This window comes from Notechis scutatus, chromosome 4 (assembly GCF_049901735.1).
Source record: "Notechis scutatus isolate UNSWTSFEM ecotype Mainland chromosome 4, rNotScu1.2, whole genome shotgun sequence".
Classification (NCBI taxonomy): domain Eukaryota; kingdom Metazoa; phylum Chordata; class Lepidosauria; order Squamata; family Elapidae; genus Notechis; species Notechis scutatus.
Genome location: NC_142012.1, coordinates 68,502,199 through 68,790,556, shown reverse-complemented (window position 1 = coordinate 68,790,556; position 288,358 = coordinate 68,502,199). Strand labels below are relative to the sequence as shown.

The following is a 288,358-nucleotide window of genomic DNA, read 5'->3' as shown; positions in this document are numbered from 1 at the left end:
AGGGCTGTGGTAACAAACATTTTGTTACCTCAGTAATAGAAAAGAATTTCATTTTCTTGTGGAACATAACTCTTGACAGATAACTCTTGTCTTGTTGACAGATGGTCAGGAACTCTAAATATCTGACATGGTCCTTGTTGACCCGGATGATGACTGATCTGGGGTAGAATTCTTTTTCTGATTACTTACCATAGTTAATGGGTTGATGGACATACTTAATCTGGCTCTTCTGCTGAGATCTGTAGGGCTTGTCTGACCCTTTTGGTAGAATACACTACTACTACCAACGCTCTCAACCTCATCAGAACATCATAAGCCACTCTCCCACAGTAGAGATTACTCCATGGAAGTTGTTGTTGTTATTATTATTATTTACACAGAAATGTAAAATGACAGTTGCCAGTTCTTTAGCTGGTGTTGAATTTCACATGCATTGAGTCTTTCCAAGAACATAGGATATGATAATGTATGTGTATATTATTATTATTGTTGGTGGTGATGTTGTTATTGTTATTATCTCTTTTATTCACTACCCTTATTGTAAGGTTACAATAGCAGAATCTTGAACGTCTAAGAACTCCTTTCCTCTCCTTTACTTTTACTTTCCCAAAAACTAGGGAGGGTCCCTTCTGGAATCTTCCCATGGCCTTTTTCCTTCTGTGAGCTGAAATAACTTCTGCATGATGGTTGTTAATGCTGAAGCTCTGAAGGTTAATTCCTGCTGTCTCTGAAGGTCATTCCCACACAAATCATGACAAAAGTCTGTTAAAATCTCTGATCAAAACCATTTTGTATCAAATCAGTACAATAGTTTGTTATTGGCTCAATACAAAATACATATATTGTAAACATTTACAGTGTATCTTTAAAGTCATTCTTATTTTAGGATGAAAACAGAGGCTGGCTCCTCTTACTGTAATCAACATTGGGGTCCTTCTATAGGATGGAACCATGTTCCACACTGAAAGCAACTTCTAAGACGTTTCTAAATGGATAAACATAAACTTTCTGTAGTACGATCATTTTTCTATTATTTTTTTTAAATATATACTTTCATGTAACTGAATAGCACGGATGCTTGCTGATATGATTTTAAAGTGATAGTTGATAACTAGGCAACCAACACATGGTTATGTGATCATTGCAGAAAATGCTGTCGTGAAAAAAGTGCAATGTTATTATTAGCAGGCAAAGTCTTTTTTAAAAATAGTTGACAAAGTGGAGGAAACTTCTCAGACATCTGAGAAGTTAGAATTAATGTTAGCCAAATTTCACTTACAAGGTGTGTTCATTATGCCATGAATATCCTTGAGAATGAGCAGCTTTATTCATTTCCATCTAAGAGGAAGTCACGTTGGAATGCTTTTACATTGCTAATTGGCACAATTTAATAATATTAGTGAAAATATATTTGGTTTAGTCCTGTTTTATGCTAAAGTCTGTAACTGAATTTGAGATGACTTTGCATCTCAATGCTTAATTATACTACTGCTTTGGTTTTACCATATGTTTTCTATAAAGAACCAGGTTACACTGGGTGCTATATGATTGCCTGTCTGGAAGATGAAGACAAGGTATTTTTAAAAATTAATTTTCTTCAGAGGCATACCCTTGGTAGGTAAGACTGAGGCTTGTTCTAGTTTGCTATCTGGATGGGAAGAAACTTAACAATGTTCACATTGTATCTTTATCTTGGAATGTCTTTAATGTTGAAAGTTCTTTGGTTCAAAAGGTAACATATAGAACATGTTAAAAAATAGATGTCTGAGAAAGATCTGCATGCAAAGAAAGGTAAAGAGGGAATTAAGGACAATGTGCTTCTGTACTCTATAGACCACAGAACAAATCAAGCACTGTCAAAAATGAACTGTGAAGTTCTTAATATATGTTTCCAAGATTGAAAATAAAAAATAGCCTTGATTTGGAAAATAAAATGTTATGAAATGATGACAGACAAATATTTGGAACTGTGAAATAAAAATACAAGCAGAAATTCTGATGATGGAGACAAAAATACTGAAAAAGACATTAGCTTACTGGTAATATATTAAATGTGCTCATTATATAGTTCAGGTTTAATGCTAAATCTCTATTTAATACTAAACCTTTTTGGGCTGGTTTTTGCACTATTGTTATACAGAGGTTGCTGTTATCATTTCTGAAAACCGTCATTATAATTAAATGTTTCTGTGAGATAGCTTCATCGGTGGTGTCTCCTAAATGTATCTGCTTCTAATTCTTATATATTTATTACCTAACCAATAGGCTGCCTGGATGGAAAAATCATTTCTGAGTCTCAGATGAAGATCTCAAATGAAGATCACTATGGAGCAATGAACTTCTTCAGTTTCACTCTTAAACCATTCTCTGCCACCCCTGCTGCCCTGAGGTTTGTTCTGATCTATGAATGCTTACAGGCTTTCATTTCCAAGATTTTTCTTTTCTTTTTCAGCTTCTTATTTATTTATTATTTTACATTATATGGCTAATATCTGCAATGTGTCTCCTATTGAAATTTTAGAGCATTAGCCTAGCAGAAAAGCATGCCCTTATTAAGATGAATCAGACTTTTCTTATCTTGTTTATTCAGTTTATTTATTGAATTTCCCCTTCTATATAAAGTTCAGAAAATTTTGAATAGGATCAGAGTGAATTATTATTATTATTAGAGAAATCCTATGAAGAGAAATTGAAGGATGTGAGTTGCCTTGGGGAAAAGGGCTGATAGATGAAATAATAGTGCTCCTTAAATCCTTTGGAAGAATGCCAGAGTCAAAGAAAGGCAAGACTTCTTTCTCATTCCAGAATGCAGGACAGGGGAGGTTGGATTTTAAGTGACAGTAAAACAGGTGGGATTGAATCTTAGAAAAAAATTTCCTACAAGTACAAGTAGTTTGACATAGAACCAACTAACCAAAGAAGATATGAACCTTACTTCGTTGGATGTGTTGAAATGGAGATTATGTTTCTAGAATGTTTTAATTTGGATGGACAGAGTAATAGGTTGGACTTGCTACTGAAATTGTCCCCTTCTAACTCTATAGTGATCCATGCATCAATGATGGGCTCTTGAAAAGGATCTTTTATAGCATTGAGTATTTCTTTTAATAGTAGTTTTGAACTTCAGTAAATAAATGGATAGTTACAGTTTTAACTTCCTTTCTGAAATTTTTTTAATGTTATGCTCTGTGTTAGACCCAAACAGCTGCTTACATTTGAATGTATGACACATTTTCATGATTGCTAGGTAGAGGTATTTGAAGATACTTTCAATTCTTCATCCAATCACTCGTATACTATTAGTGGAAAGAACTATATTCATAAAATTATTTCCAGTGTATTTTTCATTAGTCAATTTCAGTGGCTTATTGCATAAACATAATTTTATGTACTTTGTAGCTATCTAGCAGGATAGTTTTCCTTTTTCTTTCTCTCCAAAATCTAAAAATTTAGTGTGGATAGCCTCCCTAACATTCTCAGAGCTTGAAGGAGGAAAGTAAACTTGATCTATTCCTCAAACTGATTGCATCAGTGGATAGCGTAGTTGGACAGAAACCTTCAGTTGCAAGTTAATATACTAATTAATAAGGTATCTTCACAAAAAGCTTTTAAAAAGGCTTCAACTCAAAGAGGTGACAGGAAGGGTGGGCCACTGAAGTGCAACCATAAGTGTAAAGTACAGGAAATGTTATCTTGTTTAAAGTTCTATATAGTATTTGGCAAAGCATGACAGGATTTGCCTACCAGCCAAAGACCTGAAGTTCAAGACTATGAATGAGCTAATTCATTTTATTTTCAATATACCATTTGTATGTCTCCTTATCCCAATTTAGATTTTTTTTCTGTTGAAGTGATTCTTTGCATGCACATGGAAATATAATTTTACCCGTACTTGTTGTCTTCTATATATCATTTATAAGTGCATATGGTATTTCTATTATTTTTTATTCTTAAAAATATTTAATTCTAGCTTTCAAGAGTGTTATTGTTTGAGAGAGGATGCAAACATTGAAAGTCAAATAATAATATAGGAAGACTCTTGAAGAATACCATTGTAAAACTGCAACAGAAATTGGTCCAGAAATAGGAGTTTACATGAAGAATTTCTTCCATAATGACTTTGAACGTTGCAGTTATACATAGACACTGTGTTTGTGTAAGTTCAGTTTTACAATGACAATTTATTTTTTAAAAGAGGATGTTCTAGGAACATCTTCCTACTAGGTTACAATGAATTATCTCAGTAATATTGTTTATATAAATTTTCTCATATTCAAATTGGATTTCATACTGCTGTCTGTTTGTAATATATTTTTTCTGCAAAGACCCCGGATTAGAGATTTCTTACAGTCTTTTTTCCAAGGCAGTCCATAAGTACCTGAGCCATATAATAATTGAATATTGATGCCTTTCTGTTTCTTTGATATACTTAATTTTAAAAAAATCACTTATGGATGCATTTAGGAAAAACCTATTACATTTGTCTCAATGGTGGGATTCAGTTTTTTTTTACTACCAGTTCTGTGGGCTTGGTGGGCATGGCAGGGGAAGGATATTGTAAAATCTCCAGTCAGAGGTGGTATTTGCTGGTTCTCCAAACTACTCAAAATTTCCGCTACCGGTTCTCCAGAACTAGTAAGAACCTGCTGAATACCACCTCTGACTGGTCCAGGTTGTTCTCAAGAAAGCCATGATACTTCACTTGGACATAAATGTCCATCTGACGCCAACTTTTTCAAACCACATTCCAAAGCAAACCCATGTATTACTAACAAAATTCTTTGTATTTTGTAACTTTTGGAAAATTCATTTTGAAGATTTATTTGTAATGTATTGATTTGTAGCTAGTTCACCAAGCCTTGGAATTTTGTTGGATGATAAGAATTGCAGAAGTATGGAAATGATGCTGTTAAAAATGGCAATTTTATGTAACTTCTCCACTTGGAACTACACTAAATTATTAGTGTGCCTTTTTTTAAAGCAAATCATGTGTCACAATAACTACAATAACTACATCACATAATCACAAAAGAGCAGAACTTGAGTTTATAGATGGATCATTGTTCACATTTGGATTTTTTCATTTATTTGTTTACGTTAGTTGGTTTTGGTTGTTTTTTGCAGGTGCAAGAAAGAATTTACAGTGCTATGAATTGTCTGGGCCAAATCCAAATATTAATGGCCTACTACCTCAAAATGATATTCTGTTTAGCTATTAGGGTATGGATGGAAACTAATCAAGGAGAGAAGCAACCTAGAACTAAGGAGGGGTTTCGTAACAGTGAAAACAATTAACCAGTGGAGTGGTTTGCCTTCAGAAGTTGTGGGATGCTCTATCACTGGAGCACTCTTTTAAGAAGAGACTGGAAAGTCATTTGTCTGGAATGGTATAGGGTGTCCTGCTTGAGCAAAGGGTTGGACTAGAAGACCTCCAAGGTCCCTTCCAATTCTATTATTCTATTATTATCCAGCACTATTTTCTAGTATTGGTCATACATATAGAGTTTCCTTCTTTAGTAAAATTTATGTCATATAATCAGGGTGGGATTCTACCAGTTCGGACCGGATTGGTAGAACCGGTTGTTATGATTCTCCGTACTTCAGAGAACCGGTAAATCGGGCTTCTGGCTGGCCCCGCCCCTCTGCGCCTGTTTCTCCGCTTCCTGCTCGTCAGGAATCACACACGCGCGACATTGCACGCATGAGCAACACTGCTGCCTGCAGCCTGCTCTTGCGCACCCACCAGGCCAGCTGTTGCTGCCTGCCTTCTGCTGCAGCCCTGCCTTTACTGATCTCCCTGGGTGAGCGAGGCTCTGCAAACTCCAGTCGCCTTCCCGACTGGAGCTTGCAGAGTAACACTGCTCCCACTGCCACATCACTGGTGTCTGCTTTTGCTGCTGCTGGGGGTCACCTCTTGCCTTTTGCTGCCGCCACCAGTCGCCTTCTCCCCCCTTGCCTTTTGCCACTGCTGCCAGTTGCCTTCCCCCCCACTTGCCTTTTGCCACCACCACCGGTTGCCTTCCCCCCCACTTGCCTTTTGCTGCTGCTGCTGGTCGCCTTCCCTCCCCACTTGCCTTTGGCCGCTGCCACCAGTTTGCCTTCCCCCCACTTGCCTTCCGCCGGGGAGCACGTGGAGAGGCTCATATAGGCTCCAGCCAGGTCAGCAGCTGCTTCTCTTACCTGCTGCTGTTGCTGGGAGAGCAGGAGAGTTTCCCAACACAGCGTAAAGCTTCCAAGTCCCCCTCCCATTAGAAACAGCTCCCGGGCAAGCAGAGAAGCAAGCCAGGTTGAATCCTGCTTCTCTCTTCTTGCCCGGGAGCTGTTTCCAATGGAAGGGGGACTTGGAAGCTTTCCACTATGATGGGAAACTCTTGCTCTCCCAGAAACAACAGCAGGAAAAAACATGTGGAGAGGCTCATGTCAGCAAGATGCCCTGGGACAGCTGATGGTGGCTGCGGGGAGCAGAGCCTGGAAGCCCCGATGCTGGATGGTGGGGGAACTGATCCCAGAAGCCCCGATGCTGCCAAAATCACCATTGCCACCTTGCTGCTGCTGCATCCCCCACCCCCTGCAGGTTTGGTGAGCATGATCCCTGGGAAGGGTGACTGACCGCCTCAACTGTTGCTCCCACTTACTTTTTTCCATGCCAAGAGTGGAGGCAAGAGAGAGAGAGAGAGAGAGAGACAGCAGCCCTCTTGGTACGGAGAAAAGTTGCACGTCTTCCCATATTCCTCTCTCTGCAAGCAGCCTCTCGCAGCACCTTTAAACTTCACAAATGAGAAGAAGAGGACGAGGCTGCTCGCAGAGAAAGGAATATGGGGAGACGCACAACTTTTCTCTGTGCTGAGCTGCTCTTGCCAGTGACTCCAGACTGTTTTGCCCAGCTAAGACTAGGTCGGGGTTCCCAAACTTGGCAACTTTAAGACTTGTGGACTTCAACTGTTGAAGTCCACAAGTCTTAAAGTTGCCAAGTTTGTGGACCTCTGGACTAGATTATCAAGGAAGAGAGTAACATGCACAGACGCCTAGCAAAATTTAGTAATACTGCAGATTGGCTGTTTACATTGAAATCAGGTGCAAGATAGTGATGGTAAGTAAATTATTGGGCAGTTTAGTTTGATATTTATTTCAGTAGGCTGATTTTAGAAAGCTAAACAGGATCAGACCTGGTAAGTACTTGGCTGGGAAGCCAACACGAAATAGGTGGGGAGGAATGGGGTTGGGAAGGAAAGAAGAAGATAGGATAAGATAACTTTTATTGTCATTTTTTTTTACTGTAAGTACACTGGCACACATTAAAAGTGAAATATATATGCATATCTGTTGTGACTAGGAGTTTTGAACCTGCTCTGTCAGAAGACATAGGCTCGAGTGATGAGGAAGATCTGGCATTAAGGTTTGAGCCTGCCTTGTTGAGTGACACAAATGGGAGTCAGGAGGAAGAGGAAGATAGGGCATTGGGGTTTGAACCTGCTTTGCTGAAAATTTCGGAATCTTCATCCTCTCCCGGACCTTCCTCATTAATTACACCTGTCTCAGCAGATAATCAGGAGAATGTGCCAGAGCCCTTGGAAGAAGATCAAACCGAAGAATCTTGGTTTGATGCAAGGAACAGACGTAAGCAGAAACATCAAGCACAAACTGGAAGGAGACATCGAATCAGGGACTGAGTAAGAGACTGATACGCCCCTTCAGGAAATATAAGGAGGCGTGTTAGCTCTGAAGCCCTGTTCGGATCAACTTGTTGATTTACGTTTGCAGTTGGACAATTTATCCTGTTTGGAATTCATCTCTGATTTATAGTGCTGCTCGTTATCATAATTGGCTGACAGCTTCTGAGAAAACTGCCAACGATGAATTCAGACAAAGTAAAGTTAACTCTGTTGTTCCTGGTTTTTTCTGTCTGTATATTTTCCTTTGGACATTTGGACTCTCACCTCGTGGCCACAGGTGAGACAGAACACATATCCATACACATACATAATATACATATACACATGCTACACACACATAAAATCATTGCCCATTTTGAATACATAGCGGAAAGGAAGAAAGAGTATTGGATACATATACACAAATGTGTGTGAGAAAAGCTGCAAAAAATAGGATTATTAAAAAACAGCTTCCAATCTTAGCAGTTACAGATGACAGAGAGAAAGAGAAATAAGAAACAGAGAGAGGGAAAAAGAGAAAGAGAGATTAGGAAGAAAGAGAAAGAGATGAGAGAGATGAGAAAGAGGGAGGGAGGGAGAAAGAAAGAAACAAAGTCAGAGACAGAGATACCTGTTTAAAAGAAAATAGAAAAATGGCTCTTTGAGTATTTAAGGTTGCAAACCCCTGGGTTAGTCAAACACCATGGTCATTAAGTGAACCTTGTGGTCATTAAGCAAACACTGGTTGTTAAACAAGTCCATTTTCCCCAATGGGCATTTTTAACCAGAAACCAGAAAGAATTGTTAGAAACTGGCAAAAAAACATAGAAAACCTCAGGCACGAGACTGTGTGGGATGTTGTAACAGGTCCTAAGTGTGTGTGTATATGTATGGCTGTCAAAACACCAAAAACAGGTCAATTAGCTCTTGGGAGGTCATTCTGGCCATTAAGCGAGGACCACTTATATTTGGTTTGCTAGTCACATGACCCCCTAGCCATGCCCACGCAGTCACATGACCACCAAGCCTCACCCACAAATTAGGTCACACCCATAGAATTGGTTGTTAAGAAATTTGAATCCCACCCCTGCATATAATATGGCTGTTTTTGTTTTCTGGTGATAAAATACTGGAACAAAAAGGAACTTTAACTTCAATATCATTTTTTTTAAATGATAAATTTAATCCCATTTCAAACTATCAAGAAACAAGAGCCTTTAATCATCAATTAATCTTTATTACAGTCACAGACCAGCAAATGAGCCTTTAAACTTTTGAAATAAATTTTCACAAGAAATTTCCATCTGGGTATCATGGGTTAATTTTTTTTTTTCTGAAAAGTTTAATTACCTATTTATTTATTTTGTGTTAAGATAAGATTCTGTCTGTCTCTCTGTCCGTCTGTCTCTCCGACTATGGGGCTGCTAAAAAGGTCATAAATCTCAGTGCTGTTGTAACTTTCAATGGTCACTAAATGAATGGTTGTAAGTCGAGAACTACCTGTCCTCAATTCTATACTTTGCTTCCTGTTCTTCAAAGTCATCCCCCACTCTTGTGTGTCTGTCTAATTTGATACAGCAATAGAAAAATAGCAATATTTATTGCTTAGATTGGCCACTGGGTGTCATCCTTGGAATACATTTCGGGCAGTTTTGAAGAATTACTATGGCAACCCAAATTCTGTTTCTGTTGTATCCTGGTTTAACAATATAACAACCCTGACACTATTTATCTTTATGTTACCAGCTTATAGCATTCTGAGATAAGTGAATTTAAACTGCATCTTTTTATCAGTGTCCAATTCTCATTATCCAAGAGATCATAATGTTGAAGTTTTAAATAATGCAGACTTATGCTAGTTTGAAACCTACATAATTTCCCTGGACTGCTGGAACAAAATACTGCTGATTCAGTTCTACAGAGGAATTATTGAGTCTATCGTTTGCATCTCTATAACTGTCTGGTTTGATTCTGCAAACCAACAGTACAGACACAGACTTCAGAGGATAATTAGGACTGCAGAAAAAAACAATTACTACCAACCTGCCTTCCATCGAGGACCTGTATACTTCACGAGTCTAAAAGAGGGCTGTGAAAATATTTATAGACCACTCACATCCCGGACATAAACTGTTTCAACTCCTACCCTCAAAAGGACGCTATAGAACACTGCACACCAGAAACAACTAGACACAAGAACAGTTTTTTCCCGAAAGCCATCACTCTGCTAAACAAATAATTCCCTCAACACTGTTCAACTATTATAAAATCTGCACTACTATTACTGTTAATCTTCTCATCACTCCTTATCACCCATCCCCTCTCACTTGTGACTGTATCATTGTAACTTTGTCGCTTGTATCTTTAAAATTTATATTGACTGTTTCCTAGTATGATTTGATTGTTTATTATACCTATGACTATCATTAAGTGTTGTACCTTATGATTCTTGATGAATGTATCTTTTCTTTTATGTATACTGAGAGTATTTACACCAAGACAAATTCCTTGCGTGTCCAACCACACTTGGCCAATAAAGAATTCTATTCTATTCTATTCTATTCTATTCTATTCTATTCTATTCTATTCTATTCTATTCTATTCTATTCTATTCTATTCTATTCTAAATAGGCTCTAGGTATACTGGGAAATAATGTATGGTAATTCTACACTGTCACAACGAGATAAGTCAGGTGTGTGTGTGACAGAAAGTATATGTTGCCACTTATGATATAAACATTTACTGTAAATGTGACATCAATGAATGAAAAGATTTGTGACACTGCAAATCAACTACTGTAGTATATTAGAGAGCACTGGTGGTACAGTGGCTAGAATGCAGTATTGCAAGCAAACTCTGCCTACAACCTGGAGTTTGATCCTGATAGGACTCAGCTTTCCATCCTGCTGAGGTTCATAAAATGAGGATCCAGATTGTTGGGGGCAATATGCTGACATTGTAAACTGCCCAGACAGTGCAGTAAAGTACTCTGAGGCAATATATAAATCTAAGTGCTATTAGTATTGCTGGGGGAGGTACGGTGGCTCAATAATTAAGACAATGGGCTTATTGTCTGGAAAGCCAACAGGTTCAAAATTTGAGTGTCATGTGACAAGGGTGAGCTCCTGTCCTTGCCTCAGCTCCTGCCAACCTAGCAGTTTGAAAAAATGCAAATGTGAGCAGATGAATAGGTACCACTTCAGTGGGAAGGTTAACAGTGCTCCGTGACATCATGCTGGCCACATTATCATGGAAATATATTTGGATAACACTGGCTCAGTGGCCTTGAAATGGAGATGAACATTGCGACCTGTAGTCAGCAATGATTAACAGAGTAAAATCTGCAGGGATTTTTTTTAACCTTCTTGACTTTATTGCTATTGCTATTGGTTTATGATTTGCCTATTCATATATTAAGACCTGGTCCACTTACTAAGAAACTGCACAGGCTGTTGACAAAATATCCCTGAATTATTAACTGAAAATCCCTTTTATTTGTTTAGCCAAATGACTTCTTGAAGATCTGACATAAATTCATTAAAGATAAAGTAAAATGAAATGAAATAAAAGCCATGCTTTTAATTAAGAAGATATTATGAAGAAGGTTAAAGGGAAGAGGCCTTTTTTTAAAAAAAGTATTTTCTCATGGCTAAGTTAATGTGTATTTCTTCCATCCCTGTGTTGGTTCAAATATATACCACCATCAATTGCACTGCCATAACTGTTGAGGCTTGGGATGGTGCTGTTCTCACAGTTTTGTGTGGGAATTTAAAGGAAAGCAATTTTCCTTGGGTTTTTTTTTTCTCCCATTAAACATCATCTGTTGAGAAAATCATCCACTGACCAGTCTCTGCACTGTGGACTGAAGATAAGAGTGAGTTTTCACAAATGCCTGGAGCACCAAATTTCACTATTTGTCAAATCATGCTATGGTTCTCTGTTAAGAATTTTGTATAAGTGGGTTAATAGGGAGACAAACTAGCAAGCTAGCAATAATCAGCTGATTATTGACTCAGATTTAGAACTTTTCTGGAATAGTGCCTTCCTTAAATATTGCTATTCTGGAAGTAAACTCATAGAAGTAGCCATAAAACCTGTGGGAGAAAGGAGGAAGTATTGGTCAGGTGAAGCCAGAAGGACTTATTTCATAATAGTCAACTTTTGCCACCTACAACAGGTTTCCTGCTCAGTTCCAACCTATTGTATATTTCAGTCCTTGTAACTGGTCGCATGATGGGCTGTGTAGCGTTCGAAATAGACTAAGCAGAAGTCTTCACTCCGGTCCGTGTTTCCAGCGGGAACACGGACCGCTCCTATTGGCTGATGCCGTTTGACAGCCGGCTATAAAAGGGAGCTGTCAAACGGCATCAGCTGTTGTCCACCAGCTGGCTGCCTTGTTAGTGCGGCAGCCGCGGCAACCCTTTATTGTTTCAATAAAGTAACAGTTGAAATTCGCTCCGAGTTTGCCTCAGGTTTTTCCGCCGCTCTACAACAGGCTGCCACAAAATTTTATACTTGGGATACCTCTGGCCTTGTAGTGGAACTGCAGGAAGATGAAAGCTGGCACATCCCATCCACCCAAGCTTGTTACTTTGAGGTACACCTGACAGGTACATCCGGTTTGGTGCAGTGACGTGAAATGAGAGAGATATTTCACACCCAGTTTTGCAGTGTCTGCAAATCACTTTGGCCTAATTTTAAATATGGGTGTGGTACTATTTGTGAAGAGCAGAACACTTAAAAAAAAAAAAAAAAGAAAGAAATAGTTCTAAATACAGTTGACAGAAGGCAGGTAGCTGAAGTAAGAAGTTCTGCTACTGCAGAATCACTGTGAGGGCCAGCACTGGATGAGATGGTTAAAAAAAAAACTTGATAGAGGAGAATTACTCGTAAAGTCTTCAATCTCACAGAGAAATAGTGTGATCAAAGACCTGGCAGAGAAAAAGTTGGCTTGGTCTCACTTCTATAGTCCCTAAGCCTTACTAGCTCCTAAATTTGGCAAGAGTAATGAATAGAAGTAGGGAGGAATGGCTGTTTGATACAAGCAGAAAGGATGGCTTGAAAGAGTTTCACTATGTCTTTGCCAAAAGCAAAGTGCCCTGAAAAACAGTGCTTGAGAACTAGAAGGGAAGGGGTGATTGATTACGTGCCATGAATTGGTGCAAACTATCAGTGACCATATAAACTATCTCTAGAAAAAGACATGTGATGAGGAGCTATGCTGAGACAATTACAATCTATTCATACTATAGCTTTCAATGCATTGTTATTTTAAACATATTAAATACCTAATGAGAGCTTGCATGCACGACTGATGTGCAATTCAATCTTCTCATTGGCAGAGTAAATGCCCTTGATCAAAAGTATTCCTCTGCACACTGCTCCAGCCCCAGGCAACACAGGGTAAAGCTGGTGTATTTTAGCTTATCACCTGGAAAACCAGAGGTTACCTATTGCTGAATTATAGCTATTATAATGCTATGATTGGAAATAGTTTACTAACCTAAGCTTGTGATAGGCTCAATGGAACTAGAACTTTAGGACATAAAAAAAATGAGGAGTCTTTTTTAAGTTGTCAAAGGAGAATCTATTTACTCTTAAAAATGAGAGATGTGTTTTGATCTTCTAGTTCCAGTAGATCAATTGGATTCTTTGGTCCTGCATGACTTCTGCTTTACTCTTTGACATTAGTTTCATGAAGACTCTATCAGACACAACAGATCAAAAGATACTAAGAGACTGGTAAAACTTTATCTTCTCCTAGACACAGGTCAGATCTAAATGATTGATTTGCTGAAAGCTGTAATTGCTTCGTGCACATCCCGAGACTTAGCAGACTTAACATGATTTTAGAGCTGAATTCTGCATCACAGAAATCTGGCTTCAGGGTGACTTTGAGCCTTCAATTCTCATGCCAGTGGGAAGATGACAACTACCTTTTAAGAGAACCACATCCCAGCATGACAGCTAGTTTTTGTTCTTTGCAACTGCTATGCCAACTCACCCCATAATCTTTAACTCACCACAATCACAGCTGTTCGTGCAGATGAAAAAGAATAAAAACAAAATATTTTTAAATTCTAAGCCACTGAATATGCCAGAGTTGGTATGACTCAACTGCACAAATATTATATTCAGAATCACCTTTTCTGCAAGCAGTCATTTTTAAGTTCAATTTATTTTAGGAGTTTCAGATGTCTATTATGAATCACAAGGATGCAAAAATGATAAACATACATCGTAACATCACACCAAAACACACCAAAAGGGGTGTCATTCATTGTGATGTTGCATTACATTTCATCATATACCTACCATCCTGACCTCATCTTGTGGATACCTATGGGTTCCTCTTTAGTTCGCTTGGGTTCCATCCTCATTGAACTGAACCTGAATTTCTCTAGTTCTTAAATAATAGGCTACACTGGAATAATAATTTTGTGAGCAAGTTATGGATTCTTCATCTTCTGTTAATTGCTTTTAATGCATACTGAATAATAACCTAGTCATTAAATACTGAATAGCTCTTTATTTTTTGCCACAGGTCTTGTTATATCAAATGAAGAATATCTATTTTTCTTTAAGAGTCTAGCAAGCCAAGACTAATATTCTCAATATTTAGCTGAACATAATTTTAGTTTAGTTTACTTTATTGCCATTGCACCTCATACAACGAAATCAAACACCATCTTCAGTGCACCTCATGACCATGAAAATAAACACAAACATACATCCTTCACCCTTCACACATTGAACTGGAAACCCCTGACACCACACCAACACTGCATACAGTAGAATTTAAAAGAGCTACTGCCCTGGGATGGAAGCTGTTTTTCAGCCTATGTGTGCTTGTTTTTATTATTCTGTACTGTGTGCCAGATGGTAATAGTTCAAAAAAGGGTTCCCAGGATGAGATGGATCTTTGAGAATGTTTTGAACTTTCTTAAGGCAGCGGGAGCTATAAAGCTCTTCCAAAGAGGGGAGAGGGCAACCAATGATCTTCTGGGCAATGACCTGAACCCTCTGGAGTGCTTTCCTATCTGCCACTGTGCAATTGGCAAACCATACAGAGATGCAGTAAGTTAAGATTCTCTCTATGGGGCAGCGGTAGGTCACCAGAAGTTTTTCATTCAGTTGTTGTTTTCTGAGAAGCCTCAGGTAGTATAATCTCTGCTGGGCCCTTTTGACCAGGGCTGCAATGTGAGCACCCCAGGTCAGGTCCTCTTTTAGGGTAACACCCAGAAACTTAAAACTGGCCACTTGTTCCACTAATGACTTTTTCAAAGGAAAGGAAAGGCTTGATTTCAAATCAGGAAACAAATTAAGCAGTTATTGTTAATGGTGAACATTCTTATGGGACATGTGTATTAAAATATTTGTACCGGCACCCTGAAAATGCATGCGTGGCCTTAACCCATCTTAAACATGAATAATTTTATAACATTTCTGATGGTCTGTTTTAATCTTTCCTGAATTCTTAACATGTGTTGGAACTCTATTGGCTGTCAATTTTGGAAGTTCTAATCCTGACACATCTGGAAGATACTGGTTAAATGAAGCTGTAATAATTAGTTTGATCTTCAGCATGAAAATTAAACAGAAATAGGAATTAAGTTCTCTTTATCAATAAAAATAACGTAGTGTCTGATTACCCATAAAGAAGAAAAACTCAAGCATGCTAATCATGGTTTAGATATCATTGGTGCTTTGCTTATGGATCTTATCATAGAATCTTCTAGTTGAATGCAACATGATTGCTAAGACTCATGTCTGTTCTAAATTACTTCATAAGCTAAAGATGCGTCAGGACTCAGGGAAGATTATTTAAAACCAAAAGTTCTGATCTATTCACATAATATTCTCCCGTTAATTATGTGTTTTAGTATTGTAATTGTCATTTCATTATTTAATAATGAAATAAAACTGTACCCCACAAAAATAGGGGAAAACGTACTCAGAAAAAGACTGCCCCAACTCATCAGAAGGGCTTTAAACTAAAATTGAAGTGGGAGGATGACAAATCTTTAGAATCTCTAGAACACAAACCAATCATAAATCCCAAGAAAAATTAAGCAATGAAGTAGGGAGTGATGAAAACAAAAGAAAAATTTAAACAACTATTAGGAGATGCAGAAAACATACCGATGGACAGGCATAAATGACTTAAATGCTTATACACAAATGCTCAAAACTTGGGGAACAAACAGCGTGAACTAGAAGCAATAGTACACAATTACATAGTTGCCGATACAGAAACCTGGTGCGGCAAAACCCATGACTGGAATGTACTGTTCAAAAGAAACAGATCAACAAAAAGAGGAGGTGGAGTTGCACAATATGTAAGAGATCGCTACATATTTACAGGAATGCACATAATCAAAGATAAAACCCCTCCAGAATGTATATGGGTCAATATAAAAGGAAGGGAAAGTGACATTGTCATAGGTGTATGTTACAGGCCACCCAACCAATTAGAAGAAATAGATAAACTCTTTGCCAATCAATTAACAAATATATGTAGGAAGCATACCACAGTAAAAATGGGAGAATTTAACTATCCAGATATCAACTGGGAGACAAATTCTGCAGCGAATGGGAAATCAAACAAATTCCTAACCAACCAACAACCTGTTAAGTAGGATGGAATAGAGAAAGCGAGTGGACTTAATTCTACTAACCAAACTAAGTCAACAACTGTGGAACTTTGGGTGAAAGTGATCACATCATACTGGAATTCAATATAATACAAACACAACCAATAGAAAATAATCCAACCAGTGTCTTAAACTTTAATAGAACTGATTTCAACAAACCCAGAGACAACCTAAGAAAAAATTCCATGGACAAAAATCCTAAAGAAAAACAAGAAACTGAAAATTATGATAATAAAAGCTTAGTCCAGCACAATACTACTGAAAAAGAAAAAAAACACAAGAAATTCAAGAAGAAACCAGCATGGCTGCACAAAGATATCTGACAAATTGAAAGACAAAAAAGACAAGTACAAAAAATTTAAAGAGGAACACATAACTAAGGCTGATTATCAGCAGATAGCCAGAACATGCAAAGATGAAGTCAGGAAAGCTCAGAATGAACGAAGACTTGCGACAGAAATAAAATATAATAAAAAAAGTTTCTTTCAACATATCAATAACAAGAAAAAAAATTCAAGGAAACAGTAGATCCACCAAAGAGAGAAGATGGCAAGGAGGTAAGAGGGAGTAGGGAGAAAGCAGAGCAGCTTAACTCATCCTTTGATGATAGAGGGAGTTGCAGTTTATTTTTATTTATTTTATTTTATTTTGTCAAGCGATTATAAGATAACAGGTATAAGTATAAACATAGTTATGAATACATGAAATGGATATATATAAGAAAAAAACAGTACGACAGGGACAGTAGGCGCGTTGGTGCGCTTATGCACGCCCCCTACAGACCTCTTAGGAAAGGGGTGAGGTCAATAGTAGACAGTCTAAGGTTAAAGTTTTTGGGGTTTGGGAAAGAAACCACAGAATCAAGTAGAGTATTCCAGACATTGACCACTCTGTTGCTGAAGTTGTATTTCCTACAATCAAGTTTGGTGCGGTTAATCTTGAGTTTGTATCTATTGTGTGCTCTTGTGTTGTTAGGGTTGAAGCTGAAGTATTCATTGACAGGTAGGTAGTTGCCAGAACCTTGGGTGAAAGTGTTCACGTCATACTGATATTCAATATAATGCAAACACAAGAAATAGAAAATAATCCAACCAGTGTCATAAACTTTAAAAGAACTGATTTCAACAAAGTCAGAGACTTTGTTCTTTGTTCAGTCAAAGCAAAATTCCATGGATGAAAATTCTAAAAGGGGAAACAACTAAAGAAGCATGGGAAACTCTGACAGACTGAAAGACAAAAAGGACAAGTACAAAAAATGGAAAGAGGGACACACAACTAAGGCAGAATATCAGCAGATAGCCAGAACCTGCAAAGACGAAGTCAGTAATGCAAAGGCTCAGAATGAACAAAGACTCGCAACAAAAGTCAAAAGTAAAAAAATGTTTCTTTCAACATATCAATAACAAGAAAAAAATCAAGGAAACAAAAGGTCCACTAAAGAGAGAAGGTGGCAAGGAAGTAACACACAGTAGGGAAAAAGCAGAGCTGCTTAACTCGTTCTTTGCATCAGTCTTCATGCAAAAAGAAACTATAGCCCAACATACCGAAAAACTACTGTAAAAGACAAAGTAGAAATAAAAATTAAAACAAGCAAGAAAATGGTAAGAGAACACCTATCTGACCTTGATGAATATAAATAACTGGGATCTGACAGATTACACCCCAGAGTTCTGAAGGAGCTGGCAGATCAGGGGTGGGATTCTACCAGTTCACACCTAGAACTGGTTGTTAAGATTCTAAGCAGTTTGGAGAACCGGTTGTTAGAAGAAATTACTGGCCAAATCCTGTAAGGAAGGCAGGAAAAAAACATTCTGGTGTTGCCTCTCCTTTAACCCTTATTACATTCTTGGCAGGACTAGACTTCTTGTCTCAGGAACGTCTCTGGAGTTTTTTCCCCCTCCTTTGCTGATACTTTGCTTGTGTGGAATGACCATTCAAAGTTACAATGGCACTGAAAAAAGTGACTTATGACCATTTTTCACACTTACGACTGTTGCAGTATCCCCACAGTCATGAGAGGCCAGGCAAGGAGATGCATGCCTCAATGTGAGTGATATTGAGTTGGCCACACACAGCCAATAATATGACCACCAAGCCACGCCCACCAACTAAGCCAAGCCCACAGAACCGGTTGTTAAAAAAATTGAATCCCTGTGGCAGATGTTATCTCAGAAACATTGTACCATATCTTTCAAAAATCCTGGAGAACCAGGAAAATACCTGAGGATTGGAAAAGGGCTGATGTGGTTCCCATCTTCAAGAAAGGGAAAAATACAGACCCAAGAAACTACAGACCAATCAGTCCAACATCAATACCTGGGAAGATACTGGAAAAGATAATCAAGAAACAGATCTGCGAACGACTAGAAGCAAAATAAGTTATAACTAGTAGTCAGAATGGTTTTTTTTTTCTTTTAAAAATCATGCCAAACCAAACTTATTTCATTCTTTGGTAAAGTGACTAAATAGACCAGTGAAATGCTGAAGATATAATATACTTAGATTTCAGTAAGGCATTCAACAAAGTAGTTGACAACAACCTAGTTCTTGGTAAACTAGAAAAATGTGGAATAGACAACACCACCACCAGATGGATTTGTAGCTGGCTGACACCCTACTCAACAAGTAGTCCTTATGGTACTATATCCACATGGAGAAAAGTAAGTAGTGGGGTACCACAAGGCTCCATGTTAGGCCCAGTACTCTTCAATATCTTTATAAATGACTTAGATGAGGGAATAGATGGGGAACTCATCAAATTTGCTGATGACACTAAACTGGTAGGAATAGCCAACACCCCAGAAAACAAGCTCAGAATCCAAAAAGATCTTGTCAAACTTGAACAATGGGCCCTATCCAACAAAATGAATTTTAATGTAGAGAAAAGCAAAGTTTTACATTTAGGCAGGAAAAATCAAAGGTACAAGTACAGATTATGTAGGTGAGACCTGGCTCAAAAACAGTAACTGTGAGAGGGACCTTGAATGATCACTTGAATATAAGCCAGCAGTGTGCAATAAAGCCAAAAAAGCTAATATAATCCTGAGTTGTATAAAAAGAGGCATAGATCACATGAAGTGATCTTGATTATAACTAGAGTTATAAAACCCTAGTAAGACCATACCTGGAATACTGCAACCAATTTTGGTCACCATACTACAAAAAAGATGTTGAGACCTTGGAAAAAGTTCAGAGAAGAACAGCTAAGATGGTCAAAGGCCTGGAGACTAAAACATATGCAGAACAGCTGCAGGATTTGGATTTGGCTAGTCTAAAGAAAAGAAGAATTAGGGGCAACATGATACCAGTATTCCAGTATATGAGGGACTGCCAGAAAGAATACTTTATATTTCTCATTATCCAAAGTTTATTGGATATAGATACAGACTGACTTTAATTAAGCATTTAACATGCATCCAATATCCTATAATGCTCAGAATGCCACTTTCCCCCCAGGATATCCGGTGACCACAATTAAACAGAAATTAAGCCTCCATCTGAATCAGGTAAATAGGATCTGATTTCATTCCCCCCGTCTTTATCTGCGTGTTCCAACATGCATCTTCCAAGTGAAAGTGTACACATTTATTCCGTACATAGAACAAACACTGAGGCTCGGGGATTATGCAGAATCAGATGGAACATGCATCTTTTAACATAAGCATGCACTAACCAAACCCCACTGTTGCAAGGTCCAGCCTGCAAGGCATCAGTTCTGGTCTGCAGAAATCTTGATAGCCCCAAAGAACTAAAGTTTTTAGTACAATTTTGCACATTTTGTGGTATCATAGATTTGGCACCCCAGATAAGATAGTCTTTTATCCTTGATCACTGATATCATATTTAGCGGATTAAACTTTTAACATGTGTCCCAAAATACACCTACCCAGATTGTGAGTGTACTTGGGCTATTTGGAGAAGAATTCTTCCCTTTCTGTAGCAATTTTCCAGTCCCATGGAGCACTTGTATAAGGTGGGATAATTGGTTCTAAAGAAAGTGTTCTGTACAAATCTACAACTTATTACTTCAGTGCTAGAATGGATGGTCTTTTGTTTGTGTAAGCATCAATTGTGTAGTAAACTTTTGTCTCTATGACAAAGCTAGCCTTCCCTATGAACCATGAGGGCACTTTGTGAGAAATCTAGATGCCCTGTATATAAATGGACACTTGCTTGTGATTGTGGATAAGAAAATAATAAAATAAATAATAGAATTTGAGTTTTGAATTACATTTTTTAATCCGGCTTGCTAATATTTGATATAAAAATATATTGAGCAAAGTTCTAAAGAAAGAAGGTAGGGAGGGAGGAAGGGAGGGAGGGAGGGATATTTCGTACCTAATATTCTGGGGGGTGTTATATCTTTTTCTCTATGTAAAATAGAATTTGAACATTGATTGAAATATGACTGGTCTTGTCCACACGAATAAATTTCTTGTATTACTAAATTACTGATCCATTGTAAAAAATATCTTAAAACAACAATTATTATTTGATGATAGGAACTCTACAGTAAAACAAATTGGTAAAGGGTTTTCAGATTTTAATCCTAACATTCTAATCTTTTAATAATACACAATACAAAGACTGTTTCAATATACTTGCCACATAGCCATCATGCCATTAAAAGGATGACATACTTCACGACATAATTGTGCAAATGGTGTTAGGTGTGTCATGATAGCATGACTTGTCTTTTGGTCCCATGCTTGCCTATGATTGCCTTGGAAATTCACTGCAATTATCAGTTTTCAGTGACAAATGTGGTAACTCTTACTGCCAGAAATCCTAAAAGAGACTAATTGGTAGGCCAGGAGTTGCTCAGCTTTGGGGTTGCTGTGCTTTGCAGAAAGAACTTCATAATTCATTGTTATTGAGAAATTCTTAGCTGCAGATAATCTCATTCATGAACCCCTTTGGCCTTTGCTCTGCTCAGATTTCAATTTTATCTGCTCAGTATCAATTTTATCTGCTCAGTAACAATCTGGGTATTTCCCTTATAAACACTCTGTGAAGTCACAAAGATCTCTGCCGTAGACTTCAGCAAAAGCAAGGTCAGGTTGTGAATCTTCCTGCAGTCAACAGCAAGTTTCTTTGAAGAATTATTTTCACAAGGCGAGTGAAAACTAACTGCCAGCTTCCACATCAATAAGGGAGTGATTAAATGTTAAAAATATGCAGAAGTCAACTGCAAAGATTTTCCCTGTTAAATCTTTTTGACTGCACATGTGTATTTCAAAAACTGAGGGTTTTTTTTCCCTGTCTCACTCCCTCCTTTCTTTCCTTTTTCAGAAATGGTTGGAAATTATTTTGAAGTCTTCCTGCCTTTCAAATATTATTGGCTGTGTGCTCTAAACTAATGCTTTGCGAGATAGGATGTTGGAATCTAGGGAAGCAATACTTTCTCTAGCCAACAGCCTATTGTGTGGAATATTGGCTGTTCAAAAAAGCTGGAAATGAAATATATGTTCCATGATTCAATGCTCTCACATTTGTTTACAAATCTGCTTGTGAATTCTGAAGTAACCAAATAAGGACTGATTCCCAAATGAAGGTTAGTATTAATGTGAATCTGTTGCAGCCAGCCCAGTTTCTTGGCAGCTGCTGTGTGACCAGTAGCACTGAAAGGCTGGCTCCAAAGATAATTGTATATGTTACAAAACCACTGAATATTATGGTTGCTCAAGGAAGTCTTGGCACTGGGACATCAGTAATGTTGCATGTCAGGAGTGATGTGATTTGGCAGGGACATATGGAGGAGCTTACAAAATGTTTGTCCACCCTCTGTTTTGCTCACACCAAACAGCTTTTAGTCCCCTCTCTGTCATGAAGCCTGAAATACTCTTTGAAAATACTCAGTACATACTTAAAAATAGATGGAACATATCCCATTTTCCCCTCAGTTTAAAACCAAATAATTTTCTATGCTATGTCTGGGAATGTTTCCCAAGCTAATAAAAGATCCACACGGTTTACCATTCAAATTTCAATCACTATATGGTAGAGGCTAGACGAGACTGGAGAAGAGGGAGAACCTACTTTAGATCAGGGATCTCCAACCTTAGCAACTTGAAGACTTGTGGACTTCAATTCCCAGAATTCCTCAGTCAGCTGAGGAATTCTGGGAGTTGAAGTCCACAAATCTTCAAGTTGCCAAGGTTAGAGATGACCCCTGGTTTAGATGATGAAGCACAAAATGTGCAAAGGTGGTCATATGCATGCCACTTCTGACTCATGAAGTGTGTTTATAGTGATGTGAGGAAAATTTCTTGTACAGCTTTGGAGAAAGTTGGCTATAAGATTAGAAACAGGTAACACTGGGAATGTTGAAGAAAGAGGAACAGATATAATATATGATTTCTATAAGAAGCTATACGAACATGAAAAAATACCAGAAGAAAAAATAACAAGCTATTTGGAAAAAGCTAATCTACCAAAGATTCCAGAAATGACGAAGAAGATGCCGAATGAAAGAATATCAATGGCAGAAGTAACAGAAGTGATTGAAAGTCAAAAGAACAATAAAACCCCAGGCCCAGATGGTCTCCCAGTAGAAATATACAAAGAACTGCAAGAAACCTTGAATCTACCAATGCTGGTGAGTATAATGAAGCTCTATTAGAAGCCAAAATACCATAGATATAGACAGAGGCCTACATCATCTTTATACCAAAAGAAGATTCAGATTTAATACAAATAATGAATTACAGACCAATTTTGCTATTAAATGCAGATTATAAAATATTTGCCTCAGTGATTGTGGAAAGACTAAAAAGATCTCTAATTGAGTTTATACATTCAGATCAGAATGGGTTCCTGCCTAAGAGACAAATTAGAAATAATGTAAGAATAATTCTGGATACACTGGAGTATTATGAAAAGTATAATGAAAAATGTGCTGTATTAGCATACTCCAAACCCTCGCAACTGATTGGTCCAGACGGACAGCGACCTGATTGGTCGAAGCCCCGGCCGTGATTGGAGCGCTAAGAATCTACCACGATCGGCTGTGCCGATCGCGGGAGATTCAAAGCGCTGCCATTGGCCGCCGAGCCACGAGCCAGCCCTACATGAAGGGCTGCCGCGGCTTGTATTCTTCAGACTATCCTTGCACTAAATAAAGAGCTGAACTCACTAGAATGGTCTCGCGTCTCATTCGAACCGATCCACCTCAGATCCAACACTGGCGACGAAGGTGGGATCGTGAGACAAGGAGACCATCCAGCACGTGGCGAGGCGGCACACAGCAGCAAGCAGCATGGCCAGCCTCAACTCACCACCCGCACCCTTCAACCCCGCTACCGAGGACTGGGAATCCTATACCGATAGGTTCCAGATGTTCCTCGAGAGTAGCAATCTTAAGGTTGCCAACGGCCACAAGAAACGGGCCGTATTCCTCACACACTGCGGGCTGGCGGTGTTTAAGATGGCCAAAGCCTTGGCCAAGCCGGAGGACGTCAAGACCATGGAGTGGGGTGACCTCGAGCCCCTGCTACGAAGCCACTACGCCCCCGTCGTGCCCATCCTCATCCGGCGGCATGACTTCTACAGGCGGGACCAGCGCGAGGGCGAGGGGCTTGGCGACTTCATAGCGGCACTACGAGATTTGGGCGGCCTGTGCGAGTTCGCCGACCTGGACGAGGCCCTGTGCGACCGCGTCGTCCTGGGACTCCGAGACCCCATTCTCCAGAGCCGCATCATGGCGAAGGGCGACATCACCGATGCGCTCACAGAGATGGCCGCGGCTGAAGCGGCCAAGAAATCAGCGGCTCGGATGCGGCAATCGAGCATCACGCTACGAACAGCTACTGGCGAGATGACACCGAACCCCGAAAAGCGACCCGAGATCAACCACCGGGACACAACCACGCACCATGGCGACATTGATTCTTTCTCAGAAACCGAGGACGAGGAGGAAGAAATCCACCGCCTGCAAACAACACGAGGGCAACGGGAACCCCGAGGTCGTAAGCCGAGGTTCCAGTGCGCCGGCTGCAGAGGCGATCACCCCCATTCGGACTGCCGGTTCCTCGACGCCATCTGCCGGCAGTGCGAGAAACGAGGGCACATCGCCAAGCTGTGCAGAAATAAAAAAACACTACAGCCCGCGGCGACCAGATGGCAGCCCTCGGAGACAAGAAAACACCCCCACCAGATACCGAGACCGCCAGACAGAGAGCCGCTGGAGCCAAGATGGTCGGAACAGGCGGCTCAACGAGGCAAGGCAAAGGGAGGAAACACACCAGACCGTCGGAGGCGGCCATTCCTCCACAAGCAACGCCAGAAAAGTATACGTGACGGTGGGGATAGAAGACCAACCATGCGACATGGAGGTGGACTCCAGGTCCTTCCTCTCCATGGTCTCATGGCACACCATCAAGCGCCTGGTTCCCTCCATCCGCCGCAAAGAACTAGAAGACCAAACACTAACCCTCAAGGACTACCAGGGAAACCCTATCCCTGTAGTTGGCAGAGGCCATTTTAAAGTCACCTTCAAGAACCACACCGAAGTACTACCCCTGACCATCATCGACTGGGATAGGCCGAGCCTGTTGGGACTACAGTGGTTCGCACCCCTAGGCAGTGAAGTAACCAGAATCCTCCGCATCGCAGAGTCGGACTGGGAAGCGGCGCTCGTGGAGGACTTCTGGGAAGTTTTCGACGACAGCCTAGGCAAATACCGGGGGTCCCCTATCTCTTTCAATATAGACCCGAGCATCGCACCAATCTGCCTTAAGCCCCGACGAGTGCCATTTGCACTCAAGCGCAAGATAGATGAGCAGCTAGATAAGCTGATCGCGCAAGGGGTACTGGAGCCAATCGATCATGCCAGGTGGGAGACCCCCATAGTCACACCCATTAAACCAGATGGGTCCGTGAGAATTTGTGGGGACTATAAGGCCACCCTAAACCATGCGCTCCAGCAAAGCGCATACCCCGTCCCAGTAGTGCAGCACCTTCTGCACTCACTGGGGGGGGGGGCGGATCTTTGCAAAGCTCGACCTGGCGCAAGCCTACCAGCAACTGCCGGTCAATGCCGCAACCGCAGAAGCCCAGACCATTGTAACGCACCGGGGGGCTTTCCGCTGCAACCGGCTCCAGTTCGGAGTCAGCGTGGCACCCGGGGTCTTCCAAACCTCATGGAAAGACTCGTCCAGGGCATAGAGGGGGTGGTGCCCTACTTTGACGACGTCTTGGTGGCCGCAAAAAATGAAAAGCAACTAGAAGCCCGGCTGAGGGAGGTACTGAAGAAATTCAGAGACTCGGGACTCAAAGTCAAGAAAGGGAAGTGCCAGCTACGGGCTGAAAGGGTAGAGTTCCTGGGGTACCTCCTAGACAAACAAGGGATCCACCCCACAGAAAAGAAACTGAGAGCCATAAGGGAAGCGCCACGACCCAAAGACAAAACGGAACTGCAGGCTTTCTTGGGACTGTTAAACTTTTACAATGTCTTCCTACCTCAAAAGGCAACCGTGGCGGAACCGTTGCATAGGCTGTTAGATAAAACAGCCACCTGGACCTGGGGAGCATGGGAGGAGAGCGCCTTCAACAACACAAAAAACCTACTAACATCTGACGCGGTACTAATCCAGTACAGCGAGACCCTGCCATTAACGGTAACGTGCGACACATCGCCTTTTGGGATCGGCGCCATCCTCAGCCACCAGCTACCAGATGGGAGGGAAGCACCCATCGCTTTCTCATCAAGGACACTTTCAAAGCCTGAGCGGAACTAAAGCCAGCTCGACAAAGAGGCCCTAGCAGTCGTCGCCGGTGTCAAGAAATTCCACGAATACCTTTACGGTAGGACTTTTACAATCATCACGGACCACAAGCCGCTGCTAGGGATCCTGGCAGGAAATAAGGCCACACCGAACATTCTATCACCAAGAATGACAAGGTGGTCTGAATTCCTGTCAGCATACAATTACCAGCTGGTTCACCGACCCGGAAAAGACATCGCCCACGCAGACGCCCTGAACCGCTCACCCCTGCCCGACCTAGAAGACGACCCGGCACCCACGACGAAGGTACTGCAAATAGAGACAATACCCAACCCACTAGTGACCGTGCCAGACATTGCCAGAGAAACAAAAAGACAAGCGGCTGGCGCGAGTCCTAAGCTGGGTTGGAAAAGGGTGGCCGGAAGGGGACAGGGATGAACTATTCAGACCCTTCAGAAACAGACAAACTGAACTCTTTACCGAGAAGGGCTGTATACTTTGGGGGGACAGAGTGGTAATTCCGGAAACATTGCAAGAAAGGGTATTGGGGATGCTGCATGAGGGTCACCCAGGGATGGTTAAGATGAAAAGCCTGGCCAGAAGCTATGCATGGTGGCCAGGCATGGACAAACAAATCGAAACCTGGGTAGCCAAATGCAGACAATGCCAAGAATCCAGACCCAGTCCTCCCGCCGCCCCAATACATGAGTGGGAAACACCAAGAGGACCGTGGTCTCGGATTCACATAGACTTCGCGGGGCCAACCAAGGGGCACATGTACCTCATCACAGTAGATGTTTACTCCAACTGGCTGGAGGTAAGCACCATGAAATCAACCACAACGGAGGCGGTAATAAGGAAACTGGGCAAACTCTTTGCCACACACGGCCTGCCAGATATAATAGTGTCAGACAACGGGCCCCAGTTCACCGCACTAGCGTTTGAACAATTTCTGGCAGGCCAGGGCATACGCCATGCGTTAACCGCGCCGGCAAATCCGGTGGCGAACGGACGGGCGGAACGCATGGTCCAATACACAAAAAAAGCCATCCAGAAAATAGAAGCAACCAACATACAAGACAAAATCAACAAAATGCTCCTCATTCAACACATCACACCTAGCGCAACCACAAATAGAAGCCCGGCAGAACTAATGATGGGCAGAAAACTACGGTCAACGCTAGATAGAATGCACCCCACATACACCCCTGACAACCCCCCGGGCTCTTCCAGCAAACACAGAGAATTCAACATAGGGGACGCAGTATACGCGAAAAACCTGTCAGGGGAATCACTCTGGATACCAGCAACAATCACCCAAATAACCGGCCCCTTATCATACCAACTAGAAACAAGCGACGGGAAAAACTGGAAACGGCACATTAACCAACTGAGGTCCAGAATAGCCAACAACCATACACCCGAGCAAGAAACTAGAAGGGGGGGGGAAAACAGCAAGCATTAAAGAAAGAGGGATCCCCCTAGAGCAAGCGGAACAAACCCCACCCGGAACAAATAAACCACAAATAAACCGGTCCTACTCACCAGTAAACACAGGACCAACAGAACAGGCAACCCCGGAATCGTCACCGGGAAGGAGCAGCCAGACCAGTTCAACCAGCCCGGAAAGATCCGGTGGGAACAACAGAAACGGCAGCTCAACCAGCCCGGGTAGACCGGGAGGGAGCTACCAAGAAAGGCCCAGCCCGACCTTCCAGGCGGTTCCAGCCCTGGGAACCGGAGCGACAGAGAAGCCCTCCGAACCGGTCGACAACCACACGGGAACTGAACCGTGCAGGTCAACTAGACAGGTACGAAGCCCCGCCTACCTGCGTGACTACATCACGACGCACCGACAGACAAAACCAAGAGGGGAGGGGTGTGCTGTATTAGCATACTCCAAACCCTCGCAACTGATTGGTCCAGACGGACAGCGACCTGATTGGTTGAAGCCCCGGCCGTGATTGGAGCGCTAAGAATCTACCGCGATTGGCTGTGCCGATCGTGGGAGATTCAAAGCGCTGCCATTGGCCGCCGAGCCGTGAGCCAGCCCTATATGAAGGGCTGCCGCGGCTTGTATTCTTCAGACTATCCTTGCACTAAATAAAGAGCTGAACTCACTAGAATGGTCTCGCGTCTCATTCGAACCGATCCACCTCAGATCTAACAAAAAACAACTAGCCTTAATGTTTGTGGATGCCCAAAAAGTGTTTGATAATATCAACTGGCAATTCATGTTGCAACAACTAAAATGTATGGACTTTGGCAGAAAATTTACACACACAATAAAAGCAATTTATACACAAACAGAAAGCTAAGGTGATGGTGAATGGAGATGTGACAGAAAGCTTCAATATAAAAAAGGGAATGAGAGGAGCCTCCTCGCTGATGGAACGTAGATCGTGACTCTCTGCAGGTATGGTCCGTGCTCTTTCGTTGGACAGCCCTGATCATTACAATTAGGGGCTGAAGCTACCTTGGAGGGGTGGCGGAATAAGGGGAAGCCGCAAGCCAGGTTGAGGGGAGCCGCATCTCCCCATCTGGGCTTGGTCTTTTTCCTCCCTGAAGACGACTGCAGCGGTGGTTTAAAATGGCCACCCCGAAGCGGAGGACTCAGCTGGATTAAGATTTGTGCAGGAGGGAAGAAAGAGGTGGATAACATCTGAAGTGGGACAACTGGGCAATACAACTAAACAAAAATACCCCGGGATTAAGGTAACATGGAATTTTTAAGAAAAGAAAGAAGCTGGAACTAAAGATTTAACTAAATTGGACTAAAATATTTTGAGAATAGACAGGAATAAAATAAAGCCTGACTTAAGATTGTCAAAAAATAATAATAATAAAGTTTACAAATTGGAGACTGGACTGTGCTGGAATATTGAGGTTCGAAAAATCCTAAATAAAAAAATAGGGGGAAAAGGTGAAGACTTTGTATAATGGAGAGTGCCACCTTTTGACAAAAACTTCAGCTCAAACAAAAGGGAAAGCATTCTGTTTCTGAATGAACTTGTGTGGATATAACATTAAAGAAATATTGAAAAAAAGTAAGAATCTTAGAAAGTGAAAGCAGAACCAGAATAAAGAAAAAAGCAAGGAAAGACTGTGGGATTGATTGATGTTTTTGGTATAGACCCTGGGCTGGAATAACTGAGAACTTTAGAAAATTGAAAGAAGAAAGAAGGAAAGTAAACGTGCTTGTTTTGTGGACTTTAACGATCATAAAATATAAGAGTGTGTAATGATGATATCTCTTCGGGAATTAAAAATGGAACTTAAAAATATGAGAGAATTACTATAGGAAAGAGGCGAATCACTTTGCTCTGTTAGTAAAAATGGCAATGGCAATTGAAGAACAAGAAGAAAGAGCTTCAGAGGAGGAGGAATCGACTCAAGGAGAAGACATCTTAAATAGACAATTAACACAAAGAACACTACAAAGAAGTGGGGAAAGAAGGAAGGCTAAAAAGTTGAGATTTAAGAAGGCAATCAAAAGGGGGAATACCTGTGAAGTCAGGAAAGGCAGAAAGACCCAGCAGAAAAGGGGAAAGGAAGATATTAAGAAAGAGAGGGATATTAACTGGAATGAGAAAAGATATGGGGAAAAGAGCGGGAGGAGAAGCAGTAAGAAACAGGTGCATGAAATAAAGAAATACGGAAATAGTAAAACGTTGAAAATAAAAAAAAATCAGAGATAATGGTTGATGAATTAAAAAGGGGATTCTGCAGGGTGACAAGGGGTAATAAGAATATTTCTGCAATTAAAAATATTTAGAAAATAGGGTAATATATATACTGATAACTCTTATTAAAAATCAAGGGGGGGAAATATGCTGTGGAATCCAAGTGAAAAGATGTAATGATTATTATTGTAACTTCTTAAAAATAATGGTTTATTGGGAATTAAGATGAGGGAATAAAGGTATATTTTAATCATTGAGGTGTCACACTCAAAACAGTAAAAGGGGGGAAACCTATAGGTTTTTTTTTAGTGTTAAAATTTGTATTAATCTAGAATTTATAAAAAGAATGTGTAATGGAATATGACAGACTAAAGAACCAACTAAATTAATAAGTTAATATGGACTATTAAAAGCAAGGAGAGACATTGGTAACTTTTTTATTATTACTGTTGTTGTTGTTGTTGTTGTTGTTGTTATTATTATTATTATTATTAGACAAGCACATATTGTATATCTTTATTTTTAAAATAAATATTAAAGGATTATATTTGAAATAACTGAAATGAAACAAAAAGATGTTTCGATTGAGATTAATGAAAGAGGCTAGAATTAATGTGTTTGTTTCTCTCCTTACTGAAAATTTGGAATGGAAAAGGTAATAATAGAATTAAGTATGCATATATGAATGTATAATTGCTGTCATATTTGTATGTAAAGGTGATGACCCGGAAATATGTTGTCCACTAAAAAGAGATTTTTGTTTTTAATGTGAAAAACTGAATAAAATTTGTTTTTTTTAAAAAAGGGAATGAGACAAGGCTATCCGCTATCTCCTTTATTATTTATTTTAACTTTAGAAGTGTTAGACAGGACCCAGAAATAAAAGGAATGGAAATTAAAAAAAGAAAAATATAAATTGCAAGCCTTTGTGGATGATCTAATTTTTATGTTAGAAGAACTAATAGAATCAGGTCCAAAATTGATAGGAAAAATTGAGAAATATGGAGAGGCGGCAGGGATCAAAATAAATAAATTAGGAGAATGAGCGCATACAGGGAGACATAGTAAGAGAAGTGTTTGACTAATACACACACACAGCACACAGATACACTGTACAGTAAATGTAGGTTTTTACTTCCAGAAATGTTTAAGCAAAGTTCAAACACAGTCCAAAGTCATTCACAGGTAAAATCAGTCAGTTTTCATCCAGGGATAATCCAGTAACAAAGTCCAGTGTCAAAAACAGTTCAGTATCAGACTTACATCAAATCCATGAATATCAGTCAATTAGGAAAAATGGAGGAACGGCAATACTCTCCAACAGAAGGAAAACAGAGACTCACTGAGACACACTCTCTTCTGAGACTAAGACTAAACAACCCAGGTTTCTGGCTCCATCTTATGGCCGTTTGAGTAACCACACCCAATTGCAGTTTTTAGCATGCTCTTAAAGAGACAGTATTAAAATGTCTATCCTGGTTTATATATTTCCATCTCAAATAGCTGTTAGGTATATTTCCATCTCAAATAGATGTTACATTCCTAACAAGGATGGTGAATTAAAAACTATACAACAATTACAGAGTCAAGGGGTGGATTTAGATTAGATACCTCCAGATACAAACAAGATATGAGAAGGATGTTAAAACATGAGATCTAAATAAAGAACCAACGGCATTAGATAAGATACTAATGGAGACAGATGAAAAACTGATAAAAAAGGATATAATTATCTATTGATAATTATAATTATCTATTGATAATTACAGAATGGAGGAGGAGCAAGTCAAAGAAACAATGATTGTCTGGCCAAAAAAACTGAATATACCGTATTTGCCGGCGTATAAGACGACTTTTTGCCCCGAAAAACATGCCTCCAAGTGGGGGGTCGTCTTATACGCCGGTATATCCACTGCCGGCTTTCGGAGGCTTGTTGGACGCAGCGAAGGCGCCTCTGGCTTCCTGGATCCCCTGCGTCGCTCCGCTTCATCCCGCCGCCTCGCTCCGCCCAAGGCTGCAGCCTTACTGCTCTTCCCACGGCCCCTGGCACTCTGCCCTGCCGCTGCAGCCCCGGGATTTCTGGAGGGCGTTTCCGGTGGTGGTGGGGGTCGCCTTATACGCCGGTCGTCTTATACGCCGGCAAATACGGTAATATAGAATTAGAAGGGTGGCATAAACTATGGGCTAGGAACTGTAAATTGATGAAGGCTTCAGCATATAAAGAAAAATTACATAAATTATTTCATAGGTGGCATCTACCACCAGTAAGATTGGCAAAAATATTCAGTAACTTGTCTGCAAATGCTGGAAATGTAATCATAACCAAGGGACTTACTGCCACATGTGGTGGACTTGCACCAAAGCAAAACAATATTGAGAGAAAATAGAGAACTGGCTGGAAAAAAATAATTAAACAGAAGATAGATTGGAAACCAGAAGTACATTTGCTGGGTATAATCTCAGAGGGTTATGATAAAGCATATGCATATTTAATTTTACATATACTGACAGCAGTAAGCATTAGATATGCAAAATTATGGAAAAATGAGAATACCCCACCAAACAAGGAGATAATTAGGAAAATTGTAGAATGTGCTGAGATGGACATATTAACCTTAAAAAGAAAAGGAAAAGAAGACTCGGAATACTACTTGATATGGAATAAATTCTATAACTGGTTAAAGACAAGGGCTAGAAGTCAGAGAAAGAAAACAATGAATGTTTTTATTAAAAACAGAGATGGTGTATAACTACAATATTATATGTTATAAATATTCTTATTAGAAAATGGGGCAATATTTTAATAGTGCTAGCTATGGTTCTTATTCTTTGTAAATAACAGACTCGGACAAAATGCTGTATTCAAAGATATTTACGTATAAACATTAAAAAATTTAAAAAGAAAGAAAGAGGAACAGGACTAAGAAATCATAGTCTGAGATCACTCCAAATGATACAGTTAGTGCAATGGCACTAGCAATAGCACTTATACTGCTTCATAGTGCTTTACAGCCTTTCTCTTAAGTGGTTTATAGCAGGGGTCCCCAACCACTGGTCCCTGGACCGGTACCGGTCCGTGGATCATTTTTTACTGGGCAGCAAAGCTTGGGCGCCGCCCTCTTGTTTCGACGGTGCTTCTGGGTTTTCGGTTGCTTCCGGGTTTTCGGTTGGAAAGTGCTTCCGGGTTTTCAGTTGGAAAGCGGCATTTGGGTGCTTGCGCCTTAGTTTCGTCGAAGAGGGGGCGGCGGCTTCGAACGAAGAGCCGTCCCGATGGCGGTGGAGTCTCGTGTTACTCAGGTACCGGTCCATGGAAGAATAAATAATCGTGAAACTGGTCCGTGGTTCAAAAAAGGTTGGGGGCCACTGGTTTATAGAGCTAGCATATTGCCCTCAACAATCTGGGTGTTCATTTTACCAATCTCGGAAGGATGGAAGGCTGAGTCAACCTTGAACTGGTCAGGATTGAACTCCTGGCAATGGGCAGAGTCAATCTGAAATATGGCATTCTAATCACAGCACCAATCACATCTCAAGATAATAGAATTCCAGCCTTGTTTTACAGTTTTATCACAATAAATCATGACTTGTTATTCATAAATACAGCAATCCTGGGCGCTAATTTTTCAGCATGTTTCTTCGGTATGATGCTCATCCTAGAAATCAGGCTATGGAATCTTGTATGTGAAGCTTGCTGACAACAAGGGAAAAGAGACTTGGACCTATTGGAAAACATGATATCAAGCATGGCATCTAGTCAACATGTCAGACACTTACAAGACTTATTTTGACCATACTAAATTGAGAACTATTGTATAAATGCAATATGTTAGTAAGGGAATTTCCAGAGTCTAATCTCACTTTGCTTATGAGTCATCAGGTGGTTTTAAGCAATTTCTGATATATTGCTAGTCAGTTTTTGAAGTTGGGATTCTTTTGGAAGTGCTAGGCTAATGTAACCTTGATCTGAACCACAATGCTCATGATGTTGAGGAAAAATGCATACCTAGCATTAATTTAGATTAGTCATGCTTTAATTGTTGATAGCTGTCTTCTTAGTTGAAAACAAATCATGCCATAGGAACTGGAGGAAGAGTATGAAAATGTAAATGATACACAACAGAACTGGTCTATGTCTCTTGTAAAGCTTATTTATTTTCCACAAGCTGAAGGATAATTCTGATTGCAGTCTTCAGTTCCATCTTGTTTGGAAGCAGCATAATACATTGAGCTGAACATCTGTTTTTCAAGATTGTGTTCTTTCACTTTTTGCTGTCAGCTTTTGTTTCAGTAACCTCACTAAAATTCTGCATTTGCTACTTGTCATTCTTTATAGCAAGAAAATGTTTTTTTTATCTTTTGAACTTATTCTGCACATTTTATTTTTTTGTAACATTGGTAAATAAGAACATTTATTGAATGCTGCAGCTGACTTTCAAGTCTTGGGATCCCATTTTCCTATGTTTAAAGCCATATTGGCAATTATAAATTATATCCCAATTCATGTCTTAAAAGCTAAAAAATGGATTGCTTTCTATATTATGCCTTATTTTTTAAAAAAATAAGTATATTACATACATTGCTATATCAGGTTGTGAATATTTATTAAATATTTGGATGTGTTCAAATAAACATGTTTGAAAGCCGTTTTTTCCCAAAATGTATCAGCATATTTACCTCAGTACAAACTGTCTGAACATATTTATACATATGTACTTTAAAAGTGAACAGAGAGCAAAATATAAAATTGCTCATTTTCATGGTAAATTTTTTAAAAACGTAAATCTTTCACATTTTATTTTTTTCCCAAATAAGAAAAATAAGGGTATCAAAGGCTGAATACACTCAGCAAAACAGATTAGGTACCATGATACAATAACAATTGTGTGATCGTTGGGTACTAGGTTATAAATGATGATATATAAATCATCCAACTGTCTACCCCATTGTTTTTTCCATATTTGTTCATTACAAGAAAACAACTTCCAGATACTGTATTTTCAACTTCCCCTCCAACCCACCTATCCATTCTCACCTTCATAGAGAACAAAAAAAGGTTTAGATTGTATTTCTATCTTCAGTAGTGTTATGCCTTCATATAATGGAAGGTGAGAATGACTTTGGCAGATGGGAGGGAGGGGGAGAGGTACCGCTTAGGGAATTATCAGATAATTATCAGAGAAAGAAACATCAGAAGGATCCACCTTAACTAAGGGTAAAATGAGACTGTGGGAAATTTGTACTTTCAGACTTGCAAAACTCTGATGTAGCCTTACAATAAAATAGAATTAGCTCATCTGGTCATGTTTCCTATCTGACTTGTTGAATGCTAGCTGTTAAGGACCAATGATGGGGAAATAATTATCTTCATTCTTATCTATGAATTTCCTAGCATAATATATCCTCCAGATCTTCCAATGATGTATCCCTGGTCACTGTAATTGAGTTCATTTATCTTGCTGTAGATAGTTGCTTTCCTCATTTAATTATTAATGTGATTATATTGACTGACATGAGTGCAATGGCTACAGGGTGTCACTCTTCAAGTCTGCGGGAAAAATACAGATTTCCTATGCCAAATCTCAATTAATTAAAGCCAAGATTTCAGTATGAGTGCTCTTTTTAAAAAATAAATATTTGTGGCTTCTCTTCATTCTCAGAATGTTTGATTAGTATTAGAAATAGGTTGATTTGATGCTGTGCAGATAAGGAATAGAATAGAATTCTTTATTGGCCAAGTGTGATTGGACACAGAAAGAATTTGTCTTCGGTGCATAAGCTCTCAGTGTACATAAATAGACATCATAAATATGATGAATCATAAGATACAACATTTAGTAATAGTCACAGGATACTAAATAAGTGATCAACATAAATCATACTAGGAATTAATAAACAATATAAAGATACAAGCAACAAAGTTCTAGTCATAAGTAGAAAAGGAAATTGGTAATAGGAAAGATGAGAAGAATAATAGTAATACAGTCTTAGTAAACAGTTTGACAGTGCTGTGGGAATTAGCAGACTGATGGCATGGGGGAAAACTGCCTTTGTGTCTAGTTGTTCTGGTGTGCAATGCCCTATAACATCATTTTGAAGGTAGAAGTTGAAACAATTTATGTCTAGGATGTGAGGGGTCTATAGATATTTTCACAGTCCTCTTTGACTTGTGCTGTATACAGGTCCTCAACGGAACGCAGGTTGGTAGCAATTGTTTTTTCTGCAGTTCTAATTATCCATTGAAGTCTGCGTCTGTCTTGTTTGGTTGTGTTGCCAAACCAGACAGTTGTAGAGTTGCAGATGACAGACTCAATAATTCCTCTGTAGAACCCTATTACTTCTTCATCTTCCATTTTAAAATTTAGTAAATAATTATATATTTTCCTTTTCAATTTTTTATCTGTCCCTAATAAGGCTCCACAATTCTGGATAAATTAGCATTGTGACTATTTTTCCCTGAATACGTTCAGAATAGGGATCATAGTGCCTGGGTAGTTATAATGAAACAACTTATATAATCTTTTAGTATTTGCCTCAGTCCTTGCCGAGCAGTTTGGACAATAGATAAGGCTATTCATTCTGGATAAAATTATATCCAATATTTTGGTTCCCTAGGCAGCTTCACCAGAAAGAAGGTAGCTAGTATTATGAGAGAACCAGTGACCATTCACTGACAGTCCCAGGCAGTGGTCAAACTTTGCATCAATTGTACAAATTCCTTGGATAAATGAATTACAGCGTCTGAAGTCAGAAGAGTATAATTTCATGTATTCTAAACATATCTACAAAGGTGGTTGAGGAGAATCTCCTATCTCATTAGAAAGCAAAGATTGTCTAGCATCTGTTGAAACATAATGATCTTTCCTTTTTCAGACTGACCAAGAAGCTGAAAGATAAAAGCATCCTAACTCTCTGGTAGCTGGAAAAAAATTTCACTGGTATCTGTAGTTCCCTATCTGTTAAAAAATCAATTTCATCTATTTTTCATTTCCATGCCTGCCAGTTTGTTCAGGTGAGGGATGTTGTCTCTTCTTAGAATCCATTGTTCAGGTTAGAGTAATTTCAAGTCCCAGATATAGGTGATTAAAGACCCAAGAGTATAAAATGCCCAATTTAAAAGCCCAATTATATAGTGAAAATAGGTACATGAAGTTTTTTAAAAAAAAACCTTAAACATGTATAAATATAACATCTTAGCCCATTCCCATTACAAACTACATTCTTAACAGATGGTTATTTTTTACTGTCACATCAACATTTTATAACAGCCCAGGGTCACCTTATGTTTAAATGGGAGCAAAAAAATTTAATAAACAAACACTGTCATTGCAGAGCAGCAAGAAAAAAGTAGAAAATAGGAACTTTTATTTTAAGTCTGAAATCATCCTAATTAATTTAGCACAACTTAGAAATTGGCTGAAACATTTCGATTTTGTTTGGTCTTTTCCAACACCCCCCTCCCCCCCACTACTCAGTTTCTAACTTTAGAATAGTACAGAGGATATTTTTTAAAATATATTGTGGTGAAATCCTTGAGACAAGCAGAACTTCTATGTCAGAGGCCTATCGTCACTTTCTTTGTAGCTTGCTAGCAACTGCCATAACTGTGGGGGAGCGGGTATTTGGGAGGGGAAAAGTGCTGGAGATGGAAAGAATGCTATGGGAAATTTGGGAAGTAGGGACACTAACAGGAAACAGAGGTGCCAAAGTTGAGCCTTCTTCCTGCCTTCAAGGACACTGGCACCTGGGAAAGATGCCTGAAGCATTGAGTTCCCAAAACATTGGAACAGCATTTGATTGGACTGCTCTTATGAAGGGGAAGGTTTTGGACATTGGGGATTGCTTTCAACATATGATTTTTATGTGGGTTTTTCCCAGAGCTTGCCACACTTGTGTCACACCCAGTTCCCTAGTAAATGTATCTTTTCCCTAACCTCCATGGAGTCATTCTTTCCTAGGACCCAAATCAGGGTCAGCCTGTCATATTATCTTCTAAGGCATCTACCATTCCAGTCACTTTTATCTAATTCTGGAAAATAATGAAGCAGTGGCAGATGTGCCAAAGCTTTCCTGTTAGATTTTCTTTAACTGAATATGCAAGAAGTTCAAATCTAATAAATTTGTCCTTGAAGCTCATGTTGCAAATTGAAATATGTCCTCTTTGAATACCTAATCTGTGAGTCAAATCACATGTGATTCACCAAGTTGGAAGAGTAAATTTCACCCTTTCTTACAGTAGACGAAATATAATGGGGTATAACTTTAAAAGGAATTGGAGAGGCACTTTGAACTGATGAGAGAAGATGAGGCACCTGTTCATTTACATTTTTTCGTACTCTAATGCATTCCAAAGCAACTACCCAGAATCATTTTCAAAGTATGAACATCCCTAATAAGGGAATCTCAAAATTAAATGATTCAAACTATGTATTATAGGTTATCCCCACTCATATATTGATTATAAATCAATGGATTATTAAAACTAGTGAATCAGGCAAGTTCACATTCTGAACTAAAATCATATCTGTTTTTCTCTAATACTAGTTTCAGTTAGTATCTATGATTAGGAACAAAAAGCATTTTTCAAATATGCATAACAGTTTTAAAGACCCTAGTTCTTTCATTAGAAATTTTAAAAAGCTTATTGTAAGCATTTTATGCATTTTAGAGTGTAATAGGACCCGAGAGATTACTTTTCATTTGTGTAATCAGAGATAACTGTTATATTTTATTTTATTCCAATCTGTAATGTAAAAGCTCCACTATAAAATTTGAAAGCACTTCTGCAATAAAATATCAACCAATGTTCAAGTTTAAAATCAAATCAAATATTAAACAGATTTCTGTGTGTGTGTGTGTGTGTGTGTGTGTGTGTGTGTGATTTTGGTCAATTCTGAAACTAGACAGGAGTCTTTGTATGCATGAGACTTTCATTGTGGTGAAACTAGGATTAACTTAGTGGACAATCACTTAAAAATGAGCCAAAAATGTGTGGCAGCAACTAAAGAAGCCAATGCAATCCTAGGCTGCATTAATACAGGATACAATCAAGATCACTTGAAGTTCTAGTACCACTTCACAAAGCCTTAGTATGACCACTCTTGGAATACTACATTCAGTTCTGATCACCACAATATAAAAAAGATGCTGAGAATCTGGAAAGAGTGCAGTGAAGAATAACAAGAAGGATTAGGGGTCTAGAAGCAGAACATATGAAAAAATGATTGAAGGGTATGTGTAGCTTAGAGGAAAGAAGGACTAGAGGTGGCATGATAGCAGTGTTCCAGTATTTGAGGGGCTTCCACAAAGAAGAGAGAGTCAACTTATTTTCCAAAGCACCAGAAGACAAGACAAGAAGCAATGGATGAAAATTAATCAAAGAGAGAAGCAGCCTAGAACTAAGGAGAAATTCTTGACAGAATAATTACATCGGTGGAATGCTTGCCTTCAGAAGTTGTGGGTGCTCCACAGCTATTAAGTTGTGGCTATTAAGAAGAAACTGGACAGCTACTTTTCTGGAATGATAGGGTCTCTTGCTTCAGCAGGGGATTGGACTAGAAGCCCCCCAGGTTCCTTTCAACTCTATTATTCCATGTTCGTTGTGTGTTAATAAAAAAGGTATAGAAATTTAGTGTCTCTTCATGAAATTTACTTTATTTTATGATATTTTTCATTCTTTTCTAATAATTTTATAATTCCTAAATATTATATCGGAATTAGAAGCATGCTTATTTCCTGTATCAGATACATTGTGTGTTGTTGTAAGTATTTTTATTTTCAGATAACATAAAATGGATTTTGAGACATCAAGTTTGGAGATGACAGCATTGATTGGATTTTCCCTTCTAATGTCAAAAGAAAAACCCCATTTTAAAAGATTAAAATATAATATTGGGTTCTATCTTTTATCTAACCACTTTTGCCCGAGGAAGGAGATATCTGGATCTATAAGAATTTGCATAGACTTTAGTAAATTTAGGTAAAATGAACAGAAATAACATTGTAGTGGAAACTGAACGTGCAACCTTCCATCCATGCCCATCAGGAAAGCTTTGGAAAGCTTTGCTAATAAGTGCTTGATGTGCATTGATCTGATTCTTGGAAAGGAGACTAGTGTAAGTGGAGAATCAACTATTTACCTACCTGTTGTAATGACGAGGCAGTCGAGGTGTTTGGTCATGATCAAATGAATCATGATGAACTTTATTGGAGTCTAGTCTTACATTTATATACATTTTTAGTAATCCTCTAACATTGGTTAACTTTAGTTTCTGCTCAACTTTCGTTACTGTTTAGCATAGTAATTAACACAATTAATTATCTCTAGTTAAAGTCTAACATATGTTTACTTCCTCTCTCTAATCCTCCTTTACATTAGTGACTTTGTTTGCCTGAGTTGTAATTACTTGTAAACATTCTTAATCTGAGGTTTGCCATCCAAGATAAGAGCATTTCTGCAATTACAACTCTACACCTACCTTCAATTTCATGTATCAACGGATCCATTTCTGAGTTCCAAAACCTGGGAGCTTTGAATGAACTCATCGTTGCCTCTTCTGACAGCATGGGGATGAACTTCTGGGGCTAGGAGGATGGTAGGAGAAAGGAACAGGAAAGGAACAGTCACACCCCACTTTTAACACCCATGAAATAATAATGCAAGTGTTATTAATGTTGGCCCATTAATGTTGGTGCACATTTCCACCATGATCCCACTTAAGCAACCCCAGCCTGATTTTATTTTTATTTATATTGTTAAATCTTACCTTTGAATAATACCTTGAGCAAAAAAAAAAAAGATATATTCCTTGTACTAATCTAGACCAACCAGCTTAGCTTCTTATTTTGGTTTTATGGGTTGACCCGGTAAATTAAAAAGAAGAGATAACATCATTGTTACTTCATACTTTGTGGTTAGCACGCATTTTTTCCTTGACAATGTAGGCATAAAAATCCCAGCAAAGAAAGGCAGCTTGGGGTGGGGTAGGAAATGCCTTTTATTTGGGATATATTTTTGCAATGACTTCATCTCCAGCAATATTAATATTCATGTGTCTTGCCTTTGCAACCAAATGCCTTTTATTTTGATAAGTTTCACAGAAAGTTTTAGCTGCTAAAGGCAATTTCAGATGCTCCCTTTTCTTTCCCAATTTATTCATAGCAGCAGCACAAACCACAGCTGTGGTCAGCATCTAAAGTGGCAGATGTCTAAAGGACATTTTCTTCGTCCACCCACTCTCATCCATTTGATTCACTAACCTTGACTCATGCATCCTGTCTGAGCTAATATCAGGGCTGTGATTGCAGAGCATCTGGTGCTTAGTAGACTCCCGTTACAAGCCAGAAGAAACTGCTGCTCTCCCACCATATATGATTGTTCTTTAGCTTCCCTCTAGTAGCGGAATCAAAAAGTCCCATATAGCTCTTTTGCATGGGTGCATATCTGAGCTTTCATGGGAATGTCCTTGCGAATTAAATATCTACATCTCCACTTGCAGCATCAGAGCCAATAACCCTTAGTGATAAGAAAAGAGCAAACATTGTTAGCTCTAATCAGTGAGCCACCAAGATTTCAAATTCAGAACCATCTTACATACCTATTAGTGATAATAATAATTTAAAAAGATATATCATTTTACTTTTATTTAACTTCACTAACCAGAATCAATTAGAAGACTTAGTCCCGGTTTTGCATTCCATCTCCCATTGTCATGTGCCACAACTATTTTACATGAGTTTATTTATTTATCTATTTATCAACTTTATTTGCCACCCATCTCACACTAACTCTGAGTTAACCTGTAGTTGTGCTAAGTATCTTGATTGTCACAATGGGTCACTTAGGGATTTTGGAGAAATGAGAGGTGAGACAAGTATTGCTGCCTAGCCAGGGGCAAAATGAAAAGATGACAAGAAGATAGGATAACCAACCACTAATGGGAGAAAATTGTAATAGGGGGCCACGCAGGAATGTCAGTCTTTTAAGATACACCAGATTATCTAATTATCTAATATGATACACCAGATTATCTAATTGTAAGGATTACTGGAACTCTTTTGTTAGAAGATATAAAAACAGAATTTTGAAAGAGTTTCTGTTTAGTTTACTTTACTTTATTGTCATTGCACCTCATACAACAAAATTAAATACCATCTTCAATGTACAGTGTACCCCCTTTTATACAAACAGAGGCAAGGTTATGTTGAGTTTCTCTGTCACCCCTATTTCTTCCTAGGGCTAAGCTGATGTTTAACTATCAGTTCTTGCATTCCTTCAAGGTTATCTACACATTCATTTACAGATAGACTAGATGACTGCATACTTCCTAGGATTTCTTCAACTCTGACAGAATTACTAACCCTGTTGCTGCTATCCACTTTTCAGAAACAATCCAAACAGAGGTGGTATTCAGCAGGTTCTGAGCAGTTCTGGAAAACCAGCAGCGGAAATTTTGAGTAGTTCAGAGAACCGGCAAATACCACCTCTGACTGGAGATTTTACAGTATCCTTCTCCTGCCACGCCCACCAAGCCATGCCCACAGAACCGGTAGTAAAAAAAAATTGATTCCAACCACTGAATCAGAAGTACAGTAAGAGCACTATGAGAAAGGCCAGGATGCCATTTGTTTTGGATTTTATTTACATCGTCCTAGCTGGCTACTATAGAATTCACAGAAAAAAGTTGGTTTACATACAAGTCATGATCTGGATCTGGATCAGAATCAGGATATATGGAAAGATACTGGATAAAATAATTAAAAAAATAGGTCTGTGAACATCTAGAAACAAAGTTATAGCTAGTAGCCAACATGGGTTTGTTAGAAACAGATGATGCCAAATCAATCTTATTTCATTTTTTGACAAAATTACTAAATTAGTAAAACAACAAAATTCTATGGACATAGCATACTTAGACTTCAACAAGGCATTTGACAAAGTAGGCCATGACCTACTTCTTGGTAAGCTAGAAAAATGTGGAATAGACAGCATCACCACCAGATGGATTTGTAACTGGCTGAGAAACCATGCTAAATGAATAGTCCTTAATGGTACTACATCAAGCTTCTGTCTTAGGCCCAGTACTCTTCAATATCTTCATAAATGACTTAGATGAGGGAACAGAAGGGGAAGTCATCAAATTTTCAGATGACACTAAGCTGGCAGGAATAGCCAACACTCCAGAAGACAAGCACAGGATGCAAAAAAGAACAATGGGCCAATCCAAAAACATGAAATTTAATGTGAGAAAAGCAAGGTTTTAGATCTATGCAAGAAAAACCAAAGGTACAAGTACAGATTAGGCAAAGCCTGGTTCAAAAACAGTAAATGTCCACTTGGAGTTCTAGTAGATGATGACTTAAACATGAGCCAGCAGTGTGTGGAAGCAGCCAAAGAAGCTAATACAATCTTTGATTATACAAACAGAGACATAGAATCAAAATCACGTGAAATATTAGTACCACGTTATAAGTGGAACTTAGTAAGACCACACCTGGAATACTGCATCCAGTTTTGGTCACTCCATTATAAAAAAGATGTTGAGACTTTGAAAAAAAGCGCAAAGAAGAGCGACTAAGATGATTAAGGGAAACAAAAACATAAGAATGGTGGTGGGAATTGGGTATGGCCAGTCTAGAGGGAAAAAAAGGATTAGGAGTGGGTGACATGATAGCAGTATTCCAGTATTTGAGGGACTGCCACAAAGAAGAATGAGTCATTTTTTTCCCCAAAGCACCAAAACCAAGACAAGAAATGATGGATGGAAACTAATCAAGGAGAGAAGCAACTTGGAATTAAGGAGGACCTTAATGTGGGGACATATTGAGGATAATTAACCAGTAGAACAGCTTGCCTTCAGAAGTTGTAGATGCTTCATCAGTGGAGGTTTTTAAGAAAAGACTGGACAATCACTTACATATCTGAATTGGTATAGGATGTCCTGCTTGAGCAGGGTTTGAACTAGAAGACCTCCAAGGTCCCTCCCAGCTCTATTCTGATTGAAATATATCCATCATCTAATTGTGTTAAAGAGTTAGTAAAACTAGGAAAAGGAATGTAGATGCAGTAACTATTATTTTTATTTATTTTTAATATTTATTTGATTTGTCAATCACTTACAAGATACAGGTATAAGAATAAATATAGTTTTGAATACATGAGATAGATACTTATAAGAAAAACAACAACAACAATAAGACAGGGATGGTAGGCATGATTGGTGCACTTATGCACACCCCCTACAGGCCTCTTAGGAAAGAGGTGAGGTCAATAGTAGACAGTCTAAGGTTAAAGTTTTTGGGGGGAAAAACCACAGAATCAGGTAGAGTATTGCAGACAATGTGCCTACTGTCCCTGTCCTAATGTTCCTTTTTATTCACATCCATTTCATGTATTCATAATCCTGTTTATGCTTATACATGCTTGCCAAATAAATAAAATAAAACAAAATATCACCAATCAGAGATGGTTATTTTTTCAGACTTTATTTATTTTCAGACCTGGAGCCCTTTCCTATAAGTTTAATATGTACTCTTCCACATTTCAGTTTCTTAATTTTGTTATTAGCATTTATTGATTGAATACAAATTGAAATTAGTGTTTGAACTGTTAGCAGCAATTTCTAGTCCCAAATCTTAGACTGTCTAAGTACCCTGTTTCTCCAACAATACGGCCTCCCCCAATAGGAAGTTTCAGCATGTTTTATAGGCATGAAATGAAATTAAGCCCCTCCCCCCAAATTAAGGCCTATATTAAAACATGCGAAATGGGGGGAATGGTGGGGGGGCTTGCCGTTAGGAAGTACTTTTGTTGCACACCCGGATATGGTGCTTCCTGCGTTGACCCCGATATGAAGTGCTCCACCAGCGCCGAGGTCAATATCCAAGCTGTCACCGCCCGCCTGCCCGAAGATGCAAGGGGGGGGGAATTAAGTCACCCCCACAAAGACAGCCTAGCCATTTTTTCGGGGCTCAAAAAAAAAATAAGACCCAGCCTTATTATATGAGAAACACGGTACTGTGAAGTACTGTCTGTGCTTAGATGTTTCCTTGCAGATATTTAATTACCTGAACAATCAATGTCAGTAAGGGTAATTGTGTGTGGGATGGGGTGTTTTCTGTTTATAAATAGTAGCTTGCCCTGCCAGTGTTGGTGGGTGTGTCATTTTCTTGATAATTCTTTTATTGGAACCATTCTCTCTTTCTTTTTATTTTATGAAATTTTCTTAAAGTGTAGACAAGAGAATCAGTCTTTGTCTCTATGGTTTACTTACTTAATGATGTTTCACCAGTCAACGAACCTCCTATGTTGCCTTCTAAATATTCTGTTTGCTCCTCCTGCTCTTACGAGACATAGTTCTTCCCTACCCCAATTTAACACCGCATGTCTGTTAGATGAAGGGGGGTGGGAAATAAGATCACTTGTTTCCTCTTTACATGGCAGTAATTCATCTGTTTGGAGAATTTCATAGGTATTTGCAATTCAAAACTCCTTGTAGAAAAACCACAGATATGACCTTAGAGTAGGAACACAGTACTGAGCAAAATATGAATTGATTGATGTCTGCTCTTTGGGTCAGGTCAAGAAACAGACTCCACAAGAAATACTGGAACTCTAATTGATATACTGTAGGCTAAAGAAACAGAGAGAGAATCATGGAAGCCTGACATTTTTTTCCCCTTCCACCCTTCTCATACCGAAGAGATTCAAGTCAAGGTCACCTTAAGTTTCTGGATTTAATTGCTGTTCCACAAATGGTCTCATTTCTACTCCAAAGTGATCTATGTGCTTCTGTCCAGTTCTTCTGTTATGCTTCTTGGATTTTCTTTTGTTCTTGTTCTTAAATCTTCCGGGTATTATTATTTCGGTTTTCCATTTACAAACATCAGTGATTGCTGAGGCATTTGCTTCCAATCAGTTGCTTTTGTTTCAAGAGCTTAGGCAGCACGGAGAAGCCTTCAGAATTTGTGCTTCCTTTGCATCTTTCCTCTCTCTTTGTTTCCATTTTAGGAAATTGGATTCTAGTCTCCAGTATTTAAAAAAAAAATTTTTTTTTAAAGTAATTAATTCTTTTTATTTCAATTTTCCTCTAAATATTTATATATAAATCGTTTGAAGTGATTAATTAAAATGTTTGGAAAAGTTTTTAAACTAAATTTGTTTCTGTTGTTATTCTTTATTACATAATGAAAATATTACATTGAAAGTTTCTTTCTTTCTTTCTCTGTACCTTTTTAATAATTAGACAGCTTTTAGATTGTCACAAAGGCATCTCTCATGAACAAATATGGGTATATGCACTCAGGCTGAACCACTGTCACAAAATATATGTTTCACTTTATGTTTCACTTGTTGACTCAAAAGTTGTATTAATGATATAATGATCTATCAATCTGCTCAAGCACTGCTTCCAAACATTCTCTATATCATACCCATTCTTTCAAAATCTGAAGAGCACTATTACCTGCATGTTTACTCAGAAGGAAGTCCTAATTTTGTCAAAGATATATACTTATAAATAACCTTCTATCAGAAATTGTTTCCTTAAAACTTTAACCCCAGAATATAAAATTGTTGGATCTACTCTATAATTGAACTTTGTAGCAAGATCCTCAATTTTCCACAGATTAATAACTTCACCCAAATATTAAAAAGTTCTTGTGCAAAGAAATGATGCAAAATTAAATTAAAATTGACTGTGAAAGCCAAGAAAATTGGCATTCTACTAGTCAAATAAAAACAAAAGATTTGCTTCAGAAGTCATAACAGATTTGGTGCATATAACAACTAGTTCATATCAGTAAAGAGTATAAATATATCTTGTAAATGTTGAAACAAATTGCTAATGAATCTATAATAAAAGTCAAACTATGATGTTAATTGCTTTAAAAGTAACTAAACAATTAGTTAAGATATTATTCAAACGTTTGTATCCATTCCTGAATATCAAATTTCCAGATTAAGAAGTTTCCTCCCCAGCAAAGCCATTTTAGACCCTCTTTGTGTTATCTTTAGCTTGTTGTTATCTTGCATTAATAACTCTTAAATGATGCTAAACCAAATGATCTGCAGTAAAGTAAGACAAGCTACAGTTGAAACTAAGTTCTTAGGACATCTCCGGATCCCTGCACAAGTGGGTAGCCATGTTCCTGTCAAGCAAGCAACAAATAGTCAAAATAGGGAAGGCCCTATCAAATCCAGCACCAGTTAACAGTAGTGTCCCCAAAGGCAGTGTTTTAGGACCCACACTCTCTCTGCTTTACATCAATGACCTTTGCGATCATATTAAAAGCAGCTGCATCCTTTTTACTGATGACATTTAACACCACTGACAATGCTGCTGCCCTACAAAGCAACCTTGACTATGTGTCAGAATGGTCACACAATTGACAACCCCAAATCTCAATTAATAAATGCTCCGTCTTACACATTGGCAATAAAAATCAGAACACCAAATACAAGTTGGGTGAAAACAATCTCGTAGATGACCCTCACTCTGTCAAGGACCTAGGAGTACTCATCTCAAACGATCTAAGCCCTAGAGCTCACTGTAACAGCATTGCCAAAAAGGCATTAAGAGTTGTTAACCTAATTTTGTGAAGCATTATATTGCTAACTAGGGCATATAGAACCTTTGCCAGTCCAATTCTTGAATACAGCTCATCCGCCTGGAATCCACACTGTATATCAGACATTAACACGATTGAGTGGGTTCAGAGGTATTTCATGAGAAGAGTCCTCCACTCCTCTACTCAAAATAGAATCCCTTTATGCCACCAGGCTCAAAATTTTGGGCTTGAACAATCTGGAACTGCGCCACCTCCAGTCTGATCTAAGCATAGTACACAAAATTGTCTGGTAAAAAGTCTTACCTCTTCAACCACTGACTTCTTCAGCTTCAACCACAATAATACACAGGCAAACAATCAATACAAACTCAAGGTAAACCGCTTCAATCTTGATTGCAGAAAATACAACTTCAGCAACAGAGTGGTCAATACTTGGAATATTCTGCCTTGTTACAGCTTCAAACTCTCACAGCTTCAACCTCAAACTGTCTACCATGGACCTCACCTCATTCCTAAGAAGTCTATAAAGGGAGCGTGCATAAGTGCACCAGCGTGCCTACCACCCCTGTTTTACTGTCCCCATTTATCTGTATTTACTTCCTTGTTCATGTTTATATTCATACTTATACCTGCTATTTTGTACATGTTTGACAAACAAATAAATAAATAAGTCCCAGTTGCAGAAGTATTGCTGGGCTACAGAATGCCTCCAAAATTTCAGTGGACCCACAAAGTTCTCTCATTTCAGATTAACCCTGCAACGGAGTTTCATTTTAAACATTTCACCTTCTAAATTCACTCTACATATATTCCCATTTGGCTTGAACAAGTGTGAATGGATTTTGCTGAACCTCCCCTGGGTATTCAGTAGATTTACTATGAAATCACTTTATTGGCTATGGAGTTCATTAAAAGATTACTTTAAAAAGAAGATAAAACTGGATATTATATTAAAAAGTTAGTGTGTTTTTATCATTCTAGCCTTTGCCTATCCACTGCATGTTTCCAATTAATACGGTCCTGAGCTTTTGCCAATTGAGCCCACAATACTTGCTGATGTTGTTGATTCATCTTGTTTTTGCTCTTTTTTTGTAGAATCCATTCTATGACTGCCTTGGCCCACTTGCCATCAGTTCTTCTTACTATGTGACCAGCCCATTTCCATTTCAATTCTTTTTACTCTCTTTATTATATTATATTATATTATATTATATTATATTATATTATATTATATTATATTATATTATATTATATTATATTATATTATATTATATTATATTATATTATATTATATTATATTATATTATATTATATACTACTGTTTTTTCTCTAATCTATGTGCAGGTCTTTCTATCTTGTAATGCCGAGCATGTATCTCTCCATGGCTCTTTGTGCCACTTGTATCTTTTGTATTGATTGAGAGATTAGTGTTCATGTTTCACTGACATATGTTAGCACAGATAGCACTGATTTTGAAGCATAGGGGAAGGTTGTTCTTGAAAATTATACTTAGCTTGCTGAATACCTGCCAACCACATTTAACATGCCGTTCAGTTTCCTAAATTGTATCATTTTCCATTGAGATCTGTTGACCAAGTTATATGTAGTGTCTACTATGTCTAGTTCTTTTTCAGATATAAACAATTTTCTTTCTTTAGTGAATTTATTAATAAATATGTGATTTATAGAAAGCTTTATTTTAGAAGTAAAAAAAAAGATAATGTCATGTTAAATGCAAATCAAAGTGGCTTCTTCTATTCTGAAAAGGGCAAATGTCAATAGAAATTAATTTTATCATTTTGTTTTCATAATTGATTCCTATATCCAATACTCCAACTGTCCTAATCAACAATTACACAAGTTCTATAACAGTTACTATTTATAACAAATTGTTGAAAAGCTTTCACAGAAGGAGTTGTTACTGAAAGTTCTGTGAGTTTGTAATTTTATCAGCAGTCCTGGTACTAAAACATCTGCAAGGGTCAGCACAAAGAACTTAATATAATTTAAGTCTAATAAAGCCACCTTTAAATGAATTCATTTTTATTTTAACATTTCCAAAATCCAACTTATAAAATGTAAAATGTGAAGGGTATGTATAAACCTTAGTTTTTCAGTCTTCCTTCCTTATTTCTCCAAAATATCCTTTTGGTATTCTACATGCCTCCCTCATTATCTTGCAAACTAGGAAGCTTACATTAATGCAAATGAATAGTTTTACAGAAACAAACATGCAGAGATGCACACATTTATATTCTCATTTTCACAGTGAACCATGATGGAATAAAAGCATATGTTTTGTCTTCAGAACCAATGTGACTTACCACATTATCAAATCCAGCCATTACACTAATATTGTGCCCTTTCTGTGAACACTGTTTGGTTTCTGGGATAGAAGGTAAGTACCAAGCATGGGAATTACCAAGTTACTGTGTTGTGTTTAAAAAAAAAAAAGAATAATTGCTGTGAGGTGAGGCTTCATTGAAAATCCAAGATAGAAAACCTTAGACTCCATTGTTATAGAGAAAAGGACTTTTACTGGAAATTAAAGTGGTAGCATCAGAAGAATGCAAGATCTGAGGCAATAGGTGTGATAATCACATATACAAAGTTATGCCGTTGTTCCCACCCCCAATAGCTCAAACTGGCCATCCATTCTGAGATATGTATTATGTCGTGTGGGGCATCTTCAAGTGGTGTTTGAGATATCTGGCATGCCAGGACGGTTGACCTTGGCCTGAATATTTAAGAGGCTACATCTGTGCAGTAAGCAAGTAAGCATAGTCAAGAAAACTGTTGTAGAGTGGCGGTAGAGACCGAGACGGACATAGGCTTGACTTTTAACAGGCTTTATTCAAACAAATAAAGGGTTGCCGTGGCTGCCTGGCAGTCAGCTGGCGGCAACAGCTGATGCCGTTTGACAGCTCCTTTTATAGCCGGCTGTCAAACAGCATCAGCCAATGGGAGCAGTTGGCGCTCCCGCGCAGGCGGCGGACCAGAGTGAGGACCGCCGTCAGTCTTTGAACACAGCAAAAACATCCTAACATTTCACCATCTCAAGCCTCCAGCACTCTTCCCCCCATGAAGCCCGATTAATCTTCCCTCCCTTGGTTTCTATGGCAACCAGAAAGACAAGCAGAAGAAGGATTCTTGGAGGCTGATATTTGCTTACATTTTGGAAAACACTTATTAAACAGAATATGTAATGCATTCTCCAACCATATACTTCTGGATATATACAACTGCAATTTTCTTAATTCCTAGTCAGAAAAGATTGGAAACTGGGTTATTGGTTGGACAAGGAGTAAACACCACATAATTAGCAAGTGGTCAATATTAACTTAGTCAAAGGTTGTCTCCTTTATCTTTACTGTCTCCTTTATCTTTACATCTTCAAGCTCCAGAGGGATTAAAAGAGAGAGGAGGATATTTACCTATGATCTAGACTCATTTTTCTCACCTTTCAGATATTCAGGCATGTCAAATAATGGGCATTTTAGTTTCTGATTGCATATTTCTACACAAGGTCAATAAGTTGATTCTTTTGAAGTTGCTGAATAATATTAAAATCTAAAAATCATTGAGGCAACTGCAGTTCTACGTCTACAATGAGAAGTGAAATAAAATCAAATGAGAATGGATTTCATTTCACTTTGACATAGTTGCTACTTCATTTTTCTTGAGAGACAGTACTGTGGTTTGTAGTCAACTGCTAAAGGTGATGTATTCACAACACAATTAAACAAGAGGAATTTGGATGCCAGCCAATGTGAAAGATCAATGAAACTAAACTGATACAAAAATCAGTGCTTTAGCTTAACTTGATTATGGACCGAGTTCCATTGATCCTTTTTAAAATGGAGAGCAGTAACTTTAATATGTATTAGAGCAAATCTATGAATAAAAATTCTGTAACATATTTAAAAATTATAAATGGGGGAGTCCAGCTGTTCCCCAACTGAAGGAATCCCCATGACATCAGCAGTCAAGAATTAAGTTTCATTTACCATGGTTTTTTTTTTTAAAGTCAATATGATCCAGATGGTCGTTCTGGGTATTAAAGTGTGCCTGCTTTGTGGGTTTGATTTGGGACACAAACTTTTTCTTTACAGTGCTGAAATAATTGATTTCATCCTGCTTTCCATAGAGGTACAATCCCAAGGAAGCAAAAATTGCATACTTATTTTTCAAGCTGGGGAACCATCTAAATGCCTTTATTGTTTTAAACATTCACATTCACTTCAGTATGATGTCATCTTTACTTTCTGAGATGCCAAGATAGTCAAGACTAATTAAATCCGCTGTCTCTAGAAAATAATAAGTTACTATTTCAAATTGAGGGAGAAATCCTCACTCTCAATTTTTTTACAGTTCTTAGGGAAGAAACATTGAAATATATGGGATTTATTGCAGTCATAACAGATTTAATAATTTCAACGGATTGCCTTAAATACAAATATGTTTTGTTCCCACTTCTTATTTGAAAATTACTTATTTATTTTTATTAATGACCAGAAAATAGAATACGAAGACTGCCCTGCAGGGGATGCTATCATCTGGAGTATGACATGATCCATGCCTTGTACCCTGAATTTGAATTGTAGGCAGTGTTGTAAAAATGAGCAACAACTGAAGTAATCACCATTTAATCTGACAAAAAAAATTACTTTCACAAAAGAAAGGTAAGAAAGATGTATTGAAATAGCTAGCAAACAGCTGCTGGCCTCACTAGTGCTTTTAAGCCTTCTGATAACTCTTGATTCCTTAAAGCAACAGTTATCAACTGTAAGATTTCTGTCTAGAAATAAAAAATAATAAAGTTTTGTATGTTTCCCACTCAGTGTTTCCTCTCAGCTGCTTCCAAGCAAAGGAAATTCTTTAAAAAGAAAAACCCTAGATATTAGTTAAATGGAGTTAGTAGCAAATATATATCTTTAAATTGGCTAGCTAAATTCAAAACCATTTTCCAATTTGAAAAAAATACCAATCAATGAGTGTGACACAATTCTCAAGGAAGCCTTATTTTTACAGTAAGATCTGGGTTATCATCTTTCATAGCCAAATATGGATACATCATCTGCCATATTACAATATGTATATGCAATGTCCCAGCCATTGAATACGTTGCTCATGTTTTGTTTGACTGTCAACTCTATGTCTCTTTTAGGCTTAGATATTTCATATCCCAACTGAGGCCTGCATTGCAAATTGTCCCATTTCTTTCGGGGCTCTAAGAATATATATTGTGGGCAGAATTGCTAACTTGACAGTCAAGGTAGTTCAGTTAAGAACTCATTATACTGAACAGATTGGGATATCATGTAAAGGCAATATATTTATATGAATGTTTAACTGTATTTATCATATATGTATTTTATTACTGTATTTTCTTTTTATTTTATTCTGGAATTAATCTTATGTGGCTCGCAAAAATCCATACGACCACAAACTTCCATAAAAAGTTATACAAAAACCTTTAATATAATGTTACTATCCAGTAAGTTTTCCAAATTTTCTTTCAAAGACCTACTTATATGCACATCAATACCTACAGATTTAGGAAAACAATGCTGCTGTACTGATACAACCATCTAAACTCAGCTTTAAAAAAACCTTCTAGGAACTGAGAGCCCAACATATTCCATAGCACTGTCTTTATTTATTGATATTTAGTAACATTTTTACATATAAATCTAAACAAGAAAATATAAATTAAGAAAAAGAAAGAAAAGAAGAAAGGATAGGTTAGGAGGCATGATTTTTCACCTTGTCTTCAACAGATATTAGCAAACCCATCATCTCCCCTTCAGCTTCACTGTTTTAGGCCTCCCTTCAACCCCTTGCCACTGTATTTCACTATTAAAGAGTGATCATTGAGAATAAAAGAATGCCCTAATTTCATTAACTCAAAACATTTTCTGCTAAATACTGAAGCAATATGTAAGTCCTTTGCTAGCAGCAAACTAATCAGACAGGTGAGCTTTCAATATAGAATGTTATTTATAGGATAACAGTGACCTGAGATCCATATTCTAGCTTTAAAGCAGGGGTCTCCAACCTTGGCAACTTTAATACTTGTGGACTTCAACTCCCAGAGTTCCTCAGCCAGCAAAGCTGGCTGAGGAACTCTGGGAGTTGAAGTCCACAAGTATTAAAGTTGCCAAGGTTGGAGACCCCTGCTTTAAAACATCAGATTAGCAGGAATACACTGAAGATTTTTCTTCTTCAGATAAGTTTCAAGCACATGAATACAAGTTGGATTAATTCAATTCAGGTCCCAAGTTTAGGAGAGAACTCAACCTGCATAATCATGGTATTATTGACCAATAATTGAACATATTGGCAGACTTAGTTTTGATGCTTAACTTTCAGCTTAAAATGGTTCAGTAGCTATAGTCCTGAACTTTTTTTTTAATGAAAAGTCTTGATCAGGCCACCTTTTCTTTAACTGTGTGGTGTTTTTTTTTTGTTTGTTTGTTTTTAAAAACTGAGTATGAAGAAACATCTATGCTCCAGAAATCAAAGATGCAATTCCTAACTAAATACTTTTTTTCCCTCTGAAGTACAGTATAATTTACTTCCAGGTTGTTATGAAGAGAAAGCAAATTGGACACACCTATTTTTTTCCATAAGCTATTTCACTTGCACTACTTGAACAAAACCCTGCAGGAGTGTGCATCTCAGAATCTGAGTTGTCATCTAAATAAGAGTACAGGTAGTCTTGACTTATAATAGTTCGTTTAGTGACCGTTCAAAGTTACAACAGGGCTGAAAAAAGTGACTTAAGTCCATTTTCCACACTTAAAACCATTGCAGCATCCCCATAGTCACACGATCAAAATGCAGATGCTTGGCAGCTGTTTCATATTTATGACAGTGATCACCTTTTGCAACCTTCTGACAGGCAAAGCCAGTGGAGAAGCCAAATTCACTTAACAACTGTGTTGCTAACTTAACAACTACAGTGATTCACTTAACAATTGTGGCAAGAAAGATTGTAAAATGAGGCAAAATTCACTTAATAAATGTGTTGCTTTGCAACTGAAATTTTGGGCTTAATTCCTGTACCCATAAGAATAGCCAACATTAACTATAAACAGGTTGCAGCAAGTGTCATAGTGCCTAGCTCAGGCAACATTGATCTACTGTGCATGTGAGAATGGCATGAGAGCAATGATTCCTTTGAAGTTGTGAATAAAGATTCGATCTACTTTAGGAAAGCCATAGATTCCACCTCAGGAATGTTGTGGGATTTGAGGACAAGTTCCAGAATTTGCTGATATAATGAGCTGTTTATTTACAAAGCATAGGGCAATTGCCCTAAGCCAGGAATCAGATCGACCAAAGAAGTGAAATTGTCTTCCCACATGAAAGGAAAGGAATTGGCATTCAGCAGGAAATGTTGTGAGGTTCAAAGCATGGGCATGAAAAATTATATGGCATACCAGAGAGACATTGCCAGCTGCATCAGCCACTGGAAGGACTCCCACAGAAACTTCCCTTGGGTTATCAGGAAGCTAGAAACCACAATACTCTGGAAAAATCTAATCTGTCAACAGCCATGTTGCCAAACTGCTGATGTAGTGAAACTTATCTAGGTAAACAATTGCATATGCATGGTACAGAGTTACCAAAAAGAGAATAGAGTGTAAAAATATAGAAGCAACTAGAATGTGATCAATTCCAAATCTAATGAAAAAAAGAGCAACAAGCAATAGCACTTAGACTTATGTACTGCTTAGCCCCCTCTAAGCAGTTTACACAGTCAGCATATTGCCCCAATAATCTGGGTCCTCATTTTACCCATCTCGGATGCATCTCACAGCTTTGTGCATTGGCAATGGAAATCTATGACAAATCCCAAAACATTGACATATAAAAATCCAGTGTATTCTATTTTCAAATAAAAATGTTTGTTATGCTGCTTCAATTGTATTTACTTAAGATATTTTCATAAAAGATGCTCTAAAGTTTAATTTTGGTCCAAATAATAGTTGCCAAATTAGCATGGGAAGTAATCTGAGAAGAAAAAGAAGAGAGTTAATGCAGTTAACCAATATGTTGAAGACCAGGAAGTCCAACAGTCTTCCTTGGCTGCTCTACCCAAAAATGTTTCCTAGAGCAATCAGACTACTTTCCATAAACTAGCAGGATACTTACATTTTATAATGGTTTCTAAAGGCACTAGGTATCCAAGAGCACTAATTCCAGCACATTGTACGTTCATACAGCAGTTTTGGAGAGTTGATTTTTAAAAAATCCCATATAAACTGAAATTGTGCCACAGTGGACAAGGGAATGCTGACACCCAGAACCCATACCATTCCTGGACTCATTTTATAACTCCCACCTCATAAAATACCTGGAAAATTCTGATCTCCTTTATGTACAGATGTTACTACTGGATCAATATGATAAAGTTTGCTTGAATATAGCCAAATGTTGCTATACTTTCTGTAAAATTAGGCAGACTACTGCCTATTGATGATCTTCCCATGAAATGTTTTTTTTAAATTCTGGTGTGTGACTGTAATAAGATATTATTTCTCTGAGCTTCAGTTTTCACTGTTATTGTTGATTAATCAGTTTACCCCAAAAATAGCAAAATTCTGACTCTTTCTTTGATATTATTAATCACATAATGACTTTCTTTGCCACTTTTCTTTTCTCATTATCAATTGCCCCAAAAGTGCTTGTTTTTCTTTGAAGACGTATCACTTCTCATCCAAGAAGTTTTTTCAGCTGTGACTGGATGGTGAGGAATGAAAAAATTTATAGTCCTTGCAGACAGCTGGTCATTTGCATTCTTTTAAAGAGTAGTTGAGGCCATTGGAGGTTTATCTGTGTCCTCAGGATCACCTGAATGATGCAAATGAGTATGGTCTTCTTGGAACTTCTGAAAGGACTGTATTATAGACTGGAGATAGATGGTGTCATATCCCTCCTCCTCTGTTTAGGAGGGTTAGGATTAGGTTCAGTTTTGTTCAGCTTTGACATAAATGGTCTCTTTAACACCTCTTTCAAAACAGCGGTCTTCTCTGCCCAAAATGTGGACTTTGCTGTCAAAGAGTGGCCTTTGTTTTTTAAATGCAGATGGACTGCTGAATCTTGTCCTGGTGGATTTGTTCTCCTATGTTGTGCCATACTTTATGAAGTGTCAACTAAAAAAAGATACTGCTTTGGCCTTTTTAGCGGCCAGAAAAAGGAAATGGGGGGGAAACAAGGCATTCTTGAAATGCCTAGATAATCACCTCGGCAGCCCAAAGTTGTCGGAGAATAAGAAGGTTATTGGAGAGCATGATGGTTGACTCTTGGAGATGGATGTGTCCCATTGGAGAAGTCACATCCAGGGGGGTGGGGGAAAGACCGGGGTCAAGGGAGAAATGTATGATGTAATTTAGTATCGGCCGTACCCAGCCACACGCCAACATGGCAACTTCTAATAAACCAATTTAATTTGCTCTGAGATGCAGCTAGAGACTTTTGATTTGAATGAGGTTGGATTTGTTAGAGCCCTGACATGAAGTGGTTGTTTTGTTTCCCCAATGTACTGATTTAAGCATGTCTCACTGCATTGTACTGCATATATCACATTGCTCAGTTTGTGTCTGGGTGTTTTATCCTTGGGGTGGAGAAGCTTCTACCTTAGTGTATTCTTGGGTTTAAAGTGTGTACATATGTTGTGTTGGCTGAAGATCCTCCTGAGCTTTGGGGGAGTCCATACGTGCCATGGACTCCCCAAAATCCACAAAAAGGGAACTCCAGTCAGACCAATTGTCAGCAGCATCAATTCTGCCACCTACAACATTGCAAAACATGTAAATCACATTAACACCACCTTAGATGGCAACACCACCTATTACATCAACAATTCAAAGGACTTCACCAGCAAGGTTTGGAAATTAAAACTGGACCTGGCTGAGGCCAGGGTTTGCTATGATATGACTTTCCTCTTCACCTGCATTCCAACATGAAGTTGTCATGTTAGTGAAGTAATGACTGCTATCAGAGAGTACCTGAGGTATCTAAAGAAAAGATTGCTATCAGAGAGTACCTGAGGTATCCAAAGAAAAGATTGCTATCAGAGAGTACCTGAGGTATCTAAAGAAAAGATTGCTATCAGAGAGTACCTGAGGTATCGAAAGAAACGATTGCCATCAGAGAGTACCTGAGGTATCGAAATAAATGATTGCTATCAGAGAGTACCTGAGGTATCGAAAGAAACGATTGCTATCAGAGAGTACCTGAGGCATCGAAAGAAATGATTGCTATCAGAGAGTACCTGAGGTATCGAAAGAAACGATTGCTATCAGAGAGTACCTGAGGCATCGAAAGAAATGATTGCTATCAGAGAGTACCTGAGGTATCGAGAGAAATGATTGCTATCAGAGAGTACTTGGGGTATCTAAAGAAACGATTGCTATCAGAGAGTTCCTGAGGTATCGAAAGAAACGATTGCCATCAGAGAGTACGTAAGGTATCGAAAGAAATGACTGCTATCAGAGAGTACCTAAGGTATCGAAAGAAACGACTGCTATCAGAGAGTACCTGAGGTATTGAAAGAAACGACTGCTATCAGAGAATACCTGAGGTATCTAAAGAAATGATTGCTATCAGAGAATACCTGAGCTATCTAAAGAAATGATTGCTATCAGAGAGTACCTGAGGTATCTAAAGAAAAGATTGCTATCAGAGAGTACCTGAGGTATTTAAAGAAAAGATTGCTATCAGAGAGTACCTGAGGTATCGAAGAAAGCGATTGCCATCAGAGAGTACGTAAGGTATCGAAAGAAATGACTGCTATCAGAGAGTACCTGAGGTATCTAAAGAAATGATTGCTATCAGAGAGTACCTGAGGTATCTAAAGAAATGATTGCTATCAGAGAGTACCTGAGGTATTGAAAGAAACGACTGCTATCAGAGAATACCTGAGGTATCTAAAGAAATGATTGCTATCAGAGAATACCTGAGCTATCTAAAGAAATGATTGCTATCAGAGAGTACCTGAGGTATCTAAAGAAAAGATTGCTATCAGAGAGTACCTGAGGTATTTAAAGAAAAGATTGCTATCAGAGAGTACCTGAGGTATCGAAAGAAACGATTGCCATCAGAGAGTACGTAAGGTATCGAAAGAAATGACTGCTATCAGAGAGTACCTGAGGTATCTAAAGAAATGATTGCTATCAGAGAGTACCTGAGGTATCTAAAGAAATGATTGCTATCAGAGAGTACCTGAGGTATTGAAAGAAACGACTGCTATCAGAGAATACCTGAGGTATCTAAAGAAATGATTGCTATCAGAGAATACCTGAGGTATCTAAAGAAATGATTGCTATCAGAGAGTACCTGAGGTATCTAAAGAAAAGATTGCTATCAGAGAGTACCTGAGGTATTTAAAGAAAAGATTGCTATCAGAGAGTACCTGAGGTATCGAAAGAAACGATTGCCATCAGAGAGTACGTAAGGTATCGAAAGAAATGATTGCTATCAGAGAGTACCTGAGGTATCTAAAGAAACGACTGCTATCAGAGAATACCTGAGGTATCTAAAGAAAAGATTGCTATCAGAGAATACCTGAGGTATCTACAGAAATGATTGCTATCAGAGAGTACCTGAGGTATCTAAAGAAAAGATTGCTATCAGAGAGTACCTGAGGTATCTAAAGAAAAGATACCTAAGGTATTATCTGATAGCAGTAGTTTCTTCCCTAATATGACAACTTCATGTTGGAATGCAGGTAAAGAGGAAAGCCTCAGCCAGGTCCAGTTTTAATTTCTAAACCTTGCTGGTGAAGTCCTTTGAATTGATTGTACCATAAAAGTAATAGAAAATAAAGAAGCCAAAATAGTTTGGGACTGTTGTAGGAATAAAAATCTGACATCTACAGGCAAAAGGGGAAATGCAAATCCTCGGTGTTTGTTTGAGCTAATCTTGTCAACTTTGGCTTGCCTAATTGTGTTGCTTATTTGGACTCTCTTTGCTTATGAACAGATAGGCCCAGTCTTTCTGAATGGATATAAAATTTCCATTCAAAAGACCAGCCTCTTCCAGCTTCTGCTTGAGGCTGTTTTTCTATGGCAGAAAGACTGGGGGTGTTTTCTACCTTTGTTAAGGTTTTTTTTTCCCCATTTCTCCTTTGGGGAAAATATTCTATCCTGCCTCTTTTTAATATTAAGAATAAAGAATATTTTAATCTGGGGAGGGGAGGACTTTAGAATCTGCCAAACAACACCTGAGAGTTAACATTTGATGATAAGAAATAAAACAAAATGGTGGATACTGTAATGACTGGAAACAGCAGAAGAGAAAATATAAAAACCTGAAAATAGAAGTAGAATTATTGTGATAAAGAACTACCTATCCAGAGTTTCTCAAGGACCTTGGCTATTGCCTTCTTCCTAGGACTGAGAGACAATGATTGGCCCAAATTCACCCAGATGAATCCATGCCTAAAACTAGATTCCCAGTTTCTAACCCAGTATCCCTAACCAGGGCTGGGATTCTCCCAGTTTGGACTGGTTCAGGCGAACCCCTAGCTCCAATGATCAGCTGGCTCCCAACTGGTTCGCTCTGACAATCATGTGGGCCCATCCGCCCACCCCTGTGCTGTACTCAGCTATATTTGCTCAGGTGATTTGCGCGCCAGAATCAAGATTGCCGCACCTTAGCTGGGTTACTTCCCCGAAGGAACATTGAAGGTAAGCAATTTAGAAAGCTGCGTGCACAGCGCGCATCAGGCACAAAGTGCACGTCAGTGTGCAAAGTGCACAAAGCATGCGATTAGCAAACTGATTGTTATACCGGCAGCATCCCACCACTGGTTTCTAACCATTATACCAAGCTGGCTATCTGTGAACCTCCTATACGCTGAAAGAATCCTTTCAAGGTAAATGACCAAAGTAAATTTCTAAGTAAATATCTAAGTATAGTATATAAAATCATACCTTGCAATGTCCTACCTGTCAATGAATACTTCAGCTTCAATCATAACAATACAAGAGCAAACAATAGATACAAACTCAAGGTTCACCGCACCAAACTTGATTGCAGGAAATACGACTTCAGCAACAGAGTCGTCAATGTCTGGAATACTCTACCCGACTCTGTGGTTTCTTCCCCAAACCCCAAAAACGTTAACTTTAGACTGTCTACTATTGACCTCACCCCTTTCCTAAGAGGTCTGTAGGGGGCATGCATAAGCACACCAATGTGCCTACCATGTCTGTCCTATTGTTTCTTTTATTTTTCTTATATGTACCTATTTCATGTATTCATAACTATGTATATACTTATACCTATTATCTTGTAAGCAATTGACAAACCAAATAAAATAAATAAATAAATTTGTGACCTTCCATTTTATGGTGAATGTATGCAAATCCATGAGTTTATTAGTTACTCTTATTTATCCATATATCTCTGATGGAAACTCAAGGCATTTAATGGGATCCTAGCAACAGCAGTCATTTAATGTTTGGGGGCTTTAAAGTTAGAATTCCGTCTGTGTGCAGCTGTCCTTTTGTTCTGAAAACATAACCCAGAAGACTGAAGACTTCTAGAAACTGACTCTATACTATTCTGCATTGTTAATTAAAGGAAATAAACTGGCATTTTCTTTTAGCTTTTGAAAAATGCAATCCAACCCTCTGCAATGTACAAGGAAAAAATGTAAAGTATTTTTTAAAAAATTACTGAACTATTTCCACAACTTCTTCCTATAAGCTTGGAATATGTAATTCATATCTGAACAAAAAAAGAAGATACAAATTGTAAATGAAAAAAAAAAGTTCCATTCCTATTCAGGATGAATTAAGGAAACAAGATGAGATACCCAATGAGTCTTATTCAACAATGTAAGTGTGTAGAAAATATACTTATATGTAAATGTATAAAAAATAAGAAAGAAAGACATGGGTTAAAAAATTTCACTTTAGTGAATGTACAGTACGTCACTCAATGTCTAGTAGCACAACTAATCAAGTAGATGTCTATGGAGATTCTCAGTCATTTAGGTCATGGTTGTTCTTTGGGATATTCAAGTAGATGTTGAAACACAATGGAATCAATTCCATTGATTATTATCAGCAAAAGATGGAAGCTAACACTGCCTATTCAAAAGAGAATATTTTAGACGCAGAATGTTTAAGGTCCCACTATCTGTTTGCTGCTATCTGGTGATTTGTCTGGATTTGTGCATTCATAAAAGCCTTCATCTGTATCTCAGAGTTGTGTAAATAAGCACATTATTTAAAAGTAAGTCTTAATAAGTTTAATAAGCTCCCTCCTAACGTAAACATAATATTGCATATGAAATATCTATCATGGAAATGACAAATATTCATTGTCAGCAGGTGATCAAGATAATGGCTACACAAAGCCATTATCATAATCTTTTCAATTGTTTTATTTTTCAAAAAAGGAAACATTCATTTTGTATTTAATAGACAAAAGACTTTTAGTTCTTAATTTGAAGGCATCAAAAAGGATTTGCAAGGCTAACTAATCAAAAGTATACATTTGTTTTTAAAAAAATGACTTACCAAAGACTGTAGATATTATGAAATATGTTTATTCAGCAAAAGTTATTTATCTTCACATCTTTGTAGAAACAAAAGCAGAGCCTTGCTAGTCCCAAAGAGGTGAATCAGGCACCTCTTTGAAGGCTTATTCTATATTAATCATTTAAATTTCAAATCTGCAGCACAATTTTATAAATGAAATAGATGAAGATGTTATTTCTGCTAAGAGATTTTAACATATAAATGTGTAAAATATAAGCAAATTTTCTTTCAATAATGTTGTATTCCAATAGTTCTTTTTTAAAAAAAAATACTGACATATTTGATATTATCGAAATGGTGCCATTGACAGTCTTATGTTTTGTTGCATTCTTCTCTGAATGCTGGTCTCACCCACCCATTTTTTGTTGTTATTGCGTATTTCATGATTGTTCTAGACAAATAGAACAAGTCCCTAAGACTTTGTGAGGTGCTTAAATCTTTATTTGTAGTTGGAAACAGATTGAAACAATTGTCTACTACAATGTCGAATTATGGCTTCCCATTAATTTAAATGCAATCATTTGTACTTTGAATCTAAAATAAGATTAAAACAGTTAACAAAAAAGAAAAAAAACACTAAATTATCTTCCAAAGAAAGAGCATTTCATCCCTGTCCAAACTGCTTGGATGGCATCTTCTCCTAGTGTTTAACTGAAATTCATTTTCTTATTTTTCCCCCCAAATGAAATAATTTGTTTAGCTTTAATTTAGTTCATGATAAAAATTTCTTAATTACCCATAATTTTAATATAAAGTCTGCTTTAGTGTTACAGCTTGACAATCTAAAGATCTATAGTACATCTGCTTTTGCATGTCCTACGTTAAATTCTTCACTTTGAACAGTAGACTGTTATTAAAGACAAAATCTCATTTGTGAAAAGCCTGTTGTTTTCTTGGCAATCCTGCATGGATATTTTTTTGCCAAAGCTATTTCTCAGAAGTTCTGTTCTGTTTTGTTTTACATCTCAGACTATTCTATCCATGGATTTTTCTGATAGTACTCCATTCAAGGACTATCTAAATATGGCTCTTCTTAGCTCTATTGAGCTTATTTTGAAATTGTTCCTGTTTTTAAAGTATAAACTGCCTTCCTTCTCTCTCTCTCTCTCTTCTCTATCTACCATTAATTGTACTATGTGTTGCTCTTAAACCTTTGTTCTGTCAGAGCACTGCACACCAGAAACAACTAGACACAAGAAACAGTTTTTCCCCCGAAAGCCATCAGTCAGCTAAACAAATAATTCCCTCAACACTGTTCAACTATTTACAAAGTCTGCACTACTATTACTGTTAATCTTCTCATCACTCCTTATCACCCATCCCCTCCCACTTGTGACTGTATGATTGTAACTTTGTTGCTCGTATCCTTAGGATTTATATTGACTGTTTCCTAGTATGATTTGATTGCTTATTGTACATCATTAAGTGTTGTACTTTATGATTCTTGACTCTTGAAGAATGTATCCCTTCTTTTATGTATACTGAGAGTATTTGCACCAAGACAAATTCCTTGAGTGTCCAATCACACTTGGCCAATAAAGAATTTTATGTATTCTATTCTATCTAAAGATACTCAAAACTAACTGTATGGCTCTTTGAGTGTTGTGGGATAAATTATTGTGTCCTTTTTATGAACAGTATCCAGTATCCACACTTAAGTGTGTCCATATTTATTTTGTGGATATGCATAATCAAATGTGCCAGATGCTGGATTTACTCAGTTGGAATTAGCTACAGAATTAATACTTCTGATTTTTTAAAAGACAAATGTGATTAACGGTAGTTAATTACAAATGGAAATGATACATTTAAAATATTTAGTTGGCCATTTTGATAGACAAGCACTGGGGAAATGGTCCTTTGATCTAAGTCAGCTAAGTCACTCAGGTTATACCAAACAAACATTTTCTAAAACCCAGGATGAAGAGAGAAATGAACAATTCTTCTGTAAATAATGAGGTGAAGAAGGCTGTAACCAATCTGATCCAGCCAACAGCATTGCAGATCTACAGCTGGTTATTGCTAGTCTTTTACAAAATTGTCCCCATGCATTGGGGATAATTTCCTATATAAATCCATGTTAATGTTGAAATCTAATAGCAGAAAGTTAACAAATGCTCCAGTCTGCTACAATTTCCATCATATATACGTTGGGATTCAGTTCCTTTGTACCTCTTTCCATGATTTCCCGATTTTGACATGACAGAAATTGTTTTTTTTTATTTCAAATTTACTGATACAAAAGAAGTTTATAGAAAATGAAATGCCATCATGGCAAATGAAGGAAAAGCTTCCATCAGTTTTTATGAGTTTCTGTTCTAGGAATTTTAAAACAAAAGCAACTAGCGTGGCTGCAAACAGGCTGCATGCATAGTTTTCTTAATCACACTTTGTGGATTAGGTTGTTTCACATTAATTAAACCAGGGAGGGGGAGTTCGTTTATCAAAACTTGCAAATATATTGAAAGAAGTGCCAGTACCAGTCCTTGGACAAGATGCCCTAAATGGGACAATAGTCCCATTGCTGTTATTTCCTCTATCTGTTTCATTGCATTCCATTTCTGGGCTAAATGTATATAACTGACCATAAAGAAAGAAAAAAGCAAGATGAATAACTTTCTCACCTCTGTAACTGCTTGCATAGACAGATATAGAAGGAACACAAGCAAGATCAAGGTAATAGAGCAGTAATTCAAGAGGCAGGTGGCAATATCTTTGCTAGAGTTCTGGGCCTCATTAGCCATAGACAATGTTTATGTCTGGTGCTCGACTGAAAAGATACTGAGTAAGCACAAGGATAAACACTCCAATAATAAGAGTCCCTGTGAAAATATTCTGTCCAAGTCTGAAGGAAGCCACACCAATTTAAGTAGCATGTATGCAATTCTATGAAACAGTGAACTGTTGAATAATTTATCCAGCATTATCCTCAAGAAAACATATATACAAGCTCCTATAACATTATATTAAAAAGTAGTAACCAAGCAAATGGTTTTATGTTCATAAAACCTTATGCAAACATTAATTCAAACTCAGAAGAATCACTTGTTGATTTGAATGGCTTTACAGATTGGTTAAATAAATTGGACTGTATTCATTGTATTTGCTTATATGAGTGTAGTTATCTTGTAATAAGTCATCCATGTAATGGAGTTTGGCAAATCCAGCTGTGAATGAAGATTGCCAGAAAGGTGCTTAGTGACAGGACTCACTGGATTCTGCTTTTCCATCCAATCCTGTGACTAAGATATCTTTGACTTCTAAAGTGTCTAAGCTAAACCTAAACCCTAAATAGTCACCTTTTAATTAACTCGCTTTCAGCTACTTTCTCATACTTCCCATGAACGGCCACAGAGGAAAATGGATCCAAGGGACTTTTAAAATAGAATAGCCAATAATAATTGATTTCATTCCTTAATCACTGGTGTGGAGAAACAGAAAAATCATTTGAGATCATGATAATAAGTTTAATGAAGCATTAGCATTGAAAAGATCAAGAAAAGGGTGAATAGGCTACAAGCTTAAATATTTGAATAATGTACAAAAGAGAACAATAGAGGAGTGTTGTGTCAATTTGTTATATCAAATTCTGACTTGTTTCTAGAAATAATGTAGCTCTTATGTGGAAAAGGATCTATGGCCCCTGCTATATAACCTGCTCTGAAATATTGCCAAACAATTACTGATAATCAGTTGAATAGATAGGGGCATAATAGACTAATGTTCATAACAGTACTGGGAAGATCAAATAACAACATCTAGCTATTATTGACTTTCACTTATAGCATATATTTTTATGTAAGTCAACAATATAACATGAGTTATATATTATCTCCAAAGCTGGTCTTAGCTTGGTGAATTTTTCTTCTTCTTCCATTTAATTTTGTTTGATTCTCAGTTCCTGCAGGTTTCTTGGCAAGATTTTCCAACGGTGATTTGCCATTGTTTGTTTCCTAGGCTGAGATAAAGCAACTAGAGCCCAAGATCGCCTAGCTGGCTTTGTGGTTTGTGGAACTAAAACTCACTGTCGCCTGGTTTCTAGCCTGAGGCCTTAAGCACTACAGCAAATTGGATTATCAGATCTGTGAATATAAAATATTGTCAGTTATTAGTATCTTATTTTCAAATATAAAGCCTTAGGCAAAACTATATCAAACTTCAGATAATTATTGAATAGTGGACTGCATGATTTATTTCTTTGTTGTTTACACATATCTTGTTGTCTGAAATATTAGCAAGGCCAGTATTTCCAATTACTGTTGGTCCAGCATAGCTGGTCACTGTTTGGACTCATCAAGATAGCAGCAAGCCATTTTAAGCAAGCTTCAAAGCTGTTCAACATTATACGTGGCTTTTAGAGGAAATGGCCTAACAGCTGCATTGGTAAATGATGTATACAAGAGACAAACCTCTGGAATGTTTAAGGGGTGTGGTTGATAGAGCATCCAACTGAATTTTTATGCTTTTAGATGAGAGAGACATACAAGAACAACAAAATATTTCTATGCATTTGTGCTGGTAAAAGAAGTATCACCTGCAAAGACCATTCCTGATCCCTAAAAAAGCTGGCTGAGGAACTCTGGGAGTTGAAGTCCACAAGTCTTAAAGTGGCCAAGGTTGGACACCCCTGCCCTAAAGGGTTGTCCACGCTAATCAATGTTCCAGCAGATATAAAAGAGGGCAGAGTAAATTTTTTTTCTCACAATGCTTATTAACTGCTAGAAAACAAACCCTGGAGGACAAATATTTCAGGAACAGAATAAGCAGCTCACATGAAGGAGGAAATTTAACTAATGGTGTGCAGATATTTCCCCTGTATTTTTTTTTTTTACCTTTTAGTATGATGGGGGGGGGGAAACTGGCTTCAGAATTTGTAGAAAAGAATAGAGAATGTGGAGGAAATCATTAAGAAAATATTGGAATGTGCTGAAATGAGTAGATTGACATTTGAAATTAGAGAACAAGAGGATAAACAATTTTATAAAATTTGGGACCTTTTCTATCAATGGTTAGATAATAAAATACAATAATAGAATATCTAGAATTTCAGAATAATGAATATATAAAGATACATTTTTTTGGATATTATATTTATAAAATGTTTTTAGGATAGATTTGGTAGGATTATATGAATTGTTATAAAATAAACTAAGTAAATTATAGTTATCTCGCAAAGTATGAATGAATAAAATTATAGTCAAATGATTGTTTAATAATGATACCAGGGTATTTAATTTTTGATTGATAATGAGTTATCATGCAATGTAACTGTAATTGAGACTACGAAATGGATGCACAAAAAATTGGTAAACCAACCGACACACTGCTTGTATATTTATGAAAGAAAGCTGGATGTTTTTATGTTTTGTTTGTTTTGTTTGTCTTTAAAAACCAATAAAATTGTAAAAAAAAAAGAAAAGAAAAGAATAGAGAATGTGGTATTATTCACATCTTAGCTACAATGTGGCCAAAGCATGCATGTCAATGTATGTCTTTCATTGTGCAAACATTTTTCCCCGGCTTCCTATACTTCAGTTATATTGGAAAGGAAAATACCACAGCAGAATCCCTCTCAGGAACTTCTGTTGTCTCTGCTATTGAGAAATGGAGAATTTCTTTTTTTCTGAAGAATTATGGAGATGTTGTTCTTTGATATTATTCATATAGATGTTGCATAAAGTGGCGGAGAAAAAAAATGATTTGATTTCTTTCTTTAGATTTTGGATGAATTCTGTAAATTCATTGAATTTTTCAGCTACTTTTTGAGTTGCAGTTTAGTAGACAGTTTCTGCATTTCACATTGAATATTCTACTCCCTTTAAAAATAAAGAACACAATCCCACCCAGCTCTATCATGTCTCCTGCAAACATCAATATTCTGTCCAACTAGCTGCCCTGAAGATCATTTTATTTTCAGTGTTAATGTTGCAGATTGGGAAACTCATAAATTGCACCATGCAAGCAATTTGCTGCATTTGTGATGCTTAAGACATTAACATTAGGCATAAAAGTGGAACATTTCTAAATTAGGCATCAAAATATTTCTCTGTCCATTAAATTCTGGTTTACTGCTTTTCTATTTGATGCCCATTTATTTCAGTTGAATTTATTAACAGTGTTTATATTTCAGCATTTCAGGAATTACAAACATTTACAATGTTTGGCTTTTTAGCCAAACATATATTTGGCATATAGTTTGGCTTTTTACTAATTTATGCAGCATCTTCTTAATTCTGTTAATTACTTAGACAAGTCATACACCATTCTCAAGTAATTCTAACATAATATTATTCATGATCTCAATACAAAGAGATATAGTATATATGGATATAAAAATATATGAAATATAAGTATATGATGGTAAAACTAGCAGTGTATCAAAGAGCTCCTTAAGCATAGAATTGTAAGGGTGATTACTGTCAGTTAAAATAAAAATTGAGCCAGGAAATCTGGTTCAAATTAAACCATTTAATGGACCCATTAGTAAGTCTTAAGCAAACAAGTGCCTTCCAGTCTCATTTTTCTCATCTGCAATATAAGATATAACTATACTGATTTATCTTATTGATTATAACTAACCATTATTGAATTATATACACTGTGATTTAAACTTCTAAAACATATAACATGGTATAAAGTTGTTTATAGTTGTTTCCACAGCCTCAGTATTAATCCGTCTTTTTTCTTTATAAGATTTTGGACTAAAGGGTGGGGTAAAAATGCAACTGATAAACAAAAGCTGACTTACACATATGCTTGCCTTACAGTGATTAATCAGTTATTCATGAGAACTAGTTTAATGGTATAATTAGAACATTGTGCCGGATTATTTATGCCATCTATCTGAGCATTTTTAAAATGATTCCCTTTTCCCATTCTGAATAAATGCCCCCTGCTAGATAAGTACAATTTAAAAGAAAATTTGAAGACTGCACACAACACTTTTTAAAGAAAAAAATAAATCACATTATTATTGGTGGAAACTATCCACAGTATCGATGGCGCATACTTTAAAGTACGGTAATTGGCAATTTCAAAAACAGGGAATGGGACATGAATCAGCAATGTTTTCAATGAAAAATTTTAACATGCAAATTTGTTCTTGAAAGATCTTTTCAGCAAATTGTTGCTGATGTTAAAACTTGAATAAAACAATTCCTCAAATTGCTTCAAAAAGATAAACAAACGAGAAGTGATACTTGGCATCTCTGACATCAAACAGAAAATAACATTCCATAGAGGCAATTAATATTACTGGGGGAAAAAAATCTGAATTATAGATATCCAAGGTGGTATGCAAAAAGGTGTAAATGAAACAGCTTCTCGTGTGAAGTGACTAATTTGAAACCCAATCCAGCATTTCTTTAAATGTTTTGATCTTGGGGCCTCGTCTTAGGAACACCTGCAGCTTCTATCACCCACATTTCCATTCAATCTTTTACAATCTGTAAAATTCTTAAGATTCAAGTCCCATTCCATGTTACATTGTGCCCGATGCTTTGATCATTGCCCTTGGGAAAAATTGCTTCATGTGGGCAGCAGCAGCTGTAAATACAACAGTTAATACTATTGAGGTATTGAGTTTCCCATTTACTTTGTTAGTCAGAAAACTGTACAGCATTTTCCATATAGCTTGCTTTCAAGTTTCTTATCTTTTAAGATAATCTGTTAAATGGATGATCTGAAATACTTTCTAATGATATAGCAAAAAAGAAAAATCACATCCGTATTTTTTAATTTAGGAAAATAACTTGGTACTAAACTACATACAGAGATTCTTACTTTGCTTGAGTCAAAATTCAGAGCTTTCTACCAATCATTTAAAGGGAATCTATTATCTTAATGAATTCACTAGCCCTTTTGCACAAAGTGGCTTTGTGCTTTGTCTGTTATTTGTTTAGAAACAAGAAATGAAATGCATTTTGTAATTTATTGGGTTAATTAGTCTGGTTCTCTACAAATATATTGTAATAATACAATTCCTTTATTCCTTTAAAAAGAATTCAGGCTAAATTTCTTAGGAACATATTGCAAGCTTCTGACTGTTTCTCAAACATAATTCATCACTGTGAAGTCTGCATAAATAGGAGCAAGACAGTGCTTGGTTACATATTTCGATACACTGGGCTAAATATATATTTTGTTTCTATTGGTTTGACTCCTTGAATTCTTGTCAATAATTTTGTCTCATCCTGCACCAAAGCAATAGACAAAAAAAATTAGAACTCTTTGAATTTTCTTTAATTCAGCTCTTCACACTAAGATAGAAATGTGCAATAGCAGCTTTGAGGCAGCAGGTTAAAGATATTCATATCGAATTATATCAAGCATAAAATGCCAAGAACATATTTCACTGTAATTGTGAGTTAAAAAATTGCTAGCAATTAGTTAGCACTCATTGAGTAGTATTCTACAACTGCTATAGCAAAGGAAAAGAAACATATTGACACTCCTGCTGCTAACTGCCAAAGATAAGCCTTTCTATCCTATAATATTTCTTTTTGACTTCACACTTCCCCCAAATCTCCTCCCTGAAATTTACTCTCTCATTGGAGCAAGAAAATTGGGAATGTTATTTTATTCTTCTATTCATCTTCTAACATTCCAGCAAGACCGGTCAAAGATTTTATTCTAAATGATCTCTGCTGACTCATAAACTGTAATTATTCTTTCTTTAAAATAAATAATTCAGCACTAATGCTTTATGTCAGTGGCCCCCAACCTTTTTTGTGCCACGGCCCGGTACCGGCATCACAAAATGATCCGCGGCCCAGTACCGGCATCAGCACGCATGACAAGGCAAAGGCGAGCCGAGCGACCAGCCAGCCAGCCGTACCCCGCTTCTCCCCGCCACCTTCAACTCCTCCTTTGTACCTTTGTCGATGGGCTTCGGGACGGCTTCGGGATGGTCGCTCGACTCGCCTTGCCTTGGGTGCTGAAAGAATCCTCGTGCCTTAATTTCGTTCGAAGCTGCCCCCCCCCTGTTAGTGTTTGGGGATAAACCCCTAGCAGAGTATGCAGCAGCAGTCAAGCCAGGCAGCCAAATGAGAGAGGAAGGGTTTTAGAGTATACACACACTGAACACAAACACTGTTTGTAGTTTAAATAGTTTTTAATCCAGTTAGAGTTTAAGCATTGTCAATCAGTCCGTATGTCATTCACAATATATCCATTCAGTAAGACTCACTAACTCAGTCCAGATAATAGTCCTTACTATATCTTTATCAGCCGATAAAGATATCTTCTCCTCCTCCGATGCCTTTCTCCAGAGGATAACGCTGGATATTCAGTAGAACGATCAAACAGTAGACAGTCGCAGTAAAACAGTAGTAAACAGTTGTATCCAGCAGTAAACAGCAGTAAACAGTAAACAGCAAACGGTAAACAGTAAAACAGTAGGCAGTAAGCAGCAAGCTTTCTCCTGCTTCCTCTTATTGCAGTTTCTAACCGCACCCTTAATTGGCTAATTACATGCAGTGTGGTGCTTAAAGTTACAAACACTTAAACTATGATACCTTAGTTTATATATTTATCCACCCAAACCTTGTTGGGTATCAATGTTATACCTAACGTTCTCCCCTTTTGGGTGATATAAATATATAATACCTTTACAATTTAACCCCATAGTTTTCACAACTCTCCTGGTGCTTCCTGGCACCTTGGGCTTTTGTAAAATTATCAGCTACATTGTCCTCCGACATGCAGTATTCCAGCTGTATCATTTTACTTCTCACAGATTGTCTAACGTTTAGGTACCTTAAATCTGTATGCTTGCTCCTAGTTTTGACTGCAATATTTGTGGCCATTTGAATTGCTGCCTGATTATCTTCATGTATAATTATAGGATAATTCACAGTTATGCCTATATCATTCATCATTTGCTTATACATAATCAATTCTGTACATAATAGCGATAAACAGGAGAATTCTGCCTCCATAGTTGACAAACTTATATGCTGTTGTCTTATTGACTTCCAACCTATTAATGTCTTACCCAGCATTATGGCTGTTCCTGAAGTCGATTTTCTTGTGTCTCTTTCTGATGCAAAACTAGCATCAGCATAAGCACTCAGAATTAGATCACCTTTTGGCTCTAGATACAATGAATAATTCATTGTCTTTTTAAGATATCTTAATATTCTTTTTAGCTGCAATCCAGTGTCTTTCACTTGGTACAGAATTGAAACGAGCTAACTGATTCACACTGTACGATATGTCTGGTCAAGACCAATTGCTAATATAAGACAAACTACCAATTAATGATTGATAAATTACCTTATCAAACCCCGGCTTTGTGCATCAGTGTTGCTAAACTCCTGACTCATTGGAGTCTTAGCCGGCTTACAAAGCTCCATTTTATAATCTATTAGCAATTTGCATATCTTATCTTCCTGAGATATCTTAAAGCCCTTCTGTGTTTTCTGTATATTTAAACCGAGATATTTTTTTATCTCCCCTAATTGCTTAATCTTTCTTTTCTTTTCTAATGATGCTATTATTTTATTGGCCTCATCATTAGTTTCAGTAATCAATGCAATATCATCAGTGAACAACAATAATAATGATATTTTCCCATTTGTCTCCCTCTTAAATAGACATGGATCGGCTAACCAGCTCTGAATCCTATATTGTTTAGTTCCTTTACAATATACTGGTTCCATTCATAGCCTGATTGTTTAAGACCATAGAGGCTTTTTTTTAACAACCAACAATCATTATTATCTATTATTTCACTTTTAATTCCAACAGGTTTTTCATATATATAGTGTGTCTTAATGGGGCGTGCAAGTAAGCGGTTTCCACATCTAGGTGGTTAATTATATATTTTTGCTAGCTGCCCACACTAAAGCTGCCCTCAAGGTTGCTGCCTTAAGACTAGGTGCAAACACCTCATCATAGTCATTGGCATTCTGTCTAAAACCTTGGGCTACTAATCGTGCCTTATGGATTATATTTCCATCTTTATCAGTTTTTACCTTAAAAATCCATTTGCAGCCAATGGACTTCATATCTACAGGTAATCTCGCATTCTCATATACTTTCATATTCCTTAATGAGTTCAGTTCCTTATTCATTGCTGCATACCAACTTTCCTTATCCTTAGTAGGATACATTTTTATTTCATCTACAGTACATGGAACTTTATTAATCTGGCACACTGTGTTAGCCTGGTACCTATCAGGCGGTCTAGATATTCGTGTAGTTCTTCTGGGAATTACAGGGCTTGCAGGAGGACTTTTTGAACTACTACCTGTTCATCTTCCTCATCCTGCTCAGCTATTGGATCTATTTCTTCCTTTATGGGCTCTATTTCTTCCTGTATTTCTCTCTTTACTTTATTCTTAAAGTTACAGGGATAACTAATGGGATTTCTATAGGATTCAATAATTACTTCTTTATTGGTATCCTGTTCTAACTTCTCCCATCCTACATGCTCTAGAAATTGGGCACTAGCACTACATAACACCTTAGATGTGCCTTTCTCCCAAAATCTATATGCCCTATGGTTTGCCTGGTAACCAACGAAGAAAAATCGTTTAGCTCTGTGTTGCCCTTTATGCCTGAGTTGTGTAGGGATATGCACCCATGCTGGTGCACCAAATGTGTGCAGGTAACTTAAGTCAGGTTTCCTGCCATGCCACTTGGTGAATGGTATTTCACCTGTCGTTGTGTTAACAACGTTGTTCAATATGTTATTAGCACACATTGTAGCCTCCCCCACAAAGAATCAGGTAATCCAGAATCAGTTAACATTGTTCTAACCATTGCCTGTAGTGTTTGGCCTCTTCTCTCTATGAATGCGTTGTGTTCTGGCCTGTATGGTGCAGACTTTTTGTGCTCTATTCCAGCTACCTTTAGTCTGTTCTGGAATTTGTTGTTAACAAATTCCGTACCATTATCTGTCACCAGGGTTATTAGTTGCCGTTTAGTCTTTCTTTCTGCAAATTTAAGCCAGTTGAAAAATGTTTATATGTTTCAGTTTTGCTCTTCATTAAGTAGCAAAACCCATATCTAGAATGGTGGTCCATAATGCTCAGTATATATCGAGCACCCCCATACTGGGTTTCTTTGGACCTATGATGTCTGCAAATATCACTTCTAAAGGTTCTTTGGTTTTGAAACCATTTAACCTATTTGCAGGCAATACTTTGCTCTTATCTTCACAGCAAACATTACAACGCAAATATTTATCACAAGGTTTTAACCTTATTCCATCAGATAACTCTACTGTACGTTTTAGCATTTTAAAATTTACATGCCCCAAACGCCTATGCAATAAATGGATACATTCATTATGAGGCTTTATATTGTTAAATACAGTCTGAGCCTCCCTTTCTTACTATCATCTAAGACGTATAACGTTCCATTTAAAGCTGCAGTTACCCTTTTTTATCCTTCTCAATTATGCAATTATTATTTTTAAATGTAATTACATAACCTAGTTTGACTAATACCCTTACAGAAAGCAAGTTGAACTTTAGTTGCGGTACATACAACATTTTTATATCCTGATTTATGTACGGACAATGTGCAGTACCTTCTCCTTTCGCTTTCAGGTTCCAGCCATTAGCAAGTGATATATGTTGAGAGCTTGTAGACATTTTTACAAATTTTGTCTTATCTCTCGTGATGCAGTGGGATGCACCACTGTCCACCACCCATAAATCATTCTTCACATCACAGTTGCTAAACATGGCTAGTTCAAAGGCTTTCTTGGGCTTTTTTACATTCTGGCTTTTTCCCTTTTTGCAGAAACTTGCCAAATGTCCTCTTCCTCCACAATTAAAACACTTTTTAATTGTGTATGCCGTCGAAGATAAATTCTCTTCTTCCGGTGCTTTTCTTTACTAAGCTGGTTTCTATCAAGCTTTGAAGATAATTTCTCTTCTTTCTTAGATTTATCTTCTCTCAGCTGGTCACGTTCACACCTTCTTCTGGCTTCTTCTAGTAGCCTGCCTGTAATCTCGGTTAATGAGAGGCTATCCTTAGGCAATACTTCCAACGAAGTCACATAGTCATCATAGCTTTGATCTAATGAAGATAATATAATGTATACTTGATGCAGCTCATTAAAGATAAGCTGTTTTTCTTGTAATTCTTGAAAAATGCTCTTCATACAGTTTAAATGAGCTAACATGTCTCCATTCCTCTGAAGATGTGTTCAAACAGCTTCCGTGTAAGATTTATATGTGCTCCTACACTGTCCCGAACATATATCTTCCTGAGGTTCTCCCAGCAGTTTGCAGCATTTTCTTCTTTCCTCTTATTGCAGTTTCTAACCGCACCCTTAATTGGCTAATTACATGCAGTGTGGTGCTTAAAGTTACAAACACTTAAAATATGATACCTTAGTTTATATATTTATCCACCCAAACCTTGTTGGGTATCAATGTTATACCTAACACCCCCCTTCGATGAAACTAAGGCGCAAGGATTCCTTCAGGACCCAAACGCCGCTTTCCAACCGGAAAAGCTCACCCGGAAGCACTTTCTCATCGAAACAAGATGGCGGCACCCAGCAAACCGGCGGCCCGGTAGAAAATGTTCCACGGACCGGTACCGGTCCGGGGCCCGGTGGTTGGGGACCCCTGCTTTATGTCATAAACCAGATTTGCACAAGCAATGTCTCTAAACATTTTGGTGATTTCATCTTCCATAAATAAAATGGCTGAACAAATGTATGAAAGATTATTTTATGTTGGTAGGTATATATACCCATCAATATATAAGAATACAAATGTAAATACAGATCATCCTCGACTTACAATAGTTCATTTAGCGACTGTTTGAAGTTAAAATGCCACGGAAAAAAGTAATTTATGACCATTTTTCACCCTTATGACCATTGCAACATCTCCATGGTCACATGCTTTACATTCATTCATTTACATACATTCAGATGCTTGACAACTGATTCATGTTTATGATGGTTTCAGTATCTTGTGGACCTTTTGGAGACCTTCTGACAAGCAAAGTCAATTGGAAACCAGATTCATTTAACAACTGTGTTACTAATTTAACAACAATTTATCACTTCATAAATGCAACCCACCCTGATGCAGCCTCACTGGTGCTAAGCAATTGATTTCATGGACTCCCCTGGAAGAAAACATTCAGACACATAGAAAACAAGCATCATCAAATTGTCCCTAAAAAAGTAACACCATTAAATGCTTCTGTGACGGATAGAAAAATATCCCCAAACCTCCCTAGGAAAAAAAAAAGGCGAGTGCTGGTGATAGGAGATTCAATTCTCAAAGGAACAGAACCAGCCATCTGTAAACCAGACAGTCAATCCAGAGAGATATGTTGTCTCCCCGGAGTAAAAATCAAAGATGTGGCTGAGAACCTAACCAAAATAATAACACCCACAGATTACTATCTTTTTCTACTACTACATGTAGGGACAAACAGAAAAAGAAATGCATGATCTATTTCACAGACAAAAGCCAGGAAAAGCACCAGAGCCAGACAAGATAATGCCTTCTTGCTTAAAAGTCTGTGCCAATTGGCCCCCATCTTCACCCGAATCTTCAATACATCACTAGAGATCTGCTAGGTTCCTGCCAGCTTCAAACGCTCTACTATTATCCCAGTGCCGAAGAAAAATGAAACATGAAAATCATCACGGATTTGCTGTTAGATACCCTGCAATTTGCATATCGAGCAAATAGACCGACAAACAATGCTGTTAATATGGCTCTGCACTATATTCTACAACAACACATTGAATCTCCAAATACCTACGCAAGGGTCCTCTTTGTAGACTTTAGTTCAACATTCAATACCAACATTCCAGACACTCTTCTAACTAAACTAAACCAGCTAGCGGTACCTGAACGCACTTGTAAGTGGATCATAAGCTTCCTAACAGACAGGAAGCAGCAGGTGAAGCTCAGCAGAATCACATCTGATACCTGTACAATTAGCACAGCCCCCCCCGCAAGGCTGTGTGCTCTCTCCACTTCTCTTCTCCCTATATACCAATGACTGCATCTCAAATGATCCATCTGTTAAACTGCTGAAGTTTGCAGGTGATACAATAGTGACTGGTCTCATTTGAGGCAATGATGAATCCGCATACAGACGGGAGGTTGAACAACTAGCCACATGATGCGACTGGAACAATTTGGAAGTGAACACACTCAAAACTGTAGAAATGGTGGTAGACTTTAGAGAAACCTTCCCATACTACCACCTCTTACAATACTAGACAACACAGTATCAACAGTAGAGACCTTCGAATTTCTAGATTCCATCATTTTTATTTATTTTATTTTTATTTATTTGATTTGTCAATTGTTTACAAGATAATAAGTATAAGTGTATACATAGTTATGAATACATGAAATGGGTACATATAAGAAAAATAAAATAAAAATAAAAGAAACAATAGGACAGGGACGGTAGGCATGTTGGTGCGCTTATGCACGCCCCCTAGAGGCGTGCATAAGGTCATATCTCAAGACCTAAAATGGACACCTAACATCAAAAACATCATAAAAAAAGCACAACAAAGAATGTTCTTTTTGTGCCAATTCAGAAAGCTCAAACTGCCCAAGGAGCTGCTGATCCAGTTCTACAGAGGAATTCTTGAGTCTGTCATCTGCATCTCTATGGACAATTAGGACTGCAGAAAAAACAATTACTACCAACCTGCCTTCCATGGAGGGCCTGTATACTGCATGAGTCAAAAAGAGGGCTGTGAAAATATTTACACATCCTGGACATCAACTGTTTCAACTCCTATGCTCAAAATGACACTATAGAGCATTGCACACCAGAACAACCAGACACAAGAATAGTTGTTTTCCCAAACGCCATCACTCTGCTAAACAAATAATTCCCTTAACACTGTCAAACTATTTACTAAGTCTGCATTACTATTACTATTATTATTACTATTCATCTTTTCATCCTTCCTTTCACCCATCTCCTCCCACTTATGACTGCATGAATGTAACTTTGTTGCTTGTATCCTTATGATTTTTATTGACTGTTAACTAGTATGATTTGATTTGGTTTGATCGCTTATTATTATGGTTCCTAGTATGATTTGACAGCTTATTTGTACCTTTTGACTACTATTAAGTGTTATACCTATGGTTCTTGACAAATGTATTTTTTTTTCTTTTTATGAACACTGAGAGCATTTGCACCAAAACAAATGCTCCTTGTGCGTCCAATCACACTTGGCCAATAAAGAATTCTATTCTATTCTATTCTATTCTATTCTATTCTATTCTATTCTATTCTATTCTATTCTATTCTATTCTATTCTATTCTAAATATTCTAAATTTAAATAAAAAATGACACCAAAAAGGACTTGAAAATAATATTGAGTGATAACGAACAGCTAGGCAAGAAAGTCAAGGACTTAGGTGCATAAGTAGTTTTTTCATCTCTACTGTGAATGAAAGGTTCAACATCTGGTAAGAGAACAAAAGATTTTAGAAGTGAACCAATGGCTAAGTGTTGCCAAAAAAAACAAAAAAAAAACACCTTTGGTTTCCTAGATCTTGGTCTGTACTAGCTCCATGATGGGCTTTTGGCAAGGGATGGGTTGCACCTCACAAAGACTGGGAAGAATTTTTCTCAGGAAATAACTGGCTCAACTTATCAGGAGGGCTTTAAGCTAAAATTGAGGGGGGAGGGTAACCAATTTTTAGGGTCTCCAGGAACTAATTCCAAGCAAAAAGCCCCAGAAAGCAAGTCAAATAATGAAGTAAGGAGGGATAGGAAGGAAGACAAACTCAAAACCCAGATAGAAGGCATAGGAAGCATACCCAGAGTCAGACATAAAGATCTCAAGTGCCTATATACAAATGCACAGAGTCTGGGGAACAAACAGAATGAACTTGAATTACTAATACATGAAGGTAGATATATATAGTTGGAATAACAGAAACTTGGTGGGATGACACTCATGACTGGAACATACTGATAGAGGAATACAAACTGTATTCTAACCGTAAACCTAACACCAGACCCCATAAAAGAGGAGGTGGAGTTGCACTGTATGTAAAGGACCATTATATTGCTGCAGAAATTCATGAAACCAAAGACAAAAACCTCCAAGAATGCATGTGGGTCAATATAAAAGGAAAAAAATGACATGGCCATAGGTGTATACTATAGGCCACCCAATCAAGCAGGAAAACATAGGTATCTTTTTGCTAACCAACTAACAAATATATGTAGGAAACACACTAACAATAGTAATGGGGGACTTCAATTACCCAATTGGAAGACTAATTCCGCACCAAGTGAGAAATTGAATAGGTTCCTAACCAACTTAGCTGACAACTTTGTTATCCAAAAGGGAACTAGAGGGAACTAGAGGAAGCCATACTGGACTTAATTCTTACAAACAGAGAAGAAGTGATAGAGGGAGTTGAAACTGCAGGAACCTTGGGTGAGAGTAACCATGTCATACTAGAATTCAGCAATGCAATCCAAGCAATAGAACTTAATGATACCAGAGTCTTAGATTTTAAAAGAGCTGATTTTAACAAACTCAAAGAGAACTTGGGAAAGATTCCTTGGATGAAAATCCTAAAGGGGAAAACAACTCAAGAAGCTTTAGAAACTCTGAAAAATATGATAATAAAAGCCCAGACCAACACAATGCCACTGAGAAAGAAAAACAAGAAATTCAAGAAGAAACAGCATGCCTACACAAAGATGTCTCTGACAAATTGAAAGACAAAAAGGACAAATACAAAAAATGGAAAAAGGAACACACAACTATGCAGATTCTGGCAGAATATCAGCCAGAATCTGCAAAGACGAAGTCAGGAAAGCAAAGGCTCAGAAGGAACAAAGACTTGCAATAAAAATCAAAGATAACAAAAAAAGTTTCTTCCAACATACAAATAACAAGAAAAAAATCAAGGAAACAGTCAGTCCACTAAAGAGAGAAGGTGTCAAGGAAGTAACAGGCAGCAGAGAGAAAGCAGAGCTGCTTAACTCGTTCTTTGCATCTCAGTCTTCACGCAAAAGAAACTATAGCCCAACCTACCAAAAAAAAAAAAAACATACTGTAAAAGACAGACTAGAAATAAAAGTTAAAATAAGCAAAAAAATAGTAAGAGAACACCTGTCTGATCTTGATGAATACAAATCACCAGGGTCTGATGGATTACATCCCAGAGTTCAAAGGAGCTAGCAGATGTTATCTCAGAACCACTGCACCACATCTTTCAAAAAATCCTGAGCACCGGAGAACTACCAGAGGACTGGAAAGAGCTGAGTTTGTTCCCATCTTCAGAAAAGGGGAAAACAACAACAGACCCAGAAAACTACAAACCAATCAGCCTAACATCAATATCCAGGAAGATACTGGAAAAAAAAAAAAAAAAACAAATCTGCCAACATCTACAATTGATTAAAGTAATAACATGCAGCCAGCATGGGTCTGTTAAAATGCCCAGTACTCTTCAATATCTTCTAAACAACTTAGATAAGAAGGGGAACTTACCACATATGCGGATGATATAAAGCTGGCAGTAATAGCTAACACTAGATGATAGGCTCTTGACAGACTTGAACACATATAACAAAATGAAATTCAATGTAGAGAAAAGTCAAGTCTTTCACTTCGGCAAGCAAAAATATAGACTGGGTGAAAGCAGGCTCAATAGCAGTAACTGTGAGAGGGATCTTGGAGTCTTAGTGGACAACCAGTTAAATATGAGCTCGCAGTGTGCGGAGGCAGCCAAAATAGCCAATGCAATCCTAAGTTGCATTAACAGAAGGATACAATCAAGATCAAGTCCGCTACTAATACCATGCTATAAAGCCTTAGTAAGACCACATCTAGAATAGTGCACCCAGTTTTGGTCACCACACTATAAAAAAGATGTTGAGATTCTAGAAAAAGTGCAGAGAAGAGCAACCAGGATGATTAGGGGACTGGAGACTAAAACACATGTAGAACGTTTACAGGAACTGGGCCTGGCTAGTCTAGTGAAGAGAAGGACCAGGGGAGACATGATAGCGGTCTTCCAATATTTGAGGGGCTGCCACAGGGAGGAAGGGGTCAAGCTATTTTCTAAAGCGCCTATAGGCCAGACAAGGAATAATGGATGGAAACTGAACAAGGAGAGATTCAACCTGGAAATAAGGAGAAATTTTCTAACAGTGAGAACAATCAACCAATGGAACAGAAATTGCCCTCGGAAGTTGTGGGAGTTTTATCAGTGGAGGCTTTCAAGAAGAGATTGGACTCCCATATGTGAGAAATGGTGTAGGGTCTCCTGCTTGGGCGGGAAGTTGGACTAGATGACCTACAAGGTCCCTTCCAACTCTGTTACTCTGTTAAATCTGTTAAATGTGGCAAGAAAAATCATAAAGTGGGGCAAAATTCAGTTAACAAATTTCTCACTTAGCAAAAAAAAAAAAACCCTTTGGGCTCAATTGTGGTCGTAAGTTAGGACTGCCTGTAGTAGTGTCAGACAAAATTAACAAATACAATAATTAATAATATTAAGTGGTGCAAAAATAATGAATTCTAAACTATTATGACCTTGAAACAGCTCACTGAAAACAACTTGCAACATTATTTTTCCATACTTAAAAAAGCAGATATAATTTGTTCGTTTTGTTAACATTGTTCATAATTTATACCTATTTGTTAAACTCCTAAAATGAAAGTATTCCAGAAAACTATGTCCAACAACTGAAACTGCTTATACAATGTATAAGTTGAGTCCTGTTAACTTTATTAGAAATAAAAAATAAATTGCAGATTGGAAAGGTTTGTATTTTGTAATTTTCAACTGTATTTCATTGTCCTTTTACAACGCATAGACATATTCTGCATAGAATTTGTCAGGCACCAGGTTCATCTCCCTATTTGTGACTTGGATGTCATTTAGGAAATGGTTTAAAACAATGCATATTTAATAAACCAAACTCCATTAAATTCCCTTTTTTGTTAGCTAAGTTTAGTTTTGAATTAAACAAAACTAAAGTGTGTTGAGTGTTACATGCAGTTATATTTCTTCAGCAGATGCAAAGCTCTTCCTGCTCTTAAGAACGTGGAGGATAGTATTTTTAGAAAGTTTTGGAAACAACTGCCAACATTCAGTCTGTTTGAAGCTCTATGGCCTTTAATAACCTGCTTCAGTGCACACATAGTTTTGAAGTCTAGACTTTCTATTTTTTAAAAAAAATGAATTTCAGACACCCATTTATTATCAGCTTTCTAGTTATACCTTTTGTTATTCCTAGCCATATCATACAGCATGATTCCTTTGATATAAAAGTGTTTATACAATGCTTCTACCATCTTTGGCTGCACAACAAAGAGTGCACTTCTGAGCTAAAAGCCATGTTAATCTGAAATATATGCCTTCTGTTTTACTTCTTAACATGAAAATAATCATTGGTGTTATTCTTTCTTTCTTTCTTTAAATAAGGTATCCCTTATGTAGTTTCTTATGCAAAAAAAGAAAAATGAAGACCAATTACATTTCTGTGCCTTTCTCTTTTCTGTGGAATGATATCTTTCTCAGAATGCATGCAGTAAATTGAGCATAATCAACTTCACAAATTAATCCATATCAGACTGGGATAGTATCTCATTTCTATATTTGATGGATGAAGGTTGTGCAGGTCCTAGGGAAACTCTGGGATCAGAAATAGAGTTGTGACTCTTCCCACACTAGCATTACAGATAAAAACTAACTGAGAACCTACTAACATTGAGGATAATCTGAGGCCTCATGTATGTGTTGGTTGGAATTATGGAATTTCACTACATTAGAAAGGGCCACATTAATAAATAAAAAAAAGAACCTATAGCAACATTTAGGCTTTCCTTTGAACCTTTATATTATGGTAGAATATTAATATCAGTAAGATTCTTGTAAAGTTAAGTTGTTAGCGTACTTTATTCTTGACATGGCAGTGGCCTCATTAAAATTGGATGAGAAGTATAGATATTATTTGGTATAACTTGGTTAATGAATAAAGACGATAAGTTGTTTATCAATTTATGTGTAGGTGGCAAATATAATTTAAGGTGATATGTAGAAAGCCAATATGGTATTACTTGATGTTTATCTTTTTTTAAAAGTTATGTTTTGTTCACCTGCTGAGAATCAGGCTGTTGAAGTTCAGCAGGCATTTTAGTGCAATACCTAAATAAAGAAGAGGAGGATAAATAAATGATGTGGTCATGCGTAAGGAAAACATACACATCGTTTTAGACAGAATAGCAAACCTATTAATACTATGTGCCTTTCAGGAGTGAAAATGTAAAGAATTCCAGAGGAATCCGGAGAATGTTGTAGCCAGCCAGAATGTTGTAGTTGCAGTGATGGTATTTTACCAGTTCAGCCCAGTTTGGGTGCACCGATAGTAAAAAATGTTACCCTTCAGCCGAACAATCAGCTGCTTCCCTGAGGCCCAGGAGGCAAAAAAGAAGCCACACCCACCCAGTCACATGGCCACACCCACCCAGTCACATGGCCACGCCCACCTAGCTATGCCAACAGAACCAGTAGTAAAAATATTTGCAGCCCACCCCTGTTTAATTCGTGACTGCTGTGGCCTGTATGAATGAATGAAGTTTACAAAATTGGTCCTTGAATGACTTTTCCTATTTAGCAAAGTTCATTCAACACTTCTTGTCAAGACACAATGATGACATGATAATGTGTGTCATGACATGATAATGTGTGTTATGACATAAAATCCTCCTCTTATCTGGTTGCTTCCCAGTGTCTCCTACAAATGCATCAGACAGCATTTGTATAACAGCCCTTGTTGTTTGTTTGCTATGTATACACTCATTCTTAATTCACACTTGAGCTGAAGGCAACGAAATAGGTCTAAAGATACCTAAATTATAGATGAAAGAAATTGGAATGAATATAATTAAATACTGGTAAGCTCTCAGACCTGCTTTGAGTGAGAGAAATAGCTAAGAGAAGAAATGTTCTACTACAGGTACAACTTACCAATAAATATGTTCATCTAGAGACTGTCTGAAATTACAGGACTGAAAAAAATGATTTATTACTGGTTTTCACCCTTACAACCAGCATTCCCACGATCATGTGATCAAAATTCAGGTGCTTGGCAATTGGCTTATATTTATGATGGTTGTGATCATCTTTTGTGACCTTCTGACAAGCAAATCACGGGGAATCCAGATTCACTTAACAACTTTGTTAGTAACTTAATAACGTTGATTCACTTAACAACTATGGCAAGAAAAGTTGTAAAATGAGGCAAAATTTACTTAACAAATGTCTCACTTAGCAATGGAAATTTTGGGTTCAATTGTGGTCATAAGTCAAGGACTACCTGTATTTATTTATTTGATTTATATCCAGTTTTTCCTCCAGCTGTTCAAAGTGGCTTTCATAGTATTCTTTCATTCAATTTTTATCCTTAACAACTTGTGTGAGAATGATTAATCAAAACCACTCAATAAAATTCTATGATTAACACGAAACTGGATCTTTTCCATTCCTATCTTAACTGCTACACATTAATTCTGATTACTGATTTTTCATCCATTAATTTGCATCCAGCAAAGCTTATCCAGATGGGCAATTCTGCTGAAACAAGTTATAGCAAGCTATTTGAAGATAAAATTGTGTGGACTTAGAAGAAATGGAACCAATGCTCTCTAGTAAAATTTCTGCCACTTGATTCATGTCTCTTCATGTCTCCTTGTGGTGCAACCAGAACAATCTTGAATTAAACACACTCAAAACTGTAGAAATGGTGGTAGATTTTAGGAAAAACCCTCCCATACTACCACCTCTTACAATACTAGACAACACAGTATCTCCAGTAGAGACCTTCAAGTTTCTAGGTTCCATCATATCTCACGACTTAAAATGGACACTTAACATCAGAAACCCACAAAAATGAATGTCCTTTCTGCACCAACTCAGAAAGCTCAAACTGCCCAAGGAGCTGCTGATCCAGTTCTACAGAGGAATGATTGAGTCTGTCATCTGCACCTCCATCACTGTCTGGTTTGGCTCTGCAACCAAACAAGACAGACACAAACTTCAACAGATAATTAGATCTGCAGAAAAAAACATTTGCTACCAATTTGCCTTCCATTGAGGACCTGCATACTGCACAAATCAAAGAGGGCTGTGAAAATATCTACAGACCCCTCATATCCGGGACATAAATTGTTTCATCTACCCTCAAAACGATGTTATAGAGCATTGCACACCAGAACTAGACACAGGGACAGTTCCCCCCCACCACCACGAATGCCATCACTCTGCTAAACTAATTCCCACAACACTGTCAAACTATTTACTAAGACTGTATTACTATTATTCTTCTCATCCTTCCTATTACCTATCTCCTCCTACTTATGACTATAACCTTGTTGCTTGTGTTTTTACAATTTATATTGCTTTATTTACTTTCCTTATTTGATTGCTTATTTAGAATCCTACGACTATTATTAGTGTTGTATCTTATGATTCTTGATCAATGTATTTATGTACACTGAGAGCTTATGCACCGAAGACAAATTCTTTGTGTGTCCAATCACACTTGGCCAATAAAGAATTCTATTCTGTCCTGTTCTGTCCTGTTCTATTTTATTCTGATCTTTGAAGAAGAGGGGATGTGTCCATCAGATTTGAAAAAGAGACATGTACACATTGACTTCAGAAGACTACATAACTATTACCCAGTCTTCAAAGCTTCCTTTCTTGAGAAGGTTCTTGAGAAAGTGATATGTTTGTCAGTGAAACCTCTCAAGGTAGATTATTTACACCCCTATTTTTCATATATGATAATGGGATGATAGTCATATTGACTGTGGTAGAGCATCTCTTTTGTGAGGGAGGAAACAATCTCTTCTGGTCCTTATAGATAAACTCACATTGTCACATCGTCATCATGTGATGTATCACAACTTTTTCCCCCTTTGCTAAACCGGGTGTGAGAGTGGCCAATGTGTGACGCATCCAGCCTGCTGGCCGTGAATTTGACACCTGTTATAGATCTTTCAAATGTCTATGTCAGATCATTCTATATCATGTGCTACAATGCTCTTGTTCCTATCTAATGGGATAGTACCATTGGCAGGGGAACAGGATTCAGTCAGTGGTGGAATTCAATTTTTTTTTTACTACTGGTTCTGTGGGCGTGGCTTGGTGGGCGTGGAAGGGGAAGGACACTGTAAAATCTCCATCCCCTCTCCAGTCCTGGGGGAAGGTTGCTGCAAAATCCCATTCCCTCCCCACCCCATATTATTTATACATGATTTAAGGATCTGTGATATCTTGAAACGCAGTGTCACAGTGACAAATATAAAATGATGTTTAATTTCTTATAGTTTACATATTGCTATGTTCCATTCCGTAGGTATTCTAACTATTCCATTCAAGAATATATTGGGCAGGGAGGGGGAATAATTTCATAAAAACAACTGCAAATAAACTCTCTTGTGAAAGTATATCCCATCACACCAGTTAAAGTTTAAACAACACGTATAGGACATATCAAATTATGGAATGCAAGGACCAATAAAGCATTCTGCCATTGCCAGAAATATGTAGCAATAATTGTTCACTATAATTACGATAAGAAATCCTTTCAAAAGAGATAAAATTATTTCTTCAAATTCATTGCTTACAAAATTAATTGAGAGTTAATGGTAGAAAACTTTTTTTATGGAATACATATATTTTAGAATATATAACTTAGCTGAATACTAAAAATAGAATTTGATAATTTAAATATTACTGAGGAAAAGTATATTAATTAAAAAAACCTCAGACTATTGTGGAACACAGATAATAAGAGCCTTGGTGGCGCAGTGGTTAGAGTGCAGTAGTGCAAGCTACTTCTGCTGACTGCCAGCTGCCTGCAATTTGGCAGATCAAATCTCACCAGGCTCAAGGTTGACTCAGCCTTCCATCCTTCCGAGGTGGGTTGGGGGCCATATGCTGACTCTGTAAACTGCTTAGAGAGAGCTGTAAAGCACTATAAAGTGGTATATAAGTCTAAGTGCTATTGTTGTTGCTATCTGGTCACCTTCAGTTATCTTGGGATGCAGTTCATTGTTGTTCATGTTGGTTGTGGCGAATGGAAACTGAAGTACAAAGCGTTTGGAGAATACTAGGGTTTGTTCAGATTAAATAGGCATAATTATGTTAAGTACGTATACATTTTCAGGTTTGTAATGGTTTAATAGTAAAGTTTAAACATCATAAACCCACTTGTAGTATAATGGCTGGTGTAGTTCCTATAACACTTGGTCCCTTATAAGTCTTAAATCAAGGTCACTGAAGCAGATCTATAAATCCAAGGTACCATATTTAGGCATGTGTTTTATCTATCAGACTCAGGTATTTAGAAAGCATTTCTTGTTTTATAACATTAAAATGGTTCCAAGGTAAGGTTATTTTTCAATTAAAGTGTTATTGAAAATGTGTAGGAAGATCTCTGTGCAAGGAAACCTAATAGTTTTTCCAAGCTAGAAAGGTTTGGTAAGAAAGAGTGAGCTGGCCATACGAAGCTTAGGATATCATTATTTCTGAAAAGGGGGTGTTACAAACTACTGGCTGAAATGATCCAAGCTTCTGCACTTGTCATATTTACTATTAATTTATTGTGAACCTGTACACAACTGTATTGAAATAACAAGTATGCATCAACATTTGCAAGAAGGTGTTCTGTTTATCTTTTTCTCATGCTGAGGTTGTGTCAACTTCTGTTCACTTAAGCCATGGATGTCAAACTTGTGGCATCACGTTGCCGTCAAGCGATGTATTGCGACGTTTTCCCCCTTTGTGGAGCTGTGGTGGGCATGGCCTGTGCGGGACACATCTGGCCTGAGGGCCACCAGTTTGATACCCCTGACTTAGGCATTCAGTAAAACATACAAGTTAACCAGATGTTCCTAAATATTTGCATGCAGCTGTTCATATATTTCCTGTAACAACTGAAATGGAAGAGATTAGATTGCTACATAGCATATGCCACATATAAAAAAACAATACTTTAAAATTATATGGTAACTACCTTCCATAAGGTAGGTATAGGGAGTTCTTTCTATCCCAATAATTATTTTGTTAATTACATAAACCCAAACAATAAAAGGAAACAGGTATTCACACAAAACAACACTAGACAATTTAGAAGTATTTTACAAGCAAAATATTTTACTACTTCTTCCCTTCTTGTCCAAGATGAGAATAAATGTACTAGTTTATATATAAACTGTACATACTGTAAGCAAAACCACATTTCAAAAATTATACATCATTAAAATACTGGAAGCTATAGCCTTATGAGGAAGCAACTGTCAATGATAATATTAAAATCCATATGTCTGTAGCAATAAATATGTGCATATTTTAAATCAACCCATTATATAATATGGTGACAAGATCCCATTGTGTTGCAATTTGTTTTTGTTTTTCATGAACATACCTGCTTCCCAATCTATCATAGGTCACATATAACAACTAGTTTTCTGCAAAAAAATAATTCTGCCGGGATGTAGATGGTACAGATATTCAAGCCAGTGCAATACAGGTTGACAGCTATCCTCTGATAAGTATTCTGATGCTTATCAGATTTATGCCAGTAATCTTTCATGCAACAAATGGTATTTATTTTCTTATTTATGCATGCTGAAGCCTGCTTCTATGTTCACAGACATTTTCTCTAGTTCAAGGTACTAGAATATAAAAAGGCTTAAAACAGCTATTATGTTCCTTCTTATCCCAGCATCATGAATCTACTTATCTACAACTGTAAAGTCAGAGTGATATTTTCATCTGCTTTATTTTTCTATGTGCACATGCACCACTACATTCCTTAAATTATACAACCAGTAATTCTTTCTATCCTCTTCCTGTAATGCTGACTCCAGGTTTTACAAGATTAAAATACAATTTTTCTAGGTTGTAAATACAAAGAAAATTAAATACCTTTGGTAAAAAATAGATATATTTAACAAGATTAGAAAAGCAAATTGTTATGCATCAAAGAGTATAAAAATGTACACAACAAAAATATAAAAATATAAACAAACAAAAAAAAAAACCTCGAAGGCACTAGTGGGAGGAATAAAGACACTTCATTGGTTTCAATTTTTTCCTCCTTGCTCACATATACTAACCAGGCATTTTTGCAAAATGATAGGAACCTGACTGGGAAAAAACATAGAAAAGTGTGCAGTCTTTTTCACATCTATAAGTGAAAAACGTAAGTTTAACTCAGAATAACACAGTTTTAAGCAATTAACACTTTAATTTAGGATGTGTAGAGTTATTGCAATAAGTGAAGTAAGATCCCAGCTGTTTAGAATGATAAGCCAGAAGTAACTGACCTGCAGAAGGAAGGCTATTAGAAAAGTTCAGGCTTTGAGCATTTCTAAACTTAAAATTCAGGATGAGCTGAAAAAGAGATGATATTATATATTTATATCAAGGTGGAGGAAAACAAATCCTCATTAATGCCTTCTGCGGATAGTTTTAATGGGCTTTCATGTGCTGTTACATTGCATACATAATCCCAGTTTCATTTCTTCTCTCTTCATCTCCCCTGAACCATCAATCTTGAACACGGAAGATTTTTCAAAGGAAACAACCGAGATTATACAAGGAGATTAATGCACAAGCCCCAGAACAGAATAAGCCTCTAATTCAATGTGCTGTAGAAGAAAGAAGTTCCTTTTATCCTTCTGTATTTCATTTACACACACAGTCACACTCCTCATGGTGATCCAAAGGGACATCTGTCAAAGATTTATGCAATCCCCTTACACCACTTCTGGGTTTCAGCTGCAGGACCTGCAAGAGAACAGTCCAGCTGTCATTTTAAATGCCATTAAAAAAAAGTAAATCTTTAAATAAATACCACATTCCTGTGTTAGAAATCAGCATTTGTCTGGGACAGGTACATATTCATCTTGCAATCATATTCATGATGTATCCATGACCCAATATATCTTGGCCCATAAATAGTGTACTTAAGAAGGCTTTGGCGTCTTTGTTCCAACATTTGCAAATATAAATCAATATAATAACTTAAAAATTGTGATCCTCATAAATTGGCGATCCCAATTAGTATTTAATATTGAAATAAACTACATGCAAAAGCTTTTCTTAGTTCAGGATACAGAAATCAAGATGTGTAGCCATTAATCAAATCCTTACAGATGGAAGACTGAAGTTCTTCTACTAGTTATTCACCTGTTATTTCCCTAACAAACTAGCAGTTGGAAGTAACATAAAGGACCTCTTAAGGTGTCAGTTTGTCAAGACAAGACAAAACTGCCTCAAAAATGATTTGTAAATTGGAATCTCAAATATTGCCATCCAAGCATGATAGTTTGCTAATCATCATGTATTATTATAGTTTTCCTTGGCCCTGTTTTTTTTAATACTATACCTCATGATACTTTTTGGTGACTTTGGTAGGGACACATTGGCATTCACTGCAAGAATGTTGACAACAGCCACAATTTCCGCCGCAACGTTTAACCAGCAGACAAAGTGGCCAAAAAATGGTGTCTGTTCGTTTCAATTCCTCTCGTACTGACACTGAGAAGTTGCGTGGAGTACAGCTATACATTCTTACTTCCTCCTTCAGCAGGTTCAAATCTACAACTAAACAATAAACCAATATTTATTGTAATTTTTTCATTAAATTCTTTCAGAAAAACAATGTAAAAACAAGAGTGATGCAAATATTTTTGAGATAATATCACACCAATAGGTTTTTCTATGGTTTAGTGAACTTGTGAATTTCAAGATATAACTTATACAGTTGTAATATTTTTCTGAGTTGAGAACCTACACAATAAAATCAATTCCTGTAGCTGACAGTAAGTATCTATTTATCTTCTGATGTTTATGTGGATACATATTTATACTGGAAAGAAGGAACTTCAAGATTACTGATGACCAGTCAAGAACCAATGTTCCTTCTCTTTTCCCTTTTCCTTTCTTAGATGGCCTAATCTAATACCCCACAAATATGGTGGACCTTGGTTTCAATAACTTAAGCCCATAAGAAGGAAATACATAAGTTTGTAGATTTTAACTATATATCACGTTTCAACATAAATTTTAAAAAGTGGGTTCCAGAAAAAAAAGTCTGCCCCTGGATCAGTAGAATGAAAATTTATTTCTGTTCGACAAGCTAACAGAGATCTCTGTTTTAATCTCATGATTCTATGTAACTTTGGTCATTTTGTGACCTATTTTAATTTTACTTTTTAAATTAGATTTCTCTTAGGAATATACATTTCTTAAAAGATAACAACCTCAAAATATAACCCTGTTATTGATTCTATATTAAATATAGATGGATTAGCCAATTGGATTTTACGCTTTATCAAAATGTATTTATCAAACTCTATTATACTGCAATATATATTTGTAGCACATGGGATATTGACCAGCAGTTTCACAAAGTGCTCTGAAGTGAAAAAGTGGGGCAGGAAATTCTTTGTCCTTCTTATCTTTTTGATATGTGACTTTTAAGAATTTACAAGACATAATGCTAGCTTTGTGTATCAGTAAATGTTTATATTCCTCTAAATGTTTACTTAACCAGAGGAAAAAGTTAATAAATTTGTGAAGGAAACTCAATTGAAAACTCTATTATTCTGAGAATTTTTTTTTTTTAAAAAAAAACCCTTTGAACTGGCTCTCATTCATTCATCAAGTTTGACATGCTAGTCAAATAACTTAATAAGGAGAGGGAGGCTTTTTTTGCAATGGCAATGTAACTGTGATTCAGAACTATTACTTGAAAACTAATTCCAACCCAAACAGGGAAGTGTTCGTACTAGGTAGATTAAAAGGGTAGATTAAAAAAAATGCTTCTCACAACCTTTGAAGACTACAAACAAAACTCAACTGGAGTGGGGATAAATTTGCTGGGCGTGTACTAGTACAGGGGTGTCAAACTCAAGGCCTATGGGCTGAATCCAGCCTGCAGGATGCTTAGATCTAGTGGGCACCCCATGGGGCCCCACTAGAAACAGCAAAGGGTCCAGTGAAAACAGAAGTCAGAAGGCTGCAATGGCCTCCTGTAACCCTCTGCCAGTGAAAACAGAGCTCAGGCCACCACAGGAGCCCCTGACATGAGCCAGCCACGCCTACCCTGGCCACATCTACCCCTCCCCAAGGTCAAACACAACCCTGATGCGGCCCTCAATGAAATCGAGTTTGACACCCCTGTACTAGTATCTTAAGTTTTGGAATTAACTCAGAAAGGATTGGAAAGAAAGGGAAGTAATTAAAATTGCTATTCAAAAGTCTAACATGGGGACCAGAGTTGCTTTACTGAGGTGATGGGTAGCATATTAAATAAATACGTAAATAAATAAATAAATAAACAAATAAATAAAATACATACATACATACAGCTTTGGATGCCATGGATACTACTACAATAAATTTTCATACAAATGAAGTATAAATAAGTTGGTGTTTTTTTTACTGATACTCAATTTTTCTACTTAAATGCAACTGACTTTGGGTGAAACTTTCATATTAGCATAAATTCTGCTTTCATTTCAAGCATAAAGCTCCATCTTACAATAAAAGGAAAGAACTTCTTCCCAAACTAAAAGCAGTAGTTAAAGATGAAAATAGGCATTGATTAAATCCTAATGTCAGTCCTAACAAATAGGAAAAATAAAAAGCATGTTTTTTTTAAACTAAGAAATATTAAGGACACATATTTTCTTCTAAAATATATTTCAAGAAAGGACATATAATTTGGCCATGTAATTTTAACATGTTTAGATCTGAAATTCCAGACAACCCAATTTGAAAACATTCAAAAGATTAAAGTTGTGTTTCAGAAAGTATAATATTACTTATCTCTTTATCATATAGTGCATTTACAACATTTCATAGAAAATGAAATAGCTGCTTTTGATTTTTTTGATTTTGGAATAAAATATTTATATATATATATATATATATATATATATATATATATATATATATATATATATATATATATATATATATATATATATATATATATATACCTGCAAAGCTTTAATTTTAACAATTATTTGAAAAGTTGGAGTTTTACAGATATTATTATAGCAAGAGCTAGTTTACATTCAATATTAAATTTGGTATTAAAGTTGTACTTTCTTAGAAATCATCAATATTTTTAAGCCCCAGGAACTATACCTTTCAATGTATTTTTTTAAAGGGAGCACACAATTAAAAAAACCCTAAACTTTTTATTTCTGCAATAATTCTGCATGTCAACAGTGAATACCATGTCATCTCAATGGGGCACATTTTCTGCTTTAGGCTATTACATTACAGACTTGGTAATGCAGTTTGAGGGTGGTCCTTTAAGATGTCTGTCACAATTCTGTGATTTGTTTATTCAATGGCAATTCTACTTTAGTGTCTTATTCAAATACTTTTAAAGATTAGTTCAATATTGTTTTCTTTTGGAAGTTGTTGATGGGAAAATCATTATTCCATCAGATTGGCCTTTTTAGAATGGAATGCCCGTGCTTCATTTGACAAGAATGCAAAGTGTCTCACCACACAAATACATACATAATGACACAAAGAGCCATATTCAACTAAAAGCAATACTTTAATCAGAAAGAAAGATTGAAATAAATAAGTTTCAGAACAGCAGTAATTCACTTAAGAAATTAAAAAACAAGATGCAACCAAAAGATGACCACTATATCTTTATTCTGTGTTTCAGACTAGTCAAATATCTAACAAGTGACTTTAGACAAATTTGCTTATTCATCATTCCAGATAATACTTTAAGTTTATTGTGATTTTAAATTTCATTTTAATACATTCCCCCCCCCATAACTTTGTATGCGTTTCCTGTTTCACTTACTGTAATTATCAAATACATTAAGACAGTGTTTTTGAATCCACACCAAAAACTAAGCCTCTGAGAACTGCTTCTAAACAGTCATCCACAGGCCTTCTCAGAAGTATGCAGCAGTATCGCAGCATATAAAGGAAATTTTAGAGGCAACCAAAAAGGAAACTATTTTCTGGTGCAGCCCACAGATAAAGGACATGTTTTTACATGAATCTGTCCTACTGATTCAACAGTCTACTTGCCTCATGTTTTGAATGACATCAATCCTGTGCTAAAAAAAAAAAAAGGAAGACAAACAGGTGGAATAAATCTGCCCTGAAGGGTCAATGCAGCTGTGCCTCATGTTCCATAGCTTAGAAAGATTATTTTACTAGTCAGGCAACTACTTTTCCCCCCCAATTATGTTCAAAAGTATAAAGAGAGAACTGCTGGATCCCTGGGTAGCTTCTACTTAGCTTACACTCTATAGCTTTAGATGGATTAATTTCTGGGTAAGGGCCACAGGTTTGCAGTTCAAAACATGTATACGCCATGGATTTATGAAATCCTAAAATGCATAAAGAAGTTAGCAGCAAAACAGGTTAAACAAGTGTCTGGATAGAAATCTATTAATGGCAATTTGAACAAACAGACTTTGCACTGAAAAAATATTTCAGTCTTCTTTTCTACTGGCTAAAGCTCTATCATTAAAAGATAGGGATAACCATGAAAATCACTATCAACTGTAGTGATAGAGCACAAAGCATAGAGTGACCTTCCCCAATCCTTGAAATGAGCATAAACATATTTATTTATCACATTTATATAGCTGCTCATCCCAGGCCTATTATTGTGTCTGGACTACAATAAAAACAGACCAAAAACAAACTTAAATTAAAATTATATAATAAAACATCAATATTAATTTTGAAGACTAGGAGAAAGAATATTGAGAAATACAGTGTAGTCATCTCAGCAATTCTCTCTTTCCCTGAGATCCCCAAGCCTGCTGACACACTGAAACATACTTAGTTATCCTGTGGGCTGGTAAATAAATTCACTAACATTTATTAGAACATTTCTAAATAGTCTAATTCTACATTCTGAAAGTAGTAAACAGCTTCAAAAACAATCACTTTACATACATGTGCCATCCATTTCTTACATGTACCATTTGGTTTATCAAGGGCTTTGGAAGTTCAAGAAAAGAAAGAAGAAAAAAGCAAGAGAAAAAAATTAGGAACGTTACCTCTTGATTTCCTGCCATGAATGTAGGCTTTCCCGAGGAGGTGCCAAGTTGGTTTGTATAGGTCTTCCAAATCTAACTGCCACCTTTCAGGCTCAAGGTACCTGATAAGTTCTTCTATGGTACTAAATGCAGCAACAGCATTGTTTAGCAATTCTAATGGTAAAGCTGATGGTGGCAACACTGTTGGACTGGCTGATTCCATGTGAAGCTGCAACGAGAGAAAATAAATCATAATAAATCACCATAAATCTATATGGTGTCTGCAGTTACAAACAATGTAATTAAGATACATAATTTCAAAATATTATAAGAGCAAAAAACAGAAAAATGAACTGCTGCACATTTATTTAGCAATCGGTAAGAAATAAAACCTAGAAACTGACTGTTCTGTATGTCATCCAGAAATTAAAGGCTACGCGCTCTCACCTCCAAAAGCAAAAGGAAATCTCATCCTAGTGTCAGATAAACTATTCCAGATTAAAGCTAAATCTTACACTTCTACAATGCACACAATTTTGTCCAACAGCTTACTGATGGGCAGAAATTTATTAAATGGGGATTAGAAATGGAAAATCCTGCCTATTAGGCCAAATACCGCAGCTTTAATTTTAGAAATGTATGAGACTATTTCAAAAGAATATCAGCAGAATTGTAGAGAACCCTGTAGTGTGTTAACAAAAAAAGAAAGTTCCAGGTTTCGTGGCAGTTATCTAGCAAATACCAATTATCTCTAGCATAATAGCAGAATTCCAAGCAACACTACTATAGGATTGACCTATTCATATTTTCCACTAAATGTCACTTGTAATCTGCAAAGAGCAAATCAAAATGTGAAAATCAAGGAAATAAATAGTTTGTTATGATGATAAAAGAGACAAAAACAGTGGCAGGAAGTTTGAAAGTAAAATAATCCTAAATACTAACATCCGGAAGTGGGGAACAATATAGTGAAAACAAGACTATTGCTATTTTATGTCTTTACCTCTTATTTGAATATCTCACTTTTTAAAATCTAGAATGCTATATATATTTAATTTCCATGTAAAACACATTTAAGTATTAGATAGCTTCAAATAATTTATGTCAGTCATAATACTATGTGTGAATAGGATAGGAACTAACCCATATGTAACTATGCTAAGTTAACAACTCCTTGCAGTGAAGCCAAAAATGACAATTAGTGTTGGATCAAGTGGAATTTCCTGTTCTGCTATTTATACAATATTTTCCTGCATAGATTTGAAGCTATCAAAATATAGCTGGGGTTCAGTGCACAAGAAACCTTTTTTCCTGCAGGATTTTTGTGCTTTCACTAAAACCGGTAAAATCTATATTCTGAAAGCCTAAATGGAACACAAATATTAAAATAAAGATTGTTGTGATTATTTATATATGGAAATCTCCAAAGCCAAGAAATTTTCTATTATTAGAAACACTTAATGAAAAGTAAAATCATAATGTGGGGATATCATTCATCAATCCATTTACCCAGCAGTCAAATGGAAGACAATCACACTGTCTTGAATGTTCAGTTTTATCAATTTTCCTATTTCTATTTCAGAGAAAAGGAAACAGAAATAACAAGAAATAATAAAAAGAGATAAAACAAAACAATATGAAGGAAAAACCTGTCACAAATTTAGATAAAAAATTCAATGTTTCATTAATTAGTTTTCAATAACTATTTTAATACTATTGATTCTTTACAAGAATCATATCGATACTACTGAATACGTTGTTCCAAATCTATGCATAATTATTTATACTATGCTTCAGTAGGAACTTGTGTAATTTTGAAAGGTAAGATAAGTTAGCCTTAATTAGCATTTATTTATTTGATTATTTAATTTGTTTTTCACATTAAAAAAATTTTTTTTTGAATTGCCTATCTCCCGGTGGGGGGAGAGTTGGCTTAGAATCTCCAAGGCTAGACTGAAAAAAATCACAGAAACATCACAGAAGATAGCCTATGGCAGGCAACGGTTTATAACATTTCCAAATGCAACAGCCGGGAGTTGAATTCAAGTCACAAGATTTAATCCTGTCAAATTACCGTCTTTGATTTCTAAAGGAATTCAGTGTTTACTTTGTAATGTTTTGTTTTTCCAGAAGTCTTTGGGATTTAATCCAGGGTCAAAGGCACCTATTTTTGGGTGTGTGTGTGTATGTGTGTGTGTGTGTGAACACACACACATACACACACTCACACTATGTATATATGTGAAATATTGGATATCACTTGTTATATTTTCATTATTGCAATTTTAAAATGTATTTTTATTCTTACTGTTTTCAAATTTGTAAATTTGAAAAATAAAAGTCCATGAAGATTGAGGTAGTGGATAAATTGTGTGCATACATATATGCAAGAAAAATAAATAAATATTTTACAACCAGTCCTTTCATACTCATTTTAATAAACGTTAACAGAAAAATTTCCAGAAAGGTACATCCATAGAGATTCTTCATAAATAATTCTACAAGCTGAAATTTTAATCACATTCAAAATGGTACAAAGATAAAAAAGCAGCAATTCAGAAAAGTTAACATTCATATTTCAGGGAAGGAATAAATATTGATTGAAAGCAAAACGAAATTGAACTGTAGGACTGAATTCATAAAGACATGTTTGCTTTTAAACCTTTGTGGTCAAAATATATTTCAACAACAGAAATCACTACGAAAATAAAGAAACAGAAAATACTAAGTACATAAAAAATCGTAATTAAACATTGATGATCCTTATTTAGATCCTTGATCTTGCAGTATGACTCTGAATAAGTCTAAAGCTTTTATTTCCAGTCTGATTACAATTCAGTATTGTTTGATCTTTGAAATTAAAATTAACTAAACTTTATTATTTTAAGTAAACCAATGTTATCTGTAAGAAATAAAGTTGACTGTTTTATAAATCATAATTAAGATTGTCTGATCCTGATGCTAAGCTGCAATTAATAGAATAAGAAACAAATAGTTCAGATCTCAATATATATATATGCTGTTAATACTTGATACATTACTAATTATAATATTACCTTCTAGTAATATGTGGCCATTAGTTCTTTTCTTGCCACATTAGTTATTTTCTTAATTTTTAAAGTATATCATTCATGGATTTTCCACTAATCCAGGCACACATTTACTTCTTACTGCGAATGCAAATTTACTGAGCAACAAGAGCAAAATATTTTTGCCTATGAATTTCTAAAAGTTCTATGCTATGGTTTTCCTATGTGTATACACACACACACACACACACACACACACACACACACACACACACACACACAATGGGAGACAGAGATATGGTTGAAACTGGTAAGATGCCTTTTCACTTTGCACATGCCTCCAGCAGGCTTGGGTTCTGTATATTTTCCCAGGAATCAATAAAATATGAATGCCATGAGATGAAAAACTCTTCTCAATTAAAGCCAATGCTTAAGGTAGTATTCACATCCATGGCTTTAAAAATGTTATGTATTAAGATACATTGCAAAAAATTAAGGAGATATTTGGCATTTCCAGAAATGAGGAGCGTAAATATGTCATGAGAGAATTTTTTAAATATTGAATTCCGTATCCACTCCAAATTTAGATGGAAAAACTGATTCAGAAAAAAATTAAATTCACTGAAAAAATACATTAATATTCTCTAGAAATAAATAATGAATTTTGATGTAATATCATGCACGTACATTCATATATGTCTGTGTAGCATCTTTAAAGAAACTGTATGTTCATTGATATTGGCAAAAAACAAAGATAAACTAAGAATTCATCACAATTTTCAGCAGAAAATTTATGACCTATAAAATTTATCTTAACAAGTGATTGTTGAATTCAAATTATTCCTGATCCTAAAAAAGATTTAAAAAAAATATATTATCAATATCAAGTTTTAAAATAAACAATTTTCCAATTGTGATTGAAAGTAGCATCGGGCTATTTAAATCCCAAAATCTATCATTCATATCAAAACTAAATCAGGAAACTGATTTCAATCTTATAAAGTGAGTATAAACTAGAATTCTATACAAGCTGCTACAGCATGTGCAAAGGCATTGAGTGAAGACAATAATTTATAATTAAAAATCAGCGAGGGACAGTTAGCAGCAGCACATGGACATTATGTTGGGATGGTGTTGGATAACAATTTTATGAATAATAACTGGAAGTGTTTGCCCTGACTTGAATGGAGTATAAAAAACAGCAGCAAAGTTTTAAAAACTTTGTGATATTTTAATTAATATTTTGCTTGAGTTGCAAATCAAGCATCAGTAATTAATATTCAAATGTCTAGTTACTAAAATGAACTGAATTATGAAATTATATTTTATATATGTGTGTTTTTTGCAATGATTTTAATGTTTTTAAAATATTTTATTCCATATATCATATAGAAAACAGACGGCAGGTTAAAACAAGTATTCTGTATTTTTTTTTACCACAAAACTTGTCCAATGTCCACTTCTGGTATTTCATCTTCACAAACTTCCACTAGTTTTAACTTATTTATTTTCCTTAACAATTAATCAATTGTTTAATTCTATTTTTATCACATTAGTGGATTTGAAGAAGCAGAGAGAAAACAGGATTTATTTTTGTATTAAGACATTAGACTTTTGTAGGAAAAATTCATGAAGCAAAATTAGCATTTGCTTTTTAAGAATGCATTTTATTTAATTTCAGAGAATAATATTAAGGATGAAGAGATTTATCTACTACTTTATAGGTTGTTCCATTGTGATAATGATCCCTTCATTCCAGCTTCATCTAATTGAAGAATATTTTTTTAAAAGGAGGATAAAGTGTAATGAAACTTTAAATTAAGGTTTACAAGACTAGAATGACTTCATTGTCATAGAAGTGGCTTGAAAGATTTAGAAATGTAAATTAAAAAGTTGAAATTATATTTTTTTTTGTATTCTTCTGCACTGGAAAAAAAACCCCCAGAACTCACTGTTTTTCGGGGTTTTTTTTGCTTTTCTCATGCCCCACCCTTTTTTCCCCACTTCATTCTTCTTTAATTTTTCCCATTTTTGTTTCTATTTGTATTTTGTTTTGTAATAAACCTTAATAAAATATCAAAAAGAAAGAAAAAAGCATGAAACATATGCTTTTTCAAGGATTTGACAAGGAACTTTTGAAATGTAAGAACAGACTGTTCAACATACCTTTTCTTATCATAGTCTGATGACTCAGTCTAGTAAGAAAGAACTGGTCAGTCATAATTAAAGGATGCCTGGGTGACATTTTAAAAATTACTCATAAGGAAATCTTATCAAAGTTACATGAAACTAAATGGCTGACCACAATGTGCTGGAGTTTAAGAACATATTTGTTTTGTCAGATTTCTTATAACAGCCTACAATCATTCCCACTCTGGTATAGAGTTACCACATATCACAGGAAGGATGCAGTGATTCCCCCAAAAATGTGCATTGAAATACCAAATGAGGAAAAATTAATCTGACATACATCTAAGAGATACTGTGCCTATGATACAACTAATACGTAAATATTTTTGAACCACAGTAAACTATTCAAGAGAATAACAACAAAATTTTGCATTGTCACATTCTAATTATTCTATTTTAAAACATTCCTTTGCATATAAAGAATAAATTCCAAAGTTATTTGCAATTAATTGTATAATTAATTACATTTTGTCTTGAAATTATTTCTCAGTTTAGTTTCTGGCTGGACACAAATCCATATGCTGGCTTCCTTTTTTTTTACATTAGGCAGCATAATCCAATTGGATTATATTTTCCAATGTGATACTCAGTTACTATTGGATTATATCAATAGTTAAGAGAATAGGTATTGTAACCCTTCCAGGTTTCAAGGTTTCAATGCTGAAGCATTAGTGTGACAGCTGGCATTCAATACTACATTGCTACTGTTTCCTGTTTTTATTTATTTATCATTCTGTGATAGCAAACAGCAATTTTGAAAAACTTATACTTGGCCAATAAAGAAATCTATCTATCTATCTATCTATCTATCTATCTATCTATCTATCTATCTATCTATCTATCTATCTATCTATCTATATCCATCCATCCATCCATCCATCTAAAAGCGAAATACCACTTACACACCATCACAAAAATCTCCAGAACCGTAAAACCTACAAACTTGAAATTTGGCACATATGTTCTTCTTGGCTTCTAGGAACTGACTAAGAAAGGATTTTTTGAAATGACCATCAGAGCATTAGTATTTCATATAGTATTATTAACCCACTCTACTCCCGCTCCCCCACCTGAAAAGAAATCTGTTCCAAATGCAAAACCCAAGCAGAGTTTCAGTTTCAGTTTCAGAGCACCAAGCAACAACAACAACAAAAAAGCAGCAACCAATATTTTGCTTCCTATTTGTATCTATCCCTATTAACTCTGCAATCTGATTTCAAATGAAGTGGCAGCAGTGGCCATTCAATGTTGTCTGCTTTTTCTTTTGGTCTGGATTGGTCTGCCCAGAATTGGCATATGACAAATGTGTTTTGTTGTGGCTGCTGTTGTTCATAATGACTCAAATATTTCTTGGAATCAGGGAGATAATTCTTTGAACATTCTGACAGAACTTACTGTGTTTGGGTAAGCCTTACATGGTGGGGGAGGGGGGAAGAAAGTCTACGGTAAATAAAAATGTGATTAAGTAAAAATTAAAGGCAGTCAAGGAACTATAGGCAGCACACTAGAATTCAGAAACTGGTGTACAACAAGGAAGGCATGCAAAGGAATTCAGACCAGCCATTCATTGTGTAAAATCAAAATATGGGAAGAGGAAAAAAAGGGGTTGGGGGTGGGAATGAAGGCTAGCACTTTTTTTTTTTTTAACCATTCAGCTATTTTTCAAACCTACAGAACAGTAACTTTTAAAAGGATACGGGAACTGCTATAAGAGCTGAAAGGAAATACAGTACATGAAGTGCTTTTGCTTAAAAGATTAATTTGAATGTCACTGTGTTTGCTTTCCTATGCGTGAGAAGAAGAAAAATGACTTAGGAACCTTGAGCAATAAGGTTACAGTTCATGATTATTTTAATTAAGACATTACTATTGATAACTTGGTATAAGCAACATTAGGGTGAGAAATAGAAGCTGAAATTTCTAATTAAAAGTGTGGCATTTAATTCAAAATGTCTTTGTAGCAATGTACAGTTCTTATGATTTACTAAAATTCTTTTTTATTTAATTCCAAGGGAGAATTGGTGGGAAAAATTAAGGGTATACTCAATGTATAATACAGTATATACTCACACTGTTCTCCATTCCAACACCATTTTGAAAATCACGTATTCCCTCTGGGGAAATCTCCCAACGGTTTTCTCAGCAGGGGATGATTCTAGATTGTTTTCTATTTAATTTGAATACAAATGTAATAATCCAGTTGATGTCTATCCCCACTCATCTCCTCTCTATATTAGCAGGCTAACTGAAATTCATGCAAACATATATGGAGACATCAATTGAAGGAAAGGAGAAAGGAGTGCAACAAGATTGCATTCTCTCTCTTTTCTTATTCAACCTGTATGCTGAAATAATCACGAGGAAGCTAGCTCTTGAAGAATAAAAAATCAGGGTCAAGGATAGGTAGAAGAAACATCAACAATCTTTGATAAGCTAACTGTTGAGGTAATTCCCTGTTAGGAGAATAAGCGCATACAGGGAGACGTATTTGAGAGAAGTGTTTGAATAATACACACACAGTACACAGATACACTGTACAGTAAATGTAGGATTTTACTTCCAGAAAGGTTTAAGCAAAGTCCAAAATAAGCAATCCAAAGTCATTCACAAGTAAATCAGTCAGTTTCAATCCAGGGATAATCCAAATATCAAAGTCCAGTGTCAAAAAACAGTTCAGTAACAGACTTACATTAAATCCAGTAATATCAGTCAATTAGAAGAAATGGAGGAACGGCAATACTTTCCAACAGAAGGAAACAGAGATACACTCACACTCTCTTCTGAGACTCAGACTAAGACAAACCAGGTTTCTGGCTCCATCTTATGGCCGTTTGAGAAACCATACCTAATTACAGTTTTGCATTTTCTTAAAGTTACAGTTTTAAAATGTTTATCCTGGTTTATATATTTCTAACCCAAATAGCTGTTAGGTGACTCATATTCCTAACACTAACGATACATACAACTCTTTTCTCAAAAACCAAAAAAAGATGTGGACCATCAGATCAAGAAAATCAAAGAAGAAAGTGAGAATTTTGCTCTCTATCTAAATGTCAAAAAGACTTAAGTTCATGACCACTGCAAGGAATGGAAACATTAAAATAGAAATTGATGGTGAAGAGATAGAATGTGTAGAAAAAAATCTATTTCCTAGGGTCACAAAGCAGTAAAAGCCCAGAAACAAAACATTGGATTGCACTGGGTCACGCAGCAATGATTTACATGAGCCAAATATGGAAAAGCAAGGGCATCAGCCTGGCAACCAAATATAAATTAGTCCGCTGTATTGTGTTCTCCATAGCTGCCTATCCTTGTGAAAGCTGGACTTTAAAAAAGCAAGACAGGAATAAATCAACTTGTTTCAAATATGGTGCTGGAGAAGGCTGTGTATTCCTTGGACAGCAAAAGGGACTAACAAGCAAGTACTGGAGCATATAACATTAGACACGTCACTGGAAAGAACTATTACAAAGCTGTGTTTCACTGGTGAAAACAATTATGTTGGGAAGAATTAGTGGTAATTAGGAAATTAAAATGACGTCTGGATATTATCAAAGCTGACACCAGCCACAGCGTAGGAAAATTAAAAGAAGTAGTGCAAGATTGGAAGATGTGGAGAGACCTGGCCTATAGAATCGCCAAGAATTGGACACATCTGAATGGATAATATAATACAAATTCTAGTTCTACTCTTGTATATGCAAATAAAATGATCCTGAGCATCTCCCAGGTGGGAATGAGAAAGGCATTTGTTGACTCTGAATAAATTATCAAAAATATTTATATAAAATTATTATAAATTCACAATTGCCAAATCAATGGCAATTCTCACAAGCAAAGAACACTTATAAATATCTTGGTGGGTTATTTCAGCCTCAGTTTCCTGGAGAATATTTTTTTTCATACTGAGGAAGTGTTTTTCATAATAGCTCCTCAACTATACTGAGATTTTTCACTTGAAAGCAGCCCATCTTATCCTTAGAGCTTACCATGCCTTTATTGTATAACCAAGATTTAACATTTCCATTTATCTACAGCGTCAAAGTTTCTACTTCCAAAAATCTTGACATCCCATTAAATCTAAGTACCTTAGATCTATTTTTAAGTTGCCATAGTTCGTTTAAAGACAAGTTTAATCTCCTTGGATCAGCTTTTTAACCTTTGGCTTTTTTCCCTATGGGTATGGAAAAAAAGACAAACAATCTAAGAGAACAATTTAAGTCAACCGGGATAAAAATAGTTATTGGGAAAGTTTATTTCTTAGGACTATTTTTGAATAACCTTTATCCAGTAGACATTGATTTTACGAATGTTCTTTAAACAAACAATATACTGTATTTGACATTTTCTATATCAACTTAAATCTGGTTCCCATCTTGTCAGAATGTGGATATTTTTCAAATAGGATAGGTCAATCTCTCAGGTACCACAGACCTGAAATTGTAGCCAGCTCTTAAGCCAGGTTGAATGCATTGCCTTCTGCTATCTAGCTGGGGTGCTGCCAATTTATTCCCTTTCTCAGAATCTGTGTTCATGTTGGAATAGTTTAATGGAGTCCTTGAGACATTTTTCCCTACTTCTCTCTCCTGGACAAACTTTATTTATCCTATCCTGAGGAAAATTCCTAGCAGAGAGCATGAATTCCTTCCCCATTAGACAACTACTTAGCTATATTTTTCTATGTTGTCTGATTTCCTGAGTCAATATGTACTCTTCTCAGTTCTATATTATTTGTATTAATTTCCCTTCTTTTTAGCTATTCAACTTGTTTTACTTCTTACTAACTGCTAGCAATATGGCTGTAATAAAGAAATGATTTGATTCAGTTCTGTACCGATACCAGGAGAGGATGATAATTTGAGCCTATGACTAAAAAAATAGTTTTTCCCACAGGGAATTCATCTGATTTACCAAAACAAATCATACATCAGTTTACTCTTTCTTATCAGAAAAAACAAAAACAAAAAAACAGAAATTGTCTACCATGGACCAAATTTAGGCCATTTCATTCCCAAATGTCAATGGCTTAATATCTAATGTTAATCTATATATATAAAAAATAAATATCATTCATGCATCATCACAAACTCTCCAGAACCATAAAGCCTACAAACTTGAAATTTGACACGTATGTTCCTCTTGGCTTCTAGGTACTCGCTAAGAAAGGATTTTTCAAAATGACCATCTGATCGTTACTATTTCTTAATATAGTAATTAACATGCTCTGATGCTAAGGAGTTCTACTCCCCCTCTCCACCTGACAAGAACTCTGTTCCAACTGCCAGTTGCCTCACATTCCATTACCTCAGTTCAAACTGGCAGTCATTGCACTCCTTCACCCAGGAGCGGTCTGGGGTTCCTTATAGTACTAAACATCGGTACCTCAACAAAATGTCTACACCTTCAACTTATGAAACTGCTTCCGAACTCAAGGCGGCTTATGAGTTCCCCTTATGAGTTTCAATCACCGACCACCACTGAGCCAATGGATTGTGAACCAAATTTATCTTGCATAGTGTTCCAGCCCCAAATTACTTCTTACACTGACCTCCTCAGTTCAGACGAATCTGTTCTTTCTCCTGTAACACTAGTTAAAGGGAAAAGAGAGGAAAAAACACAGGAAAAGATTTACAGATGCGATTAGGAAAACACAAGTAAGGAAAGCTGTAAAAAAATGTCATCAAAGTCATCCCGAAGTCAATAGATAGGCTGTAAAAAACGTATACATCTAATAACCCCTGTGTTAATCAGGCAGCTACAGTTAAATGCAATAAAAGGATATCACAAATCAGATCAATTCCTTGTACTAATAAGTATCTGACTGGTTTTAAATATGAACCTCAAATTGATTACTCCGGGGAAAAGATTGTTGATCTCGGACCCCGGTTACCCTGTTCCTGGTGCCATGCCCTGAAGTGACAAGATGAGACTCCTGGGATGTGATGCAGTGGTAGAAAATTCCAGCTCCCTCCCCTTGAGCACAGCCTTCTCACCCACCAGCATCCAATGGTAGAGCACTTTCTTTCTGCTGCCCAAAAGTACAACAGATGCTTCCAAATGACATCTTTTGGAGCCTGGTGAAGGTGAGAAATTTAAATAATTTTTTTATTTTTTTTTTTTTTTTTTTTTTTTTTTTATTTATAGGTTTTTTTTATTTATTGGTTATTAATTTTTTTATTTAAAAAATATATTTATATTTTTTTTTTCAAGTGCTGATTAACACTGATAGGAAGCTTTCTGGAGAGCACCAAGGTCATTTCAATGCCCCCACAATTACAGAAGTGGTTGTTCTCATTGTCGGCCAGGATTTTGAGGAGATATCGTTCTCCACAGCAGAGATAACAGGTTGTTACGAATCAATGAGGCGCACCCTCTGATGTGGAGAAGATGGCTATTACATCAATATACCTCAGTGTGACGCAAAGACCAAGGGTCTTCTCAAAAAGACAGTGTCTGCTGCTGACTTTTACAGCTACAGGATAATGGAGCATGATGGCGAAGAATGCTACCTACTGCTGTTCTGCAACCTTGTCAATCTATTTCTGGTTGATATGTATGCGAAAATTTGAGAGTGAAAGACTCAATTGGATTCGTAACAACCAAAAACAGCTGAGAAGTGAGGAGTATGTGCACCTGAAGGATGCCATGACAAGAACTGACAGCCAGTTATTACAGCTTGGCAAGATGGTTGTGTTGCCATCTTCTTTCACTGGAGGACCCCATACATGAGCAACTCAAGATGCGATGATGTATGTGCGCCATTTCGGACAACCAGATCTGTTCATTACATTTACCTGCAATCCGAAATGGCCATAAATCGTACAGTTCTTGAAACAAGGACAAAAATCTCACAATAGACATAGTAGCAAGGGTTTTTCACATGAAAGTAAAACATATTATGAAGCTCCTCACTAAAGGTTGCATCTTTGGAAATACCAGGTGTCACATGTACTCTGTGGAATGGCAGAAACGTGGACTCCTCCAAATTCATATTCTTCTGTGGCTAGAAGATAAGACCAGAGTCCGCTGACATAGTTATAAGTGCTGAGGTACCTGATCCTGACCTAGCCCTAGGTGACATTATCAAGACGTCAATGTTCCATGGCCCATGTGGACTCCTCAACAGGAACTCATCCTGCACCAAGAACTTTCCCCGGCCCTTTTTGAAGGAAACTCAAACCAGAGAGGACGGCTATCCTCAGTATCGCAGATGGTGGCTTCACTGCCAACATCAGTGGAATCCGATCTTGACAATTGCTGGGTGGTGCCATACAATACACTCGTATTGTGCTTCATGGCTGAGGGAAAGAGCTATTCGTACTCCAACAAATGACTCAGCCGACAGCATCAACAATTTTCTGCTGGAGCAGCTGTTGACTGAGCATATGAAGTATGATTCTGTGGACTCGGTAATGGAGATCAAGGATACTGTACATTACCCTGTGGAGTTCTTGCACATTCTCAACCCATCAGGATTATCACCTCATGTCCTCTATCTCAAGGTTGGTGCTCCAATCATGCTGTTACGCAATCTAAGCCCGCCGAAACTATGCAATGGCACTAGGCTTCAGCTGAAGACTCCGTACAAACGCATAACCGAAGCCACAATTTTCACAGACGTCAATCAGGGAGAAACTGTTTTCATCCCCCAAATTCCTCTGAACCCATCAGATTATGACTTCGAGTTCAAACATCTACAATTTTCCGTTAAGGTGTGCTACGCTATCACCATCCATAAGGCACAGGGGCAGACTTTAAAAGTGGCTGGTGTGCATCTGAGGAGTGACTGTTTCTCTCATGGCCAGTTGTATGTAGTGTGCTCCAGAGTCAGTTCACGTGACAGCCTGGTCATCTTCCAGCCAGAGAGCAAAACCAGGAATGTTGTTTACAGGGAGGTCCTGAGCAATTCATCTGAGGGAGGAATTGAAAGTCTATGCTATGCAAGTTATTAGCCTGGCTACGTAGACCAAAAAGCCAGGTGGGATTAAAAGGGCTTAACCCCATCTATGTTATTGTTGTTAGATTTACAATAATGTCTTAATCTGTAACAGAAACGTAGCTTACCAACTCTAATAACGAAATAAAACAATGCCTTTTTAAACTACTCATTAATTTTCAAGCTTTAAGTGTCACTTTATCAAGCTCAATCACCTAGTTTCGTAGCGAAGAATGAGTATCCAGCTAAGTCTATATATAATTGTATACATTTAAGAGAAGTTAAGTCTCAGTAAGCTATATCAGTAATAAACTTAGAATTACAGTTAATTTAGTTAATTTAGTTAATTTCTTTAGTATGGTAGAATATATGGTTCCAGTTTTAGTTACTAAGTAACTGCCCTATTAGCTCTTTTAACTTCTGAGTTTTTTGTGACAGTCTCAAATTTTATTTCAAGATTCAGTTGGGAGATAGGTAAAAAGGGGGGAAAGATTCACATTTATAGAACTACCAATTTTTTATATATCCCACAATTAAATACTGGCATAAGAAAATTTTGGGAAGTACAGAGGGACATTATACTATGATGACACATGTAACAAATCAGTTCAGTAATACAGGACTAATTGAAGAAGTCATAATTTCCATCCATATACAGATAGTCCTTGACTTATGTCAGGTCATTTAATATCAGTTCAAAGTTATGACAGTCCTAGAAGAGATGCATTACATTCTGTACAGCACCTCCATTCATCATAAAGGATCACTCTGCCTCCCCCTATGGTCACATGGCACATCACATTGGCTCTCATTTATGACTGGTCCCCCACAAATACGTGACCAGTATTTGCCATCTTCTCTGCTGGCTTCCTCTGGAAATCAAGTCAGGGGTGCTGGTGGGATTAAAGGAAATCAATGGAGAAGCCAGCAGGGAAGATTGTAAGCAAAGGGGATAGAAGATTTGAGGTCTGTTCCCTCAGGGATTTGTGCCAAGGGGTTTTCCCCACCCCCCATAAGAAGCCTCTGTGGCGCAATGGCTAGAGTGCAGTACCGCAAGCTACTTCTGCAGCCAACTGCCTACAATTTGGCAGTTCAAATCTCACCAGGCTCAAGGTTGATTCAGCCTTCCATCCTTCCGAGGCGAGTCAAATGAGGACCCAAATTGTTGGGGGCAATATGCTGACTCTGTAAACTGCTTAGAGAGGGCTGTAAAGCACTATAAAGCAGTATATAAGTCTAAGTGCTATTGCTATTCAGGGAAGAGAATCTAACCCTAACCCTAGCATACAGGTTTTTTAAGTAAAAAAAATTCAACCATTGTAAATGATCTGTCTGTCTGTCTGTCTGTCTGTCTGTCTGTCTGTCTGTCTGTCTATCTATCTATCTATCTATCTATCTATCTATCTATCTATCTATCTATCTATCTATCTATCTTACAATTTGCACACATTATTGTGCAATTTAGCCAAAACAATTTAATTTTTTATTTCTGATATGTTTGATAAGTAGATTAAAAAGACAGACCAACTGCATTTTGACTAAATATATCTATCTACTGATTCAAAGAAACTATTAGGTTTCAGTATACCATGAGTATCAGATCACATATATTTCTAATTCACATATATTTTTGTTAATGTACATTTCCAAAACGAAAACAATAAAGATCAAAAAACCCACTTTAAATGGAGAGCATATAATAACACTTTTAAGGCTTTCCAGCAGTATCACATTCAAGTCATACTTGGTCATCGTATATATGTATCTAATATATGACCATTTATATACCTACCCTGTTCAACTTTCACTGACATATTACATCAATACTATCATTATTTTTGGAATATCTATTTAATTTATTTAAACTGGAGGTAATCATTGGTCTTAACCCCCCTAGGAGCGGTGCAATTAATGTGTTTAATTCACCAGAGTGGAACTGTAAAACACAGTCTAATTCCTTTGAAGTAGAAATTCTGTTTAGCTCCATTTAGCCCAAGTTACCAAATTGCTTTGTTTATATATGCAATAATGCTTTAATATTAACGTTAAAATAAAAATGCTACCTGAAAAATTGGGTCACTATTTTTCTGCTAATAATATATATTGAAGAATGGAATATTATCTTATATTCAGGTCATTTGGAGAAAAATACCACCATTCTTAGAACTTCACTTGGCACCAAGTTCTGTATTTTTTTGCATACCAGAATGATAAAAATAACCCCAAATATGCTTATGTGTTCAGATTAATGACAGAAGTTGGAAAGTGTTTCTACAATTAAAGACTATTTAAGGGAGGAAGTTTGCTATTAAGTAAACATTTAGATTCTTTTAGCCAAGCCCTGGGTGAAAAGAGTATTTGAGAACTGTGAGCAAGTGATAATCAGATTATTATCTTTTTATATATTATTTCAGTTCCTGCTGTATAAAAGCAGAGCAGGTACATAGTAAGATATTGCTATAATATCTCTAGAGAAACAAAAGAGTATTTCTTTTCAACTTTTATCTATGCATTAACCTTTCTGTGGCCAGACATTTGCCTTGGGCAGTACCATTACTACTAATAATCTGTTTCCTGTTTCCAACTATTGTTTTAACAATTGGAAAATATTTAGTTCATTTAAGCAAATACAATCAGATAGAACTGAACACTTTGCTCTTTCCTACACTATCACTGAAAATTCATCAAATAAAAAAAAAACTATTGTGGTTTCATATTATTTATTAATTTGCATTCCAAGACATTCCAACAAACATTAAAATATGCAACAGTTAAAAAATTAATAAACATAAAATAGAAAGAACCCAAAACAACAAACTGTGTGAGGAAATTTAATGGTTGGTGAGATAGATCTATGTGGTGAAGAGATGCTGGGTACGGAATTGTCAGGAAGGGAACTGTCCGGTAAGAGAGGACATAGATTGCAGCTGGATAGTGGGTGGAGAAGAGATTCAGAAGAATTCAGTATTTAGTATTTTTTAGTATTTATTTGAATTGTCAATCGCTTACAAGATACAGGTATAAGAATAAACATAGTTTTGAATACATGAGATAGATACTTATAAGAAAAATAAAAAGAAACAATAGGACAGGGACGGTAGTCACGATTGGTGTGCTTATGCACGCCCCCTACAGGCCTCTTAGGAAGGGAGTGAGGTCAATAGTAGACAGTCTAAGGTTAAAGTTTTTGGGGTTTGGGGAAGAAACCACAGAGTCAGGTGGAGTATTCCAAACATTGACCACTCTGTTGCTGAAGTCGTATTTTCTGCAGTCAAGTTTGGTGCGGTTAACCTTGAGTTTGTATCTATTGTGTGCTCTTGTATTGTTATGATTAAAGCTGAAGGATTCATTTGCAGGTAAGACATTGCAATGTATGATTTTATATACTATATTTAGATCGGACCGGAGGCGGCATAGTTCTAGGTTTTCTAGGTCTAGAGTTTCAAGTATGGTGGGATAAGGTATTCTACAATGAGTAGAGGAGCGGAGAACTCTTCTTGTGAAATATTTCTGGACTTTTTCAATTGTGTTAATATCAGATGCATGATACGGGTTCCAGACTGATGAGCTGTATTCAAGTATAGGTCTAGCAAATGTTTTGTATGCTCTGGTTAGTAGTGTGATATTACCAGAGAAGAAGCTACGTAGGATTAGATTGACAACTCTTAATGCCTTTTTGACTATGTAGTTACAGTGGGTTCTAGCACTTAGATCATTTGAGATGAGTACTCCAAGGTCCCTGACAAAGTTGAAAAATTCAGATGGCAGGAGCTTTCAGACTTTAAAAGGCTTTGTTAATGCAGCTTTATAACAAAGTAGAATTAAGTTCATCTGCTCATGTTTCCTGTCTGGTCTACCTGGTAAGACTGATAAGAAGGCACTAGTCTATTCTTATCAGCTGAAAATACAAATAAAAAAATGGTCTGATGCTTTTAGAAATTGCTCATTTAAAAGAAAGCAACGACCTCTTCCTAATGAGGGAAATTACACTCTGTAATAATTAGGATTATACCTTTGAATTATAATTGTGTGTAGAGTGAACATTTTAATAGAACACGGGACACAGAATCAACCCCTGCATTTGAACATATACAAATACACTTTTCTTATGGGAAAATGATAAGGAGGCATGATATCAGAAAATAGCTACAGGGGGGCGGTTCAGTAAGTTAAATCAATATATTAGAGATGGAGAATTTTACCCATCTGGTCTGATATCTAAATCACAGACCTTCTGCTTGAGGTCTGCCAAAATTTTATTAAGGTCAAAAGTAAGTAAAATTGGAGTTGACAGATCACAATACAGGTGGTCCTCGTTTAATGACTATTTATTCACTGACTATTCAACTTGAAATCTGCCAAATGAAATTGACCCATTCATCCAAGTTCTGGCTCTTATAGAGACTTGAATCACATGGTTGCCATTTGCAACCTTTTTTGCCAGTTACTGACAAGCAAAGACAATGGGGAAGCTGGCAGGAAGTTGCAAAATGGTGACAATATGACATCTTCACTTACCAACAGCAACTGGATTGCTCAGAATTGCCGTCATAGGGATACATGTATTTTTTCAGACCCTTAGCTTAAACAAAGTCAAAGACGGAGATCTCCTAAGAGATAGTAGATAATGTCTAATATCGATAATTAGGTAGTATATGGGTATCATACAGGAGCATATCCTTCATGTTTTATTTCTCTTTTCATTTTATTAGCTTTCTAAAAGAGTAAGTTTGCAAATAGTTGTCACAATAACCAACTATTTACTATTTACATGAAATTATAGATATAAATATGTATGATGTCTTTCCAACAGATGAATAAAATTATCTAGTAATGTATTTATCTGTTTATTTTGCCAGTCATTTACTGTGAGGAGATTATTATAAATCATTTTTCAGAAAACATTGCTTGGCTTATGGTAAACTATAGTAGTGAGGTGATTATGGTTTATTGTTTTTCAGACATATTTTTTATATGTCTGAAAACTCATGCAAACTCATGCAAACTAAAACTAGTAATCTAGCTATGCTACTGATTATGCAATGAAATATTTTGCTAATACAATATAAGAAGGTTAAACAGGTATATAGCTTATTTGACTTACATCCCAATCATATCCAAGAGAAAAAATATAAAAATCCATGATAACAGCTTATATCCTCTGATGCTACCTGAACAGTTCCTAGGTCGGGACTCGAGCTGTTGAGCTACCAACCAGTCCCAAAGGCTGTGAATCTCACTAAAGATTAAATAATAATAATAATAATAATAATAATAATAATAATAATAATAATAATAATAATAATAATAATAATAATAAAATACACCCAATTACCAGTACTTTAAATCTCGAGTTAAAATTAATTGTAACCCAAATAGGAATTCTGACTATAGGAACTTAACTGTCATTGATGTAATACTGATGTATATTGATATATGTAACTCAAGATAGTTTGTTTGGGATTTAATAGAAGCTGCCTGGGGTTAAAAGAAAGCAGCCAATACACTTACTCAGTACCCATTCTAATTTCTCTAAATTGACTGTGGTGTCTACCTAAACTAAAACTCTAACCCAGCATAATTACATAATTTGGTTTATTAGATACCAATGTTTTAATCTATTAGACATTCTATGGCCTGATTAAGTGTTCAGCAACATTCTTATGCTGATCTACTTAGAATTATAGAGCTAATATTTTTAAAAGTTTTGAAAGAAGGGCAATCAACTTTGGTAGTCTACAGCTACTTGGTTGTGATAAATGTAAGTGGTTAATTTTATGCAATTGCCTCAAGTTAAGAAGTTAAGTGTTAAGCCAATAATAATTACCCACTACAACATTATTGTCTCACTGAATGAGTGTCTAATACATACAGAAAGGTGAAATTATCCGACAAAATACATTTCAAATTAGTGTGACCATTGAGAAGCTTCTTGTATTTCCATGTTCCATCTCAGCTTCCATGCAAAAGGCTAAGCCGAATGTCTGCAAAGAGGTTTTGGCATAATCTTGAATGACAAATGACATACTACCAGGTGCCAAGATAGGCAGGGGAATATAGTCACCCCCACTTTCAGCCTTAACTGAAGTAGCTTTGTACTTAGTGCCCTGAATAATTAATAACTCCTTTGGCAATCAGTCATGCATTCCTTAATGGCACCTAAGGCATCAAATATCCCATTCACTAGCTCTTCCACAAGTAACAATAGACTTTAGTACACTGGGTGTTCTATGCCAAGTTGTAAATGACATAATTTAAACTAAACAATGAATATTACCCAGACTCAAAATGGAATGTTTTATTAGGTTTGTTTACATAATATATAGTTGCTAAGTAAACCTGATAAGGATTTGAGACAGGCTTTCTTAATATAATTTTTGCCAAGTGACTTCTCTTTTGGCGCAAAATTTTATCATTAAAAATTCCTTTATGAAGTCCAGAATGAAAACTTTTTTTAAAAGATAAAACACATGGACAGGTAAAAATATCTGTAGAATTTACAAAAAATATATTCTAATGATCCAAGACTATGTATCTGAAGAAATACCATAATCTGATATCTGGATTTGATTTAAGGTATTTGTCATTTTTTACAATATTACTGTATACAGATGTATCAAACATCCTCTGCATTTGGTGTTAAGCACACACACACACACACACACATCCCTGCATATAGGTAAAAATAAAAATATGTTACAAATTGACACATTTCTTTTAATAATCAAAGCTTTGGTAATTTATTTTTTGAAGCAAAATATTATGATTGTTTAGAATAATTAATTATATTATAGAATTAAAACAACATCACTATTGATATACATTTAGGACCGTTCTTCTCTGTATGGCGCTAATAATAAGTATAATCATGCACTATTTTATTTAATGTTTTTAATCATCTTTCCCTAGCCTAGAGGGATTTTTCATGATTTAAAACCAATTAATGAAAATGTACAGATAACATTACTGTAAGTAAAAAAAAAAAAGTTTATCTCTGCAGAAATGATTAAAAAAAAACTTTATTGAAATCAAAACTTTAAACTTTCACCATATTCAATATGTAAAATTTAAGCATTTGAGTTTATTACAAACTAAAATCTAATCTGTTTATGTTCTGTGACATTAGTCATATAAAAGTATATATACTTTTCTCAGAAGAATGTGTATAGTACTCGACCAGACAGTCCTACCTATCAACACAGAGAACAGATTCTCAACAATGCCATATTTTATTTATTTATTCAACTTCTCTTTGGGTAAAGATGTACAGAAGTCATTTAATGTCAGCAACTGAGACTGCTGGAACTACCATCAGTAAGGAAGGTTGTCATGTGGTTTTTCTATTAATGACTGCTTTGCTTAGCAAAGGAGTAGGCATTCCTAATTAGGGTTGTTAAGTGAGGACTACCTGTACTTCAAACAAATCCAAAATGCATAGTTTTGAATCAATTTTACAATTACATTTTCCGACTTTCATAACTTGGATCCCAACTTCTAAAACAAAATATTTAATTCCCCAAAAGATACCTTTTTCATTAAGAAATAGAACAGAAAGGTTAATTAAGATAGCAAAATCCATCTTACATGAATCCATTAGGAATAGAAAAAAAAAACGAAACACGGAAGAAATGCTTAATAAATTTCCAACTATTGTTTTAAGTAGCCTACAATACCATCCATTTATATTTTAGTAGTACATGTAGCAGGACATTAACAAAAACTAATCAGTCTCCTTGACATCCAATCAAATTACATCTTCTATTCAGTTTTCGTTTAAGGGATGACTTCAAAATCTTCATTTAACAACCACAATTGAGACTGGCAACTCAGTCATTAAGCAAAATGGTGGCTAAGTGAAACCATGCCCCTGCTTATGATATTCCTTCACTTTTCCTTGGCTTTTCAGACTTGCAAAGGTCATGTACGCAAGGACTGGTCAGAAACTTATTTTTTAAAAACTATTGTACCTGCACAGAGTTGTTGCCTGAATCGATTTGCTACATGACAACTAGTTGCACTGACTTTTGTCAGGCATATTTTTAGTTGGATTCATGTAATCAGCCAGAGGTTCCAAATCTTTGATTCCACTTTTGCATTATTCCTTAATCTTTTATCATTATGCTTTGAGAATCAGATACTTACTGTTGTAAGAAGATTATAATGAATATGGAATCCAGGTTCCGAAGGAAAATACTCATCAGAAACAAATCTTATCCTGATTTGGTTTCCTTTAGAAATTTGTTTTCCTGGAACAGTAGCAGAACCACACCACCGCCCTAAGACAGTGCCATCACTGGGCTCTTCCACTTCTACGAAGTCATACCTACAGCAAAATATATATACATACATGTACATTTAATCATTGTTATATGCACACGGGAATATTTATGAATAAGAGTAAAAACAAAGCCATGTATATATAAGTACATACAGTAAATAGTAAAGTATTTTAAATGAACAAAAACACAAAAAAACAGTTTTAAAAAAAGTAACAAAAAACATATATAACCACACTGAAAAGTACTCATTCTTGCTGCTTCCTGTGCACAGTAAATCCATAATTCTTTTATAAGTGATAAATTCCAAGGTTTTTGTACACAATTAAAATGCACATTCATATCTTATGTTGTGCTGATCTTTCTACCAATTAATGACTGAATAAAATAATAGCAATAGTCCATATTATATATGTACTTATCAATTTCATTCAGCATAATGAGATTGACATCAAAGTTAAACCTTTTAAGAACGTTTTCCAGAATATCAGCTGTGAAAAAATAGTTTGTTGAATTAGTTTCGGTATCATACTTAATAACTTATTATATTAATAAATTTATTAATAAATCAAATGCTTAATTCAGAAATGTTATAAATAACAAATATTTTCTTTCTTCCTTATTTTCTTTAACAGTGGTCTTTGCCTGTATGTTTTAAAAAATTCTGCCAAAAATACATGTCTTTGAGATGCAACTTGAGGTGCATCTGGATAAAAAATTGAGATCAAAACATGTTTTAACTGAAAATATTGCCATTTTACAATTTAAAGCATCTAGATTTTTCTTGAAGTAATGTTTTAGAACGTATTTGACAAGAAAATATAAATGATCTCATTTACAAGTTAATTAAAAGTATTTGCAATTTTCCAAATGGGATTCTCTCACAATATGAATTGGTTATGTAAGAGTTACAATAATACTACTGACTCAATATCTTCCAATTGTGAATCCACAATAAATATACCAGAATTATTGCTAAGCACCTCCAAGAATATCAGTGGAGTCACATAATAACTTTCTAATTTTAGTACCTCCATATGTGGGAAACATATTACTTGCTGAAATAGGTCCTTATCTGTTTGCCAAAAAGGTGCTTTTAAGTCTTCCAACAAAAATTTCTAAGTGGATTTTTCAATATAGATATATTTAAATATTGCTTCTGAAAAAAGGTTGTTCAAGCAGTCATTGACAATATTACTAGGGAATAATTGGAAATAATAATAATTTTCAATCCCCCAAAATAAGTAAGAATCTGCTCTAATCTTAAGTAGAATCTGCAATGCTACTAATATGAAAGGGAAAGGAAAAATGTGGAAAAATTCTTATCCATAAATGTTAACTCACATTTACAAACAAGAATTGAGATACAAGCCATGGTTCTATCAACAAACAAAATAGGTAGGATGTACTTGCTCAGTTAATGGGGCTGCTTATGGTTAAACATTAATCCATTTATTTAAAATTATTAATGCTCCGTTAGATTATCTGCATCAATCCCCAAATGTAATTATTTGTTTAAATCCAAGCAATACATAAACCTGACTTCTTGCTGATTAATCTCAGTCTCGTGAGTCCAAATCCTTTTCATATTATTTTTATCTTTTGTTTGCAATATTGTGTATTTTATTTAATAAAATACTCAATAATTAAACAGTTTTGATTGCTTACATATTATTTTTGAAGTGACATGTGGTGATCAAACACACACACATCAATGACATTCTTCAAATGTTGAAAATGATATAAGACTTGACACATGAAGTGAAACAATCACTGACAACCAGAATCCCATGTCTGTAGGTGATCGTTATAATTCCTGTAATAGAATCACAGGTATTGTATTGCACTGTCCAAATCAGTATTTAAGGAGCTTTACTAAGCTTGCTTTTTTTTGTCCAATGAAATGTAGATTTCTCTCAGCAACATGATACAGAGCACACTTGATACTTAAAGCAGTTTATAATGACCACATCTCTTCTCAGACATCCTTGGGGACTTGAAGATTACTTATTTTCTTTCATGCTTTTCAAAAACAAGCCTGTTTTTGCAGACACAATGCCTGTTGGTGTAATAAAATTCAAAAACAGAGGGTGGGTTTACTGCAGTAAGTTTGGCTTCCAGAACGTAAAATATCTTAGCTACTTCAAATAAGAGTAATGAAAGCATGTAGTGAGGAAGTTTCAGTGGCCACATTCCAACTGTTTTTTTTTTCTTCTTCTTATGAGTTCTAAATATTCTCTTAACTGCGTAATAGAATTACTGGAATTTTTTTTTCTCTTAATTTTTTTCAAGTAGATGTTTCATTTAATTATAAGAGGAAATGAACTTAGTTATAAATTTACTTTTATCAATGGTAGCTATTGCATACAGAATTGGACATGGCACAAGTGCCCTATACACTTGAGTTCTATCTGCATCCTCCATATAAAAAATTAAATATGCCCATTTAAAATTAAATAGACCAGATGAAATTTTGAGATTGGTCCATTTAACTTCTATTTTGTACTCAGTAATGGACTAAACCCTTGTCCCAAAGGTGCTTTTCCAAAAGGCAGCTGGACTTTGTTCCTCCTTGAAGACATTCTGCTTCTCATCCAAGAGGCTTCTTCAGTTCTGACTGAATGGTGGAGGATGGAAGGATTTATATTCCTTGCAGTCATCTGATCGTTCGCACTCTTCCTGAGAGTCTGTGAGGCCACTTGGGGATTTATCTGTGCCCTCAGGGTCACCTAAATGGTGCAAATGGGTGTGGAACAGTCTTGGAACTGCTCAAATGACTGTGTTGTAAGCACGGCTAACCTTTTGAAAAAGCAGTGTCCTTTGGGACAATCATGACCTGGATGACTGAGCATCTCCACAGACATTCAACAAAACCCCTTCAAGTTCGCTTATGCTTCCTCATAGTGGTGTGATATGTGTGTACCTGGAAGAGATGTACAAAGAACACCCGAAATCTTATGGCTAGGATATATATTAAAATCAGGCTCACATAAAGCGAGGGTGTCAAACTCATGTCATCACAGTGGCACCATGTGACATATCGGGACTTTTTTTCCCCTTCGCCAAACCAGGCGTGGGCATGGCCAGGGCATGAGGCATCCGGCCCACTGGCTGGAAGTTTGACAGCCCTGACCTAAAACATGAAGACTATCCCAGTTGTCCAGCTAAAGTACACAGAAGTCTCTACTGGGCAGCATGACTTAAGAAAATGTTGGAGGCATATGATGACTTGAGTGACAATGGCAAAGACATCAATTAATATTACTGTATGCAGGAGAGGGCAATGATAAACCACTTATGTAATGTTATCAAAAAAAAAAAAAAACAGATAGAAAATATAAAATGATTCATAGTAGAGGAGAAAACGTAGTAACCTGTGCTTTGCTGATACTAATTGATAGCCAATAATACAAAGGATCTTTAAGCTCTAGTACAGGGGTCAAACTTGATTTCATTGAGGGCCGCGTGAGGCTTATGGTTGACCTCAGGGGACCAGGGCGGGTGTGGCCAGCTTGATGTCGCTCGTGCCCAAGGGTGCCTGTAGTGGCTCAGGTGGGGCTGGAGGGATCCATTGTCTCCAGCAGAGGAAGGCGAAAGAGAATCAGAAAGAGAGCCAACAACATTAACACGAAACAATTTTAGAACAATAATTTGGATTGTGCTCAATTACCAAATATTTTTATAGTACAGACAAGTTTACTTCATTCCAACTGTCTGTTCGACACAGTACATACAAGTGAGATATTTCATGAAAAATGAAATATTTTCTAATGGTATGGGGAAAATAATTAAGTTACCAATCTTATAGCTTTCCAAACAAAAACACACATGAAATCAATTAGACAAATAATTTAACACCTAATTTATCTAAGTGGTTTATATTCAAGTGACTATGCCACCACTGCTTAAAACAAGCTGCAAAATAATTCACGTGTGTCAAATAATTTTGATCCTCCACTCCATTTCTGGCAATAAAAATATAAAATATTAGATTATCTAAATTATTTACTATTCTTTTATGACAAGCCAATCAGTTACCTCAATCCGCTCAATTGCAGGCCATTTCGTAACTTTTTAAGCAGAACACAGAACTGTAAATAGCAGTTAAATATTCTATCAAATGTTGGAACAATGCTATCATGTCTCCCCTAGTCATCTTTTCATTAGACTAGACATATCCAATTCCTACAACTGTTCTTTGAATGTTTTAGCCTCCAGCCCCCTAATCATTCTTATTGCTCTTCTCTGAATTCTTTTCAGAGTCTCAATATCTTTTTTATATGGTAGTGACCAGAACTGGATGCAGTATTCCAAGTGTGGCTTTGTAAAGTGGTACTAGAACTTCAAGATCTTGATTCTATCCCTCTATTAATGCAGTCTAAGATTGCATTGGGTGCCAGCATGCACTGTTAGCTCATATTTAAGTGACTGACTACTAAGATCTCTTTTACAGTTTATTTATTATTATTATGTATTTATTAAATTTATATTGCCACCTATTCATTCGCTCACGGTGACTCAAAGCAGCGTATAGAATATAAAAACCACTTAAAACCATAAAACTAATTTAAAAAATCAAATAAATTAATATAATTAATGCCTCTGTGGCACAGTGGTTAGAATGCAGTACTGCAAGCTACTTCTGCTGCAGCCAGCTGCCTACAATTTGGCAGTTCAAATCCCACGGGGCTGAAGGTTGACTCAGCCTTCCATCCTTCCAAGGTGGGTAAAATGAGGACCGAAGACTGTTGAGGGCAATGTGCTGACTCTGTAAACCGCTTAGAGAGGGCTGGAAAGCACTATAAAGTGGTATATAAGTCTAAGTGCTATTGCTATAATAAAAAAATCATAATAAAATCACCCCAACCCCTGCTCCAGCGACAGCAGATCACACGAGCCATTTAATGGACTCCATCCCATTCTGGGTTCCCCAGGTCTGCTGGCAGAACCAGGTCTTCATTGGGCAGTGGGCAAGGGCTGGATCTCTCCCCTCCTATCAACATTGACTGAGAGCGACCACAGAGGAAGTGAACCAGGATAGCACAAGGCCTCCCACTCCCAACCCCCAAAGCTGCTCCAAGAGAATACCATGGTTGAAGGTATCGAAAGCTGCTAAGAGGTCAAGCAGAGTAAGGATGGATGCACTACCCCCATCCCACTCCTGCCAGAGATCATTCAAAAGTGCGACTTATGCCGTCTCTGTCCAGGCCTGAATCCTGATGTCATTGCTCTAACAGACAACAAATGGTCAAAATTGGGAGCGTCCTATCAAATTCTGTACCTGTCAATAGTGGTGTCCCCAAGGCGTGTTATAGGACCAACTCTCTTCATACTCTACATAAATGACCTCTGTGATCATATTAAGAGCAATTGCGTTCTTTTCGCTGATGATGTAAAGCTGTTCAATACCACAGACAATACTGCTACCCTACAAAAAGATCTTGACTATGTATCAGAATGGTCAAACAAATGGCAACTTCAAATCTCAACAAATAAATGCTCTGTCTTACATATGGCAAAAAAAATCAGAAAATAAAATACAAGCTGAATAGTCAAGATCTTGTTGATGACCCAAGCTCTGTAAAGGACCTTGGAATACTCACCTCTAATGATCTAAGTGCTAGAGCCCACTGCAACTACATAGCCAAAAAGGCATTAAGAGTTGTTAACATAATCCTACGTAGCTTTTCTCTGGTAATATCACACTACTAACCAGAGCATACAAAACATTTGCTAGACCAATACTCGAATACAGTTCATCAGTCTGGAACCCACATTACGTATCTGATATTAGCACAATTGAGAAAGTCCAGAAATATTTCACAAGAAGAGTTCTCCACTCCTCTACTCGTTGTAGAATACCTTATGCCACCAGACTTGAAATTCTAGAACTAGAAAACCTTGAATTACGCCGTCTTCGGTCTGATTTAAGCATGGTATATAAAATCATACATTGCAATGTCCTACCTGTCAATGAATACTTCAGCTTCAACCATAACAACACAAGAGCACACAATAGATACAAACTCAAAGTTAACCGCACCAAACTTGATTGCAGGAAATACGACTTCAGCAATAGAGTGGTCAATGTCTGGAATACTCTACCCGACTCTGTAGTTTCTTCCCCAAACCCCAAAAACTTTAACCTTAGACTGTCTACTATTGACCTCACCCCTTTCCTAAGAGGTCTGTAGGGGGCATGCATAAAGCGCACCAACGTGCCTACCGTCCCTGTCCTATTGTTTCTCTTATTCTTCTTTTATTTTTCTTATATGTACCCATTTCATGTATTCACAACTATGTATACACTTATACTTATTATCTTGTAAACAATTGGGAAAACAAACAAACAAACAAATAAATAAATAAATAAATAAATAAATAAATAAATAAATAAATAAATAAATCAGTAGTGGTCAAGATAATCCGTTTCATTCAGAAACCTCCACGCAACCACCTTCTCGACCACCTTTCCCAAAAAGGAAGTTACTGGCATTAAGCCAAGTATCTCCTAGTCTATATCTGTACAGTTGTTTTTTCTTGCCTAAGTATAAAATTTTACTTTTATCTATGTTGAATTTCATTTTGTTAGATAGGACCCAGTGTTCAAGTCTGTCAAAATCTTTTTGGATCAAGCTCTTCTGAAGTATTAGGTATTCCCGCCAGCTTATTGTTGTCTGCAAATTTGATGAGTTCCCCTTCTGTTCCCTCATCTAGATAGTTTATAAAGATATTGAAGAACACTGGGCCTAAAACACAACCTTGAGGTATCCCACCACTCACTTATCTCCATGTGGAGGTAGTTTCAGAGAGGAATACATGTTGATTACGACTTGTCAGCCAGTTACAAACTCATTGGTGGGTGGTGCTGTCTACCTCACATTTTGCTAAGTATGTCGTGGTCTACTTTATTAAATGCTTGACTGAAATCTAAGTATACTATGTCCACAGCATTTCACTGATTCACTAATTAAACCACTTTGTTAAATAATGAAATAAGATTTGTTTAGCAAGATGTTTTTGATGAATCCATGTTCGCTACTGGTTATAGCTTTGTTTGATTCTAGGCATTCATCAATTTGCTGCTTGATTATCTTTTCCAAGATATCCTAGATATTGATGTCAGCCTGATTGGTCTGTAATTTCCTGGATCCCCCCGCCTTTTTTTTTTTTGAAGATGGGAACCATATCAACTCTTTTCCAGTCTTCAGGTAGTTCCCCAGTGCTCCAAGAACTTCAAAAGAAATGTTTCAATGATTCTGAAATCATATTTGCTAGTTCCTTCAGAACTCTAGGATGTAATCTGTGAGGACCCAGTTATTTGAATCCATCTAGAGTTGACAGGTGCTCTCTTATTTTTTCATATTTTAATTTGCATTCCTTTTGGGTAATAAAACATATGCAAGAAAACAAGCAAGCTCAGAGAGCATCAAAGACCCCTCATTTACAGTTCGGTTTTTGAATTGTGTTTTCTTTTTGCATGAATGCAAAGATGGATTAAGGAATTCTGTTTTGTCTCTATTGCCTGTTACTTCTTTGCCACCTTCTCCCATTGGTAGACCAATTGTTTCTTTAACTGTTTTCCTGTTTTTTTATGTGTTGAAAGGAACATTTCTTCTTCTTCTTTTGACATTTGTTGCAAGTCTTAGTTCATTCAAAACCTTAGGTTTCCTAACTTCACCTTTGCAAGTTCAGACTATTTGTCAGTATTCTGCCTGATTATGTGTTCCTCTTTCTATTGTTTGTACTTATCCTTTTTCTCCGTCAGTTGAGAATTCTTTGTGAAACCAGATAGTTTTTTATTTTATTTTGTCAAGCAATTACAAGATAACAGGTATAAGTATAAACATAGTTATGAATACATGAAATGGATACATATAAGAAATAAAACAATAGGACACAGACAGTAGGCACATTGGTGCGCTTATGCACGCCCCCTACAGACCTCTTAGGAAAGGGGTGAGGTCAATAGTAGACAGTCTAAGGTTAAAATTTTTGGGGTTTGGGGAAGAAACCATAGAGTCAGGTAGAGTATTCCAGACATTGACCACTCTGTTGCTGAAGTCGTATTTCCCGCAATCAAGTTTGGTGCGATTAACCTTGAGTTTGTATCTATTGTTTGCTCTTGTATTGTTACGGTTGAAGCTGAATTAACATGTTGTTAATTGACAGGTAGGACATTGCAATGTATGATTTTATATACTCTCCTTAGATCGGACAGAAGGCGGCATAGTTCTAGGTTTTCTAGGTCTAGAATTTCAAGTCTGGTGGCATCAGGAGACGACAGGACCACGCCCCACTCATCATCAAGAGAGAACGAGTGGAAACTGTCCCTACGATCAGATTCCTTGGCATCCATATTTCAGCTGATATCTCCTGGTCCCCTAACACCAAGGCCATAGTGAAGAAGGCTCAGCAGCGGGTGCACTTCCTGCGGGTTCTCAGGAAGAACAATCTGGATAAGAAGCTGTTGCTGGCTTTCTATAAAGCCTCTGTGGAGAGCACTCTGACATATTGTCTGGGTGTGTGGTATGCAGGCTCCACAGCTGAGGACAGGAAAACTGCTCAAAAGATCATTGGTTGCCCTCTGCCCTCCCTGGAAGACTTAGCCAGGTCCCGCTGCCAAAGCAGAATCAAGGCCATTATAGAAGCCCCCTCACCACCTGGCAATTATCTTTTTGACCTGCTGCCATCTGGATGGCGTTTTAGGTCAATAAAATCCCACACCACTAGACTAACAAATAGTTTCTCTCACTGGGCCACCCGAACCGCAAATAAACACGAAGTCACTACCTCATTAAGATGTGAAAAGATGTGAAATCTCAACACCCCATTCATATTACAGTACAATCCATCTCTTGTGTATTATACTCGGCTAAGCATTACAGTCAGTGTTGGATGTATATTTTGTGTATATTCGTAGATATTGTACTCTCAAATTGCAAATGGAGACGTGGGTACTCTTATCTTTCTTATTTTCATTTTTAAGTGCTTTGGTTTTATTGTATTGCAAACAGTTGCTGGGGTGCATCTACAGTTTCGTTGTACTTGTACAATGACAATAAAGTTCTTCTAATTCTAATAAGGTATTCTGCAACGAGTAGAGGAGTGGAGAACTCTTCTTGTGAACTATTTCTGGACTTCCTCAACTGTGTTAATATCAGATACGTAATGTGAGTTACAGACTGATGAGCTGCATTCAAGCATTGGTCAAGCAAATGTTTTGTAGGCTCTAGTTAGTAGTGTAATATTACCAGAGAAAAAGCTACGTAAGATTAGGTTAACAACTCTTAATGCCTTTTTGGCTACGTAGTTACAGTGGGCTCTAGCACTTAGATCATTAGAGATGAGTACTCCAAGATCCTTGACAGAGTTTGGATCATCAACAAGGTCTTGATTATTCACCCTGTATTTTATTTTCTGATTTTTTTTGTAAATATGTAAGACAGAGCATTTATTTGTTGAGATTTGAAGTTGCCATTTGTTTGACCATTCTGATACATAGTCGAGGTATTTTTGAAGGGTACCATGAAGAGTATGAAGAGAGTTGGTCCTAGAACACTTCCTTGGGGGACACCACTGTTGACAGGGACAGAGTTTGATAGGACGCTCCCAATTTTGACCATTTGTTGTCTGTTTGACAGGAATGCTTCTATCCAGTTATGCAGGTGTCCAGAGATACCATAAATTTTTAGTTTTAGGAGTAGTTTGTCGTGTACCACTGAATCAAAGGCTTTACAGAAATCTATGTAGATTGCGTCTATTGCTTTGCTCTGATCGGGTTGTGTAGTCCATATGTTTTTGCAGTGTAAGAGTTGCAGATTGCAGGACAGTTTTTTTCTGAAACCAAATTGTTTATTAGAGTAGGTTGTTTGTCTCTAAGTGGAGGATAATGGATTGGTTAATAATTGATTCCATGACTTTACAGGTGACACAGCATAAAGAGATTGGTCTGTAATTTTCAACTAGGCTGGGGTCTCCCTTTTTGAAGATGGGGATGACTGTGGCTTGTGACCATAGTTTTGGCAAGGAGCTGGTCCTGAAAGATTTTTCAGAGATTATGCTTAGAGGTTCTGCTATGGCAGTGGATAGCTTTTTTAAGAAGTAGGCACATATTCCATCCGGTCCAATAGATAGAGATGGTTTTAGATTGCGTAGTGCTTTTTCAACATTATCTACTGTAAAATCAATATGTATTAGATCATTGTAGTTGTCTGTGGTTCGACTAGGAAATACTGGGCATGATCCATTGCTATTTACAAATAGAATACTTTATTGGCCAAGTGTGATTGGACACACAAGGAATTTGTCTTGGTGTAAATACTCTCAGTATACATAAAGAAAGAGTACATTCATTAAGAATCAAGAATCATAACGTACAACATTTAATGATAGTCATAGGGTACAATCAACAATCAAATCATACTAGGAAACAGTCAAGTGGGAGGGGATGGGTAATAAGGAGTGGTGAGAAGATTAACAGTAATAGTAGTGTACACTTTGTAAATAGTTGAACAGTGTTGAGGGAATTATTTGTTTACCAGAGTGATGGCTTTCAGGAAAAAACTGTTCTTGTGTCTAGTTGTTCTGGTGTGCAGTGCTCCATAGTGTCGTTTTGAGGGAAGGAGTTGAAACAGTTTATGTCCGGGATGTGAAGGGTCTTGTAAATATTTTCACAGCCCTCTTTTTGACTCATGCAATATACAGGTCCTCAACTGAAGGCAGGTGGGTAGTAATTGTTTTTTCTGCAGTCCTAATTATCCTCTGAAGTCTGTGTCTGTTTTGTTGGGTTGCAAAACCAAACCAGACAGTTATAGAGGTGCAGATGATAGACTCAATCATTCCTCTGTAGAACTGTATCAGCAGCTCCATGGGCAGTTTGAGCTTTCTGAGTTGGCGCAGAAAGAACATTCTTTGTTGTGCTTTGATATACTGAGCCAAAGAATGTGTTAAAGAGGTTGGCTTTAATGGTGTCTTCATTGCAGTCTTTACCATTAGATTCTTTCAGGGGTGGGATGGACCTTGAGTCTTTTAGTTTGTTGTTTACAAAATTGTAGAAAGCGCGGGTGGAATTGGTGCGTAGAAGGTTTTCCTCTTGTTTAATGTGATAATTGGTGCATTCAGTCTTTATCTGGTGGCATACATTTTTGTATCGGCTTTTGAAGTTGGCAACGTGACCAGATTTGTTTTTCCACCATAACATATATATCATAACACAAAGATATATCATTATAGAAAGATTTAGGTGTAGTTGTAGCCCCATTTTTATTTTTGTAAGAGGAAGAGGAGTAAAATCATTTCACTCACTTAGCAGCCACAAATACTTCCCCACATACTTAGCTAAACCCCAAATATATACTAGTTCCCTCAAACTTTTTCTGAAAAACACATTGCCTTCACTTGTGGCTGTGCACAATGTTAAGAGAAAAGCCATAATAGGGATTCTGAAGGTCATGTTTTGGTGAATGTAAAAAATGCCACACCCTGGAGAAGTTGTATAAATAAATAGGTAACCCCTATCTACAGTTAACAAGTAAAGAGAAAAATACAGCTTTCTAATTTAAGATTCTGTTGAAATGCTTAGATGTACCAATATATTCAACATGAAAGGCTTAGCTCATATGTTTTTTTTATTATGCTTTGCTAAATGAACATTCAGCTATCCAAATGTTTAGTCTATTTATTATGTTTATCATAATGCATCACTTCATAGTACTTGCTTGATGAATTCAACAGCAAATAATTTTCCACTGCATAAGTACTTCAAAGAAAAAGCAACATTTCTGCTGTTATGGGATTCTGTTATAGGCAAAGGCAACAAACTTCCCATCCCACCCTTTTCTTACCTCCCATATATAAGAACCACAAACTTTTCCCATCTGGAATGAGCCCAAAGATTGGATCAGATGTACCTGCAAGACTGGGTCATAAATGCACCTTCAGGACTGGGTCATAAATAAAACCAAATCCAGTAGCTCTTTAAAGTATAAAAACATTTTTCACTGTATCCCAACATTCACTGGGAGTTAATATTGTAGTTCTCCTTTTGTACCAATAGCAAACTTCAATTTCTCAGTAGGTTTCAGAGCCCCATGTAAATCTAACTAGTTTTGGCCTGATGGGACCACGAGTTATCATTTCCAGAGCTTTCTAATTTAATTAGTGCCCTCAAATAATCCACCAACTGAAGTCATGCAATTCCCCTCCCCACTAACAGCTATGGCTGTCAGCTATAAATTGTGATGGTACATGAGAATAACCTTGGAAGTCAGAAGGAAGACCTACAGACAGATAACAGATAATCAGAGTTGGAAGGGACCTTATAGCAGGGGTCGCCAATCTTTTTGACTTCAGGGACCATCAAACTCATAATTTTAGATCCCAGGGACCACTAACTGGTTCTGTGGGTGTGGCCTAATTTGTGAGTGTGGCTTGGTGGTCATGTGACTGACTGGGCATGGCTTGTATGTAAATATTATAAATATTTATATAAATATTGAATTTTTTTATAAAAAAGACCAACTTTTACCCAAAATCAGGCAAAGCAGGCAGGCAGATTGAGTTGCTCACAGAATCACAGATTCATTCAGAAATCTATCTATCTGCCATTGGCTAGCTCAGTCTGTCACATAAAATTTGCTTGCAAGCAAACTCACAAAATTAACTCACAACGCACCATGCATGTAAATATTGAATTTTTTATTTAAAAAAAGAGCAACTTTTACCCAAAATCAGGCAAAGCAGGCAGATTGAGTTGCTCACAGAATCATTGAGTGATCTATCTATCTGCCATCGGCTAGCTCAGTCTCTCAAATTTGCTTACTATGAGTCTTCACTGAATTTGCTTGCAAGCAAACCTTCAGTCCTAAGGGAGGTTTGGCTGTACTTAAAAGCAGAGCCGAAGATCTAAAGACTAGCTAGAAAGCAAGAAATCCAACCATTTCCTGCTTTCTAGTTAATCTAAATCTCCTAGCAGAGGAAAAACAGATCATGGTCGGAAAAAAGGAAAAATAGAAATTTAGCAGGCAAGTTTAGTGGGTAAGGAGTGGGCGGGGAGGGTTCCCGCGGGCCACATGCTCGGCGCAGCCTTGTGTTTCTGCACAGCCTGGATTAATTGCTTTGGGGGGGTTCTCTGGGGGTGAGATTTCTCTGCGGCCCACCAAAATTTTCTCACGGCCCACCAGTGGGCCATTGCCCACCGGTTGGCGACTGCTACCTTATAGGTCATCCAGTCCAACCCCCCGCCCAAACGGGAGACCCTACACCATTTCTGACAAATGGCAGTCCAATCTCTTCTTGAAGGTCTCAAGTGCTTAAATTTATCTACTTTGCACATGCAAATTGAAAGCATTTATTGTGGTGCATTCTGGGAAATGTGGATGATTTTGTTTTTTTAGACAGGGAACAGAAAAAGAAGCAAACTTCAATTTTGTTCTTTTTCTCCTGTTGGATTAAGAGAAACTATTTACCATTTTTCTCCCATATCTTGAAAACACTGTGCTCCACAAGGTCATTTTTTTTCTGCTACTGATCAGCACAAAGGCATGTACCTAAGAAAATAATGCTAGCAGGTATGTTTCTTTTAGACACATTTCTATAACAGCTAAATTAGTAACAATTATAAGAACTATTAGCATTGCCTAAAGCAAAGGTGGTTGGTGAGAAGCATGATAAAAAATTTTAGACTGTAGAATTATTTCCCCAAATCTAAGGTCAGTCCCCTTTCTCCAGCCTCCCAAAGTAAACCCCATGTGGGGGACTATGGGCAGATAGAGCCAGATGATTTTCTCAAGCAACTCTGTCTTTTTTCAGTCTGTTTCTTTCCTTCAAGATGTTTACAGCCCTCCAGGAACTTCTTCAATGATCTCATGCACCATCCACAAGATCGAAGGCACGTATGATGAAGCACATGCTAGAGAATCGTAAAAGTCATGAATTGCACTGCCTTCAAGGTCATGACCACTGAACCGAAGCTCTTCTTTTATCCTATTTTTTTTTAAAAAATTGCCCTCAAGGTCATGACCACTGAACCAAACTCTTCTTCCTATTTTTTTTCCAAGATAGAAAGGAGCGGCACCAGAGGTCGTATTCAGCAGGTTCTGACCAGTTCTGGAGAACCGATAGAAGAAATTTTGAATAGTTCAGAGAACCGGCAAATACCACCTCTGACTGGCCCTGGCCCTGGCCCCGTCTATTTTCTGTCTCCCGAGTCCCAGCTGGTCGGCTGGGTCTTCTTTTATTGCCCTGCATAGGAGAACAGAGCTGGAAAGCAGGTTAGTGGGATGGGGAGGGAATGGGATTTTGCGGTAACCTATCCCCAGGAATGGAGATTTTACAGTATCCTTCCCCTGTCATGCCCATCAAGCCACACCCACAGAACCAGTAGTTAAAAAAAATTGAATCCCACCACTGAGCAGCACCATAATAAGATACTTCCTCATAAATGCATCTAAAGAGATATTATACTCAGTGACATTAAATGTTGCAGAAAGAATAAATAGGACCAAAAAGAGCACAATCCATCCACTGAGGTAAGGTTATCCATCAGAATGGGTGAGGACTGGAGATAGGATGGTAGATTTCAGGACAAGAGAATTTCTATTTAAAATGAATATATTATCTCCTTAAAGGAACTTTTAAGAGATTTTTAAAATCCCATCTTTGTAACTTTTATAAGTAACTCAAAATGGCAAACATACCTAATATTCCTTCCTCCTCCTATTTTTCCCATAACAACAATCCTGTGAAATAAATTGGACTGAAAGAGAATGAGTGACTGGCCCAAAGTCACCCGGCCAGCTTTCATGCTATGGTAGTACAAGAAGTCATCGTCTCCTGGTTTCTAGCCTTGTGATTGGCTTTCTGTTGACATAAATTGACAGAATTTGGCCACACCTGACAGAAATGTTCCTCCTTCTAAACAGGCACTGATCACTTCCAAGTTCCAGATACTTATACACCCAACCATCCACAAGATCGAAGGCACGTATGATGAAGCACATGCTAGAGAATCGTAAAAGTCATGAATTGCACTGCACTTCAGAAGCCAGGATTCATAACATGATGAATTGAAGTTTCCTTTTTTTAAAATTCCTAAATATACCTCAGTAATCTAATTCTCTATTTTCCCTAAAGTACTGATTCTAGCAATTGTGACTGAGTTTTATTTCTTTGGCAAGTACAGAACAAAATGAAAAACTTTGTCAGTCCCCATCTACATTATTTCTCAAATTCAGCAACAGAAAATGTTTTAGAAGACATTCTGATGATTTGAGTTTTCACTTTATAGAATTCTCCTATGTTTGTATTTTACAAAAACATCTGTAGCAAAACCACAATGAAACAGACAGTGTTAGTTGAAAAATTTACTGTTGCTTGCATTTTCATATTCATAAAAGAAAAGCAATCCCCAAATAACGAAGTTTACCGGCAACATTTAGTATATATGTCAGATAGACATCAGTAAACATAAAATTTCTCTCCAAATGGTCAGATGCTTTATTTAGATTATAAAAAAACCCCAAAAGATAACAGTGAAAGTTCTAATTATTGAATTCAAATAATGTTTGTGAAAAAGAAACATTACCAGAAGTCAAATATTCAAGCCTGCAGAAAAAGTTGTGTTTATTTAAATGACTGCAATATGTTTGATTTTATATTTTGTTTCGGGAAACTGATCAAACTAATCTAAAGTGATGTTTAATTATAATTTTAAGTTTAAAAAATAATAAAATAGAAATTTCCATTCCTCAAAGATCTCTTTTCATGGATAAGGATGTCACTCACTAGACCAGCCATCTCTGTTACAACATCTTTGTCACAAAACTTTACAAAATGGTTATTACAAAATAGCCTTTGAAGCAGCATCAAAGACCAAAAATATTCTGGACTCAGTCTGAAATAATGTCCTTAATTCTTGTATTGTCTCCCTAAACTTGAAAAGGAAGAAAGAAGTCTTATTTCATCGACCTGACCCTTATCCTTCATAGCACCATCACACAATTCTGCTATGTGGCATCATCCAGCACCGCAGATTACAATGTTTTTCAGTAGACTACATTAAAGGGCAATCCTCTTGTACTATATCCATACCCAATTACATACATTTATTCCATTTTTCTATGTATTTTTCCTATATAGTAATGAAAACCTGAATTTTAGAAGAATGTGAAACAATTAGACAAAGAAAGTACTATGACCATTTATCTCACTTCACATTCCAGATTTCAATGTTAATTAATAAAACAATCACTGGAAAAAGAAGCAGATCAATGTAGGAAAAAGTCTTTATTAAAGGTGTTGTTCCCCTAAAATATTTCATACTGTTTTAAAATCTGTTTAATTAAAAATTGTATGTCAGCAGAGTTTATATAAAAGATCAAAATGAAGGAAATATATAATTTAAAATAAAAATATCTCTACATTTTTTTCTTTATAGTACATTTAAAGGTGAATCTGTAACGTTGGGTATTAGGGGAGTCTGTTAAAAAAATCAAAAGCTACTTCTGAGGATTGTCAATGATAGATGCCAAGATGACAATCAACGGTTTCTGGTCAATGCATTAGGTCCTCTGTGGACCATTTTAGTGATAAAGTAGATTTCTAGCAGGTTTTTAATAGATGTCCTGGTTGCAAGGTTTTTAGAATTATATGTACCAATACGCTAGCTGATAATCTGTGCAGTTGCTGCAGCATAAATGTGATAAGTATATGATTAGATAGTCCAGTCAGCAATCCTGCCAATACATATAACTCATTACAGCAGGATTTTCCAGATAAAATGCAAAGGAAATATCTCATAGAATTCATTATAGGTTGTAATGACTTACAGTCACAATTAGGAATGGAATCCATTGCAACGAATGGAATCTCATCAAGTGCAACCTTACTTGAACGTATCATTGAGCCACAGCAATCCTGTCACTCCTCCTTGCTGAGAATTGCAGATTGTTAAGCAAGTGTCCCCATCAATACTCTTCTTTTCACATTTTCCAAAGTCTCGACATCTTTTTTGTAATGTGGTAACCAAAACAGGATGCAGTATTCCAGGTGTGGCCTTACTAAGGCTTTTTTAATCTATTTTTTTTTAAATCTTATCTAAAGTAACTGGGTTGTGGCTGTAAAATTACTCTGTCATATTTAATTCCTTCCTTCAATTCTCCAAGGAACATGAACTAATTATCATTGGTATGTATTATAGAAGCTTGAAACAATACTAAGAAACCTCCCCTTAAGTTTCATTAGTATATGTGCTGTCAGATCAAAATATAAATATAGAAACCAAAACTCAGACAAAGCTAATTTCTCCTTCCAAAAGAGTTGGAAAGTTTCCTGTGTTTTTAATGTTTTATTGCAAACAATAACTATGATGAGTAAAATGGGCTATATAGAATACAGCAATTCTACTGTAACAGCCATTTCTAGATTTTGGCAGATTTTTTAAAAATTATCTTTTCCAGCATCTTCTGGGTATTGATGTTAGACTGTTTGGTCTGTAGTTTCCTGGGTCTGTTTTTTCCCCCTTTTTTGAAGATGGAAATCACATCGGCTCTTTTCCAGTTCTCTGGTAGTTCCCCTGCACTCTAGGATTTTTGAAAGATGTGGTACAGTGGTTCTGAGATGACCTCTGCCAGCTCCTTTAAAACTCTGGGATGTAATCCATCAGGTCCTGGTGATTTGTATTCATCAAGATCAGACAGGTATTCTTTTACTATTTTTTGCTTATTTTAAATTTTATTTCTCGTCTATCAGCAATTGTTGACTGCCAGCTATTCGATTCTCACCCGCTCAAGGTTGACTCTGCCTTCCATCCTTCTGAAGTTTGTAAAATGAGGACCCAGCTTGTTGGGCAATATACTGATTCAATAAATCGCTGAAAGGTAAAGGTTCCCCTTGCACATACGTGCTAGTTGTTTCCAGCTCTAGGGGGGCGGTGCTCATCTCCGTTACAAAGCCGAAGAGCCAGCACTGTCCGAAGACATCTCTGTGGTCATGACTAAACGCCGAAGGTGCACAGAATGCTGTTACCTTCCCACCAAAGTGGTCCCTATTATTGTATTTGCATTTTTACATGCTTTCGAACTGCTAGGTTGGCAGAAGCTGGGACAAGTAATGGGAACTCACTCCGTTATGCGGTGCTAGGGATTCGAACTGCTGAACAGCCGACCTATCTGATCAACAAGCTCAGCATTTTAGCCACTGAGCCACCGTGTCCTTATAAACAGTTAATAGAGGGCTATAAAGCACTGTGAAGTGGTATGTAAATCAGTGCTATTGCTATTAGCATTTCTCTCACTGCCTGCATACATAGCTTTTAAAAACAGTAAATGTAAGAAATTGTATGGAGATATTATAAACAATGTTATAAACAATGTCTAATAATTTCAGTCATGTTAGATGTGGCTGCTGAGACTAGTCTTAGTTGCATGTGGCTATATAATATACAGTAATAAACACCATAAATAATTGTTGAAAAAAAACCATGGTGTTGATTTGCCATCTTATACATTATTTTATCTGTACATACACTCTGGTTTTTTTATGCCGTGAGCTATCCAAGAAGCAACTGGAATTCTAATTGAATGAATTAATGAGTGAGTGAGTGAATGACTACGATGACCAGATAAAATGAAATAATAAGAATATGCATTAATCAAGAAATGGACAATATGAAGAAGCAGTAATCAAGAAGTAGGAATGGCAATATCACTTAGACTTATATACCACTTCACAGTGCTCTACATCCTTCTCTAATGGTTTACAGAGTCATCATATTGGCCCCAACAATCTAGCTCCTCATTTTACTAACCTTGGAAGGATGGAAGGCTGAGTCAACCTTGAGCTGGTCAGAATCTAACTGCTGGCAGCTGACAGAATTAGCCTGCAATACTGCATTCTAACCGGTGCTCCACCACAGCTTTTATTGCAGTATTTTGACTCAATTAAAACCACTATATTTAAATACAATAAGCAACGAATGGATGCAGTACTAGCAAAAACAGTACCAGCAAAATCATCTAATATATTTGTGATCTAATTTCTAAGACACATTGAAGCTATTAGCTGAATTCTCCTGTGCTTGGTAAAGTGTTTGTACCATAAATAAGAGGCCAATGTATTTAAGTTTATTAAGAACTACTCTTTTAGTGAGGTATTTAATCAAGTAGCTTTCATTCAAAATAAATATCTAAACCAAAATATCTACAACCTTGTTTCTGCTTGGTACAATTTGAATAATATATAATGACTGGAATTAAAATTAATAAAATAAATACTCGAAACATACTCCAATTGAATTCAACTGATCATGTTTATGCAATGCAAGTAGTCCTCAATTTATGGCCAAACTAGGATCAGAATTTCCATACTAAGAAAAACAGTTATTAAGTGAGCCTGATTTTATGCTCTTTTTTGTTATGATTATTAAGCTAATTACTGTTAAGTGAATCATCGGTCAAGCAAACATGGCTTTCCCCATTTACTTTGCTTGTAGAAAGCCAACTGGGAAGGTTGAAATGCTGACTCCGGAATCCAGCAACTATCATAAATACAACAAATTAATTGCAAAGTATCCAAATTTTGATCATGTGACTCTGCAACAGCGAGATACTACAACAATTATAAGTATGAAGACCGGCTGCAAGTCATTTTTCCAGTTCAATTGTAACTTTCTACAGTCGCGAAACAAATGGTTCCCGGACGACAACCGACACAGCATTTCAGTAATATGATTGCAATGGCAATTTGGTTTAAGGTTTAAGAGTGCTATATTGAAATAGCAACATGTAAATGAGACTGCATAAAACAATATAACTATGTTAAATTAGTTTGAAAATAGGAATGTGCATATTTGATGACTTACCTAAAATACAGGATAGTTTTACATTTTTTTCTACATTAAAAATACATTTTTCTATTATTTGTTCTTGTAAGGCCCTACTTTAAATTCACTTGAGTACATATTTTTTTTAAACACAGAAATGTTCAGGTTTTTTGAAAGCTACACTGATGCTTTGGAAAATCAAAACGGGTTTCCAAACATATCAACAGACATCTTTGTGATGTCTCCTGTGGATGATGGTTGCTCCACATCTTCCTCAGAGGCCTTGAGGGAGAATGAAAGCATTCCTGGCATCTCCAGTATTGCTGAACCTGAATGCCAGCAGAACATGGCTTGGCTGGGGAGAGCTCGCAGGCCAATGATAAAGAGGGGGAGGAGCTGCCAGCCACGGTAGATGCTAGAGCATGCATTGAAGAGAGGCGGAGATCTGCCAAATTGATGGGGAAAAGGCCCTGCCCCTCTTAATGGGCTGCACCAGGAGGGGCTATTTAGTAGCGCAGGCAGAGAGAGGCATTGCTGGAAGCAAGGTGTGTGGGTTGTGGCCAGATAGTTAACTTGTGTTTCTGGGGCTCTACAGGTCGTTAATTTAATTCAGTTGCAGAGAGCATCCATGTTCGTGTTTGGAGCAGCCGGTTATCTGTCGGGTGGACTAATTGGCCATTGCCTGGATGGTTAGTCTGGAACTTGTTTGTGGCTGGCTTCTGAAAACCACCCCTGAACTCTTGCTTGGACAATTCCTGTGACTTCTCCTTTGCAAACTGTGAAACCAGACCACTGGACTTGTTGACAAACCTCAGTGGACCTTGGTGGGGATTTTGGCTTTTTATTTTTGGAACCTACCCAGGCAAAACCTTTATTTCCAAGACTGTTTTTGGTTTGGCTGTAAGTTTGTTTTGCTTTTGGTTATCTACTTGGTTGTGAGCCAATTACTGTGTTTGAAAGGGGTTAACTGAAAACCTGAAATATAACTATTGGGGGAAAATACTGAATAAAGCTCTCTACACCAACGCTGACATGTGGGTGAGTGGGGGCAACACAATCTTTTACTCAATACTTTATCATGAAAATGTTAGGGATAACATTGTTTACCCTAACTGGTTTGGGTAAAAATAATAAATAAGGTATCATGGTTTGTTAGTTAAAGTGTGTGTAACTTTAACTGCAAGAATATAATTAAGGGTGTGGTTGTAAAAGCACTATATAAGAAGCGAGGCAATTGCAGCTCGCTCTCTCTGGCTTACTGATCCCTAATTACTGGATGGATTGATGACTGCGTTCTTGCTGGAACGGGGAGAGAAAAAGGAGTGTTGATTTTTCTCAACGGAGAGAAGATAAAGATTGGACTGATTTATTGTAAGTGAACTGACATTGGCTATTCAACACGGACTTTGCAAATAGAGTATCCCCGACAAGATTAGACTGAAATTGATATATGACTAATGGACCGTTTATTTTGACTATGCTATAATTCTTAAATGGAATAAACTATATTTTTGATAGCACAAGCGTATCTGTATTTTTACTGCGTGTTAACTAGAAAACTTATCTCACACATTTACCTGTCTTCCTATCTGACTTCGCTGCACATTCTGTTTAGTTTGTTTTCCTTAACACCCATTGGGGAATCCAGGCTTAACACTGGTTATGGGCCCAGAGAGACTGCAAAGTCAGTTTAACTAGGATAAAAAACAGGTTTATGTAAAAAGTGAGATTTTGTGTTGTTACACGTTACAGTAAACAGACAGCTGTGTTTTTATCAATTATAGTTTTATATCCATATAGTGAAACATGGCACAAGTCAGTCTACAAAGTTTGTCCCTTATATCCAAGCTGGATGGAACAAACTATGTTTCATGGTCTATGAAATGTAGTCTACTTCTACGAAGAGAAGGTCTGTGGAACATAATTGAAAATCCACCAAACGTAGAGGAATGGGATTCTGAAGATGAGGAAGATAGTCAAAAGATAGAAGACTTTAAACAGAAAAATGAACAAGCTCTTTGCATCATAGGACTAACACTATCTGATCAGCAACTTGTTCATATACGCGGAGAGCAAACAGCTGTTGGGTGTTGGCAAAAACTGAAGAGGATTTATGTCCGAGATAACGTTGGTGCTCACATAAATCTAACACGGAAGCTTTTCCGCACGTATCTCCAAAAGAATGGTGATATGCTGAGTCATTTGAATACTATGAAAAGCATTTTTCAAGAACTTCATGAGAAGGAGTTAATTTTCTCTGAACTACACCAGGTCTACATAATTCTATCTTCATTAGACGAAAGTTTTGATGACTACGTAACTTCCCTTGAAATATTGCCTAAAGAAAGTCTAACTTTAACTGATATCACTGGCAGATTGATTGAAGAGGCCAGAAGAAGACTTGAAAGAGATCAGTTAAGGAGGGAGCAACCTCAAAAGGAAGATAAAGAATCTCCTACTGCATTCGCAATTAAAAAGTGTTTTAATTGTGGAGGGAGAGGACATTTTGCAAGATTTTGTAAGAAACCAAAGCGCCAGAAAGCAAGCCAGAATGCTGTAAGCCATCAAAGAAGAAATAAGAATTTTGAGTTAGCAATGTATAGTAATGAAGTTGTAAAAAATAATTTATGGGTGGTTGACAGTGGTGCGTCCCACTGTATTACAAATGATAACAAAAAATTTGTAAAAATGTCCATGAGTTCACAGCATATCTCATTGGCAAACGAATGGAAAATGAAGGCAAAAGGTGAAGGTATTGCTCATTGTTCTTGTATAAAGGAGAACATAAAAATGTTATATGTACCTCAACTTAAATTTAATTTGCTTTCAGTTAGAATGTTGGTTAGATTAGGATACATAATTACCTTTAAGGGAAATAATTGTTTAATTGAAAAAGAAGGTAAGAAAATTACTGCATCTTTAAGAGGTGACTTATATGTGTTAAATGATAATGGTTTAGAGGTGGCTAACACGGTTTATGATAATAAGAAACCTCATGATTAATGTATTCACTTGTTACACCGACGGCTAGGTCATTTAAATTTTAAAATGATTAAGAGAACTGTTCAACTATCTAAAGGAATAAGTTTGAAACCTTGTAATAAGTATTTGCAATGTTCTGCTTGTAATCAAAACAAAAGCAAAGTTATACCGGCAAATAGAGTTGATGGATTTACTACCAAAGAGCCTTTAGAGGTAGTATTTGCCGATATAATAGGTCCTAAAAAGCCAAGTGTAGGTGGTGCTAGATACATATTAAGCATTATGGACCACTATTCTAGGTATGGTTTCTGTTTTCTAATGAAGAGAAAAACTGAAACGTATACAAATTTCTTTAATTGGTTAAAATTTGCAGAGACAAAAACTAAAAAGAAATTAGTAACTCTTATAACAGATAATGGTACGGAATTTACAAATAATAAATTCCAGAGTAGACTTAGAATGGCAGGTATTCAACATAAAAAGTCTGCACCATATAGGCCTCAACATAATGCATTTATAGAGAGACGAGGCCAAACACTGCAATCAATGGGAAGAACAATGTTATCTGATTCTGGATTACCTGAAAATTTGTGGGGAGAAGCTATAATGTGTGGTAATCACATATTAAACAATGTTGTTAATTCAACAACAGGTGAATTACCATTCACACTGTGGCATGGTAGGAAACCTGATTTGAGTTATATTCACACATTTGGTGCACCAGCATGGGTGCATATCCCTACACAACTCAGGCACAAAGGACAACGTAGAGCTAAAAGATTAATTTTTGTTGGATATCAAGCAAATCATAGATCTTATAGATTCTGGGAACCAGGTACATCTAGACTATACTGCAGTGCTAGTGCACAATTCCTAGAACATATAGGATGGAATAGATTAGAGCAGGATTCAGATAATGATGTTATTATAGAACCCTACAAGAGGCAGAAAGAAAAGACTAGTTATAAGAAAAGTCCAATTAAAGAAGAAGTCCACGAAGAGCAAATAGAATCAGATCAAGAGGAAATAATTGATCAAGAAGAGATAGATAGTGAAGAACAGGAAATAAAGGAAAGTCCACCTGTAAGTCCTGTTATACCTAGACGCACAACGCGTATAACCAAACCACCTGAAAGATATCAGGCAAGTATTGTTTGCCAAGTAAATAAAGTTCCTTCTAGCATAGATGAACTTAAGATGTATCCTGCTAAGGATCAGGAGAATTGGCAAAAAGCAATGGAAAAAGAGTTAAATTCATTAAAGGAAATGAAGGTTTATGAAGAAACCAAATTACCTCCAGGAGAAAAATCCATTGGGTGCAAATGGATATTTAAAGTAAAGACTGGAAATAATGGGAAAGTAATTTATAAAGCTAGATTAGTAGCACAAGGATTTAACCAAAATACATTTGATTATGATGAAGTATTTGCACCAAATCTTAAGAATACAACTTTAAGAGCAGCTTTAGTGTGGGCAGCTAAGAATAATTATATTGTTAACCATTTAGACGTAGAAACTGCATATCTGCATGCACCATTGTAGCATACAATATATTTGAAAAAACCAATTGGTATAAATGATAATAAAGTAAATAGCAATGATTGTTGGAAACTCAAGAAGAGTTTATATGGATTGAAACAATCTGGCTATGAATGGAACCAATACATTGTGAAAGAATTAAACAATATAGGGTTTAAATCTGGTTTAGCAGATCCATGTATGTTTAAAAGAGAAAATAATGGAACAGTGTCATTATTGTTATTATTTACAGATGATATTGCTTTGATTACTAAGACCAATAATGAAGCTACTGAGATTATTTCATTATTAGCCAAAAGGATAAAATTAAAGCATTTAGGTGAAATTAAAAAGTATCTAGGATTGACAATTAATAAAACCACAAAAGGATTTAAGATATCTCAAGAGGATAAAATTTGCCAATTAATTAAATTGTATAAAATGGAACTTTGTAAGCCTGCAAAGACTCCAATGAGTCAGGAAATTTGCAAAATTGATGCTCAAAGTCCCAAATTTGATAAGACCATATATCAATCTTTGATTGGTAGCTTATCATATATAAGCAATTGGTCAAGGCCAGATATAGCTTATAGTATTAATCAACTGGCACGATTTAATAATGATCCACATCAATGTCATTGGAAGCATTAAAGAGAATTTTAAGATATCTTAAAGGAACAATGCACCATGCATTGTATCTAGAGCCAAAAGGTGATTTGAATCTTAGTGCCTATGCAGATGCAAGTTTTGCAACTGACATAAACACTAGAAAATCAACATCTGGGATGGCTATATTATTTGGTAAGACACTAATAGGGTGGAGGTCAATCAGACAACAGCATATTAGCTTGTCAACGATGGAAGCAGAATTTTCATGTCTGTCATTACTATGCACTGACTTAATTCTGTACAAACAGTTATTATTAGACATGGGTATAACTGTTAAAGAATCTATTATTGTGTACGAAGACAACCAGGCAGCTATACAATTAGCTACTAATATTGCTGTAAAGACTAGATCAAAGCATACTGATTTAAGATACTTAAATGTTAGGGAATCTGTAAAAAATGGTCTAATTAAACTTGAGTACTGCATGACTGAATAAAATATTGCAGACCAGTTTACAAAAGCTCAAGGTGTTGTAAAATTTAAAGAGAGTTGTAACAATTATGATTTAAAGGTGTCAATGGTTATATTATTGTAATATTTATTATTATTACCCAAAAGGGGAGAATGTTAGGGATAACATTGTTTACCCTAACTGGTTTGGGTAAAAATAATAAATAAGGTATCATGGTTTGTTAGTTAAAGTGTGTGTAACTTTAACTGCAAGAATGTAATTAAGGGTGTGGTTGTAAAAGCACTATATAAGAAGCGAGGCAATTGCAGCTCTCTCTCTCTGGCTTACTGATCCCTAATTACTGGATGGATTGATGACTGCGTTCTTGCTGGAACAGGGAGAGAAAAAGGAGTGTTGATTTTTCTCAACGGAGAGAAGATAAAGATTGGACTGATTTATTGTAAGTGAACTGACATTGGCTATTCAACACGGACTTTGCAAATAGAGTATCCCCGACAAGATTAGACTGAAATTGATATATGACTAATGGACCGTTTATTTTGACTATGCTATAATTCTTAAATGGAATAAACTATATTTTTGATAGCACAAGCGTATCTGTATTTTTACTGCATGTTAACTAGAAAACTTATCTCACACATTTACCTGTCTTCCTATCTGACTTCGCTGCACGTTCTGTTTAGTTTGTTTTCCTTAACACCCGTTGGGGAATCCAGGCTTAACAGAAAATTTATCCTGCATGAATGTGAGGCCTGGGTTCTGTACCAATGATACATCAAACATCTGGATAAATTTCACATGTGCACTCTGTGCTTCATCCTTGACATTTGTTTGCAAGACAGTGTCTCCAGTCTGGAGGTCCTGAATCACACAAAGTACACCAGCATTGAGTCCCTGATTATTAGAACCAAGATGCTGTGGATGTGATATATAATCAGAATGGATGACTGTATGCCTTGCTGATTGCTCTGTGGTGTGCTGGAGACTGGGAAGAGAACTCAAGGTCTTCCCAAGCAGGCCATACAAAGACACTGTGAAGAAAACTCTACACCACTGTGACATCCAACGAAGGAAACTAGAAGCTGCAACTTCTGAAAGAACCTGCTGTTGAGCCCTGGCTTTCAAGATAGGCATCAGTGGTGGGATTAAAAAACTTTTACCACCGGTTCGGTGGGTGTGGCTTCGTGGGCGCGCTTTGCGCACGTGCACACACTTTGTGTGTGCGCGCGTGCCAAACATGCATTTTGCACAGCCGCAGAGGCATTTGCACAGGTGCAGAGGCGTTCCAACTCACCTCCTGCAAGCCCGCACTCTCCTGGTAGCTTCAGCAGCTGACGCGCGGCACTCTTCTGTGCCGCACAAAGCAGCTGTGCTTCAAAAATAGAAGATAAAGATGAGTATGGGAGCCTGGGAGGATGGGTGGGTCCAACAGCAGAGCAGCGGAGAAAACTGGTTCTGTCTCCACTGCTCACCGCCACTACCAGCTCGGCAGAACCGGGCCGAACTGGTAGTATTCCACCGATAGGCACCACCACTGATAGGCACCACCAAAAAGTGATAGAAAATCATGAGCGGCATCACAGAACAGCATTGTCCCCATTGTGCTAGACAATACACTTCCAGACTGAGACTGCGCAGTCACCTTCAGGTCCACCGATGAATTGCACAACAGTAGCTTCTTGGAACCCCAAAACATTTAGCCTTCAGTTGTTAAAAGTTTATGTAAACTACATAGTATATGATATGTTCAGAAATTGATACTTACTTGCATATATCATCTTCTGGGTCCTCAAGCCCAAATCTTTCATCAAAAGTAAGTTGTATCAACATATTCTCTTCAACTGCAACTAATCGCCACACAAGTATTATGTTGCGAGGGTAAGTATAAGGAAACTTAGGGCTGTGAATACTTCCATTAGTGGATACAGTAATAACCTTCTCATGATGTGGTTCTTGCACTCCTATAAAAGAAATATAAACATACAAAAGAATAATCAATCAACTGCACAATCAAGTTATAAGATTTTCTTTGAAATCTTCTAATCTAGCATTTGAATTTATTTCTTTAAATGATAGATTGCCATGCCATACTATACATTCTCTCAAAAGGAATTCTCTCAAAGAATTGTTGGAATTATCTTAAGAAAGATGCCCAAATATTGTTTTTGGCCAAACCTTTACATACATTCTCTCAACATTTTTGTTTTTTTCTTCCTCCTTTTGTTCTTCTTTTAAATGTAGATGACTTATTGTGCAATGGTTTGATTTGGTAGCTTATCATATATAAGCAATTGGTCAAGGCCAGATATAGCTTATAGTATTAATCAACTGGCACGATTTAATAATGATCCACATCAATGTCATTGGCAAGCATTAAAGAGAATTTTAAGATATCTTAAAGGAACAATGCACCATGCATTGTATCTAGAGCCAAAAGGTGATTTGAATCTTAGTGCCTATGCAGATGCAAGTTTTGCAACTGACATAAACACTAGAAAATCAACATCTGGGATGGCTATATTATTTGGTAAGACACTAATAGGGTGGAGGTCAATCAGACAACAGCATATTAGCTTGTCAACGATGGAAGCAGAATTTTCATGTCTGTCATTACTATGCACTGACTTAATTCTGTACAAACAGTTATTATTAGACATGGGTATAACTGTTAAAGAATCTATTATTGTGTACTGAAGACAACCAGGCAGCTATACAATTAGCTACTAATATTGCTGTAAAGACTAGATCAAAGCATACTGATTTAAGATACTTAAATGTTAGAGAATCTGTAAAAAATGGTCTAATTAAACTTGAGTACTGCATGACTGAATAAAATATTGCAGACCAGTTTACAAAAGCTCAAGGTGTTGTAAAATTTAAAGAGAGTTGTAACAATTATGATTTAAAGGTGTCAATGGTTATATTATTGTAATATTTATTATTATTACCCAAAAGGGGAGAATGTTAGGGATAACATTGTTTACCCTAACTGGTTTGGGTAAAAATAATAAATAAGGTATCATGGTTTGTTAGTTAAAGTGTGTGTAACTTTAACTGCAAGAATGTAATTAAGGGTGTGGTTGTAAAAGCACTATATAAGAAGCGAGGCAATTGCAGCTCTCTCTCTCTGGCTTACTGATCCCTAATTACTGGATGGATTGATGACTGCGTTCTTGCTGGAACGGGAGAGAAAAAGGAGTGTTGATTTTTCTCAACGGAGAGAAGATAAAGATTGGACTGATTTATTGTAAGTGAACTGACATTGGCTATTCAACACGGACTTTGCAAATAGAGTATCCCGACAAGATTAGACTGAAATTGATATATGACTAATGGACCGTTTATTTTGACTATGCTATAATTCTTAAATGGAATAAACTATATTTTTGATAGCACAAGCGTATCTGTATTTTTACTGCGTGTTAACTAGAAAACTTATCTCACACATTTACCTGTCTTCCTATCTGACTTCGCTGCACATTCTGTTTTGTTTGTTTTCCTTAACACCCGTTGGGGAATCCAGGCTTAACAGAAAATTTATCCTGCATGAATGTGAGGCCTGGGTTCTGTACCAATGATACATCAAACATCTGGATAAATTTCACATGTGCACTCTGTGCTTCATCCTTGGCATTTGTTTGCAAGACAGTGTCTCCAGTCTGGAGGTCCTGAATCACACAAAGTACACCAGCATTGAGTCCCTGATTATTAGAACCAAGATGTTGTAGATGTGATATATAATCAGAATGGATGACTGTATGCCTTGCTGATTGCTCTGTGGTGTGCTGGAGACTGGGAAGAGAACTCAAGGTCTTCCCAAGCAGGCCATACAAAGACACTGTGAAGAAAAGTCTACACCACTGTGACATCCAACGAAGGAAACTAGAAGCTGCAACTTCTGAAAGAACCTGCTGTTGAGCCCTGGCTTTCAAGATAGGCATCAGTGGTGGGATTAAAAAACTTTTACCACCGGTTTGGTGGGTGTGGCTTCGTGGGCGCGCTTTGCGCACGTGCACACACTTTGTGTGTGCGCGCGTGCCAAACATGCATTTTGCACAGCCGCAGAGGCATTTGCACAGGTGCAGAGGCGTTCCAACTCACCTCCTGCAAGCCCGCACTCTCCTGGTAGCTTCAGCAGCTGACTCGCGGCACTCTTCTGTGCCGCACAAAGCAGCTGTGCTTCAAAAATAGAAGATAAAGATGAGTATGGGAGCCTGGGAGGATAGGTGGGTCCAACAGCAGAGCAGCGGAGAAAACTGGTTCTGTCTCCACCGCTCACCGCCACTACCAGCTCGGCAGAACCAGGCCGAACTGGTAGTATTCCACCGATAGGCACCACCACTGATAGGCACCACCAAAAAGTGATAGAAAATCATGAGCGGCATCACAGAACAACATCGTCCCCATTGTGCTAGACAATACACTTCCAGACTGAGACTGCGCAGTCACCTTCAGGTCCACCGATGAATTGCACAACAGTAGCTTCTTGGAACCCCAAAACATTTAGCCTTCAGTTGTTAAAAGTTTATGTAAACTACATAGTATATGATATGTTCAGAAATTGATACTTACTTGCATATATCATCTTCTGGGTCCTCAAGCCCAAATCTTTCATCAAAAGTAAGTTGTATCAACATATTCTCTTCAACTGCAACTAATCGCCACACAAGTATTATGTTGCGAGGGTAAGTATAAGGAAACTTAGGGCTGTGAATACTTCCATTAGTGGATACAGTAATAACCTTCTCATGATGTGGTTCTTGCACTCCTATAAAAGAAATATAAACATACAAAAGAATAATCAATCAACTGCACAATCAAGTTATAAGATTTTCTTTGAAATCTTCTAATCTAGCATTTGAATTTATTTCTTTAAATGATAGATTGCCATGCCATACTATACATTCTCTCAAAAGGAATTCTCTCAAAAGAATTGTTGGAATTATCTTAAGAAAGATGCCCAAATATTGTTTTTGGCCAAACCTTTACATACATTCTCTCAACATTTTTGTTTTTTTCTTCCTCCTTTTGTTCTTCTTTTAAATGTAGATGACTTATTGTGCAATGGTTTGTCATGTCTAAAAAAAATATTTGGGCATCTTTCTTAAGATAATTCCAACAATTAAATCCTTCAATGCTTTGTTTTTCTAAAAAAACCAACAACCCATGATTTGATAAACAGAATCATAGTGCAATTGTTATTAGTAGGCAGTCAATTACTAAAGTGAAAATGATGCTTATAAAGTTCAATTTTTCTATGATAGTACACTGACATCCACAATTACACACATATATAGGGGATCACTGCTTAGTGACTGCCTCATAGTGACTAACTGCAATTACAAAATGAAAAAGTAACTTTGCAAAAAATTCTCTCATATATACCCTTCACATGTCTGTAAAGCAAAGGAAAGCTGAAGAAATATCAAAAGCAGAGTAGCTGTCTCAGTTAGCACCACTTTGCTTAACAACTGAATTGCAGGTCCAAATTATAGTCCCTAAATGAAGACTACCTGCACTGTAGTTTTTAGATGGATTAGAAGTTATTTGCTTATACAACAAGTCCTCTATAATGTGTATCCATCTTTTTAAAAAAAAAGATTTAGTAAAACTTGACCCAATCTTAAGAGTAACATGTGCTTATAATTTATAAGGACACAATCCTTTATTCTAGCTACTGTGTTCCTTTTCATCTCAACAATAATAGAGATTAAAATTAAATCCTTAAATAACACTAATGAGATAGAAGTGTCCTTTCACTGAATAACGTCCTTTTCTTTCATTTATATCATACACTGGACAAGCTGTGGCCCCTTTGGGTCATGGTTTCAATGATATTTCCTTAGCTAAACAAAGAAACAAAAGGACCCACAGATGGGCAAATCAGCAGTGGCATGAGAAGTGACTTCTGAATTCCTAACAGCTTCACCATTCAATTTTCTTGTGGGAAGCTGGCAGGGAACATTGAAACCTTCCCTCCCTGTTATCCTATCATTACTTCTCTCCCTCCCTCTCTCGAATTCCTACGAGCTTTCCCAGTTACTTTGCTTGTAAGACGCTTTCAGGGGAGCTTCTGTTAGTCCGAAGCCAGCAGGCAAGCAAGCGGCTCTGCTGGGTAGGAAAGAGAGCGAGGGGATGCATAGGGGTATGGGTAGGGCATGACAGGTGCTGTGCAGGTCGGGAAGGGTATATATGGTGTGGGTGGAAAGGGTGCATGATGGGTGTATCCAAGAGGTGCTGCATGAGTTGGGTAAGGTGCAAAGGGGCAACATGAGTCAAGGATGCATGGTGATCACAAAAATAAAGAGATGCCAGGCAGGCAGGGCAGGGCATGTGGAGAAGGTGTGGGTTGGAAAGGGTGCGCGTGGGTAGATGGGAGTGCATGAGAAGTACTAGCCAGGTGAGAAACAGTGTATGGGAGGAAGCATAAATCCATAAAGGCAGGGGTGGGATTCTACCAGTTCGGACTAGTTCTATAGAACCAGATGTTACGATTTTGTGCAGTTCGGAGAACCGGCAAATCGCGCTACTGACTGGCCCCTCCCCCCTCCTGTCAGATTTCTGCTTTCTAGCTAATCTAAATCGCTGTTGTACTGCTTTGCCTTCGCCCAGGAGGCTTCCCTGAGAGGCCAGTCAGGGGTGGTATTCAGAGGGCTGGTGGGGGGAGAGAAGTGGCCTGACAGCAGAGCTGAACCTTCCTTAGGACTGAAGCTTCTATTTTTCAGTGCAGACTCAGGCAGCAGATTGCAGAAAGCTAGATCTCTGAGTGAATCTGTGATTCTGTAAGCAACTCAATCTGCTTTGCCTTATTTTGGGTAATAGTTGCTTATCTATCTATCTATCTATCTATCTATCTATCTATCTATCTATCTATCTATCTATAGATATACACACCCCCACATAACGTGAATAAACGGGATGATACCTCCCGCCTACCAGACAACTGGAAACTAGCCCTTATCAACAAACTAGTCCCAGCCACAAAAAACCAACACCGGACCCAAAACAACACATGACGCCACCACCAATCTCCCTCACCAGACTCAAACCCAAACCCACCCCATAGACGAAAGGCAACCACCATCCAGAAACCAGACCATGACTGCATCACCAGCTGCCACACACCCCGACCCCCAAACCAAGCAAACTGACACATGCCATGAACACAGAGCCAGGCCTCAAACTTGGACCAAACCAAAACCCAGAATGTCACATCACAGCCACCTGCTCAGGATATCACATCACGGAACTCAGGAGGTTACACCACAAAACCTCAGGATGTCACAACACAGGCAACGACCCAGGAGATTACAGCACAAGACCCAGGACGTCACAACAATAGAACTCAGAAGGTCATCACACAGCATATGACCCAGGTCATTACAACCCAGGAGATTACAGCACAAGACCCAGGATGTCAAAACAATAGAACTCCGAAGGTCATCACACAGCCCATTACCCAGGTCGTTACAACACAGGAGGCGGATAGACACACAGCCAATACCTCAGCCACACATGTTCTTACAAAAAAGCCAGCCAATCTACAAACATCAACTCCATCAACCAATCAAGAACTGACAACACAGCCAATCTCCCCATCAGTACATATAGGGAGACGCAGCTCTGATCACACTTTGTTCGCACAAGCACGAAGCCAAAAGCACCAACCTGAAGATGGCGAGTGGGACCTCGTCGAAACATTGCCAAGATACTCTCAATCTTACATGGGAAAAGACCCGAACGCACCAAGACCTGCATACCTGTACCCGTGAAAATCTACGAAAACAAATATACATACATACATACATACATAAATACATACATACATACATATTTTCTGAGGTTTTTGCGGGTATTTGTATGTGGATCTTTGGTTATTGGGGTTTTCTCCCGCGTAAAATTGGAAGTATCTTGGCAATGTTTTGACGAAATCTCATTCGTCATCTTCAGGCTTGTGTCTTCGGCTTTGTGCTTCTCGGAGTACAAAGAAGCACAAAGCCAAAGACATAAGCCTGAAGATGACGAATGAGATTTCGTCGAAACGTTGCCAAGATACTTCCAATTTTATGCAGGAGAAAACCCAAATAACCAAAGATACACATACACACACACACACACACACACACACACACACACACACCGTGTTTCACAGTCTTGGTCTGTGTTTATTGGTCTTGGAGTTTGCTGTGTTCTGCTTGATTGGTGTTTCTAATATCTTCTGTCTGTTTTGTGGCTGTTTTGTGACCAAGACTCCCAACCTATCAGGATGAAGAAAAAACCATTCTGGCACAGCAGCAGGCTAGCCCCAAATTTAAAATAGAAACGCTGTGAAAGTCTGACTCACATACGAACACTATACAGAAGCCTGATGATGGCAGATGAGATTCTGCCGAAACGTTGCTACAACTTTAAAAGCACAACTATAATGACGTGGGAAAATACCTGAACAAAGCTGAATACCATACATGTAAGTACCTGCGAAAACTTAAGAAAACACACACACACACGTGTGTGTGTGTAGGTCTAGGGGTGTTCAGGTCTTTTCCCATGTAAGATTTAAGAGTATCTTGGCAACGTTTGGCGAGGTCCCACTCGCCATCCTCAGGCTGGTGCTTTCGGGTTCGTGCCAGTGTAAGCAGAAAGCCGAAAGCACCAGCCTGAGGATGGTGAGTGGGACCTCCCGAAACGTCGCCAAGATACTCTTAATCTTACATGGGAAAAGACCCGAACACACCTAGACCTACATACCTGTACCTGTGAAAATCTACGAAACAAACATATATATATATATATATATATATATATATATATATATATATATATATATATATATATATATATATATATATATATACCGTGTTTCTCCAACAATACGGCCTAGCCGTTTTTTCGGAGCTAAAAAAAAATAAGGCCCGGCCTTATTATGTGAGAAACACGGTATATATATATATATAAAACCAATAATAAAATTATAACCAGCCACATGAACAAAGAGATCCAACAGACGATGAGAAAAATCTTCCAGATGCCCCAAACTATATGGCCTACCAAAAATACACAAAGAAGGCATACCTCTCAGACCCATAGTCAGCTCCAGAGGAGCACCACTACAAAACCTAGCCAAATACCTAGCAAAGCAGCTACAGCCCCATGCTGAAGCAGAAGCTTCACATGTACAAAACACATACCACCTCTTGGAAATGATCAAAGATCTACACGTGGAACAAGAAGATCTGCTTGTAAGTTTCAACGTGGTTTCACTATTCACTCAAGTCCCGATAAAAGAAACTCTTGAAATCATCAAAAATAAATACCAACCACCCAAACACCTAATGGAACTAACAGAACACTGCTTAACCAACACATATTTCATATACAAAGGACAAAGATACAAGCAAATTGAAGGACCCCGTATGGGATCACCACTGTCACCCGTCATTGCAAACCTGTTCATGGAAGAATTTGAATCCAGAGCCCTAGCCAATGCCACCCACAAACCCAAACTATGGTTAAGATACATCAATGACACATTTGTTATTTGGCCCCATGGAAAAGAAAACCTAAACAATTTCCTAACACACCTAAACAGCACACACCCCAAAATCAAATTCACCATGGAAACCGAAACAAACAAACAACTACCATTTCTAGATGTACTAATCTACAAAAAAAAAACAACAGATGGCACGCTAGGACACACCATATACCAGAAGAAAACACACACCAACTGCTACCTCAACGCCCAATCCCACCACCACCCAGCACAGATAAACTCCGTGGCCAAAACACTAATTGCCAGAACCAAACGCCTGGCAGACAAGACACACATAAGACTGAACTATGCACCCTGACTAAAGTACTGAGACAGCCAACAGCTTCCACAAAAGCAAAATCACTGGCTTGATCCACAAAAACACACTGAGACATAATGGAGACCTAGAAGATGAACAGACCTATGGAACAGCTGTCCTGCCCTACATAAGAGGTACTACAGACAAAATCAGTAAGATACTACAAAGGCATCACATCAGGACTGCCTTCAAAACAGACAGAAAAGTAGCAGCCATCCTAAGAAACCCCAAAGATAAAATTGACCTGGAAAACCAAGGCATATATGAAGTCCCATGTGCATCATGCCCTGCCACATACGTTGGACAGACCAATAGAAGAATAAGTACCCGCCTAGATGAACACAAAAATGCAGTAAAAAAGCTGGAACACACTTCCTCACTAGTTCAACACATGAAAGCCACAGGTCATAGCATCGACTTCAATGGCACCAAAACCCTAGCCACTATAGAAAACCCCAGCTACAGAATTATCAGAGAAGCCATAGAGATTGAAAAAAGACCTGAAAGCATGAATAGAAGAGATGATTCCACCAGACTGCCAATTATCTGGAAGACTGCACTCTCAAACAAAAAAATCTCCACACCACAAGCCAGGCAAACACCTGGGCACAAACAGACTCTCCCTGATACCTCCAGCTCAAACACACCCCAACCAGGCACCCAGATGAAACCTAGCTTCCTAATAAATGATAGCCGTCCGTTTACTCGGAGCCAAGCCGCACTAAAAGCCTCCAATACAGAAAACACAATGTTGCCAGCCAATCAAGACAAAAAAAGCTACAAAACAGACAGAAGATATTAGAAACACCAATCAAGCAGAACACAGCAAACTCCAAGACCAATAAACACAGACCAAGACTCCCAACCAATCAGGATGAAGAAAAAACCATTCTGGCACAGCAGTAGGCTAGCATCAAATTTAAAACAGAAGGCTGTGAAAGTCTGACTCACAGACGAACACAATACAGAAGCCTGATGATGGCAGATGAGATTCTGCTGAAACGTTGCTACAACTTTAAAAGCACAACTATAATGACGTGGGAAAATACCCGAACAAAGCTGAATACCACACACACACACACACACACACTATTTACATAAATATTTACAATATTTATGTATAAGCCACACCCACCCAGTCACATGTCCACCAAGCCACACCCACAGAACTGGTTAAGAAATTTGAATCCCACCCCTGCATAAAAGTGTATGTAGGATGTGCCGCAATAGTCAGGGAAGGCACATGGGAGATTGCAAAAGTTGATAATGGTGCGTATGGGTATGCAAGAGGTGGTTCTGGGAAGGCGCAAGTAAGGCAGAGTATGCATGGACCAGAAATGATGTGTAGGGGTTCCTTCTTCCCTGTTCCTCTTTGTTCCTCTCTCTTCTCCTTCACATTCCCTTTCCTTCCCAGTAGGCAGGCAGTGGTTGTTGCTGCAGAGCACGAAGGATTACAAGAATGGCTGGAAAATTGTCACAGAATGTTGATAATGAGGATATGTGATTGCTGCATCAGCCCAGCAACTGAGGAAACCACAAATCCCCCGAATTTCATTCCATCCAGAGTCATGGGTCCCAGATTTTGAATATATTTTGTAAGCCTTGATTTGAGGTACCTTGATTCAACAACTGTTACCCTATGATACCTTGTTTTGCCCAGTTACAAGTTATAGAAACAAGACTTTTAGTAATATATATATATAATCTGAACTGATCTAGAGTTGAGCAAGGCAGGGTTTTTTTATTATCTCATTCTCAGAATGTATGTACCGTATTTGCCGGCGTATAAGACGACTGGGCGTATAAGACGACCCCCAACATTTCCACTCAAAATATAGAGTTTGTTATATACTGCCGTATAAGACTACCCCCTCTTCCACACACCTTCCACTTTTGCACTTTTTTTTTTTTTTGATGCACTTTTCTGCTTTGGACAATTTTGAAATGAGCTAATCCAATTTTGAACCAAGAATATGCAAATAGCTATGGAGTTTAGAAATGAGTTTTAAAAATATTTTTCATTGCTTACCATTAAGCGTAAAATATGTTGTAAATAAAATGAGAACACAGGAAACGTTCTCTTCTCAATACAGCTGATCTCTCTCTCTCTCTCTCTCTCTCTCACACACACACACACACACACACACACAAAAACCCGGACACTGAAAAGGCTGCCAAGGAACAGTATATTCAATGCCTTCTCTTTAATCAAGAAACAAGGAATTCCTTAGAATCTTTTTTTTTCCCCAAGTGGCCCTCTTTAAAAAAAAAAAAAAATGGAGGTAACACTTTCATTCAAAAAGTCTTCCAGTATCTGGAGTCGCTCAGACATATTGAAGTGAGGCAGGAGAGTAAGTGAAATTTGAAATGATCCAGCTACCGTTTTCTTCCCTCCCGCCCGAAGGCCATTATCTCCACGTCAAAACGAAGGAGGGGAGGCAAAGAAGCCAAACACGCTAAAAGGATCTCTTTATTTTCCTACACAAGGTCACACCTACTTTTCCGCATTCAAAGGACAACCTCTCCTCACCACCACCACACACACACACACACCCCCAATACCCGCAAACAATGTTCTGGGCATTAATCACCATTGCTACATTAACCTGGTAAATTTATACCCTGCCTCCCCCAGTGTTGCTTTGACAGCAGGATTTCACACAGCGGGCGCTCGCTGCTCTCTTCTCCGCTCTCCACCGTTCGCACATGTTGGAAGCACCGTAAAACCTGATAACCCACCCGGGGCTCCCCATCCTTAACCTACAGCCGCCCGCATGCAAAACCTGCGTGCAAAAAGAAAAAAAAAGAAAAGTACGCCGCACGTGAGGATCTTGAATCCTCTCCTCCCCACACCGCTAAGGAAGGAAGAGGGGGAAAGGTTGCGCAGCGCGTGGCAGTGACACACACACACACACACACACGCTCCCCAGCCTCCTCCCGGCTGCAACTCAAGCTCGAAGTGGAGTCGAGTCCTCCCGGCGTATAAGACGACCCCCACTTGGAGGCATGTTTTTCAGGGCAAAAAGTCGTCTCTTATACTCAGAATGTATGTAATTTCTCTGTGCTAAAATTAGTTAGTGTAAATTTTAAGACTGTAAAATTATCTGCAGATTTAGGACCTGTAATTTATGAATGAAGAAACCTAGCTGATCTCAACTAAACGCTAAAGCAGGGATCAGACATCTTTACTATTTGAATAGAAGATTATAAAAAAAACATCCCAGGACTGTGGGACAGATTTGGAGGTCAGAAAGAAAAAAATCCAGAAGACGGCAATAACAACCTATGTTATAGCCAAGAAAACTACACAGATGTATACATGGAGGAGTTGAGCTTGATTCAAAGGAATCTTGACTTTCTTCTTAATGGAAAACTCCTCCAAGGACTGTAGTGGGTATAACAGGCCAAAAAAGAAAAAGCAATCATTTGTTTGAACTTTAATTTTTAAACTAATTTGATTAGGACTACTGCTGACTTTTTGTACTAAATATATTGATTACTGCACTGCATGAAGACTCTCCAATAATTTAATTTGTATTTTAACATCTGATGGCTGTTTTTAACACTGCAATGTAAGAAAGTATTCTGGAATTGCATAGACCTTCTATCTAGTATTAGTTGAGCAACATTCCAAATATTACGACAGAGGATCATTATAAACGAATATCTAACTAAAATAAAAAATAAACTTTTCTGTTAGCATTATTCATTATTTATAGTGGTTTACATGCTTGCCGCCTTCTTTAAATCAGAGCTACATACATCAATAAATATTAAAAGTAACAAAATAAAACACGAGCAGTAAACTATTTTCTTCCTGGGTGGGTTTGTTCCAGTTTTATTACATCGACTACTGAAAAAAAGTTTGAACTGCTTTCTGGAAAAAAACAAACCAAAACAGAAAAGTTACAACAGCACTGAAAAAAGTGCCCTAAATCAAGGATTACCTGCAACTTACACCTGGAATTGGCCTAATGCAATTTCGATAATATTGGTGTTACTCCAGAGGACCATTGCATTCTGATCAATTGCAGTTTCCAAATTGCTTTTAAGGACAACCACATATTAAATAAATTGCAGTAAAATCCAGGCATTATAAGGTCATGAGTTACTGGTGCCTGAGATTCCTTATCTAGTTTCTAAAGCTATGGGCCACCTACAGTTTTAATGGAAACCTCCAGTTGAGAAGGACCCAAGTTACAGGCCTGCTTTTTTGAGCCAACGGCTCATCATCCAGAGGTAAACATGGAAAAGTTCTGAAATAGAAAACTTCTGAATAAACACTATCTGCATCTTGAGGGGATTCATCCTAAACTTACTTTATTACATCTAGTCTCCAAGTACCAAGTCAAAACTTCCACTGCATATTCTATTCAGCATTATTTTATTGATATATTTATTTAATCCAGACCCAAGGTGTTATTTGTTAAATACTTTTTCACAGTCTCTTTAACGTGAATTTCTTGTAAACATATTATATCATGGTTCACTTTTTTAAAATAATGAAATAAGTGTTTTTTTCTCTTTTGTGGGGAATTGGCCTATTAACATTCCATGCCAAAATCTTGCAATCCATCTGTTATGAAGTTCCAGAGATTCCAGCTCCAATCTCCACAGTCTGTCCTTGATAAAGCATCAGACTTCTTTTTATCTTTTTATTTCTGATCTTTATCTTTTGAAAAATAATGTAGTTCGAATCCATGTTTTTCCCCAAAGTCTTGTGCTTTAAGGACTGAATTTAGTCTATAGCATTGATATCTTTAAAAAATTCAAAGAACTCGAAGGTTTTCATTTGAGATTTGGGTGGCATGCCTATCTATGGTATGGCAAAGTAAAAGTTAACCCTGGCTTTAAGATTCATGCTATTAGGCAATCGATTGCATGTACGATGGAAGTATAAAAGATCAGCTGATAAAGTGCCACTTTGGCTATCATCTCATGAAGAAGAACAGAGATGAGGCATTGGTTCGAACCCTGACATTTTGAATGTAAATGGATGGCATATTGAGACTTATTGATATTTGAAAAAGAAGGATTTAAGATAAGGACAAGAGAAAACTAGTAAGTCAAGGATTTTCTTTTGCGTGATTTAATTATTATAGAATTTTTGAAAGGTTTAAACTTGATAAAAATAGTTTTCACAGAATCTGAATGGCATGTTAATTTATGTTCTGGAGATGACCACTTGATTTCTAAAGTATATAAAATGCTACTCAAGATGAATCTAGATGAATACGTTAAATCTAGAAGCTTGTGTTAAAATGTATATGGAAAAATGTGCAAAAATGTTGGGTATAATATAACACTAGATAAATGGGAGAATGTATGGAATAAGGGACTAAAATTCCCATTAAATTATAGTTTGAAAGAAAACTTTTATAAAATGATGTATCGTTGGTACTTGACCCCAGATAGACTTACAAAAATGTTTAAAGGGATTTCTAGTAAGTGCTGGAATTGTCAAAATCCAAGTTCATTTTATCACATGTGATGGTCTTGCAAATATGTGAAATCATACTGGATAAACATAACAATGACAATGCAAATTGTTTACGATACAAACATTAATGAAACCTGAAGCTTTTCTTTTAAAGTATTAGGGACAAACCAATTGAAAAACGATTTGGGGTGCGATTCCTTCACATGGTGACAGCTGTGAGGATTGTTACTTGCCAAACACTGGAAAGAAAAAGAGATGCCGACTGCTTGAAGAATGGATTTTGAAATTGACTGAATTAGCAGAGATGGCAAAATTAACTGCTTTGATTTGAGATAATGGACTAGGCAGCTTTATAAGAGACTGGAAGCCATTTGTGGACTTTCTATGTGCTAAATATAATAACAGATGGTCAACAGAGGGATTTGAATGTAATGTTTAGCACAACCTGTTGACTGCTTTTTCTTCTTTCTTCTTTTTTTTTATGTGTGTGTGAGGGGTGTGTGTGTTAGGGTTAGGAGGGTGTATGTAAAAGGGGAAGGTAATTTATTGTTTTTTCTTTTCTTTCAGCACTCAGCCAGGGTGGATCCTTCATGTTAAATGTGAAATTCACACTAAAATTTTTTCCACTATACTATATTTTTTGTTGTGTCTAGGGTTGAATGTATGTTTTGTTGTTTCATTTTGTTTGTATTATTGTTTTATATTTTATTGTCTATGATCAAACAAATTAATAACAATTGATATATTTATTTATTATCCTATCTTTATTATTTTTATAAAATAACTTAAGGCAAAGAAGATACCTAATATTCCTTCCTCCTCCTATTTTCTCCACAAAAATAACAACAACTTTGTGAGGTGAGTTGGGCTGAATGAAAGTGACTGGTTCATTTACCCAGCTGGCTTTCATGCCTATGGCTGGACTAGAACTCACTGTCTTCCAGGTCAAATTTACCTAATGATTGCAACATACCATTCACAAAATGAATTGAGCTTGAGGAAGTTCATCCACCATTTTTGAACATGTGCACATTTATTTAAGTGAAATCAAAGTCTAATTCACATATGCAAAACATCAAGTAACAATAAACCCATAACTGTAGTTTCAGAAAACACACACACACACACACACACACGTTATGTATTTCTATTTGTTGTAATACATGTATTTTGTATAATACAGCAGTATTCTCTCTCTCTCTCTCCTTCAAACAGTAGATGGCTATGTTTATAAGTTTGCACTTGCATATATGAGCGGGGTCTCCAACCTTTAATCCATGGACTGGCATCCGTCTATGGTATACTAGAAACTGGGGCACACAAACAAGCGAAGCCCCATCATCCATGGGATTCAGGCAGCGCACAAAACCAGGCCCTCCGGTCCACAGAAAAACCTCACTTCTTGGGTGGTTGGTAGCACTAGAGTCTCCATGGTTTCTCCACCCTGAAATACCTCATGTGCACTTAACAACCTGAGTATTTGATATTAGCGAATGCATTGGGTAAATCAGGGAGGGATGAATGTAATTGGCAAATGTACTCTATTACATTTGTAAGTCAAGGACTACCTGTATGTTTGTGTACATAGCTGATCAAGCGTTAAATAAAACAACGGAGAACCAATCTAAATAATACATGAAGTATATGAATATATTTTACACGTCAAGATTTTAAAGAGTAGAGATTGTGATGTCGACTGAAGGAGGACCTTGTCAATTTGGAACATTTGTTATGTATATAATAGTAACAAAACAGTTTTCCTCACTAGGAGGTATTTATCCTCTATTAAAAAACAACAGGCCTCTTGAACAGAATTTCTAACAATAGTATATATGTGCATGTGTGAAAGAGGGGGGCAATAATAAACCACAAAAATACATGGGGATAAGGTAAAGGTAAAATTTGCCCTGTCTTGTTGTGTCTGAATCTAGGAAATGGTGCTCATCTCTCTTTCTTATCTGAGTCACTGTCTGAAGACATTCCTGTGGTCATGTGAATTCCTGGTGGAGTGTGGCTGTGGGCTATTGCTATTTCCAGAGGTTGGAAAATTCTGGCTGTCATTTCCGACACCCCTTTTGTGTATGGTGGAGTTAGTTTTTGCATGCTCATTGGCTGTGTGGTGCATTGTGGTTTGGGTGCTTTGTGTCAGAATACAAAGGATAGCTATTGTGGAGAAAGACATCAAGCAGTCATTTCTCTTCTGCTTTTCTTAGTGCTGTAGTGCTGGAGAATGTCCTGGCTCTTCTGAAGAAGGTCTAGAGATAGCTTCTTTCGTGTGTGATGTGGTTGCTTGCAAAGCTGAGGATCTGGTCCATGCGAGTGGGTTTGTGGTAGACACGGGTTTCCAGTTCTCTGTTGTCTAGTCTCCCTTATGTCGATGTTGAGGGAGTCTTTTGTTTCTTCATTTGTGAATTTGATCCAAGGAAATATGTTATTGAGTAGGTGATGTTTCTTCAATTCATGATTGTTTGATGGTGATGAAGGTGTCATCGACATAGCATCTCCAAAATTTTGGTTGGATGGTGAGTAGAGCTATGGATTCGCGTTGTTGCATGGCTGCATATGTTATTAGGCTAATATGGGTGATGCCATTGGGGTACTTGCTTATAGATTTTCCTGTTGAATTTGAGGTATGTATTGAGGCATTGATCCAGAAGCTTCATGATGGCTTCTTGTGGAAGTGGAGTGTTCTGTGTTGGCATCATCTTTGTGAGTATGATGTTTAGTAAGTAGGTGGTATATGGTTTGTTTAGCCAAGTCGGTGTTAACTGAGGTGAAGAGTGCAGTGACATGATTTTGTGTGATGAGTTAATGAGTTGGATAATCTGTTCTGGACAGTTTATCGAGTGGATTGAATCATTGACCAGGTGTCTTGAGTTTCGTCTGCAGGGTTTTGCTATTTTGTATATCAGTGTTCTAGGAAGAGATACAATTGGGCACGAGAGGATCCCGTTCTTGTGTATTTTTGGGAGTCTGTATAGTGTGGCAGAGTCTTGTGGTTGCATGTGCTTTCTCTCTAGTGGTATTAGCTGTTTTTCTTTTTCCATTTTCCTTAGGGTACCTTTATTTTGTTCTGTTTTGTCAGATCATTATGGATTATTTGGTAGGTTTTGGTGTTTTTTAATTGTTTTATTTGGGGGAGGGGGGGCTTTGCTGATGTAGTCAGTTTTGTCCATTGCTACAATCAGTCTACTGGTAGGATGACGATGCTTTCATCTTATTTCAGTTTCTTTAGTGTTCTCTTCTCCTTTAGGCTGTTTTGTTGTGTCTGTTGTGTTGGATTATGGGGATGATTCTTTGCCTGATCTCTTCTTGTGTTTCTTGGTCCAGGTAGTTCGTTTTTAAAATGGATTTGAGATTGGCTAGGGATTCAATGGGGTCAATATAAATTGAGGCTGTGTCACAAAACCCATCCCAAGACCCTCACTTGTGACCTACATCTGACCCATCACAAGACCCTTGTTTGATACAACCCACACCTGACCCATCACAAGACCCTTCACAAGACCCTGACCTGACGTGACCCTCATCTGACATTACTATTGTAAGACCTACTGACCATACAAAGCCCTTATAAGCAGAAGTAAAATACAAATGTCTTGTAGGTGCATGTGTTACTACAGACAGACATTGACATTGATATCCCCTAAACTCTGCTGAAGTTGTTACCTAGCCTGGTAACAAAACATTTGGAAACCAACCCACAAACTTGGAGAAGGAACCTCGACCCTTATCCTCCACCCAAAGTACAGATGTTTGCCACTATTGCAAATAGTTAAACTTTTCTTCTGTGTAAGTTGAAAGGGTTGAAGTTGTATACTGGGGTTTCTGCTACTGATAAAGAGTTTCTAATGAGCTATGCCAATAAGCATGGCAGTCTAGAAAGGCAGATGTATTAGAATGTTCCTTATATATATGGTAAATGCTTTAAAACTGCGTTGTTTCCTTTCTTTATCCTTATAACTCATTCTGGTTTTTTTTTATGTTGCAGTGAAATCCTGGCAGCTATTTGATTGATAACTTGTTAATATTTATGTCCTCTAATACATCTACCATCTACCCTATTTTAATTTGATTTATTAATGCAATAGCTGGGGGCATTTTGATTATTCTGTTAAGCCTATGAATAAATCATTTATTAAACTAAATTTTAATATCTTTAAATTTACATTTGTCTTCAAATCACAAAGCTCCATTTGAACCTTAAATTTAATCAATTTTGGTTGATTCACACACCCTTTTATCAATGCATGCATAATTTCTCTATTTCTCTGCCTGATCATCTGTAGACAGCATTCTACTTAATACCACTGATCAGAACGTAACAAATAAGTACATGGGCTGTCAACCCTCTTGTGTATCACAACTATGAATGCAGAACATCACTGATGAACATTTATATAATTGAAGCAAATAAGGGAAATACATGTGAAATGTCATCCATAACATCAACTGCAAAATGAACCACATTTCCACTTTATGAGGAGAATCAGGATGAGACAACAAGAATGAATCAGTCTGTAGTAACACATGCATCTACAAGACATTTGTATTTTACTTCTGTTTACATAATCCATGGTGGCATAGCATGAAAGAATTCTGAGCATTTTAAAACATTTAAGAACAGATCTTAAACAATTATTAAGCTGTATACATACTTGAACAAATATGCACACACAGAAAAAACATCACAATAATGGAGAGAAAAAAGAATTTAAAAACACATAGCATCTGTTTAAAACAAGAGGCTTCAAGGAGGGATGGTAATACAGTATGTCACTTTAAGGAAAGTACATCAAAGCACAGCTGTCAGAAAGAAATACGAAAGAGTTTTGTTAAATATACTCTGTCTGTCGCATAAATTTGAGCATAGGAACAAAGCAGTAAAAAGTATGACATACATGTATATGCACACAATATACAAACTTCTAACCTAAATTGGAGTAATATGGGGAGAAAGGCTTGAAAGAAAAAAATACAGGTGGTGCTTGACTTACTACAACAGTTCATTTAGTTACCATTCAAATTTACAGCACTTTAAAAAGTGATTTATGACTGTTTTTCAGTTATGACCTTTGCAGCATCCCCATAATCACGTGATCAAAATTCAAATGCTTGGCAACTGGTTCGTATTTATGACCGTTGTTATGTCCCAAGGTCACATGATCATCTTTTTGCGACCTTCTGACAAGCCAAGTGAACGGAGAAACCAGTTTCACTTAATAACCGGGTTACTGACTTACCAGCTGCAGCGATTCACTTAACAACTGTGGCAAGAAATGTTGTAAAATGGGATAAAATTCAGTTAACGAATGTCTCACTTGTCAACAGAAATTTTGGACTCCATTGTGATCATAGGTCAAGGATTACTTGTAGTAACATCTGGGAGTTTATTGCAGACTACCTAGACAGAGGTTGGTTGACTATACTTTCCCAGGCATATCATAGGCCAATATAGATATGTAACACAGGTGGTATTCAGCAGGTTCTGACCAGTTCTGGAGAACCAGTAGTAGAAATTTTGACTAGTTCGGAGAACTGGCAAATACCACATCTGACTGAAGATTTTTCAGTATCCTTCCCCAGCCACGCCCACAGGACCAGTAGTAAAAAAAATTGAATTCCACCACTGATATGTAATTGCCAAAAGTCAGAAGTCCAACAAGCATCATGTAAGAACTTTTACCTGGAAAGTAGTTCTGATAAATTATAAATCTGTTACTTTTCTTTTAGTTGAGCAAGGATGCTGCAGGCACAGTATACCTCGATTACTGCTAAGCATTTCCCAAAGTCGTTCATTATACCATTATTAATAAATAGTAAAATATGAACTACATAATACTACAGTTAGATGTTTATAACTAGTTAAATTACTGCATTCAGGAAGTCCTTAATATAATTTATGAATAAATTCACATTACTAGAAAATTAAAGGGTTTTGTTAAACAGTCTTAAACAGTGGTCCGAAATCAACGGGATAAAAATTAACTGGAATATAAACTATTATGTCTAGGAAGAAAAAAATTAAAGCTATAGGATGGAGAATATATGGTAATACATGTGAAAGGGATCTGTATATTTTAACAGATCACAAGTTGAACACGACACAATGATGCAAAACTGCTAAAATGGCAAATACAGGTAATCCCCGGGTTACAAGTGTTCCATTAACGATCGTTCAAATTTATGTAATGAGTGCCCCCTAGTGTTTACGAACAATTCCTGAAACTACAAATGTTGCCGCACCATGGAAATTTTTCGCCTTTATGAACGACCACGGATGGGCTCTGCAACATTCCCCCTGCCTATTCATCCCCCCCCCCCACACGCCCGGTATTCCTAGGCCTTAGGCCTGTGGATACTGTACTCACCTTACAAAGATCTAGAGATCCTTCACTTTTTTGGCCTGTTTTGGCCCTTCAGGCCTCCGGGGGGGTACGTAGAGAATGGAGATCTAAAGTACTGCAAGATCATATGAGATTAGTAGCGTGAGATCTCACATTATTGATCTCTCATGGTCTCATGGTACTTTAGGCCTCTGTTTTCTACAAACAGAGGTCTAGACAAGATCTGCAGCAAAAGGCTCTGCAAATGGAAGGCCTGAAACACTGAAGCTTTCCCTCTGTTTGCAAAGCCTTTTTCCATCTTTGCAAAAAGCCTTTGCAGCCCAAAATGGAGCTCCACAGCTCCATTTTGGTGCGCGCAGGCCTCGTCCGGCACTTTGCAAAACGGAGTTTCGGAGCTCTATTCTCCCAAAAACAATTTGGTTTGAGGAAAAAATTGTCCTGCAACCTACAACACCTACACTGCAAAAACATATGGACTACTCTACTCGACCAGGGTAAAGCAATAGATGCAATTTACATAGACTTCTGCAAAGTCTTTGATTCAGTAGTACATGACAAACTACTGTTAAAATTAAACTCTTATGGCATTTCCGGATCCCTTCATAAGTGGATTACTGTGTTCCTGTCAAACAGGCAACAAATAATAAAAATAGAGAGCGCTATATCAAACCCTGCTCCAGTCAACAGCATTTTAGGACCCACACTCTTTATACTCTATATAAATGACCTTTGCGATAACCTTATAAGCAACTGTGTCTTCTTCGCAGATGATGTAAAACTATTCAACACCACCGACAATGTTACTGTTCTTCAAAGTGACCTTGATTATGTATCTGAATGGTCAAACATTTGGCAACTCCAAATCTCGAGCAACAAATGCTCTGTCCTACACATTGGTAAAAAAAATCAGTTCACCAAATACAAGCTAGGTGGATATGATCTCGTTGATGACCCTCACTCTGCCAAGGACCTCGAAGTACTCATATATAATGATCTAAGCGCTACAGCTCACTGTAACAGCATCGCCAAAAAGGCTTTAAGAGTTGTAAATCTAATCTTATGAAGCTTCTCCTCTGGAAATATTGAATTCCTAACTAGGGCATTCAAAACCTTTGCTAGACCAATACTCGAATACAGCTCATCTGTCTGGAATTCGCACTATATATCGGACATTAATACAATTGAGCGAGTCCAGAAGTATTTCACGAGAAGAGTACTACACTCCTCTGCTCGCAACAGAAAGTACCCTATACCACCAGGCTTGAAATTTTGGGCTTCGACAATCTTGAACTACACCGCCTACGGTTGAACTTAAGCGTAGTACACAAAATTATCTGCTACAATGTCCTACCAGTCAATGAATACTTCAGCTTCAACCGCAACAATACAAGAGCACACAACAGATACAAACTCAATGTTAACCACTCCAAACTTGATTGCAGAAAGTACGACTTCAGCAACAGAGTGGTCAATGCCTGGAATGCACTACTTGACTCTGTTGTTACATCCTCAAACCCCCACTCATTTAACCTCAAACTATCCACTATTGACCTCACCCCTCCATTACATTCGTAATTCAAGGACTACATGTAGTCTTTGGGGACATATTAATTGCAACGTAGAGCCAGGATCACAGCAGTTAATTGTCCTAGTCTCTTGTTTCGGTTAGAACTCTTCCCATTACTTCCCATGGAATACTGTAGTTAATTTTTGGTGCTGCAACTTAACAATAGTAGAAAACTGGAGTTTTGAAGAAGACTCATAAGATGATGGAACAGAAAGCTAAATCCTATGAAATGAGAAATGATTAAATGAATCTGGTATGTTTAAGCTGCAGAAAAAGTGGCTGGAAGGAGATATGATAGCAGTTTTTAGATACCTAAATTGTTGCCATATACTGTAAAGGACAGATTAGACTTATTCCCCCTGCTCCAAGGAGAGAGATCAGTTAGCAGGCTAAAACTACAGGAAAGTTTCATACTTTTCAGGCTATCAAAATTAGAATGAATTTCCCAAAGCTAAGAGCTGTCAACCAGAGGAACAAACTGCTTCATGACCCAAACACTGAAGATCTTTAGAAAAAGGCTTGAAAGGGCTTTATCCAAAACCCCTTAAAAGATTATACATCTAGCATCTGGGGGACTAGTACTTTTGATATAGTTTAACAACTGTCATCAGAATTATTTTCTGTGATTTGGAAATTATGTTTTTGTTGATCTGGACTAAAACTACATCTTCTCTTTTTCCAACAACACCATGCTAATAGTATGTGTTCAGTTAAATCTTCTCCACATATTATTACCAAGTCAAGTATCCATCATACTATACTTGGGTATCTGATTTTTTTTCCTTAAGAGAAGAATTCTGCAGATGTATGTTGTATCTTGCTCTTATTGAATTTTATTTTGTCTTCTAAGGAATTTTATGCAAATTTGATACACATTTCTTCCATTTTGTCATCCAATTCATTCATAAACATAGTGAGAATGGTGAATTCACAACCATGGAAATAGTGAAGCTTCCATGCTGCTGCATTCCTGTGCCTTGGAAATTGAGGGGGGATTTTGTAGAACGTATGTAATTAGACATAATATCATTCTTTCTTTCAATCAAGGTCATATCTTTCCTGCACCTAGATGAGGAGTGGTAGAAGGGATGTTTCAAGTTGGGACGGTTGGTGATTGGACCATGTGATGGACTGGTGGGTGCAGGGGATGGGTTTGTGATTTTGAATTATTGTTGGAAAACCCCGAACTCTCAGATTCGGGTTTTCCCAGATGTACCAGTATGACAACTCTAATAAAATAGAACTTTGAGAAAATGCCTGCCTCGGAGTTTTGGTGTTGGTTTCTCTGCAACACTTACATTAACCCAAATCCCTAATTCAGCAGCAGCACCCCAATGCAGGGGATTTGTCTGGGGTCCTGAGCCCCAAGCACCAACCTGCCAGCTGGGGGGTGCGAAGACTCAGGGAAGATGGATGAGAAAGAGGAGATTGAAGAGGGAGCCATGGGAACAGACACCGAGGAAGTTTTTAAGACCCAGTATTCTCCCTCTAAAGAAGTAGTGTGGGCTATTGAGGCTGCAAAAATGGAACGAAGACTAAGAACTCGACCCAAGGAAACAGATTCCTGAAAAAGTTGCCGGTCTGATCCAACTCCCAAGATGGGACCCGAGGAAAGACCACCTGAGTACCGCCTAGATTCCAGCCCAGTGAAACCAGCCCATGGTCCAGGATGGAAAGAACTGAGAACCTTAGGGTCCAACAACTCCCGGGACAGGAACCTGCTGCCTTCTTCCAGAGCTAATCTTTGATAGGTCTCCCAGAACATTTTGAGTGGCTTGGAGAGTTATGAGTTTGATGATGTCCCATATGCGCAAAGGATCGAGCAGACAGGATCTCACTTCCGAAGTAGCCGAAAAGTGTCTGGTCCGGATGGATTGCTGAACTCCAGCCGCAATGCCCTTTTGTATGGCCATCTCCATCCATTGCCTCATTTCGATGGAAATAGTCTCAGGTAATCCCTCCTCCTGTCTTAAACCGGCAGCCGTAGGGGTGAAGGCTGCCTCTGGGATTCGCCGGACAGTGCTCATTGGAGGAGATATGCCAATGGGAGGCTGTCCAGAAATAGCCTGTCTGGGCTGGGTGGATAAGTCCAAGGGCCCCAACAATGTACTTGCGCCCTGATCCGATTGTTGTGTCATAGCCATCTTGTCTGCCTCCCTGGCCCGTTTCTGCCACTGCCTTTCCAAGGCTTGGTGCCGTTTATGGGCATCCTTATCCGCCGCCTTAGAGGCCTTTTGGGGGCCCACTGACTTATCTCGGGACTTATTTGTCTTGGAGCGGAAGACGTTGTCACCTTCCATTGTGGAGGACTGAATCTCGTGTCTCTAACTTTAATTTTTAAAATTATTATTATTATTATTATTATTATTATTATTATTATTATTATTATTATTATTATTATTATTATTATTATTTGTACTTAGGGGTGGTGCCTACCCCTGTGGTTGAAAGTAGGGAGCTTCTCCAGGAGTGTAAGTCTATATATATATATCTATATACAAATACACATATATACATATGCCTATATCTATATGTAAGCCCGTATATATGGGAAACAGTATCTAAGGGTCCCCAGCAAGGGAAACCCCACAAGCACTCCAAGCAAGAAATATTCAGGATCCCTGGTCCCCAACAAGGGAAACCAGCTATACAGGTCCTGGATGGATCCTTTCCTGTCAAAAATGTCCCGCTGTTTGAAATGGCACTTGAGGCTTCGCTCCAATGTAACGATCCAAAAGCAATTGCGAGAGGGGAAAAAAAATTCCTGTTTAAGGACTAGCCTGCTTATCCAACGCCAGCAGGCTAAGAGAGAAATAACCCCAGGAAAGTGGAGTGGGAAAGTACTTGCCCTGGTCCCCAAGAAGGGAAACCAGCGGGGAATGGTGCCTGTAATATTTAGGCACGAACTTGAAGCCAGCCGTTTAAAAAGGCGGGAAGGCAGAAACTCTGATGTTAAATGCCTGAGCAGTTTAACGAATCGCTGCTGCTGACTCTCAAAAATGTCAGACAAATGATCTTGTAAGGAGAAGTGAGCCACGGCTGCAAGCGTTCCGGCAAGATCGCAAAGATAAGACGATCGGGGAATTAGATAGGCTAATTGCCTAAAGTGGCCGTCTCAGACTGCCTGCGAAGTGACAGACTCCGCCAGTCACAAAGAGCTGCTCTCAACTGATCAGGGTGCTAACCTAATAGAGCCACAAGCCTTAATTAATCGCCAGATTAATAGGGGGGGAAATTTGCAAGCCGAATTAATCCAAGAGCAAACCTGAATCTTGACTAGCTGAATCAGAAACCGTTCCAGTCAGGGAGTGCACAACCTCTTACCACGAAGGCTGAGCTAAAACTGGGGGACGCTGAGGAGGTGTCCCGTGGAGGAGGAGGAGCGTCCTGGAGTTTTAAGCCCAGCCTTTCCAGAAGAGACTGAAGCACCTCCCACTTCTGGATGCTCTGAACAGCTCATGGGAGAAAGACTGATTTTGCTATTCTTAACATCAGTTTCTTGCTTCAGCTCATTTTAAGATTTCACTTTCTGTATGCCAGCAGATTTATACCTTTCATTTAAGACATGGTCCTCCTTCTATTCATGAGTTTGTCTTTTGTTTGGATATCTTTAGTAAGCTTTTGGGTAGCCAATGGATCTCTGCTGTTCTCCATTTGTTTTCTTTTTACCAGAATTCCTTTGCAAGTGCAACTTTAATATATTTTCCTTTAGGAATTCCTAGTTTCCTTGAGGCCCTTTTCACCTAAGTTCCTATATACCACTGCTATGAGTTTATTAAAACCATTTTTTTCAGCCCAAGTTTAATTATGTTTAATTATGCTGGAACTTTTCCTTCAATAAAAGGAATTATGACATAGTCAGATCTTCCCTACTAATTCCGTGTCCTCAGCTAAGAAGCGTCTCTATGAATTAACTTCAAGTCCAGAACAGCTGATGTTCTTGTACATTTCTTCAAACTGGGCAGGAGAAAACTACCACCATAAGTCCAATTTCCTGGAAGGATCATGATAAGTTACTTTCAAGTGAATTTACTGGATAAAGTTACTGGATTTCAGTGTACAGGTCATCCTTGACTTACAACAGTTTTTTTTAGTGGCCATTCAAAGTTATAATTGGTTCAAAGTCAAGGGCTACCTGTAATTAAATTTCTACATCAATGAAATTTCATGTCTAGTTGAAAGATATGCAATTTATTTTTGGAACAAATAATTCATATCTTCCTTTCTGATACCATTATTATTTAATTTCTGTCCTTCTTTTCTAGACCTTTAACTCTGTTTTTGCTTTGAGGCTTTGAACTTGGAAACTGTCAGTTATTGACGCAATTAAGATATCTGTCTTTCAGTCCCACAGTAGAAAATACAGGTTTTCTTGTAAGGACTACTGGTTTAGTTGGAATTATTATATGAAATATCGTACTACTCTTTCTTTTGATAAAAACTCTTGATTTAATGGCACAACATATAGCAGCTTTAAGTATTTCGGATATCTTAAAATGTCATATTTGGTTTAAAACCTCAGCATAAGATCACTTTTATTAACTGTATAAGATCAGCCTACTTAAACTTCATAATATCCAGAGCTGTTAAAGTATAATCTCTATTTTATCACGTGTAGGAAGATATGCCCTATGAATCTATGCACATCTACACTTCACTTGAGTGTGAGATATAGTACAAGATAAGGATTACTGTGTTATGGAAGTTTGGATAAAAAAGTCCTTAGATTGGAGTCTCATGTGACACTTTCTGAATTTACTGAATTCCTATAAAATAAAATTTACTTTCATTGATGATTTCTACATTTTTTCATTTGAATCAATAGAATTTTGATTCTTATTCTTCTTATAATTTCTCTTGAACATTTATTTCTATTACTTTTTAATTTTTGATTATTCAAAATGACTCTGATGTGGGATCTTTGGGAGAAACAGATACCAATAAAACCAAATGCTAATATTTCACTGGCAAAAATCACAAACTAAATATCCAGATCTTACAGTTCCAAGTGTTTCAAATTATAGACTGACCTGAACAAAACAGAATTCATGGAAGAAAAAGCCCAGTCTTACAGTTCTTATTAAAACAATAAATAATTAAGAAAATAATAGTTTTAGCCTTCAAAGCCACCTCCCCATCAATACCTGAATGTTTAGGCTAGCTCTGAAAGTTTGATGATATAACTTACTGGAGTTCCCCTCATCTGCTGTTTTTTAAATTCCATTTACACTACAGCTGGTGCTCTGGATGCATTCCAGATGTTATATAAAGCACAGCTGCAAAAAAACCCGAGACCAATATCTGTTCTAAATTTCAAGTGTGCTTGTCAGCAAGAGAGCAATTTAATTCTATATATGGTAAATTTAAATCAAACTAATAATTTGGTCACATTAAAAATGACATGCACTTTAATCACATTTCTGGGTCAGCTAAATTTGCTTTATGAAGGAAGAAATGCAACCATTTGGTTTAAATTTGTAACTGTAACATTCAGAATTATTAAATGACAATTACTATGGCTATAGCTTGAATTTTCTATGTTGAGAATATAGGATAGAATTCAATAGATGGAATTCAGGTACTGTTGGTACTGTTTGTTGATAGTTACATTTTTTTTCCTTTTAACAACCCTTTGCATCAGGGTGGAGTCGGGACGAGTGAATGGAGCTGAGCATTTACTGGCCAGATGACCTTCTGGATGCCTACATGGGGTTCACAGTAAATATCTTCTCTCAGAATCAAACTCACAGCCTCCTGAATATGAGGTGACAAGTCAACCTCTAGGCCACCATGCTGGTTTTTGTTGGTAGTTACAATGCCTCTTGGAAATCTGGTGGTGCATGTGAAGATCATATAGCTTGTACAGATAAAAAAAATTATACTTAATTAAAGTAAAATTTAAAAATTCAGGTTGAATAAAATGAGGATAAAGAAGCCTGTTAGAATACTATTGGTTAAAAATCTCTGTAGAGTATACCAAAAAAAAAAAAAAGGTATGAATTAATTTTATGGAGAGTAACAGAGAGAAATGCAATCTACACATCATACACAGTGCCGATGTCCACAAATAGGGATATTCCATTTCCCAAAGGCATATCCAGCTGAATTCCTCACTGTCTATAAAGTCACACATTTTTAATACAAATCACCTATCCTGTACAAAAAACAACAAAATCCTGCTGAGGGGAAACACTTTCCATAAGAGATACTGAATGGATAGTTTAATAATATAGCTACTTAATATATAATTTAAAAACCAATAAGAGTCTTTATTATTATTAAAGTCTTATTTTCTGTTTTTCATCTTGAAATGAATTTAACTAGAAATTTCACACACTTCTTCATATAAATTTTTAGTATTTTATATAAATACAGCTGCTGGAAACATATATTAGTGATTGGATTTCTAATGCCTATTCCAAATTTTGAACTTGATTATCTTATATCGATATTGTACTATTTTTCTTCCATTCAATTATGGCTAAGTCTGAGTCTGTCTGGACAAGTCCCTGCAAATTTATTGGCCGTTTTCCAAAAGTAGTTTGCCATTGTTTCTTTTCTAGGGCCGAAATGGTGTGGCTGGGCCAAGATCATCCAGTTGATTTTGTGCCTAAGGCATGATTTCCTGGTTTCTAACCTGAGGCCTTAACCACTACACCATCCTGGGTCTCACAGACACTACTGTTACCTATATAATTATTTGGGACTATATGTAATTATTTAATCCTATAGTTTTGAATTTGTATTTTGCTGCTAATTTAGAGAAGAACTCTATTTTACAAAAGCACCTGCAAAGGCACATCCAATTAAGCAAGGGCTTTCAAAACTATAATTCAAGACAACAAAGCTTGGGGAGGGGAAGCTCCGGTTTGTCGGGTTTTCATGAAACGGCAGGACGGCGAAGCTGCGCGATCCTCTGCCGCGCCAGCTTAGCTCCGACCAGCCGGCACGGAGCCAGGCCAGCCCTGCAGGGGCAGCTGGCTGCAGGGGGGATCCGGAGAAGGGTTTGGGGGTGCTGCAGACCCCTCCCTGGCCGGCAGAACCCCTTTTCCCAGGACGGTGTAGCTGGGCAAGTCCGTAATGGCCGCCACAAAGAAGCTGGCAGCCGGTAAGAATGCGCAGGGAGGAAGTGGAGAAAGTGATTGAGAGGAAAGTTTTTCTTGGCTCCTAGGACCTAAGACATATTTAATAAAATTCCTGAAAAGTATGACTTTCTGAATAATACCTGCCAGAAGAGGAAAAAGCGGCTGCTTGAAGGTGCTGAAAGGATAGTTTTCCTCTTTTCCTAATGGAATAAATAACTGGATATTAAGAAACCTATTTTTTTAGGTGGAAATTGGTTTTTAAGTGATGAGTGGGAAGAGAGAGGATTAAAAAGAAAATATTTGTATGCTTTAAGATTTGTTGGAGCAGATGCTCTTGCTGGATTTGAAGACTAGAATATATTGTAACAAGACTTTAAACAGATTTGGACTTTCTTTCTCTTTGATTGATATCACCCCCAGAAGGAGAAAGTGAGAGAACTCTCACCCTTGGTTTGGACTGATTGGATAACTTTGGGATTGAAAGTTTTATCTTTTTTATTTTCTTTTGAATATTCTGGTTGTTGTAAGAAAGAAAGAAGGAGAAAAGAGAAAGAAAAGATTTATAATGGCTCTTTCTGTTGAGGAACTAAGAAATGGTGTGGAAGAAGCTTTCCTTTTCTTAGAAATGGCGCTTACTAATTATCAACAAAAATTACAACAGATGAAGACAGCAGAGGAACAAGAAAGAAAGGAAGGAGCCATCTTTAATGAATCTCAGAATTTGATCCAGAAAAAAGAAGAGAGAAAGAAAAGAAAAGAAGAGAAAAGAAGAAAACTAAAGGATTTAAGGACTTAAGATCTAAAAAACATTTAAGAAAGGGAAAAATAAAGTGCAAAACCAATATGATGATTGTAAACAAAGGGGAAAAGAAATACGACAGAGAAGGGAAGCCGGTAAGGCAGAGGCTAGAAGAAGGGGGTAGAAAGGTTTGTTGGGAAAAGAAAGAAAGGGAAAAGGTGGAGAAAAGCTACAACGTTTTGAAATTAAATGGAAAAAGGAATTTTTATGGATAATGGATAAAGTATAATTTTTTTTAAAAAAAAGATTTTGCAAGGTACATAAGATGAGATGGTAGTATTGCAATGGTTTAAGAGTTGATAAGAGATTAAAATGTTAAAATGTTTAAAAATGATTGGTTTTAAAACTTAATAATAGGAGGGGTTTAGAATATTGTTTTAATTAAAGAGTTTAATAAAATTATGGTATTGATGTTATTATAAAATTTTTATTATAGTATTTCTTTTTAATATTTGGATTTATTCTCTAATTATGCACTTAATTGTGTTGGATGTATTAGTTAGATAGAATGTACCAAGCAAAATCTGATTGGGTATTAGATATTATTTTAAAGATTAATTTGATTAACTTAGGGGGAGATAGAAAGGCATCATACTCTGATTAATGATTTCAGGAGAAACTGATTTTCTTTTTTTTTCATAAGGGATGAGACAAAGGGATGATAAAAAATGGACAAAAGATACAAATATAATGATTTAAACTAAGATGATTAATTAAGGTAGAATTAAGAAGTGTGAAATATGTGGAGAAGTTAATATAGAAGGTTTAGAATGGTAAATAAAATAAGTAATGATATGTAAGATGAGCATGAATATAATTGAAGTCCATGAAGAGAGAGACACCTGGGTCCAAGTTACTTTCCAAAAAGATATTTTTTTATGTTTTGTGTGTTGTGTGTATATGTCTTTTTGGGGGAGAATTGGTAAAAACTTGTAGAAATATAGAATGAGAATAATGGTAACTAAGTCAGAAAGAAATAGATGAAATAATAATAATGATATTGAATAAGAGTAAAGAGAAGTAAAGAGAAATTGAATAAGAGGTTTTGGTATATTATATGGAAATGGTTTAAAACAGAATCATAATTTATCTGACTTGTTAAATTTACAAGGGAAAAAGGTTTAAACATGTAATGAATAATGATAATTTGTGTGTTTTAAAAATTAATAAAACTTGTCTTAAAAAAAAAAAAAAAAGCTTGGGGAGGGGAAAAAAAAAAACCAACACAAGCACAACAGGTTTTGATTACATGCGCAGAATGTCTTGCAATATCCTGACTGAAACTAAGATATAATTTCAACTAAATCAGATCTCAGATGATCCTCTGCTGGTAATATGGCTTTACCAAGATAACCTTTGACCTATAAAAATTATTAAAGTACACAGTAATTATAGATACTATGTATTGTCTTGATCAATAGCAAAAAAAATAATATTGTTTTATTTCACGTACTATGGGACAGGATGAATTGCAATGTTTTTTCAGGACTGGTTTTTTGTTTAAAAAAATATGTTAAGTGTATTGAAAACTTTACACTGCCATTTTATGTATTATGTATTGATCCTCACTGGCTCAAGGTTGACTCCATCCTTCCAATATCTTTTTATTCTTTTTACCTTTTCCTAGGTAAACTGCTTAAGAGAGTGCTGTAAAGTTCTGTGAAGCGATATATAAGTCTAAGTCAGAGATGGTATTCAGCAGGTTCTGACCAGTTCTGGAGAACCAGTAGCAGAAATTTTGAGTAGTTTGGAGAACCAGAAAATACCACCTCTGACTGGCCCTGTCCCCATCTATTCTCTGCCTCCCGAGTTCCAGCTGATTGTCCGGGTCTTCTTTGGTTGCCCTGCATAGGAACACGGAGGTGGAAAGCAGGTTAGTGGGGTGGGGAGGGAATGGGATTTTGCAGTATCCTTCCCCTGCTACGTCCACCAAGCCACACCATGCCTACCAAGCCACGCCCATAGAACCAGTAGTAAAAAGTTTTGAATCCTACATTGGTAAGTGCTATTGCTATTAACTGGAAACCATCTGAACTGCCAAATTTTAGTAGTAGAATCATGAAGATTCCAAAAATATTTGACCTCGTGTTTTTTTAAATTGCAATTTTCTGTATTCCTTTTAGTATTATATCAAACAAATTCACAACTTCCATGTATAGAAATGTTAAATGCTAAAATTAAAAATACATTTCTGAAATACTTCATGTTCAATTTGGTATGACTGAGGTTACTGGCTCTCATTATATTATTATTTTTATAAACTTTTATCTTCAGAGATTTTTCCAAGGCTTCCACTGCTGGATTTAATAACTTAATAGTGCATTTTAGAACTATTGCAATTTTTAAAGTCATTCTTGGTTTAGCCACTGCATCTTAACTATTAAACATGGAGACTCAGATAAGAGAATAACATGAATGAAAATACTCTCTTTTTTTAGCATTAATGAAATGGAATCACTTTTCAAAGTTTAATTTTAATTACAAATATATATTTAGCTCAACATTTTTAGTGGTTCACAAATATATTGCTATATTAAAAAATTATAAGACCCTCTGCCTTTATTCCAAACTGTATTGTTATTTTATGTGTGGATGTGCTTGTATCTCAACTCCTGCTACTGAAAATTGGGGAAAAGATTACAAGACAAATGAAAAATAAAACATGGAACACAGATTTGAATCTATTTTTTTCTGCGCTAGGTTTTTATAGAAATTCACAAAAGTTTAAACCTTTCAAAGAGGCAAATTAATTAAAGCCACAAACATAAAATTGCTTAAACCAGAATATTTTACTTATTAAAAAGCCCGAGATCAAACATTTTAAAACGTAATTTTCACAAATTTTTGAGCATATTGCTGGTCTTTGAGGGAGTTGGGTGAGATTATCTCTAAGAAGCTTGTACCTAGCAGAGAAACAAAACGTATCAACAGAAGCCGGACAGTTCTGACGGTGGAAAATGAAGATTGAATGTGATTGCACTGTTAAGCACTCATCTTTGGGAGCAAAATGTAATGCTAGATGGCAATGTGCTTATTCCTCTGCTTTCATAGAATCTGCATTTGTATTCAGGAACTCAGTTCAAGGTCAATCATTTTTTTGTTGGGAAAAGTTAAGAGGGAAGACATTCCTGAAAAACTCCTATGACATATTTGCATAAAGCTTTTTTGCAGATAAAATTGTTTACATTCATTTACAGCTGCACTCCACCTGGTCAGGGTCTAGTGTAGCTAAACTAAAGGAGATACTTTCAGATGCTAAATGCTTATCTAGCTAAATCACTTAAAATAATCTAAGGAATTTCCATGGGTTAATATAGAACAGTTCTATGGATTATCTAATAAAAGCTATTTTTTTTCTCCTTTAAATCTTTCCCTTTAACGAGCCTGTTGAATTATCTTCAAGCAAGGTCCAGAAACAGTTTACAAGGCGGCTCTGCAATCTAGAATCTATTTTTAAGTTTTAAAAAAGATCAATATTGATCACTTTGTTGCTGAAGTCATATTTTCTGCAACTGAGTTTGTATCGGTTTACCTTGAGTTTGTATCGGTTGTTTGCCTGCGTATTGTTGTGATTGAAACTGAAGAAGTCGTTGACAGGCAAAGATCTTATAGAAGACAATTTTGTGAACTATGCTTAGATCGGACCGCAAGTGGCGCAGTTCTAAATTGTCCAGGCCCAAAATTTTGAGCCTGGAGGCATAGGGAATTCTATTGTGAATGGAGGAGTGGAGTACTTTTCTTGAAAAAATACCTCTGAACCCTCTCAATTGTGTTTTTTTTTTTAGAAATCCTTCCATTATTTTCAGTTATGTCAACGGAACTATGAAGTACTAGTTAAAAATGTTATATGATAAAACTTTTTAAAGGGAGAATGAAATACTATTAGGAAAAAAACAGTGAAGGATTTTTCAGGATTAAGTCACCAAAATATCACAATTTTCCAATCTTGCAAGAGATGGAATTATTTTACTTCCTTTCCCAGAAATGTTGTAAGAACACGCTCAAAAGCTCAAAAATTGCTGACAAATACCATATTTTTCGGACTATAAGATGCACCGGACTATAAGAGGCACTTTGGTTTAGAGGAGGAAAACAAGAGAAAAAAAGTTATTTGCCTCCGCGCATCCCATTTTTGCCCTCCCAGGTATCCAGATGCACTCTTGCAGGCCAAAAACGTGTCTGTTTTTGGGCTCTGGAGGCCTTCCCTATGTCCAGAGTGCTACTGGACGTAGTGGAAGCCAAAAATGGGATCCATGGAGGCTTTGGGAGGCCAAAAATGGGTGCGTTTTTGGCCTGCAGAGTCTTCTGAACATCGCGAAGGGCAAAAACAGGATGCGCAGAGGCTTTGGGGGCCAAAATTGGGCCCGTATTTATTCTATGAGACACACCAACTTTCCACCCATTTTTTTGGGGGGGATGGAAGTGTTTCTTATAATCTGAAAAATACAGTAGATTCCCCGAAAAAATAAACAGGGCTTATACAGGTTATAATGTCACCAGTTCAATTCATAAAAACTTGACAAGGCTAAGCAGCAATGCAAACTTGTTGCAGCAAAATTGAACATGATGTTATAAAACCTTTGTTCTGGTGGTGGTATTTATTTAGTGATTTATGACCTGTCTGCTTCAAATGAACACTTCCTCCCCATTAAAATAATTTTTTTTTGCATTAACTTTCACAAGGGTTGGATAAAATATGATGAAATTATACCAACTGAGAAAAATGATATACAGGTTGTACATTGTCAGCTTAGATACGAAGGTTAGCCTGCAGTTGTGGTCATCAAGAAGGCACACTCCCTTAGACCGATAATCACATTTATCAGATGCTGACTGCTGGAATCTGATTTCCATTTTAAACATTTCAATCATCGCACAAACTGAACAAATATTTCAATCTAATGGTGAGTTACTCTACGTGCAAAGTTAGTGAAAGAATTTTACAATGATAAATATCTGCAAATGTCTAAACTTCTGTAAGGGTAGTACCTTTCTGTCAACTTTTCAAACATTATTTTATTATCATTTCAGTTTGGCAACATAATATAATGAAATAGTTTTCCTGTTTAAACTGTTTCCTTATATTTTTGTTATTTGTTCTTCATTTATATTGGAACGTTCAAATAAGAGATTCTTAACTATTATCTTTCAATCTAGTCTGAAAAACTGTATATATGGATTTTAAAAAACACACTTTGTAAGTAAGTCTTCACTGAATAGCAAATAAGAAACATTTTGTGTACATTGATTCATTCAACAAAGTGTTCTTCTACTCTTTTGAGGGACTGCTGTACAAAATGTGCCTGTATCTATGAATTATTAAATATTGTTGGTCATTCCACATCTCTTATAATAAAGTAGCATCACAGTATTTTAAAACGCACTGTTTTTTTTCCTATTCACTAATATACTAAAATTCTGTAACAGATAATATAAAGAGTAAATTAATGTGCAAGCTAAACAAAATGAATTACAGGAAATTACTAAGTCTTGGGTTACTTTATAATGAACCAAAAACTATACAAGTTAGAAAAAACATTATGGCTAAGCCATTTAATGTCAGTGACCATGCCCCATTAAACATGTGAGAAAGTCCAGAAATATTTCACAAGAAGAGTTCTCCACTCCTCTACTCAGTGTAGAATACCTTATGCCACCAGACTTGAAATTCTAGTCCTAGAAAACCTTGAATTACGCCGTCTTCGGTCTGATCTAAGAATGGTATATAAAATCATACATTGCAGTGACTTACCTGTCAATGAATACTTCAGCTTCCACCATAACAACACAAGAGCACACAATAGATACAAACTCAAGGTTAATCGCACCAAACTTGATTGCAGGAAATACGACTTCAGCAACAGAGTGGTCAATGTTTGGAATACCCTACTTGACTCTGTGGTTTCTTCCCCAAACCCCAAAAACTTAACCTTAGACTGTCTACTATTGACCTCACCCCTTTCCTAAGAGGTCTGTAGGGGGCGTGCATAAGCGCACCAACGTGCCTACCATCCCTGTCCTATTGTTTCTTTTATTTTTCTTATATGTACCCATTTCATGTATTCATAACTATGTATATACTTATACCTATTATCTTGTAAGCGATTGACAAATCAAATAAAAAAATAAATAAAAAAATAAACAAACAAATAAATAAAGTGTGATAAAATAAGAATTCTTCAGTTTCGCCTACATTTTATTTCCTGAAATTCAATTAGTGGTTAAACACAATGGTCAGTATAACATATTATTATATCCATGGAGATGAGCAACTTCAGAATTCAAGCTATTGTTCTTTTGATACCCATCTATGACTCAAACTGTGCAATTTTCTTACATTATTACTGTTATTGTTACAGCTACTAGCCAAGCATTCAGTTGTTAGTCTGACTACTGGTTACTATTTAAGAGCATTAGTTAATGCTTCATCAATAGAAGCTAAAGATTAGCAAATATTCTTCTTTTAAATAGGATTGAGTGTTTTGGTATTGTTAAGTATCCATATATTCAGAATTGCAAAAAGTACTTTCGATACCTACTATACTTCCAGCATAACTCTGGAACGACTCGAGCAATTTCAACCCAATGTGGTAGACAGATAACTTATCCTCTGGAAAAAAAGATACTGTGGGAGTAAGACATCCCTAACACCCCTGTGTGTGTGTGTGTGTGTGTGTGTGTGTGTGTGTGTGTGTGTTGCAGCATAACTCTGGAACGCCTAGGCTGCTGGAATGAAAAGGAATGAATTATATCTATAGTCTCAAATCACAGTACTTTTGACAGTGATAGTGTGCATTTTGGATTCAAGTTCTGCTAAGACAGTGATCCCCAACCTTTTTTACGCCGCGGCCCGGTATCCCCAACCTTTTTTATGGCGCGGCCCGGTACCGACATCAGCTGGGCGCCGCCATCTTGTTTTGATGAAAAAGTGCTTCCGGTGAGCTTTCTACCCGGAAAAGCTCACCGAGCGCTGAGCGCCGCCATCTTGTTTTGATGAAAAGTGCTTCCGGTGAGCTTTCTACCCGGAAAAGCTCACCGGAAGCACTTTTTCATCAAAACAAGATGGCGGCACACAACAAGCCAGCGCCCGGTAGGACTTGTTCCACGGACCGGTACCGGTCCGCGGACCGGTGGTTGGGGACCCCTGTGCTAAGATACAGCCTGTTGTGCCTTAAGATGGCTTCTACTATACAGCACAGTGGAGTTGCCATGGTAATGGCTTCACAGTGGTCCACAAGGAGGCTCCCTCTGGTAAGGGACCCTCAGCTTCAAGCAAGGAGGGCAAGTTGTCGGGGAGGTGCCTGCTAATAAATGCAGATAATCACATCAAAGGCTGCTCCCTATAGAATTTTTCCAAGGCTGTTGGCCAGGGCAATTAGGTCTCTAATTCTCACCACAATAGTTGAGGTAACAGGGCCAGGCCCAAGTGTCTTTTTCTCACATTTACTTTATTGTATTCCATAATAATGTATTTCATTGCTGGAATGATGCCTCCAAGGAAACGTCAGGCGATTGGCCAAGTGCAATCAAAGGCTACAAAGATGAAACACCAGCGTAGACAAGAAACTCCCTCGAAGAGGAATAGAAGACTTGCGCAAGAGAGCTACTACATCTAGAACTTCAGAAACAGTACAACAGCCTGAGGCCCGACTAAAGGATAAGAGAGATAGATTTACTACATCTAGAGCTTCAGAGATAGTACAACAGTGTGAGACCCAACTACACTATAAGAGAGATAGAGCTGTTACATCTAGAGATTTCTTTATAGTTTGTATACTTAACTTATACTTTTAAAACCGTGTAAATAAAATTACTTTGATTTGACATTATAGATATAATTCATTCTTTTTCTAATACATGATTGGGATAAATAAATATCAGGGCAATGCCAGGTTATCAGCTAGTAGTAAATAAAATGTTGTAAAGACAAAGAAAAATACATGAAGTGATTCTCAACATTTACCTCAAACATAAATGATTTTAGTAGCTCTTCATAGGTCTGATCGAGCTGAGATCGAGTGAAGAACTGAGGACTGTTACCCAGGGGAGGGGGAGTAACCTCAGTTTTTCAACTCAGTCTGCAGAGCTACGAGACTAGAGACTACCCATCCTGGATTCTCCCTTTGGCTTAGTGGAGAACATTATACTTTTCCTTTTCCTTTTGATAATCTTAATCTATATTCCATTCAAACGGTGTTGCATATCTTAATTTCTTTTTATTTCTTCTTTAACCCTTCAAAGTTTTAAGAAATCTCTTTTGTAAGTCCAATACAGGTAGTCCTCGACTTATGACCACCATTGGACTGGGAATTTTGATCATAAGTCACTGCAGTAGTTCAGCAGGGTGCTAACGTGACTGCCTTACTCAGTGACTGCAATCTGAGTTCTGCCCATTAAGCTACTATTCAGGGGAAAACTCTGGGAAGCCCAGCATCCACTGGTGGGCTAGGAGGCATCACCCGATTAAGCGCATGGACACTCTCCCCACCCCACCATGCCTCAGACTAGTTTCTTTTTGTCACCTCACTCCTTCATGCATTCAGGACCCATTCTCAAAAAGGTTCAGAGGGCTCCTTTTCACATGATTTGGGAAGGGCCTTCTGAACTATCATGAAAATAACAGCTTTTGCTAGCATGCTCTCCTCCAAAGAGGAAAACACTAGTGAAGATGGCATTCTGAAAGGCTCTGACCACCCTCACGGTTACAGATCACCCTCTGAGGTTCAGAAAATCCAACTCTTTCACTAATGTCCTTCTCTGAAAAAAAAAAAAAAGCTCCGAGTCTCAGCCTTCTGAAATTCTGAGGCTGAGTCTAGATTTGCTAGTCAATACCATCACTGTCACGGTCTCCGAGACATTCTGCTCAGAGGCTTTTAAGATGCCTACTTCACTCGTATTTTTAGCAGATTTGAAGACTGTTTCTCCAGTGTGCAGGAGATTTCAAATCCCCATCACCTGTGTTTCCTCAATTTCCTCAGAAGCCAGCAGAGAAGATTGAAATTGGCAATCACACGATCACAGAGCATTTGGAAACCATCAAATAGGCTGTCAAACACCTGAAATGTGGCCAAGTGACCTGGGGAGGAGGTGCCACAAGCATCTTTTCTGTGGCCATCATGACAGCAAGCGACCGGTGGTAATTTGATGACTATCTATACAGAAAAATTATCCAGGTCACTCTCTTGGTTTATTGTTTGTACGTTTAATTATTAAAACATCAGTCAATTTATTCTGTATGTCCAGCATTATATGTTTTTCCATCAAATATTTGTAGCCTGTCATTTGTAAATCCACATTCAACTCAGTCTCTCTCTCTTTTTGTCAGGTAAAACTTGTCTTTTCCCATAACATCTTTTAAACACACTTTATCCATAGAAGCAGATATTGCAGTTAACATTGTTAATATTAACTTCTGACTCAGTTTTTCAAAAGCAATATTTCCAGTGTTGGAATATTTTGCACCATTCTGTAACAGTCAAGTTTATAATGTTCTTCTCTGAAAACGTCCCATTAATTCAATTTTTACAATCTTCCTATATTTTTTTTTTAAATTTCAAAACAATTTAACTTTTCCAAGGAAGGATTTTTATAATTAATTACAAAATCTTATTTCAAATTTATACAAACCCTTAATCCATTTATATTATTCTAAAATCGAGTTTTAACTACTTTTTGCCATTTATTTCAGTTTTTTTAATTCTTAAGCTTGTATTTAATTTTTTCTTTCATTAAGAATTGAACTCAGACTTATCTGACTTATCTGATGTTGCAGACTTGTTAATCAAAGGTTTCTAATAGTGGAAAACCTATTAACAAGCATTTCTATATATGATTAGAAAAGGAAATATGCAAATCCAGCATCCTTTTGAAGGAGCCAACTGTGGTTAGAGCTGGACAATCATCTATCAGGACTCTCAACCTACCAGAGAGTGCTGAATTGCAGTTTCCTGACAAGGAACAATTACTTTTCTGGATATTAGTTACCTATATTTATACTACAACATCTGTTTTGCACAAGTCCAAACAAGCCAGAATACGAAAGAATAATGAAAACCCTTCTTTTGTGGAAAGTCACGTTTTGTTAAATTGATGCAGTGTACATGATTATGAGCCCCTGGCACCCATTTTATGACAGCTTCAAAGTGTGCAGTCAACATTCTAATCGTGCCCAACAATCTATAAACAATTGGAATCTCTGAACCATGTTACAACATTCACAGTAAGGATGGGAAATGCAGACAGGTCTGTACCCTGGAATCACCATTCCATCTTGGTTCAAAGTAATCCTATTCATGCATGCTTTGCTTCAAACAAAATCATTCTCTTTAATCAAGAGTTCATTGGAGTGAAACATTTATAGAAAATTTGAATGAATGAATATATAAATCCTACTAATTATATATTGGAAAATTACAAATACTTAAACTCATTCTAACATCCCCTCACTTTATTAGTTAAAATGTTATCAGAACTACTAACTTCTTTCTTAAGCATAAAGCAAACAACTTCCCAAATAACTTTAACTTTGAAAAAGTAGTTTTTAAAAATAATTATTTTTAAATGAAAACAATTACACACACACATTGAGAAAGACTTGCATATAATAAATTAATAAAAGCATGTGAGCACAATGTAATATCTGTAATTGCTAAGTTTTAAATGTGTGCATTTCATCTGCCCTTATATTTTAGATGATTATATTTCTCATACTCTATTTACATTTCAAATGACATGAGTCATACTTAAGAGAAGCAGCAGCTCTTGACCTGCACATTTTTTAGTGCTATAACTCATAGTTACACTTTTAGCAAAAGATTTTGGTCAGTAATTTAAACTGTAATACATACTTATAAAAGCACTGTATTCATTAAATGTCCTTGGCTTCAAAAAGAGAAAGAAACAAAGACTTTCAAATTCGACACAATGTTCATAAATTATTTGGTAAACCATGACATTACTTACACTTTTTCTCATTAAGATAAAACCCATAAAGTTGACTCTTTCATTGTCTTTTTTCCTTATACAGTAACACATTTTACTGGATGCAACATTTTACAAAGATTCTTCTAAATGTGATTCATACTATATTTTAAAGTTATAATATATTCAACTAATTAACTTATTTAACAAAATTAATATGATTTTCCCTAATCCTGTCTCAGTCTTTGGGTTCTGCAGTGAAAGAAAAATATAGTCAACTTTTTAAACAAATCCAATGTTTTTCCTTTCCTTTCAAGGAACAGCTTCCCATATAGGTTTTTCTTGCTGCCCCAAACTGGGAGACCATGGGTCTTCCTTTGAAAACTGCCAACTGGAAAACTGCAGCTGGTTCAAGGCTGCAGAGGTGGGCAGCATAAAACAGTGCCATTCCCAGAGCTACACTGACTTTCCAATAAACGTCCAGGTGCAGTTCAAGGTGCTGGTTATCTGCTATAAAAACCCTACATAGCATAGGGCCAGGCTATTTGCAAGACCACTACTCTTCTATTGTCTCTGCTCAGCCCACCAGTTCTTGCAAGAGGGCATGCTATAGGTATGCCTTTTCTCTGGCAGCACCTGTCCTGTAGAATGCATTGCCCAAGAGAGCAATGTGGCCCAAACCCTATTAATCTCTCATAAGGCCTTGTTATTTACCTTCGTATTCAGGCCAGAAGCTTAAGTGAGTTCTGCTGATGCCACTGTTTTGGAGGTTATGTTTTAACTAGGGTAGCATGGATTATATGTTGTGGTTTCTGTTTTGTGTAAACTTCCCAGAGTCAGTGTTGTGAGATGGCTGGTTATAATTTACAATAAATAATTTAAATAAAACAAAGTCTCACCTCACAACAATATTATACAATTGTAATAACAAGAAAAGTTTGTCTTTAAAGTTTATTTGGCTACATTATGGCTAAATTCATATTTGTCACCAATAACCATACAGAACTTGCTTCTCCATAGTAAAAGCTTATACTGAAAAACTAGAAGAACTGGCAAGATAAGAAAAAGGAAATTGATTTTGTAATTTCACCCAGACGCTCAAAAAAAGAGTAAATTTTGCTGCAAAGGGTCCATGCAATCCATGATTTAAAGAATCGAGAGATAACACTTGCAACATAGAAGTGTGTGTTTTATTACTAAGTTTGTTTGGTTATATATTTTCATACAAATTTTCATATACCTGAAAGGATTCAATGACAAAGAATTAATTATTATTTAACATGTTGATTAATTAGTTGCTTTTCTTTTCTTTGGAACAGCTATAGCCATTAACCAGGTAACTCTCTAACTTGGATACAGAGTTAGAATGTAGTATTTTGCTACTTGCCTATATTAAGAAAAAGGAGTATAACCAGCTCTGATTACCATAGAAACTGTACTAAGGCAACACTGTTGGAAAAAGGAGCATCACAGAGACAAATTATCTGAATTACGGCAAAGAATACAAGCCTTACATAGAAAACTAACTGCACTCAGCAGTAAATGTTTATCTAGAGAATTTCTGATTTATTGCAAAGATTAAATAAGTCACTTAAGGAACATTCAGTCATTTTTGCTCAGGGGAGGCCGAAATCTGGACTGCCTGTGGTGGGTCTCTGGTGTGGGGGAGAAGAGAACAAAATGTTGATATCTCACAGGCAGAAGAGATGAGTCAAAAATAAAGCCAGAACCTCCTACAATTCCGAACTACTGAACTGCTTTCCAACAAATGAATAAAAGATAGCAAAGACTCTGAATTCATATTTGTGATGTGTTCTAAAAAATGCTAAATGACTACACTAAGATTATGACATCCTGAGTACTGGAAAGTTAATGTGATACTGGTTAATGTTATGGATCAAAGTTGGAGATACTGGGGTTCAATACCATATTGTGACACACAAGCTTAATAGGTGACTTTGAGGCAGGGTACTTTCTCTCAGGCTAACTGATCTGTGTTGGGATAAAATTAAAGGACATCTCTATGTAAGCCATCTTGATCTCCCGCAGAAAAACTAAGATAAAAATCTAAGCAAATAAACATACCGGTTTAGTTTAAATTCCTCTGTGATCCTAAAGAACAGCTCCAGCTCCCGCCTGATACTCATTGTATCATTAGACATATTCACTCCAGTACCCTAAGGCTAAAGCAGAAAGATAAACCCTGCTTCTTTATTATGCACTCACTTGTTAAATCATCATCCTAATGTGGGGAAATACAATTTCATGCAGAAATAAATTGTAAGGATTACAGCCGGGCAGTTATATCCTAACGTATACAGCTGGAGATAGGCATGAGGAAGCAGAGGCAAGCAGGTCGTGGGCGCGCACGGGGACGAAGTGGGCACGTGCAAACGATGAAGTCTGGGGAGGTGGGAGGTGTTAGAGTACAAGACCCTGAGATCTCATATTGTGTAAAAGAGCTCCTTAATTTAATGTGATTTTTATCCCATCTTTATTATTTTTACAAAGAACTCAAGGCAACAAACATCAAATTACACCTTCCTCCTCCTATTTTCCCTACAACATCAAGCCTTGAGGAGGGTTGAGCTGAGAGGGAGTGACTGGTTCAAGGTCGCTCAGCTGGCTTTCACGGCTAAGGGGAATTGATCTCCTTTTGAAGACTACCTACAGCAGGAAAATATATGTGAAGTAACTTTTGTGGTAGATAGGTTGATGGGAATCCTATCTTCCCATCAAAAATTGCCCCAGGAGTGGGATGCAAATATTTTTACTACCGGTTATGTGGGCGTGGCTAGGTAGCAGTGGCTACATGAGCGTGGCCATGCGACTGGATGGGCGTGCCTTTTTGGGGGGGGAGCACCTCCCCGTGCTCCGTTTTTTAGCCCCCTGGACCTCAGGGAAGCCTCCTGGAGGGGCGCATTCTCAGGAGGCTTCCCTGAGGCCCAGGAAGGCAAAAAAATGGACTGCGGGCGCAGCACCCGACCCATGCGCTGTTTTTTGGCCTCCTGGGCAGTGAGGGAGATCCTGGCACAGCTTATCGTAGGAGCAGCTGATTGTCAGGAGGAAAAAGAAATACCTTAAGGAGTGACTGAGCGGGGGAGAATGCAGTCAGTGATGTCGGGCATGCATGCGATGTCACGCATGTGTAATAAGGACTGACTGGGTGGGGAGGGGAGGGGCCAGTCAGGGGCACGATTTGCCAGTTCTCCAAACTGTGCAGAATTGTAACAACCGGTTCTATAGAACCGGTCCGAATCAGTAGAATCCCACCCCTGGATGGCCCGTACCAGTGATGGCAAACCTATGACACATATGTCAAAAGTGACAGGACATGACACTTCTGGGTGCTAGGCCAACATTCACCAATCCTGAAAACAACTATACGTGAAAGTATGTTCTTGTGTGATATTTGGAAGCCATGGAGGCTCAGAGTCTTTCAGAATGGGATATGCTCTCACGTAGCCTCCAGATCCTCTTGAAATGGCAGAAGAGGGACATGCTTTCACAGGTCTCTGAACCTTTTAAAAATTGCAAGAGAACAGGTATGCTCTTGCATGAATTTTGGAGGCTGCAGAGGCCATAGAGAAGCATGCTCCAAAGCTGCCTCAAGGACAAAGGCCTTGTCTGACCCACAGAAGCCTCGGGAATGCTTCAGGGGGCTGATAAAAGAAAGAGCACCTGAAGGTAAGCAGCATGTAGCAGTTGCTGGGGAGAGCTATGCCTTGAGGAACCATGACCTTTTTGATTGGGAACCAAGATGCTAGGGTTGGATTAGAGATAAGAATTATTTTTTCTCTTGTTGAAGAATGTGTGCATGTGTGACATGTCACCAGAGTAAAGTTAGGCATTTTCTGATTTTTTTTTTGACATGCCAAGCCCAAAGGTTTTGCTGTTACTGGCCTATAGTGACACAAGACAACCTAGCAGAATGAGTAAGTCCTAAGAAACTAAGGTTAATTGGAAAGTTCCATTTTTTTTTCACAAAGAGAACTGACAAGTCATAATTTCCAACTAAACATTTAAAACTTGCCCAAGATAATCTACAAAGTCCACTGAGATAATGAGATATGGGGAACTCCTTGTCCCTTAAAAGATTATGTCATTTTGCCCCTTATCAGTGCTTTGTCCATAGGTGAAGAATTTTCTTTTTAAATAAACACTCCACTATGCTGTTGGTTAATCCTGATGAAACAAGGTTTACGTTTGTTGTTGCTCGGGCTTAGTAGCTCTGCTATTTGCTTAGTATATATATTACACATTCTTGTTTTGGGAATAAAAAAGGTGGGAAACACAGGTTGTAAATAAATACATGTCCCATATCTAAAAAATTAAGAGAACACTAAATGAATTCCATTTGAGTAAATAAATGTTTCCATGTTTTTCTGCATCCTATATCCCATCCTGAACATGACACCTAATTCAAAATATTCTTAAATCCCCAGACAAACTGTTGGTGTGGGACGAATTCATTCTTCTGGGGGACAAACCCAGATCCTGGGGGCTCCGCAATTTCATTCTGCAAGTTACAACTTTACATATATCATAAACAAATTTCACCTACGCAATTTAACTTCAATGGTATTAAGATGTAGACAGACAGATGTTTAAGTGAATTTACGTAATCAAATCTATTTCTTTTGTTTGCTTCATCATGTTGATGAATTATAACTTCCAAAATTCCTGGTTTGGCAGAACCATCTTGCCTATTTTCTGATAGCATTCTGATAGCTTGTTGTAAATGTAAGTTGTAAATGTTGATACATCACACTGTTATTTGAATAGCAGCCCTTCAAATATGCAAATAAAGCCACTTTCTTCCTTTAGTTTTATTCATAATTTTTAAAAAAATCCATCTATCCTAGGACCATTATTTTTCATATAAAATAAAACGTTATAGTCTATAAGTAAGCAATTTCTGATAAACTGATTTTTTTAATCTTGTCATCCAGTACTGTAGACAAAAAAAACCCCTAAGATATAAGAAATATAAAGTATGCATATTAAGACATACTCCTTTTACTAAAATCACCTTTGCATAGGCATTAGACCAAATTAAACTGAAAAATATGAACCTCAGTATAGCTTAAGATCAGTGGTGCGTTTCAAATATTTTTTACCACCAGTTTGGTGGGCGTGGCTTGGTAGGCGCGCTTTGTGTGCACGCACACACTTTGCGCACGTACGCCAAATGCACACTTTGCGTCGGAGGTAACCGGTTCAGTCTCCACTGCTCATCAGCGCCATCGGCTCAGCAGAATCAGGCCGAACCGGTAGAATACCACCACTGCTTAAGGTGCTCAGTAAAGGCATTGTTTTGAATTGGTACTTGTACTTTCTATTGTTGCCCACATTTTTTAAACATTTTAACTGTTGAAATATAATTCTATGTTAAAAAGAAAAAGACAATGTTAATCTCTTAACTAATTCTACCTGGTAAATGTTTGCTTCTACATTTAGACTTGTTTAGATATCACTAAATAAATTCAGATACCTTCCACATCTGGGACTTTCAGATCATTTATCACTGTTCCTTACACCAGTATACACCCCCGTCAGAAGGAAAACTAAGCCTGAAATCAAACTCATCAGATCTGGCCGGAGGGAGCACTTGATCAGCTGCAGGATTGTTTCTCAAATACTAATTGGAATTTATTTGAACAAGAGGATTTGGAGAAATATACAAAAACTGTACTGTTTTACATCTTGACCAGTTACTGTGAATAAGCACATCCGGATTTTTCCAAACCAGAAGCCCTGGATGAACAAGGACGTGCAATTACTTCTCAAGACACGTGATATGGCATTCAGGTCTGAGGACAGAGTTTGGTATAACAAGGCAAGAGCGGAACTGAGGCGGGGCATCAAGGAGGCAAAAAAGGACTATAAAGGGAAGATTGAGGACTACTTCACAAATAATGATCCACGACGGGCTTGTTAGGGAATTAAACACATCACTAACTACAGGAGCAGCAACCCCATATCAATCAAAAAGGACGCATCACTGGCAGAAGAATTGAACTGCTTCTTTGCCCAGATCGAACTGAATAGGTCTTTGAACACACTGCCTCTACAAACCACCAGTACTCAGCTGTTCACAGTACAAGAGTATGATGTGAAGCAGGTGCTCAGAGCAGTGAATGTAAAGAAGGCCGCTGGCCCTGATGGGGTACCTGGGAAAGTACTCAAAGCATGTGCTGACCAGCTCGCAAGTGTGTTTACAAATATTTTAACCTTTCTCTTACACAAGCCATTGTTCCATCTTGTCTCAAAACTTCCATTATTATTCCAGTTCCCCAAAAGACCTCTCCTGATACTTTAAATGACTATAGACCAGTAGCCCTCACACCCATAATTATGAAGTGTTTTGAGAGACTGGTCTTAAAATATATACAGGATTGCCTCCCATCAAACCTTAACCCATATCAGTTTGCCTATCAGAATAACAGATCCACAGAGGATGCTACTGCCATGGCTCTCCACATTGCACTGGACCATCTGGAGCATAGTGGGAGCTATGGAAGGATGCTTTTCATTGATTACAGCTCAGCTTTTAATACCATCTTTCCAGATATACTGATTAAGAAGTTGCTAGAAATGGGCCTCTCCTCTCACATCTGCTGTTGGATAAAGGACTTTCTTACTAACAGACCCCAAACTGTTAGGATTGGCAGCTATTTTTCCTGGCTCTCCACAGGGTTGTGTGCTGAGCCCCCTTTTGTATTCACTCTACAGCTATGACTGCACTCCCTCTTGTCCCACTAACTCTATAATAAAATTTGCAGATGACACCACATTGGTGGGACTCATATCAGAAGAAGACGAAACCGTCCATAGGTCAGAGGTTCTCAGACTGGTCTTGTGGTGCAAGAGTCATAACCTTGCCCTGAACATCAAAAAGACCAAAGAATTTATTATAGACTTCAGACGATGCAAAGCAGAGCCTCTTCCACTATATATCAGTGGAAATTGTGTGGAAAGAGTTCATAGTTTTAAATTTCTAGGAACTCATATTTCTGACAACCTTACTTGGTCGGTCCACAATATGGCCACTGCAAAGAAGGCCCAACAGAGCCTGCATTTCCTGAGGCTGCTGAAAAAGAGTGGTCTGGGTGAGAAGTTGCGGGTTACTTTTTCCCGTTCTACCATCAAGAGCATTTTGGCATACTGTGTAACGGTGTGGTATGCTGGATGCTCTGTAGTGGATAAGAAGATGCTCCAAAGAGTTAAAAACACAGCACAAAAAATCATCGGTTGCTCTCTTTCTTCTTTGGAAGAGATTGTGAAGACCAGACTCCTCTCTAGAGCACAAAAAAATCTCCACAGACCATTCTCATTCTGGTCATTCATATTTCAAATTGTTACCATCAGGGAGACATTATAGGTGTCTTAAAATGAGGACTAATAGACTTGAGAAAGTTTTTTTTCCAAGGCAATAAATTGTCTTGAATCAAACAGTACATTTGTGATTTATTTCTATGTATAAAATGGCATTTTTAAACTATTTAACTTAATATGTTTTAAATAGGTTTTAGACTAGGCTATTAATTATTATTATTTTTATTACTTTAATTATTTTAATTTTTAAATACTATGTAGTGTGATTGTGATGTGGTGTTTGGGGGACTGTGCGGGAGTAGCTTTCAAATTTCATTGTATTTTGAATGCAATGACAATAAAGGTATTCTATTCTATTCTATTCTATTCTATTCTATTCTATTCTACTCTACTCTACTCTACTCTACTCTACTCTACTCTACTCTACTCTACTCTACTCTAACCATAAGCTTTGAGTTTAAAAAAGAATTACAATATCTATGGCAAACTTTATATGATTTCACATACCTAATGTAGAAAGTACACGAATGTAGTTTAAAAAATAAGGATAGTTTAAAAATAAGGATGAAGTGCTATTTTATCTAGCTGTATTTGATCATATTGTAAAATTTTAGAAGTCAGGCCCATAAATGACTTCATTATTTCTTATCTTGTTGAAAAACAAGATACCTATCTTGATATGAATAATCAGTACCATAAAAGAATTAAACTTGTGACTTGAATCAGATATCTATGTTAGTGAAAATTAAAACAATAAAAAAATTCTCACTGTTTCCAACTTTTCCATTTAAAAATGTTAGGTAAGATCACAAAGACTGGGCATTGGTAGAAGTTACCATGAACGCCCTTTCTATCTATGCTGCGAGAGAGCCCAGGATGGGTTGACTCCTTCTTGCGATGTCATAGCTGAGTCTGTATTAAGATATAAAAGCCAGCCCCCGGGAGAGACCCCAGCTTTGGCAAAGATACTTGACAGACTGAAAGGTGTCTCTGAAAGCCCAAAATAAATACAGAAATATGTCTTACCCTCTCTGGATGAATCAAGGGAGGGGCTGGGCTCTCTTGCAGCATAGATAGAAAGGGCATTCACGGAAACTTCTACCAACGCCCATTCTCCTCCATGCTGCATCGAGAGCCCAGGATGCCAAAGCTTGCATGTCCACGGGCGGGTCCTCGTCTGGCTCAACACACCGACTGTGGAACCACTCGTTGAAGTACCTGTCTGCTGAAGGCTGCAGTCGCCAAGGCAAAAGCATCCAGACGGTAGTGTCTGATGAAAGGAGACGGGGATGTACACGTGGCCGCACGACATATCTCCTCCAAGGGTGCTTGGGTCGCCCAGGCAGCAGAAGTGGTGCGCTTCTGGTAGAGTGCGCCGTCAGACCTTGGGGAACCGGAAGGGCTGCAGCTTTGTAGGCCTGCTCAATGCAAGACCTGACCCACCTGCTAATAGTAGAAGAGGCCTTGTGCCCCAAGTGAGAAGGGAAAAAGGAAACAAACATGGCTTCCGACTTCCTGAAGGAGGAAGTACACTTAATGTATATTCTAAGAGCCCTTCTTACGTCTAGCGTGTGCCACTGCCGCTCTAAGTCATGGTGAGGGAGAGGATAGAAGTCAGGCAAAACAATGTCCTGGGACCTGTGAAACCAGGTGTTAACCTTTGGAATAAATGAGGGGTCCAGACAAAGAACAACCCTATCATCGTGAAAGGAACAAAGGTCCTGTCTGATGGAAAGAGCAGCAAGCTCGGAAACCCTCCTGGCAGAAGTGATGGCAACAAGGAACACTACCTTCAGAGTCAGGAAACGGAGAGACACTGTTCTAAGGGGTTTAAAGGGGGGCTTTGTAAGGGCATTAAGGACCAAATGAAGGTCCCAGGAAGGATACCTGTGAACCACCGGAGGGTGCAGGTTGGAAGCCCCTTTCAAAAACCTCATGACTGAAGTGTGATGGGATAAGGAAGGAAGCGAACCTCATGAAAGGACTGAGGAGAGGGCCGCAACCTGCCTGCGTAAGGTGTTGGGGGCCAAACCTTTCTCCAGCCCATGCTGAAGGAAGCTAAGAACTTCTGCCAACTGGGCTGAAGCAGGAGAAAGACCCTCCTTGAGGCACCATCGGGAAAAAGCCTTCCAGGTGGCATTTTAAATCGCCTGTATTTTACAAATTGGTTGAGAAATTTTAGATCAAGGATGGCTCGCCACCCCCTGAGGCTTTGGGAACAATGAAAAGGCGAGAGTAAAGCCCTCATGAATATGGCCATACAGCACCTTCTTGAAATCAGGGCTATTCAACCTGTTCCCCGTCTCAACGGGGAGTTGAGACGGGGGAACAGGTTGAATAGCCCTGATTTCAAGAAGGTGCTGAATGGCCATATTCATGAGGGCTTGCCTGGAAATGTCCCGAGACACAGGACAGATCAAAAAAATTTGGGGGTGGGGTTAGGAAGTCCAATTGTAACCCTGACCTAATAGTGCTGAGCACCCAGGCGTCCGTCGTTGACTTCTCCCATTTGGAGGCAAAGAAGGCTAGGCGACCTCCGATGGGTGGGGAGAACGAGGGATAACTTAGAGCGATGGAAGGAACAACCCCCTCCCCCCGAAAGGGCCATTTACCAGTAGAAGGTTGTTGCCTGCCAGATGTTCCTGCCTGTTGGTCTTGGTGTTGGGAGTATGGCCTGTGAGAGCGGGGGAAGCGAGATGAGGTCTCCGCTCAGAAGGCAGGAGGGCGATAAGGAGCACGGCGATAGTCGGCTTTCTTCCTAGAGGAAGAGAGAATTTTATATTTATCTCTGGTTTCGATGAGACAAGGTTCCAGAGCATCGCCAAAAGGCTTATCGCCTGCGAAAGGAACTGAAGCCAGCTTCCATTTTCGGCGTGACTCCGCCTGCCAATTTCGGAGCCATAAAAGTCTTCTTGCTGCTACAGAAGATGCCATGGCCTTGGATGCAAATTTGGTGGAATTGAGAGTGGCATCCGCAGTGAATTCCACCGCTGCAATAATCTTATTAAGGTCTTGGTGAGACCGAAAGTCAGAAGCAGGCAATCTATTCTGGAGTTGGCGCAGCCACCGTATGGATGCCCTGGTGAAGAAGGATGCTGCTGTTGAAGCCCGAACAGCCCAAGCAGCAGCCTGGTGATTGCGCTTGAGGGTCTGTTCGGAACGTTTATCATCCGGTTTCAGGATATCTTCTGGCTCCGTGGGAGTGCCAGAAGATGAGAACAAGGCCAGAACCAGAATGTCAATAGAAGGCACTGCCAGGGCATTGTCCAGAGCTGCGCTGACATTGTAGAAACGCTTATCTAGAAAAGATGGGCGAGGACCTGCCGAAGGAGAAGCGCACTGTTCCTTGACCATGTCCAGGAACAAAATGGGAGAAGGCAAAACCTCTGCATGCACTACAGGCTTGGAGAAGAGCGAATACCCTTGGCTAGAGGGATTTCCTTGTGGCTCGGGAGCCACTTCTTCTGGCAACAGCTTGGCAGTGACCAAGGCCTTGCTGAGTAATGGTCTGAAGAGAGTAGTTTTGAAGACCAAAGCAGAGGATGTCTGCTCTGGGCGAGAATCCTCTTCCTCTGAAAGATTTTGGTCAAAAATCTCACCCTCTTCACACTCTGAATGAGAAGAGTAACTGTGTTCAGATGGTGAAGGCCTTCCTTCCTCATCAACCTCCTCCCATTTGGGTAGAGAAGAATGGACCCTGAGGTCCTGAGGCCTGTGTAAATAAGGATGATGAGGCAAGGAACTTATAGATTGAGAAGGGAGAAGGTCCTGAACCCTTTCCAGAGGTTGAAGAATTTGCTTGAAGCCTTCAGCCAATCCCTGCCTAATGGCTGATGAGACTACATATTGGATATCCCTCGGTCTGTGCTCAAAGGTAGAGGCCGAAGGCTGAAGGCCCGCTGCTGTGGGAGTGAAGATGGCTTCAGGCCTAGATTGAGGAGAGGTTCGAGGCCTGGTGGGGGGGGGAGCATAGGGCACAGAAGCCTGTTGGAAATAAGGCCCAGATCTGCTTAAATCCTGAGGATCTGACTGTACAGCAAGAGCCTCAGGAGACCAGGATGGAGGATGGAAAGGCTCATAGATAACTTCTCCTCCCCTGGGAGGGCTTGGTTGGGGCCCACGAGTATCACCTGAAACATGCTGTAGTTGCACTCCCTTCTGTTGAATAGTTCTGTTGAACTGCCTCTCTAGAGCTGCATGTCTGCGCTTCTCTGCCCTCAATTCAGCCTGAGTTGCCTTCTTAGGGGCTAGAGCCTTAGCTTTGATTTTAGCAGCCACCTCACTCTGGACTGATTGGGTGCATTGCCTACGTCTTTTTCTCCTATTGGGCTTAAGAGACTGTTCCACTGCCTGAGCCTTATCTTGCTCCATTTGTAAAATAAAGGCTCTTGCGTTGGAAAGAAGCTGTTTAGAAATTTTTCTATTAAGCCCCTTAGGGTATAAATGGCCCCTGGGGCTTACAAAATGGCCGCTCACCTCGTGGTGGAAGACTTGAATCCAAGATGGCCGCTGACTACAGGAAAACAGGCTCCAAGATTGAAGAATCGTTCCTTAGGCTATACAGAGCCCCGAGCGAAGTCAGCAAGGGAAAACCACAGCAACCAGCTACACGATCAGCTGGCTGGAGCTCTTATCAGTTTGCCGATCGTGTTTACGATCCGTCCAAACTGCAGGCGTGGGGGAGGTCTGCAGACGCTGCCCAGCTTGCCTGCACAGAGCTCTGTAAAGCTGCTCCCAACTTGCAGAAGAGAGAGAGAGAGCCCTGCTCTCCTGGAAGAGCAGCTGCCCAGATCCCTGGGAGCTGCTTGAAGAGAGGAAAAAGGTACTGAAGATCGCTGGTGATTGCTATCTAACAGAAGGCTTTCAGAGACACAGCAACCAACTGAAAGGAGCTGAGTCAAAAGCTGGGGTCTCTCCCGGGGGCTGGCTTTTATATCTTAGTACAGACTCAGCTATGACGTCATAGGAAGGAGTCAAACCATCCTGGGCTCTCGATGCAGCATGGAGGAGAATACTAAGATCTTTTCAATTTTAGCTTTGATGTAATGTTTTGGCTTTACTTTTGTTTGGTTTCATTCTTGTTTAGAAAAAGTAACTTAATCAAGGTAGATACCTTCACAACAATATTTAATCTTCTACAGACTGATTTAGGTAAACCCATGATTGTTTAAGTATTAGGTATGACCTGTTCCAATCACATCCACTAAAAAGACTTCAGAATTATTTAAGGGAAACCACAAATAAATACTCTGAAACATTATCAAATACATTTACATTTATTCAATTTAATTTATTAAAGTATTTCAAGTTGTGTATCAAAAAGAAGATAATATTAAAATAAAAATATCCATAATGACGCCTAAGCACAGAAGAAGCTAAACAGGTTCTGACCCAACTGTTTCTGATTGCCAGTGCAATGGCATACCTTCTAAAGCAGGGGTCTCCAACGTTGGCCACTTTAAGCCTGGAGGACTTCAACTCCCAGAATTCCCCAGCCAGCAAATTCTGGGAGTTGAAGTCCTCCAGGCTTAAAGTGGCCAACGTTGGAGACCCCTGTTCTAAAGAGATTACACTGTCTTGATCATTTATAAGGAAGCACACAATTGCTTGTTGGGATCCATCCAGGTAATCTTAATTCACCAGGAATTTTAGGATGTTTCAAAAATATATGAACAACTGTCTCAATTTCAGTGTCTGAACATGTATATAATGACACTTGATAGATAATATTACCATATTAGACAGTCAACACCTCAAGGTTAACTTGTCTAAGGATATTAATTTAAGTGTCCTGCTATGTGAGGGTACAAGTATTTAGGTATAGCAAAAGCTATATACCTAAGTCAAAGTAGCAAAAACATGAGATATTTATATCTAGTCCATTATGGCAGTGTGGCACTCATCTATCTATAGATAGATGAGTGCCACACTGCCATAATGGACTAGACAAAGGTTAATTGTTTCTTTCACAAGGAATAACTGTATACCATTTTATCTATACAAACTGGACTAGCAACATGCCCTCTAGATTTGTATCAGCCAATATTTTAACCCGCAGAGTCTCAAGATGGGCCTCAACATAGAAGCTTCCAAACTCTAACCAGAGCTGCTAGAACAAAACAAGAAATTTGGCAGAAATTTGGATTGAATCATTTCTTGCATATCATACAACACTCATGATATATGCAAGATTAGTAGGTGTTAGCTTTGAGAATATTAACAACATATTTATTTCCTTTATAGCTTGTGTATTTAGTACTTACAAGCTTTTTTGGTGCATAAAGAGTAAAATTTAAGAAGAAATAAGTCAAAATATTGGACAAGAATGTATTTGCATATTAGTTTTAAACCAATACAGAGAAAACAACTGTGTAAGTTCTTTATCCATGACTGATTAACCATTAATTAACAACAGTACTGTCTTACGGATTAATTTCCTCAAGCCCATGAATATACATATTAGTTTCCTGTATAAATTTCTGTTCTTCCTGTACTGTAGTCATAGTCCTATGAAGTTAATAGCTTTAGTTTCAGACCTGAAGCAGGTAAAGATAATAAAGATCACATATCCATTTGTAAGATGCATCAAGGAAGAAAGGAATGGAAGTCATGCAATAAAAATCTTTATTTGCATATTAAATGTAGCCAAAACCAAAAATAAATAAGAAATGTTCTATGATCAAATTCCAGCATACCAAATATTTAAAATCAGCTCTTTCAAAAAAGACTATGGATAAAGAACTTACACATAGATTTGGCATACAATAACATTATAGAGAAGGCCCCACTAAAGAATTCAGATAACAGATGAATTATAATATTTATCTAGTACAAAATCAGGATTTTAGAGCGCAGTTGCCATGATAATTTCAGAGTAATATGAAGAATCATATTAACTTCTCCAGATTTCCAAAACTGTCAAAATGAATAAAATGAACAATGGAATTAAATACAAATTAAATATCATAAATATTATGAAGACTAAATATTGAGTTTCAATGGGGCTGTTCTGTGCTCAGTAAATTATAATAGGTTTTAGGCTAATAGGGATTCACTTTTCCTAGCAAAAAGATTCTTTATCTGAAAAACATGATTTTTATTTTAATAGTTTTGAAATATGCAACACAAATTATTAATTATGAATGGTAAATACTCAGTGATTTCAGTTGTGAAAGGAATTAAGACCAACTGAGCTACATAAAGCATTTAGAAGGGGATCCCAGCAATACCTGAGAGTATGAACAAAGTTCCTCTTCCCTAATGAATGATCTCCGCATAAGTTCTTTGGTTCTAAAAACACCCAAAGTGCCTTTAATTCATTAATTTTCCGAATCCTTAAACAGTTCCTGATAGAGAATCATGATAAAGCATTGTTATGAAAAGAACCATTTCATTGTACATGAATGGCACACTTTGTAAATTTATAAAAATGACATAATACATGAACTTCCATTCTCACTTTTTTTTTCTTTTCTTTATTAATCTACATTTTGTGTAGTTGTAGGAAGTTCTGGTTGTAGAGAAAAAGAACTGCTGAATAGACAATTCTACTTTTCTTATATAGAAGTTTATTAAACTTCCAGCCTCTATGACTTTCTCTCCCAGCAACCTTCTGTAGCCCACCAGAATAATTATTTATTATGTAACATATTTTTAATCCATCATCTAAATTAAATAATATTTAAATTTAAAAAATGGGATTTCCCCCCCCAATTTTTACAAAGCAACCAAAGAAAAGGCAGATTTGGCATGAATAGTTTTTACACTACCAATAACATCAGCATTTCCTGTAGTTGACATGCATCACAACTGTAGTTATTTTTCTACTGCTTACCACTTTCTTCAACAAGTAATGATGTATACAACTTTCTTATTAGACACATGAATGATATTTACATCATAGAAGTTAAGATGCCAGACTTGTCGACCAGTAGGTAGGCAGTTTGAAACCCAAGCACTGCATGCCAGGGTGAGCTCTAGTCCTTCCCCCAGCTCCAGGCTACTTAAGAAGTTTGAAACCATGCAAATGCAATTAGATAAATAGGTACCATTTTGGTGGGAAGCTAACATTACAGGTAGTTCTTGACTTACAACAGTGCATTTACTGACCATTCAAAGTTAGAACGCCACTGAAAAAAGTGACTTATGACTATTTTTCACACTAACAACCATTGCATTCCCATGGTCACCCATGGTCACGTAATCAAAATTCAGACACTTGACAACTGACTCATATTTATGACAGTTGCAGTGTCCTGGGATCATGGGATCCTCTTTTGCGACCTTGTGACAAGCAAAGTCAATGGGAAAACCAGACTCACTTAACCACCATGTTACTAATATAACAACTGCATTGATTCACTTAACAAATGTGGCAAGAAAAGTCATAAAATGAAGCAAACTCACATAACAAATTTCTCATTTAGCAACATAAATTTTGGGGTCAGTTGTGGTCGTAAGTTGAGAACTATCTGTATTGTATTGGCATACAGTCTGCTGGCCACATGACCACAAAAACGACTTCAGACAATGCTGGCTCCTTCCGCTAGGAAACAGATGAGTATCACCCCCTATAGTCAGACATAACCCGACAGAGGAAATCTTTAACTTTTTCCTTTACAGTAGTTTTAACAACAGCCTTCCATAATAACATGCAAAAGATTATTCAAATATCATTGGTTTATTTAATGAGTCTGACCACTCAGTCTTCTGTTTTATTCCTGTTTCAGTGATCTGAGTAGTGAGAAACTGTCGTAGTAGGCTACAAAAATAGCATGGCATATAGCTACTTAATCTTAAATATTTTTATTTCCATCAATAAAAGTTAGGTAGACCAACAACAAAATCCACAACAAATGATATGTTGAGAATGCTAAAAGTCTTTCTTCAGTAATAACAGTTTTGATCTAAGATACACAGAGAAGGTGGTAAAATTCTGTCTATACATTAGGAAATGAAACAAACTGTCAGATCCGTGTATCTGCCATTCTTCAATGGAAGAAGAAGGGGGGGGGGGAGTTGGTACAAGTAATCCTTTTTGATGTAACCTGAATATACTAAATCTTATATTGAATCTGTATAACTTGCACATGATATACAACTGGAGGACTGGATCCAGATGTCTAGAAACTTGTCACCATAAAAATTCCAGCTCTGAAAGATACTCCCTGGGAAACTCTTCTAAGATACCTTCCCAGAAAGGGGGGGGAGGGGGGAATTAACATGTTGGTTCTTTGTTTGACTAAATCCACATCTAAATAAGGGGAGAGGTTCTAACCCCCTTTATCTATTACTGTATGCCTGGAAGCATCTTAGATTCTGCTTTGACTAGTAATGGATTCTCTTCCTTACAATAAAGAATTCCTTTTGAAATACCTAGCTTTCAGAAGTTCATTCTTTTCAGTTGAAGGGGAAAAATCCACTGCTTTCACAAACTAATTGTGATGACATCCCCAGATGCATCTCCAAATACCTCTCCATATGTCAGTTCAGAGGACAATGAACCAGTCCCAGGTACGTTAGGGTGGGAGTTGGTCAATGGGTCTGAGCAGCCAGTTGAAAGGGATTTGGCTAAAGCTCAGTTGCAGCAGGACACCCTTGAGGTTTCAGGTAGGGAAACACACAGCTGCAGCCAGTTAGTTATGATGATGAGAAACTGCCTTCTGCATCTGATCGGAGAACACTTAGGGCAGAGAAAAGGCATCAGGAGCTGCGAAGGTCAGCCCAATTACTCATGAGAAGGCAGCCTCATCCCTCTCGATGGGCTGCACCAGAAGTTGGCTATTTAGCAAGCAGACAGATGGAGACAATGCTGGGAACATGTTTGTTTCCTAGCTGTGTGTTTCCTGCTCTATGTGGTCCCTGGCTTGCTTTGGATTGACACTGTGCCTTGACTTGGGACTTTTCTTGCATTGTGAACATTCGTGTTTGTGGGTTTAATTTTGCCTGGTGGGTTTGTCTTGATTGGGAAACTTTCAATTGCCTTGTGGACTCCTTGGTTATTGCTCTGTGGACTAGCATTGGTCTGTTTTTGGCTGGACTTAATTGGGACAGTTCTGGTTTTGGGGGAAGAGAATTGCTGGGGAACCTTAATAAACCTACTAAACCATCATTATGTGTGTGTGCAAGTGAACTGGACAGCACAGTAATAGAGTAATCTTCCCAAACCTGAACTAGTACTCATCCTATAGGCTTTAAACTTCCTTCTATAGTATTTGTCCTGCTGGAAATTAAGATGTTTCTCTTGATTGTGAAACATTTCAAATCCTACGTACATTGACTGTGAATCTCTGAATAAAATTCTAAAATATTCTCTCAGCAAGGTTGGTTCACAGATGAATAAACCCAAGCTCAGTTCCTGGTGACTTGGTGCACATGTTCATTTAATTTTCTTGGCATTAATAACTGACACGATCTTCCACTGCAATTTTCTCTACTTCTCAAATTAACCTGCAGCCCTAGTACTGCCTTATGGTTTTCTATCAAATTCAACTCTGCTCAGCTGTGCAAAATTAAACAGATGCTGCCTCTAAAGGGAGGTTGAACAACTAGTCTGTGGTGTAGCAGGACCAATCTGGAGCTGAATATGTTTAAAACTGTAGAGATGAGAGTGGATTTTAAAATTGATTCTACCATCTCTTACTGAATTCAACAGCACAATAGCCACAGTAGAATCCTTTAGATTTTGGGGTTCTATAATCTCCCAGAATTTGAAGTGGACACCTAGAATCAACAAAAAGGCACAACAAAGAAAAAATTTTCCTGTATCAACTTAGGAAGTTCAGGCTGCCTCAGAAGCTGTTGATGCTGTTCTACAGCGGCATTATTGAATCGGTCATTTGTACTTCTGCAACTGTCTGGTTTGGTTCAGCAACTAAACAGGACAAGTACAGGCTCCAATGAATAGTTAGGACTACAGAAAAAAAAGTATTTCAACCAGCTTGCCTGTCGTAGAAGACCTGTTTATTACACAGGTCAGAAGGAGGGCTAAGAAAACAACTACAGATCCCTCAGATTCTGGGCATAAACTGTTTCAACTCCTGTCCTTGGGACTTGCCGTTATAGAGAATTACAAACAATTAGACATAGGAACTGTTTTTCTTTCTTGTGTCATCACTCTGTTGAACACTTAAATCCTCACAATACTGAAAATATGTCCATGTTATATGGCTGTAGTACTATCGACCTTTTCATCTTCCCTACTGCCCCTCTTATTGGTATCTTTACTATGATTACTATTACTCTGTTTTGGCTTTGCATGTACATTGAGAGCTTCAGCACTGGAGACAAATTCCTTGTGTGTCTAAATCACACTTGGCCAAATAAAGTATCCTCTCCTGTCCTGTCACTTTAGGTGTCAGTCTCAAAAAAAGAATTGATGCCTGCTCATGGCAGTGCTTGGAATGCAAAGCTATAAAACTACAGAATTATTTTTAATTTATTAATGGCTTCCCCTTCTTACCAAATGTACCTATACATAAATAAAGAAGGATGCAATATATATTAATCAGTCATATTTTCAAAACTTTAAATTACAAGTGCTGTACAGATAAAAGTTCCTGATCTACCACTGTACATACTAAACTTCTGATGCAACTGGATTTCCTATGCATATGTCAAAAAGAGAGAGATCTGCTAACTATCTGCTAAGTCTTTTAAGTAATACCGGTATAAAATCTCATTATTAATAAACATACACTATTCAATTTCTTTCAATTAATTTTGAAAAATATACAGCAATACATTTTTAATTTACACGGTTTAATTGTTTGCTTTAAATTTAGATTACCTATGCACATAAAACAGGTACCCCAAAATGACTCTCAAAAAGTTGATAGAAACAGTCATTCACTAGTTGTCAGATCAATTTTTAACAAAACTCTTGGTTCAGTTACAAGTGCAAGATGAAGGGCAAAGTTAATCCAAGGAAACTAATAAAATAGAATGAAAGAAATCAGTTAATAACTATATGCCTGGAATAGCTTAATAATTTGCAATTATTTGCAAATTTACTGGTTGCAATGCATAATATCTGGAATAACATTGTCAAGAAAAGAATCACATCCTCCAAACCCTACAAATGGTATATAAACAAAGGGAAGATGAATAAATAAACAAACAGAAGTGGGTTCGATTCAGATACACAAGGTAATTTCAAATACTGTTGCAATTTCAAAATTCAGTCAATGCATATTTATTTTAGTTTAAAGTAAGCCGCTGCTATTGTCTATGTGTGATAATCATTTCTGAATTTATGAAGTAAAATTACAAAATTATATTTCTTAAACTTTTTAAATGTATATTACACACTGTAAAGAAGCTAATCAGACATCAATGAACAAAACTTGGAGTTGCACAAACTTTTATAATTCTAATATTTTAGAACCTGAATGAAGTATGTGACAATCTGCTTTTCAGAATTATTTTTATAGTGAGTGAAATGGCTTGTACTTCCTGTTGTTAAAACCTCTTAGGGTATCATATGCACAGCCTGCGAATAGATTATAATGTCCTTAATGACAAGAGGCTGTAAAGAATTGCCTAAAACTATAGCAGAAAAAGATTTTGTTTCATTCTAATAAATTTTTAGCATATCCTTTTCTTCAAAAGCAAATGAACTTTTTTCCTGAAATGTTCACTGCCCCAATAAAGTTACAATTCGAATTTGTTGACATAAAGCCATATATTATAAAAATTTCCATTAAAATTTTTTAAGGTCACGAAAAAGAAAAATTATAAAAATATGTCTGCATTCCCATTTTAAAATATTAATTTTACACTTTGTTGTTAGAACACAGCTCATTCTATGTGTTAATAAACCAAAATTTAAACAGGCAGTAAATGTTTCCACATACAGTATCTTCTTAAAAACACAATTTATTGCTTCAAATAGCATTACATACAGCAACTGTATGTAACTGTATTCCAGCTGAACAATTTCAGCCCAAGAAGTCATGACTCATGTATTAGGTGGTTTGTTTCAGAAATGGGAATTAACTGGGAAGGCTAGCTGTGAAGCATTTGATTCCTCAAATAACTTTTCTTAAAGATTAAAACTGTCGTTTTGAATTAAGTTCAAAAAGAACATGGAAGCACTATGACCAACTTTCTGAAAGAGATCAAATGAAAAACCCCGACATTTTTCAAAAAGTTATCCCATATGGAGTATGTTGAAATAAACTGGTTTGTTATGTAGCTTGGTAGATTTTAGATTTAAGTTGTTTTCATGTAATTTCCATTGATTTTAATGGAGAGAAATCTATTATTAACTTGTTTGCAACTTCAGTGAGGCCTCTCATTCATGCTTTTTCCTCTGTGCAGCTAGAACTTCACTAGCCTTTGTTAAGCACATATCCTCAGAACAGCCTTTGCTTCTTTATATGGTGTGACTGAAATAAGAGTTTCTCCCATGCCTGCCAATAGTGGACAAGATTGCTACATACAGTGCTTAAAAAGTGTGTTGAATCAGAATTTCCTTCTGATTCAGTCAAAGCTGCTTTGCCATATAAACTGCTATAAACCGCCTGTCCAACATAGCATTTCTCTTCGTATTACCAACAGAAAGGAGGGAAATGACTTTTTTTTCATATCACCGCCTCCTCATTATTTTTGCTATTCCTTCCAGGGCTCAACGAGGCAGTGAAAGAAATGGGGAGGAAATGATCTTACGCCCTAATGTATAGGATGGGATAAGAAGTCCCCCCCCCCAAAAAAAGCAGGTCTACTTCTGTTTAACTAAAAGCTCCTACCATCCTAGCAAATTATACATTGGGATGTATGGCTGAGGTTGTCCGAAAAGGTAGCAGTTGTGTTCCAACTGCTCATGTATTAGGAAATATGGATGATCCTATAGAGAAGGGAAGTTAACAGATAACAGATAATTAGAGTTGGAAGGGACCTTATAGGTCATCTAGTCCAACCTCCCGCCCAAGCAGGAGACCCTACACCATTTCTGACATATGGGAGTCCAATTTCTTCTTGAAAGCCTCCACTGATAAAGCTCCCACAACTTCCGAGGGCAATTTCTGTTCCAGTGGTTGATTGTTCTCACTGTCAGGAAATTTCTCCTTATTTCCAGGTTGAATCTCTCCTTGTTCAGTTTCCATCCATTATTCCTTGTATGGCCTACAGGTGCTTTAGAAAATAGCTTGACCCCTTCCTCCCTGTGGCAGCCCCTCAAATATTGGGAGACTGCTAGCATGTCTCCCCTGGTCCTTCTCTTCACTAGACTAGCCAGGCCTAGTTCCTGTAACCGTTCTTCATATGTTTTAGTCTCTAGTTCCCCAATCATCCTGGTTGCTCTTCTCTGCACTTTTTCTAGAATCTCAACATCTTTTTTATAGTGTGGTGACCAAAACTGGATACAGTATTCTAGATGTGGTCTTACTAAGGCTTTATAGCATGGTATTAGTACTGGACTTGATCTTGATTGTATCCTTCTGTTAATGCAACTTAGGATTGCATTGGCTTTTTTGGCTGCTGCTGCACACTGCTGGCTCCTATTTAGCTGGTTGTCCACTAAGACTCCAAGATCCCTCTGACAGTTACTGCTATTGAGCCTGGTTTCACCAAGTCTATATGTGTACTTTTGGTTTTTCTTGCCTAAGTATAGGACTTTACTTTTCTCTACATTGAATTTCATTTTATTAGATGTGGCCCAGTGTTCTAGTCTGTCAAGATCCATCTGGATCTTGAGCCTATCTTCTTGGGTGTTGGCTATTCCTGCCACCTTAGTATCATCCGCAAATTTGATAAGTTCCCCTTCTATTCCCTCATCTAAGTCGTTAATGAAGACATTGAAGAGTACTGGGCCTAAGACAGAACCTTGTGGCACCCAAGGGCTGTCAAAGTCACAGCCTGTGGGCCAGCTGCGGCACGCACTGGCCACATCCAGTTTAGCAAAGTGGAAAAAAGTCATGATACATCATGTGATGCTGCCGTGACTACGTGAGTTTGACACCCCTGCTATAGAGAGATACTATTCTGAGGATAAACTGAAGGACAATTGCCAAGTAATTCCCAAACTTGAGCTTTTTAAGGAAAGGCAAGCTAGCAAATAAATAAACAAACTTTATATAAATCATAGAATTGGAGTAGTTCTCCAGAAGATGTTATAGAGCCAAGGTAATTTTTTAAGTTTCTCAGCAGTTTAAAATATGAGTTTAAAACGTTTAGAAAGAAGAAACTGAACTGTTGTACCACTTTATTTGAAAAAAGACAAAGTAAACTCTTCAAACCTTTTCATATATTACTACAGAGAGATTAAGTGCAGAAAAAGTAAAATAAAAATAAGTTCTCTCATTTGAAAATACTTAAAAGCTATTATGATTCCAGCCAAATCTTATCCTATAACCAATAGTACTGTGTAATAGTGGTGAATATCTAATTAATAGGGGGGTAGAAGTATAACAGTAATACTCTTCTACCACCATATTAATTAGAACATTTGAATAATTCAAATCCAATCTTTTTTTTCAAATATGGTTGCTATCAGTTTTCTTTCTTTTAAATTTTAAGTAATTCACACATGTACATGAACACTACACATCGTATCTTGATCCAGAGAATCATGTTTTAAGTGACTTTCAAGTACTACACCATTAGCAAAGTGAAATGATGTTAGGCAATTTCAGGAATATCTTGGAAGAGTCCCAGCCTGGAATGAAATTTTACATTTGCAATACTTAATGGCAGAAAAGACAATTGAATACTTTCCAAATATTTTGATCAGCCCATCAACCTACCCAGCATGGGCAATGGACCAGGAGATATAATTCAAATATCCTGGAGAGTAACAAGTTTAACCTAAAGCTAAAGCTCCACAGATTTATTTCATCATTTGCAAAACTTTTTGTCTCACTTCTTCAGTCACTTGAACCTGGAGATCTAGTAGATTTCATAGCTTCTTTTGCATCGACTAGAGATAAAGTCATGTTTTTTACTCTGGGATTTCCAAGAATCAACTCACTGACTGAATAATTGTTACATTTTCATAATGAATGGCTGGATGGACATTAATTGTCTCGCTGTCTTCCCTGACTATTCTCTATATTCTGTAATTGGCAGAAATGACAAATTATGGCTGACTTCAAGTACTTTGGAAGGTTTGGGGAGAAAAGATCTTGGATTGGACTTCAGTGGTTTCCAATATCTTTTCTGTAGCTCTTATATACTAATGAGCTCATAGTAATATTCCACTAACAATCCATGGAGATTCTCAGTGATCCAGGTCATGGTTGTCCCAAAGTTGTTGTTTTTAAAAGTCAACTGGACTTTCTGGCTTTTCTTTGAAGATGTTTCGCTTCTCATCCAAGAAGCTTCTTCAGCTCTGACTGGATGGTGGGGAATAGAAGAATTTATACTCCTTGCAGACTGCTGGACATTTGTGTTCTTTTAGCGGGTTGTTAGGCCCATGTGTGCACACACAAAGCACACTCTCATGGCACACTCTCCCGTAGTAAAAAAGGTTGAATCCTACCACTGCCCCCATTGTAGCCAACCTCTACATGGAAGAGGTAGAAACCAAAGCCCTAGACTTCTTTACACTCACTGGTATAGGTATGTTGACGATACTTGGATCAAGATCAAAACACAGGAATTGGAAGCATTCACCAAACATATCAACCCTATGGACAGACACATCAAATTCACACAGGAAAATAGTCTAGCCTTCCTGGACTGTGCAGTACACATCAAGGAAGACAGAAGACTAAACATAGAGGTTTACAGAAAACCCATTCACACAGATCAGTATTTATATTTTGATTCCCACCACCCACTGGAGCACAAAATGGGAGTCATCAGAAACTTACATCATCGAGCTGAAGGCCTGCCTACCAGCAAAGATGGGAAAGAAAAATAATGTAAAAACATCAAGGAAGCCCTCAGAACATGTGGCTATCCCAAGTGGGCCTTCATCAAGTCTCAAAAAAGACCATACAGAGTTCCTCTGTAACAGACAATGATGAGAACAATAAACAAAGCAACGTTGTCATTCCATACGCTCAGGAGGATCTTCAGCCAACATGACATAAGTGCACGCTTCAAACCCAACAATACACTAAGGTAGAAGCTTCTCTACCCCGAGGATAAAACACCCAGACACAAACTGAGCAATGTGGTATATGCAGGATAATGCAGTGAACCATGTGCAGATCTGTACATTGGGGAAGCGAAACAACCACTTCATAAACGCATGGCACAACATAGGAGAACAAAAAAATCAGGGCTAGATTCAGCAGTCCATCTACATTGAAAAGACAAGGGGAACTCTTTTGAAGACAACAAAGTGCATATTTTGGACAGAGAGGATTGCTGGTTTGAAAGAAGGGTTGAAGAGGCCATCTATGTCAAAACTGAACAGCCCTCTCTCAATAGAGGGGAAGGGATACGACATCATCTATCTCCAATCTACAACACGGTCCTTTCAACAGTTCCAAGAAGGCTCCACACCAATTTGCACCACTTAAGTGACCCTGATGACACAGATAAACCTCCAGGTGACCTTAACAACCCACTAAAAGAATGCAAATGTCCAGCTGTCAGCAAGCAGTATAAATCCCTCCATTCCCCACCATCCAGTCAGAGCTGAAGAAGCTTCTTGGATGAGAAGCGAAACGTCTTCGAAGAAAAACCAGAATGTCCAGTTGCCTCTTGAAAAAAGCACCTTTGGGATCCCACTAACAGATACACAAAGATGCCTCTACTTTTTATTTATTTATTTATTTTTGTGCACGCTTAACATTTTGGAGATGATCTATGATGTCATCTTGTCTCATCCTCAGAACTAGTTTAAAATTGTCTTTAGATTTTTCAGTTTTAACTGTGTTTCCTCTTCTCCAACACAATCTTGCTATATCCAGTTTGCAATGTTAAGCGTGATGCAGTCAGGAGCCAGGATTAATCAAGGTGAACCTAATCTTAAATAAAAAAAAGAATTGGAATCAGAAGTATGTGTCTATCACTGGCGTACAACTGAAATACTTACAACTGAAAATTTAATCTAGATCAAAAAAAGTTATGGGTTTGAATCCGTATAAAATAAAATTTGAAACTGTTTTGTGTGCTAATGAAGAACATTGCTATTGGCAACATGTACAAAAATGTTGTTGAAATTGAAGCTGAGAAATGAATATGTGAATGGCAAGGAACTTTTGGTGCAATATAATGCTTGAGCAATGAGTAAATATGAATAATATGTGGACAAAATGATCTAAAATTTACACTGAACTATAACTTTAAAGATTTTTCTTTCTGTGTCATTGGTACCTATCACCAGACAAATTTTCAAAAATACTGTATAGCTCAAATGTATGATGGAAATATAATTGTAAAGATGGAACTTTTATAATCTTTGGTGGACTTGTAATAAGGAAAGAAATATTGGGGTTATAATATATTTTAATGCAGAAGAGTTTTAAAATGACTATAAATTAAAACCAGAGGACAAGGAACTTCAAAAAATTGAATTGGCTGACTGCAGAGAAATTATTTATGCACAAAAATGGAAGACAGGTCAATTCCCACAAAGGAAGAATGGAAGAAAAAATGATGGAATTAGCAGAGATGGCAAAATTAACAGTTTTAGTCAGAGAAAAGAACATCTAGTTTTGTTTCTCCCTGGAAACAGCCTTTAGACTTTGTGCTCAAGACAGAAAAATATGTAATTTTGACTTTGGGATTTGCTGATTAAATTTGTTTGTTCTTAAAGAAATGGCTAATTTTATTACGAATATAAAAGTAAAAAGTTGAGGCTGTACTTTTATTTTGTATTCTACTATGTTGAAAAAATTTAAAAGTCAATGCTATTTTTTTCTTTTCCTCTTTATCCTACTCTTCTCCTTTCCTATGTCTATGGAGATTCTCAGTCATCCAGGTCATGATTGTCCCAAAGTTGCTTTTTCAAGAGGAAACTGGACTTTCTCGTTTTTATTTAAAGACGTTTCACTTCTCATACAAGAAGCTTCTTCAGCTCTGTTTGGTGTTTGGTGAATGCTTCCAATTCCTTTGTTTTGGTTTTGACCCAAGATCAAGAAGTATAAATCCTTTCATTTCACACCATCCAGTCACACCTGAAGAAGCTTCTTGGATAAGAAGCGAAACATCTTCAAAGAAAAACCAGAAAGTCCAGTTGCCTTTTGAAAAAGCACCTTTGGGGTCTCCTTCCCTATCTTTATTTTTATTTTATATTATTATAATACTAATTAAAATATAAAATAGAGTTAAACTAAAATGACATTTAGACTAAATATAAATTAGAGGATTTTCTAAACCATTTTCTCATTCAGAGACTAAGTTGAATCAAACAGCATCCTTCTGATCCCAGAAGCTATTTTATAAAGCACTGGACCACATCTTAAAGAAATTATGCAATCTCTATCTTTTATAATTTCTACCTAATAGTCTCCTAGAAGCTATTTGTTTTTTTTACATAACTTCCATCCATGTTGTGCAAAAGATAGTTTGGCAATTCAAAATTCCAGATTTTGACAATCTCTTGAGTCTCAGTAAAGGTGAAAAATGAGGCAGATTATAGTGAGAAAAGAAACAACTATAGATAGGCATCTGCAGAAATTGAGAAACTTTGAAAAGTTCCTTAAGAAGGAGAAGCAGAATAGATAATGGCCAGAATCTCTAGAAGTAGAGTGCTTGTTCTCCAAAGATGGAGAATAGAACAAGGGCTTCTTAGTTGAAGTAAATGGGAGAGTTCTGTTACAGTCTCCGGGCAGAAAGGCATGTGAAAGGCAGAAAGGCATCCATGGATTCTCCAATCGTCGTGCTGGAGAAATGTTCCACTGTACTTTTTACTCCATTTTGTACAACTTTAACCCGATGATATTTTAATCAATGTAGCATAAGCAGATTCATCAATAATATCAATGTGATTTAAGTCAGGCTGCCTATTATTGATTATTATTTATTGTTTTAATAGATTTTTTCTTCTAAGTAATTGGCAGCCAATGTAAATTATTTCAATTAATAAAAAGAAACTTATTTATTTCACCTTTTCAATATCCAGTAAATAGTTCATAATAATACAGTCAGATAATATTTATGAGTTTTCTGATGGGGCAAAGCAACACAACTTAATTCAGTATTCAAACCATTTAAAATTATGAGTTATCTTAACTAAATTTTCTAGAATCAATAACATACTCTGTCCATTTTCTTCTTCCTTGCTAATTTATATGATCTCATTACATCTATTCTTTCCCAGCATCTACAATTACTTCCGTTGGTCAGAAACTTAACAACAGTTTTCTTCTAAACAAAAATTATTCATCATATTACTTTTTATTTTACAAAACAAAAAATGCACACCATAAAGACAGGAAACATATAATAAACAAATATATACAAATATCATATCTGTGATGCCATTAATCTGCTATAAATGATTTATATCTGAAATAATTATCTCACTTCTCCCTTTAATAAGCTGAAAAACATGTCAAGGTTCCTTGTTTTTCCTACCACATATCAAACATGAAACTGAAATATATTTCCTTCTTCTTCTTCTTGAATGTCTTTAAAATATTATTTAATTTAAAAAACAGGAGACCAAAAACTCTAATACCAACAGGATTTTCCAATTAATCACTTCCAGCTACTTTCAGAACATTTTTAGTTATAAATCTCAACTTCTTTCTAAAACTAATCCTTAAAGCTTCTCATGGAAGCCTTTGGTCAGTTTATTTTTCCATCAACTAATATTCTTGTTTACCCTTGATGATGTCAATGGGACACGGTTTCAGACATTTTTAATCTCTGAGCCAGACTTCATTAGATAAACAAATTGCTTCAGCCTAACTGGTTTATTAATTTATCAAAATATGGTCTTTCATCTTATAATATTTCAAAGAGAAGGGCAATCATACTACATGATTAATATAAGCTAAAAACAAACATACTTTTTTGTGCCTTTGAATCAATTTTTGACTGCTTGGCAACTGCCTGTACCAGTGCCTCCAATTTTAATATAATGAAATAATGTCAATAAAATAATAATGTAAAGATACATTATTACCCAATAATAAAGGGATTAACAAGACAAAAGATGAGAAGTATGGACAAGACCAAATGTCATAAAATGCTATTTTATAATATTGGTGATCATTATTAACAGATAGTAGGAACTGTGGATGATACATTAAATAACAAGTAAGAGCAGCACAGAATAAAAATACCAGAAATAGAATTACTTGTGATATTCTAAGCCAGCAGAATTACATGAAATTAAATACCTTGCCTAACTGCAAAAAGATAGCAGAAGAGTAAATGAAACTTTCTCATGATAATATTTCCTATAGTAGGAAAACCACTAAGTATAGTGACAAAAAAAGGGAAATGGAGGACATGGGTATCAAATACATCCCTTGATGTATCGGGACTTTTTTTCCCTTCACTAAACTGGGCGTGGCCAGCATGTGACGCATCCGGACCGCAGGCCGAGAGTTTGACAGCCCTGATGTAGGAGGTGACCAGGCTTAGCCCAAGGGAGGGATCAAACATGTCAGTCATAAGTCCCCAAATTTCCAGAGCTAAGTCAAACCCACCTTAAATGCTTCTCATATCTCCCGCTCATTTCCATTAACCGCCAGTTGGTCAGATTCTTGTAAAGAGCATAAAGCTTCCATTAAATCTTTATACTCATTTTAACTGCCAGAATCTCCTGATTTCCCCAGAATTTGATATTAATCTAACCAACTAGAATAGTGTTCAGTCTAGTCATCTCCTACAGGAATTCAAATTGTCCTTTGCAAGTTTGAAAAGCAAAGGAAAGCTGAAGATTGTTAACAGTTGCAGAAATTGCTTCCCTTAACAGTTGAGCAGCTGATCCTAACTGTGATTGCTAAATGAGAACTACCTGTATACAATATTGATCATCCAGTAACATTCAGTTTCAATTAGTTTCTACCTATCATATTGTGGTAAAATTTCTGAACCCAGTCCATCTTCCAAGAGTATCTATTTTTACAGTGCACTGCAGTAATCTACATGAGAAGTTATAACGACATGCATTTCTTAACTCTTGGTTTTTCTGCCTCTGTAAAGTAGTGAATGGTGCTCCTATACTGAACTAAGAGAGGGAATCTCAAAGATACAGAGGAACTCACATTTCTATTGGCACAGATGTATTTGCCAGCTAGCCAAAGCCATGAACTGATTTCTTGGAAGCACTTTCAAAAAAGGCTGAATTAACACCTATTAACAGTACCTCTATTGCTCCTATACCAAGTTTTAGTTTGTCAGCAAAGTACTGATTAAGTTCTTTCATTTCTTCACTTGGATTTGATAAAAAACAGAAATGCAATTTTATGCTATCAGTGCACTTCTGAATTCATTGAAAAAGGTCACATAAGTAATTTAAAAAAGCAATCTTATAGACCCTCTCAAAGGCTCTACTTGCGATGCAACTGAGTATAAATTCTTCAAATTTTTGTGATTTTCTGTAAGTGCCATAGCGAAATGACATTTTGCTGGATTTCACTGGCTAGCAAGACAGTGAGGAGAAGGGCCCCTGGATGCTGGATCCAAGCAGGCATAATCTCTCTGGGACAAAGGAGAGATCATTGGCATTATCCACATGATTCCGGACAGCCTTGAGTACAGTAGACCATGGAAATTGCTATTTTTATGGTCAGTTTATGAGTGTAGTGGCTGAGAGTTGGGATTATATCCAGCTTACACTTACAAAGCAGCTTTTACATATATTAAGTCCAATCTAACCTTATATCTCAATCATTTTTTATTTATTTTTCATATAATAGAGAGATTAAAACCCTTTGGACTGGCAAGATTTTACCTTATTCATCAGGTAAGTTTCCACCTCCTTAAAAGACAATAATGTAAATAGATGATTTTTGTAGCAAAAGATGCAGCAAAAAGGATGCTGAATATATAGATTTTGAAAAAATAATAATGTATTAAGGGTCAGAGGGATTTAGAATTATAATTTTGAATTATTTAGAAGATATTTCTCATGGGAAAATGGATATTGCTTTTGTTTGTTTGTTTGTTTGTGGACCTTAAGGCTGGACACTAGAGCCAAAGGTTAAAGAAAATGGAGCGAAAATCCTTACGGCAAAACGTTCAGTCAACCAAATACTTTTCAGTCACATTTTTTGGACAGAATGGATCAAATGCTTAATAAAATTGACAGAGCATTTTCTAATAACGTTGTAAATCAAGAACAAGCTACAATGGGTGCCTATGAAATTAATCTGAAAGGGGATTTAAACTTAATACAAATGTATCTGATGAATGACTCATTCCCCAAAGGAGATGAACAAATATCAAACCACATCTTACCTGGCAGGGAGATATTAAATCAGGAAACTGATATAGATTTTTTTTCCTTCTGGCTAGACAAAAGAGCTCTGCTAAGATTTGGAAGGACTTTTTCTAAAAGTTAGAAACAAAAAGGATAAATTTTACTTATTGAAACAAAAGAAATCTATTAAAGTTCTGGAAGATTTTTCACTTTGAAACACAGATGACAGTAAACCAATTTTGAGACTCTTTTTGAAAGGGTAAAGAAGTAATTTTAAAAAAATCAAGTAAGATTTACAACATCAGTTTGTTCAATCAAAGTTAAAGAAAACAATAGTTATCTGGTTGCCCTTACTGGACTTTTGCTGACAAAGAATAATTGACATAGCATTTGGATCAAAGTTACCTTATATAAGAGATGATATAGAGAAGTGAGTTTATTTAGAGACAGTGATAAGTTATTAAAATTGTTTTTACCTGGTGGGTTGAATGGGGATGTTACTTTCTCCTCTTTCTTTTTCCCCTTTTATCATACCCTTCTTTTATTCTTTTTTATTTTTTTGTTTGTATTTTTTGTAAATGTATTGACTTTTGTTGTTTATTTATACTTAATAAAATTACTTGGAAAAAACCCTGAAATCCCTCTTAAAATTTAAATAAACTATCACAAACATGTAATGTTTAATCTAACTAATGTATTTTCTCTGTAAGAATGGCAAGCATGATGGAACTGAAAGCTACTGAGAAATCTGGAAGAATCAATAAGGTTGCATCATTTTGTCCCCTATCCAGCACAGAACATCCCATAATATGATTGTGACAGTATTCAATTACCTAACTGAAAAGAGGATTTCAACACCTATTCCATAATCACTAGCATCTTGCTCAGGAAAGGGTTATCAACCACTAATATAATTATGCATATCTTCAGGATCAAACGATATTCGTCTGGATATGTACTATATTAATAAATTGCAAAGAAAATAGTTTACTAAGCATTTTGCATTCATAAAAATGCAATTATCTTGGAAACTCTCACTAGATTTCCGAGTGTCTTTAGATCACAATTCTCCTGCACGGTTCTTCAGAGAAAATCAATTCCAAATTATATTTCTATTTGGTCTTGCTCAATTGCAAGGTGACTCTGAATGGATGATTCACAGCAGAACATAATAAAATAAGATAATAAGAGAAATGATACAACAAAAACAAACGAACAAAAAACCTGGCAGGCAACCAAAAACATATACAGTACTATCCAGTCAGAACTTTATGGCTCTCTCTCAAACACCAGCTTATTGCTGATCAATCCAGAACCTCATTCTAAAGCAGGGGTGTCAAACTCGATTTCATTGAGGGCTGCATCAGGGTTGTGTTTGATCTCGGGGGGCTAGGGTGGGCATGGCCAGCATGATATCACTTGTGTTGGGGGTTGACTGTGGTGGCCTGAGCGCTCTGCACTCGAGCTCCGTTTTTAACTGCGACAGCCTTCTACAACCCTCTGCCAATGAAAACGGAGCTCGGGAGGGCCACACATGGCCCTCCTGAGCTGCTTTTGCTGGTAGAGGCACCATGGGCCAGTCCTTTGCTATTTCCAGGGCGGCCCCATGGGCCAGATCTAAGTACCTCACATGCCAGATCCAGCACCCGGCCTTGCGTATGACACCCCTGGTTCTAGAGAGTAGCACTACAACAGAGAAGCATGCTTCCTTTATCCTGATAAATGACATTTCTAATTTGAAGGATCCCCAAGTATACGAATGCTGTTCAGCTCAAATCAGCCAGGCAGTTATTATAAGAAATAAGAGTACCTTATAGAATGACAAATATAGAATGAAAAATTCTGTATAGAATTTTATGATATAGGATTTTTAAACACACAGCAAGCCAAGTTTAATCTCCCTGCATTGTAATAACCAAGATGATTAAATTGTTAATTTTTTTCCAGCAAATCTGCTTGAGAAGAATCCTCCGCATCTCGTATCATGATTACATTCACTCATGAAGAGTATTACAAAGATCAGATTTAGAACATCTATCAAAAACTGTAAATGAACATCTCATGCAGGTTATTATTCATATCTTATGTATGGCTAATGACTGGCATCAAAAAATTGCACTATGTTGGATACCTCTTGGAGAAAAGAGAAAAATGAGGCCAGTCTCAGAAAACATGGTGCCAACACTTAAGATTTTAAGATTATTAATGTCCTTTGGAACGATGCTGAAGATGCTGTGAATGATCAAAATCACTGGAAAATACTTGCTGCCCAAAGTGCACTGCACAGAACCTTATAAAGATTATGACATAATACAATGAAATAATCCACAGTTGAATAAAAAAATTAAATTAAAACCTTTAAACTTTACACAACTAGAAAGGAGGGGGTTCAAGCTCTGTTGCATTTCTTTAGATCACAGAATACCATCAGTTTGAAATTATTCAGGTAGTGGCTAGTCTGTAATATATTTTAAGATTAATATTACAAATTAAAGCGGGAACTGTCAGTTAACTTACTCCATCTCCCCAAAGTATTTCCAGCCCAAATTGAGAATCTTTGCAATAGTTAAAAACTATATATAAACTATGTTCAATTAAGGTAATTAATCGGGCAAGTAATTTAGATTTAAGTGGTAGTTTAAGGATTTAATGTCACAATACAAAATTTTAGCCCAACACCAGAATAACAGAATAACAGAGTTGGAAGGGCCCTTGGAGGAGTCCAACCCCCTGCTCTGACAGGAAATAACTTGACTCTCTTCTTTGTGGCAACCCCTTAGATATTGGAACACTGCTATCAGGTCACTTCTAGCCCTTCTTTTCATTAACTAAACATACCCAATTCCAGCAACCATTATGTTTTAAACTCTATTCCCTTAATCATCTTTGTTGCTCTTCTCTGTACTCTTTCTAGAGCAGGGGTGTCAAACTCGATTTCATTGAGGGCTGGATTAGCATCGTAGTTGTCCCCCAGGGACTGGGGGGGGAGAGGGGCATGGTTCGAGGCAGATACTGGGCGTTGCCTGATTGACATCCAGCCCCAGCAGGCAAAAGACGGCCACTGCGAGTGGGGAAAGCCGGATAACCATCAGCGCCATGGCCGTCCAGGCCCAGCAAAGAAGGGAAGGGGTATGTGATCCCGGCTGAGCCTGGGCGGCCATGGCGCCAATGGAGATCTGGCTTTCCCTGCTCGCAGTGGCTGTCTTTCGCCTGCTGGGCCTGGATGTGCTCTACCACCTCTACTTGGCCTTTCTAGCTGGCCACTTCACCTCCTTCATGCTGGGCAACCCTGGTGCTCCAGGCGGCGACAGCAGCAGCCTAATGGACCTGGCAGCCTTGGTGGTGGCAGCAGCCCACAGCGATGCTGAGATGCATTGGGTGCATGAGGGTAATGTGCTCTATGCGTGAGAACTGAGGTGACTAGTGGCAACTTGCTCTCCAACCACAAGCCAAAACAGAAGGGGGGGAGTAAGTGGGCCAATGGTGTCTGGCAGCAGTTACCCCACACCCTCTTCACCTTGTCTTGGCCCACGGCAACAGCAGTAGCTGCTAGAGCTGAGATGGAGGGTAGCTGAGGGGAGATGGAGTAAGCCCAGAGGCGCAGCAGAGAATCATGCAGTCCAGCCTGGTGGATCCACCAGGCAGCCGCCTGCCCTGTCCCAACCACACGGGATGGAGCAGGCACATCTGGTGGTCCACATCACATGCCTCTCCCCAACTCTGCCTGCTGCCGTTGCCTCTGCCTGCTTCTTTGAGAGCCAGCTGTGGAGCCCCTGCTGCTGGAGACCTCCCCCCTGTGCATACCTGAAAGGCTTTGTAAGTGTGGCCATCCTGAAAACAGTAAGGTGCCAGCACACATCACTTCAGCCCAGCCCAGCCCGGCAGGCGTGCATGCACGCAAGAGGCTGGTGACATATGCACAGCCCCGGCCCGGCCTACACCATCCTGGCAGTTGTGCACACAGGCCGAGCCCACCCCATCCTGGTGTGCGCATGTGTGCCTGTCTCCTCCTTTGTACTTCCTGGGATGGTGTAGTGCCCACCTCCTCCTACATGCATGCGCACCTGTCCTTGTGGGATGGGATGAGCCAAAGCAACATGGGCTGGACGCCTGTTTTAGAGTGTGAACATCTTTTTTACACTGTGCTGACCAAAACTGGATGCAGTATTCCAAGTGTGGCCTTACCAAGGCATTTATAAAATGGTATTAACACTTCATGTGATCTTGATTCTATCCCTCTGTTAATGCAGCCTAGGACTGCATTGGTTTTTGGGGAAGCTGCAGCACACTGCTGGCTCATAGTTAAATGACTGTCCACTAGGACCCCAATATTTTAGAATCATAGTAATGTTTGTATCTTTCTTATTTAAACAAATTAACCAGAAGTAAATTGTATATTTTATTGGATAGATGACCCTATTTGCTTCTCTTTCCTGTAATTACAGGAAATTATAGTTTTCTATAAAGATGTTATTCCACCTATTTCCTTCATTACATTTTATACTAGTTGAATGAGATCCATAACTACAAACAAACTAACTTTTTTTCTTGCTGGAAATGGCTTGTGCTAATTTATCACCACTGATGAAATTTCTAGAATATTTACAGACCAAAATACCTTGCAATCTGACAGAAATATCTGTTGTTATGCAGAGGATGTGTAATAAAGAGTACAATGAATACTACTTACTGCTGAAATAGTGTGGCAAAGTTTCAAAGAAGCATGTGGATAAGGAAGGTTTTTAGCTTCTCCCTTTAATGGAATTCAGTGGCCCCAATTAAAGCTACTCAAAGGTCAGGGAGCCCCCCCAGAGCAGCATTCCGTTAGTCTCAATAGACTGCCAAGAAAGAAAAAGTTGGTACCCTGCCCCCAGCCAGGCATATGTCCCAGATTTCTCTAGACTCCAGCCTGAGAATGCACTCCATACCAGTTTATTAACTTTATACACTCCAATCTTTTACCTTCAATCAGATTAATATTGGGCTAAGAAATCAGTAAATCACATTAGAGCTGTCTCTTTCTACACCAAGAAATTATTCGTTAGCATTCCTAAAATAGGTCTAAAATAGCAAGTTTTACATTTGCATTTATATACACATCATTGGTTTTTTTTTGCAAATGTACTGGTAAATCAATTTCAACTGAAACTCAAATAGATGAAAATGGCTTAAAAATGAATGAAGATGAAGGATTAAAAAAAACCTGAACCATCAAAAAAACATAAATTACCCTTTCATCTTTAACACTTTAAAGATTGTTCACATTCCTTTATAGTTTTATCAAAAATGAGAACAGTACAGAAAAAATATCTGCTGAGACCTCCATGTAGGCCTCAGGAAAGGCATCCCCCAAATAAATGTTAGCTCCATCCAGTTGCCCCCCAACTCTACCGCAAATTAAGGGATTACAGGATTGTTAAAAATGTGTTTTATTAGAAGATGCTAATATATTGCTTCCTCTGAAAGGGCCGCTGGTAATAGGGCTTCTTCCATCCCTTTCCCAGGTGACCAGCCCAACCTGGCCCAGGCACACCAACACATCTTGGAAGGAGTTATTGGCTTCAAGTAAAAATAATGGCCATGAAGATAAAGATCAAATTAAACAATAATGTAAAATATTACATCTATATGGTAAGCAATGTTGCTTAAGCTAAAAATGTCTAATATATAAACATGTCCTCTGCAGGCCTAGTCAGAGGTCTATGGAGTCTTTATTTCTTGGCAGCCAGGATTCTTCTAGGCTGAGAGATAGATGTCCTCTCTTCTTTGGGGTGGCCATCTCAATCTCTCTCCCTCCCTCCCTCCCTCCATCTCTCTTTCTTTCCCTCTTGGCAGCTTCATCTTTTCGTATTCCCTCTGAGGTCCTTTTTTTCCCTCAGCTGCTCCAATCTGTCCTCCTAACTCCCAGGACCTCTCTTTTCTCTCCCTAGTGGACTACATTTCCCAGGGCCCTTCCTCTTCCAATTGCAGGGGCCCCAACCAGCCAGCCAACCAGGGGAAGGCTGCTAATGGAACAAGCTACACTAATGTAAAGAATGTTAATAAATATGTGAGTGGAGAAGAGGATATAATACATGAAATTAATTATAAGGACAGAGTAAAAAAAAATTCTTATTTAGATGACTTATATAAATTCATCAATTCAATAATCAAATATTGTATAAATAAATGCATGCATACTGTTTGTTCTATTGTGCTCAAATATTAGTTTTAAGATCTTATCTTAACCATTAATTAATGATTATGACTGTATGTTTTCATATCTCACACAATGATGGATGGAATTACAGGTAGTCCTCTACTTACTTCACTTAGTGACCATTCAAAGTTACAGCAGCACTGAAAAAAGTGACTTATGACCATTTTTCACACTTATGACCATTGTGGTATCCCCATGGTCATGTGATTTACATTTGGATGCTTGACAACTGTCTTACATTTATGACAGTTGCAATGTGCCAGAGTCATGTCAAATTTCTGACAAGCAAAGTCAACGGGGAAACCAGATTCACTTAACAACTGTGTTACTAATTTAACAACTGTAGTGATTCATTTAACAAATGTGGCAGGAAAAGTCATAAAATGGGACAAAACTCAAGAAATTTCTCACTTAACAACATAAACTTTGGACTCAATTGTGGTTGTAACTCAAGGACTACCTGTACAATAACTAATTATAATACAACTGCATAGCATAGTACAAGACTACAAATTCCAGGAAGCATGTGCAGTACTGTACTTGTAACAGAAAATTCAGAAGCAAGTGCTTGGCCACCAATCTTATAAAACCAAATCGTATGATAATGCTAGCTCATTTTTGCCTGCCAAGTCAACTTTTGTGTAATGCTCATCATAACTGTCCAATTCTAATGTACTGAAAAATGATTCGTGGAATAAATAAAGAGAAGATGTCGAAAAATATCGAGCTTCATCACTGGGGAATATTAATTTTTTTTACAGTACCATACGCTTCTTTACAAATCCATCTACATGTTACCTTCTGATTCTGACATAAAGTGCAATAATTTAATACCAAGAGTCACATCTGAAGGTTACATTGAAAAATATGCCAAGCCTTATTCCAAAAAATAAATGTGGTCAGGAAAAGAAACAATTTTTAATATGCATTTGAATTTAATCAAAAGAAATTGCAAATTAATGCATTTTTTTATTTTTTTAACATTTTTATATATTTAAAGTTATCATTTGTTTTTGTTGATAATTTGGGGAGACATCTAGATGCTGCAAAAAGGGTTTTCAGAATCTGCAAGCAGTTTGGAACGTCAGCTGTTCCCCTCTCCAACATTTTTTACTGACTGTATATGTGTATAATTCCTATGCACATGTGGACTAATGTTTTTCATAATGCATTCATAATGTATTATCATATTAGCATGCTGTTTTTCAAGCTTGCTAAAAAATTTCCTCTAGAAAATGATTCAGTTGCATAGGTAAATAAAACATTGCTTGGGCAGAGTAACCACTGTTATTATTATAGAATATGAGCAAGGTTTTTTATGTATTTGCTTTGTAAGAATCTGTATAGAAGCAATGACTGTTGAAAATGCACTTATTATTATTTAGCGTATGAACAAGACGACAAGTAAGTAAACAGAATATTTTACATACAAAAATCTCACATTTACTTCTTGACATGACCCAGTAATAATAATAAAGTCTTCTGTCTGGTCCCCTACTGACATTTACATTTACACTGCACACATTTGAACTAACTGGATCATTGCTGGATCATACCTGTGTTCCATTTTCCTTTAGAAAATATAATGTGTAATACATCTTTTGCATGATAATATTTATCCATAATTGGAGGGCACCCCCCACAAAAGCAATTGGGACAGTTCTCATTTGCCAGCTACAATTGGGATCAGCAACTCCATTATTAAGCAATGCAAATACAATGTGAACAGCATTCGATCATGGTGACTTATAAAATCAATTCGGCTAGTCATTAAGTGAATTCACTGTGGTCATTAAGTGCGATGTCACATGACTGTGATACAAGACTTCTTGTCAGCTTTTCTGGCTGTGAAGGTTACAAATGGCAATCACGTGATCATAGGATTCTGAAATCATCATAAATGTACACTGGTTGCTAAGAAGATCTATCAAAATCATTTAACTGTGGGGATGCTGTGGTGGATACAACTTTGTGATGGATACAACTTACAACTGTAAGTCTCTTTCTTCAGCACTGCCATAATTTTGGTCATTGAATAAGTGGTCAGTAAGCAATTACCACCTATATTACAGGTGATCCTTGTTTAACATTAGTAATTTGGACTGGAATTTCATCGCTAAACAATGCAGTCATAAAGTACATCATGTGATTGTTAACCAAGGACTATTTGTACAGAAATCCCCATATATTTATCAGTTATCTTATTGAAAAGCCTTATGATGTGACCAATACTTATAGTCACAAACCTGATGCACAAAGAAATTTGATATAATTTTACGTAAATATTAACATTTTCACTGCATTACTAAGCATAACACTCAATTTTAGCCAAATGAAAGTAGCTGGCCTGCTGAATTCATACAGATGTAACAAAAATTCTGAGGAGAGGAAACCCAGAATTAAGAAAACTAGTTGTGTATCATCAATTCCTCTTTTTTACATGACATAATTCAAAGTACTATTTAGTTATCTTTACAAATACAGAAAAGTTTACCACCCACTATGAGTCACTGAATTTGCTGGCAAGATATACATTTACAGTGCTTAAAAATGTTCTCAGTTGACATTCAACTTTCAACAGCCACATTCCTAACATTTTTGCTGCATTACGTTTCCTGAAATATGCATTGATATGATACTTACAAAATGCTGGTATAGACTTCATTTTTCTCTGCTCTGAAATTAAATTCAGATCTCTAACACTAACATTTTTATGCTAGAATCAGTTACCATTCCCCAACCAATCTCATGTTCCCTCTGGAGAAATAAAAGTTGTCATTAAATGGAGCATAATAACAAATGTTTTATTTATAGTCATAGACTGTACTAGTAATATATCTTATTCAACTTATAAAGATACAGCAACAGCCACTCTGGCTAGATGCATTCATTAATGTATTTAAACTGAATTCCTTCAACATACCTTTTCAATTTTGTATCAGAGGCCATTTGATTTTCTGTTTGTAAGTTTTGTACCAGACAGAAGCAGACTACTAAAAATGGAAGTAATGTACTTTTTGTTTAATATTGCCAGAACTGCTTTTACTGCTGTAATTGGATATAATTATAGTTGGATGTATCCTTTCTATCTTTAAATGCTAAATACACCTGAATGAAGGCAGGAAACTGAACTGACAGGAAGAGGGAGATAATCTGTTATCATATTTAGACTAAAGACTTCTATTTTATTCTAAACCAGCTCCCATTATTTTACCATTTATTGCCTGGACCCACATAACATAATACATTTTAAGCCAACCTTTATGAATCACAATGATCTGACATATAGATATGCTAAGCTAAAGTATGCCCTGTTTAGCTTGTCCTATTATGCAATCCTAAACTTACAAGCAATATAAGACTTTGAGCACACACAAAAAAAGTCTGCCAGAAAACCTTTGACTCAGTGTGATAAATTTATTATAAGCTTTTAGAAATTCTTAAAATGAAAACGATTCCAAGAACAGAAGCTATAAATATAACAGTAAATAAACAATACTTATTACTCAGAATAAACTACAGCGATTGGAAATGGCTGCTGTAGATCCATTATCCTCAGTCTCAGAAATCAAAACTCTGGAGTTTTAAGGACCACTACCAAAAATTGAATTATAATATGAACAAGAAGTGACCCGGCCTAACGCAGGCACATAGTATTCAGATACTATAGGGCAGGGGTGGGCAAACTACGGCCCGCGGACCACATCCGGCCCGTTGGTCTGTCCAATCCGGCCCGCCCCTGAAAAAAAATCGCTGCCATTGGTCTGTCCAATCCGGCCCGCCCCTGAAAAAAAATTGCCCTGTGCCGCGTGGCCCCCAAAGCTGCAAAACAGTGCGGAGCGATCTAGGGGTAGGAAAGAAAAGAAATTTGCAAAGGCCTCGGCTGGGAGTTCGAAATCACCTTCGAGTGTGACCTCTCCGAAGGTGAGTCCCCGCCGATCCCCCTTTTTTTTCCGGGGCTTCCAGGCTTAAACTTTGCAAAGGCAAAGCTTGCAGTCTGGAGCGTCTTCCCACCGAGGAGCGGGAAGGGTTCCGCCTGGCGGGTCGGGCGGGCTGCTTGAAGCGAGCTGCTTGGAGCCACCTAAAGCTAGGCCGCTGCTGGTGGAGCCTTGCCCTGCCTTGGTGCCCCGTTTCCCGGCTCGGCGGTCCTGCTCGGGCGGCACTTTAAAAGCCTGCTCCCAGCACCCGAGCAACTTCCCAGCAACTTTCCGCTTCGTTTTAACTCGCGGGCGCTCGCGCCTGGCCCCGAGCCGCACGGTGGAGGGGAAGCCCGGCGGGCGGGCGGGCAGGCGGGCTGCTTGGAGGAGGCGACCCGGCGGCGCTCCGGGCTTCCCCTCCGCCATGCGGCTCAGGGCGAGGTGCGAGCGCCCGCGAGTTAAAACGAAGCCGAAAGTTGCTGGGAAGTTGCTCGGATTTCCGGGGCTTCCAGGCTTAAACTTTGCAAAGGCAAAGTTTGCAGGCTGGAGCGTCTTCCCGCCGAGGAGCGGGAAGGGTTCCGCCCGGCAGGCGGGCGGGCTGCTTAAATTTTGCTCGGACGGCACTTTAAAAGCCTGCTCCCAGCACCCGAGCAACTTCCCAGCAACTTTCGGCTTCCTTTTAACTCGTGGGCGCTCACGCCTGGCCCCGAGCCGCGCGGCGGAAGGGAAGCCCGGCGGGCGGGCAGGCAGGCTGCTTGGAGGAGGCTCCGGGCTTCCCCTCTGCCAGGCGCGAGCGCCCGTGAGTTATAAGGAAGCCGAAATTGCTGGGAAGTTTCTCGGCTCGGGGCTTCCAGGGCTTTGCAAAGGCAAAGTTTGCAGGCTGGAGCATCTTCCCGCCGAGGAGCGGGAAGGGTTCCGCCCGGCGGGCTGCTTAAACTTTGCTCGGACGGCACTTTAAAAGCCTGCTCCCAGCACCCGAGTAACTTCCCAGCAACTTTCGGCTTCCTTTTAACTCGTGGGCGCTCACGCCTGGCCCCGAGCCGCGCGGCGGAAGGGAAGCCCGGCGGGCGGGCAGGCAGGCTGCTTGGAGGAGGCTCCGGGCTTCCCCTCCGCCAGACGCGAGCGCCCGCGAGTTAAAAGGAAGCCAAAATTGCTGGGAAGTTGCTCGGGTTTCCGGGGCTTCCAGGGCTTTGCAAAGGCAAAGTTTGCAGGTGGGAGCGTCTTCCCGCCGAGGAGCGGAAGGGTTCCGCCCGTCCGGGCGGGGCAGGCTGCTTGGAGCGGGCTGCCGTGCGACTCGGGGCCAGGCGCAAGCGCCCGCGAGTTAAAAGGAAGCTGAAATTGCTGGGAAGTTGCTCGGGTTTCCGGGCTTCCAGGGCTTTTCAAAGGCAAAGTTTGCAGGCGGGAGCGTCTTCCCGCCGAGGAGCGGAAGGGTTCCGCCCAGTGGGCGGGGCGGGCTGCTTGGAGCGGGCTGCCGTGCGGCTCGGGGCCAGACTCTCCAGCCTGCAAACTTTGCCTTTGCAAAGCCCTGGAAGCCCCTGAAACCCGAGCAACTTCCCAGCAATTTCGGCTTCCTTTAACTCGCGGGCGCCGCGCTTGGCCCCGAGCCGCGTGGCGGAGGGGAAACCCGAGCACCGCCGGATCACCTCTTTCAAGCAGCCCGCCCGCCCGCCGGGCGGAACCCTTCCTGCTCCTCGGCGGGAAGACGCTCCCGCCTGCAAACTTTGCCTGTGCAAAGTTTAAGCCTGGAAGCCCCGGAAACCCGAGCAACTTCCCAGAAACTTTCGGCTTCCTTTTAACTCGCGGGCAATCACGCCTGGCCCCGAGCCACGCGGCGGAGGGGAAGCCCGGCGGGCGGGCGAGCTGCTTGGAGGAGGCAGCCCGGCGGTGCTCCGGCAGCAGCAACAGGCAGTTCCGCCCGGGCTCCGCTCAGGTGTCCGGCTGGGGCTGTCAGGAGTTGCTACCGCCGGCGCAGCTCCGCGCGGCTCCAGTCCTGCGTTGCCTTGGGAAGGAAAAGGCAAATCCAGGAGCCGCTGAGCCTGAGCCTCCGGTGCTGCTGCTGCCGTTGCAAAGCACCGCCGCGGCTCTTCCTTTTTGCCTTTCCCTTCCCGAGGCAACGCAGGACTGGAGCCGCTCGGAGCCGCACCGGCGGTAGCAACTCCTGACTCAGGGGGCCTCCGAGGGGAGGGGAAGGAGGAGAAAAGGGGTGGGAAGGGGGGGGTGGGGGGCGATTCCCAAAAAATCTTGTGCTGACCCGGCCCGTCTGTCAAATTTTAAAAGTCAATGCGGCCCCTGAGCCAAAAAGTTTGCCCACTCCTGCTATAGGGTGTCTTTGGTCATATAACAGTCTTCCTCAGATCCTAATGTAATCCAGCCACAATGCATCAATTCATTGATTTGACTGAAAAAAGGCTGAGACGATATGTGACAGAGCCACAATATGCAAACCAGGCAATATTTTTATATTTCAACTCTTGAGTATTGATGTTCTAGTATCATACTACTGTTCTATAAACAATGAATCAATACTATTCTGTTAAAATATCAAAATTTCTGTGATTAATTTCTTCCAGACTTTGCCAATAAAATCGATTTCTGCCCAAGTTTGCAAGAGTATCAATTTGGTGCCTGTATCTTCCTTTTCAAAAAACTTGCCTAACTATTTCAATTCACAAACAGGACTTCTTCCTTTTATTGGTTCTTTCATTATTCCTCCTACTATTATCTACAGACTTACAAATATTTAACCTGGATTATTCCTTGGACAGCAAAGATAACTACAAAGATTACTAACAAGCCAGTATTGGAGCACATAATACCAGACACATTACTAGAAGGTTTTAACTCTACCTCCTTTTTCCATTTCAGGATTACTAAGTTACCATTACATTTTTATACAGTTAGGATTCTAAAATCCCTAAAACTTCAATGAGGTTTAATCAAACTATTGCCTGCAAAACTGAGTCTAATATGTTAATATTCTGCAAAACAAGGAATTAATCCAGTATGATGTAAACAAAATAATTGTTTTAAATGCAGACTTTCTCAAGCCAATTATCCTGTCAATATGTTTATAAGACAGAATAAGTTTGATATTCTTAACTTCAAGTTCAATACTTCTATTTCAACCCACCAGCACTGTAGTTTGTAGTGCATTTGGCTACCTTACAACATGTCTTAAATTACAACTCCGAGAATTCCAAGGTAACTTAGATTTCCGGAGGACAACAAGTTGGAAATACTGTTTTAAGCAGTATCACAAAATCAGTTTACCCAAGAAATCTACCATCCATTATAAGGCAGTAAATAGAACCAGGTATTAAGGATTTGTTTAAACAAGCCAGGGTGGAGGCTACACAAATCTTGCAAGGGATGACATTCTAGAGCAATGGTCACAAACTGGTGGTCCAGGAACCACTGGTGGTCCGTGAGAAAATGTTGGTGGTCCGCAGAAAAATGTCGTCGTCCCCAAGCAGTTCCCCCAAAGCAATTAATCCAGGCTGTGCGGGAACACCAGGCTGCGCCACCCACATGGCCTGCCCACCCACTGGCTCCCACCCTTCGGCCGAGCGCAAACCTTGAGTAGAGCCACACAAGCTGAAACTGACCAACGCCAGGGGAGGGAAATCCACCCCAGAGTGGCTTGCTGACGTTGGTGGGAAAGTCGGTCCCATATTCCAGAGCTGCAGTAGTCACAAGACTGGCCCTTTGGTCATTCCGGAACAGCTCCTCCAGTCCATGGCAGGCCAGTGCATCCGGGTGGAGGAGCAGCTGCTCCGGGGTGACCAAAGGGCCAGTCCTGTGACTACTGCAGCTCTGGAATATGGGACCAACTTTCCCACCAACGTGAGCAAGCCACCGTCAAGTCAAAATTCATATTAGTGGTCCGTGGGATTTAAAATTATGAGTTTGATGGTCCCTGAGGTCCAAAAGGTTGGCAACCCCTGTTCTAGAGGGCAGGAGCCATAACAGGGGAGGCCTGCTTTCTGGAACCCATTAGGTGGGATTTTAAGGAATGAGACCTGGGGCATGCTGACTCTGTCAGATTGTATGGTGGCCCTCAAACAAACAGGTGCAAGAAATGTAGAAAAAAATGAGAAAAAATGTAAAGACCCTATTTCTGAATAAACAGCTAAGATACTGACCTGAATATTTACATATTAACTGATTTATCCACAATCTTTTGGAGAGCAACTATCCCTTGAGGGCAAATCTAAAACTCAAAAATAAAAATTGAAAATTGTATTATACATAGTTAAAACTGAACCATAAACTAAACACTGATTCAAGAAATCATGATCAACTAATATAAAAGAGGGAGATATTAATATATTTTATATTGTTTCTTCAACATGTTCATTTCTTAGGCAAAGAGTTTTATAGGTGTAGGACCACTAACATGAAGTTCTTATGCTTTGACATGCCAAATAACATGGTTCTAAAATATCTTACAGATAGGCGAGACAGCAGGGCACCAAAACAGAACAGTCATGTTTTATTCCACAGAAATGTTGAGCCTTGTTTTTTTAAACAATACACAGTTTGAAAACCAGGATAAAAAAGTAATATGTTGCAATTAGAGTCAAAAGAAAAAAGCCTATGCACTCTCCAAATCATCATTTCCTTTTCAAATGTATTTCAGGTCCTGGTACAGCATTGTGTTCATCTTTTTTTACAGTGTTTCTGTAAAGATAATACTTATAAACACTTTTAAATATTTCAGACAGTTATGAACAGTATTGTATAGGAGAGAAAAGGTGTTGAGAGGAAAACATCAGCTCAATAGTAAATTAGTCTTACTTAATTTATTTATTTATTAAATATTTAAATAGTCTATTCCCAGTGATTATGGGCAGTTCACTGATAAAAATATACAATAAATATACAATAAAATACAATAATGAAATAAAAAACAGCCAAGAAACCACATCATTCAGAAGAAGGCCTGCTGAATTCAATCACCCTCAACAACACCAAGTGAAGCAGTTTCATTTGACAGCTTTCCATGTGCCATGGATATCCACAATTAAATCCTATGGTTAAGATCTGACTCTATAGCTTTCATTCTGGGCATGCTTTTTCCAGAAAAAATGCCAGAAATTCAGTGGAGTGTGCTTCCAAGTAAATAAGGAAGTAGCTGAACTAGAAGGTAATAAACAAACAAACAAACAAATAAATAAGCAAATCTGACAATTCCTGTATAACTATATACATAAATGTGCTCCCCACAGAACACATTTTTACTGGCAATTGCATGCTGTGTATCCTGTTGCTGATTCACATATAAAAATGGTTAATACTGTACACAGCAGACCGAAGACATCATTCTAATTATAGCAGGTTAAAACTAGCTCAGCCAGGATGAATGAAATTCCATACATATTTACTTTATATACCATTTTTCATTCAGGAATTTTAAGTCAGTGTATGTAGCGCTCGAACAGCCTGTAAACTTACATGGCTGAGAGTGGATTTAGAAACTGAGACTTCCAGCTCTTAATCCAGAATCTTAATCATCTCACCACACTATATCTTATGTGTATCATATTCATTACACAATTTTTCTTTGCATTTTAGATCAAAAAATGTGCCTATGTGAAAAATAGGGATATGCAGCACTTTAGATACAAAGCATAAAAAGGGCTTTGAAGGCATGAGGACATGCATATCACACCTGTCACATAGTAGCCCATACTATATCTGGGATTAAGGAAGCACCAGCAAATTGCAGCAAGATACTTCAGAGTGGACATAGGATATCAGCACCTCCTTATCCTACACAGTACATATTTTTCTGAAATTCCATTGATACCATGTGTGACTAGGAAAATATGTAGGTTTTTTAATAAGATGCCAACAGATATACTGTATCCACACCTCTTCAAAGCACATTTTCTGCTTGGGCTGTAGCACAGCACATCACTAGTGAAGAAAAAAAGAACCATAATAAAAGAAATATGCAATGCAGGTACATAACCTGACTGACAAGCAGTATAATTATAAAGTGGGAATTATGTTTTTTCATTATTTACCTTAAAATTTAAGAAAATCCTGCCAAACCTCTAGGACAATAATTCCATTCCCATATTTAATTATACAATCAGAATTTGTATATAAACAAAATTAAATTCCATATCAATTGAGAACCTCTCCCCAGAGCAATGCTATTCTAATGACTGGCAGTTTGTTAAAACTGGGTGAATTAAAAAGTAGTTGCATGATCTGTAGCTTAATCTATTGTGGGGTTAATGTATACGAAGTACAATCAGATTTAGTAAATTATAGCTAAATTAACTGTAGATTAGCATTACTGCACAAAACTCATACAAGTGGCTACTAGGTTCACACAACACTAGATTACTATTCATGATTTACAAATCACAGTGGCAGTTCCATGCAGAACAAAACCACAGCATGACAATGTTTACATATATCTAGCCTAATATATTTGTTAATGCATTTAAACCAAAATAGTTCTTTAAAATAGTTTTATCACTTCTTTATTCCTGATAAGGCACTTGTATGTAACACAACAGCATAAGTCCACACATGCAAAACGTTTTTGTAGATTCATTAGGTTACAAATTTAATGAACAATAGTCCCTGTTTTATGTAAAATGTGACAGATGACAATGACTGCTCCATCCGAGAATTGCACCAACTACTAAACTCAGTTAGTAGGATTAGAGTTTCAGGCATGTATTGCAGTAATCATTTATAACAGACATATGATGAAATTCTAATCTTCATTCCCCAAAACCAAACTACTATCCCTCCCTTCCCCAAATTTAACAGATGAATGAAGCACAGGTACTTTCCTCTGGTTAAGGACAGATGTTACTGCTGTCAATTTTCAATAGATATAGATGTCAGTTACTGATTCTTTTCATCGGTTTACTCAAACTTCTGCAATACCCTAGCTAGGGGTTTGACTAATAGTCTCTCGATGTCTGCAGGTGCCATCTGCTAATAATATGAAACTCTTTTGATGCATTCAGTTGCAGAAGCTTCCACCAAGAGGAGCAACCTATTTCTCTTTCTATGCCAGAAAATATTTAATATATATTAAGGAAGATGCACTTTTTTTTCATGAAAATACAGGGCTCTAATGTCCTAACCTAATGTGTTCAAAGCAGACCTTCATTCAGTACTGTATTCATTTTTTCCTACTGCAATTTTACCATTTATTTATTTATTTTTGCCTCTTATTTTTGCCTGTTTGGCTAGTTTGCACAGCGATGAAATCACATCTTTCTGGCTCAAAAGAAAACTACTCAAACATTTTTTTCCCCTTACATTAGCATCTACCACTGGAAAACAGGGTGTTTTAATACCCTGAATTTAGGCAGCCTCTATTCATGGTGTGGTTTCATGTGGCATATAATATTTCTGTTTGCAAAGTTTCCTTTAGATGACTTTGTAACAGAAGATCAAAGAGAAAAGTCTTTAAAATCTAAATAATGTAAATCATACTGCATTCGGAGGCTAAGCAAATTACACACCCAAGAAACTGCCCTCTGCATGAAAGGAGCCTTTCTCCAAGACTGCCCAGCCCAACCCAAGGGAGCCTAATTTGAGAGTTTCTAAACATTTCAGGTACACTTGAAACCCCCTTTTTTTTTGGGGAAGCTATTCACAATTCCTATGCATATCAGCTTGTTCCCAACATGTTGAAAAACAGAGCTCATCCTCCATTAACCTCCCCACTTACTCAGTGCCAAACTTTATGGAGGCGACAAAATGGGTGATTAGATCAGACCCATCCTAAACTCCCATCATGTCAAAAAATCTCCGACTGAGGGAAGGGGCAGAAAAGAAAGAGATCTCATATCTATTGCCTATTGAAAAAAGGGCTTCTTCATTGGGGGGCCCTTTTTATAAGCCACCGTTTCAGTTTACGAGACTTGACAAGGTTCCCCGGAGTGACAAAAAACACACCGTGGAAGCCGGACCTGCCAACCTCCCATTCATTTTAAAGGTTCAATCTTTGAAAAGCTGGGGAAGGGAGCGAGTCTCTTTTTTTTTTAGCCCTCCCAGGTTGCGCGTTTCAAGGGAGATTTTTGAACAGAAGTGCCGGCCGGGGCTTGACCCAGGCTGGCGGGGAGAGGGTGTGTGTGTGTGTGTCGTGTGTGTGTATGTTTTTTTCGCAGGCTTGCAACCCTAAGCCGCGCGTTTAAAAATCCCCCAGAAGCTCCAGCAAAACAGCCCAACCCCTGAGGTAAAAAAGCAGAAGGGAAGGAAAATGTTTCCCGGCTCGGCGACTCCTCCTTCTCCCTAGCCCGGCTTGCTCCGACTCTTTTGTGTGGGTGTGTGGGTGTGTGTGTGTGCAGCACAAAACACCACCACCCCAAGGCAGGGAAAAAAACAACACAATAATAATAATAATTGGCTTCTCACCGTTTTGCTCTTTGGCGTTCGACCACTGGAACTTGCTCAAGCTCAGGTTGGATTCGGCGTGGCTTTGGCTGACCAGGGTAAGCGTCAGCGAGAAGATCCCGAAGAGGAACATTTGGTAGGCTGGGGGGTGGAAAGTCTCCTCTTCACGCACAAGACCCCCGGCGCCGAAAGTCTCCTTTTGCAAGGCAGCTCTAAAGTAAACTCCCCCGCCGCCCTCTTTTCCTCACCACCACCTCCACCAGCCCGCCAGGACTGCACCGCTGGGGAGAGGCCAGCAGCTGCAGCAGCAGCAGCGAGCCTGCTTGGGCAGCGAAGAAGAAGAAGAAGAGCAGGGTAGTTTCCACATAATCCCGTCCGAAACTTTTTCCCCCTCGGCTTACACAGTCTTTCTTTCCCTCAGTCTCGAGGGTTTTTTTCTCCCTCCTCCTCCTCCTCCTCCGGTTCAAAGCATGACCGGCTTCCCCAAGGGCGCCACAATCCTCAGGGAAGCGGGCGGGGGCGGGCGGCTAGAGAGCTCGCGGCGGCGGGCTGGAAGGCGCACCTGTCAGCGTCGGAGACCACGAAAACGGGGTGGGGGAAAACGGAGCCGCCTCCCCCGAAGGGAGGAAAACCGCCACCTTCTTTCCCCGTCGGTTTTTTTTTTTTTTTTTGTTTTTGCGCGCTCCTTGGTTCCCTCCGGCAGCCGCCGCCCGCCGCTGCCAACTGTGGGACGCCGCGGTTTGGTTTTGGACTTCCCGCTTTCACGTGTCTTTCGGCCGTACCTCCCTTCGGCCGCTCCACACAGCTTCACGAGAACGGAAGAAGAAGAAGAAAGGCGAAAGGAAAGCCGCAAGCTTGTGAGATCGCAGGCAGGCCGGGGAAAGGGTTGGGGGGGGGCGCGAAAGAGAGAAGGGGGGCTGAGGAGAGAGGAAAACGCCAAGCTTGTCCTTCGCCTCTCCCAAGGAGTTCCTGCGTCACCTCACAGGAGCACCTGGGTGTCGGTTTTATGGCGAGGAGGGTGAGGAAAAACAACAACTGCGGGACACCCTTGCAAGCCCCCCCTGTATGTACCTCGGTGCTTATTCCCTCAACGCCTTTCCCGCCCCGTGTTTTCTGCTCCACCCCGAATTCGCCTCCCTTCAACTCTTCACACACGCAGCCAACTACGACCTTACTACAGCCCTAAAACCTATCTCGCTTCCCTCTCAATAATTTCAGCCCTAAGTCTAACCCCCTCTCAAGTTCTTCCCTCAGAGTCGACATATAACTCCCCTCCTCTTGCTGCGCCCTGAGTCTCTAGGTCGGGCGAGAAAGAAGGAGGCTCTCCCGCCCTTTTTTTTTTTTCCCCTTCTTCTCCTTCAGGCGACAACAGGAGGTCGCCGACGCCTCAGTCGACCGGTGCGGAAAAGCCTTTGGAGCGGCCAGGTCCGGGGCGCCTGGTTTGCGGTGCTGGGTGTCGCTTGCTCCTCCTAGGAGGCGGTGTGGCGGCGGCACCGCGGGCGACAGAGAGAAGTCGTTCAAAGTTCAAGCTAGCTACTGGACGCCTGTTCGCGCTTTCTTTCTTTTTTCCCCTTCTTTTCCTTGAGTACTTTTGCCTGCCAACCGGCCCCCCATTATAAATGGCGCTGTGAAAGAAAAAAAGTCTTCCGCCCGAGCATAACTTGAGCATGGCGTTTCCACGGTTTTGGCCGTGCTGAAGTACGTTTTAAGTCAGAGCACAAAGCAGACTCTGGGCCTTAATTCAGACGTTGTGGTTCCCGTGGAATTTGCTTCACTGTGATGAAAGAAACCACAGATCGCATAATGTTCTAAGGCCCAGGGGTCTCCAACCTTGACAACTTTAAGACTGGTGGACTTCAACTCCCAGAATTCCTCAGCCAGCTTTGCTGGCTGAGGAATTCTGGGATTTGAAGTCCACCAGTCTTAAAGTTCCTAAGGTTGCAGAACTCAAGCCAAGACCAATAAATCGCATTATAGCTGAGGCCCTCTAGTCTCTTCTTGCACCTAGCCAGAACGTAATGGTGGCTTGCCCATAGACAAATTATGCCTGGGGTGGCATGTCTTACAACATTTTGCCCTTGAGTGAAACAGGTTTGTTCACCAGTAGTGGATGTACTTTGTTCTGGCAAAAACTGCCTCAAGATGGGTAAAAATCTCTTATAATTTGTCATAATTTGTATTGGAAGTGCCCCAGGGGTGGGATTCAAATTTTTTAACAACCGGTTCTGTGGGCGTAGCTTAAGAGGTGGGCGTGGCTTGATGGTCATGTGACTGGACGGGCATGGCTTGGTGGTCATGTTATTTGGCTGGGCATGACCAACTCAACATCACTCACATCGAGGCACGCATCTCCTCACCTGGTCTCTCATGACTGTGGGGATGCTGCAACAGTCCTAAGTGTGAAAAATGGTCATAAGTCCCTTTTTTCAGTGTCATTGTAACTTTGAGTGGTCACTCCACACAAGCAAAGTACCAGCAAAGGAGGAAAAAAAACTCCAGAGAAGTTCCTGAGACAGGAGGTCCAGTCCTGCCAAGAATGTAATAAGAGTTAATGGAGAGGCAGTTTCTGTAAGCAACACCAGAATGTTTCCTTCCTGCCTTCTTTACAGGATTAGGCCAGTAATTTCTTCTAACAACCGGTTCTCTGAACTGCTTAGAATGTTAACCTGTTCTAGTGAATAGGTGCAAACTGGTAGAATCCCACCCCTGAGGTGCCCCTTTGATTTCTTATAGCTGGCAGAAGAGATGTGCGGTAGAATTGTGGGTGGCATGCCCCCTTCCCCAGCTCTGGCTTTGTGCCTAAGGCAGGACCCGGTGTTTGTGTGTGTGTGTGTTTATGTATACCACTTAAAGTTTTTCTCTGTTTCAGTTACTTTCCCCCTTCCTCTTGAAGTAGGAGTATTTTTCCAGATACCAGACATTGTCAATTCTCCAATCTGTAAGAGAAGCCTGCCTCCTCCTTTCTGGGTTATTTTGGCCATTTATTGACTTCATTTATTCACATTATTTTAAACCTGAGAACTGCACAGATGGGTTCAGAAAGAGAAAGAGAAAAACCAGCTACAGAACTCAGAATTGTGGAGTTCTCATTTCTGCTGCAAAACTTTGATCATTGAATATTTGTTTTATTAACTAATTTAGCCACCCATCTTTTACAAAGTGACTCTGGGTATTGTACAATAAAATACAGTATTAAAGCTTACTACAAAACCAATTAAAATGCTGAACATAAAATCACAAGCAGGAGATAATACATCATACAAGCAACATGTGGGCTTCCAACCACCAGGGGATCCTCAGATCTGATTTTAAAAAGTCCCTTTTTAAGGGGTTTGGAGAAGGCAACAAAGTGTGGGGCTAATCCCACTTCAGGAGTGATGATGGGAAGATGCCTCAGCAGCAATGGCTCACCTAAGTCACATCATGTTACATGGAATATATATTTCAGGGCCCAAAAGAAAATAAGACCCGGTCTTATTTTCAGGGAAACATGATATTATATGGGACTCTTCACAGATGGGCCTGCCGCATGCCCTTGACTTAATATGTTCCCTGCTACTTTCCCTCCCTTTGACTTGTTGATGGTCAAAGAAAATCACCAGTCAAGACTCTTCATCAGTAATAGAAAAAGTAATAGCACCATCCAGTATTTTCATTTAACCATATCAGCTTGGACTGCAGAAACTTGTTTTTTTTTTCTGGAGAGTAGAAAATAATTTCTAAAAAAACAACGGCAAATGATGATGAAGCTGCTTCTATGCCTAAGAGGCTTTAGTCAGGAAAAGAAGGTAAAAAAGGAAAACATGGATGTAGCTATCTCCAGATATATTAGAAATCTAAGTAGTAGTAGTAGTAGTAGTTAATCATCAAAGAAACTGTACAAACTGCATTTCATTGTCAGAAACACATGCTACATTTTTAAATAGGCCATCTATAGGATGTGCAGAGCATTGGTTTATATTACAGCACAGAAGTGACCCTGGGCCCTGGACTTGTGCTGTGCGCTTCTGAGCATGTGCAAGTGAACCCCGCATGCCTCTGCGCATGCATGTCTCCCGTACACCCGTGTGCATATCTGACAACTGGTGGGCAGCACGTGCACATGTGCAGTAAACCTTTTCTGGGCGAGGGCTTGCAAGCCGGCAGTAATGGCTCTGCGTGCCACTTCCAGCACGTGTGCCATAGGTTCGCCACCATGTGTATATGCAGTACAATGCAGTGAGATACGTGCAGATTTGTACATTTTGGACACAGAGGACCGCTGGTTTGAAAGAGGGATCAAAGAGGACATTTATGTCAAAATTGAACAGCCCTCTCTCAACAGAGGGGAAGGGATAAAACATCATCTATCTCCAGTCTACAATACAGTCCTTTCAGCAGTTCCAAGAAGGCCATACTCATTTGCACTACTCAGGGACTGTCATGCCCCTGTCGGAATCTGACTCAGAGGGGGAAGCCAAACAACTGACAGGGAGTCTGAGTATGGCTCTATTGTCTGTGGAAGAAACTGGGGAAGGGCAAAGTCCAGACTGACAGAGCAGGGGAGAGGTAGTGCAAGGGAGAGGGAATTCAGAGGAAGACCCAGTCCCACCCCCTAGGGCAATCAGGGAGGAACAGAGAAGTGAGCAACGTGAGTTGCTGTGTGGCTTACGGGGAAAGAAAGGGCCCTGATTCCCTTCATTAGCTGCAGCTGGGAACGCAATGTATAAAAGAGGAAGCTGTGCACAGCAAGTTGTTGGGAGCAAACATGAATTTATCTTGTATTGTCATGTCTTATCTGTGTTCCTGGTGTCTTCCCAACTGTGAGTTTTGCCGTGCTTTCAAGTCTGAAATTCCTTCTCCTGCCCTGTCAAGTTAATTACTTCAGCTTGGTTTGTTTGGATTTTTAGTTACAGTTTATATGTACCTTGTTTTGGACTAATTTTCTACAGTTAAAGGCTATTCCTGGGAGAGTTTTTCTCCAGCCAAAGGTAACCTGGACATTGGAGGCAAAATTGGAGATAATAAAGGGGCTCTTATTGTTTATTTGACTGTGTTGCCTTTGTGCCATGTCCTGGGTCATCACAGGTACAAATGACCCTCCAAGTGGCCTCGATGGCTCTTTGAAACAATGCAAATGACAAGCTGTCTGTAAGAAATATAAATCCTTCTGTTCCCGACCATCCAGTCAGAGCTGAAGAAGCTTCTTGGATGAGAAGCAAAATATCTTCAAAGAAAAACAAGGAAGTTGCCTTTTGAAAAAGCATCTTTGGAACAACTATGACCTGGATGACATAGAATCTCTATAGACATTTATTATATTAATACATTATTAGTAATCCAAACAAGTAGAATAGAAATACAGATATGTACTGTAGTTCTACATCTACAAATGTGTATAAGTAGAACAGTTCTATCAAGGGTTATAACAGTTTGTATTATTTGATAATTTGAACCATCTGAATTAACTTCTACAAACTATGCATAGGTTAGAAATCTCTTACCTTTATATATATTTATATAATTTATGTATAATTTTGAACTAACACTGGTTTCCTATTTGAAAGAAAACCAACCATAAAATGCATAAGATTACTGGTAAATAAGCTCTGCTCTTTTGACCTAGCACATGAAATTCTAAAATTAACCTAACATCACCTAGGTTTTTTTCTTTTAATATATATTTTAAGTCAAATCCTTCTGCAGGTTTGCTTTGTTTATTTAAATACCCCACCAAAATTTAAAAAAACTTTATAAGAAAAGATTGGCTATTACTAATAAACAAGTATTGTACATTAATGTACAGCCAAGAATATGCTTTATTAATCATCTTTAAATTAATTGTCTTTAAACTTCACTTACCAAGTTGCCTCAGTTTCTAAAAGTACAGGCTGCTTACTTCAGGACTCCGTTTCTTATAATTCCAGTTTCAAAGCATGTAGAGATGTTTATTGACAACTCCATGCAATAAATTTGTGTTGCCACTAGGACAAGCCTGTACTTGTCTACTGTATTTTTTTTCATGCAGAAATAGTATGTCCTAAATAAATTGACAGTGCAATATTCTTAATAGAACCAAGTAGCCATTTTTATAGGTTTGGTATTCAACTTTAGCCTGTATAAGGAGGAATGAATTAATTTTCATACAATGCCTCTATCAAAAAAAGACAAAGCAATCCTGGATTTTTAAATTATAAACTATTTTCTTTTGCTCTAAATACTCTAAGAACCGTCTGTTTATATCAACCATATATAACTATTCAACTACAAGGAACATTCTGCTTTTTGACCACAGTTCTGTTTCCCAAGCACATGTTGATAATCCTCCATTAATAAAACTGACTGTTGTATAGGAAATTTGCCAAGCTCATTTCATCCTGAGCTGATGATTTAGACTGCAATCTCTTACCTGGGAAGAGATTCTACAGTCATGCGAGGGATTTCACTATGTGCCTTTCAGGCGATGCTACTAATAAAATACGTTAATTTTTTAGAGTAAATTCAAGATTAATTGTTGATAGATTTATATTTTACAGCTGTTTCATCTGGCCCACTGTGATTCAATTATTGTAATAATTGGCCTCAACATATAGACTTTGTCTTCAGTTTTAAAGTAATATTTTCCAACAGAGATCTTAGCATACAATGACATTCATTTATAATTTTCCTAATGGCCCTATCAAGGCTGACACCTATCCAGTTCCTTTTGACAGGTTCAGTCTATTAACTCCTATACATTCTCTATACAGGTAATCTTCAACTTATGATCACGTTGGGATCCAGAATATCCATTGCTAAGCAAGACAGCTGTTAAGTGAGTCTTTTTTTTTTGCCATAGTTGTTTAGTGTCTAGCTGCATTTGAGTTGAGGTGGGGGGGAATATGGCTTCCCCCATTGACTTTGCTTGTCAGAGGCCAGAAGCAAAGGTTGCAAATGGTGACAACATGAACTTGGGATTCTGCAATCTTCGTAAATAAATGCCAGTTACCAAGCGCCCAGATTTTGATCATATGAACTGTGGGGATGCTGCAGTGGTCATCAGTGTAAAAACTAGTAGTAAATTACATTTTTCAGTGTCTTTGTAACTTCAAACAGTTGCTGAAGTAATGGTTGTAAGTCGAGGATCTATTTATATATACTCTGTTCACTAGACATGGTTCTCCATAAACATTTTGACTGGGACTATAGGAGAAACCTGATGCTTTACCTTGCCTGAAATGCCTTACTTACTACTATGCAAAGAGATCTTGAAGAATTAGATGGGATTCTTGTATGCACTGTGTATACACTTATGTATGTATGGGTAGGTGTCTCTACTTATGTACACTTATAGATAAGTATAATTTAAACTGGGACAGAAATGCATGAAATGTTTTCTGAGCACTTAATGATTTAGGATATTGGGTCTGCACTGGAATTTATGAAATGTCTGCCCATTTTCATTTTCTAGTGCAGTATTGGTATATATAACTAGCAGGTCTAGCAGCCTCTTGGAAGACCAATGAAACTTTGTCCAAAAAAATCTCAACTGACATGTATGAAGATCATACTTTTCAGAGTTTCCCAAGATTCTTGAGTTGTTTTTCCCTTTAGGATTTTCATCCAAGAAATCTTTCCCAAGTTCTCTCTGAGTTTGTTAAAATCAGCTCTTTTAAAATCTAAGACTCTGGCATCATTAATGTGCTGTCCAAACAGTTTAGAGTTAGTTAGGATTTGAGAGCTGTCCCCTTAAGGGAAAGCATCATGGTAAATGTAGTTAAGGTATCCTGGGAAATGTAGTTCATGCCATGTGGCCAAATCTGTAATCCTGATTGGTCACTAAATTGACCCTCATTGGGTTGGGGGTAGCTCCCTCACTCTTGCCTGAATCTACCATACCATGCAGTCACTTTAATCACCATGGGGTTGAGACTTTATTATCTTTCTACACCACAATTCAGATATGCAAAGGATTGGACATAAAGAAGAACCTCATCATAAATGTGAGTTGACAGGCTGCCTGATGAACCAATAAAAAAGACTTTGTATGGATAATTTGTGGAGTTGATCTGTCTGCTTTATGCCATCCAAACATTAATAAGCAGAACAATTAAGTTCTATTGCTTGGATTGCTTGTGGTTGCGTTATGTTGAATTCTAGTATGACACTCTCACCCAAGGTTCCTGCAATTTCAACTCCCTCTATCACTTTTTCTCAGTTTATAAGAATTAAGTCCAGTATGGCTGTCCCTCTAGTTCCATCCTCTACCTTTTGGACAACAAGGTTGTCATCTAGGTTGGTTAGGAACCTATTTGATTTCTCACTTGGTGCAGAATTAGTTTTCCAATTGATATCAGGATAATTGAAGTCCTCATTATTATTGTAGTGTATTCCCTGCATATGTTTGTTAGTTGGTTGGCAAAAAGGTCATCTATTTTCTTTGCTTGGTTGAGTGGCCTATAACAGGGGGCTCCAACCTTAGCAACTTTAAGTCTTCTGGACTTCAACTCCCAGAATTCCTCAGTCAGCAGAGCTGTTCACAAGTCTTAAAGCAAAACTGGCTGAGAAATTATGGGAGTTGAAGTCCACAAGTCTTAAAGTTGCCAAGGTTGGAGACCCCTGGCCTATAATCTACACCTATGGCCATGTCATTCTTTTTTTTCTCTTTTATATTGACCCATATGCATTCTAGGAGGTTTTCATCTTGGGTTTCATGCATTTCTGTAGCAATATAGTGGTCCTTTACATACAGTGCAACTCCACCTCCTCTTTTATGGGGTCTGGTTTTTTTTAATAGTTTGTATCCTTCTACCAGTATGTTCCAATCATGAGTTTCATCCCACCAAGTTTCTGTTAATCCAACTATGTCATATCTACTTTCATGTATTAGTAGTTCGAGTTCACTCTGTTTTTTCCACAGACTTTGTGCATTTGTATATAGGCACTTGAGATCTTTATGTCTGATGCTGTGTTTACTGTCTACGTAACCTGTGTTGTGCCTGACTGCCCCTACTTTCTTGCCACCTGTTTGATTAGTGCACATGGTATGGCACTCACTATTAATTGCTTGGTTTTGCTTGACAGCAAGGTTGGTAATCTCACCTGCACAAACATCTATGTTACATGCACTGGTAACCCGATTAATTTTAGATTGCTGGGGACAGAAGTGTTCTGTATAAATTAATTCTCTGTCCCCGCTGTTCAGTTTATATGTTTATCCAGAAAATCTGTGAATTTAATGCCAAGCAACTCAGTCCCTTTCTTTGATGGATTCATTTATTTATTTATTTATTTGATTTGTCAACCACTTACAAGATAATAGGTATAAGTTTAAACAGATTTATGAATACATGGATACATATAAGAAAAATAAAAAGAAACAATAGGACATTGTGCGCCTATGCACGCCCCCTACAGACCTCTTAGGAAAGGGGTGAGGTCAATAGTTAGACAGGCTAAGGTTAAAGTTTTTGGGGTTTGGGGAAGAAACCACAGAGTCAGGTAGAGTATTCCAGACATCGACCACTCTGTTGCTGAAGTCGTATTTCCTGCAATCAAGTTTGGTGCGGTTAACCATGAGTTTGTATCTATTGTGTAACCATCTCTTTTGTACAGTTTTTCATTAGACCAGCTGCAGACATCATGACTAATAAAACCAAAGCCTTCCCTTTTACACCACTCCTTTAGCCACACATTAAACTCCGCTACACTCTGGCCTCTCCCTTTTTGTTCCTTGTATACTGGTAAAACCTCTGAAAAGATAATCCTACAACCTATACTACTACGTTCATATCCCAAGCTCTGGAAGTCTTTCTGCACAGAAAGTACATCCTTCTGGGACAGATCATTTGTACCAAGATGCATGATAGCATCAACATCACAGTCCTTGCTGCCATTCTTGACTATCTTAAGAATACGCCTCTTGTCTCTGCTGGCAGTAACATCTGGCAGACACCTGACCTCTTTCAAAACCTCCATATCCTTTCCTAAATTTACATCCCTTACAATTGAATCACCAACCAGAAGGTGGCTTCTCTTTTTAGATACCTTACTTTTCTTGTGTGACTGATATGTAATGCCTGATTCACACTGTCTCCTTTCCAAAGTAAGTTCTTCTTCTTGGACCACGATCACCTGCTTATTTGAGTTATCATTATCACTACTACCTTAACCTGTCACTTTAGTATTCCTATTAAAGTCAGCAAGGGCACTGTATTTGTTATGCTGGGACACAGCAAAAGCTTTGTGTTTATGGTTCACAGTTCTCACCCTGCCAGATCCCACGGATGTCCATGCTGCCCTTTTCCTGCAGGATCTTTGTGGTAGTGGGGGCTGACAGGGCAGCAGCTCAATAGACTGGTATTGCTGGATTAGGCACCGAATTTCTGCTTGGAGAGCACAGATTAGAGACTCTAGATAGGTAATCTGTCCACGTAGACTAGTAATTTGTTTACAAAGAGGACAGTATCCAAATTTAAAAAGAGTACTTCAAAAGACAGTTGCCAAACAAGTATTACACTGAACTAAGCTGGTCATTTTGAAATAAAATAAAATCACAATCTCAAGCACACTACTTCTGAAAATATATTATTGCTATATTTTGTTTATAGTTATATGATTCGCATGCCATTAGGTGCGCGCGCTGCTTAAAAGTTTAAATGGAATGGAGACCATTTCAATCTACCTTTGTCTTGGGTACTCACTCTCTGTCTCCCCCACAAACAGCCAGCAGCTCCTCCCACCAGCCTCTGGGAAGTTTAAATGGAATTGAACAGCCTTCTCTCAATGGGATACAACATCATTTACCTCAAGTCTACAATGAGGCCCTTTCAGCAGTTCCAAGAAGGTTTCACACTCATTTTCACCACTCAGGTAACAACCCTGAGGATACAGGTGACCTTCCAAGTGGCCTCAATGACTCTCTAAAAGAATGCAAATGACCAGCTGTCTGCAAGGAATATAAATCCTTCCGTTCAAAGCTAGTCAAAGCTAAAGAAGCTTCTTGGATGAGAAGCAAAATGTCTTCCCAAAAAAGGCAGTCCAATTGCCACTTGAAAAAAGCACCTTTGGAAGAACCATGACCTGGATAACTGAGAATCTCCATAGACTAAGATCTCTGTGGATTTTTAAAGATATTTTATATGTTGGGGATGAAAGAACAATGGAATGTTTGATTTTTTTTTTCTTTTAATAATACAGAGAAATGTAACAGTGAAATGATCTCTTTTGCTTTGTTAACCACAGGCATTCCATCATTACTTAGTTTCATTTACCCTTTTCTAGTCTACATTCTCAGCATAGAGGAGAGAGTATGTGGAAAAGAAGACAAGACAAACAATACCTTTTGGGAGCTTAAAATAACATGTTCATAAATTAGAAATGATTTGTGACATCAGCAGGAAATGACTAGGAGTGTGTAGCGACCACCCAGTCGGCTTCCATGGCTGAATTGGAGCTTTAGAAATAGTCTGACTGATTCCAAGAGAACTATAGTCTGATGAGAGTATATTCTCAAATCTGGAATAAGATTTAAAAAAAACCAGATCTTATAATAGTCTAGCATGGCTAACCCACAAATTGATATATATTGGGGATAAGGAATTAAATTTTATAATAATAGTATAAAATTGAGCTTTATGAAAGATGGATTGTGCTAATTGTAATAGAATTAATGCTAAGATTTGCAAGATTCATACCTTTAAGTACTGTTGTTGCTTTTGGTGCTCCCAATTTAATAGACTGAAGACTTCTTCTTCTTCTTCTTCTTCTTCTTCTTCTTCTTCTTCTTCTTCTTCTTCTTCTTCTTCTTCTTCTTCTTCTTCTTCTTCTTCTTCTACTACTACTACTACTACTACTACTACTACTATCTTCTATCTTCTATCTTCTTCTATTCTTTCTTTTTTTCCAGCATAACTCTGGAATGCCTCGAGCAATTTCCTCTGGAAACAAATACTATGGCACCCCTAACACCCTGGGGTGGGGTGTGCCTTAAAATTGCTTCTGCCATGGTAACAGCTTCACAGAGCTCCCTCTTGTGGAGGAATAGAAGAATTGCACTGCAGACAGTACAACAGTGTGAGTCCCGACTACAGGCTTTTCCTATCTAGTACAGGATTGGGATAAATAAATACCTGGCCAATGCCGGGTTATCGGCTAGTTTATAATAATTTATAAATCTACTCACAATCCACACATTCATTTTGTGGAAATACCCTTGGTGAAGTTTAGACAGATATCCTGTGTATTAAATGGGCGGTGGTGAACGCCCTTCCTATATATGCTGCGAGAGAGCCCGGGATGGGTTGACTCCTTCCTATGATGTCATAACTGAGTCTGTATTAAGATATAAAAGCCAGCCCCTGAGAGAGACTCCAGCTTTGGCGAAGATACTTGACAGACTGAAAGGTGTCTCTGAAAGCCCAAATATTTACAGAAATATGTCTTACCGTCTCCGGATGAATCAAGGGAGGGGCTGGGCTCTTTTGCAGCATAGATAGAAAGGGCATTCACAGTAACTTCTACCAATGCCCATTCTCCTCCATGCTGCATTGAGAGCCCAGGATGGGACATACCAAAGCTTGCATGTCCACAGGTGGGTCCTCGTCTGGCTCATCACACTGACTGTGGAACCACTCATTGAAGCACCCGTCTGCCGAAGGCTGCAGTCGCCGAGGCAAAAGCATCCAGACGGTAGTGTCTGATGAAAGGAGATGGGGATGTCCACGTGGCCACATGACAAATCTCCAAGGATGCTTGGGTTGCCCAGGCAGCAGAAGTGGCCGCGCTTCTGGTAGAGTGCGCCGTCAGACCTCGGGGAACTGGAAGGGCCGCAGCTTTGTAGGCCTGCTCAATGCAAGACCTGACCCACCTGCTAATAGGAGAAGAGGCCTTGTGCCCCAAGTGAGAAGGGAAAAAGGAAACAAACATGGCTTCCAACTTCCTAAAGGAGGAAGTGCACTTAATGTATATTCTAAGAGCCCTTCTTATGTCTAGTGTGTGCCACTGCCGCTCTAAGTCATGGTGCGGGAGAGGACAGAAGTCAGGCAAAACAATGTCCTGGGACCTGTGAAACCAGGTGTTAATGTTCGGAATAAATGAGGGGTCCAGACGAAGAACAACCCTATCATCGTGAAAGGAACAAAGGTCCTGTCTGATGGAAAGAGCAGCAAGCTCGGAAACCCTCCTGGCAGAAGTGATGGCAACAAGGAACACTACCTTCAGAGTCAGGAAACAGAGAGACACTGTTCTAAGGGGTTCAAAGGGGGGCTTTGTAAGGGCATTAAAGACCAAATGAAGGTCCCAGGAAGGATACCTGTGAACCACCAGAGGGTGCATGTTGGAAGTCCCTTTCAAAAACCTCCTGACTGAAGTGTGACAGGATAAGGAAGGGAGCGAACCCCATGAAAGGACTGAAGAGAGGGCCAAAACCTGCCTGCGTAAGGTGTTGGGGGCCAAACATTTCTCCAGCCCATGCTGAAGGAAGCTAAGAACTTCTGCCAACTGGGCTGAAGCAGGAGAAAGACCCTCCTTGAGGCACCATCGGGAAAAAGCCTTCCAGGTGGCATCATAGATGTGCCTTGTAGAAGGATTGCGAGAAGCCAGGATAGTGAGGATGACCCCTTCTGGAAGATCAGCCTCCTCTAGCCGCTGCCGCTCAAGTGCCACACGGTGAGCTTGAACCACTGGGGCTCTGGGTGAAGCAGGGCCCCCAGTGAAGGGAGATTAGATAGGCAGGGATCCTCCAAGGAGAAGCCACCGATAGGTTGACCAGGTCCGCAAACCAGGGCCTCCTTGGCCAATAGGGTGCCAGGAGGAGCTCCGCATGTTCCTCCAACCTCTTCCAAATTACTGCTGGAATGATGGGAAGCGGGGGAAAGGCGTAGAGGAGACCCTTGGGCCATCTGCACCGAAGAGCATTGGTCCCCTCCGCTCCCTGGCAAGGAAACCTGGTGAAGAATCTGGTGACTTGGGCGTTTTGAGGAGTGGAGAAAAGATCCACCTCCGATGTTCCGAATCTGAGGGAAAGATCCCTGAATAGAGACGGAGGAATGGACCATTCTGCCTGGTTGACTAGGTTCCTGCTGAGCCAGTCGGCCTGGGAGTTTCCGACCCCGGAGATGTGGTCCGCCAAGATCAATAACAGGTGTTTCTCTGCCCATAACCCCAGCCATAGAACTTCTCTCATGAGGGCTTTGGACCTCGTCCCCCCTTGCCGGTTGACACGAGCCTTTGCGGCCATGTTGTCCATAAGGACTAGAACATGAGAGCTGGTCACTGATTGCCTGAAATGCTTGAGAGCCAGAAAAATAGCTCTGAGCTCTAGCCAATTTATGGGAAGGGTCATCTGGACCAAACGCCCTGAGCTATCTGGCCCTGCATATGGGAACTCCAGCCCAGGAGGCTGGCATCGGTGGTTATCACTAGCCTGTCTGGGTCCCTGAACAGGAGTCCCCTCCAGATAGATGGGAAATGCCACAAATTGAGAGATCTCCAGATTTGTGGCAGGAGTGGGACCTTGATGAATGAGTGGCTGGTTCCTGCTCGTTGGTAGGGAAGCAGGAACCATTGGAGGGCTCGGGAGTGGAGCCGAGCCCACAGGACGATGCCAATACAGGAAACCATCTTCCCCAGAAGTTTGGACAGCAGCGACAAGGGGACAATTTGATGTTGCTGCATCTGGCTGATGATCTCTGCAAGGCTCTTTCCACTAGCTGGGGACAGGAAAACCTGGCACGACATGGTATCGATGACTGCTCCCAAGTGTTGCAATTTGGTTGTAGGAGAGAGCTGGCTCTTTTTGGTGTTGATGGAAAATCCATGGCTCTGGAGACATGACAGGGTAATTTGCAGATCCCGATGGGCCGCAAGGATGGAAGAGGAAAGAATCAAAATGTCGTCCAAGTAGCATTGGATCTTCACTGGAATAGAATGCAGAGGTGCCACCAATGCTGCCAGAACCTTTGTGAAGACCCTTGGAGCCGATGAGAGGCCAAAGGGAAGTGCTCGATACTGGTAATGGGTATTCTGATAACAGAAACGGAGAAACTGGCGATGCTGAGGCCAAATTGGGATGTGGAGGTAAGCCTCAGTGAGATCAATGGAAGAGAGGAGGTCATCCTCCCGAACACTCTCTAAAATAGAATGCAGACTCTGCATTTTAAATTGCCTGTATTTTACAAATTGGTTGAGAAATTTTAGATCAAGGATGGCTCACCACCCCCCTGAGGCCTTGGGAACGATGAAAAGGCGAGAGTAAAGCCCACATCCCCGTTGAGACGGGGGAACAGGTTGAATAGCCCTGATTTCAAGAAGGTGCTGAATGGCCTGATTCATGAGGGCTTGCCTGGAAATGTCCCGAGACACAGGACAGATCAAAAAAAAATTGGGGGGTGGGGTTAAGAAGTCCAATTATAACCCTGACCTAATAGTGCTGAGCACCCAGGTGTCCGTTATTGACTCCTCCCATTTGGAGGCAAAGAAGGCTAGGCAACCTCTGATGGGTGAGGAGAACGAACGATAACTTAGAGCGACGGAAGAAACGACCCCCTACCCCCCTGAAAGGGCCGTTTACCAGCAGAAGGTTGTTGCCTGCCAGATGTTTCCGTCCGTTGGTCTTGGCGTTGGGAGTATGGCCTGTGAGAGTGGGGGAAGCGAGATGAGGTCTCCGCTTGGAAGGCAGGAGGGCAATAAGGAGCAGGGCAATAGTCAGTTTTCTTCCCAGAGGAAGAGAGAATTTTACGTTTATCTCTGGTTTCGATGAGATAAGGTTCCAGAGCATCGCCAAAAAGCTTATTGCCTGCGAAAGGAACTGAAGCCAGCTTCCATTTTCGGCGTGACTCCGCCTGCCAATTTCGGAGCCATAAAAGGCTTCTTGCTACTACAGAAGATGCCATGGCCTTGGATGCAAATTTGGCGGAATTGAGAGTGGCATCCACAGTGAATTCCGCTGCTGCAATAATCTTATTAAGGTCTTGGTGAGACCGAAAGTCAGAAGCAGGCAATCTATTCTGGAGTTGGCGCAGCCACCGTATGGATGCCCTGGTGAAGAAGGATGCTGCTGTTGAAGCCTGAACAGCCCAAGCAGCAGCCTGGTGATTGCGCTTGAGGGTCTGTTCGGAACGTTTATCATCCGGTTTCAGGATATCTTCTGGCTCCGTGGGAGTGCCAGAAGATGAGAAAGAGGCCAGAACCAGAATGTCAACAGAAGGCACTGCCAGGGCATTGTCCAGAGCTGCGCTGACATTGTAGAAACGCTTATCTAGAGAAGATGGGCGAGGACCTGCCGAAGGAGAAGCGCACTGTTCCTTGACCATGTCCAGGAACAAAATGGGAGAAGGCAAAATCTCTGCATGCACTACAGGCTTGGAGAAGAGTGAATCTCCTTGGCTAGAGGGATTTCCTTGTGGCTCGGGAGCCACTTCCTCTGGCGACAGCTTGGCAGTGACCAAGGCCTTGCTGAGTAATGGTCTGAAGAGAGTAGGTTTGAAGACCAATGTAGAGGATGTCTGCTCTGGGCAAAAATCCTCTTCCTCTGAAAGATTTTGGTCAAAAATCTCACCCTCTTCACACTCTGAATGAGAGGAGTAACTGTGTTCAGATGGTGAAGGCCTTCCTTCCTGATCAACCTCCTCCCATTCTGGTAGAGAAGAATGGACCCTGAGGTCCTGAGGCCTGTGTAAATCAGGGTGATGAGGCAAGGAACTTATAGATTGAGAAGGGAGGAGGGCCTGAACCCTTTCCAGAGGTTGAAGAATTTGCTTGAAGCTGTCAGCCAATCCCTGCCTAATGGCTGATGAGACTACATCTTGGATATCCCCTGGTCTATGCTCAAAGGTAGAGGCAGAAGGCTGAAGGCCCACTGCTGTGGGAGTGAAGATGGCTTCAGGCCTAGATTGAGGAGAGGTTCAAGGCCTGGAGGGATGGGGAGGAGCATAGGGCACAGAAGCCTTTTTGAAATAAGGCCCAGATCTGCTTAAATCCTGAGGATCTGACTGTTCAGCAAGAGCCTCAGGAGACCAGGATGGAGGATGGAAATGCTCATAGATAACTTTTCCTCCCCTGGGAGGGCTTGGTTGGGGCCCACGAGTATCACCTGAAACATGCTGTAGTTGCACTCCCTTCTGTTGAATAGTTCTGTTGAACTGCCTCTCTAGAGCTGCATGTCTGCGCTTCTCTGCCCTCAATTCAGCCTGAGTTGCCTTCTTAGGGGGTAGAGCCTTAGCTTTGATTTTAGCAGCCACCTCCCTCTGGACTGATTGGGTGCATTGCCTACATCTTTTCTGCTATTGGGCTTAAGAGACTGTTCCACTGGGGGAAGCTCTGCCTGAGCCTTATCTTGCTCCATTTGTAAAATAAAGGCTCTTGCATTGGAAAGAAGCTGTTTAGAAATTTTTCTATTAAGCCCCTTAAGGCAGTGATCCCCAATTTTGGCCCGCGGCCGGTACCAGCATCAGCTGGCCGCGCCCGGTCCGAAACTGGCGCCGCCATCTTGATGAAAGTGCTTCGGTGACCTCACGGAAGCATTTTTGTCAAAAAGATGGCGCAAGAAATGGCTTTCACCGGAAAGCTCACGGTAGCGCGCATCTTTTGATGAAAAGGCTACACGGACCGAAGCACTTTTAAACAGGCTCACGTGGTCCGCGACCGCAGTGACCCCTGCCTTAAGATAAATGACAAAATGGCCGCTCATGGTGGAAGGCTTGAATCAAGATGCTATACAGGAAAACAGGCTCCAAGATTGAAGAATCGCTCCTTAGGCTATACAGAGCCGACGAAGTCAGCAAGGGAAAAACACAGCAACCAGCTACACGATCAGCTGGCTGGAGCTCTTATCAGTTTGCCGATCGTGTTTACGATCCGTCCAAACTGCAGGCGTGAGGGAGATCTGCAGACGCTGCCCAGCTTGCCTGCACAGAGCTCTGTAAAGCTGCTCCCAACTTGCAGGAGAGAGAGAGAGAGAGAGAGCCCTGCTCTCCTGGAAGAGCAGCTGCCCAGATCCCTGGGAGCTGCTTGAAGAGAGGAAAAAGGTACTGAATATCCCTGGTGATTGCTATCTAACAGAATGCTTTCAGAGACACAGCAACTGACTGAAAGGAGCTGAGTCAAAAGCCGGGGTCTCTCCCGGGGGCTGGCTTTTATATCTTAGTACAGACTCAGCTATGACGTCATAGGAAGGAGTCAACCCATCCTGGGCTCTCGATGCAGCATGGAGGAGAAAAGGGAAGGCTTTTTCATAAAGAATACATTGCTCTTCTCTGAATATGCTGAAGTTGATTCTTAAGAGTTGAAACAGAATGATAAAGGGTTTACTAATTGGTGGTTTCTATAAAATAAAGTAGTTGCTATAACAAGTCAGCTAGGCAACATATGAGAAGCTTGGTAACAATGAAAAAACTGAGGAATGATTGGCAAAACTGAATCTCTATCAAACTATTTTTCCCAGTGTTATCACTTGGCTTAAGACAGCTTTATTATCATAAACAATTATGTTGTTATTAGGATTCCTGCAATTTAATTGTCAGCTGCTGGATCCAAATTTCAACTCCTTTTTCTCCCCACCACATTTTTTTTCTTCCACTTTTTGTAGCCACAGATCAGCTATTTGCAACACCTCTCAAAAATACCTTGATTACAGCACATATTCAGGAGCTCATCCACTTTAATCCTGGATAAATGAAAATCTATTTCAAAATCCACTATTCTGCCATTGCACTTCGGTTTCAACTAAATCTCATACCTAGAATTTATTAAACCAGTCTGTTTTTGTTGAATTTCTGAAGAAAAAATTAAGTTTATGCTGATGAAAATATTTGCCTTTACTTGCCAAGCATTGTATGCTAAGAAAGGGATAGAGAACTCTTTTTTTCTAATAAACAATTAATCGAGAATGGGAGAATATAGAAATACTGTTTCTGATTAGAGAAAAAAGACAATATCCAGGTTCAGAAACAATAAAAGTGTAATTCCTTTGCTATTTGTACATTTTAAATCAGTGTGTCTCAGCTGAATATTACACCTACGGAGATTAAACTTGAAAGAATACCAATATTTGAATAGGCTGAAACAAGAACTGCAATTGTTTATAAAACTTTCTTTTTCTTCCATTCAATTGTGTCTGATTCTTAGAGACTGCTGGACAAGTCCCTGCAGTTTTCTTGGCAAGGTGTTTCCATTAATGCTTTGCCATTGCCTTCTTCCTAGGGCTCAGAGTGACTGGCCCAAGGTCACTCAGCTGGCTTTGTGCCTAAGGTAGAACTAGAAGCTGCATTCCCCTAGTTTCTAGCTTGATTCCTTAACTATCATAACAAACTGACTCCCATTATAAAATTTACTTCAATATTATTAATATAAACTTGAGAGTTTTGAAACCTGCAAGAGTAATTGCAATGTCTTTAAATTTTGATAGGATATTGTTGAATTACAAATAGCAGGTTTTGTCTGTTATTAATAGAAATTGGTGTGTGTTTGATTATCAAACTCTTTTTTTGTCCAAAAACACGAAATTTCTTGGATCTATCAAAGACAGCCAGATCATTTAGATAAACTTATGTGGATATAAACAGATTTAAATCCAACATTTGTAATATATCTGATTTGAGGATTTTCAATCTTTTCCCACAATAGTGAAGGGATAAAGAAACTCTCTGCAATTGTAAGATTAAGGTCAGCATGAAGCCTTGCAGAAAAAAAAACAGAGAAATAGTATTAGGAGGGGAGAATAAGTGAAGGAAGAAAGTATTCTGGTTTCTGCTGAAGACTTTTGGGAAATAGCTACTCAAGTCCTGACTCACATTAGTGTCTATGATGAATAACCAAGCTGATGTTTTTCTACTCCACTACACCTCCAATAGCACTTTTTTTAAAAAAATTGCTGTAACTTGTGCTCCAAAGGAGTGAGTGGAATGACTTGGTGGAGCAGGTAGTCAAGATGATGAACCATCATTGAGTCAAAATCGCCAGAGTTTGGTGGAGCTGTTGTGCTAACAACTACATCGCTAACACTGTACGTTTTTGGACAAGTACAATAAACATCCAAGCAAACATCCTAATTTCAGATGTGTTTCTTAATAGTACTATACAGGATTTATAGTTACTTTAATGACAAGATGAGTACCAATATCTCACCTACATAACACTATTGTATGTATGTATGTATGTATGTATGTATGTATGTATGTATGTATGTTATTCAGCTTTGTTCGGGTGTTTTCCCACGTCACTATAGTTATGCTTTTAAAGTTGTAGCAACGTTTCGGCAGAATCTCATCTGCCATCATCAGGCTTCTCCTATAGTGTTCGTCTATTTTGTAGCTTTTTTTTGTCTTGATTGGCTGGCAACGTTGTGTTTGCTGTATTGGAGGCTTTTAGTGCGGCTTGGCTCCGAGTAAATGGACGGCTATCATTTATTAGGAAGCCAGGTTTCATCTGGGTGCCTGGTTGGGGTGTGTTTGAGCTGGAGGTATCAGGGGGGATCTGTTTGTGCCCAGATGTTTGCCTGGCTTGTGGTGTGGAGATTTTTTTGTTTGTGAGTGCAGGCTTTCAAATAATTGACAGTATGGTGGAATTTACTCAGAGCCAGCCAATCAAGACCAAAAAAAGCTACAAAACAGACAGAAGATATTAGAAACACCAATCAAGCAGAACACAGCAAACTCCAAGACCAATAAACACAGACCAAGACTCCCAACCAATCAGGCTGAAGAAAAAACCATTCAGGCACAGCAGTAGGCAAGTCCCAAATTTAAAACAGAAATGACTGTGAAAGTCTGACTCACAGACGAACACAATACAGAAGCCTGATGATGGCAGATGAGATTCTGCCACATTGCTACAACTTTTTATATATATATATATAAAATATATCACACAGCCCATTATACCAACATCAACTCCATCAACCAATCAAGAGGCAGCAGCGCAGCCAACCAGCCCAGCACAACAGCCCCCACCACCAGTATTTATAGAGAGACAGCAGCTCCAATCACACACTGCTTGCACTGGCACGAAGCCAAAAGCACCAGCCTGAGGATGGAGAGTGGGACCTCGCCGAAACATCACCAAGATACTCTTAATCTTACATGGGAAAAGACCCGAACACACCAAGACCTACATACATACATACATACATACATACATACATACATACATACAATTATATATATAAAACACTATAATATAACACCTATATAACTGGATAGAAGCATTCCTCTCAAACAGACAACAAATGGTCAAAATTGGGAGCGTCCTATCAAATTCTACCTGTCAACAGTGGTGTCCCCAAGGCAGTGTTCTAGGACCAACCCTCTTCATACTCTATATAAATGACCTCTGTGATCATATTAAGAGCAACTGTGTTCTCCTCACTGATGATGTAAAGCTATTCAACACCACTGACAATACTGCTACCCTTCAAAATGATCTCGACTATGTATCAGAATGGTCAATCAAATGGCAACTTCAAATCTCAACAAATAAATGCTCTGTCTTACATATTGGCAAAAAAAATCAGAAAATAAAATACAAGCTGAATAGTCAAGACCTTGTTGATGATCCAAGCTCTGTAAAGGACCTTGGAGTACTCATCTCTAATGATCTAAGTGCTAGAGCCCACTAACTACATAGCCAAAAAGGCAATAAGAGTTGTTAATCTAATCCTACGTAGCTTCTTCTCTGGTAATATCACACTACTAACCAGAGCATACAAAACATTTGCTAGACCTATACTTGAATACAGCTCATCAGTCTGGAACCCATATCATGTATCTGATATTAACACAATTGAGAAAGTCCAGAAATTTTTCACAAGAAGAGTTCTCCACTCCTCTACTCATTGCAGAATACCTTATGCCACTAGACTTGAAACTCTAGATCTAGAAAACCTAGAACTATGCCCCCTCCAGTCCAATCTAAATATAGTATATAAAATCATACATTGCAATGTCCTACCTGCAAATGAATACTTCAGCTTCAATCATAACAATACAGGAGCACACAATAGATAAAAAATCAAGGTTAACCAAACCAAACTTGACTGCAGAAAATACGACTTCAGCAATAGAATGGTCAATGCAACAGAATGGTCAATGGGATCGCCCCCACGGCCTGGCCCCTCAATGGTCCCCAATGCTCTGGAAACTGGATACTCCCTGCCCCGTTCTGCCTGCCTGCCTTCTTCGTTTTTTTGGACACGGCTGACTCTGTGAATTGAACCACGCGGGCGGGCGGGTGGGGTGAATGGGCGCTTTGGGCGCTGCGGTGACAGGAAAAGCCACCCCCGGCTTCTTTGAGCAGTTTCTTCCTGGGCTGGTGGAGCAGCGAGGAGGCGACTGAGAGGACGAGGTGGGAGGAAACGAAGCAGCTGAGCCAGAGGCAGGACAGGCTTGGTTGCTTCCTCCCTCCCTTCTTTCATTGTGTCCTTGATCGATCCCAGCGCTTCACCGAAGGCGAAGAGAACCGCCATTTTTAAAAAATTTTCTTTGCGGCCCGGTACAGAGTGTCCACGGACCGGTCTGGTCATGCCCGGTGGTTGAGGACCCCTGCTCTACCTGACTCTGTGGTTTCTTCCCCAAACCCCAAAAACTTTAACCTTAGACTGTCTACCATTGACTTCACCCCCTTTCTAAGAGGCCTGTAGGGGGCGTGCATAAGCGCACCAATCGTGCCTACCGTCCCTGTCCTATTGTTTCTTTTTATTTTTCTTATAAGTATCCATTTCATTTATTCATAACTATGTTTATACTTATACCTGTTATCTTGTAAGCGATTGACAAATCAAATCAATCAATCAATCAATAAATAAATAATATGCTCATTTTGTAACATGCCAGAGAGCTTCATTGAGAAAGGATGCTTTAAGTCAGAATGTGACTGGAATTAAAGAAGATTAATTGATCAGTTCCAGTTTTATTATTTCTATAAATAACTCAAGGAAGTGAACATGCCTAATATTCCTTCCTCTTATTTTTCCCCAAATACAACAACCTTTGAGATGAGTTGGGCTGAGTGAGAGTGACTGTCCCAAAGTACCCAGCTGGCTAAGACAGGACTTTAAATAAAAATTTAAAAGATATGTTCCTGGGAAAAGGAAAAATACAACACAAAATTGATTAAGTGTACTGCTTTACTTGAGGAAACAATTTGTATCTGACCAGTCAATTGTTTAAAACTAGTCATCTTCGTCTCCTTAATAGATTTGCATTAAGATCAAGTTGTATATTTTCTCATGAAACCAGACCCAGGAGAACAGTCCAATCCTAGGAGATTTGGTAGGGTGCTGTCCACTATGAGCAGTCATAGTGGGCCTGAGAAGTCCCTGAAAGATACTCTAAAGGTGCCAGTTCTGACGACAGGAATGCTGTTCCCTGATTGTCTCAGAGATGAATATGGCGGAAGTCCAACTGTCTTTTTGAGATTTTTGGCACCGATCTCTTTAGTGTATTCCAAGAGACAATGGTCATTGAATATCCCGTGTCCACCTCCATGCAGCAAGGGGACCCCTCAATCAGGACGGTGACATGGATCTTCTTGCAAGAGGAGATGCTGGCTTGACACATGGAATGTATCTTTGGAAAGTTTTGTTTCAGCTTTTTAATGTAAACTCTATCCATCCTCTGTCCATAATCCATACAGAGAACAAATTAGAATTATATATTCATTGCAACATAGCTACTACTAAAAAAAATTGTTTAACATAGGTCTGAGTTGGCCTATAATAATGTAGGTGTCACCATTTCACACTATCTACCATTATCATGCTGCTTTTTGCCAAATGTTTCCTAGTCCTCCAGTTAAGAAGTCCCTCATCTTCTTGTGGAACATCAATCTACCCAGAACCTTCTTAAGGATTGACTGGATCATAGCACCTCTCACTGTCAAATATCATGCCTAACTTTCTACCAGTTTTTCCCTCCCATCGGATATCTTAAGAAGCTGGATATTCATTTATTGAACTACTATTATAATAACAGATTTTCGTCCAGTAGCTCCCAGCCATGGTGAAAATGTTTTTCATCATTTTCTCATAACCTTGGAATACTTCTGTTATCTCTTGTGCACGTCTGCTTCACTGTTGTCATCCTCACCCATATTGGCCAAGCAGTGGGGAGAATGAAATAATAAGATCGGATATGTTTTGGACTCTAAGGACAGGAGTCACAGAACAAAATATCTGATTCATTTAAAAGGGACACAAATGTTGAACCTACATGGGGATTCAAAACAAAACAAAACAAAACAGAAGAAGGCAGTTTAAGGCCAGAATTTGGTGATGGCAATCAGCAGTTCCCAATCTATGATGAAAATATATTCCAGTTATTTTCCAAGACATTTGAAAAATTATAACTGAAAATATATATATTGTTTCAGTAGCAGTTCTCATATTTTAAATACTTTTTCTCATACCATTAATAGTTTCCAGTTAGTGTAAACTGATGAAAAGGAACTTATAAAAGAACTAAAATTATCTGGTGTTTTTTTTTTAATTGCCAAGTTCTGCCTGCCTAAATACCACATTGGGCTATGAATAGCTTTCATTTTATTGGTAATAGTAGAATCTGCATCTCCAAACTCCAGATAATTTTTACTGCTGGGTTAAAGAAACCCTGCCAACACTAAATATTTGTGGAGATTCAGCTCATAAGGCTAAAATAGTTTCCTTTCTAGAGCAGAGCTGGAAAAGGTGCATTAGAAACATTAAACCTTTCAGCAATTTATGCAAAGCTCGAAATGTATCTTGAAGACCCAAAATGATAATTCAAGTGACATTCATGCATTTTTGTTAGCTGGAGAGAACAGATCATACAGTGTATAACAGAAGCTGGAAAGGTAAAAACAACTTGACTAAAATGAAACATCACTGTGAAGGAATGCAGAAAACATTAACTTCAAACATGTGGGATTAATAAAAATGAGAATAAGATAGATGTTCTCTGTGTTAGGTCAGGTCCATATGGATTTAATTTAGGGGACTGTGCACACTTTTTCAGTGTTTTAGATACATGCTGTCCAGACGTACTGGTTTTGGTTTTGGTTTTTATTCTTAGTTTATCATTCAAGAAAGGGAGCTAAGAAGCATATAAATTCAGCAATTCTCATTGCTGAATCTCCCAGAATAAATATGGATGTGTCTTAATAATCCTCTGACAGCAAGTCTTCACATCTCAGATCATTTTTTTAAACTTTGATCACTGCATTTGCAGAGATGACTCTTGTGAGGGAAATTTTTGAGGGTTGCATAGAGACATGTCTTAAAACCAAATCTATATACCTTTTCGGATTAGAAATAGGCATATTTAATACCTGATCTACTAAATAACTACTGGTCCAATAGCCATCATCTGTCTCCAAAATGATTGTGGCTGCCTTGCGATTGTCACTATCTTTCTTTGTGAACATTGATACCAGGCCGATTTAGTGGCAGATTGTCCAATATAAGTTTAAATTGTTCACATAAATATAGTTTTTGAAGAGGTAACAACTATATTTTTCTTAGATTGTGTTAAGCTCTGGTCGGAGAACGGAGGTGAGGCCATAGTGATTTCTAACAGCTCTTTATTCAATACTGTTTGTGAGGCAGCTGAACTCCCTGGCTGAGGGAGTTTCTCCTTTTATAGAAACTGATCAGTCAAACAACCAGTGAGACAAGAGTATTTTCCCGCTCCAACAGAGGACAGAATGAGAACTTCAACTGACAACTTCCCACTAAGATGGAGCATTATGGTGATCAAAATAACAATTTAACATATGTAGTCTTTTAAGTAGGCAGGGCGGAGATGTATCCGTCCCAACCTATGAGGTTCCATCTCAAGATCAGTACCTCCGGAGCTTTGACTAGGTGGAATGGCTGACACTGCTTCAAGTATAGCTTGCAGCAGCAGCAAGGGCTCGGTCAGTGGTGCTTCCAACAGAAGAGGAATCAAGTCAGCAGGCATCTGACTCACCACAGTCCCTTGTTGGTACTGTTGTTCATGGTGGCTGAGCTGATATGTCCTTAGCCGGGGTTGTCTCTGGTGGAGTCCATTCTGGTTGGCAGCAGACTGAGGTCTGAGACAGCCATGCAGTTGGTCGATGTGGCAGTGCCACAACCTGCCATCTTCAAGAGCCACCCTGTAGGAACACAGCCTGGTAATGTCCACTACCTGGCAGGAATCCAGTAAAAGCTCCCCCCCCCGCATACTTGTGGACGTAGACAAGGTCTCCCAGTGAGAATGATTCATTAGGAGTTCAGCTGGACCCCTGTTGGTGTGACGTGCTGGACCAGGAGGTACTCGGCTATCCATGTTTGCCAGTCCCCTGGCCCATCCTTGCCAGTGCTTCTTTTGCTGATCAGACCATCCACTCAGCCTGCCCCTGGCTAGCAGGATGGAATAGTGCAATCAGGGTATGACGAATGCTGTGACCTGCCAGAAACAGCTCAAACTGGCTTGATGTGAGCTGTGGCCCGTTGTTCAAAATGAGAATGTCTGGCAGTCTCTGGGTAGCAACAGCCTTTTAAAGGCCTTGATCATGACATCCCAGGTGGTTGATGTCACGAGTACCAAGCCATTTTGAGTAGGCATCCACAACCACCATAAAAGTCTATCCATGGAAGGGCCCCACAAAATCAATATGCACCCTTGACCAAGGTGTCTTGGGTGCTTCCCACTTGCTTACTGGAGCAGATGGGGCGGGGGGGCTGGCATTGACTCTTGGCAAGGCTGACAAGATGTGACCCAATCAGCGATGGCCTTGTCTAAGTTGGGCCACCAGACATAACTGTGGGTGAGTGCCTTCATCCATACAATGCCTGGGCGGCCTACATGAAGAGCTTCCAAAACTGGCCACCGCAGCCTCTGGGGTACCACCATACAACTCCCCCAGAATAGGCAGCCTCATTGAGTAGACAGCTCATGTTGCCAGGTGTGGAAGGGAAGGAATTCTGTGCTGACTAGTCCCTTCGGCCATCCCTTCCACACCCAGTTGAGCACTTGGGGGATGACATGGTCCTTGGTGGAGTGTGCAGTGATCTCCAATGATGTAATGGGACTGGATGGCAGGTCTTCAACTAATAAAACAGATGATGCTGGAGCCAGATCCTCAACAACAGTCAGGAATGGGCATCATCTGAGGGCGTCAGCGTGGCTAAGTATCTTACTTGGCCAATGCAGGAGGAGGTAGCTTGTATGCAGCTATGAACACAGTCCAGCGCAGCATGCGAGGTGAAAAACCTGCGGCATTTGGCGGTCCCCAGTGAGCAGGTCCAGTAGCAGCTTGTGATTGGTCACAAGGTTGAATGGTTTGCCACAGAGGTATTCATGGAAGCGTTTGACTCCTGGAACTGCAGTCAAAGCTTCCTTGACCAGTTGGCTGTAGTTTTGTTCAGCCGATGACAATGTCCATGAGAAGAAAGCGATCGGGACTTCTCTTCTATCCAGGAATCGGTGGCTTAAAATAGTGCCGACGCCGAATGGAGAGGTGTTGCAGGTGAGAACCAAGGGAAGATTCTTGTTGTATTGCACCAGGACTCTGTTTGAAGATAATAGCTCCTTGACAGCAGAGCAGGCAGCAGCTTCTTTTCGGCTCCAGGACCAAGACATCTTGTCGAGCAAGCAATGGAGAGGCTCAGCTACAGACACTTTGTGTGGCAAGAAGACACTGTAGACATTCAGGACTCCCAAAAATGTTTGGAGTTAGGTCTTGTCTTGGGTGTGGTAGCTTCCTGGATGGCTTGGACTTTTGTCTGTGTAGGGTGTAACCCAGAGGCATCGATAAGGTAGCCGAGGAACTTTATCTGTGGAACTGGAAATGCTGGAAATGGATGAGTATTGTTCACAGATGGTTGAGGAGTTCAGCATTGTTGGCCGCTGATACTAAGACGTCATTGAAATAGGGGAGGACACCTGGGATGCCTTGCAAGAGATGCTCCATCAGGATCTGGAAAAGTCCCAGTGCCAGGCTCACCCCAAATTGCAGCCAGTGACATCTGATAGCTCCTCGATGTGTTACAACCATCTGAGCCTCAGCTGTGGTGTCATCAACTGGTAGCTCTTGGTAGACTTGGGCAAGGTCCAGTTTAGCAAAGACCTTACACTCACCCAGAGAGTGCAGCAGATGTTTGACTACGGGCAGTGGGTATGCATTTTGCTGTAGCGCTTTATTTAATGTGCATTTATAGTCTGTGCAAATGTGGACAGAACCCTCCGGCTTCACAGGGTCACAATTAGAGTCTCCCATTTTGCGTGGTCGACAGGTTCCAGGATTCCTTGGCTGATGAGCTTGTTGAGTTGCCCATCAAACTTTGAGTGCAAGGCAAATGGTACTCTTCGTGGCTTCATTTGTATTGGAACAACCTGGGGGTCAAGGCTGAATGTGATGGGTATGCCTGTATACCTGCCCACATATCCATCAAAGATATCTGCAAAATCAGAGATTAAGGCCTTGATATCAGAGTCACTGATGGAGTTGATGCCAGTGATTTCCAGACCCAGGGAGGAGAACCAGTCCAGTCCTAGGACACTTGGTAGGGAGCTGTCCACTATGAGCAGTTGCAGTGGGCCCGAGAAGTCCCTGAAAGATACTCTAAAGGTGCCAGTTCCAATGACAGGAATGCTATTCCCCTGGTAGTCTTGGAGATGAGTATGGTGGAAGTCCAACTGTCTTTTTGAGTCATTGGCTTCGAGGAAGCAGTCGAAGCAAGCAAGGTAGGAGTCCCATGTCTCAGCGACTGGATTGTATGAAGCAAAAGGCAGTGGTGCAGTCATTTTCCAAGAGACCGGTGTGAGCTCCAGTCAATCTGGGTTCAGGTGTCTATGGTCAACGAAGTGGCAGCAACTGAGGATCAGCTCCGGTGATTAAGCTCTGAATGTGTCAGCTCGCAGTGATCAAGCTCTTTGCAGCCTCAGTTTCCATTCGATCCCACCTTCATTGCCACTGTTAAATTCTGGATGAAGAATGGAGGTGAGGCCATAGTGATTTCTCACAGCTCTTTATTCAATACTGCCTTTGAGGCAACTGAATTTCCTGGCTGACACAAACAACCAATCAGGAGAGAGTATTTCCCCGCTCCAACAGAGGATCAGAATGAGAACCAACTGACAACTATACACAATATACAATATAGTTACAATACAGATTGGACTTAACATGATAAATACAATTTAATCAGCAATATAAGTAGAAGGCTTTAGCTACTGTTTATGCTCCATAACTTCTTTTCTCCAATATTATGCACTAATAATGTTATAAAGGTCCAGGAGCACATGCATAGTGCCCTCTCCTGGCTCTCGCCTATAATATCCACATCTTATTAATTTTTCAAAATAAATTGTTTTCAGAATAATAAGTTAAGTGTCTCCTGCTCAAAAAACACTTTAAAGTCATACTTTACACTTTTTTAAAAAAAGAGAGAGAAAAGAAAAAGAAAGACAGTAATATTATTTAAGACACCTTTTCTTAATTAATTGTCTAATTAAATATTAAATATATTAGATATATTTGAGACTTTATTTTCTGATATAATTTTCATAATCTGTGTGACACAATTTATGGTTCAAAATGTTTTGAGCATTTTTAATATCTGAAAATATTGTTTAAATGTCTAAAGATTCAAATAAATTTGGAATGTTGCCTTTTAGTATCCACATTCATTCATTATTTTTGATACACATTTTTAAATCATCATTGGATATACATTCTGGATACACATTTGGAAGTGTACATGTTTAAAAATGCTGCTCAATTATTTTAATCCTGCAATATTTCAATGTTTGTTTCTAAGCATAACCGTATTTTAGACTCCTGCAGCTAATATTCTGGCTGATGCATGATGTCTTTTCTTTCCATGCAGCTACCTTATTCAAATTTCCCATTTCTTTTGTGTCAAGAGATGCTTATGCCATTTTTACAAAGTTCCTTGGATGCAAATTTCACTTTGTTTAATTACTAGAATTTAATGATATAGGAAAATGACTTCTGTATGTGGTACTTGGAAATGCTTTGTATGTAGTACTTGGAAATGAACCCTATTAATTTAAACATAAGCACTTAAAAGGATTGTGTCTTTGCTCACTTTGCAACTTCTTAAAATAGAAAAATGGCAATAAGATGCTGTATGCCTGTTCTGTTTTGATCTTATCCAATTCTGAATAGTTGCCACTGTCTCTGCAATGAAAACTTCTTGGAAGTTGTTGCAGAACAATCGAGCAATTGGATTCCTTACAAAAATAACTGCAACTTCTGAAAACCTGACACAGAAGGGTATAAATGGTATAAATCAATGCACAGTAAAATGGAAAAGGGAATCACTGAAATAATTGTACTTGCAGAACTTTTGATTATAACCAAGAATCTCTTAAATACAATCTGTCTGGCTCTCTCCTCTCAGGCAAATGGTTATGGTTAGCAAATGCAAAATGAGTAATTACAGAGAAACAGGCTGAACTGGACATTAAAACTAGTCTATATATTTGCAGTTTTCCATACCAATTTTATTAAAAGTATCATTTTCTTTCTGTTACCTTTTTCATCACCAAAAGAGGTGGGCAAGATACCCATGTTTTTTTTTAATTGGGGGTAAATGGGGTCCTTATGGGAAGTAAATATGTTGATAGATATATATACATATTTGAGATACTGGGTGATTGTAATTTAACCTTTCTTCTGTGAACCTGTGCTTCATTTTTTCTCCTGGCTCACCAGGCGACCTTCCTATTTTCAGTGCCAGAAGTGTTAACTTCTTTCCTATCACACACTGTTTTCTTTCTGCCAAGCGTTAATCTCTCTTTCTTTAGCTTGATGTCCTCCAGAAGTATTGGATTGCCAGCTGGTTAGGGATTATGGATATTATAGTCCAATACAAAATATCAGATTGAGAACTGCTACTATAGGCAGTGTATATGTGTTTAAGTGTAAGTGATAAGCTGCGAACCACAGATCCTTAGGGCAGTGATGTCAAATTGGAAATGTGGGAGTTACTGTCTTCTCCTGATATGGGGAGACCAACATAAAATAACAAAAGAGGAATAAAAATCTGTATATACCCATACAACTATTTTCTTAGCTTGAGATATCAGATTTTGCCTCTAAGGAAATTATAACATAACCAAATTTAACAAACATTGGTACCAAGTTGTTGGATGTTTTCCAGTCCACATCCCTGTAGATTGCTATGTGAAAACCAAATGAATGGTTAAAAAGATCTTTAGATCAGGATGTGGGATGTGCATTTGGATAACACTGTAGTTACAATATTTTTGGCTATTAATTTGGGGGGGGGGGGGAATAGTGTAAAGCATTCTAAAGGCTAAACAGATAAAACAAGCTCTCTAAATTATAGGGCAAGAATATGGGTCAAAATGTTAGGGTTTTGGTAAAGGAAACAGGAGTTATTTGACTTCTTAAAATATAAATTGTGGTTGGTCGAACCACAGCATGTATTTTGTAATCCAAGTAATCCAAATTTACTTTGTGAGTTACTTGAGAAAAATAATGGATATAGGGTGTAAGCATGGTTAATCTAGCCAATTAATTGAAAGAGAATTGGAAGAATTTGGGTAAAAGTCTCAAAGAATTGACTCAGGCATGCCAATGATTGGTCAGAGCAAAAACAAGATATTATTCCTAATCAATGAAAAATAATTCCAAGTTGTAAGTTTATGATTAGTATAAAGTATAAAGGATTGTTTACCCAAAACAAGAGAATTGTTAATTTGATAACCATGGATTCTGTTGTCAGAAACATGTTAATGCTTAACGATCAAGTTACGTTTTTTTCCATATTGACCCTAGGTTGACCAGTTCAAAATGTTTTTTCATGATAATTGATTAGTTGTTCGTTAATGTATGTTTATTTTAAATTTAGATATGCTATGCAAAATTCTAATTTCTTGGGGAAGTTCCTCTTAGCGAACTGTATGGTCCCAGCTGTACCAAATAATGTAACCTTATCACAAGACTGTGTCCATAATAGCAAACAGGTATAAGGTATAGTAAGACATGTGATAATACTTGGGAATACTTCTGAGCTCTTTCACATAACCATCTTCCACTAGATAATGGTAGAACTCTGTGCTTTACCAAATTTAACAGGAATTACTAATGCTATATTTGACTGGCCAGTGCTATTTTCAAGCAGTTTCCACAATCCCAGATCTGCTACAATTAGCTTCTTTGCAGTTCATTGTTTATTTCTGATTCTGTCTTTCTAGGAACATACAGTAACCCTTTACTATTTTATACTCCATGATCTAATCTTCCTTCCCTCCCTTCCTTCCTTACCGAGCTAAAGTTTTGAATGTCCTCTTTTGCTTTTTAATTCCAAATTTCCCATTTCCAAGTTTTGATATCTGTATCAATTCAATTTTCCTCCCAGTAGGCCTTTGTTATATGTTTAAATGGGACTGAGTAACTTGTTATATTAAGTCATTTCTTTCTAAACTCGGATTATGTACTTTTCAATAGTGTACTTATTGGTAGGTTTCTTTAATTGCTACTGATATTTGAGATATTGGGAAAAAATAACCAATTCTGGTTCATAATTTAAAATATAACTGATGAAAAACCTTTTCTTTCTTAAAGATGTATGGATATTTTCTTTTGTCTCAGACAATCTATGTGAAGATCAAACAAGCTTTCACAAACCCTATGGTTTCTTATGTATTGTAAGTTTAGCGTTGCTAAACTTCAAACCTGATTGAGAATGGGGCTTTGACCAACATTTCCAATTGATTCTTAAGATGAAATAAAATTTAAGATTAAATCTTATGTTTTATAAAGACTGACAGGAAAAAAAACTTCTTAAGATTGTTAGACATGTAATGCTTTGCTAATTACACCCCAAATCATTATAGATAATTGTTGTCTAAAATGTCTTAGTTTATCCTCTTTATTCACATTTCATCTAGTTAGAGGAAAGCCTCGCCTGTCATTTGGAAGTTTGTGTTGGCTCATCAATAACATTTTTGATGTTACTGCATTCCCTTGAATCCATAATACAGTTCCTGAACAGTGGCATACAATAAAAGAGCTTAAAAATGTTGATGAAAGAAATGGCACCAGAGGAATCTCTTGTTATTCTTGGCTTAGAGACTTATACCCTCAACAATAGCTTGTTTTCTTCCTCTTTAAGTTGTCAGTTATTCAGGACTGGAATTTCCATTATACAGTATTTCAAATATGTGAATAATCAGCTATTTCTGGCAGGTAGGAAACATTACTAAAAGTTTAGAGTGAATTGACACTTTTAAGTGAAAAGAAAACAACTGCTTCTGAAGTGCCATTTTAATAAAAACCTGGATTTTCTGATTGTGCAATCAGCACATTTTAAAATGCTAGCTTTGAATCCAGTCATAAGTATAGGAGTGACAGATTTTCTGGGCGTACCTATTTAAAACTCTAAACATAAATACTTTGTACTAAAGAACGGATGTCTTTCATTTCTGGACAGTGGCAACAACAACAACAGGTTATTTTAGTTACTAAGTATAGGAAAGTGAAAATAGCCTAGACATTATTCATTATTTATATATATTCAATTCAGTATATAGTTACCAGAAGTATTATAAATATGTTATAGATCATTATTAATGACTCCACTTCAAATAATCCTTCCTTCCTTCCTTCCTTCCTTCCTTCCTTCCTTCCTTCCTTCCTTCCTTCCTTCCTTCCTTCCTTCCCAAATGAAAAATAAAAAAATTCACTTTCCAAACCAATATCAATGATTTTTACTACATTTTTTTCCTTAAGCACTTATCTAATATACAAATTTATATAATTTCCTTGCAAATGTGCATATATTTACTAGATATAAAATGTGAACATTTTTATGCATGCATTTAGATTATAAAGAAACAGAATAAAAATCGTTTGACAGTAAAAACAAGTTTTACCCATTTTAGTTTAATGTTAACAATAGCTCTTTACATATTTAAATTTCTTTACTAACAGAGCATAGAATGTCAGTGAAATATGGATGTATAAAATATTACCAGTGATATATATTACCAATAATATAGAAATCTCATATTATTCAGTCTTTCTTTTAAATTTGTCAATTTTAAATATTTATCTAAGCAAGTATAAATTGAATTCAACATATTTCTAACTTCTGTTTATACTCAGAGAATATAACAAAGGAAGACATATAACATATAGATATATAACCAAAAAAAAGCATATTGGCCTCAGGAAAAAAGTCATAATAAGAACTACTATTTTTAGATAAATTAAAGGGAAAAAATGATATATAATATTTTAAATCTGCTCACTAGCAAGATGCAGAGGTGGTATTCAGTAGGTTCTGACTAGTTCTAGAGAACCGGTAGCAGAAATTTTGGGTAGTTTGGAGAACCGGCAAATACCACCTCTGACTGGAGATTTTACAGTATCCTTCCCCTGCCACGCCCACCAAGCCACGCCCACAGGACAGGTAGTAAAAAAAATTGAATCCTACCACTGGCAAGATAGTAAACAATTGTATGCAAAGTACTTTGAGTGTAAACAAAAATGGTTTGGAGAGAACAATGTAAAGGTAATCTGGCAGATATTGGTGTGCCAGATTCATACATTTGATGATGATTTTTCCCAGAGAGAAAGAGGGAGGGCGACAATAAACTGTGCCATTCTACTCTAATAGCCAATATCTCCAGATGTTGCCAGCTAGAAGAATGTCCTCTACTTGCTTTTCATGGATTTGTTTGAGTAGCAATTATCTATGGATGGTAAGAAATATAATTATGGTGTTCTTAATCAAAATAAGAGATCTTTGGCATTCTATGCACTTTAATCATTCTTCAAAATAAACCTCTAACATCTAGAAGTAGCCATCCTGAATCATCTTCTGCCTTTGTAATGTTAGTTATACTGATATTCTAGGAAAATTCCAGGAGAAGATAAATTCCAAGGAATGACAGACCTTTGACAATCCAGATTCATATTGGAGTATGTATGTCAGTGGTGGCTAACCTTTTTGGGCTCCTGTGCCAAAAATTGTGTACGCACTTGCAAGCACCCAGAAGGCAATGCAGCCCCCTTTCCGAAGCCCTGTACATGCGTGCACAATCTCCCCCACCACTGCCCCCTTACCTTCACTGTGACTCTCAGTTGATTTTCAGCCCGTTTGAGGCCTTTTTCGGCCTCCCAGATGCTTGATGAAAGCTTCTGCAGCTTTTGCAGGCTGAAAAATAGGCCCGTTTCATCACTTCCGGTATTTCCGGAAATACAGAAAGTGATGAAATGGGCCTATTTTTCAGCCTGCAAAGGCTTTCCTCAAGCCTCTGGGAGGCCGAAAATCAGGTAAGAGGTGCACACATGTGCAGTGAGGTAAGTTTGCCTGTGGCTTGCGTGCCGGCACATGATAATGATCCTGCAAAATATGCTAGGGCATGGAACTTTGGATAAATATACACAAAAGGACTTTGAATCAGTTCCTGTCAAAAAGATGTTCTCACAGCTGGAGAATTAAGAGAGTGGATTTCATCTGTTCCGTCTCTGCATATTCCTGTAATATTAGGACTCTGACTAAAAGGGGAAGTGACAAATTCCTTTTCCTATGAAGATTGAGGCAGAGTGGATGGATTTATTACAGTTAACTAGTAACCTCTTATATTTGGACTTTGATTGGAAGACAGAATTATTATGAAGACTGAATCTATTATATTTAATTAATGCCATGCCCTGTCAATTGTTTAAGAAACAAACGTGTATTTGATCCAGGACAAACTATAATTTTTGGGATAACTTGAAATAGATAAAGATGCCATGGTAAACCTACGAGTTGATTACGAGTTGGTAGGGTAATATGTTGATTTTTTTTTAATGCACCTTTTAAAATATTTTTTAATATTTTGATTTTTCTGTATTTTTTTGTTTTTCTCTTGGTTTTTTTTTGTGATTTTTTTTTTGGAGTTTGGTATTTTGTATTTTAATTTTGTCTTGAATAAAATAAATATATATGTTAAAAAGATACAAGTATTCGTTATTGCACAGAGTTTTTTTTACGGCATGGCAAAGTTTGATAAATTCTTCTTGGGGCAACATAGTTTTCATATTAAAGAAAGAAAAAAACCTGTTAAAGAAAGAAAAGAAAGAAAAAAACCAAATTCTGTTGACTGGGCTCAGAATTTTTGTTTTGAACAATCTGCACAATACAGATTAAAGTGACATGATGGACTGACTCTTTTCAGGCAACCATTGCCATCATTAGGGTAGAGGTCACTATTTGTCTCACTACCTATGTGTCTCTTCCCAACCAAGGTAGGATGCCTATATCCATGGTAGTTAATATATAAGTCATTAGTTCCTAAACAGATGATGTCTAATCTTATTTCTGGCCAAATTCTTCTTGCCAATTTCCTCCATTTCGAGAGGATTATAACGCCTGGGGAGAGACAATTCTCTCTTTCCCCAACCACTACCCAGCCATTTGACCATGATCAAAATATTCTCTATTTTACCAATTCAAATAATTTCTGAATATTATTTATTTATTTATTTAATATAATTGCATTTAAAAATATATTCATACATTTGTTAATATTAATATTTAATTAAATTCTCCTTTTGCCTTCAGTCAAATATAACAAAACATGAGTACTATTAGCTGCAGAGTTCAAATGAACTAAGGACCAAGTCTATATAGGTGCTTTGGGGGTGGCCATGGTTAGATGTATTTTTGTGCATTTTATCCAGAGGATCAAGTACTATCTCCTCTGGATATAGGAGATCTAGCCACTAGTATAGATGATCACATCCAAATTAGATTAACATAGTTTGTTACTCATGTATACTGCCTTTGAAAAGTTTTTGGAAATTTTAATTAGCACAAAATGCCAAAAGGTATTTTCTATGAACTTGCAGATGCATACTCCTAAAGAATGAGTGAAAGATTTATTGAACTTTATGTCATCTTACTCCCTATTTGCCGACTTGTGGGAATGTTGGACTACACTCAGTTATGATGATTAAAACAATTAATTCCTGTGCCTCACATTGCATTGGGCAGTAGTCCAGCTTCTAGCATGATGAAGACTAGACATAAAAGTATGCTTGAAACTAAATTAATAAATATGTGCTAATTTATATTTAAATATTTTATTCAATATATGTTACTATCTAATACAATCATTTCTTCTCATTTGCAGATGGACCTTTATGGGATTATTGAAACCAAGGCCAATAGCCAAAACTACTATTAATTAGTCAACACTCACTAACTTCAACAATTCATAAGTAAGGGGATATATCACTTTTTAAAAAGGAAATTTTAATGTTTTTTTAAACATTTTTTTCTATCTTAGTTTACTGACATATTTAAGACACTTTTGCTCAAAAGTTCATTACTTTTGCATAGTTTTCTTCTACAAAATTAAAATGAAGTCTGCTATTTACATTGTAATTCAAGACCCCCCAATAAGATGCTATTCCTTTTCAATCTGTGTGTAAAAATTTTTCTCAGGGTACTCTCATGTAGCTTAGCAACAGGTAGAATCATTCCTTCCTAAAGTAATGTTACAGGCCAAAATAATGACTGGTAAACAATGAAACCAAACTGGTTTTTTTGGCGTGCCTTTCATGTTAACAAAGGAAAGCAATGCAATTTGCTTGACATGGTTTTTTTATCCTGTCTAACTGAATTGCTGATAAGCATATATATGCTGTTTGAGCAGGAATTATATTTGCTCCTGGTATTCTAATAATTATTGACTTCAAAGTAGCCAAGAGGTATATTGAGCTGCAAAGGCATGTCAAGAACTGTAGAATTCTGTGAAAAGCAAAATATATTATCTCAACATCTTTATGCTTGAATGCTCAATTTTACTCAGCTAAGATTATGTACATATGGTCACATATATGAGCATTGTTCCATGAGGCTCTCAGTTTAGACTTCATGCTTTCCCACATGTCACTTTTTCCTTCCTGATGTCATTCTCTTATGCTTAATTCCAACACAAATTTAAAATGTGTTATTTATTGACCAGCATCTGGTCCTGACATATGAAGAACTTTGTTTCCTCAAGGATTGTATTTCCAGCAAGGATATGAATGAAGTTTATAATTTATTATGTAGCTTCTAATTCCTATTAAAATTATATGAAATTATTATTATTACTATGAAATTATATGAGTTTGATGAACTCTTCATGTGTGAAAAGCAGTGTGTAAAACCTTTAGTGGATAGAAGAACTCAGCAGCTATGTCACCATTTGGTAAGGATTCTGGCCTATGGAACAACTGCCCTTGGAACATAAGGAGCATGTGATATTGAACATTATTCTTTATTATATTATTATATATTTTGAAAATAAATTAAAAGAAACTCAACTAGTGTCAGTTTTTTACGGGTTCCTATGAAAGTTTGATCCCATAGATTAGTGACAATTGCATGATATGGTCCAGTAATGGAAATAATAGAAAACCCAGGAATTAAATTTAAACAAAAATGTGCAATTCTCCCTCGAGCCGCTCGGAGCATCCAGAGACTGGGATGTGCTTCTGAGTCCTCTTCTTGCAGGCTGAGCTTTAGATGAGGAAACGCTCCGCCCCCCTCACGTGGCATCGCGCAGCGTCTCCCCAGTCTTTTGCTCAGCCTCGAAGAGTCAGGCTGTGTTTCAGAGAGCTCCTTGGCTGATACTCAGAATTCTTTCCAATTCCAACCCTTTCGTCTTTATAAGGTTTGCTTTTCCTTCCTCCTCCTGCGCAAAGGGTCTGGACTTAAGGGAAAATTTTCCCCGTCCCTGGGGCGAAGCTGCGGGCTCGCAGCGCTATTAGCGCGACCCCCCACCCTTATCAGATCGCGTCGCTGCCTCCGCGTTGCCTCGTGGCACGCGTTTTCTTATCGCTGGATTCCCCCCCACCCCAAACGCCGACCGGGAGGGTCATCGCCCCTATGGCCCTAGGCGCGCTGAGCTGACCAGCCAAGCCCTCCCTTTCCGTCCCGAAGGCGTCCCGACAGTTCAGCTTGCGGCCGCCATTTTGGCTCCGCATTGTGGTCGGGCGCCATTTTCAACTTCTATATAATTTATAGCTGCGGTGAATTGGAGCTCCAGGCCTTGGGTCAAAGCTTAGCTGCCCATTTTGATCTGCCTGGCTCGCTCTTTTTATTGCTTGTTGGCCTCCCGCAGCCCTTTTCGGGGCGAAGTTGCAGCCCCCCCCCCTCCGGTTTTCTTTTTCTTGTCTGGAGGCCTGCTGCCAGAGGCCCTCTCTTCAACCCTAGGCCTCAGGCGTTTATTTGACGGATCCGGCCTGTACTGAGATATACCTAGTTCTCCCTGTTACGGTTACTGTTTATTAAAAAAAAATATTTATCTATATATATATATATATATTTAATACAAATACAAAAGGAATAAAAAAAAATTTTTTTGTACATCAATATTTCTCGTAGATATATAAATATATACGGAAAACCTGTATATACATCTGGTATAAAAAATAAAAATAAATAAAAGGAAAAGAGGAATTACAAATTAGAGTATATATATTTCTGTACATACTATATTACTTAGATACCTTACTGTTATCTCTGTACATAGCAAATTCCAAAAGGGGGAGAGGGCCAGCTTCATCCTCACCCGGCCTCATCCAGGCCTGATCTGGGCGAGCCAACCGCCTTTGCTAGTATTTATTATCTAACATGGCAGACGACAATCCCTCTAAACGTCCTTCTTTGAAGGCTAAGGCAAAGTCCCACTACTTGCGCAGGCAGGACAAGGAACCTAAGGGCTCTAGACAGGACAAGGAACATTCCAAGGCCTCCCAACGTGACACCTTAAGGCGCCACAAAGCGTTGGAAAAAGAGTTTGACCGGCGTTCAAGGGAGTCCCGCTCGGAGCCATCAATACTTCCTCCTCCAACCCCCTCTACCTCTACTCAACCTCTCCCCCCAGACCCTTCTTCCCTACCTAGGCGCAGTTCGCTTCAGGGTCTTCCGACCCCCGGACCTCTGATTAGACGGACCCCCGAAGCCACCTTTACTCCCACAGCTGCTGGTCTGCGCCAGGATGAACCCTCTACCTCCGAGGTTCCACCTCACATCAGGGCTTGGATGGAATCAGCCATCCGCCAGGGCATTGCAGAGGGACTACAACACATGACCAGATCAGGCTTCTCTCCACGAGTCTCCGAGCACGACTCTTTATCAATCAGATCCCTTCCACAACCGGTCCCCCCAGTTGATCAGGTACTCTCTCAGAGGGACAGCCCTCCTCCGATTGGGGCCCAGGTGGAGGAGGAAGGGGACTTTGGGGATTTCAGGGAAGAGGAAGAGGACTCCCGGATGGGATCCTCCCGCTACAGTGAACCCCTCTTAGAGGCTGACATCATGGAGGGGGAGATGTCGGAGGACGAGGGCCCTTCCCCCGACCAACCCACTTTTGGGGGGCTGTTCAAGCCGCATATGTTCAAGTCCCTCCTCCTTAAGGCCAAGAATGTCTCTGGCCTTCTTCCCCAGTCCCCTGCAGACCTCCCCCCTGTCCCAGAGGGCCCGGAAGACTCCATTTTCACCCAACCAGTGGTGGAAGCTGAGGTCATCCCATCCCCTCCCATCTTCGTAGATCTGGTAGTGAAACAACTTACCTCCACAGGGACCCCTCCTACACCCTCTAGCCAAGACAAGAGATTCTTTAATCTCGATTCGGCACTGTCTAACCTTCTGAACACTCCGGAGGTTGATGACCCCATTGTGGGTCTGGCTTCCTCCTCTACCCCTAGTGAGGCCCTAGAGGCCTTAAAACCTGAGGACAGGCGGGCGGAGCTGGCGCTGCGCAGGGCCCACCTATCTGACGCCTGGGCTTCTTTCTTCACAAGGTCCTCTATCCGCTGGCTACGTCAGCTCAAGGAACACGTCCCCGCTTCCAATCTGAGAGCTCACCAGGACATAGCGAAGTTAGTGGCTGCAGCCGAGTTCTCGGCTGACGCCACTTACCAGTCGGTAAAATTCTCTTCCAGGGCCATCACGTCGCACGTCACGGCTTGCCGCCTGCTATGGCTCAAACACTGGCAGGCGGACGTAAAGAATAAGGTCAAGCTGGCCACTGCTCCCATTACGGGAGATAAACTGTTTGGCCCGGCTTTGGAACCCCTGCTGGTAGAGGGCCGCAGTAAGAGAAAGTATCTGCCCTCCCTTTTTCGAAGATCGGAGACCAGGGGCTCTCAGCCCTTTCGGAGGAGCTTCCCCCGCCCCTTCTACCAACCCCACTTCCCACCCAGATACCCCAGACCCCCTTCCTTCCGATCCCAGGATCGCACGGACCCGGGCGACAGAACCAGACGCGGTGGCGGCTATAAGAGACCCTTTCGGGGATCGGGAGGAAGGCCCTACCGCAGAAGGTAGAGCCTCTTCCTCCCTCCCCATTGGCGGCCGCCTCAGCCACTTCGCCGCCCAATGGGACATATCCACATCCGATGCATGGGTTAGGGACACAATCAGGTTTGGTCTCGCCCTGGAGTTCAGGTCCACCCCCCCGATTGTTTCATCCCATCCCCCACCTCAAGGGATCCCACCAAACGTGCACTAATGGATGCAGCCATCCATCATCTGCTTGACATCCAGGCCATTCAACCTGTCCCTCCGGCTCAGAGAGGAAAGGGATTTTACTCCCATCTCTTTGTGGTGCCCAAACACTCTGGGGGCTGGAGAGCCATCCTAGACTTGAAACGGCTCAACCGTCACCTTATCCAGCGCAAATTCAAAATGCACACCTTGCAATCAATTCTCTTAGGCACCAGGCGGGGAGACTGGTTATCTTCCATAGATCTTTCGGAGGCATACCTCCATATTCCAATCAGGCCCTCTCACCACAAATTCCTCAGGTTCTGTTATAATAGCCTTCACTATCAATACGTGGCCCTACCCTTTGGACTGGCCTCGGCCCCCAGGACCTTCACCAAGGTCCTGGCGGCCCTGGCGGCTCATCTCAGGAGCGTTCCCGTCCGCCTCCACTGCTACTTGGACGATATCCTTATTCTATCCCCGTCCAAGTCCCAGGCAGTCAGGGATACCAGAGTCACCCTCTCCGCCTTACGGGCACACGGGTTTCTAGTCAATTGGCAAAAGAGCCAACTTACCCCTTCCACCCGACTCAACCACTTGGGTGCCATAATTGATTCGGTTTCACAAAGAGTTTTCCTCTCTCCGGAGAGGTTCCTTAGCATTCAAGCCCTGGTCAAACAGATTAGGCGTTCAAGGAGGGTGGCCTTGCTGGACCTCTCTAAATTGTTGGGCAAAATGGTGTCATGCATCTCTATTATTCCCTGGGCCCGTTTACACAGCAGATCCCTCCAGTGGTTCCTGCTCCCGTTCCAAAGATCCGGAAGAAGCAACTCGAAGACCAGAGTCAAGGTCCCTCCAAGGGTCCTCACGTCTCTTCTCTGGTGGACCAATCCCGCCATCAACAGGGGCCACCTCTTCGCGGAACCTCAACGACTCACCGTCACTACGGACGCAAGCCTATCCGGTTGGGGCGCTCATCTCAACTCGCTCTCGGCACAGGGCAAATGGTCGCCGACCGAGCAAAGATGCAGCATCAACTGGCTAGAGCTTCACGCCGTCCATCTGGCCCTGCGCAGCTTCCCTCAGGTCCGCAGACATCATGTTCTCGTTCTCACGGACAACGTCACGGCCAAGGCCCATATCAACAGGCAAGGGGGCACCCAGTCCATCCAGCTAATGAGGGAAGCCGAGCGCCTTTGCCGCTGGGCAGAATCCAACCTTCTATCACTAAAAGCCGAACACATCTCCGGAATAGACAATACTCAGGCGGACTGGCTGAGCAGGGCCACGGTGGACCAAGCAGAATGGCGTCTCCATCCATCCCTATTCGAGGAAGCGTCCAGAATCTTCGGCCTACCAGTGGTGGATCTCTTCGCTTCCCCGTCCAACACACAGCTTCCATGGTTTTTCTCCCGGTATCCGTCTCACGGGTCGGAGAATCACAATGCTCTGCGCTGCCCATGGCCCCCAGGGCTCCTATATGCCTTCCCTCCGCTCCCGTTAGTTGCCAGAGTCATACAGAAACTCATTCAGGAGAGGGCAGACCTTCTCCTGGTGGCTCCCTATTGGCCCAGGCGACCGTGGTTTGCGGACCTCCGCAATTTATCGGTAGCACCCCCATGGCGGATCCCCCCAGACAGGGTCTCCCTCTCTCAGGGGCCCCTTCTGCATCCGGAGCCTCAATGGCTCGTTAGCCGTCTGGAGGTTGAGCGGATCCGTCTGACTAGTGAGAAACTCTCAAGTCAAGTCATCGACACTATTTTGGCCGCCAGGCGACCCTCCACTACACGAATTTATGATGCCACTTGGAAGGGGTTCTGCAAGTGGTGTAGCGGGTCCCAGGTTGATCCCCTCTCTCCCTCTGTGGCACAGATCCTGGAATTTCTTCAGGAAGGCCTTCGCAAGGGGCTTGCACCTAACACCCTGAGACGGCAAGTTTCTGCCCTCTCAACCGTGGTCTCCTGTGATAACTACGGTTCCCTTTCTCATCATCCCCGGGTTAGATCTTTCCTTAGGGGCGCCACCAACCTGTGCCCTCCCACTGTTCACAGGTTCCCCACATGGGACCTCAACAAGGTCCTCGTTTCTCTTACACGTCCCCCGTTTGAGCCTTTGAGGGATTCATCCCTTCAGTTTCTCACCTTTAAGGTAGTTTTTCTAGTAGCTATTACTTCTGCTCGTCGAGTTTCGGAATTAGCAGCTCTGTCAGTCAGGAGCGATCTATGCATGTTCCACGCAGACCGGGTGGTCCTTCGTCCCGACCCCACCTTCCTACCCAAAGTTAACTCTCCCTTCCATAGGTCACAGGAACTGGTTCTACCAAATTTTTGCCCTAGGCCCTCCAGGGACAGGGAGGTCCTCTGGCACACCCTAGATGTTAGAAGGGCCTTGCGTATATATATTAAGCGCACTCAATCCCTGCGAAGGTCGGAATCCCTCTTCCTATCCTTTCAACCCAGGACACTGGGGCTCAAGGTTTCTCCTTCCACCATCAGTCACTGGATCAGGGCTACTATTGCCAGGTGCTACCTTTCCCATTCTCTGCCCGCACCTGGTGGAATAACCGCCCATTCCACCAGAAGTGCAGCCACCTCGGCGGCCTGGGCCACGCAAGCCCCCATCGCTGACATTTGTCGGGCAGCCACCTGGGCCTCTCCGTCCCCGTTTATCAGACATTACAAAATAGATACGTACGCCTCAGCGGAGGCCTCTTTTGGCCGACGGGTCTTACAGAGGGTCATCAGTGATCCGGAGGGGCCTTCGGGCCAGACGGAGTCCCACCCGTAGGACAGCCAAGCTTTGGTATGTCCCAGTCTCTGAATGCTCCAAGCAGCTCGAGGGAGAATGGGCGTTGGTTCTTACCTGATACGCCCCTTCTCGGCGAGCCGCGAGGAGCATCCAGCCCCACCCTAGTTTCTCCATCTGGTGGGGACTCTTGTTTCAGCCAAGGAGCCAATAGTCGATTAGAAAGAATTAATAACCTCTCTTCTCGTTATCGCAAAAAACTGGGGAGATGCTGCGCGATGCCACGTGAGGGGGGCGGAGCGTTTCCTCATCTAAAGCTCAGCCTGCAAGAAGAGGACTCAGAAGCACATCCCAGTCTCTGGATGCTCCTCGCGGCTCGCCGAGAAGGGGTGTATCAGGTAAGAACCAACGCCCACTTTCTGAATGAATGTAATCCAAGAAAAATAATTACTGTTTTTGTTGCCTTAAATGGATGAGTGGAAACAATATGAGAGTGTAGAAAAAGTAATTAAGACATTCAGAGTTCCAAGAATGAATGAGAATGGTGGCTATTGGGTGGCTCATTTTGAATATGTGGTTTAAGCATAAGTCAATCTATATGCATACTTCAAAAAGGAATTAATATAAATCTAAAAATGGAGTAATTGAATTTATGATGAAAATTCTACAAAATAAATAATAATGGGATGAAAAATTCTAAATATGGTACAATCTATTATTTGTTATGGAAAAAATAGATTTATGGAAGAAAATGACCATGGAATAATTTTTTAAAAAATGAAAAAAAATTAGAGCAAAATGAGAATAACTACAGAAATAGGAAGTACAACTATTGTAAGAAAAAGTATTAGAACTAATTTTCTATCCAAATAAATGGCAAGTAGACATAAGGAAAGAGGGTATAAAAGCTGTTATAAAACAGGTTGTAGACTATGTTGCTTGTATATAAATCAAGGACTTAAGGAGAAAGCTTGAAAACATCAGTAGTCTAATAAGAGAGTAGACATACTTTGTGGTCAGTAAGTGGAAAAAGTAAGTGAAAATGTTCAGCTTCCACCCCATAGGTCATTTTTTTCTTACCAGCATACATAGCTCTGTAATTTCTTTATGAGTCAGTGAGATTGTATAGTTTTTCTTCTGAAAGTAGAATGTGCCCTAAATAATGCATTTCATGTGGTAGATGTCTTCATGAGAAATCATATGTTTCTGAACCAAAGTATATGTTTTCTGTCTATAGAAACCAGATAAAAGTGATATGAAATTGAAATATGTTCTCATTCTACAATATTTTACATCCCATTTATGATTATACTACTCAAGTTGAAATTCATTAAAAATCTTTAGGAACAAATGTGTGGCATTCAGGAATTCAAGCTCTTTTTATCTGAACTTTTATCTGAACCCCATGCCAGGACAAAGAAAAGAAGAAAATGAATTGTTCTTTCCTGTTATTTTCTTAATTATTTCCATTGCCTCCTATGTAACTCTAGGAATAGAATGATCAGAAGACCATATGTTTATTGTTAACAATGGATTAATATAGAAAAGCCAAAATCAGGATAGCTTTAAGTGAAAATAATTTGTAAAAGCTAATTTTGGCTGCTAAAAATTTACATTTCAGAGAGGCATACCAAAAAAGCCCAATACGCACAAGAACACATTGGCAAAAAAATCAATTTTCTTTGGAAGGTCACTGGAAGTCAAAATATATATTATAATATTTTAGTTTTTACACACATATACATATTAGGTGTTAAGTATCACCAAGATTCAAAATTTTAAAAAAGTTGGCTCATATTTGTTTTGAAAACACAAACCAATAGATATTATTTTGGCTTTTGCCAGTGGATTTCAGATTCCACCCCACATCCCCCCATGGATAGATGTAGCTATGATTTGTATCTACTTCAGTCTAGCCACTCTGTATATCTGCATGAGCGGTAACTCATGGAAGCATATGCCTTTTAGCACAATTTTTTAGTCAGAAACTTGTGTAACTCTTTTTTTGGCACCATAAATTAACATAATCCTATGTTTTCAGCTATCGTGAATCCATTTATATAAAAATCTAGTATCTAGGTGCTGAAGTCTAAAGTTACACCATTGTTCTTTAATTCCCTATACACCTGAGGAAAGAAGCCAGTTAGCCCTGAAATAAGCTGTTATGATTTTGATAATAATCCTAAAATTGAAAACAAGTGAATACCATATCATTCTAGTTTCTCTTTTACCATTGAAAGGAAAATTCTGTTTGAATATCTAAGAATGAAATATAATTATTGCACAGAATTAATTTTGGTTCAAAAGTTTTACTACTACAATTTGGGCTACAGTGTACATAACTTTCATTAAAAGTCGTAAGTCACTGACTAAGCGGCTTATAGTTGGATTATTCCTTGATTCGATCTTTACAAGCATGGAGCTAAACATTTTCAACACAACTAAGAAACTTTAATTCAAAATACAATACAGAAACATTAATCCAAGAAAGTTATAAATTGATTGTAGTTTTACATAGAATCTGCTTGGAATTGCTGAAGAAGACCCGCTCACATCTGACTGCATAACATACTGTAAACCATGCTTTGATGCTTTCATGGTCCAAAAAAATGACTCCAGTACGAGTTCTCATTAATTTTACATGAATCCACCTGAAATCCATCTACTCATAGATAACATTTGTTTTCAAGGTCTAACAATTATGAATTTGATTATTTCCTGAATCACTTGATGTAAAAATAGAAATACAAGGCATGGATGTTCATATTTTGGATGAAGTTATTTGAAGGTACAATATTGGTTAATTGACTCATGATCAATGGTCTGTGAAGATAGAAATATTGCTTTATTTTAATGGGAGTTTCAGATAAAAACAAAAAATTTTAAAAGTTTATACTTTGGATCCCTTTTTCACACTTTTTTTTGCTTCAAGTTAAAATTGTCAGATTTGTGCTTCTTATGGTCTCTTTTATGCAGATTGATATAATCTCTATTGTGATACCGATTTCAGGTACATATATGGTAAAAAAAATTCCAGCAAATCCATGAAGATGGGATGTTCTTTGGATACACAATTTATTTATTTATAGATTTCCCATCTTTTGTACAGAAGTTCATGGTAGTTTGCAAACTGGCCCATCATTTTTTCCCCGACAATGAGTTTGTGAGTCAATCTGGTATTAGAGAAGAATTGGACTAACATCACCCACTTTCTGTGGGTGAGGTTGGACTAGATCTTGGGTCTTGTATCTAAGATATGGTTATTTACAGGGGTGGGATTCTACCAGTTTGGACCAGTTCTATAGAACCGGTTGTAACGATTCTGTGCAGTTCGGAGAACCGGCAAATCGCATCACTGGCTGGCTCCTCCCCTCCCCACCCATCCCACCCAGGAGGCTTCCCTGAGGCCCAGTCAGGGGTGGTATTCAGGGGGTTGAGGGAGGGAGAAGTGGCCTGAGAGCAGAGCTGAATCTTCCTTAGGATTGAAGCTTCTATTTTTCAGTGCAGACTCAGGCAGCAGATTGCAGAAAGGTAGATCTCTGAGTGAAGCTGTGATTCTGCAAGCAGCTCAATCTGCCTGCCTGCTTTGCCTGATTTTGGATAAAAGTTGCTCCTTTTTTTTTCAAATAAAAAATTCAATCTTTACATATATATTTACAATATTTACATACAAGCCACGCCCAGCCAGTCACATGACCACCAAGCCACACCCATAAATTAGGCTATGCCCACAGAACCAGTTGTTAAGAAATTTGAATCCCACCCCTGGTTGTGTATCTTAACCTATACCCATGGTGGCTAACCTTTTCAACATCAAGTGCTAAAATGGGAGTGCACACATGCTGAAAATCAGAAGAGCAGCTCCTCGATGAATGCACGTGGGAGCACTGGAAGCTTAGCTCCCTGGTGCGTGCATGTGCGCCGGCCACCTGGTCTTCTGATTTCTAACACATATGCACACACGTGAAGGCCAGCAGATGTTCTGGGGAGCTGCTTTTTTTGTTTCCGGCACTCATGCACGTGCGAAGACCAGCTGGCTGGTGTACGCATGGGCTCTGGAGAGCTGCTCTTCCGGTTTCCGATGCTCCCGTGTGCACAAAGACCAGCTGGCTGGAGTGCTTGTTTGCGCCAGAACCCGGAAGAGGAATGGGGGACTGCTGGCGTGCCCAGAGATATGGCACTGCGTGCCACTTTTGGCACCGGTGGCATGGACCTATAATTTACCGGCTCTTTTTTTAATACAGTGGTGATATCAGGAAAAGATCAGATCCATGACTATGATGATCGGTATGATTCTGTGGAGAGTGATCTCATGTAAAAACAATTAAGAAGGAGGAGGTAGTTTATGGAGCCAACTTCTTCGTTCTTCCAATCAAATTCAAGAAAGCTCAATACATTCTCTGGTAATATTACACTACTAACCAGAGCATACAAAACATTTGCTAGACCAATACTTGAATACAGCTCATCAGTCTGGAACCTGCATTACGTATCTGATATTCACACAGTTGAGAAAGTCCAGAAATATTTCACAAGAAGAGTTCTCCACTCCTCTACTCGTTGTAGAGTACCTTATGCCACCAGACTCGAAATTCTAGACCTAGAAAACCTAGAACTACGCCGCCTTCGGTCCGATCTAAGTATAGTGTATAAAATCATACATTGCAATGTCCTACCTGTCAATGAATACTTCAGCTTCAACCATAACAACACAAGAGCAAACAATAGATACAAACTCAAGGTTAATCGCAACAAACTTGATTGCAGGAAATACGACTTCAGCAACAGAGTGGTCAATGTTTGGAATACTCTACGTGACTCTGTGGTTTCTTCCCCAAACCCCAAAAACCTTAGACTGTCTACTATTGACTTCACCCCTTTCCTAAGAGGTCTGTAGGGGGTGTGCATAAGCGCACCAACGTGCCCACCGTCCCTGTCCTATTGTTTCTTTTGTTTTCTTATATGCATCCATGTATTCATAACTATATTTTTACTTATACCTAGTATCTTGTAAGCAATTGACAGACCAAATAAAATAAATAAATAAACATTTAATGCACTGAATGCACTTAGTTTAAACCCATCTTTCAATCAGAACAGAGAAAGAATCCCAGGAGGCAAGTAAGTGCCGATTCCGATCCAAATATAGGCAGTACTTGATTTACAAAGGTTCATTTAGTGACTGTTCAAAGTTACAACTGGAAACAAATGATGTGTGACTGTTTTTCACTTACAACGGTTGCTGCACCTTCCTCATGGTCACATGATCAAAATTCGGACATTTGGCAACCGGCTCCTATTTATAACCATTAGAGGTTTGTGATCACCTTTTGCAACCTTCACTCAAGCAAAATCGGTGGGGAAGCCAGATTCACTTCACTAGTTTAACAACTGCGGCAATTCACTTTACAACCATGGCAGGAAAGGTTGTAAAACGAGGCAAAGGTTCATTTAATGAACGTCTCATTTAGCAACAGAAATTTTGGGCTCCATTGTGGTCATTAGCCGAGGACTACTTGTATCTCCTCTGCCATCTTCATATCATGCAGTAAATGGAGACAAACGTCTTAATTTTCTTGTAAGACTTTATGTTAGCGAAAAGTCCTTGGGGACAGCCAGGTTTTTTTTTTAATTAGACAATTGCTTACAAGATAATAGGTGTTAAGTAAAAACATAGTTATGAATACATGGATACATATAAGAAAAATAAATATAAAATATAAAATAAACAATAGGACAGGGATGGTAGGCACATTGGTGTGCTTATGCACACCCCCTATAGACCTCTTGGGAAAGGGGTGAGGTCAATAGTAGACAGTCTAAGGTTAAAGTTTTTTGGGAAGAAACCACAGTCAGGTAGATTATTCCAGACGTTGATCACTCTGTTGCTGAAGTCGTATTTCCTGCAATCAAGTTTGGTGTGGTGAACCTTGAGTTTGTATCTATTGTTTGATCTTGTGTTGTTATGGTTGAAGCTTGAAGTATTCATTGACAGGTAGGACATTGCAAGGTATGATTTTATATTTTACAATTAACCATTGTAGGAACTAAATCGTTCTAGGAGAAGTTCAGTACTGGTATAATATTCCAGGTTGTTTTTTTTTTAATGGATTCGGGATTAAAAACCCCAACGACCGGAAAAAGGCGCGTAGAAACGAAGGGAGTAAAAGCCCCTCAGACCCGTCGTCGACGCCAAACGGCTTTGAAAGGCAGCAAAGTGACCGGGCAGAAAAGGAGCCAAGGGCAGAAACGCCACAGCGCCGCCACGGCACATGCGCAACAGGCTCGCCCAGGCTCCCTCACAGCCTCTCCAAGGAAAGGGTGCGCATGCTCAGTCGCAAAATGGACGCTTGTTTGATGCGGGGATCGGGTTCCTAATTGGGCGGCAGCTCTCCGGGGAGGGGGGGGTTGCTCCGTTTGCCTTCCCGGACGGGCGGGTTGAATTTGCCTTCGGCCATGGGCTGCCGCGGACTCTTCAGCCACCTCAGGCTCTGATCCCGGGAGAGGCAGGGGGAGCCTGAGCCACCCCGGCGTCTCTTTTCCGGCTAGCGGGTAAGTTCTTGTCCCGGGGCTCGAAGGGCCGTTAGGAAGGGGAGGCTTCGGGCACACAGGCAGGCGGCGGGACTTGGGGAGCGGCCGTCAGGTCCCGGGATGGTGCAGCATCCCGCTCTGCAGAGGTGGGCGACCGGCATCTCCCTGCTCTGTCGGGTACCTCTTCCACCTTCCGGCGGGGTGGCCGCCCTTCCTGGCTGAGAAGCGGGCTTGGGGACAGCGGAATCCCCGGGCGCTGCTGCTGCTGCTGCTGCGGGCGAGACGCGAAGGGGGCAGAGGAGAAGGAAACTGCGGGGTGGGGGTGGGGGAGGCAGGCCGCTATCCAAGGTTTCTTCTATTTTTTTATTTTATTTTTCTTATATGTATCCATGTATTCATAACTATGATTTTACTTAAACCTATTATCTTGTAAGCAATTGACAAACCAAATTTTATATATATGTATGTATGTATGTACGTATCTGTATCTGTGTCTGTATCTGTATCTATCTATCTATCTATCTATCTATCTATCTATCTATCTATCTATCTATCCATCCATCCATCCATCCATCCATCCATCCATCCATCCATCCATCCATCTATGGTATTCAGCTTTGTTCGGGTATTTTCCCACGTCATTATAGTTGTGCTTTTAAAGTTGTAGCAACGTTTCGGCAGAATCTCATCTGCCATCATCAGGCTTCTGTATTGTGTTCGTCTGTATAATCAGATATTTATACAGTTGTTTCAGTTTTTGTAAAACTGTAAAAGTCTGACTCACAGACTGCCGGCTGATGCTTGTGACGAGCGAAGCCTGGCTTCCTGATCCGGCAGATGAGCTTCATCCCGCTGCCCGAGGCTGCAGCCTTGCTCTTCCCAACTCTGCCCTGCCGCTGCAGCCCGGGAAGGCTTCGTGGTGGTGGGGGTGCATACGCCGGTCGCTTATACAAAGCTGAATATTATACATGTATATTATATTATATTAACTTATAATATATATATATATATATTATATATATATATATATATATGTGTGTGTGTGTGTGTGTGTGTGTATGTATGTATGTGTATGTATATGTATATGTGTGGATCTTTTGGTTATTCGGGTTTTCTCCCGTGTAAAATTGGAAGTATGTTGGTGATGTTTCGACGAAATCTCATTTGTCATCTTCAGGCTTGTGTCTTTGGCTTTGTGCTTCTCGGAGTAATGTGAGCTTGCAGCTGCTTCTTCCTTTTAACTGCTAGTGGTGTGACAGGACATGAGACTGACTTTAGGACATGAGGTTGGCCACAGGACATGAGATTGACTTTAAAAATACCAGAACTATCGCCAAAACCGAACACTTCAACAACAGAATAATCAGAGAAGCCATTGGGATAGAAAAACGCCCACACAGCATGAATAAACAAGATGATACCTCCCGCCTACCAGCCATTTGGAAACCCGCCCTCATGAACAAACGAGTACCTAACATGAAGAATGACACCAGACCCACACCCACTAGGGCCACACAAGATGCTACCACCACACTTCCACGTGGAAAGCAGACTAACACCCACACAGAAGATGAGACACGACCATGGACCAGAAGCCGTACCGCAGCTGCATCACTACCTGCTTCAAACCCCTCCAACCCATACATGAAGTGAATGGACGCCCACCATGAAGATGTGGCACGACCACGAACACGAAGCCAAACAACAGGATCACAGTTCACCAGCTCAAATCCCCCAGCAACTAAGACTAACCTGAGCACAACCAAGCCCCCACCTGAACAGAACACACCCCCAGCCAATCAGAACACAGCCAACCCCCAACCAATCAGAACACAGCCAACCCCCCAACCAATCTGAACATAGCCAAACCCCCAACCAATGAGAACACACACACACCCAATCAGCACACAGCCAAGCCCCCACCCAATCAAGTCACATCCCCACTAGCAGTTAAAAGGAAGAAGCAGCTACAAGCTCACATTACTCCGAGAAGCACAAAGCCGAAGACACAAGCCTGAAGATGATGAATGAGACTTCATCGAAACGTCGCCTAGATACTTCCAATTTTACGTGGGAGAAAACCCGAATAACCAAAGATCCACACACCTGCGAAAACCTCAGAAAACAAATATGTGTGAGTGTGTGTGTGTGTGTGTGTGTGTGTATGGTATTCAGCTTTGTTTGGGTATTTTCCCACGTCATTGTAGTTGTGCTTTTAAAGTTGTAGCAACGTTTCGGCAGAATCTCATCTGCCATCATCAGGCTTCTGTATAGTGCTACAACTTTAAAAGCACAACTCTAATGACGTGGGAAAATACCCGAACAAAGCGGAATACCATATGTATATGTATGTATGTAAGTATGTATGTGTATATATGTGTGTGTGTGTGTGTGTATGTATGTATGTATGTATGTGTATATATGGTATTCAGCTTTGTTCGGGTATTTTCCCACGTCATTATAGTTGTGCTTTTAAAGTTGTAGTGACGTTTCAGCAGAATCTCATCTGCCATCCTCAGGCTTATGTATTGGGGTTCTTTTTAATCTTGTGTGTCAGGCTAAATGGCTGCTAAGCCTGACACACAAGGTTTAAAAGAACCCAATACACAAGCCTGAGGATGGCAGATGAGATTCTGCTGAAACGTCGCTATAACAAAAGCACAAATATTAAGATGTGGGAAAATACCCGAAGAAACCTAAATACCATATATACATACATATACATATACATGTACATGTACATATACATATACATATACATATACATATACATATATATACATACATACATATACATATACATATACATGTATATTCATAGATTTTCATGGGTATGCAGGTCTTGGCATGTTCGGGTCTTTTCCCATGTAAGATTGAGAGCATCTTGGCAACGTTTCGACGAGGTCCCACTTGCCATCTTCAGGCTGGTGCTTTCAGCTTCATGCTTGTGCGAGCACCGGCCTGAAGATGGCGAGTGGGACCTCATCGAAACGTTGCCAAGATGCTCTCAATCTTACATGGAAAAAGACCCGAACACGCCAAGACCTGCATATATTTTATATATATATGTATGTGCATATGTATATGTGCATATATATATATATGTATGTATATTCATATGTATATGAGATTCTGCCGAAATGTTGCTACAACTTTAAAAGCACAACTATAATGACGTGGGAAAATACCCGAACAAAGCTGAATACCATACATGTAAGTACCCGCGAAAACTTAAGAATATATGTGTGTGTGTGTGTGTGTGTGTGTGTGTGAATGAAAAGATGTAGGGCGCAAGTGCGACAAGGCTCTGAAAAGTCAGGCTCCACAGCTCAGTTCCGATTTGGAGGGAGACAAAATGATGTTTTAGAGGCCTTGTTGGTTTAACAAGAGCCGGAGGAGGCAAGTGATAAACCTTAGGTATCGTTGCTTGCTGGAAGGGGAAGAAGAGTGACATCTGTTGCTAAGGTGACACAGGCAATCACTAAAGTGTGTTTTGTTGGAAATGTGCCCTCCCATCAAAGGTGCCATTTCTGCACTTTGAAATGTGTTCTACAAACCTCCTATATGAAGATCCTATAAAGTAAGTGTGTGTGTGTGACCTTAGTAATATGTGATAACTTCAGAAAAGGCCACAAAGGTTTCACGCTAGTGAATGCAGGAGAAGATGTTATGGAGACCTTGTCATTGGAGACGTGGGGGGGGGGGGGTGTACCATCACCATTTCTACCAATGCTGCAGCACTGGAGCATGTCCTTGATCAAAGCTGGATGTGCTTGTGGAAGGTACCGAGAGCCCATGCCTCATAATCTGACTGCAGTCCCCATCACTGTGAACAGAAGAAAATGCTTCTTTTGTTGGAAGAAAGACAATTCTGTTGCTAGAGATCTAAATTTTGTTGAATTCTGTTGAATGGATATAAATAGCCAACCTCTGCATTCAGAGTAAGAAGTCAAAAGAAGGATGGAGAAAGAAATCTACGCAGCACATATTATAATGCTCAGTCACTTGCTCTAGAGAGCTAAGGCTGGTTGAAGATCATAAATGCAGAGGGGTTTTTTTCAGTCAGTGCAGCAAACAGTATTTGTATTAAGTGTAATCAATCATGCTGCTCCTTGTTTGTTGATAAAGAATATTCAATAAGTCCCATGCAAAGAGCATGTAATAATAAAACAGCTTCAATGAATACCTGCCATTATTTCTATTTGAAATTAGAATGTTAAACAGAAGATTATTGATAATTGTAAGTAAATTAATTGTAAAAAGAATGCTGAACATTCCAGTGGGAATGAATATAGCGTATATTTTGTATATATACCGTACGAAAATGTTTTGTTAATATTAATTGAACTACTAGGAGAATAAAATTCTAAACAGGGCCAAAAACTAATTTGTTGTATCTTATATGTAGCATAATATGAAAATACATATAAAAAACTCCATGACTGATTACAGTATTTCTATTTAGGAATTTCTGCAGGTGGATTTTCATGCCTATAGTTTTTTTTGGGAAGATTTGTTGTAAAATTCTTTTAGAAGATTGGTTTCTAAAGTAACTCAAGGTTTTATTAATAAAGGATGACCATATGTTGCAAAGTTTATAGTGACAGTTAAAATATAGTCACCCTAATCTAAAACAACTTAAATGAGCTTTAAAATATATGCCTATTTTTAATTTATTTATTAGGTGCCTTTGACTCAGTTTTCTATTCCTGGCAATTCCCTGGCCTAATCCTCATAGTTTTCATTGTGCTGTCCAGACAGTTTAGAGTTAATGGGATTTGGGATAGTTAGTTAGGATTTGAGAGCTGTCCCCTTAAGGGAAT

At 38.5% G+C, this 288,358-nt stretch overlaps 1 protein-coding gene across 1 annotated transcript; it reads right to left on the bottom strand.

The window, feature by feature from the left end:
* Positions 1 to 87,986: 87,986 nt before the first annotated feature.
* On the bottom strand, positions 87,987 to 233,314 carry PDGFC (platelet derived growth factor C). The gene is given in 6 exon segments (XM_026675841.2): positions 87,987 to 89,642; positions 90,244 to 90,461; positions 94,919 to 95,126; positions 116,195 to 116,375; positions 146,305 to 146,500; positions 232,862 to 233,314. Coding segments are annotated over 6 exon segments (1,032 nt in total). The 5' UTR covers positions 232,974 to 233,314; the 3' UTR covers positions 87,987 to 89,525.
* Between the last annotated feature and the right edge of the window lie 55,044 nt (positions 233,315 to 288,358).